Consider the following 255930-nt stretch of genomic DNA (forward strand, 5'->3'; position numbering starts at 1 on the left):
ACATAATGGAGGTCTATGGTCACCACCTCAAAGAGCATGCACAGAGAAGTCCAAATTAAACAATTCCCCATCGTAACACATTGATGATCTAAGACACGAAACGAGCTGTTTGTGTAAGAAAACGAACAGTATTTATATCGTTTTTACCTCTTGTACACAACCACATCCAACTTTCCAAACGCGGAAAGTGCCGGAAGTGATCTCTCGCGCATGAACGTCACTCATTGTTTACACTTACTGTCTATGGTTTACACAGAGATTTCGGAAGTGTTACCTTTAACTGTGAAGATCTAAACATATTTAGACATATAGGAAGACAATTTCAATATATCCATAGACAACGTTTAATTTTTTTCACAACCATATTTATTTGAACCAGAATACACAGATCAAGTACTCAGGAGTGATCCGCTGCTGCAGCACGTCTTCAAGCCTCAGAGAGACAGAGATCTCTTCAAAATTGGTGGTGTTTTAGTAGCAAGTGTTGTGAGATGCCAACAGAAGTGGAGAGCATATGTTGTCATGAATGGAAAACTACAAGATGACGACGAGGACATTGACAGTTTCGCATCACACACCTGCATGACTGAAGATCCTGAGTTTCCTCCGCTGTTGAGACGCAGCATTGAGCACGTTGTGTTTAGTTTGCCATGTATAAACTGGAGGCGCCGTCCAATGCCAGAGGGACCCAATGGCACGCTGTCAATACAGTGAGTAATGTGTTGTATTTTTATTATAATCGCAATGATTATAGGGTGCATTATAAACAAATTAATTAATTACAATTACTGCATTATATTTCAGACAGTGCAGATTGGTGGTGTATCGTGTGGTAAACAGTAAACAATGAGTGACGTTCATGCGCGAGAGGTCACTTCTGGTGCTTTCCGCGCTTGCGCAGACTAAGCCAGAGCGCGCGCGCATGTCACATCAGGAAACACTCGCGCACTCAGATCAGTTGGACGTGGTTGTATACAAGAGGTAAAAACGATATAAATACTGTTCGTTTTCTTACACAAACCACTCGTTTCGTGTCTTAGGTCATCAATGTGTACTTACAATGGGAAATTGTTTAATTTGGACTTCTCTGTGCATGCTATTTGAGGTGGTGAACATAGACCTCCATTATATGAGTCACAGACAAGAACGGTTTGACCTAAACATATCAAAATGGGAAATACTGCGGAAACAAAGAAACCTGCATCTTGGATGTCCTTGAGGTAAGCTAAAACATACCAAAATTTAATTTGAAAGGGAACTATCCCTTTAACTTATAAACAACAGAGTGGTTATTTCCATTGTTTTTCTAGGTAAACGTGCTATACGGACATGTTTGACAATTGCACTCCCATCTTTGCAGTGTCTCTTCTGTGCTTAAGTTAAAAGAAGTTTAACTTAAAAAGAAGAACAAGAAATGTGTTGCTAGACCTTGCATATTTTATTTAATTGTCATATAGGCATTTTCAATGCAAAACAGGTTATGTGTAAAATGCTCTGCTTGACTGCATTTGCTCATTCTACACACATTGATATACCAGTAGAGGCAAATAACTGTTGTATGAGTCACTCATTCATTCAACTGATTTATTCAACTGACAAAAAATTTTAACAAAACTGCATACTGTCTGTATTCGTAAAGTAAGAAAAAAAGTGAGTCATCAGGATTCATTCAGGAACTAAAAACCACTGTGATTTATATGTAAACTTACCGCCATCTGATCTGCAATGGCTTGAAACATTTTTGTTTGGCAGAGCAAAATTAGACAAAGTAACTGTTTAAAAAATGTGGCTTAAATGTAAGTTACTGAACATCAACTTTTTGTTTGTTGAACTGCTGCATAGAATCAAATTTGCTGTCGTGCTATTGATATGAATACAACATCACTGTTGCTTGTTCTGGTTCATCTGCTAAACTACATCATCACTGAACAAGCACTAAACTAGTTAGTCTATTCTGGTCTTTTCAGCAGGGATTATCTGAAGTGTCTTTTTGCGTCAGCGAAATGTTTTCTTTCTGTAACATAATTTTTTTATCTAAATCATCTCTGTCTATCTGTCTCCCATTTTTTTGTTGTTCTACAAAAGATTCAGCACATTTTTCTCCTCCTGTTTTATTCTTCCAATATTTAATCTTTCAGACTTATCTACTGGGATGGAGATAATTGTCACTGTCAGCAGGCCATAACTTCACCATCATTAAACTGTCCCACATGGAAAAAACCTATATAAACATATATGTTTCAATATAGGTTTTGATATAGGTTTTTAATATATGTGACATATAAAATTGGCCGTTTTCCTATATTATATGTACATATATGTACATATATGCACACATATATTTACAAATATGTACACATATATACACATATTAGTACATATATGCACACATATATGTACACATATATGTGCATACATATACCTATATAGGTACATATATGCATGTATATATGCACCTATATGTTCACCTATAATAGTAAAATTAAAATCCATAGCTGCTAGGCAACATAAATAAAAGTACAAAATGTAGAAATGTACATTATTTATTTACTCAAGATCAATCAAATAGTACAAAACAAAAAAATATAGTACAAGAACAAAAATAAGACAAAAAACCTGCTAGGCAATATAAATAAAAGTCCAAAATATAGTGTGGCAGGGGGGGCGTGGTTTAGCGAAGTCTGCAGCGGGAGAGGGAATCAGGAGACAAGCGGGAAGTGAGTGGTTTGGGCAAAAACTATCAACACCTGTTTCTTGTTCCAGTAATTGGCGCGGAGAGAGTATAAAACGCCAGAAGAGACAGAACCATGCGAGATAGAGACGGACTGCTGACCCGAGCCGGAAACGGAAACCGCAAGGAGTAAACCGAAAGTATTGTGCGAACGTGTCAGAGTAAAAGTCACCGTTTGGTGTTTGTGAACTTTCTGTTATTTTAGTTTAATAAATACGTCAGCAGTCCAGCCGACCCCTTTGTCCTCTTCCTTTCCTCTCACGAACATACTACACTGGTGCCGAAACCCGGAAAGGAAGAAGGACTGCCGCCGCCGCCATGCAAAGCCCGTCCTCCACGCCGCTTGTGGACATCATCGCTTCCCTTGCGGTCCTGCACCGCGAACAACACCAGGCCCTGCTGGACTTGAGGACCAATCAGGAGAGGTGCTTCCAAGCCATCGTTCAGGCCCAGCAGGAGGGCCGCGAGAGGTTCCGGAGCTGGATCGATCGGGAGGTTCGCGCCGAGGTCGCCGGCTCCGGGACTCCTGCCGCAAGTGGCTACTGGCCGAGGGAAGTGACGTGGAGCATGTCATCGACCTGGTGGTGCTGGAGCAGTTCATCGCTCGGCTACCTAAGAAGACGGCCGAGTGGGTCCAGTGCCACCGCCCCACGGCAGAGGACCACATGGTGGCGTGCCCAGGGGTCGGCGAACCCCTGCCCTCTAACTCTCTCTCCCATTCTCTTTCTCCCCCTTCTTTCTCTCACCCTGTCCCTCTCCCTAGGTCCCGTCCACCCGGCCCTCCTCGTGTCCCGCCACGGGGGCGGGGCAAGATTGACCAAGGGCACTTAGCGAGTCCAAGGGCCCCGCCCAGGGGGGCGGGGCTTGTGGCTGCCGGAGGGGACAGTGCTTCACTTTCTCCGCTCTCTCCGCTCCAATTCCCCAATCCACTCCCTGCCACCGGGGCGGCGGGTAGGTCTGGGCTGGCCTGTTGGCGTTGCAGGGACCCAGAGCATTTCGTGGACAGGTGTCCAGTGATGGAGGTGGGGACGATGATCCGGGTCCCGGACGTCCCACAGGTCAACCCCGGTGAGGCTGGCGAATACCAAATACCTGTGAGTATCAAGGGGGGTACCTATCCGGCCTTGGTGGATTCAGGATGTAACCAAACCTCAATCCATCAAAGCCTGATTCAACCGGGGGCATTGGATACAAGCCGCGTGGTTAAGGTGCGGTGCGTACACGGGGATGTGGTGGAGTATCCGGTTGTCCCAATTATTATTCAATTCCGGGGACAAAAACATAGTGTAGAGGTGGCGGTTAGTCCCCACCTCTGGCATCCGATAATTTTGGGAACGAATTGGCCCGCGTTTACGGTTTTATTGGGGTCGTTATGTGCAGATGCCTCTTGGGGAAATAAGGCACGGAAGGAGACCGCGCGGGTACAGGTGAGAGAAACTGAGCCAGGACCGCTGGGTTCTGCTCCAGGGGAACCGAACGAAATCGCTTTGCATTAGTCATAGTTGATTATGCAACGCGATATCCTGAAGCGGTGGCCCTCTGCAACATTTCCGCTAAAAGTGTTGCGGATGCCCTGTTTCGTCTTATCTCCCGGGTGGGGGTTCCAAAAGAAATCCTCACCGACCAGGGCACGGCGTTTATGTCACGTACGCTACGCGAACTGTACGGATTGTTGGGCATTAAATCAATTCGAACTAGCGTCTATCACCCACAAACCGACGGCCTGGTCGAATGGTTTAATCGCACACTTAAATCCATGATCCGTAAGTTCGTTCAGGAAGACGCCAAAAATTGGGATAGGTGGCTAGAGCCCTTGTTATTCGCTGTGCGAGAGGTCCCACAAGCCTCCACGGGGTTTTCCCCCTTTGAGCTTCTCTATGGACGCCAGCCCCGAGGGGTGCTCGACGTACTGAGAGAAACTTTGGAGGAGGGACCATCTCAGGGCAAAAATGAAATTCAGTATGTGCTGGACTTGAGGACAAAACTCCACACACTGGGGCGGCTATCAATGGAGAATTTGTTACAAGCCCAGGACCACCAGAGCCAGCTGTATAACAGGGGAACTAGATTACGCAAATTTGCACCGGGAGAGAAAGTACTTTTATTTCCCCCAACGTCGAGCTCTAAGTTAATGGCTAAGTGGCAGGGACCGTTTGAGGTCGCACAACAAGTCGGAGATCTTGATTATGAGGTAATACGGTCCGATAGGAATGGGTCCCGTCAGATCTATCACCTCAACCTCCTAAAAAAATGGAATGAGGCGGAATCAGTGATGTTGGCAACGGTGATTGGGGGGGAGGATGATCTCGGACTGGAATATCAAACCACAATCCCTCACCCTGGCTCCAGGTGGAGATCACGTCTCGCCATCCCAACTCACTGATTTAACGAAATTACAGGCAGAGTTTCCCGACGTCTTCTCGCCCCTACCGGGCCGTACTAACCTGATTCAGCACCATATCGAGACCGAGCCGGGCGTGGTAGTTCGCAGCCGGCCGTATCGCTTACCTGAGCACAAGAAAAAAGTAGTTCAGGCTGAATTAGGCGCTATGCTTGACATGGGGGTAATAGAAGAATCCAATAGTAACTGGACGAGCCCGATAGTTTTAGTTCCGAAAACGGACGGCTCAGTCCGGTTCTGTTTGGATTACCGCAAGGTGAATGCTGTGTCGAAATTCGACGCGTATCCAATGCCGCGGGTTGACGAGTTGCTTGATCGGCTAGGCACGGCTCGTTTTTATTCGACATTGGACTTAACAAAGAGCTATTGGCAGATCCCCTTGTCTCCATTATCCAGAGAAAAGACAGCTTTCACCAACGCCGTTTGGATTACACCAGTTTGTTACCCTTCTGTTTGGCTTGTTCTGGGCACCAGCTACCTTTCAGCGCCTCATGGATAAGATTCTGCGGCCCCATGCTGCATATGCGGCTGCCTACCTGGATGATATCATTATATTTAGTAATGATTGGCAGCGGCATATGCAGCATCTGAGGACTGTCCTGAGGTCGCTGAGGGGAGCGGGGCTCACGGCCAACCCAAAGAAGTGTGCGATTGGGCGTGTGGAAGTAAGGTATCTGGGCTTCCACTTGGGGCATGGACAGGTGCGTCCCCAAATTGATAAGACAGCCGCTATTGCAACCTGCCCACGTCCCAAGACCAAAAAGGAGGTAAGGCAGTTCTTGGGGCTGACGGGATATTATAGACGGTTTATCCCTAATTATTTGGACCTCACCAGCCCTTTGACTGACCTTACTAAAAAGGAGGTGCCAGATACGGTCCAGTGGACGGAGCCGTGTCAGCAGGCCTTTACCCAGGTCAAGGCTGCTCTGTGTGGCGGGCTGTTGTTACACTCTCCTGATTTTTCTCTCCATTTTCTGTTGCAGACAGACGCGTCAGACAGGGGGATGGCTCCCCGGCCTGAGACGGGCGGTGGGGGTATGTGGCAGGGGGGGCGTGGTTTAGCGAAGTCTGCAGCGGGAGAGAGAATCAGGAGACGAGCGGTAAGTGAGTGGTTTGGGCAAAAACTATCAACACCTGTTTCTTGTTCCAGTAATTGGCGCGGAGAGAGTATAAAACGCCAGAAGAGACAGAAGCAGGCGAGAGAGAGACGGACTGCTGACCCAAGCCGGAAACGGAAACCGGAAGGAGTAAACCGAAAGTATTGTGCGAACGTGTCAGAGTAAAAGTCACCGTTTGGTTTTTGTGAACTTTCTGTTATTTTAGTTTAATAAATACGTCAGCAGTCCAGCCGACCCCTTTGTCCTCTTCCTTTCCTCTCATGAACATACTACATATAGAAATGTACATTATGTATTTACAAGAACAATCAAATAGTACAAGAACAAAAATAAGACAAAAAACTGAACAGAAAAAAAAATTATCTTTATTATTGTTTGAAGGTCTGTCATGACGCACCTCATCATCCTCCTCCTCCTCCACCGCCTCCTCCTCCTCTTCCATCCTGCACTATCCAATGACGTTTGATAGGGTGTCCGAGATTTTTATTTTTCCTTTTTTTTTCCTGTGCACAAATTTTTTAGCGGATAGGCATTTTCGTCCACACGGATCTGGCGTTTTGGAAGAGTGAAAATGATGTTTTGAAACCGGGTCCCAGAGTGGATATATTTGAAAATGCAGAGGGAAAAAAAGATCGGGGGTCTGTCTCTGAGTGGACGGGGCCGAAGAAGTAACGGGTACTTACGGTTATGTATAGAAATGTAGCGGAGTCAAGAGTACAATATTTGCCTCTCAAATGTACTTGAGTAAAGTCATGAGTACTCCCCAAAAAAGATACTCGAGTAAAGTACAGATCCCTCAAAATTGTACTTAAGTACTGTACTCAAGTAAATGTACTCTGTTATTGTCTGGCTCTGTATATCATGTTAATATATTGCCATAGTTAAATTCCATAACTTGCCAATTACATGTGATACCAGTTTCACATGTTCGCACATACATAAGTTCTTGCATAATTTTTTTTCGTTAATTCTTAGTTTTTGCCTTGATAATAGAAAATATGAGCTAGGCATCGTGTATGACAGTTGAAAATGGGATATGAGCTACAAAATGACCAGATCCTGACATTAGCTATATAGAAGACATATCTTGTATGTATAGTGCTTATATGTGGATATGAAGAAGCAATACAGGAGACCTATATTTCCTGTATATGCACATATATGCACCTCAATTTTGCCTATATGTGGCATATATATGCATATATGCAGCATATATGCAGTATATATACTGCATATATGGGTGAAGAGCATGCACGCGATATTTTTTGATGAGGCAATCTGTGCATTGTGAGTGTTTTTTTAATGAAAAAGCTCTGCTCTCGTTCGTCTCTCTTTCTGAGGAAAAAAATGAAAAAGGGCAGCCATCTACTTCCCGCGGTTCAGGACCCGCCGCTGCTGTGGCACGGAGAAGAATGAGCTCATGGGAATTACAGGTGGATCAGGCTCAGTCGTTTAGAGAGGGACTTTCCCTTTCGCGCTCGTCGGTGGCGGACGAGAGAGAGCCTCAGGAGGATGGTATTATATCTTTAACACTTTCTGATACTGAGGTTAGTGCTCTGCTGGATTTTTACCCAGGAAAAGCAGGAGATATTTGAGGATGGTGAAGAAGCTGAGGCTGAGCCTTCTCAATCCTCCTGCCCTACACATGTAGAGCTGTTGGAGGTTATGGATTGTGCCACGGCAAACTTGGACTTGCCATGGAAATGCGCTAACAAGGTGATGCCGTGAGGCTGCCTCGACGAGCTTTATCTTTCTGACCATGGCCCTCCAGCTCATGTGAGTCTTCCATTTCTACCTGATCTCCTTGCAGAGATCAAAAAGAAATGAAAGAGGCCATTTTCTTCTTGCATCCATCTGTTTCAGCATAAAGGTTATGGTGACATCGAGGTGTTGCGCAAAAGAGGTTATGAGAGGATGCCCCCTGTAGAAAGCACTTTCTTTCTGAGGGGGAGATATCCTCTCTTAATCTCCATCCTTGCCATCTAAGCCCCTTTCAAGAAATACATCTCACTTAAATGGCAAGGCATACGTGGCAGCAGGTCAGGCTGTGGCTTCATTACACATGATGGTGGTGCTTCAAGCATATCAGAAAAAAAGAATGAAAAAGAAAAATGAAAAAGCTTTCTTCTCGATGCTCAGGTTTTGCCTTCCGAACTTTTCGGTATTTCCGTTGAGAGAGTAATCAAGAAGTTCAGGGAGACAAAGGTGTGCTCTGCTGCTTTCAGATCCTTTGTTCCATGAATGTCCAGGTCTGAGCATGAACAAAATAGGGGTCCTGGTCCGTCTCGATCCGAGGCTCAGAGATGGGCACAGAAGGGTAGTGTCGCGACTCACGCTCCTCCCCCACCTGCAGGTAGGGGTAAGAGGAATCGTGAGTCACGGGGAGGTAGGCATGACCTAAGGGATGTGATCCAGACGAGGCATCAGCGTTCTCATCCAAATCAGAGCGATACTTTGTATCTACATGTTCTCTTTGGGGGTTTTTACATCTGCCCAATCCTACCCTTCCTAATTCCCCTGGTTATGTGTGTACTAATCTTCTGTGAGTTTCTTTGCAATGCTCGACTACAGTGTTTACTAAACACTCATCGGCATTATTGTCTGTCTTGACTCCGGCTCCATGTTTCCTGTATCAGGGGGCCGGATCACAGGTTTCTGCGGGAGCCTTCTTGATCATCAGGCCGGCACAACACTGCAAGGAATTTCATGTATATCCAGCCAGGTGACTCTGAGGGGCTTCCTGGCCGCTTAGTTGTTGCTGGCGCATCAAGCTGGAAGTGGAGGGGACAGTTACAGAAGTCTTCTTGTATATGCTGCCACAGGTGATGCTCGCCTCGCCAAAGGTTTGTAAATTTGAGCTTGCCTCTCTCATGCGGTTCGGCACCTCTGCGATGCTTAGGAACCTTTAAGTACACACGCTAAGCTCTGTGCACTTTCTGAAAATCACATGGTGGTGAGTGTGCACTTTGAACACTTTGCGCACTTTCTTAAATCCACGTAAGTGGTAAGTGTGCACGCAAGACTCTGCGCACTTTCTGAAATCCTGTTACGGTAAGGGTTACACGCTCAGCTTCGTTGCCTTTCTTGAGATGCTTAGATCTTGGTTCCTTGGGCTCCACTCAGCCAGTGTGTATTTTTTTATACACTTCAAGCATCACTTCCCTCAAACATGAGGGGCTATTTGTGCAGTTCTCGTGGTAGTTTAGCAGTGCTCCCCTTTACTAAGAAGGGTCGCCTGTGAGTGCGCTACTCTCTTTCTGAATTTGGAGTTCTCCTATCATGTAGATTGAGTTCTCAGTTCTTTCCCCAGAGCACTCCAACATTATTTCCACTGATCGAGTTGATGACTCTCAAACATATTTTTTTGGGATGCACCATTCCATCTATGAGCTGCTCTATCAGAGTGCCACGAGAGCCCCCTCCTTAGAACAGTATATAAAATCCATGTTATGGTAAGTGTGCAGGTGAAGTCTCTGCACACTTTCTGAAATCCTCACTGTGGTAAGTTCACATCATTGCCTGGGAAGGATTCTAAACAAAACATTAAAAATGTTATTCCTTTGATTATATTTATTTGTCCAATTACAGCTGAGCCCCTGAAAATGAGGGGTCTGTGTACAGACTGTATATATGTACATATTTACACACACACATACACACACACCCAATTTCATGTTCATAGTTTTCTCTCAAATCAGTACCTCAATGAACAATACAATGGATGTGACCCTTGGAGTGTTAAATTCATTGACTTTCAGTTTCCTTATTTGGTAATTTTCCTGTTCTTGTTTGGTTGATTTGATTAATCCCCACCTGTCTCCATTTCCCTGATTACCTCCCGTGTGCTTAAATACCCTGTCTGTTTAGTTCCTCCTTTTCCGTGATTGAGTTAAGCTAATGTTGTATCCTATGTTTGTATATTGTATTATGTTGGATGTTCCCTATTTCTCCTGCGATTGTTAAAAGTACCCTTCTGTATATTGTCTTCCTCGTGCGCCCTTCATCACATACCAGCAACCCGTAACAGAATCAATGACCCAAACAGTTTATTTAGCAGGGTTTTTCTTTCTTTTTGTTTTGTTTTCCTCCCTCTCCCGGAATGGCAATCCCACCAGTCCAACTCCTGTGCCTGGAGCATCTGGACCGTTCGCTGGAGGACCATACCAAGGACTTTCTAGATCTGGCATGCCTTACCCACTTCCCTGACCGCTCGCTCTCTAACTTCTATTACACCGCCACCTTCGTGGAGCGGGTGCTGGAGAAAAATGGATCTTCGTTTACCATCTTCACCGCTGAAGAGGATATCTCCAGCCCCACTCCCGAACCAGAGACCAGCCAGCCCCCGTCCCGCCGCATGGAGCTAGAGCCCACCGCAGCCACAGAGCCCGAGCCTGTCATTGTCAGCGAGCAAAGACTCGAGAATGCGACTGACCAGGTGTGTGAGCCGGCAACACCGTGTGTCGTGGGAGTATTGGTGGAGGCATGGAGGAAAGCCCTGCCCACACTCCTGCGACTGAGGGTGAGCTGCATTCGGTTTCTGGGAATTATATAGAGGAATTAATGGACCTTATAGACTGGTTTGTGGAGGTGATTCCTGAATCCCCTGTTTCTCCGCTGGTTCTGTCCAGCCCTGAATTTCTTGTTTCTCCGCTGGTTCCGTCCAGCCCTGAATCTCCTGTGTCTCCGCTGGTTCCACCCAGCCCTAAATTTTCTGTTTCTCCGCTGGTTCTGTCCAGCCCTGAATTTTGTTTCTCCGCTGGTTCCGTCCAGCCCTGAATCTCCTGTATTCCCTCCCAGCCTCCCACTCCCACCTCCTCCTATAGTAGATCAGTCAGTTCCTCTGCTCCATTTCCGCTGGTTCCGCCCAATCCTGAATTTTCTGTTTCTCCGATGGTTCCGTCCAGCCCTGAATTTTCTGTTTCTCCGCTGGTTCTGTCCAGCCCTGAATTTTCTGATTCTCCGCTGGTTCCGTCCAGCCCTGAATTTCCTGTTTCTCCACTGGTTCTGTCCAGCCCTGATCCTCCTGTATTCCCTCCCAGCCTCCCTCTCCCACCTCCTCCTAGACCAGTCAGTTCCTCTGCTCCACTTCCGCTGGTTCAATCCAGCCCCGAATCTCCTGTTTCTCTGCTGGCTCTGTCCAGCCCTGATCCTCCTGTGTTTCCTCCCATCCTTCCGCTCTCATCTCCTCCTAGACCAGCCAGTTCCTCGACCTCACCTCGCTGGTGCCAGCCAGTCGGGGAGCGATGGTTCACCGCGGGACTTCCAGTCTCCAGCTCCGCCTTGGTGTGTGGATTCCCTGTCTCTGCCTCCACTCTGCGATTATTAAAAGTACCCTTTTGTATATCGTCTTCCTCGTGTGCCCTTCATCACATACCAGCAACCCGTAACATGGAGAGGGTGTGACCTACTCAAAACAACAAAACAACGTGACATCCTAAGCGCGTGTGTCATAAGTGATTAAGGATCATCAAGCTAATTTTTGGTTACTTAAAGGTGCTAGCAACACTTGGGTTCAGCTCCTAAGGAACATAAATCAAATATGTATTTTGAACAAGTCACGATGGCAGACATGTAGTCCCTTTAATGACTGAGTACTGATGGTATTTTTGGACCGGAAGGAATTTTGATCACGGTCTAAACCCATTTTGTTATTTTTCCTGCATTTTCTGTGCAATTCGTTGTGGAGCCTGCAATTTTTTTCACAGCAGCCTATTATTTTGGTATAACCTATTTCAGAAAATAAAACCCCTCTAAATGACAACAAAAACACAAACAAAACAAACTACAAAAGACTAAAGTGGAAAGCGTTGTAATTTCCTTTGGATAAAAGCATCTGCCAAATGCATAAAATACAAATGTAACAAGTCTCCTGATTGTGTCATTAAACCTCAGCTCTCACAGTGAACAGCAGGCAAGCACTGATAAGCATCATGAACCCTGCAGTGACATTACTTTCAGTGTTTATGGAGTGACCCTAAACAGTATCGGACACATGCTGTATTAAACCAACCGCTAGCCATTTAGATGCAGCAGGGCTGCTTGTCCGAGATCATAGTATTGTGGTCCATCATTCTGATGACCCAAATTGTGAAAATGTGTGAGATGCAATCTCAGGCTTGGATGCTTGAAGAAAAAAAGCCCGTGCATATGCCCAATTGAGAGGTCTATGTAATCCCTCTGAAAGATGGCAGACAGGTACAAATCCCTCATTAGAATGCTAAAGTAATCTAGAAGGGTTTTACATGAACACTGTGTGCCAGACTGTAGGAGGAGGATGCAGAGATGAAGATGGAATGTAAAAGAAGACAGAGTGAACATTTTCTCTCACACACACATAAAGTTGTGGTGAGACCTGCACCTCTTTGCACCTGCTCACCTTTGTTAAGGGTGTCAATCAAAAATTCTGTGCCATAACATCTACAGATACAGTTGACTGCATACCCCTTAGAAACATCAACACACACATAAGCACACACAGAACTTCATAGTAACAAAATATTTCTCTCTTTCTCTCTCGTTCAAACATATGCACATACAATAGGTGATGTTTTCCCGAGACATCACCAAGGACTGCCATGCCAGGGAAAAGCTGCCAATAAACAGGAACTGTCCCTGGCTGGAGAAGTCCTTGCAAATGTTTCCTTTTTTAAAATGCATTCAAAATAGCAAACATGGCGATATAATAGGTAATTGCACATACTTGTATCATATACATTGTGCAATTTCAGGTTTATCCTTATTGCCAGTGTACTGATTCATTCATTCAGCTGACTCATTCAAAAACTAAATGAAACTAGTTGATGTCTGTATGATCGATTTGCTTAAAACATTGATTCATTGAGTAACAAAAAGTGAATCATTGATTCGTTGACCCTTTGCCGGACATTTGACTGACAGGCAATCGGACCAATCATAACACTGCAGAATCTTTCATTTTTTAATCTATCTATCTATCTATCTATCTATCTATCTATCTATCTATCTATCTATCTATCTATCTATCTATCTATCTATCTCATAAATGTAAAGAAGAAGGTAAAGTGGATTGTTTTAATTACCTTCTGTTTATAAAAAATATAAATATTATGTGCACGTGTCATTTCAGGGTTGTCCTTGAGTTTTACAAAAAATAATACAAAAGTCAATGAACAGAAGATAATTTAAGAAGTATGTATATTATACAGCATATTAAATGATAGAGTGTGATATACCTTTAACATGTTAAACATTACATTTAACATGTTCAAGTGCAATTATTCTCATTTTTAAATAATGCAGACATTTCAATGATATGCTGATTGCACTGATTGGACTTGAAATGTGGCTCTTTTTCACTTCAGAAATAAACAAATTTAGTCCCACTAGCCATCTAAGCAGCGTATGTATTAGCATTCAAACTCTTTCCAGTTCAGAATAATGTCTGCAGCTCGTGGAGGTCTCCGAGTCAGAAGTGGTCATACATCTCAATATCAGATCAAGTTGTAATTTATGATTACAGGAGGTTATACAGTGCTCTGCATGCATAAATTCATATCCAGCTCAAAAAGCCTGGTCATAAATAATCTTTCAACTCATTGAAAAAGGGATAAATAATGCAACCATCATGAGATGTGAAAGGTGAATTTAACCCTAAAACTAAACCTAATCCCTAACCTGTTTGAAAACGGTCATCATCTCCTTCTCAGTCAGCATGTCCTTGTGTTAGTGTTAGCAATACATAAATTGCAGACTTCCCTTTTAACTATTAGTTTAAAAACTAATACTAACAAAAAAAAAAGAAAGAGAAAGAGAAAACAATGTCGCTATAGATTAAATAATTCAAAGCAATAGAACCAAAAAATTTAATAAAAATAAAAATACAGTAGAACAATAAGTCAACATACGTATAAAATAATCAAATGTATGAAACGCTGTATATGCTTCCCCACATAAATTAAATATATATTTCCTCCTATTATAGTTACAAAAGTGATTTAGTCAAGAGCAGTGGGAGATTTTCTCTGTTTTGTTGTTTGATTAACATGAATGACAGACAGCCGGAATATTAGACTGCTGTCACTTTTAGAGCTGCCCTGATCCAATCTACTGTTACACGTTTTATTTCTCAGCTGTTTGCTTTCATTTAAGAAATAAAGTACTATGTTTACATTCTGACAGCATTCTGAAAGTCTCTCAGACAGCACGTATAGTGAAATGAGTTTCTCTTTTGCTACCGCTTGTCTGCTGGTATATCGCCCAACCCTCATGCAAAACTTTATACATTTTTAGATTTTAAAACACTGCATTTTGTATGTTTTATCATCTGTATTCCTCATGGGACCAAAATAAATGTCCTCACAAGGTCACAATTTACTGTATTACTATACTTGTGGGGACATTAGTGGGGACATTCCCCACTAGAATGCAAAAATAATCCAGAAGTGTTTTACATGTACACTTTGTGCCAGACTGCAGAACGAGGACATTGACATTTATAGAAACCATGAAATGCTCTAGTGCTAGCACACAAAATTTGAGCATTGTTAGAATAATCGAATTAGTGGAGCATAACTAATTGTTGTATAATGATTAAATAAACACATCATAGTTGTTAGACTCGCAATATTAAAGGTATTTGCTGTGCGTAAAGTCATGTTTATTAATCCCTTCTGCTGTTTAAACAACAACATGGACAATTCTGCTGATTTTTATCATTTATATAACAGGAACAATATAATATCTGAGCATATCAGTGAGCATGCAAAATTGATTTAAAACCCCATTCCATCATTACTTAAAAGAGCAGTTCTACTGATGCATTAGATATACAGGTGCTAGTCATATAAATAGAATATCATTAAAAAGTTGATTTATTTCACTAATTCCATTCAAAAAGTGAAACTTGTATATTATATTCATTCATTATACACAGACTGATATATTTCAAATATTTATTTATTTAAATTTTGATGATTATAACTGACAACTAAGGAAAATCCCAAATTCAGTATCTCAGAAAATTAGAATATTACTTAAGACCAATACAAAGAAAGGATTTTTAGAAATCTTGGCGAACTGAAAAGTATGAACATGAAAAGTATGAGCATGTACAGCACTCAATACTTAGTTGGGGCTCCTTTTGCCTGAATTACTGCAGCAATGCGGCGTGGCATGGAGTCGATCAGTCTGTGACACTGCTCAGGTGTTATGAGAGCCCAGGTTGCTCTGATAGTGGCCTTCAGCTCTTCTGCATTTTTTGGGTCTGGCATATCGCATCTTCCTCTTCACAATACCCCATAGATTTTCTATGGGGATAAGGTCAGGCGAGTTTGCTAGCCAATTAAGAATAGGGATACCATGGTCCTTAAACCAGGTACTGGAAGCTTTGGCACTGTGTGCAGGGGTCAAGTCCTGTTGGAAAATGCCAGTCTCTTTTGCAATGACCTTTTGTGTCTTGCCCTCCTTGTGCAAGGTGTCAATGGTCGTCTTTTGGACAACTGTCAATTCAGCAGTCTTCCTCATGATTGTTTAGCCTACAGAACTAGACTGAGAGACTATTTAAAGGCCTTTGCAGGTGTTTTGAGTTAATTAGCTGATTATAGTGTGGCACCAGGTGTCTTCAATATTGAACCTTTTCACAATATTCTAATTTTCTGAGATACTGAATTTGGAATTTTTTAGTTGTCAGTTATAATCATCAAAATTACAAGAAATAAACATTTTAAATATATCAGTCTGTGTGTAATGAATGAATATAATATACAAGTTTCAATTTTTGAATGGAATTAGTGAAATAAATCAATTTTCTGATGATATTCTAATTATATGACCAGCATAAAATTGCTTGATAAACCTAAATCCCAAGATTAAGGTTTAAAATCTATCGTTCTTGTTGATCAAATTATTCTTTATTTAAATGGATTGCATTATGTCACACTGACTCAGTCCAAGTCTTTCCTGTCCAATTAATCCCAGACTGCACAGAGTAAAAGAGGTGATATGGGTTATATATTGGATCAGTTTTGAGAGGTCGTGTTGTCTCTGTAATTTTAGCCATCATGAAATGACAGGAGATTCACAAGCTACTGTTCCTGCAAAATCAAGAGCACCACCTGCTACATCAAACTCTTCTCACAGCCAGAGGGAAACAGCAGCTAGTCTTTTTCATTCATAAACCATTTCAAAGTTGCCAGCTGGTCTCTTTTCAGTCTAGACTGGCTTTCAAAATTGGTAGCATTAGGAGCAATGGCACGCTCGGCCTACACGCCGTTTCCATCAGTGAATCTGGCCACTTTTTCACCATTGCTAGATGCAAAGTTATCTTGTAGTGAAGGAACAGACTGGAAAGTGCAACTCTATTAGTCTTACTTACAATATGTAGCCTAGATTAAACAAGCTATTAGCTTATCAAACAAGCTTATCAGATTTTCCACACACATTATCTTCGTTCCACTCTCTCATTTTCTGTATCTCTCAGCTTATCCTGAACAACTGAGACATGAAAAAATTACACAGTGACTAATGACAACACAACATTGGAGGAAAGTATGCCACATCCAGAGACATTGATTGCATATTCAATCACCCATTTTAGCATTAATAAACAATGCATTAGTTTAATGAAGCAACTTTGGTGCAAAGGCCTCTGCTTGCACTTTTGAAATTAAGGTGGGGAATGAATGACAACAGAATGTCAGGAGGCTATGATGCTCCTTTTTACAGGTGCCTGTATAAATCTTTATCAAAAGGTTGCTTCTTTTTACATTCTATACTAAGACTTTTGTACCCATACAAGTCAGGGAATGAGCACCCCCTGCTGGCCAGACCTAATCTATCTGCAGCAGCAAGCTACATTTTCACAAATGGTTTCTGTCTATGGCAAGCAACAGCTGCATTCGTAGTCTGCACCTTAATGAAACTGCTCTTATAGAGGAGTAGCGCATCCGGACAAGCTCAATATGGCCATCAGGATGCACTACCAGCCTAAACAATAAGGTATAATTCATGTTTAAGGTGGGAAATTAATGACAACAGAATGTCAGGAGGCCAGTTTAATGCGTCATCTGAAGGAAGCTCCATTTCATAAAGTCTATAAAGTCTGTGTCATCACACTAAGACTTTTGCACCCCTTCAAGCCAAGGAATGATCACCCCCTGCTGGCTGGACTAAAACTAGTTGCAGCAGCAAGCTACATTTTCACAAATGGTCTCCCACTAATGTACCGTCAGGTTCTGGCCTGCTTAGCTTTAGTGAAGAACCAGACTCTGCCTACTGCATTCAACAGATGCAATCGTAGTCTGCGTCTTAACTGTAAGAGATTCCTCACCACACACTAGCACACTGGCAGGGTCCAAAATAACAATCACAAAGTGTCAAATGGGTTTAAGAGTTAGTTTGGAGAGTAAAGCAAGTTCTTTGCCAGTGGCTGGTAGCTTATGAGGACCTAGGAAAATTTGTTTGTGAATGCATTTGATTTAAAGGGAAAGTTAAACTGAAAAAATCATTCTGTCATCATCTGCTCAACCTCGTGTTATTTCAAACTGATATGACTTCTTACAAAAACAAAAATTGGTCATTCTTTTCCAGGCAATTACAGTGAATGGGGACCGAAGCTTTCAAGCTTAAAAAATGAGCCAGAAATAAAATGCAGACTTCTGCCCTTGCTCTTCTTGAAGTGTTCTTAGAAAAATAATGTCCAATTTAGGAAAGAATCATTCTTTTAAATCTTTTCATTGAACTGTCTGAATGCTTCATTAATGTTCAGATTCAATAAATACATATTTTTTCAATAAATACATATTTTACTTTTCATTTAATTACAGCACAATATTTTAAAGATTTAAATGGTTCACTTTTCATTTTAGATGACATTTTACTGGTTTTGTTATGTGCTTGCATTTTTATATATATATATAACTAATAGAAAATGCAATATATATATATATATATATATATATATATATATATATATAATATTATAATATTTAGATATATTTAGATATATTTTACATTTATAATATTTACATTTACATTACCGACCCTTCAAAACAATATTTTCAAAATAACAGTTATAACTGCAATATAATATCCTGCTGAAAACCTGGACATAGGGCTAATTTACATACAAATTTACATACAAATACATATTAAGACATACTGTTTACTATTAGCAACAACTATCCCCTCGTCCCCTTTATGAACTATCGGTTCTTTGCCTTGTAAGGGAAACAGGTCAATTTAGCTCAAAGGGAATCATTTAAGATTTTAAAGGGAATTTGAACAGAAGCACTGTTTCACGGCTGATCACTGAGACACCCTGCGATTCACTGAACGAGCCGTTTAACATCAAATCTGCGCTGGATATTAAATATCCAAAGTATAGTGAAAACACTATCAATTAGCACAATAACAAGATTGGCAGTTTAAGACATTAACTTGTAAGCACAAAACACAAGATACTTCTCTTTTCAATATGAATAAGGCTTTATTACATAAATCTAAGACATATAAACTAATCTAGCACATAAACGCATGCACTCATACATTCACACAAGTTGCAGGAAGATCGAAAGTTAGGGAAAGATGAGTTTAAGAGAATGGAAATGTGGAATCCCAAGTTTACAGCAATACGTGAAATTGCATAGACATGAACAACCATCAATCACTTAATTAACCCTCGCATTGAGTTCCTCAATGAGGTTAAAATTATATTATATACACCAGTACAATTGTCTGAAGGTACATTGCCTGTGTTCCCTCTGTTGTCGTTGAAAGGGGGTTTCCCGATGTCGCTGATTGGCTGGAAGTTCAGTAGTTGCTGAAGTGACGTCTTGGGAAGCCCGTGGTTGGGCGTTGGCTGAAGACGCGGAGTTGTGTGGGCTGGTTGAAGTTGAACGGGTACTCGAGGTCAGATGTCGGAGACTCAACGTTACAAAACTTAACTCAGAACACGAAACTCTCAAACTGAAAAGAAAAGAAGTAAAGTTTGGCGAGACTAGGTGGTGTTTCTTCTCATCGTGGCTAAGTAGCAGCAGGCGTGCTAGCCGAAGCACGCTGGAACCGTGCTCAAAGAACAGCTAACAGTGATGACTAAAAGCATGGCTAAAAGCTAAAGCTAGGAAGCAAAGCTACAAGCTAAAAGCTAAAAGCAAACTAAAAGCATACTAAAAGCTGGCATGACTGATAGCAAAAGCAAAGCTAAAACTAAAAGCAGACATGACTGACAGCAAAAGCTTAACAAAAGCTAAAACTAAAAGCAGACATGACTGATAGCAAAAGCTTAACAAAAGCTAAAACTAAAAGCAGACATGACTGACAGCAAAAGCTTAACAAAAGCTAAAACTAAAAGCAGACATGACTGATAGCAAAAGCTTAACAAAAGCTAAAACTAAAAGCAGAATTTTATGGTGTCCTGAGTATTTAAACTGGCCTGTTGGCCACACCTCAAATGTTGTCTTGACCAATCAGATATTGTCTTGGCTCGGTGGTATCATAAATCATATGTTATCTTATCAAGCACATGGTCCGAATTTTCCCGCTCTTGCAGGGTCTAATTTTGGACATGATTCCTATAACAAGAATATGATACATTTGACAAATAACTGATGGTCATGACTGTTTCAAGCAAGCAGATTCAAGCACATACATATGAAACATGAATATGTATCATTAAGCTATCCAATAGTTATTAAAAGACATACAGTACACAATAAGTGATTATAAACATGATAGTCAAATGTGTGGGTTACATATAAATGAATATGGAGTGAAGCGATGGACTGATATTCATTTATAAGTCTTTTTGAGTTCATTTTCGTCCATATATATATATATATATATATATATATATATATATATATATATATATATATATATATATATATATATATATATAGAAAAGACAGTTTTCTGTGCCATTATCTGACAAAGATTTCTGTGGAGACCAGAGGTTAAAAGGCCCCCCTTAGGAATTTCAGTCTGGTTCTGCTAGGTGGGGGAAGTCAAAGGATCTTGTGTAGTACTCTCATGGGTTTACACGTGATGTCCGGAGTTGCCTATCAATTACGAACAACAAATTTGACAATCTCTTCTCCGAATTGAAATTGTCAATAATTGTTCTATTGGTGTTAATGTTGAAAGCTGTTCTTTGAAAGAGTTGGTTGGTAGGTTATCTTGCTTGGGACTTGTGGCACAGAATGTTTTATGACTTCCTGTTGTCTTACTGAGGAATTCGGCTCGTGTTTCAACCACAGTCCTAATCGACTCTTTAATTTGTCTGATTCGAGTCAGATCCGTTACAGCCTCTTAATGACATTTGAGGTTGTGTATCTCTTTGGCAGCTCTCTTGATTTAATAAGTCCTCTATAAAACACGAATGGAGAGGATTTATAAGTATTAATGAAATATGGAGGGGTGAAGTATGATAATATGCCCACCTGTAATGGATTTGAGGGTTGATGTGATGATTCAGGGATAAATCAATCCTCATCAGTGGGTGGCGTGGAGCTTCCTCATAGCATCAGCGCTAGCTTATTAATGCCTGACCAAGGCAAATGAATATGAATGCTAGTGGCAGCGCTTCACTTTGCTCTGTGCTCACATTTACCACAAGCACTGACCTTCAGTGTCAGCTCACACAGGAAAGGAAGGATGGGGAAAAACTGAGGATGAAATAGTCAAGGTCAATTCGATGTAAGTGACAAGATGTTATATAAAAAAAATCATGCTAGACTAACATTAATTTCAGATCTTTACAAAGAAGAACAGATTTATTCATGTATTTTAGGCATACTGATAAAGGATTACAACCAGTGTTGTTATTGTTAACCAAAACTATAGATATACTAAAAAATCATTTTCACTTAAGCCGGAATAAAGTACAAATAAATATTAGATGAAAACATTTGAAACTAAAATAACTAAAACTGAAACAAAAATACATTTAAACTAATTGAAGCAAAGAAATGAAAAACTAATACAAATGAAAAAGCACAAAGAATAAGTAAAAATATATAGTTCAGTCATGAAACTCTAGATGATGCAGGCTGACGGGTTGTTAAAGTACTGACAATATTCAGAGAGTTAAACCACTTGGCACAAACTGATTGGTTAATGCTCCATACACAGCATCCACTTGAGGTACCATCCACTTGAGATTCTTGCAGTGCGCTTTCAGAGTTTCTCTGTAATCCTCCACCGTCCCCAGCTCCACCTGTATAGATCTGCTACGGGTTATATGCTATTTGTGCAGCAGCAGTATGTCGTAAATGCTCATGGCACCGTATGGCCATATGCTTTGTACTTGCAGCAATACAGTCTACAACTACAGCAATAACCAACAGCAGCAGCAGCATAGCAGATATTCCGCCAAGACCAAATACATAGATGCCATAGAATGCAAAAAATCACTTTTATAATGTGCTTGAACACAGGTGTGTGGCCACAGCATGTGAAAACAACCAGCCTATAATGGTAAAAATCCACTCACTCTTTGTTTTATAATCCCAAAAAATCATAAACAGTCTCTCCACACGAGCAGTTCCAGACTATGATGTCATAGTCGGGGGCATGTCCCGCCCATTTGTGACGCTCTCTGCCCTATTAGCATATACACATCCCAAGGCAGTTTTGAGTGAGATGCTGCGGTCCACCATTACTGTTCTCTTTCTGTAGCTGCTGGAGGTACAATGTCAGCACCAAAGAGGCATTCCAAGTGTCATGTGTTGGGATGCACCAATGAATGAACATAGAAGTCTCCATAGGCCACTGAGGACATGGAGGTTACATTTCATTTTCGAAGGGAATGTCCCAAAAAAAAAAACGGAACAGTCTTATACTTTGTGCTAATCATTTTACACCAGACTGCCTCACAAACGAGGGTCAGTTCAGCGCTGGAGTTCTGCAAAGATTGTCCTTCTCAAAGAGGGATCAATACCAATGCTTCGTGGGCAAACGTCCAGACTCCAGACAAAGTAAGCATCACGCATCATATTTTGTTTTCCAAAAGAGCTTCTTGGCTCTCTGTAAGGCTAATGTTGCTAAAGCTACCATTGTCTCTACCTGTTTTCACTAATCCTGCCTTCACATGCTACCAGAATGATTGTCAATAGGAATGTGGTAGTTAAAAATTGCGTTTGGAACCAATGTGAGGTCAGTAACACGGTTACCACCAGTTATACAGTAACATTGGGATGCTGGTGAGCATGAGCTCTTGAAGCTCCACACTCTTCTGAGAAGGGAGAGCGGGAGCACTAGCTCTTTTTCATTTAAAGGGGACAATACACATAAACAGCGTGTTTTGGCTCATACCCAACAAGCTATAACAATTATCTGTGGGTCATTTTGAGATAAAACTTCACACACACACACACACACACTGGGCACACCAGAGAACAATTTAAAATATTGTATCAATGCATTCTATGGCGCCTTTAACATTTTCATGTCCATCACCTTGCTAAAATCTTCAGAGAGTTGTCATGATTGAACCAAGCTTAAATAAAAAATGTATAATATTTTATACAAATTCACATTATGAATAAATTATAAATAATACAAAAGCAGAGGTGTCAAGTAACGAAGTACAAATACTTCGTTACATTACTTAAGTAGAAATTTGGGGTATCTATACTTTACTTGAGTAATTATTTTTTAGCCGACTTTTTACTTCTACTCCTTACATTTTCACGCAAGTATCTGTACTTTCTACTCCTTACATTTAAAAAATAGCTTCGTTACTGCTATTTCATTTCGGCTTGTTTTCATTCCGGCTTGTCATCATTCAAAAAAAAAAAAACTATCCAGACAAATCGCGCCATCCGGATGGAGTGAATTTGATTGTGGTTTGATGAGAAGTATAAACAGATACCATTCCGACACTCTATTGGTTTGTACGCGATCCATCGCACCTGCACAAGACAAAAATCACATCACACTCCAGCCAGGACATAGCCAGTTTTGGGTTCGTTTATCAAAAAATATATTTCTTAAAAGTAAGGTTGGGTATGGAACCGGTATGCACCTAACTGAATAAGAGGAAGCAGATTTCGGTGCCTTTTAAATGCCTGAGTGATCGATTGAAATATTTGTCCTGGTTCTCCGAAATGTACACAAGAAGCACGGGCATCGCTAGGCTTTTTTAGCGGGGCTGTAGCATTTAGCTCCATAAACCGTACACAAATTTGTGATCGCCTCAGAGTCATTCCCCTTAAGTTTCATATGAAACCGGCGTCAGACCGGTCTCTTCTCCCGTCTTTCAGCGCGCTCTTCAATCCGCTGACCGCGGCGGAGCAGCGCGAGCGGAAACAAACACAGAGGACACAAGGTATGTGTTTATCGAAATATTGTTAGAATATCCGTATCTGTGCAGTTCTTTGTCATAAATGCAGTTTACAAAAGGTCACGAGGGAGCAGTCGGTTTCTCATCTTCTGTAAAGTTTTCGCTGCGTTCCCCGCTCATCACTAAACAGCTGTTTCCTCCAGCGAAAATCTAGCCCTTAACACATATGAACGAACACTTGTCACAAGGTGACGATCTTTAGGGGCGGAACCAAAATTCGGGAAGTTTGGTTCCGCCCGGAAGTGTTTCCGCCCGGACCGGAAAAACAGAACACCGGAACTTCCGGTAGCGCCGTAAGAAGGAAAATCAGGGAATTCGATGCACCTGTGCCTAGTTAGGGACAGCGGTTGGTGATTGGAGGATACGCTGGACAAGGCAGTACTTAAGGCCAAGTTATTTCACAGTCTGGGAAGCTCTCTTTGGTGTGTGTGAAGCACTGGGTTGTGCCCGTCTTGGTACGCTGCTGGTAGCTGTCTAACTCTCTCTCTCCCTCAGGCTGGAATTGTATGATTGTGAAGACATCGCGAACCTTAAAGGTTGAGAAGTGAACAGATTATACGGCGAACTGAGACGATGTGAAAAAGGGGATTGGAAGTGGCATTGATGTGAGTACTAAGAGCCAGTCGAAAGTGCCCTGTATATTGGCCTGGCGTTGTGTAGATCTCTCCAGGAGGAGGAGGGCGGCCCTACCCCTAATATAGTGTGGTGGGAGAGCCGAAGGAATACTTATTGAAGTAGTCACAACGACGACATCACTAGCTAGGCCGCATATTCCATCGCCAGATCCGAACCAAGCGAAGTGAAGGAAGACGGGTGTCCTTTCCGTACACTGAGTGTGGTGGGTGAGTCTTCGTGCTGTGAAAACCTATAATTTTGACGTGGTGTTGTATATTGCTGTGGGCTGCTGTGTATTGCCGTGTGTCCTGTCAGATAAACCCCCGCCTTCACGCACTTCGGCGTGGGAGGACAAGGAGATTGCTGGCCCTAGCCTAGTTCAGTACAGTATATGTTGTGAGCGTGCTTCAGATCTCCGGAGATAGCACGGTACGCTGTGTCCAGCCCAGAGGTGAAAGCCATCCAAAGCAGAGTAACTGTGTTTTGTGTCCAAGTTGATACCTGTGGAGAGGAAAGGAAAGAGAGTGAGTAACACAAGGAGAAACAGAGGAAACCTGTACTTACAGTACGCTGTGTCCAGCCCAGAGGTGAGAGCCATTCAAAGCAAACTAACTGTGCTATTGTGCCCAAGTTGATACCTGTGGAGAGAAAAGGAGAGAGAGAGTGAATAACACGAGGAGGAATAGAGCGAACCCTGTACTTACAGTACGCTGTGTCCAGCCCAGAGGTGAGAGCCATTCAAAGCAAACTAACTGTGCTATTGTGCCCAAGTTGATACCTGTGGAGAGAAAAGGAGAGAGAGAGTGAATAACACGAGGAGGAATAGAGCGAACCCTGTACTTACAGTACGCTGTGTCCAGCCCAGAGGTGAGAGCCATTCAAAGCAAACTAACTGTGCTATTGTGCCCAAGTTGATACCTGTGGAGAGAAAAGGAGAGAGAGAGTGAATAACACGAGGAGGAATAGAGCGAACCCTGTACTTACAGTACGCTGTGTCCAGCCCAGAGGTGAGAGCCATTCAAAGCAAACTAACTGTGCTATTGTGCCCAAGTTGATACCTGTGGAGAGAAAAGGAGAGAGAGTGGGTAACACGAGGAGAGACTGAGGAAACCTGTACTTACGCCGCTGCCTGTGGAGAAAGAGAAAGCGAGTGAGCACCCGAGGAACGAACTGTGTGAACCAGTACTTACTGTGAGCTGTAATCAGCGAAGAGGTGAGAGCAAAACCAAGCTGAACTAACTGTGCCTGTGTGTCCCAGCCGCTGCCTGTGGAGAAAGAGAAAGCGAGTGAGCACCCAAGGAACGAACTGTGTGAACCAGTACTTACTGTGAGCTGTAATCAGCGAAGAGGTGAGAGCAAAACCAAGCTGAACTAACTGTGCCTGTGTGTCCCAGCCGTTGCCTGTGGAGAAAGAGAAAGAGCGTGAGCACCCAAGGAACGAACTGGGTGAATCAGTACTTACTGCGAGCTGTAATCAGCGAAGAGCCGTTGCCTGTGGAGGAAGAGAAAGAGAGTGGGCACCTCGAGAACGAACTGTGTGAACCAGTACTTACCGTGAGCTGTATTCAGCGAAGAGGAGGAAGAAGGAGGGCGCTACGGATACCTAAGACTCAGGCCGGGGCCCGAGCCCCACGCCCCGGATCCCCGTGGCCCCCTTGCTCCCTGACCTCTTCCCGGCCATAGCCCATCTGGAGGGCCGAGTCAGAGTTTAGTTTTAATTGCCCTTTCCCTATTCCCCAACCTATTTTTAAATATTTAAATAAAGATTGTTTTATCACTTACTTGTTCTCGTGTTGTTTGGCCATTGGGTCGGGTTTGGGGACCTCCTCGAGGTGGAAGTTGAGAAGGGGTGTGGCTTAGTTAAAGCATAGCCAGCCCCTGGGTGTGACAGATTTGGCGTAGTCGGCAGGGTTTCCACCTCGAGTTGAGTAACCAAGGTCGTCCAATGACCGACAACGCGGGGCTTTCAGCCCAACCCCGTGCCATGCCCGTTTTTATGGGGAGCCCCTGGATTCAAAAATATGGGGGGACAGAATCCGAGGTACGATTGTCTGAATGGAAGGCTCAACTAGAGTACTTGGCCGACCTACAGGGCCTTAGTGCAGCCCAGCGGCTTCAATTTGTGTTAAACTCCCTGGATGGAGAAGCGCGGCGAGAGGTGCATGCCGCCCCCGAAGCCGTTAGAGCCAACGCCCAAACCGTGTTCCAGTTCCTCACTGAACAGTATGGTGACCACACCCCCGTAGCGGAGGTAACGGCTTTAGTTTCGGCGTACCACAACCAGTTGGGGCATCAGGGACAGGAGAGGACCGTGTCCCTGCTTAGGAGATTCTTCTTTTGGCCCGGGCTAGAGGCATCGGTGCACGCCCTAATTCAAGCTTGCCCGAGATGCATATTGTTTAAGTCCAGACGGGAGGTCCGAGCGCCAATGGTACCCATCCATGCGAAGGCCCCCCTTCATATCATGGCTATGGACTTCTTGACACTGGGCCGACCACGAGATCGCTACCAGAACATCTTGGTAATAACGGATTTGTTCACAAAGTACGCTTGGGCTATCCCCACCCTCGACCAGACTGCAACCACCACCGCTACAGTTTTATGGCGGGCCGTCTTCCAGACGTTCGGATGCCCGGAGTTTCTGCACTCCGATCAAGGAGCCAACTTTGAGTCCAGGGTAATTAGAGAACTATGCCAGTTGTACGGTTGCACGAAAACTCACACCACTTCGTATCATCCTCAGGGGAACGGCGGCTGTGAGAGATTCAATCAGACCCTATTGGGGCTGCTGGGGACCTTGGACCAACAACGGCAGGACGATTGGGTGAGTGCCTTGCCAAACCTCCTACAGGCCTATAACAACAGTATACATAGTACTACGGGTTACGCTCCCACTTACCTGATGTTTGGCAGACACATACGAATGCCTACTGACCTGGTCCTAGGAGTGATAGCCGACCAAGAGGAAGCAAGTGTAACGGAGTGGGTGGGGCGCCATCACCAGCGCTTGCATTTCGCCTACGAGCAGGTGTCGAAAAGGATACAGACGGCAGGAGAGAAAAGTAAGCGGTTGTATGATCGGACTGCTAGAGAAGCCCCTCTACTGCCAGGAGAGAGGGTGTTGGTGAGAGATAATCGGCGGCAGGGGAAGGGGAAACTGAGTGACCGTTGGGAGGCCACCCCTTATGTAGTCTGCCGGCAGCAGAGGCCGGGGCAGCCGGTCTATACCATCCGGCCAGAAGGGAAGTCAGGCCCCGACCGTGTGGTGCACCGGAACATGATTCGCCCATGCCCTAACTACCCTGAAGCCGTGGAAGAAGTCCCCACGGAACCTGTACCAGCGGCCCCCTGGATTGAAGGTTGGGCTGTGGTACCAGGGAGACCCGTGGTGGCACCACCCCCGATCGCCCCGAGAGAACCAGAAGCAGCCCCTGAACAAGCTGAGCCCGATTCACCAGTGAGACGATCCCAGCGAGAGAACCGAGGCCGACCCCCTGCCCGCTATGGGGAGTGGACAGCCCGAGGACGTTCTAGGGACTAGAACGGATTGGCGGGGGAGGATGTCACAAGGTGACGATCTTTAGGGGCGGAACCAAAATTCGGGAAGTTTGGTTCCGCCCGGAAGTGTTTCCGCCCGGACCGGAAAAACAGAACACCGGAACTTCCGGTAGCGCCGTAAGAAGGAAAATCAGGGAATTCGATGCACCTGTGCCTAGTTAGGGACAGCGGTTGGTGATTGGAGGATACGCTGGACAAGGCAGTACTTAAGGCCAAGTTATTTCACAGTCTGGGAAGCTCTCTTTGGTGTGTGTGAAGCACTGGGTTGTGCCCGTCTTGGTACGCTGCTGGTAGCTGTCTAACTCTCTCTCTCCCTCAGGCTGGAATTGTATGATTGTGAAGACATCGCGAACCTTAAAGGTTGAGAAGTGAACAGATTATACGGCGAACTGAGACGATGTGAAAAAGGGGATTGGAAGTGGCATTGATGTGAGTACTAAGAGCCAGTCGAAAGTGCCCTGTATATTGGCCTGGCGTTGTGTAGATCTCTCCAGGAGGAGGAGGGCGGCCCTACCCCTAATATAGTGTGGTGGGAGAGCCGAAGGAATACTTATTGAAGTAGTCACAACGACGACATCACTAGCTAGGCCGCATATTCCATCGCCAGATCCGAACCAAGCGAAGTGAAGGAAGACGGGTGTCCTTTCCGTACACTGAGTGTGGTGGGTGAGTCTTCGTGCTGTGAAAACCTATAATTTTGACGTGGTGTTGTATATTGCTGTGGGCTGCTGTGTATTGCCGTGTGTCCTGTCAGATAAACCCCCGCCTTCACGCACTTCGGCGTGGGAGGACAAGGAGATTGCTGGCCCTAGCCTAGTTCAGTACAGTATATGTTGTGAGCGTGCTTCAGATCTCCGGAGATAGCACGGTACGCTGTGTCCAGCCCAGAGGTGAAAGCCATCCAAAGCAGAGTAACTGTGTTTTGTGTCCAAGTTGATACCTGTGGAGAGGAAAGGAAAGAGAGTGAGTAACACAAGGAGAAACAGAGGAAACCTGTACTTACAGTACGCTGTGTCCAGCCCAGAGGTGAGAGCCATTCAAAGCAAACTAACTGTGCTATTGTGCCCAAGTTGATACCTGTGGAGAGAAAAGGAGAGAGAGAGTGAATAACACGAGGAGGAATAGAGCGAACCCTGTACTTACAGTACGCTGTGTCCAGCCCAGAGGTGAGAGCCATTCAAAGCAAACTAACTGTGCTATTGTGCCCAAGTTGATACCTGTGGAGAGAAAAGGAGAGAGAGAGTGAATAACACGAGGAGGAATAGAGCGAACCCTGTACTTACAGTACGCTGTGTCCAGCCCAGAGGTGAGAGCCATTCAAAGCAAACTAACTGTGCTATTGTGCCCAAGTTGATACCTGTGGAGAGAAAAGGAGAGAGAGAGTGAATAACACGAGGAGGAATAGAGCGAACCCTGTACTTACAGTACGCTGTGTCCAGCCCAGAGGTGAGAGCCATTCAAAGCAAACTAACTGTGCTATTGTGCCCAAGTTGATACCTGTGGAGAGAAAAGGAGAGAGAGTGGGTAACACGAGGAGAGACTGAGGAAACCTGTACTTACGCCGCTGCCTGTGGAGAAAGAGAAAGCGAGTGAGCACCCGAGGAACGAACTGTGTGAACCAGTACTTACTGTGAGCTGTAATCAGCGAAGAGGTGAGAGCAAAACCAAGCTGAACTAACTGTGCCTGTGTGTCCCAGCCGCTGCCTGTGGAGAAAGAGAAAGCGAGTGAGCACCCAAGGAACGAACTGTGTGAACCAGTACTTACTGTGAGCTGTAATCAGCGAAGAGGTGAGAGCAAAACCAAGCTGAACTAACTGTGCCTGTGTGTCCCAGCCGTTGCCTGTGGAGAAAGAGAAAGAGCGTGAGCACCCAAGGAACGAACTGGGTGAATCAGTACTTACTGCGAGCTGTAATCAGCGAAGAGCCGTTGCCTGTGGAGGAAGAGAAAGAGAGTGGGCACCTCGAGAACGAACTGTGTGAACCAGTACTTACCGTGAGCTGTATTCAGCGAAGAGGAGGAAGAAGGAGGGCGCTACGGATACCTAAGACTCAGGCCGGGGCCCGAGCCCCACGCCCCGGATCCCCGTGGCCCCCTTGCTCCCTGACCTCTTCCCGGCCATAGCCCATCTGGAGGGCCGAGTCAGAGTTTAGTTTTAATTGCCCTTTCCCTATTCCCCAACCTATTTTTAAATATTTAAATAAAGATTGTTTTATCACTTACTTGTTCTCGTGTTGTTTGGCCATTGGGTCGGGTTTGGGGACCTCCTCGAGGTGGAAGTTGAGAAGGGGTGTGGCTTAGTTAAAGCATAGCCAGCCCCTGGGTGTGACACACTTAACACTTATTTAAATATACTTAATTTAATCGTACGTACTTCATACATACACCAGCTACTGTGCAAAAGTCTTGGGCACGTTAGTATTTTCACTAAAGAATGGTGTTCGGCCAGTTATTTATATACTTTGCTGTTTCAGTATAAAATATCAGTTTACATTTCCAAACATTCATTTCGCCGTTGTCAGACTGCTTGTGCATTCAAAATCTCACTAGATTATTAATAAAATTAATGGCAAACTGATATTTCCTACTGACACACTACAGCAAAAGATATAAATAACTGGCTTAAAACCCTTTTTTGGGGTGAAAATACTAATGTGCCTTAGACTTTTGCACAGTAGGCCTACCCTACTTTACAAACGACTGTTGCTACTTTATAAAGAATGAGCATACAGTCATTCACAGAATGGATTAAAGACAGTGACAGACAGCACTCTTCTTAACTAAATATCAGAGTGAGTGACAGAGATACAGTCGAAACATTATGTGTGGTTTTTGTATTAAGTAATGACCCAGATTATGAAATACATTTATTAGCCTTAGGCCTTAGATTGAGCACAACTTGGGAAATTAGAGCATCCAAGGTGAAAGCTATGTATTTATTTTAAATATTTGTAATGTTCTTTAATGTTATCCATAGTTTTTTTGTGGGTCTTTTTTTTAAAGTATCGGTTCAGGCACCGTTTAGGCGCCGGTACCGTTTTAAAAGTATCGAAATGGCACTGGATTATTTCTCACTGGCTCATTTACCAAATGGGTGCTTTCTCTTCATCCTCCACAAATTAAGCTACTGTAGGTAGTTCGGTAGCGAGACGTTTTAATAAATTATCGTTTGCGATTGACGACGCGATTGACAATGTTGTGATAAGTAGGCTATACCAACTTTGTAACTCGTTACCCCCCCCCCCCCCCCCCCCACACACACACACTGGACATAGCAAATACAGGAAGCTATCAATCAAGAAGGTATCAGGATTATGAGTTATTTTTCATTTTTAGTTTTTGATTAATCAATTGGATTAATCATTAATTTTGACAGCACTATAATCTTTATTGTATATAGACAACCATACAAGGCTAATTGTTTTTTAGCCTCCACCAATGTTCTTGTCCATTGCCCTTGCAGATTCCTGCAGCTAAACTTGGATGTACATTTACATTCCATTAAAGGTTATTGATGACATGCCTCTGAAGTTTGACTTTTTGCACCATAACAATACTTATAGGCAACTATAGGGTGACCATATGAGCCATTTTCCCAGGACACGTCCTTACCAGGATTTTTATGTTTCCTAAAATATCCAGATTTTGGCTGTTTGTGCTTTGCAGATCGATCATTGTATGGCATTCATAAGAGCTATAGAGAGCAGGGCAGACGGCTCCTTATGCATTAAAACCACTCTCTTGGTACTTTGGTGTCATACAATGATTGGTGCGCAGCGATGCTTCAAGTTGAATGAACGAACAAACACCTAACATGTACGTGTATTTGCGTTACTCTGATCGTTCTCTGTAGATCTCACCTTATCACACGCCACGATTGGTTGATTATGTAACATACCTGCATGTTATTGGTCATGTTATTGGTACTTTGGATGTTTTAGGCAATATAGAAATTCTTGCAAGGACGCGTCCTGGGAAAATGGCTCATATGGTCACCCTAGGCAACTTATCATCATATCTCTAGTTCTTTAATGTATTTGCATTGTACTAAAGTACATTCATTTTCAATGGGCATATATGCGGCTGAAACAGGTAGCCTAGTGCATCCCAAATTTTTCAACATGAACATTTTAATATAACATTATAGTCATTATGGCCTATGGCTTTTAGAATAATGTTTTTTTGAGGAGGTGGGGTAGTGCACAATAGGCCCCTGTGGCGCGGCCTAAGCTTTTGTTCTTAATGGCATTTTTTTCCCTTACATTACTTTTACTTTTATACTTTAAGTAGTTTTTTAAACCAGTACTTTTACACTTTTACTTGAGTAAAAAGCTTGAGTTGATACTTCAACTTCTACAAAAGTCTTTTTAAACCCTAGTATCTATACTTCTACTCAAGTAATGAATGTCAATACTTTTGACACCACTGTACAAAAGTAACACTTATCAAAACAAACTTTATTTTCTTTGGATTACCTGTATTTCTGTATTTTTTGGTGAAACATAAAAGAAGATATTTAGAAAAGTGTGAAAGTGCAAGACTAGAAATCTCTTTATGATGGGGAGACATACGTAAATGTAATGCAGACTAGAGTGGTCATGGCTCCATTTCTGTCAGAAAAAAATAAAAATAATAATTCAAAATATGATTTCACTTCCCAGTTTCTTTGCTTGCAGTCATCCAACTGATTAATAATGGATTTCATATACTTGTGATTAACCACTTGGAAAAATTATCAAACCAAAACTAACAAATTTAATGAATTAGAAATAATGTAACTTTAATTAAAATAAGCAAGCTAGATAGCTAGCAAGTTATTTATATATATATATATATATATATATATATATATATATATATATATATATATAGATAGATAGATAGATAGATAGATACAGTAGCTAGATAGATAGATAGATAGATAGATAGATAGATAGATAGATAGATAGATAGATAGATAGATAGATAGATAGATAGATAGATAGATAGATAGATAAGAGTTATTTCAAAAATATTTTATGTAACTGTGTATGACAATAGAAATTCAGCTAAAAAGAAAACAAAAAAAGTACTGGTTCTCTCACGTTCTAATATGTGTTTTTCACAATAAAAAATATGATAAAAAATAACATCAACCTCGGTTGTAAACACATTCATCAAAAAAATAAAAATAAAATAATAATAATAATAATAAATAATCATATTTTATCGTACTTCTCTCTACCTTATACCATTGTCTTTCTCGGAAATGGACTAGCAATAAAAAGTATGACTGCAGATTTGCTAAATCAAGCAGCCGATTTTGGATTCAGGTCATGAGTCATACAGCATAAATCAAAGAGCTCAGTGCAGAGAGAGTCTAAACTCATAAGTTAATTACGGCACTCATGGCTGGTGTGTATGTGGACTCTGGGTAATGCATGTGGCCTGAATGGTGTCTGGTGAGTTAATTACCAATGTGCTTTTAATGAAGTCTCATGGGAATCACCAAACATCACCTCTGCAGAGTGCAGATAATCAGCTTTTAGAGTTGACTGCACACTGCCCACTCCTCCATATAGGGCAGGAGGATCCAGGCTCTGGGGGTGATAATGTGCTAATGCAGGTGTGCTTATGACATTGAACATTTCTGTGATCCAGACAGGTAAAGGCAAAAGATTATCTTTTGGAGAAACATGTGTGAACTGCCCAATAGGCTGAAAGTCAACTTGAGAATGAGCTAAACACACAAAAGCTGCTTTTAGCACAACAATAGTAATACACAATACAACAAAGAGCAAATTTATTTAGCTTCATGTTGTCTACTGTCTCTAAAAAAAAGTCTCTACATTTCTTAAAATCTATTTTTGTTGTTTTTGTATTATTATAATTTGTATTATTTGAATAATGAATTTGAATTTGAACTTTAAAAATCAGAATAAGGTCACTGAATAAATAATTTATTTCGTACCTTAGTGCACTGAATCCGTATGCTGCAATACATCTGTAATTAGACAAAGTAGTTCAGAACTGCGGATGAGGATTTTACCTGGACACTCAACACCACCCAGCTGGTTAAGAAAGCAAAACAATGGCTGTACTTCCTGAGGAGGCTGAGGGAGTTTGGCATGTCACCTAAGATCCTCAACAACTTCTACAGCTGTGTAGTTGAGAGCATCTTGACCAGCTGCATCACTGCATGGTACGGCAACACTACAGTGAGGGACTCTCAATTTGCACATCCGGTACTGTAACTGTTGCTATTGTTATCATGTAGTTGCACTCAGTTTGCACGTTACTGCACTATTGTTTTTTGCACATAAGTTACATTTAAATTAAATTAATTGATAACGCAATGCTACCACTAATACTGTTATAGTTAATACATTCTCATATATAAATATATGTACAGGTGCTGGTCATATAATTAGAATATCATCAAAAAGTTGATTTATTTCACTAATTCCATTCAAAAAGTGAAACTTGTATATTATATTCATTCATTACACACAGACTGATATATTTCAAATGTTTATTTCTTTTAATTTTGATGTTTATAACTGACACCTAAGGAAAATCCCAAATTCAGTATCTCAGAAAATTAGAACATAGAAAAGGTTCAATATTGAAGACACCTGGTGCCACACTCTAATCAGCTAATTAACTCAAAACATCTGCAAAGGCCTTTAAATGCCTTTAAATGGTCTCTCAATCTAGTTCTGTAGGCTTCACAATCATGAGGAAGACTGCTGACTTGACAGTTGTACAAAAGATGACCATTGACACCTTGCACAATGAGGGCAAGACACAAATGGTCATTGCAAAAGAGGCTGGCTGTCCACAGAGCTCTGTGTACAAGCACATTAATAAATAGGCAAAGGGAAGGAAAAGATGTGGTATGAAAAATTGTACAAGAAATACGGATAACCGCACCCTGGAGAGGACTGTTTTCAGCTCTATTAAAGGTGCACATAATCCTGCAGTGTTTAATGAAAATTGGTTAATATAAGGCTCACAAAGCGTGACTTTTAAAATATAGCTGAGCAACAGTTTCAAGCAATAGTTACAGATAAAAAATGTGGAATGACGTTTAATGGTTCATGATAAATATGTTGTTCCATATACTTTTAACCTGGAAACCATATAAGCAAAAATAAACTGGAATATGAATAAAAAAAAGGCCACATCACTGATGTGAGGACGGGAGCTATTATGAATGTGACATATTGCAAATAGGAAAAAAAATAATTTCTGGCCCCTTCACATTTAGTACTATCCAACAGAAATAGAAATATAAAAAGGTATTATTATATATTTATTTTCTTTTAAAAGCATCTACTGCAGTATAAACAGCCTTGAACTGGTGGATTGTGCATTATATAGTGTCATAACCTGGCTTGTTCCTCAGGCCTTTTGTAAGGCTGAGAAATTGGCTGTAAACGGATTCATGTCCGGCTCGGACACAGTGAGATGGAGTGCTGACTGTGTCAGATATTAAGTGAGAGCTGGCACTGCCATGGTAGGCTGGGTTGCCTCAGGTACTATTATCATAGCCTCAGGTACAGTATTGATTTCAAAACTGCCTTGGCAAATCCAACCTATGTTACAAACGTTTCATGAGGCCTGTTCTTTAGTTGCCCTCAGGGGTTTGGATGTAATCAGGGAGAGCTTGGCTGACAGAAAAAATAAGGAGGTGTGAATTTGTGTCTTCATATGACCAGTCCATAGAGCTCCCAATGGGACTGTCTCCGTATAGACCATTCACCCAGACTCCATAAAGGACTTAAAGGATACTGAAAGTGCAGTGAATATTATTTTGCTGCGTATACAGCTTCCATAATTTATGACTGGATTCTGTGTTGTCCATAGAAAAAGAAAGGCAGTGTTTTATTAGTTTGATATTTTTTTTTTCATTTTGAATGTCTCAAATATATATAATGGAAGCATTAAAATACAGAAATGCTTTTATTCATACAGGTAAAGTCTGAACCACACAAGCTTCTCATCGGACCTGTGTTCTCAAAACATTACCTTTGTGAGAGTCTGTCAGTAGATTTCTATGTTTTTTGAGTCATGGTGCTCTGACTTTTTCTCTTTTTTCTGCTTAAATTTTTATTTTTATTTTTTGGTCTGAGATCCCACTTTGAGGAATTTGCCAGTGATGTGTGGAGGCAATATGAATGTTCAACTGCACTTCTAGCTCACTAAATTATGTATGCAAATGATTGCGTAAATGTGCAAAGCCTCATTTTCCAATGGAAGCCCGTTCCTGCCACGAGCCCCAGAAAAAATATATATATTTCTGTAAGTCATAATAATGAGATACTTTTTCATAATTATGACTTCGTTTCTCATTATATTGACAAACTTTCTCATAATAACGACTTACTATCTCATAATAATGAGAAACTTTTTCAGAATTGTGAGTTAATATATTATAATATTCAGAGGAAAAAATGTCATATTGTGAGACTTCCCCAATGACGCCTTGAAATGCGACCTCCAGAATACCAAACCTTCTAAATGAGACACAGAAATTATTAAGAGAAAGTTTCTCATTATTATGACATAGTAAGTCGTTATTATGAGAAACTAAGTCATTATTACAAGATCATTTCTTATTATTATGAGAAACTAAGTTGTTATAAAGAGAAACTAAGTCATTATTAGGAGAAAGTTTCTCATTATTATAAAAAACTAAGTCATTATTATGAGAAACTAAGTTATTACTACAAGAAATTTTCTCATTATTACGAGAAAGTTTCTCAGTATAACGAGATACTAAGTTATAATTTTGAGAAAGTTTCTCATTATTTGCATTCTTACCCTTTTGGACCGCATGAAATGGTTGTTCTAAAAACCATAAGGACATTTAAACAAACACATTATCAGACAGAGGACTCGATGTATGAATGCACAATGATGTATTTAAGAGGATCATTTTCTTCCAAATAAATCCTCACTAAACCAAATGAAATAATAATATAATTCGGCTGGAATATTATAAATCATTATTATTTCTCTCTATTATCCAAATAGTTCCAAATAGAACATTTAAATGTAATTATTCCCTTCATTCAAAACTCATGGTTGGGAAGCCCTGGGTGAAGACTAGCTGCCTGAGTTGCTCCTGCTGGCCTTGTCTGTATTTAACTAATTAGATCGGCTCTTTGCCTTTGGTCTATCAACGTGGAAAAATGTTGCCAATTCTTCCAGGTCCACTGCAGAGCCAGAGTGCTTGACATTTGCTATCTGTGTATCATATTATGCAGACATAACAACTGGGTAATTTTATGGAGGAATATCAGAGGTTAAATACCACAAATTATACCATTATCATTTGTGACAACAAAAGAGATTTTGATGTTCAGACAAATGTAGAGAATTCTGTCATTTTAATTCTGCTACATAAGTAGGCCTACTTTTTCAACAGAAAGCACAATCTAGGCATTAGTCAAGGTGTTCCCATCAAAGAAATGCAAGATTTTATTATTCTACCCGTAGGCATGAATATTATGTGCCTCCCTCATGACACTATCAATTTCAAACTCAAGCAACAAGCTGGGCTATTATGTACGGTATTGTTGAAGAATTGTCTTTTATCATCAAGCAAACTGGAACATCTTTTCTTTTCATCATCAGAGAATTTCAGAACTCTCCACTCAAACAATATTGTGTGTTTTGTGCCTCAATATTCCTCAAAGGTGGAACCATATGCCAGTTAGAAAGCCTGCTGCACAAAGATGATTTGACATCAAACCATGTTTGAAGTGTGGGAACAAAAAACTTTTTAGGCTTGTCAACTGTCAGCGTAACTTCAATGTGACACCAACAGGAAGTAGTGGTTGCAATATTATCCTCAATGAGTTAATGAAACAACTCAGTCTTTCAGCAAATATACACTGAAAAAAAAAAAACACTATACGTTATATATTAGCTGGTTTTATTCAAGTCAAGACTCAAAACTTATTTAATTATTATTTAAAATTTCAGAATCAACCTTAATACATTAATATATACCACCAAAACTATGGGTTAAATCAGGTAGACATTAATTCAACATACTTGTAACAATTGCGTGCACTTTTTGCAGTGTATATGATTGGTCCCCCTGCTATAATAGAGGTACTCATAGTGCTTATGGGTGGTTACTGCTAAAAGTAATATCATTTTCCTTACATGTTAGTTTGCAAGTTTTAATGAATAATTTCACATTTTTTAAGTATATTTTTTCAAATAAAAATCTATATTTCCATAAATATCATGAATTATTCATTTATAAATATTCATTTATTAATATAGATTTTTGAGAAGTCACACTACAGGACATTTTACCTCCTGACCTAACTTTGCTTTGCCTTAAAATGGTCAAGTTATCTGATCCATCTTACTGAGCCATGGTGGTTTAGATTGCTTTTATATTTCTGCATCATTTGTCCACATGACTTTGATTTATTTATTTGTTTTAAAACAACAACAACAACAAAAGTGTATGCTACCTAATCATTTGCTAGTTCATACTTTCATTCTTTTAACAATAGGCTTTTATATATATATTATATATATATTGTTTTTTTTTTGTTTGTTTGTTTTGCAGTTTTAACTATCCAGTTTCATCTGGAATGCTTCCTAGACCACCTCCTGAAGTGGGTTGATAGCATCAAAAGTGTTTTGGAGAGCATTTACACCTCAGTTCATGATATAGGCTACATGACATGTCATATATGACAGCACTAATGCAACACACATTGCCTCAGATGAGTCACTAAGTAAGTAAAGTAATTTTCCCCAATACTGACTAGCACACTGGCGATGCACTGACATGCAGTAACAGAATGCTATGAGATAATATTTTGTCTATATGAATTCTAGCTTCAGTACTGTCAGTCAAGTCAAGTTACCTTTATTTATATAGCGCTTCAAACAAAATACATTGCGTCAAAGCAACTGAACAACATTCATTAAGAAAACAGTGTCAATAATGCAAAAAAAAAAAATAAAAATAAAAAATACTGTCAAGAAGACATCTTGCTAAAACACTATATCTTTAATATAACGAGCATGTTACTTGTAGTAAATAATGTATGTGACCTTATACTTCCCACAGCTTCAGATGAGGGTTTAAACAGTGTGAAATTCATAAAATAATACAATTAGAGCCTCCATCAATCAACCTGCCAATGTTTGCTCCTTTAATCTAGAGAACCCATCTGTTCCAGATCAGAGGCAGCCCAACTTTACATTGAACCCTAGGGAAAGAGCCGCTGAGAAGAAAAGGGTAAAAGGTGAAGTTATTTTAAGGTAAGAATCTAGATTTAATATCCAACTAGAATGCATTCCCGAATATACCTGGGAAGTGAAAGCAGCAGGATCTTTTAATTAATATCACTGTGAGGTTTTACACAAAGCTACTGATAATGACAAAGATTAGACAGAGCTCAGCATTAAAAAGTAAAGGTTTTTTAAACTACTTGGAAAACCTCCCAGAGACTAAATAGTTTATACCAAAAATAACAACTATGGGGATATTTTCCAGTAACACAGCGGACCTTGTGGCAGATGGATGATCATATAATAACAATACATTCCCATCCTGTTCTATAGGGGTTTTACAATAGCCTTGCCTCACTAACTGACAGCTCATCCACAAAATGTTGGTTCAGGATTGAGGGTCACTGGCTCATCCATCAAAACATGATAGCCTAGATCCAAAACATCTCAATGAATAAATCCAAACCCTTGTCCAACAAGTGCAATCAGTCACAACTGACTGGTTTTCTTAAAAACCAAATAGATCAAAAGCAAGACTACAGGACCCATCTGAAGATGAACAATGAAGCTACCCATCATCTGTTGAAAAACTACAAGTTTTAAAGGTGCCACCCGATTCTTTCTTTATTAAGCGAATGGATGCTCGCTGCAGTAAAAATAATATAACAGTCAGGATTCATTGTAATGGTGCTCAAAGCAGCTGTTGACATGGGCTAAAGGACTTTTGTCTTTTAACAGTTACTGCTGTTAAACCAGTAGACACTGGACAGCTGATGTGTAATAGTTATTTGTTAAAGGAGACTAGACTGGATATGTATATATGTTTATATATAGCCTATATTAGGGCTGGGCAAGTTAATGCGTTATTATCTCTGTATTTTCTCATTTATTTAATGTATTTTTATGTATTTTCAAATAAATTAATAGGGGGGGGGGGGGGGGGGGTTAATTGACCCATGAATTAACCATACATACACAATATATTTTTATTTAAATGTTTCAAAGAAATTTAGTGACCTGTGTCAGTGCAACTGAATGATTAAGCAGCCTGCATCCAACTTACGAAAGCATGTCTTATTGTCTTTGAGAATTCAGTATGTTTAGCTTGCTGTTTCGTATGGCAGTCTGTCATTTATCATTCAGGCAACACAGGGGCTTCTAAATGACAGACAACTGCAGGTCTTTGGTTTAGGTGTCCTTTCTCTGCTAATTAGTGCCACCATTTGAGCTTACTTCATTATCTTTTAAAGCAGTAGACTAAATTAATTTAAAAAGCAATTTGCTCACAAGGTGAGTCTGTAGAAGAAACAGATTTCAATGTAAAATGAGGATTTTTTGTATTTATTATTATTATATATATTTTTTATCTGGACATAAAAATAAAAATGCTTTATCAAGCAGAAATGAAACTATTAAGTTTACCTACATAATTTGCCTAATGACCAGATGGTGCATCAAATATCTGGGCCTCTGCACAACCATAAATTCAGTGAACATCTGTCACAACCTCTGGGTGTAGAAGATCGAGGGAGGAAGGATTAAAGAATCTCTCTATCATTGGACCATACTTCTGTCATGCATTAGATACATTGGATCATTTGTCATAAAGTGACAGCTGGATTAAATGTTAGACAAAAGACAGAAATGAAAAATACCTGAGGAAAAAATGTACAAGAAGTGAAGGGTGGGAACATATCAATTCCTATACAGGGTTAATTTAGTATCCGCTACCAAAAGAGGAGGAAAAAATATCTTCTGTTTTCTTGCACATTCTGAAACTGAACAGATGACAGAGGTTCATGCAGTGGGCAAACCATGTTGACAAGAGGGAAACAAAAACTGGTGTAGCATGAAAGAAAGGAAAGGAAGCCAGAGAGGCCAAAATTAGTGTAGGAGGACAATACACAACTTTTTTTTTTCATCTGAAAGTCTGTCAATCAAGTCATATTAACAGTTAATGCACAGATAAGGATAACACACATGTAGCTAGGTTTACTACTACTTTAGAACAAACTATATTAAAAACAAATGCTGAACTACTAAAACAAATAGTTTAATCAATAAAGTTTAAATAAGATACCAAGGGGTGCTGTTTAAACTGGACCTAATATTCCTAGCTTCAGCCCTCCACTGTCACAAAATCTGAGCGACAAACTCTTCTGAAGCGTGTTAAACGTTAAAAGTGTGTTAAAAGGGAAAGATGGAACAATGATAAAGGTCAGTGATGCACTGGCTGAATGCCCTAGAGCACTGCCACCTGCCAGATCTCCTCAAAACAACTCAATCAGAGCAGAGCAGAAGAGAGAAAATCTAGACCATCTATTTATTAGCCAAACCTCTGACAAATGAGAAGTCAGTCATTACATGACATCTCACTAGGTTGCAGTATGTAGAACATACACAGGTCATGTAATGAGGTCATGCTAATTTGAAATAGATGTGATTAGTCAATTTCTTGCTGATAAGGTCAAAGGTGACATATATCAAATTGTGACTGTGACAGCTTTTATCTCTTTGAAGGCAAATTGTTGTCATTTATTTCTCTGTAGAAATATTGCAAATACAGAAATATTGTGAAATATCCTTATGATTTAAAAATATATATTTTCAGCTGTAATATATCATAAAATGTCATTTATTACAGTTATGGCAAAGCTTAATTTTTTAGCAGCCATTACTTCAGTCTTCAGTCTCACATTATCCTTCAGATTCATTTTAATATGCTGATTTGTGCTCCTTGGTTTTTATCTCATATTTCTATGACATTATAAGCGATATCACATGAGCAGTGAGAACAATATTACAAGAGTGTTGTTTATGTTCGAATAGCAAAGATGCCAATGTGTTTTTATACAACAGTCTGAAAATAAGAAGTTAATAATGTTATATTTTAAACACAACATTGTCTGTTTTTGCTTAGTTTTGCCAACACAAATACTTCATATAAAGACATAATTTAGATCTATTAATTGACACATCATGCAATTAATCCGATTAAATCTTTTAATCGACTGACAGCCCTAGTTGCTTAACATTGTTGTGGAAACTGTAACACTTCAGGGCTCTTTGATAAAAAAAAAGAACTTCATTTATATTAAAATAGAAATCTTATAACATTATACATGTCTTTCCTTTCACTTTTGATCAATTTAATGAATCCTTGCTGCAAAATGAGCTGTGAATATCTTGTATATGTACATATATCTATGCATTGCAATTATTTTTAAAATAAAACAAAATTATACTGTACTGTGATCGGATGGATTTCATCCACAGAAGCTTACTACAGTATGTATTTTAAAACACTGATAGGTTTATATAATAGGTCACAGTCATTTACAACATTTGAAAAAACTGTTCTAATAGACAATCAAAATCACTAACCCTCGTTAACCCCCCCCCCCCCCCCCCCACACACACACACAAACACATTCTCAGGGCAAAAGTGTCACGGTTGGTAAACCGTGATCTCTGGGTTTTGCACTTTGTGGTGAAGTCTGTGTGTGTCGCGTCTGCACTGATAAGTTTGTGGGCGTCTCCGTTAATTGTCATCAGCAGCAGAGACCCCCCAGGACCACTTCCGGCCAGAGCCGCGACTTCCGGCGCCAGAAAACTACTCCGGTGAGCCAGCTTTCTGCAGAACTTTTCTAAATAAATGTTCCATGCACTTTGCCTTGCAGCCCCGCACCTTTGCCACCAAAGAATCTAAAGTGGCGTTCACGCTCACTCTACTGTCGGGCAAATCAACATCCGTGTTGCGTCTCGTTCCACTCCCTCTCGGAGGAAATGAGGAGGGTATTCGACCGAGCCGCGGCCGGCAGGGAAGCCGCTCACCAGCTCTCAGACTTACATCAGGGAACCTCTTCGGTCACGGATTACTCCTTTCAGTTCCGCACCCTGGCAGCCGCTTGCCAGTGGAACGAGGCGGCGCAGTGGGATCGATTCCTGCATGGGCTGGTCGACCGTGTTCAAAAGGAGATCTACCTCCTCGAGCTGCCCCCCACACTCAACGGTCTTATTGACTTAGCCTTACGAGTTAATGCCCGGATTAATCGCCTGGGTCGTCAGACCAGTCCTAAGCGCCATACCATCTCTCCGGACAGGGGGCGCTCGAGTCGAGAGAATGCGGTCGGTCCCGTCGACGACCACGAACCCATGCAGGTGGGTAGAGCTTGGCTGTCCTGGAGGGAGAGAGAACGGCGGAGGTCCCAAGGACTATGCCTGTACTGTGGAGGCTCAGGACATACCATCTTCACCTCCCCGGTAAAAGAGCCAGCCCGGTAGTAAACTTGAGGCTACTATCGGGTGGGAAGTCCTCAACAACATCATCGACTCTCCTTCCGGTGAAACTGCGGTTGGAGAATCACACTCACGACTGTCACGCCCTTCTGGACTCCGGACCTGAAGTTAATTTCATCGACTCACTCTTGCACGTCACCTGAACATTCCTGTCTTGCCTGTGTCTCTTCCCATCCATGTCACCGCACTCAACGGCCAGGAACTGCCTCACGTCACACACTACACAGAACCCATCACTCTGCTCACCTCTGGCAATCATTGTGAAACCATATCCTTTTTCCTCATGGACTCCCCTGTAGCTCCCATTGTGTTAGGTCACCCCTGGTTAATAAAACATAATCCACGAGTGGAGTGGGGTTCCAACACAGTCACATTGTGGAGTGAAAGTTATCAAAAGTCTTGTCTGGTTTCTGCTTGTCCTGTTGTCCCTGTTTCTGTCTTTCAGAAGGAGAACATGGTTTTGCCAAACGTGCCCGCAGAGTATCTGGACCTGAAGGAGGTGTTCAGTAAGTCCCGTGCTGCTTCTCTTCCTCCGCATCGTCCCTATGACTGTGCCATAGATTTAGTGCCAGGTAAGTATCTGCCTAAAGGCAAGTTATACTCTCTTTCTATTCCTGAGAGGGAGGCCATGGAGAAATACATTTCTGATTCCTTAGCATCTGGGTTCATCCCTCCTTCCTCTTCTCCAGCGGGGGCGGGATTCTTTTTTGGGCACTTTGAATACTTGGTGATGCCGTTCGGGCTCTTCAACTCGCCAGGGGTTTTCCAAGCACTCGTTAATGATGTGTTGAGAGATATGGTAGATCAGTTTATATATGTTTACCTGGATGACATACTGATTTTTTCTTCATCTCTCCAGGAACACGTTCAACACGTCAGACGAGCGCTCCAGAGGTTACTTGAGAATGGGCTTTTTGTCAAGGCAGAGAAAGGCGTATTCCATGCACAGTCTGTTCCCTTCCTAGGGTATATCGTCTGGTCCGAGGGAATACGTATGGACCCTGACAAAGTTGAGGCTGTGATAGATTGGCCATCTCCAGATTCCCGTAAGGCCCTACAGCGGTTTCTGGGGTTCGCCAATTTCTATCGGCGTTTCATTCGCAATTTCAGCCAACTAGCCTCACCTCTGACAGCCTTGACCTCTCCCAGTACTCCGTTCCGGTGGTCGGACGCAGCTGAGACTGCGTTCACTAACCTCAAAAGCCGCTTCGTTTCGGCTCCCATCCTTGTGGCCCCTGATCCCACACGGCAGTTCGTGGTGGAGGTCGACGCGTCAGAGGTGGGGGTAGAAGCAGTGTTGTCCCAACGTGCTGTCTCGGACGATAAGGTACATCCTTGCGCGTTTTTTTCCCATCGATTATCTCCTGCTGAACGCAATTATGACATTGGTAACAGAGAGTTGTTGGCAGTCAAATTAGCTTTAGAGGAGTGGCGTCACTGGCTGGAAGGCTCAGGGGTACCTTTCATTGTTTGGACCGATCATAAGAATTTAGAATACATTAGAACTGCCAAAAGACTCAATTCCAGGCAGGCTCGGTGGGCACTTTTTTTCGGTCGCTTTGATTTTACTTTATCGTACTGCCTGGGTTCCAAAAATGTCAAACCCGATTCTTTATCACGTCTTTTCGATCCCTCCGCCCGCCCGGTGACTCGCAAGTGTATTTTACCTGAGAAATTAGTGGTCTCAGCACTCGTATGGGAGGTCGAGTCGAAGGTCAAGACGGCCTTACAAGGGGTAACGCCTCCGCCCGGTTGTCCACCGAACCGTTTATTTGTGCCGTAGGGGTTAAGGTCCGAAGTCTTCCAGTGGGGTCACTGCTCTAACGTGGCTTGTCACCCAGGGATAAGTCGAACTAATGGGTTGGTTAAACAACGATTCTGGTGGCCACGTATGGCTCGTGACGTCCGCGATTTTGTTTTGGCTTGCTCAGTTTGTGCAACTGCAATTAGTGCGTTCCGTATATAATAAATTAGCTCCCAAATTTATTGGCCCGTTTACTATCACCAAGATCATTAGTCCGGTGACAGTCCGCCTCAAACTACCTCCAGCGTAAAGGAGGATACACCCCGCCATTCATGTGTCCAAAATTAAACCCGTGTTTTATGCACGTATTAATCTGCCTACTCCGGTTCCCCCACCGCTGCGTCTCGTAGATGGGGAACCGACTTATTTGGTTAATCGTATTCTGGACTCGAGACGGAGGGGATTCCAGTACCTGGTGGACTGGGAAGGTTATGGTCCAGAGGAGAGGAGTTGGGTACCTGCTAGGGACATATTGGATCACTCCCTTATTGAAGATTACAATCAGCAAGTAGGCCCTTCTGGGAACTCCAAGAGGAGTTCTTAGAGGGGGGGGGGGGGGTACTGTCATGGTTGGTATATTCCCTGCAGTTCCTGTGCCATCCTCTACTGCTGCCTTCTCACCGTCACTATCCAGATTCCTCACCGCCGTCTTGGATTGTCGTCTTCCCAGCATCGTTTTGTACCCTTGTTTGTCTGTTTCATATTCATTAAACTGTTTAACTCGCACTTGTTTGCAGCTCATCCTTCACCCAGTCGTCACAAAAAGCCAATTATTTCCTACAAATCATTTAATTTACTGCTTCACTTTTTCTTTTTCTTATTTCTGCATTTGGGCCTGTTTGAAGGACTCTGCTGACCCCTTGGTTTCAATGTATTTTTGCTGTGTTGATTCATTCACAAGCCCACTGAGTTGTGAGTCAGTGAAGCACCAAAATACTTAAAAAAAATAAAATAATAAAAAAAAATATTATACAAATTTTTTAACAAAAATCTGATTATTCTGTTGTGTATGCTATATACAGCATATCAACTGCTCAGGAACCATCAAAACTCCTGGAACTCCATAGACTGTCTGTTACTTTATCTAGATAAAGATACTTGATCTTTTGATTGGATAGATGGCCTACCATCCCTCCAGATACTGAGCGAAATAAATGGGCAGTCTAATTTAGATTTCTGTCTGTAGAGAGGAATAGAAACTGCTTCTGCAGGCCATTTATAAGTTAACCTCTTTAAATTAAATGTTTAATTATTTAAAACACCATGGTTGGGCTGCAAGTTGGAGAATCCTTTAGCACAGTTGTAATACTCCATCATAATTTTAAATGGGATCTGCCAGACCAATGCACAAGTACAGAAATAACAAAAGAATGTGACATAACCTACTATGTAACTACCCGGAAAAAAAATGTGCGATGCTATAAGCAATGACCCACAAATACCCTATCATAAGCAATCACAAGATAATGCATGACTGGTAGTTATATTATACCTGTCTAAACAGGTCTGAATTGGTCTGGTTCACACAGAACTTTCTTCCATCCAACTTTGCTACTCTTCCATTGTTTTTCTATGTTAACATGCACTGGACCGACATCTTTGACTATGGCAAGCCAGAGTATTCATATACACCTGGTCGGGCTGATTACACACTGACCCATCAAAAGCATGTGATTTGACACCAAAACAAGCAACCTAAGTGTGTGATTTTGCATAAAATGCACATTCATTAATGTGCACTTTGGGGGTATGGGAAAACAAATGTTGAGGGCATGCATTTTAGTACAAAAAAGTGCATGATTCCAACAAGATTTTTTCCATGTTGCCAACACTCACATTCATTCTTATTGAAAATATATAAGTTGAACATGTGTGTTTTGCAGTCAAACCGCATGCTTTTGACAGGTCAGTGTTGCCCGTCCAGATGCCCAAACTAGGCATATTTGAATACTTCGGCTTGCCATATTTTGCACTATCATACTATATTATTGACTGTTGCAATTTTTTTTTAGAGACGGCAATCTAAAATATTAGAGAATGTGTGTGTGGTTGGTATATTTTTCTTACAAAAGCACATCAGTTCACTACAGGAGGCCATTGTTCTCCCCCCGGAGCCGTATGAGACACTTTCTTTTTATGGATGGGCACTTTTTATTTCACTTCTTTTGGACTGATACACAGCAACACCAACTGAGTGCCATTAAACAGCTTGAAAGATCAAAGAAACATTTTTATATAACTCTGACTGGATTCGTCTGAAAGAAGAAAGTCATATACAGTGTACCTAGGATGACTTGATGGTGAGTAATTTATGGGCTAATTTTCATTTTTGGGTGAACAAACCCTTTAAATTTGGTCATAAAATACAATGCATGAGAGACGCTGCAAAAGATATATGGTGAAATACGTCGATCTAGCACATTAACATAGAAAAAACACTGAAAGATAGAGCAGTAAAAAATGGAAAAATGACTATTGTGTAAAGCCCACAATTCGTCTTCCTACTGTACATACACATTTTTGTAGAAAAACAGTCAGCTGGTCATTATTGTAAAATAATCACCGACAGAGTGATCAGGAATCAAACACGACAAATACTGTTACAACACTACAGTAATATTAATACAAGTTCTCTAAAATCGCTTTCATAACAATCTATAAAGTAGACACAAGATGGCTCCTTTTGCAATTGTATGAAATATGAGGCCTACTCAGGAACAGGGCTACTCAATGTTTTGATGTGCAGCATTGCCATTTACCATGTTAAGTGTTTTAGTGCTAAATGGTGTGATTTGACCAATCAGAATTAGAACTAATTATAGTATAAGCTATAATAATATGTGCACAGTGCTTAGGCAATGTACACAAAAATGTTAGCAGGCTCACAGTGTGCAGCAATGATTAAATGGGGAAAGATTACTGATGCCTGACTGAACAAGATTCATTTAAAAGGAATATAATTGCAACCGTGGGGGGATTTTGCTTCGTTGTAGGGCAGTGCTTCTCTAGATGTAGGTTGAAGGTAACTATATATAAAAACAAGACAATTAATTATATATAAAAAATGTACATGATGTTTACATTTATAATAATAATGTCAACTTACCGTTGACATTCAAGCATGAGTTTAAGTTCATTCAAGTATTTTAAATTGGCAAACTTAAAGTTTTGTTCCCCCAAAGCACAGGACCTAAATAAATTCTCTCTCTCATCAAAAATGCAGCAGTTACTCTTTCACAGTTCCCCACTTAACAGGACAGGTGAACCAATTTATCTCTTATATGAAAACTCGATTTGTTTTAAACAAATCGTCTGACACTATAAGACTTTCTCAGCACTGTTACATAATGAAATACGGAATTAGGATGACACCTTTACCATGTTGTAGACATTATGCAAATTTGTGTTTCTATCCTTCTCATCTTTTATCTAAACTAGGTCACTAAAACCCAAACGCAGGCAACTGTACTGTCAGTACTTATCACTATACAGCAACAAATAAATGATACCCTAGTCTAACCCTAGTCTAATACCCTAGTTGAGTGAAACGGGACACTTTTTTTTCTGATCCTTTGCCTGGGAATGAATCGAACCAAGGAGCAGCAACAGGCAGAGCGGCTCCGTCCTCACCCATAAGAAAGACTCACAGGACGGAGACCGTTCAGAATGAGATCTCCTGGGACTCCCAAGTTCAACCGCTGTATAAAAATGGGAGAGAAAACAAGCCTGAGAAGGACAGGGGAACCCAAGAGGGTTTACCTAATTTTCCATTTCAGAGCTCTCTTGCTGGAAAGGACCCTTCATGTACAAATGAGACTGGACATAAACAGAATAGGCTCAGCAAAGCTGCTCTACAGAGGGTCCATCAGCCCATGAGAGTTACAGTGAGACCAAGTCCTCTGATGAACAACGATCCAGCACTTCTCTAAGTAGTGAGGAAACCTTTCAGGCTGTACAGCAAATCAGCCAGCTCCCCTGGGATGTGGAGAGTAGGCTGAGAGGTACCCACACAGGAAGACTGGGAGACCTACCCACCGAAAGGAACTGAGGAAACAGAGAGACAATTTGACAAAAAAGAAGTGTAACAACAAGGATCTGTAACAACTCTGAATCAGGTATAACAACAAAATCTTAAACACTCATTTACACTTTGGCAAATTGTTAGCTAAATTATATGAATTCTTACAACCCTATTCAAATGACTTCATACAATCTGCTTATGCCCCACTGATGATTAAGTTAAAAATAGCTATGTTTTCTCATGAGATCAATTTGGTTATACAGCTGTATATTTATACATTATATTGCTTTTTATTTATTTTTATTAATTATACTGATTTGTACAAATTAAACTGTAACAATTAGTTACACTATATTGTTCTGAGAACAATGCTAAATGTCAGCATAAGAAAACAAATACAGTATGTGCTGTAAGCATGTTATTAATCTTATAATTTTTATATTTAAGCTTGCAAAACATTTAATAGCAGTTTTTTTGTGTGTGTGTGTTGTTCTAGTGCAAAAGGCTTAAAATGTTTGCCTATGCAGTTCATGGTGATTAAGATTAATTTCATTGTTGGGGTTTAAGAACATCTTGATTATACTTTTGTTTGTTAAGCAGATTTGGCTTTTTGTTGGGGTGCTAAAATCCAATGAGAATCATTGTTTCTGACACACTTTCATAACAGAATACATAATATATAATTACAATGTAGGTTTATTTACTGAAATGATGAAACAAAAACAAACATAAGTTACATAGAATTTTTTGTTCCTTATAATAAAAAGCCTCCATTATGCAGCCCTTGTTTACTACAGTATCAGCAAAACAAGATTATTAATTCCCTATTAAAACATTATATAAATATTTGAATTTTCTCCCTACTTAAAGCACAATGTTTCTTAGGACTTTAACAGGTACAAAAAACGAACCACTGTTTGAGCTGACTTTAGATACACATAAAGTGGCTCTGAATCCATTATTCACAAATTTCCTAGAAGCATTACATAAACAACACGCCCGCTTCTGTCAAGGGATTATGAGACTGTTGGCATAAAGAATTTTTTTCCGGCTGGTGGAATGTTCCTCCCATGAATATGCTCTGTTCTGCAGTACACCTGTTGAACAGCCTCAGGGAAAATTCACCCCATGACTATTACCACTGTCACTGTCTGTGTCAGTCTACACAAATATGACATGTGGCCATTAGTCCTTGTGAATGTATTAATTACACTGATCCCATAAGCATATGGTGGAATGGGGAGATGAGGATGATGATCTGTGGTGACATAAGCGCCTGTTAATTAATTGGTCGATGATTTAGTAGTAAAATCTTGAACAGAGAACAGTAGTGATATTGGCATTGCTCTAGCAGTTAAACTGCAGGAACTTAAAAACTAATTAAAAGATAAAAACAATAAGAATTTAGAAACTGAACACAGAACATGATCTATGGATTAAGCATTTACAAATCTTGATGAATTAAGAGATTTGCTTTGTATTGAATCAAAGCATTAAGCTCTGATTTAAAAGCTCTTCGTCTTGCAGATGGACATGTTTAGGAATCAGGAAGAAAGGCACAAGAAATATCTGGCTTCAACAGAAGTATAAATGGAAGTCAAATACTGTTTTGAGCCTCAGAATGGAGATTCAAAATGTGTCGATCTGCCTTTCCAGCAGATTAACTGATCAAGTGACTTAGAACCAGCCTTTGACAGAACTATTTTTACTAGTTACAGCTTATTGAAATAAACTGAGAGCTGAGAATATCTGGAAGTATATTTCCAGTCTCAGCACTCAGCACATTTCCCATCATTTCTTCACAGATTTATATATGACTGGATGAGTCTCAATCCCTTTCCTCAATTTTTTCACAACATGTAATGTATGGTTCCATTAGCTGTTCTCTTGTGTACATTCTTACAGTGATGAGGATGAAACTGTAACAAGGAGTCGGAGGCGTTCGGATCCATATGCAGCATTTATTAAACAGAATGGTCATACAGGCAGAGATCAGGAATGGCGTCAGGTGTGTCAGGGATAACCAGAATCGTAATCAGAAACAAGCAGGGATCGAGACAGGCAGCGGAGAATCAGAGTCGGAATAAACAGTCCAAAGGTCAAAACACAGGAATAATAAACACAGGGAAAACGCTCTGAAATGTCAGACTGGCTAAACAAGACTTCGCAGTGAGTGAGAGTGAATGTGCTGCTTTTATGTGTGTGTGTAAATGAGGTGCAGGTGTGGCAAGGAAATTGGCTGATGAATGAGGTGCAGGTGTGGCAGGGTGATTGTGATGCAGTGACTCATGGGTAATGTAGTTCGGGTGTGGTGCAACAGTATGAGAGGTGCTAGTGTCCAAGTGACATCTGGTGGTTGATGGGTGGAATGGTCCTGAGTGGAGTGCCCTCTAATGAAGTTCATGGGCACTCCATCTAATAATCGTGACATAGCCCACCCCCAAAGGAGCGGCTTCCAGACGCTCAAAACAATCTAGGAGGGCGGTGGAGCGGAGGCGGAACAGGGGGAGGGATGGAGGGCCAGGTCCATGAGGAAGTGCAGTGGACTGGGGCAGAGCAGGTGGAACTGGAGCCCTTCCTGGGCCTAACTCAGGAAAACAGGAGCCCCTCCTGGGCCTGGCATAGGAAACAGGGGCCCGCCATGGGCTTAACTCGGGAACGGGAGCCCGCCTTGGGCCTAAATCTGGAACAAGGGTCCACCAAGGCAGAGCAGGTGGCGTGGCAGCCCACCAGAGTGGAGCAGGTGGAGCTGGAGCCCACCAGGGAGGAGTAGAGGACCACCAGAGCTGAGAAGACGGGACAGAAGCCCACCAGGGCGGTGCAGAGGACCACCACAGCAGAGCAGACGGGACAGAAGCCCACCAGGGCGGTGCAGAGGACCACCACAGCCGAGCAGACGGGACAGAAGCCCACCAGGGCGGAGCAGAGGACCACCACAGCCGAGCAGACGGGACAGAAGCCCACCAGGGCGGAGCAGAGGACCACCACAGCCGAGCAGACAGGACAGAAGCCCACCAGGGCGGAGCAGAGGACCACCACAGCCGAGCAGACGGGACAGAAGCCCACCAGGGCGAAGCAGAGGACCACCACAGTGGAGTCGATGGCACCGGACCGCAAGTCTGCTCAGGTGGGACTGAAACAGAGAACATTGACAGGTTAATAGCGGCCTCCGTGGCCGTGATGAGATGGTAGCTGGCCTCCTTGGCCATTACAGGGCAGGCGGTTAGTTCATGGAGGACCTCAGTGGCCATGACAGGACAGACAGAGAGTTGGTGGATGGTCTCCATAGCCCAGACCGGAATGAATGAGAGCTCATTGACAGCCTCCCTGGCCGTGACAGGATAGGACGAGAGCTCTGAGATGTGACGAGGCTCTGGGAGTTCGGCTGAGATGTGACGAGGCTCTGGTAGATCTGTGGTGATTTGATTGGGTTCATGAAGATCAGCTGTGACTTGACTGTGCCCATGAAGATCGTTGGTGACTTGACTTGGTTCCTGAGGATCAACTGTGACTTGACTTTGCTCATGAAGATCGTTGATGACTTGACTTTGCTCATGAAGATCGTTGGTGACTTGACTTGGTTCCTGAGGATCAACTGTGACTTGACTTAGTTCACGGAGGTTAATGGTGACTTGACTTTGCTCATGAAGATCGTTGGTGACTTGACTTGGTTCCTGAGGATCAACGGTGACTTGACTTTGCTCATGAAGATCAACGGTGACTTGACTTTGCTCATGAAGATCAACGGTGACTTGCCCTGGCTCATGAAGATCGTTGGTGACTTGACTTTGCTCATGAAGATCGTTGGTGACTTGACTTTGCTCATGAAGATCGTTGGTGACTTGACTTTGCTCATGAAGATCGTTGGTGACTTGACTTTGCTCATGAAGATCGTTGGTGACTTGACTTGGTTCCTGAGGATCAACTGTGACTTGACTTGGTTCCTGAGGATCAACGGTGACTTGACTTTGTTCCTGAGGATCAATGGTGACTTGACTTTGCTCATGAAGATCGTTGGTGACTTGACTTTGCTCATGAAGATCGTTGGTGACTTGACTGTGCCCATGAAGATCGTTGGTGACTTGACTGTGCCCATGAAGATCGTTGGTGACTTGACTGTGCCCATGAAGATCGTTGGTGACTTGACTGTGCCCATGAAGATCGTTGGTGACTTGACTGTGCCCATGAAGATCGTTGGTGACTTGACTGTGCCCATGAAGATCGTTGGTGACTTGACTTGGTTCCTTAGGATCAACTGTGACTTGACTTAGTTCACGGAGGTTAATGGTGACTTGACTTGGTTCCTTAGGATCAACTGTGACTTGACTTAGTTCACGGAGGTTAATGGTGACTTGACTTAGTTCACGGAGGTTAATGGTGACTTGACTTAGTTCACGGAGGTTAATGGTGACTTGACTTAGTTCACGGAGGTTAATGGTGACTTGACTTTGCTCATGAAGATCAACGGTGACTTGCCCTGGCTCATGAAGATCAACGGTGACTTGCCCTGGCTCATGAAGATCAACGGTGACTTGCCCTGGCTCATGAAGATCAACGGTGACTTGCCCTGGCTCATGAAGATCAACGGTGACTTGACTTTGCTCATGAGGATCGTTGGTGACTTGACTTTGCTCATGAGGATCGTTGGTGACTTGACTTTGCTCATGAGGATCGTTGGTGACTTGACTTTGCTCATGAAGATCGTTGGTGACTTGACTTTGCTCATGAAGATCGTTGGTGACTTGACTTTGCTCATGAAGATCGTTGGTGACTTGACTTTGCTCATGAAGATCGTTGGTGACTTGACTTGGTTCCTGAGGATCAACTGTGACTTGACTTGGTTCCTGAGGATCAACGGTGACTTGACTTTGCTCATGAAGATCGTTGGTGACTTGACTTGGTTCCTGAGGATCAACTGTGACTTGACTTAGTTCACGGAGGTTAATGGTGACTTGACTTAGTTCACGGAGGTTAATGGTGACTTGACTTAGTTCACGGAGGTTAATGGTGACTTGACTTTGCTCATGAAGATCAACGGTGACTTGACTTTGCTCATGAAGATCAACGGTGACTTGACTTTGCTCATGAAGATCAACGGTGACTTGCCCTGGCTCATGAAGATCAACGGTGACTTGCCCTGGCTCATGAAGATCAACGGTGACTTTACTTTGCTCATGAAGATCAACGGTGACTTTACTTTGCTCATGAAGATCAACGGTGACTTGCCCTGGCTCATGAAGATCAACGGTGACTTGCCCTGGCTCATGAAGATCAACGGTGACTTGCCCTGGCTCATGAAGATCAACGGTGACTTGCCCTGGCTCATGAAGATCAACGGTGACTTGCCCTGGCTCTGGAGAGTTCACTTGAACCTGACTCGACTCTGGAGAGTTCACTGGAACCTGACTCGACTCTGGAGAGTTCACTGGAACCTGACTCGACTCTGGAGAGTTCACTGGAACCTGACTCGACTCTGGAGAGTTCACTGGAACCTGACTCGACTCTGGAGAGTTCACTGGAACCTGACTCGACTCTGGAAGGCCAACAGGAACTAACCCTGACTCTGGAAGGTCAGCGAAGACTTGACCTAACTCTGGATGGTCAACAGTGACCTGATTGGACTCTTGTTCTGGACGGTCAGTGGAGACTTGACCTGACTCTGGAAAGTCGACGGGGACCTGACTTGACTCTGGAAATTCAACTGAGGCGGCCATCTTGTGCAGCGGTGTTGGGCTGGCGGCCATCTTGTGCAGCGGCGCTGGGCTGGCGGCCATCTTGTGCAGCGGCGCTGGGCTGGCGGCCATCTTGTGCAGCGGCGCTGGGCTGGCGGCCATCTTGTGCAGTGGCGCTGGGCTGGCGGCCATCTTGTGCAGTGGCGCTGGGCTGGCGGCCATCTTGTGCAGAGGCTCTGGGCTGGCGGCCATCTTGTGCAGAGGCGCTGGGCTGGCGGCCATAACAGGACAAGGCTCAGGAGTGGTGGATACTGCAAAAGTGCTGTGTTCCTCCTCCACAACACCCACAGTATATGCAGAGCTGCTCAGTTGGAGTGCCAGATCAATATATTACTGCAGAGTCCAGTGATGATCATGCAAAGGCATGAGTGAGCCAAGCGGCTCAGATAGGCCACCACGAAAAAATATCATCAGGCACATCTCGTCCATGATAGATAAATGGGCAAACTCAATAAAGTTCTTCACATAGTCCTCGATGGGCCTAATTCCCTGACGTAAACGCATAAGTTGGCTTACTGGATTCATGGCTGACCTGGATTTACTCCTTAAAGCTGCTGGATCCTGGTTTGGCGAATTCTTCTGTAACAAGGAGTCGGAGGCGTTCGGATCCATATGCAGCATTTATTAAACAGAATGGTCATACAGGCAGAGATCAGGAATGGCGTCAGGTGTGTCAGGGATAACCAGAATCGTAATCAGAAACAAGCAGGGATCGAGACAGGCAGCGGAGAATCAGAGTCGGAATAAACAGTCCAAAGGTCAAAACACAGGAATAATAAACACAGGGAAAACGCTCGGAAATGTCAGACTGGCTAAACAAGACTTCGCAGTGAGTGAGAGTGAATGTGCTGCTTTTATGTGTGTGTGTAAATGAGGTGCAGGTGTGGCAAGGAAATTGGCTGATGAATGAGGTGCAGGTGTGGCAGGGTGATTGTGATGCAGTGACTCATGGGTAATGTAGTTCGGGTGTGGTGCAACAGTATGAGAGGTGCTAGTGTCCAAGTGACATCTGGTGGTTGATGGGTTGAATGGTCCTGAGTGGAGTGCCCTCTAATGAAGTTCATGGGCACTCCATCTAATAATCGTGACGGAAACATCACAATAAATCACTATGAGCAATTGATTTAATGGTGCTACAACAATGCTACTGAATCTGTGCAGAAAATACTGTTTCAGTCTTTCTACTTTAAAATTCTATCTTAAAATGTCATGTTTGATTCAGTGTGCTACTTCCCGATTCTTTGTAATTGTCTGTGAAATTAAATATAGCATTTCTGAGTGGAATTTTTTTTTTTTCAGTGTAACCTGATTCCCAAACTCAGCTTACTGACCATAAGCTGCTTGATTTGAAGGTGACTTCTGTGTGAGCTGTGCCTCCAACATAGTCTCTTGGCAATACATTTTTCTAAACTGGTGGCTAAATTTGTATCATTTTCATACCATCTGTTTACCACGTTAGGTTATATTATTTTGAAAGTGAGGTTAGGGTTCACCTTCATGCTTACTTTTTTTTTAAATCACAGATTTTGGATCAAGGTCATTTATAGTGGCCAGACTTTCATGCTAACTTTCACAATACACTGATTTACATAATGGGGACAGGGACTGGAACGAGACAGCATATGCTTTTTCAAAATGAAATAATTTTTGCCTGAATACCTACAACCCGAATTCCGGAAAAGTTGGGACGTTTTTTAAATTTTAATAAAATGAAAACTAAAGGAATTTCAAATCACATGAGCCAATATTTTATTCACAATAGAACATAGATAATGTAGCAAATGTTTAAACTGAGAAATTTTACACTTTTATCCACTTAATTAGCTCATTTAAAATTTAATGCCTGCTACAGGTCTCAAAAAAGTTGGCAAGGGGGCAACAAATGGCTAAAAAAGCAAGCAGTTTTGAAAAGATTCAGCTGGGAGAACATCTAGTGATTAATTAAGTTAATTGATATCAGGTCTGTAACATGATTAGCTATAAAAGCTTTGTCTTAGAGAAGCAGAGTCTCTCAGAAGTAAAGATGGGCAGAGGCTCTCCAATCTGTGAAAGACTGCGTAAAAAAATTGTGGAAAACTTTAAAAACAATGTTCCTCAACGTCAAATTGCAAAGGCTTTGCAAATCTCATCATCTACAGTGCATAACATCATCAAAAGATTCAGAGAAACTAGAGAAATCTCTGTGCGTAAGGGACAAGGCCGGAGACCTTTATTGGATGCCCGTGGTCTTCGGGCTCTCAGACGACACTGCATCAATCATCGGCATGATTGTGTCAATGACATTACTAAATGGGCCCAGGAATACTTTCAGAAACCACTGTCGGTAAACACAATCCGCCGTGCCATCAGCAGATGCCAACTAAAGCTCTATCATGCAAAAAAGAAGCCATATGTGAACATGGTCCAGAAACGCAGTCGTGTCCTGTGGACCAAGGCTCATTTAAAATGGACTATTTCAAAGTGGAATAGTGTTTTATGGTCAGACGAGTCCAAATTTGACATTCTTGTTGGAAATCACGGACGCCGTGTCCTCCGGGCTAAAGAGGAGGGAGACCTTCCAGCATGTTATCAGCGTTCAGTTCAAAAGCCAGCATCTCTGAGGGTATGGGGGTGCATAAGTGCATACGGTATGGGCAGCTTGCATGTTTTGGAAGGCTCTGTGAATGCTGAAAGGTATATAAAGGTTTTAGAGCAACATATGCTTCCCTCCAAACAACGTCTATTTCAGGGAAGGCCTTGTTTATTTCAGCAGGACAATGCAAAACCACATACTGCAGCTATAACAACAGCATGGCTTCGTCGTAGAAGAGTCCGGGTGCTAACCTGGCCTGCCTGCAGTCCAGATCCTTCTCCTATAGAGAACATTTGGCGCATCATTAAACGAAAAATACGTCAAAGACGACCACAAACTCTTCAGCAGCTGGAAATCTATATAAGGCAAGAATGGGACCAAATTCCAACAGCAAAACTCCAGCAACTCATAGCCTCAATGCCCAGACGTCTTCAAACTGTTTTGAAAAGAAAAGGAGTTGCTACACCATGGTAAACATGCCCCGTCCCAACTATTTTGAGACCTGTAGCAGAAATCAAAATTGAAATGAGCTCATTTTGTGCATAAAATTGTAAACTTTCTCAGTTTAAACATTTGCTATGTTATCTATGTTCTATTGTGAATAAAATATTGGCTCATGTGATTTGAAAGTCTTTTAGTTTTCATTTTATTAAAATTTAAAAAACGTCCCAACTTTTCCGGAATTCGGGTTGTATATTTAAGGACCCGTTGTCCCATCAAATTCTAGTAGATTTACAAGTTGAGACAGCAGACTGTCCTTACATATTATAGCAGGCATTAATCAATGGCTGAATTATCATTGTAATCAAACACCTTGGAGTCAAAGCAGAGAAATGTTTTGATACAAAGCGACAGCCTATCAGGGAGTCTCACCACCAGAGCATTCTCTTTGTACCTCTCCTGCTGTCATAGCTGGCTGCTGATGTGTTTATTTGTACGTGATGGTGCTTAGAGATGTTTCCCCACCCAGCTGCAATGCCCCATGGCATCATCCCATTCCCTTTGCATGTGAATCAGTGTATTTACCCATCACAATGAGCTCTGGAACAACAACAGCACTGCACAGACCACACAGATCACGTACTGTTCTCAACTCAACAGCACTGGGGAGAAGCCAGAGACATGCTTGATATCACATTACCAACCATGTTGGTTTATGCTTTAATCCAATGTAAAGCCCAAATCAGCTTTGCTGGTCCAAAATAATTTGGATGAGAGAAATGAAACATGATTTATATTATGTAAATCTGATTCTTTGTCCATCAGTTGTTTTGAAATGAGTTACTATAAGTTCTCAACTGGTTTTACTTTAGGAGGCAGATTTTAGACTGATAGGGACCCAATATATCCTACCAGATTTTGGGTAACACTTTATTTCAATTCAAGTTCCTTGTATCATAATAACATCAATTTAGTTATATGAAAGTAACCTAAACCAAACCCTAACTATATAGTAAGTACAAGTAGTCAACTGATATTACTAAGTATTTAAATGTATAACTACACTGTAACAAGGATCCCTTAAAATAAAATGTAACCCAATTTTGTTTTTAAAACTGTAGGTAATAACAGGTTGAATAGGAGGAAATCTTAATAATAATGTTGCGATTTAATAACTTTACACTGTGTCTATAGTTTGAGTGTTTAGTTTCTAAATACCTTTTAAATTGTGATGATTTCATCAGTAGCCATAGTATGTTCAGCACAATCCATGTTCATCCTTGAGTCCCTATTTATTGCCACCTGTCTAGTATGTTCATGTAACTTGAACAGTTTTGTCCATAATTTTTAAGGACGCCAACCTGTCTGTGTTCAGCATATACCTAAATTTGGCACTTTTCAACAAACAACAAAAAGAAAATGTTGGATTTGACTATTTCACATGAACAACAAATGCTATGGAAAGAGTTTTCACCTACCTTTTTTTTGTCACCATAATATAGGATTATATGGATTCTATAAGATTAGGCCTATATATATTATTTGTATTTAGCATTGTCTCCATCCTGTCCTGACTCAGAACAGGTTTGCAAACCACTGTACGGTAACATACCATCAGCTGAGAGCTGTTTCTGTAAATATAATACATGTTAGGGACAAAGATAAATGGCAACGAGAAAATAGAAATTGATAAATAAATAACATGGAAGAAAACACTACTGCTGAATAAAATCCTAAATTCAACACAGAAGTATGAAAATAGTTATTCTAAATCTGCAACACACCAACTAATCACAGATGGCCCGCAATGACTTGGCAGTCTCACATAGCAAGTGATTTCCCTCTCAGATGCACCCTCTTGAGCCTTTCACTATTTTCCACACGAATCCTCAGGTCAGGGCAAGAGCCGTGACTGTTCAGCCCCCTCTGATGATAGCAATCAGTCAATGCGGAGAGGCACATCCAATATTACCCAGCTACTCTTCAGAGACAGATCAGCTGTTAGTGCAATTCCCCTCGCTGGTTCAACACAGATAAAGCAGAACCAACAGAAAACAAAGGCAATGAATGCATAATTTTTCCTTTTCATAGGAAATGTTTTACGGTTCTCTTCCTTTTTCATCCACTGGGTGTTTTGGTTGTTGAACTAAAGTGCAAGAGAGTAAGATAATGAGTTTGGCTTCAGAAGATAGATGGGGAAATTTTGTTGGTTTGCACACATATTTGTTTAAACCGGGTGACCTTAATGTCCACAATAACCACATGTTTAGGATTTCAAACCTTCCAGTGTAATTCCGAATTATCTTGTTTTTAAGGAACATAATCACATCTACATGGGATGTATCATTTTTCTTCTATTGCTGTAGTAGTTATTAAACTGTATTCAGACTTGTAGGCCTGTTGTCCATTAGGTAAATTAGTTTTAGTTTTTTTTTTTTTTTTTTTTTTTAAATAGGCCTAACAAGTTATTCCCAATTATTAATTTTGGAGTAGTGACAGCCACACTTTGAATTATGTTTTGATGTCTGCTGTTTTCAGCAGCAGTTATTGGGGGAGACAAATGTGTTTGCTGTCAACCATTATAGACTCAAACAAGAATGTCCATTGTTTTGCTATTAAAATATTTAAATAATGTAAGCTGATATGGGAAATGGAGGGTTAACATGGTTTACACACATCATGAATCAACAGCATGCCACTGTGAATATGAAAAAGCTTTTTCAGAACTCGGTAATTATTTGGAAAGACAACTACTCATGAAGTAACTACGATAATAAGCTGTGAGTACACCAGTAACAGGTATGCTAAAATACTTGAAAACTCTCTCAGAGTGGCGTGGTAACTGGATAATAGTGACAACTCATGAATAATTTATGTAAGGTGAGTAGGCATAGGTTGGGCTGACAAACTGCGCGTGCTCGTGTCGTTTAGTGTTGTGACGTAACTACTGCGAACGCGTTCGCGCTTGTAGTAATGGCACCTGTCTAGCGCATTTTAGTGAACTGCGTTTATATAATAGCTATGAGTGACATATTATTGCTTTCCACAGCTTGAAATTTAAGAGATATGCGCTCAAACTTGCGGCTCAGTGGCTGGAGGTGCTCTCATCAGTCGACTCCCAACATTAATGAGGTAAGAGAGACGCAAGCATCGAATTAACTTACAGATAAAATCCATTCTGTATAAATTGCCTATGCATTATAGATATAGATAAAGTATCGGGCACATTTGGGCTTTAGCGTTTTTAAATGAAACCTACTTTTAAGTTTTCCAAAGTCACACAGCTTAGCATGTCTTGTGAAAACATTGAATGAAAACTGGCTGACTTTGTTAATTATAATTACTGATAATTACTCATTATTTCAGTCCGGAAATCAACATTCAGCAACTATGGCAAAGACGTCTTGTGGTGAGATCGCTCCTCGGATTTAGTAAAAAATTTGGAGCTTTGCTATTGTAATTGAAAACCGCAACAGTTTTGGATTATAATCCAATATAATAATGTCTCAAAGATAGTTGTTTATTTTCTTAGGATTTCTGTTTTTGTGTGTTTGTTAAAGCTGCAGTCCGTAACTTTTGACGCTCTAGCGGTTAATAAACATAACTGCTTGCGTCTTGCGGAAGAACATTGTAGCCGGGCTACTTCTCTCTGTTTATGTCTATGAAGAATCACAAAGGTACCGGGTTACTCCGCCGCGGTACCCCCGAAGCAATCTAAAATAGTTCGAATATAAACACTTATTATAGATGTACCCTAGTGATTCAGGACAGGCTAAAACAACGGTTTGGAAAATGGATTCATGGTGTACTCGCTTATTATATAAAGTTTGTTAATCTTGAACACAAAAAAAGTTACGGACCGCAGCTCTGATTGGTTGTTTCTTACCGGGAGCAGTGAATTTCTGCAAATGGCAATAGGACCACTGGGAGGAGCCAGAGGAGCTTGATTTTTTTCACAGATTATCTGTCTCATATTCTACTGTCAGGACACAATGACAGGTTTCACAAATACATCTTTACAAAAGTTAGCTACTTAACCATTTTCTTCACCGTTTGTTTCCACACTCGGCCGCCATCTTGGCAACGCCTCCGGGAAGCTATTTCAGAATAACACCGGGACATAAAAACAGCATGTATAGAAACAGCAGTGAAATCTGATAAAAATCGCTGAAAAATTTTGATGACTTTGCAGGCTTTTCTGACAGAATACTAACAGTTTTTCCTTATTTATCAGTAATTTGCCAAAGTAAACATGCAGAGGTTTAATCATGTTTATCAGTTGTTGTAAATATAAAATACAGAAATCGGTGCAATATTAGTTGCTACAGATATTTTTACTGCCTCAAAATTTCATCATAATAGAGCAAGACTGTCTAACATGTTGTGTTTGTCTTTTTGTCTCTGGGTGAAATTCATATTTATAGAGGGGTAATAAAAAGACCACAAATATCACAGATGCATTCATAGCACCTTTGGAGCTGGTTTGTAGCCTGCAGAAGAAATAACTGATGTTACACTGCATGCAAGGATGTTACTGTTTCGATTTAAATTAATATTCCAGGTTAAATGCAAGTTAAAATCCATTGACTGCATTTGTGAAATGCCTTTGATTACTATAGAATATAAGGTCACAGTTTGTACAATGATTAGATAATTTTTCATAGTTATCTACTATGCTGAATATACTTTATCAGCTGGATATTAGACATGTTTGCAGGTTGCTTAAAAATTCAAACGAATATATGAGCAAATTTTATTCTTGAATAGTTTCTTGTCGATGAATTGGTCAAACTGTTCACATATTGGTGTGAATGAATCCATCTTAAATTCACCCAGTATGTTCTTTGAATTGTCATGAGAACGTAACCCTGCTAAATCTAATATGTATATTTAACTCAGAATATTCCTGTAATATTTGGTAAAAGTTGAAGCTTCATACTGTACTAAAGGTCATATACTTCACAGGCAGTGGATAATGTGTATTTCTGGCACCAAAATGCCATGACACCATGGAAGAGTCTGAGGACTAGATTTGAGGACCCAGTGAGAGGAAGACGAACACCCCCATGTTTATCTGGCTTTACATCATTTGATGAACCATGGAGATCAGAAAACACAACTAGTCCTTTTTTATTCCTGAGCCGGACACGTAGCGTCCCTGAAGCTCTCCATTGCTACAGTAGACCCACTTTGCGGTCAAGCTTCTCTTCGATCACCATCACCGCCAGGAGTTTGTCTCCTAAAAGGGATTGTATAGCTTATTCAAACTCAACTTTTCATCCTCTTAGTACGCCTGACAGACCACCCTCTTTCATGGCCCACAGTGAATATAAAACCCCACAAGCCATTGTTGGCACTCTGGTGCCTCCTAGACACAAAACAGTTGTGGTGATGGTGAGCGAGAACAGAGAACGGCATTGTGCCAGTGAGTCTCCAAGCAGTCCTCAAGCTCCACCAGTCCACGAGCACAGCTACACTGAGGAAGAAGATCAAACGGACTCTTTAAAACGTCCTATCTTTCGCTCTTGTGCCCATCTGGAGCTCCTTCCATCCAAGCTGTCCAGATCTACTCTGTACTTGGATAAATCCCTCTCAATCCCTCTTGGACAGACTTTGTATAGATCCACTCTGTCCCTTTCCCTTGGAAAACCATCTTTTACTCAGACCCCTGAGAAACCCGAAACCATGATTCAAACTAAAAAGTCATACAGTGACTGGGACATGGCAAACAATGGCGTTGATGGAATTGAAAGGCTGTCCCAGCACCTGAATGGGTCAACCATCAATGGCAGTGCTTTTAAAAGTAATATTGGCTCCGACTCGGACATGCAGTGTTCCACTTTAACATCAATGCCATTTAGAACAAGGTGCCACTCGTCTTCTGCTGCCTTCAGACCAAATGGAAAAGCTAATGATGTCTCAGGGCCTCAGCAGTGCAATCTAAGAGCCAGACAGGCATTCAGCGAGCCATCAGGTACCTATAACACCTCCCTGGTCCTCAGCAGTTATGCAAATATATCCATCCTCTCTCTCTTGCTCTTGCTCTCCTTTATTCTGTGGCTTTGCTGTGACATTCTTTTCCAACACACAGTGTGATGTCTTAGCCAGCACGGTTTCATTTCAACATTTCCTACTCTGGTTGCACACCTTCTGATTGGAGGCTCATGCATTGTTAATGAGACGGCCTTTCCTCAAACTCCTTTGGGAATGGGAATGCATTGTCAGAAAAACTATAAATGGCTTTGTGAAAACAAAAGAATGCAACTAGACCGGGAATAGAGTGTGCAAGCTCAAGTAGGTCAATCGGATGTCAGATAAAATGGCCTGCTGGTGCAAATGGGCAAAATTATTTTAATCTGGCATCATTTGATACAGAGTGCATGGCTGGGTATCCAGAGATGGAGTGAAATCTGTTAAAGGCCATATTGCAGGTTAACCACCACTTTCGATTAATGGGTACATAAATCACTCAAGATATGTATATCATTTTTAAAATGTCTCAAAAATGGTCTTAAAGACCAGTTTTTTACGTTTTTGGTATTAACGTTTTTTTTTACGCAACTCTGTGATGACGTCACGTTGGGGAGAAGTCGAGAAAAGGTAGCCTCAGCCTAGTATGATGCTGCGTTCCAGACAACCCGTAACCCGTGTTTTTCCAACCTTAAACCCGTGAAAGTGCACTGGAACGGCAGTCAAACCCGTGACTTCCCACCCGTGAACTCGTGTCTCGTACTAGATCGTTGTACTCCGAGTTCCGAGGTCACACAGCACGCGAAACAACAACGGCAGCCCCTACGAATAATACTGCCTACGGATGCAGTGTTTATGCAAGTTGTACACGTTGAAAAAACGATTTTAGGTCAGTGTAACGTTGCAATAAAATAAATAATCTAGTTACAATTCCTTGCGCACAGAAAGTTTTGCGTAACTTGCCTGGAACGGTACAAAGTCGTTAGTTGTGGTATGAAATAGTGATTACGAGCTCAAAAACCTGCCTGGAAAGCAGCATCAGAACTAAAGCGATTGACTGGAATGAGGAAGAGGTCGCAAGAACCAACATGTATGATGGCCCGCAGCTTTCGAACCTGCCAGACGTGAAAGGACAAATGAGGAATTGCCTAGAACTGATGTCCGTCAAAGCTAATTAAATGCATGGTCCGAGGAGAATGAGAGGAGAGTTGGTGAAGTGTCCTGGTGAGTTGCTATCATTTAGCATCGCAGCAATGAGCACTGGAGCTAGTCTACGAGCAGCAGTGCACAATAACGACACATATATTTTAACTGTCATTGAATCTGAATACTCTCGTCTCTCTAGTCACTCTCAATAATCTCAAGGCGGGCTTTGGTAAATTCTCTCCCCAAAGTGACGTGATGCAATGCATTGTGGGGGAAAGGAGACCGCTGTAAGATAGTACCTACTTTTTCGTATTATATTCCGTTTTGTGATAACCAACAACATAAAATACAATGGATAACAGTTTAAATGTTTATTACCAACAAGCAAATTGCACAAATTCATTAAAAAATTAACCCTGCAACACGGCCTTTAAATCTGTAAGTTTGCTGCGAGGCAGGATCTCGGATTTAAACGGAGTCTTGATTTTGGAATAATGAGATGCTTTTCGAGTAAAGCCAAGTAGCGGACTGTAGTATTATCAGCATCTGATGCTGGTATTTTACAGTTATTTACCTAAGTAGATGCACAGTCAGGACACAGATTTTTTTTTAAAGGAAGAGAAAGCAAGCGATGGGAAGCTATTGAAAAGAAAATAGGGTGAGTTTCAATCTTCTTATGTGAGATGATGCATCATTGACTCCACATTACCTTGCATCTAAAGTCTATTGGTTCCTCTGGCCCCTATTCTGGCTCTGTACGGCTAAACACATTTCTTTGTGATGAGTTGAAGGATAACATCCTCCCTGCAGCACACTGATCTTTTGCATGTGGTCCGTGAAGCGTGTGACGGCAAGGCTGCATGACTGGGCTCTGATGAACTAACACCAGGTACCACTGCAGGGAGGGCACTTATCCACAATTCTTAATTTATTCATGTGTCAATCCTTCACTGTCCTTTTGCAACCCTCTGCATCTGTCTTTTAAATCAGCCTGTCTCTTTCTCACTGATCCTAACATCATTTAGTTTATAGCATTTATTTCTGAGCCAATTTTGAATAAAATGGTGCACTCTCCTGCGATAATCAAGAACTTGAATGTGCTCAGCATAAAATGCCATGAAAATGCAACATCTTACTCTGCCTTAGAGGATCAAGCAACAAGAGCTTGCAAAAGGAATTGTATGATATTACAAACCCGTTTTTCATTAATATTTCTGGTGTTTTTGAGATATTATTTATCAGTAACCAATGGTCAATAACTTTCATTATCTAATAATGAAAATGTTATCTTGTAAATACAGTCTGCATGTTAGTAGAAACAGAATTTCGTGACCAAAAAGGTCCACCATCTATTGTCAGTTGGGTAGAAATATTAAGAACAGCTCACACAGAAATCAGCTTTATGTTTGCCAATGCGACAAATCTGTGTCACCAACCTGCAAAATATGCTGAATTATGGTAAATGTGACATCAACTTTACTTTACATGCAACAGATACATTTTTTATATTGAATTGTATTATTGTTGTTGTTGTTGTTATTGGGATTGTGTGGTTGTAAAGGAGTGTTTTAAGCATATTGCTAAAAAGGTGTGAGTGATGTGACCAAAATCTTTTATTATGATATGAGTAATCTTATTTCATGGTAACTATACATTGCAGTATAGTTATTTTTGCTTTAAATAAGTGCTTTATGATATCAACATTTAATATTCATTGCTTTTAAATACTAAAAAGGTCACAAACCCTATGAGTGGACTGTTCACCTGCATGTCTAACATTACTTTTATGTACCAGTACTTGTTTGTATTGCAATGTATCAGTACTTATCCAGATAAAAGTGCGTTATAGCAAGTGTTTCAGGTTGTATGCCAAGGCACTGAGCTAACATCATTATTCATCTGCACAGGAGTCCCTCAGGTGCGCATAAGGGCCCATCATGAGGTCAGAACAGTTTTCCACACTGCTGAGAAAGTCAGGAGACTTATTGAGTGCCCGGTCTCTCCTCATCTGACTAATTGTACTTGTGGGCCCAAGACTGACCAGAAGGACAGAGGATACCAGTTGCTAAGCTTGAGGGTATGGTTTTACTGAAGGAATCTGGCTACCATGAGGTTTTCCTTAGGGTTTGTTCAGACAGGCAGAACACAACAGATTTATTGGGGCGTATCTGACTCAAATACTTTTTTTTCCTTTTTGTAAACTGAACTGCAAATATGATATGGCATCATTATCATTAAGATGATACGGCAAAATTACAAACCATTACAAACATACACCCACGTATGGTTTGAATTAGTTATTTAATTATGTTGATATTGATATGTACATGTTATGGCTGATATTAATATTCTATACTTTTTTTTTTTTTACATAAAATAGTAAAAATAAAATCAATTGTTTTAAATGCTACAACTGAATTTAGACATCACAGCATTAAAATGTACAGTGCAGTAAATAAGAAATCCATTCTGAGATTAGCAAAAAAAAAAAAAAATTAACTGTGTCAAATATATTGTACAGGCTTGGATTTTTGTGTGAACAAAGCCTCAGTGAATCAAGTTTACTTCCTTCCTGAACACCCAGTTGTGGCAAATCATAAATATACACCCCAGCATTTCACTGTGGCTTAAACCTTGTGATCATATCCAAATCTGTGTAGGATGCTCTTGAGCGGTTTCGTCCAGATTTCATCTCTCGCTCTCAGAATCGGGTGCGACGATTGGAACTGAGGGCCAGGGAGAGGCGGAGCTTACAAACAGCTGAATTTATCATGGGCGTGGAGACGGCTTACCGTAGGCGAAACTGCACCAGACCACACCCCCTTAGTGGTAAGTTTTCATTAGCATCCTATGCACATTTGAGGGAGCTGTGATGCAGATCTAGTGCTGCAGCAATGCAGTCTCAGTATTATTGCTATAACCATTAAATCAGGTATCAATAATAGCAATGAACAATGAATTGGCAACAGTACATCCGTGTGGCAGATGCCTGCAAAAAGTGCCAACAATGAGTATAAGGGTCATCTTACAGCAGCACAACACATTATAGATGCCTTCACAGACAATTCAATGCTGCAGTGAAACATTTGGTGCAGTAGAACTTCGAAAGTATCAGAACAAACTTGATGTGGGACAGACTTATTAAAAGAAAACAGCTAAAGTAGAGATCTCAAAGACCTCTGCATGTTTCACTGCAGCCTTGTTGAGAATGAACAATAAATCTTAAATAGTACGACACATCCTATTGCTCCTGCAGCTAACTGATGCCCCCTGTTGGTGCCATTATGATTCTGTAAAAATTTTCTTATTCACAAGTTATAGTATGTGCAAATGCAATATTTGTTCAGTAAGCACTTAGTTTGTTGATTTGTAAGGCTAAGAAGGCCAAGAAGTTCACAGACTAACCAGAACAGCTTTTAACTGAAACTAAAGAATAAAATGTAAAAAAATTTAATATTAGGCTTTGTAATGACCTTTTCATTTGTTATCCTTTATTCTTCAGCTATATATGTGTTTTGTAGATAACCTTTTCAAACCCAAAGACAGAGCCATCTCAGGCAAAGAGATGCAATGGAGATCCAGACGGTGAGTTTTCGCATAAACACCCTCATAATGTCACACATGCACGGGTGCTTATCAGTGCAAGAACACAATATGACCCCTTTCTGATAATGACAGTGTTTGCTTATCTCTGTGCTAGAATAAAAGCCACCAGATCAGATTAACTATAGATGATAAAAGTATATATTGACACATATCAAGATATTTCCTTGTGTGTTTCTGTTTGGATCAAAAGTAGATGAATTACTTCATTCTCCCACCTCCAAGTCACTTTTTTCATGTTATTATAAATTCATCATCCTCAGTCTGTGCTTGCAGGATTTACAACAAACTCCCTGAGGTGACCAAAAAGAAGGAGGAGGAGAGGAAGAGGCTGATGTTGGAAACCAACAGACTGAGGGCAGATGTGTTCAAAAAGGTTAATCTTTAAATCTCAAACAAAACTGCTTTGAATTTTAAGGTTTATAGATATGATCAGTTCCACCATCAAAAAATTATCCACAGCTTTTACTTTTATTTACATGGATTTCTTTAGCTTCTGTTAATCTTTCATAAGAGCTACGAATATTCATATTATACAATGCCTAGTTTAATATATGCTAGATTCACAAGCTAGAGAAGAGAAACAGTTTTTTTTGCTAACTCTTTACATTTGTAACATTAGTTTGGAAATTACATAATGAACTAACAATAAACAATTACAGAATTTATTATTATAGTTTTATATTTTGCTACTCTCAAATTAGTAAAAATGTACACAGGATATTTTAAGGAGCTGAAAATAGACTGCGCCATAGACCAGCTCAAACCTGGTCTAAAGTCTGGCAATGTTTTTTCTTTGTTATTTAAAGAGCGTATGCTGCTACACAAACATGCCAAATATAAAAAATTAAAGTATTGGAATACATAAGATTTTTTTTGTAGGCTATATATATATATATATATATGCCTACATGTCATAATGGATCGTCATCATATGTATCAGAATTAGGCTATTTGCTCGCACACGAGCAGCTCCGCTCATCTTGGAGACGCGTTCTGTCTTTGCGCTTAACATATTCCACCGTGTAAATAGCAAATCCATCATGGCACGACCATTTTTCTGTCATTAAAAAAGCAAAAGTGGATTTGGACATGCCCTGCACCTGCGCCGTGCGCTTTACACTTTGCGTTTAGATCGATTAAATAGGGCCCAAAGTGTATCACCATGTTCACACAAAACGTGAAGCAGCAAAATTGTTTTCAACATTGATAATAAACAGAAATGTTTCTTGAGTCAAATACATTGAAATAGTTTCTTAAAGATCATGTGACACTGAAAACTGGAGTAGTGGTCAAGAAAATTCTGCCTTGCATCACAAGAATAACATTACATTACATTTTCAATTAGCAGAAAAGTTATTTCAAAATAATTAATAACTGTAATATTTCCAAACTTTTATCAGGTTCTTTAATAATAATAAAAATTCTATATCCTTTACTATAAAATATTATAGTACTATATCATTATATTGTTGTCATGTTTATAAAATGCTATTTTTTACAATATGAGATATATCTTTTAATGTGCTAAAATATATATTTTTAATAATGAGTGCTGGGGCGTGGCTTATGGGCGTATTTTTGGGCATGGCCAGATTTTCCTTCTTTTTTGTCTCTAGCTGATCACATGCCTGAATGTTACTGAAAATGTAAATCGCATTGTTTGCTAATGCCTTAACTAATGATGTGATTAATATATGTGTGTGTGTGTGTGTTTTATATTGATATTTTTTATCAAAATCCTAAAATCTGATTATTTGTCCCTGTGGCACCGTGTTTATTTGTTACACTGAAACACCTATTCCATTCTACTAAAATAAATCCATTACTGCCATGTAGCAGGTAGGTTTTTTTTTTTTTTCCAGAGGCATCTGTCAGGATGGGTGGTGGAGGGATGAACTCAAATGCAGACAGTAGTCACAGCAACACAGTTTATTATACAAAAAACAGGAAAACAAAACCCACGAGGGGGCAAAACAAGGGCTAGACAGACGAAGGAAGACAAAACTAGACTAACACTGCACTTAACTAGACTATGACTAAAACACGATCAAACAATTACTTAGACAAGACAAAATCACAACTGGTAGCAACAGTAGACAATCTTAAACAACGTGACAATATTTAAACAATGAACCGACAAAGGGACAGAGAAACACACGAGGTTATAAAGGGAGGCTACTAATGAACACAACAGGTGGAACAGGTAAATCAATGAAGACAAAACTAGGGTAACAAGGGGGGCGGGGCAAGGGAACGAGACAACGCAAGCACATGGCCCAAACAAATGGCCATGTGCTTGCACATAAAACATGGGCCCGTCATGATCCTGCCACAAGACTAGAGAAAAATCAGACAAGAAGGCAGAATCATGACAGAACCCCTCCCCTAAGGAGCGGCTTCCAGACGCTCCCTAAGGGAACACTAAACACGTGACATGACAGACTGAGACCAGGACACAAACCAACAAAACATGACAAATAGCAATAAAGGCAGACACGAAAACACGACAACAGGGTTGGGATTAAACAACAAAAATAACAAACACGGGAGGGGGGGTGGGGGTACAACAAAGTTCATAGGGGGCAGTCCAGGGTGAACAGGTGGACTGGGGGTCTTGGGTGGACAGGACGATGGCTGATGGCGAGGGGTCCGGGCAGACTTCGATGGGGACACATGAGGAACAGTCTGGGGTGATGTGGTGACAGGGGTGACCGGGGAAACGCACAGGGGTACAGAGGGCGAAGAAACAGGAAGCCCGACCGGGGAAACAGCAGGGGACACAACAGGACACATGACTGGGGGTGTAGCAGGCGGCCGAGGAGCGGAGAGAGGAATGGAGCTCACAGAATCTGACTCAGAACCCACGCTCCACATCTCCGCCTTGGAAACAGCGTTGTCAGTAGCGTTGTCTGTAGCAGTCTCTGGAACAGCGCTCACGGCAGCTGACTGGGGTTCGGCGCTCACGGCAGCTGACTGGGGTTCGGCGCTCACGGCAGCTGACTGGGGTATGACGCTCACGGCAGCCGACTGGGGTACGACGCTCACGATAGCAGGCTCTGGGACAGTGCTTGCAGTAGCGGGCTCTGGGACAGCGCTTTGGACAGCGCTTGCAGTAGCGGGCTCTGGGACCGGCAGAGATGAAGGGCGAGAGGCTCCCTTTCTCCTCCTCTTCCTCTTAGGAAAGGTCGCGGTGTGGTAGTCATAGCCGGACTTGTGACCGGTTGGAGAAGCTCAGCGGGATCTGTGACATGCGTTGGATGGGCAGTCTCAGACAGCGCTGACTCAGCCGAGGATGACTCCGACGAAGAATCCCACAAAGTCCGTCTCCCTCGTTTACCATGAAGATTAACAGGCGTGGGAGGTGCCTCAGGACTCGAGGAGGGATGTGCCTGATCCCCCAGTGTTGCAACGGCCAGGAGACGACCCTCTGGGATCACTGGCAGCTTGGCCGAAGGTGGGGACCTCGAGGGGGAGACCTGCGGCTCCTCCTGGGAGATACTCTCCCATAGTTGGGCATAGTTCCGCAGGATCCACTCACCCTCGGACGAGTAAGGGAGGGTGACCCTCTTCTTGTCAGTAGGGGATGACAGCCAGCACTGCTTGCGGAACTCTAGTTGTCGCTGGAGTTCGGAGGACCCCCTGTCTGCTGAGTTCCTTCTTGGTCGGTTCATTCTGTCAGGATGGGTGGTGGAGGGATGAACTCAAATGCAGACAGTAGTCACAGCAACACAGTTTATTATACAAAAAACAGGAAAACAAAACCCACGAGGGGGCAAAACAAGGGCTAGACAGACGAAGGAAGACAAAACTAGACTAACACTGCACTTAACTAGACTATGACTAAAACACGATCAAACAATTACTTAGACAAGACTTGACAAAATCACAACTGGTAGCAACAGTAGACAATCTTAAACAACGTGACAATATTTAAACAATGAACCGACAAAGGGACAGAGAAACACACGAGGTTATAAAGGGAGGCTACTAATGAACACAACAGGTGGAACAGGTAAATCAATGAAGACAAAACTAGGGTAACAAGGGGGGCGGGGCAAGGGAACGAGACAACGCAAGCACATGGCCCAAACAAATGGCCATGTGCTTGCACATAAAACATGGGCCTGTCATGATCCTGCCACAAGACTAGAGAAAAATCAGAGACAAGAAGGCAGAATCATGACAGCATCATAATGTTTTTCATTTTGTTTCATAAAAGTGAATTAGAGGTATACCAATGTGTGTGCAGAGAATGCGCCAGGTCACATATTGTGTTTTCATCAAATAACTGATATTTTAAATCATAAGGCAGTCTGATATAATCCAGATTTGGCCAGTTCGTGTTAGAGGGAGCATGGGAGCAGAGGTTACAGCTGCACCCTTTTGCACCGTAAGCTTGATTAAACTAGCTAAAGAGCAAAATGAAACTTGCAGGCATGCTTCTTAGCTGAATATAGAGCAAAACAGTATAATATGGTAGTGTCTTTTTTTCAGGACCCAGATACAGTATGTAGTTACCTTTGTAGGATGTAATTAAAATGAGAATTAAATTAAAGCGTGCCGGGTTTAACAGCTGAAATTAAATTAGATTCAGAGTTTTAACCAAGACTCTGAGAGATGTTCAGTTTTTAGTAAAATCTGAAAGAGAATTAGCTTTTTCCAGCAGTGGGTTCCCTCAGGGATGTCTAATGAGTGTATTCAAGAAAATAATGTTCCTTGAATTATTAGTAAATTAAAATTTAATTTTAAGAACTGTTTGTTTGTTTTTTTGCTTGTATGAAAAGTGAAAAGAGAGAGAGAGAGAGAGAGAGAGGGGGAGGACTGGCTATAAATTAAATAGGGTCTTTCCTGGGAGCACCCTTGGAAATTTGCTGAGGCCCCATAGTGGGCACTGGAGCCCTGGTTTACCACTAATCTAGGATGTGAGTTTGCTAGTGACTTGCTTTATTAAAGAGAAAGATTTCAAAATTAATTAATGGGGTATGACTTCATGTAATTTTTGAACAAAACAAGAGAAGTGTCTTCAGATGGCAGTAACTTCGAAAACCACCTTTTCTAAAATCCCACTGGAAATTAATGAAGGAACAAGAATAGTGAATTAGCCTCCCGTACTGGCTTACAAATTGATGTCATGACCAAACGGCACTGTTGCTTTGTGCTGATGCTGAACACTCTAAAGTGATCCTCCAGACTGACCTTTAATGACCCCCACAAGGACAAACACACCTGAGGCTTTTGTCTCCTAATGCGTTCTGTCACAACTGTCTGCCCAAGTGTACCAGTGGAGATTAAACTTGTGCTGCTCTGTGAAAACCTTCCCTCCGGTTAGAAACAGCAGGTGCTGTGTGGTGCCAGACTGTCTGATCTCACCTTGCTGAACTTTTACCTCTGGACTCAGGTGTCAAGCGATATATAGAGGCTCATGAGGGGCATTCGTGCAGAGAGCCAACAGTGCTTCACAACAGCTTGGAAATGATAATATAGTACATGACTGTTGCATTTATTTTGCTGGGTCATTATGGAAACCCACTTAAAGGGGTTGTTTACCTAAAAATTTTAACTGTCATTATTTATTCACCCTCATGTAGTTCCATGTAAGCTTTTTTCTTTTGTGGAACACAAAAGGATGCAATCTGAAGACTGTGCTGGTTGTTTTTCCCCTAATGAAATTGCAATAAATTGTGACTGAAACTTTATTTATTTTTATTTTTTGAAAGGAAAAACACTGTTAAAGTAGTTTTTTAATTGTGCATTGTATTTCAAGTCTTCTTATGTCGTATGATAAATTAAGTTGTTATTGACTTCAGAAGACTTAAATATTGTACACAAGTCAGATGAACCACTTTTATGATCATTTTATAATACTCTTTCATCGATTCTGAAGCTTGAAAGCTCTTGTCACCTATCATTTTAACAGATTTACTAGTACATTCTGCAGAATGTCTCCTTTCGTGTTCCACAGAAAGAAAAAAAAAGTTGTAGAGTTTTGGAAAAACGTTAAGAAATGAAGACAGAAGTTTATTTTTCAGAGGTTCATATTAATTGTACTTACCCTGTCTTCCAGCAGAGGTCAGTATAGTTCTTCAAATTAATCCTTCCTATCAAACTACTTTTTGATATCCAGATGAATTCCACTCAAGGCTGATTTATTCATGCATTCCTTTTGTTCTTTTCGGTGACAGACATGGCCCTGATACTTAGGGGACTCTTGAGACACGAAGGAGGCTTGTGTCAACAATAATTTCCCTGTTTTTGATGTTTAGAGTGTTGAATTCCACACCAGGACAGCTTTCACTGGTATTTTGGATGCCTAAAACGAGTGCTTTTGTAAAGGAGAAATCTCTTGTCGGGCTGTGTTGTTTTAATGGGTGTCAGGTCCTGTGAGGCTGATACTTTGTCATGAAGTGTCTGGCTCACTGTCTCCCATGAAGCCCTTCTGTTTCTCAGGTTTGCACCTCCTCTGTGACAGTGATGAATTCTTGATAAGTCAGGTTGAAGAAAGATCGAGAGAACCAGGTGAGGGGAGAGATACAGTGTGTGAGAGAGAGAGACAGATGCCAAGAGTTCACATAGATGATGTTTTGAAGCTTATAGTGTACATAACTTTATTTTTGTCTTGTGATGTACTTATGACAATAAAGGACGTTGAAATTTCCATTAATTGATAATGACAATTATTATCATAAGCAAATTTACATGCACCTTAAAATATTAATTTCAATTTGGAAAAAGCATTAATTTGTCTTTGTAAAATTTAATTTGTTTTTGGTTATTGGTTAAAAATGGTTTTCAGTAAAAATATTAAGCAACACAACTGTTTTCAGCATTAATTAAAAAAATAAATGTATCTCAATCAACAAATCATTAGGCTGATTTCTGAAGGATCATGTGGCACTAAAACTGGAGTAATGGCTGATAAAAATTCAGCATGGCTAATATCACAGGAATAAATTATATTTAAATTCTATACAAACAGAAAAGAGTTATGAAGCCTTGGACAAAGATTGTAGCTTGACTACACAAATACCCTCTGTAGTTCAATTATACAGTTACTGCGCATTTAATGTGCTGTGCTTACTGAGTTTCTTGCACAATTAATCTCAGCATCTTTGTTTTAGATTTTAACTCTTGTTGCCTCTAAAACTTCAAGGAGTAGAGTAGTTTTAAAATGCTTGATAGTTTCAAACATACTGTTCTGAATTACAGTAAATCAAAAGTGAACTGTTTAAACCAGTGATGTGACTATTTGTGAGTGATCTAATGCCTAAATATTTGATTTTCTCCAAGTTTTCACGAGATGTTAGCGAGTTGTTTAAACTGTTTCACTTTTACTCTGGAAAAGAGCAGCATGAACGTTCCTCTAAACAGCTCCACTGAGGTCACACTGTCATTGAACAACTGAATTTTTATAAAAGTTATGTAAATATAATAGATTTTTATTTTGGTTGAACTATTCCATTAAAAGTTAGTCAGAATCAGCAGTTCATGACAAAAGTTTGTTTCTCGAGCAAAACATATTTAACTTTTCCTAATCTACACGGGAATGTGCAGGTTATTCTGTAGCAGCTGACGGAGCGCAGCATCAAAGATAGCCAAGGACAAGGGAAGCAGACAGAAAATAAAATGAATACCTCCGAGGAGGAAAACGCCTCGATAGCATGATGTTGTTGGAGCACAGATAGCAGGTTATCATTGCTCCCGGGGAAATGGCCACCCAGGGGGACGGACAGGGAGAATTCTGGGTAATCTGTAGATTACACACAGTCACTTCCCCCTCATTTCTTCACCACTTGACCTGAGCATGCAGATGCTTTGACAAACAGGCTGCTTGCCTGGTTGCAGTTTAGTTAAGTTTCCTCTCTTTTTTTCCACAGAAACTTTTGGATCAGGTTCTTCAAAGACACGGTGACTGAGGGAAGTGCCTGTTTCATCACAAGATCCATATCCCCTGCGTTCTCCTTGCCTGAGGCAAAGAACTGAAGACGAGCAAGACCTTTGCATCTTCCTCCTGAGAGTAGAGCTTGGCTTTCTGATGCATTGTTCCAAATATAAAACACCTTTTAACGGACCTGGGGTGAATCCACATGACATATGGATGCTCGTCCATGCCCTGTTGTGTCTGTGCCGTGTGATAGGTATTTTAAAGAGAAAATGTTTGATAATTAAGTTTAAGACCACTTAAGACTCTACGTATAAGACTCGAGACCTGGTTCAAGTGTGTTTTCATTTGGAAATTGTATATCAAATAAACCCTACAAAACACATATAGAGCTAACTAAAATGTACTTTTATTATAGGTTTATTAGGTTTATTATGTACAGCTTGTTCTACCTTCGAGATAATAGTCATTTTATTTCAAAGGTCATCAACAATAGTCTCAAATATTATTAAAAAAAAAAGAAAGAAGGAAAGAAAGAAAATGCAATATTAGCATCTTTGAACCTGCTTTTATTCAGATTCATTATGCAATTTTCCCCATATTAAAATTTGGACATTATATTCTCCTTCTGTTATAGCCAATTTCAGTAAGTGACGCTGCTTGGTAATGTTGAAATGCCTTGGGGAGAATGATAAAAAGAAAAAGTCTCCTTTGCTCTGGATGTGTCGGTTTCTGGTGCAGAGCGTGACATTTGGGGTAATAGAATTCAGGAGAGAACAGTGTAACAGGAGATTAGACTGGAAAGTCAGTGATCAGGTGTTAGATGACAGATTGGATGACATGATGATAAAGCAGAGACAAGGAACTTCAGGATCGAAAACTCGTCTTTATTCAGTAATCTGAATTCTGAGCTGGTTGTGATGCTTTAAAAGGAAGAGCAAGCAAACATGCTTATTTGAAAATGCAAAAATGTTAACAAGTCCTTGAGTCTCTGAGGTCAATATTCTACCTGCTGGAAACCTTGAGAGAGTTATTATAGAGTGCCTTGCATACCTGAAAGGAAAGTGGAAATGACCCCATTAAGAAAATGAATAATTTTCTTGCAAATAAACTCACAGAATATGCAGAGCCAAATAAAATTTCTGAATTTCTGCAGCAGTGTTATATGGGCGAAAATTAATTTTACATTAATCACAGACTGATTGCTTGATGTTCACATAATGTTTTAAATGCAATATGCTATTTAATTTAAAATGCACAGACTTTATCCTAGATTATAACCACAGTACCTTTCAAATTGCACTGAACTCATGTCGTATCAAGAAGAATCCATTCACTGGATTGAGTGAATGAAAATAACACTGTGATAGTGAAATCTGACAGTGAAGTAAGTAAATATATTTATTCATTTTAAAGGCTACACATAAACCATTGACCTGAAAAAAAATAAAATAATAATAAACCTCTATAAACTTACCTGGAATACATGTTAAAAGACTATGAAATATATTTATTTGTGTGTGTCTCTCTCTCTCTCTCTCTCTCTGTGTGACCCTATTTACTTATTTACCTGTTTTCTTAATAGACATCTTATTTTAGCTATATAATAGCAATGGATCCACTTTATATTGTGTTTTTTAGTTATTGTGTAGCCTACTTAAAATTAATTTAGCATTTATTGTTTACATTTTTAAATTGTACTTACATTTAAAAATACCTTACTGTAAATACATCTGTAATTAATTTCTGTAGTAACATCTTTATTTTAAGGCATCCTTGTTACATGTTACATGTACAGTACTTACTATTATAAGAACAAATTCTGAATAATTACATGGAAGTAACCCTAAGCAAAACCCTAATCCCAACCTTAACCATATAGTAACATGTAGGCTAGTTAATTCATATTTCTCAGTACTTAAATGTATAATTACCATGTAACAAAACACTGTGTAAGCATTGATTGCATAATTAAAAAGCAGTTAAAGAAACTCAATATAAATTGGGACCATAATGAGCTATTATTATTAATTATGAAACTTTTTTAAATAGATAAATCATTGACCTAAAACTATACAATAAACTAATACTATCATGACATTGATTAGTACGGCTTGCTGAAAGGTTAAATATTATTTAGAAATTTAGGCTACTGTTTGTTTTAGGGCACTGAAGGAACAGCTTTAGGACCCTGCAGAACCCCGCTATAAAACACGTGGAGATTTAAGCAGCACTCTTCAAAAAAAAATCAACACTTCAGCAAAGCGGAGCGATCCGCGTTTGTTTGTAGCTGTCGGTGTGCGCTTTGCTTGTGTTTACACTCTGCTTTGTGACACGGGACAGTGTGAACACAGTAGACCATAATATTTAAGCAGCACTGGCTTTGTAAAGTTTTCCTGACAGCTCTATCTATCTCGGGTCTGTAGAGCACACTCCCCATCTCCCCAGTGGATTTAATCGTATTGCAGGAAGTCCCTCACGTCCTCTCTGCCTGCGCTGTGTGTGTGTGTGTTTGTGTTTTTGTGTCGGTATATTATGAAGATCTCATCATAAGGAGCCGGGCATTATGAGGATCGACCGGCGCATGGAGAACTGGTGCCTCACGAGCGGACTGCGCGCTCTTGTGCTGCTGATAGTGGGACTAACAGCTGCCATCTCCTCTCATCACTCAACCGACGGTATGAGACACAATTCATATTAGTGTTTCTCTTACAGTCCACTTACACTAATTAAAACAAATAAAGAAATGCAATTAGCCTACTGTAAGTTTATTGTTGTTACGTTATTAACCTCTGTACCTTATCTACCCCTAAATATTGCATAGTTGTATTTTATCATGTCTACCTTTGAGGGTATTGTTCCAGTGACAAACTAGTGTATTTTTTTAAGGTTCAAAATTAAAATTATAACAATTTGAAATCAATACAAATCAAAGTTACGAATCAAATATGTTCATTGTAAAAGCATGAAATATTTAGCCGACTGTTGGAATAGATTTTTATTTTTTATTTTATTTAAGCAAGTTTGTCAACAGAACACATGAATAAATCAAGAGGAGAGTTGTTGAATGACATAAATTGGAAATCTTGAGTGCATGAGGATGAAAAACAATAGCAGGAAAGCGCAGAGATGCACATTTACATGTGGCTTTAGGAGATACCTTCAACAGTGACCATTTAAACACAACATGTGTCTAGATGTCCTGTCTGTGTATATGAATAGGAATAAAAGCACTTTGAAAAGGCTTATTTTGTACACACAAAGATGTACCTTTAAGGGTACTGCCCAGTGACATGCCTGGACCCCTAAAGGTACAATTAAATATTAATGATATAATATGTAAATATTTAATATTTAATGTAATGCTTAATCATGCACAAACTTGTTCACGCATGCTTCTTGTTGCATTGCTTTTTATTATTCCTTCCCTTGTATTTTTTACTATAAGAATTAATTTAAATGCACTGACACTTATTCATTTTATAGTCAAATATAATACAGATGAAATCAGCTATATGGAATTGGAATTTGTGATATGCATTTATTATCAGCAATGTGCTTGTCAGTACTCCACAGTTTTATTGGGTCAGTGGGATAAGGTTTAAAATAGGCTTTGTTTTTGGCATGTACATGTGCTGCATTTATTTCAACATGACAGTATTGAAGTAAATGGTGTGTGTATGTTAATCATTAGGTCAGTTATGGTTACGTTTTCTCTTTCACCTGTGAATTCCACCATTTTATTCATCAGATCGTATTGTTCCTACACATCTGTTCCACACATCTCAAATGCTCTCCTCCTCTGCTCTCTATCACGAGTGCACACATGCTCCTCTAAGCTGGTGTTCAGAAAGATAGTAATTACAGCAAAGGCAGGATGATAATACGTCTTTGAGCTGTGATTGCAGGGGACTCTCGAAACTCTCGGTTTGATCAAAGCAAATGAAACCAAATGCAAACAAAAAGAACCTGTGAACAGTCATATGTTTCTCATATGCCTTTTATTATTTAAGTTACTGACTTTTGTGTCTTTGTGTGTATATGTTGTGTGGATGTAAGTGGTTTAGCCACTGAGGGGCACTGTCTTGAACACATTTTGAGGGCAGTACTTTGGCTTTGCACTTAATGCCAGACACTTTTGAGTATGTAAGTGTGTGTGTCTCATATTTCCTCTTGTTAGCACCTCATTCCCAGTGCTGACAAGTTCCTGAAGTTAGTAGGGCTGACATGGTTTCACAGTATCACACATGACAGCAAAAAGTACCTAGAGCCATTAAAATGCAATTTGAGTCAATCCATCCATGGCTAATTTATTTCTTATGCATTGAGTCTGATTGTGTATGTGTGTATGTACATCCACTGTTGAAATCGTCTCTAGGTTATGCATGTAACCATGGTTCCCTGAGGGAATGAGATGCTGTGACGAAACTCCATAGGAATGCCTTCAGTGTGACCATGCTCTGACTTACATGTGTAATCAGTCCAATAGATGGGCAAGATGTCAAGGGTGGGGTGACGTAGCGGCCAGGAAGCTTAAAAGAACATGCGGTGGATACCGTGGCAGCTTCTGGGAAATTAAGTGCTTGCAGGGCTGTCACACTTCTAGTAGAGTGAGCCTTGACCCCAAAGGTGTGAGGAGACCAGAGGACTCATAGGCTAGGCAGATGGCATTCACTATACACTGGCTGAGTCTGTTTAGTATCAGGAAGACCTCTCATGGGGGGACCATAGCACACTAGCAGTTGGTCCGCCCTTCTCCACAGGGCAGCTCTGTGGACGTATACGTCCAGTGCTCACACTGGATATATACAGTTAAGCTTCTTATTGTCAGGCTTCTGAAAGGCTGGAGGACAGAAGGCCCAGAGTATGACAGGCCATGGGGTAGAGGAGGGAACTTTAGGTACATAACCCAATCGAGGGTCGAGAAATGATTTGGCCAGACCGGGCGCAAAGTCTGAACAAGAAGGGGTCACTAAGAGGGCCTGTAGATCCCAAACTCTCTTAAGAGAAGAAATCGGCAGAAGAAAGGTAGTCTTAATAGTGTTATGATGATCATATATCTCCTCTATAGGCTTGAAAGGAGGTTTACAGAGAGCTCCTAGCACGACAGCCAGGTCCCACGAGGGAACATGAGATCCTACCGGAAGCCTCAGCCTCATTGCACCGCAGAGGAAATGTGTAACAAGGGGGTGTCTGCCCACTGACTGACCACAGAGAGGGGTGTGGTAGGCTGCAGTGGCCACTGTGTAGACCTTCAAGGTGGAGTGGGTCAACCCTGCAGAAAATCGTGCCTGCAGGAACTCCAGCACTGTACCAACTGGGCAGTTAACTGGGTCAAGTTGGTGGTCTCCGTACCAAGAAGTGAAAAGTTTCCACTTCAAGGCATACAGTTTCCTTGTAGAGGGAGCTCTGGACTGGAGTATGGTCTCAATTGAGAGACCAGAAGTTACACGCACAACTTCCACAGCTCCGAGCAGTGCTATCGGGGGAAAAATGTACAGACCAAGCCTCAGCCAAGTCTTTACCATAGCGTCCAGTCTGAGAGGAGCTGGATAAGTCAGAAAGAACCAGAGGGGACAGTGCAATGTCTCCTGAGTTACAAACAGATCAACCTGAGCCTTGTCAAAAACTCTCCTACACGGCAGCCCCAGAAACTAGAGAGCAATTGAGGGAGGAACCGCTGAAATTTACATTGCTTGTTTACAAGTCTCATGGTACCTGTCGATGATGGAATTGATAGCATCACCGAACAGGCCAGAAGGTGCAAGTGGGGTGTTCATGAGAAATACCCTGTCCTTCTCTTTCATACTGGACAGAGTCAACCACAGGTGCCTCTCCACCGCCACCAGTGCTGCCATAGACCTGCAGAGTCTCTTTAGTGGCACGAAAAGACAGATCGGCGGTTCGTCTGAGCTTGGTGATGTCCTCATACTTAATCTCCTTGCCCTCATCCAGGTCTTTCAGCATATGGTAGGCCTGCAACACCACCATGGTGTGCAAGCAAGTACCTCACCTGCTGCCATGTACCCCTTGCCCACCATCACTGAGGTGGTCCGCAGTGGCTTGGAGTGCAACGCCGTAGCCTTCAGGGACGATGCCGCGTCAGGGGACAAATAGCTTGCAAGTGTCTATTCGATCTGGGCCATCACTCTGTAGCTGTGATCACTCAGCCCCGCCACGTTGACATAATGACTGGAGGCGGGACTGAAGATACGTGCTGAGAAGGGTCTCACCCATGACCTCGACACCTCTGTGTGGAGGTCAGGGAAGAAAGACAGGTTCCGGTGTAGAGGTGGTGGCTTATTCCGCAGAAAGCATTCATCAAGGTTGCTTTTTTGTGGTTCAGCCTGTTTTTCGCCGGGCAAGTCGATGTTTAGCTTGGCCTTCTGGGAGTGAAGCGTACGCAGTGGGAGACACTCGCAATGCTTTGATTTTGCATACTTCACTCCCAAGCAGACAACGGGCAGACTTTGTGTATCCCAACCCATAATGTAGCCCGGGCAGGGAGGAACACACACCCTGAATCGCTGCCTGCTTTCTGTGTTTTTTTTATCACTCACCTTTGCATGACCTATAATGAGGGACAGACAACACTAAATAAGACTCACAAATAGAGACACTGCACGTGCTTTTAAACTTCCTGGACGCTACGTCACCCCGCCCGTGATGTCTAGTCCATCCATTAGACTGATTACACATTCTGAAAGCGCTCCCATTGCATTTCAACACAGCTCCAGTTCCTGAAGGGGAACCTTATTATCTGGTGGAGTGGGTGGCGTTCCTGATCCAGAATTCCTGATTCTATTCTTAATCCCAAATATTTGAATTCCGTATCCGATTTGAATGGCTACTAATCACTGTATTGCCAGACTCTTTGGGAAAAATTCCGTAAACTTGTTGCACATGGAATTTCAGTGCAAAAACCTCTTAAAAGAGATGTTTGCATATGTTTTTGATTTATAATCAGGCACATATGCAGACATTTGTAGTCAAAAGGGTGTGTGACATTGGCAAGAAATTATATACTGATAATGATAAATATAAAACTAAAACTGCCAATCGGTGGCAGCAAGTCACTGTCTTAATAAGTGAGTCATTGAATTTTTCATTCAAGCATTTTGTTCAAATTGACAGATTTATTTAGAAACGATACAAGTGACTGGCTGTACCTTAAGTTGCATACTCTCTGAGTAAGTACTTCTTTTGAATAAGCACTTACTTCACAACCATTTAGAATTAATGCAATCTGGTCATACCATATTTGTCATGTTGTCATTGTCATACAATCTACCAGTGTCAATTATGTTGCATTCACTGCAATTCACAGATCAACTCCCATGGCCTCGTGGGAAGTCTCCACTGAATGTGCACTTTAGAAACTTTCTGGAATTAGTAGAACATCCAAGTATTTTTACCTATTATATTATAATTACAGTGAATTCAGAATTACTGCTCTCTGTTTATACTTTGTTTCCTACTATATAGTAGTGAATTGTGCAATTTCAGATGGAGCCACTTTCTTTATGAATGGGTTATTGAATCATTCACTCAAATCATTCATTCAAAAACTCAGAATCATTTTTGTTTGAGTTTTGCAAAGTTACAAATATGTTGTTTTGTTATTGTTAAAATATAATTTTCAGTATTCTTGTGGATGATCCATATCACACAACTCTAGTAGTCAAGCACATTTTGATATTTTTAAGAGTCGATTCAAGTGTTTGGGTCACAGTGGTGCGTCAATTCCATACAATTTCAGCAAAGTAGCAAAGTAATCCTGACAGAGAAAGAGGAACATATTGATAAAATACTGGTGAATTTGGTGGGAATTTCCACTGAAACCTACAGTTCCCTTCCTGTGTGTGTTTGGTTTTCATTTGAGAAAGAGATAGCTAGAGACACTCATGTAGAGTTTTTGGATAATGCTTTTTGTTGAAGGGTGGGGTGAATTGATCAACAAACTTTGACACAGTTTTACCGCACCCTCATGAGCTGGACCATGTGTGTGTTTGTGTGGTTTTTTTTAAAGGATTTAGGTCTCTCCCAGTCATGTGAATCACCTCACTGTGGCTTTGGCCTCCGTGACCAATCCATTCTTTATGTGAGGGGTCTGGTTTTACCTCCTGGAGTGACACACACTAACACACATACGCCAATAATCCAAATGTACAGGATGATCAAATATCTCTAGATTAATATAAGGCAGATGCATTTCAGTCTTACATTCATCTAAATTTTTCAAATATAAGGAGCCGAGACCACTTTCACTGTTTCTGAAACAGTTTTGACATGTTGAACAGAGCCCTGTTGTTCTCTGCATTGATCCAAAGCTCAACACCACACACACACACACACACACACAAACACAAACACAGTCTCATTCACTGATTGGCAGAGACACCCAGTTATTGATTCTGGCTCAGACAATAGGGATCAGTTTGTGCATTCAGGTGGTACAGGTCTAAGCTCTCTGCACTCATTAGTCTTTCGTTGTCATTGTGTGTGTCGTTTTCTCTAAGTGTGCAAACATGTCTAAATGTTGCACATATCAGACATCAAAGCTGTCTTCCAAGTTTTTGAATGTGTTGGATTTGTGCAGAACTGCATTTAGAGATGTATATTTAGTTGATCCAAAATATATTTTACATTGTAGTCTATATGAGATTTCATTAAATGTGAAAAACATATGAGGAGTATGCAGGCCAAATGAAAAGCATGCAGCAGTTTTTGTGTTCGTTCTCCAAATGTAAGTAGATTCAGAATATGGTCATTATAAAAAATTTTTCCAATCAACATTTTTAAAAATATTTTTTATTTAACAAAACAGCATCAATTCAAACTAACAAAACAGGAAAGGGGAAGCAACAGACACATTAATAATTTTACAATCCGAAAGAGAAAAAAATATTTTATGGTCATTCCTTTATATAGTCTAAAGTTTTTCTAAGAAAAACTTTGCCATGCATCAATGGTACAAGCTTTAGTCTTATTCAATCGTGCTGTTGTACATTTACAAGTCACTATTTTACGGAGGATATGAATCAAGAATGTTTTTGCACCTGGATTAGACATGTAATCAAGTTGTAGTAAAAAGTCAGGTCGGGCCTGTCTCGGGCTTATTTAGCTTCTCCTTTTATTGTGCCCATATAAGCGCAGAGCACACATAGGCTACTGTATGAAATACTGTGGAAATAATACGGCACAGGCGTTAGAATACACGTGACAGTTGACCATGCAGAGCATCAGGGAGAAGTTGGAGTGTGGGGAGTTATTAAAAGTTCCCAATGCTTCGGGAAAAGCTGCATTTTGAAAGAGTTTTGATTTGATTACCACAACAAACAACAAGTCAATTGGTCATGTGCAGTGCTCGCCATCTCATTAGACGTGCCTTTAAGAAATGCATCTTTACTGATTATGATTCCTTGATATTCAGAACCTGCATTGCGTGTTTGTAATGTCAAAATTATGTCTACATGAAGAAATAAAGAAATAATGCCATACTGCCAGTGACATGTAGACGTTAGTATGTATCCTAGATACCAATACACCTAGATGCATAATCCTTTTAAAAGAAAAGCAAAATAAATAAAAGTATTGATGTCTGTTGAAGGGCATAGAAAAAAAACAAAGAAAAAGTAACAACAAAAAACTATGTACAAAATCCAAAGTAGACCGCACATTACCAAGAGTGTAGGTCTGCATAAACCAAAGCAACAAATGTCGATATGTGACCTGTCTATTTCAACGCAAGACATTTCCCCCCAAAAGGCCTACTGAGCCAAAAGTTTAGAGATGAACCTGCACTACATTAGCCTGAAAAATAATAATAATGAATAAAAAATAAATAAAATAAATCATTATTATTTACCAGTCAGCGGACGAAAGTAGGGGACAGGGGCAAGATTCCAAAAATAAATCAACAAGTGTCCATGGCCACCTTCTTATTGTCCTCTTCAGGGCAGTTAGGATCACCACAGACCCCATCTCGTTGAGCTGAAAGGATGGAGACGGCAGCCGCTGCCTTCCCACTGCTTTGCAGCGCTGCAGAATAAGTCTTTTGTGACAGTTAAGTAACAAAATCCTCTGCCTTTTGAGGAGAGTTGAACATCATCTTCTCATCTTTCATTACCGCTGGATAAGTGAGGAAGGGCTGGAGACAGTGTGCTGTCATTTACTTAAAGACCGGTTAAAAGCTCTTCTCTTGGTAGTTGTGGATGGACTAAAGTCTGTACTAATATCAGTACTCATAGTGGGCTAGGTAAAGAGTGGTTAAAAATTTACTGACAGGATGCATACAATTTCTGACAAAGTGAGCAGAGTGAAGGACTATGCCTGCATTGCTGCCGAAGGGTCATGTGATCTCAGAATTTGGTCATATTTTGATTACTTATGACTAGTTTAATTACTTGTGTAACTATACATGGTATATGTGTGTGTACTGTGAATATTTATTATGTATATATAAAAACACACCCATGCATGTGTGTGTGTGTGTGTATATATATATATATATATATATATATATATATATATATATATATATATATATATATGTATGTTTAAGGAAAATATATATATATGTTTAAGGAAAATATATGTTTATATATTAAATATATATATATGTTTAAGGAAAATATATATATATGTTTAAGGAAAATATATGTTTATATATTAAATATATTTATATACTGTATAATATAAAGTATTTGAATATAAGTATATACACGTAAATATATACTGACATCAATACTTATGATGCATGGAGACTTTGTGTTTTTAATATCTGATGTAACAGAATATTTATTTATATTTGTGCATGTCTATAAGAGACTTCTGAAAGAAAAACTTTTTAATATGAAATAAAAACATTTTGGTGGTGAGGAGGACAGATATTTACAACCCTTCAAATCATTTGTTTATTCAAATTATGACCAACAATATTTATTTATTTATTTAAATGATTTGTGATTAATGAATCCATCTATCTATCTATCTATCTATCTATCTATCTATCTATCTATTGGTTATCTGAGATCACTTTTTTGCTTTCCTTATTTTTTTCCAATGAAAATGTTATATTGCAAGTATAAGTCAAATGTGTCTATGAATCCAATAGTGTATTAATTTATTAAAATAAAAAAGTGTTTTTCAGATTTATATGTGTCAAATATGTTTTTGAAGAGAAAGATGAACAGCAGAAATCCTTAACCTAAGGGCCACTGTTTAAAGAGGCTAATACCATAAGATGCCACTCATAGTTTGCCTCAACCATTTAAGATGTCGATCTTTCAAACTCTCATTTCTTTCCCTGCCAGAGAGCCTCAAAATCATAATCTGTAACTACACATCGATAACAGTGAGCTCAGAGTGAGAGAATGATAGACAGAACCAGAGAGAGATTATTATAGCAAGGTCATGAAGTCTGTAGATTCTTTCAGTCAGTAATCTCTCTTCATTCACACCATCACACCCGCATTAGCCATTTACCAACACACTCACTCTCTCTATCTGACACACACACACTGAATCTCCAGTGCTCTCACTCACTATCATGATTTCCTCCCCAATCTCTCACCTCTCGTCTCGTTTGAGCAGCTCACTCTCAGAGTGCTGACGGTGCTTTTTAGGATGTTAGGAGAGAACTAATGCATTCAACTCATCTACTCAGAAACCTGAAGACGCTGCAAACAAGAAACTTATTAACTTGTCTGCCTAGTGGTGGAAGAAAGTCCTCATTACTTTTTCTGAATTTGAGATGCGTTGGAAGTGACTGGTGAGAGGTTTCCGTGAGCTGGAAAGCAATTTAGTAAGACTGAATGGTTTTATATAACTAAACATCTATAAGCAAGCGAGAGCATTTGGTCAACATGTTCATTAAAACATGCTTAACATGAACTGGTGCTGGTTTGGCGGTAACAAATTTTAGTACTCTATTTTTTTTTTACTTTTACTTCTTTTTAAAGAATGACATCTAACTTTTTACTCCACTACATTTCAGAAAATGTTTTGAAGTGAATGTACACTACTCTGATGTTCAGTGCATGAACAAAGATTATTTTAAACTGATTATTTTCTATGATTCGGCTGAGCAAAACAGACACACTCTGATGTTTAGTTCATGAACAGATTATTCTTTGGAACCAATTATTTTGGCGAAATCGCATACTCTTTGAGTAACTGTTTGAATAAGTGATTACTTTGTGATCATGTGTAGTGTGAATGAAATACGGATGTACTACAGTGGTCTTGTTGTCATTTTCATGTGACCTGTCAGCATCAGTTACGTCACTTCACTGCCATTCACAACTCTTCCCCTATGGTGTAGTAAAGTATCCATAATACACACACTTTAGAATCTCACTGGAAGTAGAAAGACATTCCCGTACTTTTCACCTACATTATTATGAACTGTGAATTCAGCCATTCTCATCTTTTCATATAATATGTTTCGCCAGCTACTTCTAAGGAAGTGCAATTTTAGATACAGCCATGCTCTGATGTATGTTTCATGAACAAATTATTATTTTGAATGTGAACTGTTTCCAGAGACAATTCAAGTCAAAAAAGAAAATTTATCAAAAAAGAAAATTGTTTCCAATGAAAGAGTTGAACTGTTCCACACAAATTTAATAATTATTTTGTGAATGTAGCCAATTGCGTCAGTTAATGACTTACTGATTCAGTGAATTAGTCAGAATGAGTCTCAAGTTGAAAGATCAGTGTTTTGGTCTAGTCTGACTCAAAATAAGCCTGGAAGTAACATGATCCTCAGAGCCCAAGTGTGCTGACCCCTAATGATTCATAATAAGGTTGGACTAAGCTTTTAGCTTTTTAAGCTCTGTCCAGTATGTTTGACAGTGTGTTTGACTGTTAGACCCTCTCACTTTAAATAGATATTTTGATCAGAAGCAGAGCAGACTGGGCAGACTGGTTGTATAATGGATTGGGTGAATTCTACAGGATTTCCAGACATACGAGACATACGAATTGTGTTCTTTAACGTTACGCCTGGAAACAAAGATACGGTGTCGCTAAACCCCATCATGAAAGAAGAAAGCCGTCGTGTTTACAACTGTGACAATGAGTGATTACCAGGATCAACTAAATCCTGGATTTTTAAAAGTATGTGGAATATTTCTAAAGTTCACTGCATAGAATCTTTGTTATTATGGCAACATTTCCACGCCCCAAAACGTGACTCTGAATGAAACGAACTGTGATTGGTTGTTTGACATGTCGGTCAAACGGCCTCATGGGCTGAAAGCTGCCATGAATTCCAGACCTTCAGTCTTTATTTTTAAATGTGTCATTGCCACTTTTCTATGATCAAATACATTGATGTTAAATCTGAGGGAAACCTGTGAATAACCGTGCCTGTCAGTTTCCAAGAATTTAATGGAAAGCTTTTTTTAGACATAAAGAATAAAGTAATAAATATATAGAATATAGTAAAAGTCTCTCACGTTGAATTAATTTACACCATTACAAACATGTGCAGCAGTTCTCACACATGGAATTAAAATTCCCACATAAATGAACTTTTCCTATGTGGTCCGTTTAAAAAAATAAATGGAGCTTTGTATCAATAAAGGGACTATTGCTAAATATGTTATACAACTAATTACTGAGTAGCAGCATCTAGTTTAAGCATTTATGGTATGTCTTTTTTCTTCTTTTTTTATTATACCTCAAATCTTTGGTTTATTTCCTCTCTTTGGCCTCAGACATATCCAACATAATATCTAAAAAGCACTCAGGCTTCGTTAGATGCTGTACTGGTGAATTGTTTGGCCTGCTGCTATCAGTGCTGTATTTAGTTAGAAGCCTCAATGAAATTTCATTATGTTCAATAAGGCATATCCGTACACGCATGCGCATATGCACACACACACACACACACATTCTCTGGGGTTTTATGTTGACACTAGACTAATAAATCTGGTCAAGTCATCAGGCCTTCAAATAGCTTGAACGTGACATGGATGTGAAGGGAAGGAGAAAAAAAAGAAGGAAAAGCAAGCAGGAGGTACACACAGCCACATTCCAAACAAATGCTAAAGTTACACACTGTTAGGACAACCAAGATTTTATACGAATTTTATGACCTTATAGAATATCAAAATGTTAACTGATTACACATTTCAGAATTTAGGCAGAAAAAGTACTCTGTCTGCATACTGTGCATCAGGGATTTACGCATATACAGTAGAGTGAAACAATGAGCGACCACTTCTTCAGCAGTCTAGATTCAGGAAGTATTTTTCCTGTTAATTTCCTCCATGGGGATTCTAAAAAAGCTATAAACCAAACCATACAACCAAAGATGACACTGACTTTTTTTGAACACTGGAGAAAAGCAAAGCTGGACAAGTTTAACACTGAATTAAGCAGATCATAATGCATTGCAAATGATGGAATAAAAAACAAAAACAATGATACAATATAAAACTAATTATTTAATATAAAACTATTATATAAAACTATGTATATTTATTAAAGTTTTTTTATATATATTTCATGTTTAATGAAAAATAGTCAAATTTTAATATAATCTATAAATTGTAGGAAGGCTATAAATTGTAAGAAGACTATACAAAATGTGTATACACTATTTGTAAAAACCTGTTTGTGTGGAGAAAGTGAGTGGAATATTTACTTCCAGAACTCCACTATTACACTTTATTTAGATGCAGGGAGAGTTATGCCAAAGCTAGACACTGTGTACAAAAACATATTGTTATTTACGGATTGGATGGTGTGTGAATACTGGTGATAATGAAATGCCTTGAGCTCTGGTAGTTTTGCTGATATGGTGTGTGACTGTGTTGCATTATGACAAGAGGTGTTGGTATGTTTATTATAGTCTGTATATAGAAAGAGAGCAAGAGAGATTCAATAAATAAACTATATATATATATATATATATATATATATATATATATATATATATATATATATATATATATATATATATATATATATATATTAGTGGTGGGCATAGATTAATTTTTTTAATCTAGATTAATCTCACGGTGATCTTGAAATTAATCTAGATTAAAATGGCTAATTCGAATTCTGCCGAAGGCATTCAGAATGTGTGTATTACCCAAATAAAATTGACAAACAGTAAGTCTTTGAGAAGGGGTTTATCAAACTAGGTGGTGCATTAGAAAAGGTGCTCATCTCCTGTTTCCAAAATGCATCACAAAGTGATTGAAAAAGCTGTAAACTACTTCCATATTGCACAAGGTGCAAACAACCTTACGCCTGTTTCACACATACTCTGTCTGCAGTGCTTATGCGTTGCATATTTTTTTAACACACCCATGTTAACGGATTCCAGTTGCGTTCCAGGAGCGTTGCGTCCTGTGTGAAAGCACATCGAGTCCGTGCTGCACCACATACGTAACGCACACGGACTGCATACGCACTGCAGACGGAGTTTGTGTGAAACAGGCGTGAGCAGGGCCGTAGCTGGGGTCAGCGGGGACCCGGTGAAGGTTGTACTAGTGGGCCCTGTTTGAAATTGTTTAATTTGTATGTTCGTTTATTTTTATTTATATGTGCTATTTACACAATGTTTAAGTTTTTTTCAAGTTTGTAGCTGTCAAGGTACAGAAACCAAATAATTAAATGTAAAATAGCACTTCTTGTAAAATAGTCTTCAATGTAAAAATGAAATATACAATCAAACCTACATTTATTCAGACACCTTCAACATTTCTCACATTATTACAGTTTTGCTATATATATCAAAAATTATATCTGGTGTCTGAATAATTTTTGGTTTAACTGTTAAAACTACAAAGTAATTCAGTCAAGAGCAGTGAGTGATTTTCATTTTAATTTTCTTGGATTAACATTACAGCAGCCAGTAGCTAAATTAGGCGCAGTCACTTTAAGAGACGATGAACGCATCCAATATAATACACATCCCATTTTTTTCCTCAACTGTTTACTTTCACTTAAGAAATAACTGACAGTTTTTTCGAGCATAATTTCCAAGGTGGATATTTTGACATATTTTGTATGTATTTGTCGGCACAAGAGCAAAAATAAGCAAATTCGATGTTCAAGTGTTTTGAGACGCCTTTCTCTGCATGAGCCCTGAACACCAGAACACCGCGGTGCTGAATTGGGCTCTGTCACATCTTTTTGTTTGTTCAAACTGCGATTTGTATTTGTTCGTTCAGGTGCAGGAGGGACTTCGAGGAGAACTTCGCAGAAAAGAGCTCGGTTCAGTGTCGCTGTCCGTGATACGCGGCTCTCGATCTCTCTCGTCCACACCGAACACAGCGCGCGAGTAACCAGCTACTCTGTTCAGCTTTTCCGCATCTTGTTTTTGGATGCTTTAATGTTTAAATCGACAAGTGGTAAGGCTTAAAACACGTGAAAAAGATAAGCTTTCATGACGATGCGCAGCAGTGGCCTGTCAACTGTCCTGAGCATCTTTTTAGGCTGGCCTCAGCCAGTCGGTTATATAAAATATCAAGGTGAAAGTCATCATACCTTGCTTAGTACAGACCCAGCTCCCAACCCAACTTTGAGAATAAATTAACGGCGATATTTTTTATATCGCCCGATAAGAGTCTCACGTTAACGCACCACGTTAACGGCCCACCACTAATATATATATATATATATCTATGCGAGAGATTCAATAAATAAACTTTTATAAATAAAAAAAAGGGTGTGATTAGTGAAAAAAACAGAGGGGGGGATGTTTTGAAACATTTTAATTCATAAAAATAAATCATGAGAATAAAACTGTTTTTATTACTATATTTTAATGTTTCTGTTGTCAGACAACGGAATGAATATTATAATGACTGAAACGCGGTCCATTAAGACATAACCAGCTCTCAACATTAATCTGCATTAATGAAATCAAATACACATACGATAAAGTCAGTGGCTGTGCTGTGACTGATGTCGGCTATACTTGCTTGTAAAATACTTTTTTTTACTGAAAGTGCTGCTCCTCTCTGCGCACACTGAACACAGCAGATGCAAAGAGAGACCTCGCGCTGGGAAACAGAGAGACCTCGCGCTCGTGAGGCAGCACCAGAGAGTCTCAGAGACTAAATAATGATTGCCCAAAAAGTCGCTAGATTTATCGCTAGTCGCTTTAAAAAAAAAAAAAATAAAGTCGCTAAATCTAGCAACAAAGACGCCCAGTTAGCAATTCCACTGCCCAGCGGACCGGCTTCAACCGTCTCGTAAGTGTTGATTGGCTATTACTCGTGAGGTGTAACCAATCAGATCGGACCAATCGGACATTGAGCAAGTCTGCAGAGTGATGAATACAGAGAGGCTGCGCGTAGCGCATTTTAAAATAAAATTGACTTTAATCAAACCACGGATCCGTGATAAGTTTTGTGATCCGTCTCGCCACTAGTGTAGTAGCACTGATCACTTTGAGTGGGGGGGGGGGGGTAAATTTATCCCCACCGGGGATAAAATAATTAAGCAGAGGCAGGGATACATTGACCAGAAAGGGGGAAATCTCACGCATCCCCCCGGCAAATCACACCCTGTATATATATACAGTACAGACCAAAAGTTTGGACACACCTTCTCATTCAAAGAGTTTTCTTTATTTTCATGACTATGAAAATTGTAGATTCACACTGAAGGCATCAAAACTATGAATTAACACATGTGAAATTATATATGGAATTATATACATAACAAAAAAGTGTGAAACAACTGAAAATATGTCATATTCTAGGTTCTTCAAAGTAGCCACCTTTTGCTTTGATTACTGCTTTGCACACTCTTGGCATTCTCTTGATGAGCTTCAAGAGGTAGTCACCTGAAATGGTCTTCCAACAGTCTTGAAGGAGTTCCCCGAGAGATGCTTAGCACTTGTTGGCCCTTTTGCCTTCTGTCTGCGGTCCAGCTCACCCCTAAACCATCTCGATTGGGTTCAGGTCCAGTGACTGTGGAGGCCAGGTCATCTGGCGCAGCACCCCATCACTCTCCTTCTTGGTCAAATAGCCATTGATGCCTTCAGTGTGACTCTACAATTTTCATAGTCATGAAAATAAAGAAAACTCTTTGAATGAGAAGGTGTGTCCAAACTTTTGGTCTGTACTGTATAACAGAAGGAGTAGTATGTTGTGTACAAGAGGGTTTTCAGCAACTTTTTGATAATTTTGATCATTTTGAGGCCTTAGAAATTATCCTATCAAATATGATATGGTAGGATTTAGGGTTAAAGTATATGGTTTATTATCTGATACCATTTGATACCATATTTGGGTGTAATATTTAGGATTTGATGTAAAATACCTTACTGTATATTATCTATCTATGTGTAAGTTTATTTATTGTGGACATTAAATAATGACAATGTCTTTCAATTAAATTTCATCACTCATTTCTCATTTAAGCACAAATGTCAGCTTTGTTAAAGCTTCTTCCTGAATTGAATCCTTCTTGGACTAAAAGAGCAGAAGGAGAGGATAGGTTGAATGATAATGACAGACAGGAAATTGGGTCTGGGTAAAGGAAGTGGGGGTTTGTGCATATGCCTGTGTGCTATAAATTATATCCAAAATGACAGGATGTGCACAAACACTTATTGAAACATGAGTGATAGAATCCCAGTGGGGAGAAAAGACGTTTCCAGAGTACTGTGGCACTTCCTGTCTCCTTCAGAATGCTGGATCACTGGTAATAATGGTTGCCTGACAAACCAGCAGTGGAAAACTATGAGCCCAGTGCACCCTGCAGACCGAATATGTGTTATTATGATCTGACAAGATTCTCACTGACTATATATGTTCTCTATTTATGGCATACTAGTGCACTAAGTATGTGTTTTCAGGGGCTGTATGGTTCCTGTAGTGTCTCATTGCATTTGTGAAGTGATCGTCATTTTGTTCTATGATTTGAGGTTCAGTATCTTTGTTCTAACCTTAAAAAGGTACTACAGTATAGTTGTGGTACTGGATTGTAATACACTGGATTTAATCCATGTTTAAATCATTGACCGAACTATACTGAATAATTACCATATTCATGCATTTGCACTCTTAAAAATAAAGGTGCTTCAATAGGTTCTTCAAGCGATGCCATAGAAGAACCATTTTTGGTTCCACAAAGAACCATTCAGTCAAAGGTTCTTTTAAAGAGCCATCTCTTTCTTACCTTTTTTGTAATCTGAAGAACCTTCTTTCACCACAAAGGATCCTTTGTCAAACAGAAAGTTCTTCAGATGTTAAAGGTTCTTTATGGAACCATTTTGACAAAAAGGTTCCTCTATGCCATTGTAATGCACCTTTATTTTTAAGAGTGTATATGGTTGCCCAGTCTACATCAGAGAATAGAATGGAACTGCTGTGAAACATGTTAATACAATGGTACTTTTTTAATGCAAATATTGCATATTATTAGTATTTTTGAAAGAAGCTTCATTTATTTGTTAAAAAATACAATTAAAACTTACAAAACAAAATATTTTCAAATGTAATTTATTCCGGTTGTGGCAAAGATAAATTTTCAGCAGCTGTTACTTCAGTGTCACGATCCATCAGAAATCATTCTAATATGCAGACTTGCTGCACATATAAATTACTATTTATTATTATCAGTCATTCTAATATGCCAATTTGTTGTTCAAGTCACATTTACTATTTATTATTATCAATCTTAAGAACTGTTTTTGATGCGTAACATTTTTGTGAAAACAAAAAAAGTGGTAAGATTTGAAAAAGAGAGAAATGAATAATTGTATTCATCGTGCACATTAAAGTGATAAATGATAAATGTAATATATTTGGTAAATGCTAATGCGTCTACTAAATGAGTACATGTAAATGTAATGTAAATGCTAATAAATGCAGTTTTTTTCTATTTCTATCAATGAATCCTGAAAAATAAAATGCATCACCATTTTCACACAAAATATGAAGCTGTTTTTAACATTGATAATAATAAGAAATGTTTTTGAGCATCAAATCAAACTGTAATGATTTCTGAAAGGTCATGTGACTGTAATGATGCAGACAATTCTGTTTTGGATCACATGAATAAATTACATTTGATAATATATCAAACTTTTTTTTTTTTGTAATAATATTTCACAATATTGCTGTTTTAACTATATGTTTGTTAAAATATAATAATATATATTAAATGAATAATTGTAATAATTTTGGCAAGTACTTTAATAATAACAATTATATTCATACTTTTATTACAGTATTTTATATGATATTGCATATTATTAATTATTGTCATGATTATTAAATACTGCTTCTTATTTTTACAGGACAATAGTATGTATTATTACAATATAAGATACTGTTTATCTTTTAATATAATAAAAAAGAAAAAAAAGAATAAGTGCCGGGGTTAGTAGCCAGATTGAACTGCTTTTTTTCTCTCTTCTATTTGTTTATAATTTGCATGCCTAAATTATAAATAGAACACATGTAGAATATATTAACACTTTTTTGAGATAAAAAATGACAGTTGTTCGTATGTGTTTGTAAGTAAGTTGCAGTGAGGGAGAGAAAGAAAGAAGGGAGGGCTTACAGCCTTTAGAGAGATGGAAAAAAACACGGTGTGCTGTCACTCTGCAGCTTCAGCCGCTCTAAAGGGCTGCACTTCTGTACACTGCTGTATTGTGCATGTTTCTCTCTCTTATACCTCCTCTTCGTTTCTTGCTCTCTCTCTCCATGTCTGTCCCCCTCATTCATAATGGATGCCGTAGTGTTGAGGTTCAGATGAGGATGGAACGCTTTGGCCCTGTGGGGGCACGATGCTTTCACTGAGGGGAGAGAAAAGAGAGAAATCTTTTGATTTAGACTGATGACGCAACTACACTCACGAAACACAGAAGCAAGTCAAGTCAAGTTTATCATTCTTCTCATTACATGCCAGTTTGAGAAAAAGAATGAAATTTTCTAATATAAAAGAACAAAACAGAAACCTATTCATCAGTGGCCTCAAACTTTTGGACTCCATTGTACTTAAAAAATACTGATGTCAAATTATGACATGCACTCAGCGTACTTATTCATGCAGTGCACTCTTTTTCATACTCTATGAAAAAGTTTTCAGTCAATATGTCAACTTGTAGCCCATCCTGGAATGCTAATTTATCAAGCATTACTTTGATTCATCATTGTATGCACATAAGAGTGAATATATTTCATCAGCCATGTACCTCTCCCAGGGTGCCACCATGTTCACGTTGCATCATCTTCATCTATCAGTGTTTCCTTATGAGTTTATAAACTGAAATTTCCAACATCAAGTGCTGTTCTGCTGTTCCTAAAAATTCAGACTTTCTGATTTAAATGGAAGACAGCAGTCAACTCATTTCTTTATATAGAAATGTATTTCAGTTGTTGAATATGTAAGCTACTATTAATATTTGAAAATAGTGGAAATACTTTCTGTGTGCTTAACAAGGTGTGCTTGATGTAAAATAACCATTGTAATCCATACTATATGCAGCAACTTGTTAGCAGCTGACATTTTAAAAGCATGCAGGCAGTTTCAAAATGTATTGTTTTGTGGGAAGACTGTCATTTATATTGTAGAACAAAATCGTAAAGTCTCTTCAGGTGATGTTAAAGTACTATGAAAAGCTTATCATGCAAAGTTATGTTGCAAAGTATCATGCAAAGTAAAAAGACCCTTCATTTTCTCCATGGAGTAACTGATTTTTAACTATGACTTAGTAGTTAATACAGACCTACTGTTTAGCCATCAGTCTGCATTATCTCAAATTATGTTTTAAATAATCGTATTTAACAGAAGAATTCCTGGTGAACCATATTATCAATGATTCTTATACCTTTGTCTTTTTGTCTTATTTTGTCACTTTTTAATTTTTGCTCCAAATCAAAGATTTTAATATTATGTTTTGCCTTGTAGCTGGTTGATTTGGTCCGCGGCTTGAAATATTTTAGAGAAGATGTTTTCAAATCCCTGTAGGAAAAACACTTCCGGAACCAAGGCTGCTTTTTTCTACTTCAAAATTTCGCTTTTAATTCACTGTGTTAGTTGGAGTTTCATTGTAATTACTTGTGAAATTCAGTAGTGATTTGGGATAAGACAATAATGGAATGCTCAATAATGGAATTATTGGAACTATGGAACCTGCATAGTACATCTTTAAACTTGCTGGAAGACCAGCATCCTAAAATCCCATTAGAAATCCAGAGGGAACCCATAACTTAAATACTGCTCCTTTTCCAAGTTTCAGGATTAAAAATGTAATGAGTTAAAGATTTAAAGTTAATTTATCTCTGCATTTGTTCATGCTGATCCTAATTTACAACAGCAACGCTTACTGATGTCTTCAGCTTACAATTCCACTTTTAACTGTTGGTCATTTGAACTTCTTGCCTCCAACACACACACAGAAATAGAAAGAGCTCAGCTGCATCACATATTGTGTCTCTGGTACCCACTGCAACACTAATGGGAACATTTTTTGTTGCTTGTCGCAGGGAGGCAACTAAAAAGTGTGCTCAACAAACTGGAACACTACCACACCATGGTACCACTATTGCTGGAAGGAAGAGAGCAGCGACCAATCAGCTGGCTTCACTCCAGGGTAAGAAAGAACACCGTATATTGTTGCTGCACCATTTTTCACATATTGTCCTAAACCTCTAGAAAGTAATTTACCCTTCCATCATGATGTCTTGTTGCTTGTGTTTATTTATGTTATTTTTGGTTTTGAATAGCACTGAGTTGTGTACGTTCTTTTCAGATGGATAATATATTGAGTCCAGTGCAAGTTCACTTCAGTTCAAAATGGTATAACATTAGACTACGGTACAAATTAGTTCACAATGTATGACTCACATAGTCAGTATCATTATTGAGCCACAGCCTTTTAGCTCTAAAAGGGTCATTTGTGAAAATAAGTGAAAGGCTTAGACTGCCAAATGCCACCAGAGGCACAGAGGCTGAGTGATGAGGTGATGAATCTTGAAAACTGTTTTGGAGTACATTAGATTGGATTAACTGCCTGAAGCCGTGGCGACATTGTCGCAAAAAGTCACAGGGCCTTCGTCATTAAGGCTTAATTGATTCCAGTCTCTGGTGAGTTACTTTGGAGAGTTGCTCGAGCTCCAGTGATTCACGAGTTCACGCTAGATATAATTAGCTGAAGTATGATAATGCGTATTTGGCGTGCGGTCCGGAGAAGGGCTCCGAGCTCGGGAATGGCACGAACCTAGAGTACCCCCCTCCCTGTATAAGTGTGAAATGAACTGGATGTGAGGAGATGGGGTGGAGGAGGGATGCTGATAAACCGTCAATGGATAAAGGTGAGTCAGCTGTATTTGTACTGTGGTGTTGATTAACTTGATAGTGCTCCACCGGTGTTTGATTAGGCTAAGTATCTGACGCGCTCCTCCCGAACCTTGTTAATAAAACATCATGTATTACAGTCAAACGTCTTCCATAGCTCAGAGCAATGTCTATGGCTGGCACATGGCACTTAGAGGCCATTTCAGTGCCCATTTTGCTGTGAATTCATTTGTGCTCTGAGGATTAGGCAACGGAAACTCGACCCCCAGAGCTTTTTATACCTGTCTGAAATGTCGAGAATGTTTTTAATGCATTCTTAGGAAAAAGTTTTGTATGTCATGAAAATGCAGTGCTTAGGGAAAGGTTGGCTTTGCTTTGCTTTCCAAGGAAATTTTGATTAAACATATGCAGGTGGAGATTGAGGTTGTGGTGAGGGTAGCGTATTTCAGGCAGGAAATTCCGCTCTGAATAAAAGACCCATCGGTCTGCGCCATGAGTGGCCTGACTGATGGCCCAAAGCCATATCACTCCAGCTGGAGTAAGGGAGGAAGATATGCTCTATCAGCTGTTTAACAAGAAAAAGTAAATGGTCATTCTGTTATAATAAAGTGAAAGTTAAACAGTTGTTCAGAAATGTTTCAGGATCCGTATCCAAATATTACTTTTTTGAACCCTATGAAGCCTTTTGTGTCATATTTGAGGCACAAATTTCTAAGGCCTAATTATAGTATTAGATTAGATTATGTGAAAAGCTGTGTTTGGAAATAGTGAGCAATTCTAGAATGTTGAAAAATTACTGAATGACAAAAACTGGAAAAGTTTGTGTTCACACTTGGGTAAAAAAAATATCTTTCAATGACCATGAAAAGCTTGAGTTTTTTTTAGGCCACATTTCCACTGTTTTTGACCCATTTAATTTGATTGTAAAGTAATAAGAGTTGCGTTATTTAAAAATATTAATAAACATTAAACATAAAATTTTCATAAACGTATAACACAAAATAAGAAAAAATATTTGCAATAATAATGCATAAAATAATAATCAAGTGTTTTTCGTAAAGTATAATAATTTTATTGTATAGTACATCAGTAAAATTACAATTTATTTCTTAACTTCTTCATTCTCACTATGAAAAAAGTTTAATTTACAAGCACAAAACCACAAAAATACTTTTTGTAAGTAATTTCAAATTAAAATATAAATCAAAAGAATAATGTAACGTTAGTACTTAAATCAGCATACAGCATATTTAAGCAAACACATATTTGAACATAAACACAGAAATCTCATCTCTTCCGCTAAAATGGCTTAACTTATTTTTTGACATCATATCATGCTTCATCTTCTCATCAAATCTTCTGACCAATCTAATTTTCCTTAGAATCAGAAGCACTCCACTTTTCAAGCGCCAACGCCGGCATCAGCCAATCAGAGCAGCTTATGCAAATATCCTGGTGCAGATGCTAGCCAATCGCATTCATGCAACACCAGAAAACTGTACAGTGAATGTACAGTGAATGGCTTGTAGTGCACAGTGTAGGTGATAGGAAACGATTCAGACAGTGTAAATATGCTTTAGATTAGTGCAAATGAGGTGTGGTTTCACATTGTTTCACGCGAACCGCGTCAGCGCACATCTGGACTTTGTCTCCAGTCCAGAGACGCGATCGCACAGAGCGGATCACATGCGCAAGTCGGCATAAATTAAAAAACTTTTACAACTACACAGCCTCAGCATGATTATGACCACTATTTTGTTAAACTAAGAGTTTCATATTGAATCTAGGGGATAATCTATTAGACTGTGGTTGTCAAATGCGACTTTACCGAGCTCAATGTCTCTGGCCAGAGCAGACATAATCAGAACACCATTGCCTATTTTTTAAAAGGGGGCGGGGCTGCTCAATATGTCCCAACCTCTCTTCCTGTTTCAGTTGAAATTACGTAACACACATAGAATAACGATGGTTGTTTCAAGCACTTCAGCAGACCTTAAAGGGTTGGTCCACCCAAAAATGAAAATTATGTCATTAATAACTCACCCTCTTGTCATTCCAAACCAGTAAGACCTCCATTTATCTTCGGAACAGAGTTTAAGATATTTTAGATTATACCGAAAGCTCTCAGTCCCTCCATTGAAACTGTGTGTACGGTCTACTGTCCATGTCCAGAAAGGTAAGAAAAACATCATCAAAGTAGTCCATGTGACATCAGAGGGTCAGTTAGAATATTTTGAAGCATCGAAAATACATTTTGGTCAAAAAATAGCAAAAACTACAACTTTATTCAGCATTGTCTTCTCTTCCGTGTCTGTTGTGAGAGAGTTCAAAACAAAGCAGAACTGAATCGTTTTAAACGGTTTGCGTCTCCAATACACTTTAATCCACAAATGACTTAAGCTGTTAACTTTTTTAATGTGGCTAACACTCCCTCTGAGTTCAAACAAACCAATATCCCGGAGTAATTCATTTACTCAAACAGTACACTGACTGAACTGCTGTGAAGAGAGAACTGAAGATGAACACTGAGCCAGATAATGACTCGTTCATGAGTCAAGAACCGTTTCTGTCAGACACGTCCGATTCGAGAACCGATGAACTGATGATACTGCACATGTGTGATTCAGCGTGAAACAGACCGACACACAGAGCGTCTGAACTGAACCGATTCTTTTGGTGATTGATTCTGAACTGATTCTGTGCTAGTGTTATGAGTGTGGGTAAACCGAAGGCTTGAATCAAGGGCCAATCATCGCCAATGACGCCATTACGTCGAGCGCAAAAGAAACGGTGAACCGTTTTCTTCAACCGGTTTATTGAGTCGAACTGTCCGTAAGAACTACTGGTGAACCGGAAAACCAACCGAACCGGTTCTTGACTCGTGAACGAGTCATTATCTGGCTCGGCTCTGTGTTCATCTTCAGTTCTCTCTTCACAGCAGTTCAGTCAGTGTAACATAATTTTCATTTTTGGGTGAACTAACGCTTTAACTGTGCAGTTGAACATTAGGCTGTGAAAACGCACCATACAGTACATTGTCTAGGCAAACAAAAGAAATATAAAACATTCACACTGACAGAACACTGTGAACAGGATCCACTTACTTCAACATTTCTGGCCTTGCTGCTAGCTGGTTTTTTGTTATTTCTCGTGAAGCAGTTTGTTTAAATAATATTTGTGTGCGGAGTTCAGTTTATATTCCCAATGTCTTTGAATGAGTCGAACGAATAAAGATGCAGTGGCTGTACATGAACACATCAGCCTTGGGCCCGTGTGAAGGTCAAAGGTGTGAAGGCTGTGTGTACTATATGTGTATGTGTATGTGTGTTTCAGTGAGGAAGGTGCAGGGTTTAGAGAAAATTGGTTGAAATAGGAAAACAGGACATGAAGTGATTGTTTTGTTTTTCATTTATTTAGACGCCTCCTGCTTCGCTGCGCATCCTGATCCAAGCAGAAGGCCAACAGCTGATTTTATCTGTGGAAAAGAACCAGTAAGTCTCTCTCACAACACTCCTGACTCTCAAATATCCACACACGATCAGACACACAGAGTTTTTACAAAACCACATGATCTAGCTCTAGCAGGGTCACTGAATTCAGATCCTGTCTCAACAAAACAAAGCACATTGAAGTAACATAAGGGGATGGTTCACCCAAAAATTTTGTCATCATTTACTTATATCATTTACATCACTTAGAAGAATGTTAATATAGTGCATACGTCGTATAAATCATTTTCCGGATACTTTCATGGTGCTTTTGTGTCGTTTGTGAAGCTTAAAAGTGCCAGTTCATATTCATTGGAACAGCATGGAAAAGAGCAGGCAGCACAGGCTTTTTTTGTAGCATTACTGACCAACACGCACACAGTTAGTGTCACCATGATGTAAGACTTCCTTATGTGGATAAAAAATATATTTAATATTGCAAAACATAAAAAATGGGCTAATGCAGTAAACAGCTAATGTAGTAGGGGGCACTCAAGCAAAGTGAAACTCAACAGTTTGAGACATTAAGCAGCTGAAAACATAAATGTCTAGGTTTTTTTTCTCTCCCTTTAACTTATTCCGTCTTTTACCAAGGTTATGCACTATTCAGAATAAAACTGAACAGAATAGTTTGAGAACAGTTAAGCAGAATTATGAATCATATACACTCTTAAGAGTATGTGAAATTGTAACATATGGATCTTAAAGATACAATGTGTGTGTGTGTGTGTGTGTGTGTGTGTGTGTGTGTGTGTGTGTGTGTGTGTGTGTGTGTGTGTATATATACTTATGCATATACAGTAGATATTATTAACATATCTATACATTTACTGTGGAAATTTGAAATACGCTATAAAATATCTTCATATATCTAGAGGATATTGCTTAATAGGTAACACATGTGGCACTAATATAGGGCAATGTATGTCATATATTACATTACTGTATGGGAAAGAACATAGAAATAGAAACAGACAGTCAGAAGAAAAGAGCCGATGAGCCAACAATGAAACTCCTGGGACGTCTGATACACACTGACCTTCTCTGTACATTAAGCTGAGTTCAACTTTTTCCCACAGCAAAAACACAACAAACAAAAAAACTTCACTCATCCAGATATATAAAAGCCCAACCCAGAGGACAGACACTCATTTCTCTAGATGGACCATGAAGCTTTGTGTGTACATCATCAAAGTAATCATAACAATCAAGACACTACCATACAAACATATCTGCATGGTTTTTGAAATCCAGTGCAACTCGGTGTTTAATATGAGCCTTTTTACAAAGAAGTGTCAGATCTTGAAAGCTTTCCTACACATGCAACGTGATTCACTGCATATTAATGACAGATGAACAAGTGGCAAGTCCTTGACAAATAAAACAGCCAGCGTGTATCTTTTTAAGCCACGATAAAACTGAGGCTCTCATTTATTCACTCGACAATGCATTTGATGAATGAGCTTTGATAGTTCCCATCTTTCTCTGGATTTCATCTAACCTCATCCTGACCTCATTTATGATTAATTCATTTGATAATCGTTGTTTTACTCTATGGATTTCTCCTCCCTGTATTCTCTACCACATATCAGCTATATAACACAAACCAAACAAAAGCCTTGAACTCTGTTTAACTCATAACGAACAGGAAAGCACTGCCACCTTTGATTGCTCATCCAAAGGATTTCCAAATCAAATGGCTTAGGGCTGTGTGCAATGGTGACTGAGGCTTCAGAGCTGACTGTCATAGACTTGAAGAGAACGCTGTAATGCTGATAGACTCTAATCAGCAGCTGCCCAGTGATGCTGCAGCTTTGCTTCACTTAATTTGCTGAATTCTCTTAAGGGCCATGTTCATCTCAAGACTGAGTGAAAACACTTACCATAAAGTCTGTAACAAAAAGTGAGAGCATGTGTATGATGTTTTAAAGCCTCCTTAAACAAGATCATTTAGCATGACTGGGAAATTAACTTTAAGCTCTAGCAAGCTATTCAAAATTAAAAAGAAGTTTGAGCTATTCCTTTTAAAAAGTAGTACTATAAGTTATTAAACATAACTTGGTACATTATACACCGAAAATCTTCTTAAAATCTACTAGATTTTTTTTTTTCGCCAAAACCATGTTTAGCATTACATCACTTGCTCACCATTGGATCCTCTGCAGTAATGGGTGCCGTCAGAATGAGAGTCCATACAGCTGATAAAAACTTTTTGTAGAAGAGACATATGCACAGATCAAGCACTGTTTACAAGTGAAACAGTTCTAAACAAATATGGTTTTGATGTAAGAAGACAACAGGGGATGGACTTTTTTTCTGGATGAAGTGTCATTATGGATAGTAATTAAAATTATGGTTTAAAGTTCAAATGCTTTAATCATATTATAAAAATATTTCTTATAAACACTCACATTTTTCACATTACAAGACATTATTTAATTACCTGGATTTGTATGAAGCACTGTTATGTGCTCTCTTTTTTTTGGCTGCACCCATTCACTGCAGAGGATCCACTGGTGAGCAAGTGACGTAATGCTACATTTCTCCAAATCTGCTCTGGAGCAACAAGCTCATCTGAGGAAGCAACAACATCTTGGATGGCCTGTGGGTGAGTTTGCAGTGCAATATGTGTACCTCTTCTGGATTTTGAATGATGGACACCTGCTTACTGAAGGCTTGAAGTGAGATACACCAAATACAACTGATAAAATTGGTGGCTTTGCAGTCAGTCCACGTTCCATTGTGCTTCTATTTGATGAATGAATGGCTTGTGTCTTCTCCCAGTCCACATTTTTCACCGTTCCCCATCAGTACAAATATTACAAATGTCTCTATCAATGAAATGCCGAACAGCAGTATTTAACAACTAAAAGATGTACAGTACAATGCTCCACAGTGACTGGAAAAACTATTACTGTGTGACATGAAGGGATGAATTCAATTTTGGAGCCGGTTCATTGAAATGCACCGTCCGAAACAAACTAATTCGCTAAAATTAATTGGACTTCCCAGCGGTACTTGAGAGAGAGCGAGACACACTTTCTGAGAGAGTATGTTTGATTATTGCCGCTGTTTGCTCTGTTGTAAGGCTGCGTGAGCAATATATGACATAAAACAACAACAATGTAATGCTTGTAAAAATAGCTTGTTACTGGAAAAACTGCACTATTTTGATTAGCTACTGTCACACTACTGAAATTTTTTTTTTAGCTTTTAGCATCCCTACTTTCAGTTCTTTCAGTGTCAGTATCAGTTTTTTTTCATTTGTAAGTGTTTTGCCTCTTTTAGACTGTAAATCTTGATAATGACGTTAGAGTCAACATCCCTGACACAGAATTGATCAAAGTCCACAGGACGCTGAATGAAGGAAGATTGTAGGAAGATTTAGAGCTTATTCTGGTCGACACAAACAGCTGTTACTGAGGAAGAGAGAGACAGAGCGTGTGCCATTGAAAGGCTTCCTTTTATTCAGCCAAACAGGAAGGAGCTTAGCCAAGCTCACAAAACATGTCATTACTGTCAGTGGACGAATTGTAAAAATGTTTCTTTCTTTTTTTCGGCAAGGCAGGGGGCAGGTGTTATTAAATGAACTATTATTTATAAGCTTTTATCATTCTGCTGCCTGAAATGAAGGAATATTGGTAAATATTTTGCTACATGTGTTTTTTGCTGGTAGTGCTGGCACCTTGTCTGGTTTAGACCCGTCATGGATACAGTAAATAATGGTGACATTAAAACTGCCAGTAGGTGGCAGCAAGTCCATGTTTTAATAAGTGATTTATTGAATCATTCAAACCAATCGTTCATTCAAAATGGCTGATTCAATTAGAAACAAAACAAGTGAGTCCATCCCTGTGTCTCATTGTGCCTACTTGTACTACGCCCTTAAGTATGTACTCTTTTGGTGAAGAAAAAGTACAAATTTTTGAGTTTGTAGTAGAATAGTACTCAAGCTTTGGGACATACTATCACGTCTTTAAAGGACCGCTCTGTCACACTTGTTACACACACTCTGTCACTGTAAACTGGCCTGTCAATCATCTTGTCACAGTTAACCTCCATATTTCATTGAATTTAACTTCCTGCCATGCTGGAGAAAAAAGAGGTAGCTTGTTGATCTGCCAGTCGCGTTTCTTTCATGCTGAGAACTCTGCTCATTTTTTCTGCATAATGATGCATTTAAAAGTTGGGTGTTTATAAAAGTTCACATTGTTTTTTTCTAGTTTTATTACACGTTTTATAACACGTTTTATTTGTGTTTGTAGTTCTGGACCAAATCCTTCAACAAAGCGCAATGGATAGTGTGCAATTTAAGCCATTAGAGTGTGCACAGATCCACACTTTAAAAATCGACCAGAAATAATAGACCATCCAGGGACTTTTGGCATACTCTTTTCAACATACTATGCTTTAGAACACACTTATTCTAATCTTGCATACTATTTAGGATGGATAGTATGAACGTTGAGATACAGGGCATCTGAATGGACTGTTGAATCACTGGCTCACTCGATTCGTTCACAATCTGATTCATTCAAGGAATGCAACACCGTGTTGCTGTGCACTGTTGTATAAAATTAATAACAGATGCTGAAATTCAGAAAAGTACATTGCTTGTGCAATGAATGTAAAAACAAAAACTCATATATGGGTATTTTTTTCTTTCATTGCTTGAATTATAAGGTTATTCTAACTGTATTCTAATAGGCTTCATCGCGCAGTAAATACTTTTGGACTCTCGACGTGTTTTTGTTTGGTTTTTGCAAAGTAGGTGACTCGATAATGTCAGCTCTACTATCGTCTCTCAATCCCTCACAGTCACACATACAGCACAATAACATAAGGTCGGGGAATGTCTTTAAATTATAATCAAGGAAAAATCATACTTTTTCTATTGTCTTCTTTTTTTTTTTTTTTTTTTTTTTTTATTTCTTTTTATCAGAACAAGGTACATTGAAAGTATTCCGTGACAAACACTATTAAAGGCTTTGCTTTTTCAAAATTTTCACCAACAGATTCCCATCCCAACACAACACCCCAGATACTAGGAAAAAAAAAAAAAAAAAAAAAATATATATATATATATATATATATATATAAAAAAAAAAAAAAAAAAAAAAGAAAAAAAAAAAAGAAAGAGTAAAATAAAGAAAGGAGAGGAGGGGGGTCCTCAAATTACTTTAAAGACTGAGGAGTATATTCTTCTCAAAATAGTTTATTAAAGGGTCCCATGTTTTGTAAAATGTTCTGGTTGAACCCCTGAGAAAATATTTAATTTTTTCAGTTTTTAGAAACATCATTAGATCACTAAGCCATGATGACATATTAGGTGGATTGTGTGATTTCCACTCTAGGAGAATTCTTCTTCTAGCTATTAATGTGGCAAAAGCCAGGGCATTCTCTTTATTTTTATCTATTTGGAAGTCGTCACCTCTGACTCCAAACAGAGCCATTATTGGGTTAGGGTGAATTTTTATTTTAAAAGCTGAGTATAAAACCTCAAAGACTGAAAACCAAAATTGTCTCAGTTTAGGACATGACCAAAACATATGGGTTAGATCTCCCTTCGATGCCTTGCAGCGGTCACACGTTTCATCTATATTTGGGTACAGTTTAGCCAATTTTGTTTTACTGTAATGAATACGGTAGAGAACTTTCATCTGAATCAGATTGAGTCTTGCACAAGATGAAGTCCCATTTACTCGATCAACAGCTCTATCCCAGGTGTCTTTAGATATGTCTATTCCTAACTCTCCTATCCATTCTGTTTTGATCTTTTCTATTGATACATTTTGGAACGACATGATCAGGTTATAAATTTTTGAAATAAATCCCTTAAGGTGTGAAGGGACCCTCAGAACTAAATCTAAACGTGACTCAGAGGGTAATTGTGGAAACACAGAGCAGTGGGCTTGGATAAAGTGACGAACCTGAAGAAATCGAAAAAAATCTGAGTTTTGAAGGCTAAATTTTTTAACAAGATCATTGTAACTAGCAAAAGTATTATCAATAAAAAAGTCACTACATTTAACTAGGCCTAGGTGTTGCCATTGCTTGAAAGTAGAGTCTAGCTTGGCAGCCGGGAAAAGATGATTATTACATATGGGGTTTTCCAAGAGAAAATCTGTGAGTTGAAATGCTTGTCTGAATTGGTTATATATTTTGAGAGTCGAAATTACAACTGGACTTGAGGAAAACTGCGATGGTGAGAATGGTGACTTCATTGTAATTAGCACGGCAAGTGATGTTGACTGGCATGTTTTAGCTTCCGCTGCACACCAGTCCGTATGTGGAGACTGAAACCAATAAATGACTTTTTGTAAATTTGCTGCCCAATAGTAATGTAACAAATTCGGGAGAGCCAATCCTCCATCTTTTTTTGGTCTCTCAAGAAGCTCTCTACGTATTCTTGGTTTTTTGCCACCCCAAATAAAGGAAGACAGCAACCTATTAGTTGACTGAAAAAAGGACTTTGGCAGAAAAATTGGAAGACTCTGAAACAAATACAATAATCTGGGTAACACATTCATTTTAACACAATTGATTTTACCAGCTAGAGACAAATATATAACACTCCATCGTTGGAAGTCAGATTCAAGTTTTTTAAGTATGAGACTGTAATTTGCTTTAAACAGACCAGTGTATGAACGAGTAATATTAATTCCTAAGTATTTAAATCCTGATTTTGATATGCAAAAGGGCAAGTCTGTATCCATAATCTGATCTGCCATATGGTTTATAGGGAAGCATATACTTTTAGAAAAATTTAGTTTATAACCTGAAAAGAACCCGAAGTCTTTAAATATTTTCACAATCTGAGAGGCACATGACAGCGGGTTAGTTATAAATAATAATAAATCGTCAGCATATAAAGAAACTTTATACTCGACATTCATTCTTTTAATACCACAAATAGACTGTGAGGTTCTGAGTACTGATGATAGTGGCTCTATAGCCAAAATAAATAGCAAAGGGCTAAGGGGACAACCTTGCCGTGTACCTCTAGACAGAGAGAAATATTGTGAGCATATTTTATTTGTGATTACGGCTGCCTTTGGTTGATGATAAAGCAGGCGAATCCAGGAAGTGAATTTTGAGCCGAATCCAAATTTGTCTAACACAGCAAATAGATAGTTCCACTCAACTCTATCAAATGCTTTCTCTGCGTCCAGAGAAATAATCACTTCAGGACTACTCTCCGACGCAGAGGAATGCACAACATTAAGAAGTTTACGAATATTAATGAAGGAGTGGCGCCCCTTAATGAAGCCCGTCTGGTCTTGTGAAATAACATCTGGAATTATATGCTCTACTCTAGAGGCTAATACTTTAGATAAAATTTTTACATCTACATTTAATAAGGAAATCGGTCTATAGGAACTACAATCCAGGGGGTCTTTATCTGGCTTCAGGAGAACTGTGATATGGGCCTGTGTAAGACTTGATGGCAATGTCGACTGTTCAAGAGAATTATTGAACATACTGAGAAGTAAGGGAGACAATTTTGAAGAAAATTTCTTATAGAACTCGACGGGAAATCCGTCTGGTCCCGGGGCTTTACCGCTCTGCATAGCTTTGATTGAATCTTCTATCTCTTGAAGTTGTAAAGGTTTATCCAGATTACTCTTTTGATCTTGTTTAACTGAGGGTAAGTTTACATTAGCTAGGAATGTTGACATAAGAGTGTCATCGTGTGGAAATTCGGAAGTATACAAATCTGAATAGAATTTTTGAAAAGTAGAATTAATTTCTTGAGGATCCACTGTAATTTCTTGACATGTTTTCCTAATCTTGGGAATATGCTGGGATGCTGATTTAATCTTTAACTGTTGGGCGAGAAGACGACCTGCCTTTTCTCCATGTTCATAAAACCTAGTACGGGCAAAAACCAGATCACGCTCTGTTTTTTCTGTCGATAATAAATCATATCTGGTCTTAAGGCTCAGTTTTTCTCTATGTAGTTCTGGTGTTGGAGCAATAGCATATTGGTGATCAATTTTCTGTATAGATTCAATAAGTTTTTCCTGTGTTTGTTTCTTTACTTTATTACGTGAGGCAGAATACGATATTATTTCACCCCTTATTACAACCTTGAATGTCTCCCATAATAATGATGGTGATATAGAGTCTGTTTTATTCGTTAGTAGAAAGTTGTCAATCGCGCTAGATATGAATTGGCAAAAGGTTGCATCTGAAATTAAAGTAGTGTTCAGTCTCCACACAGGCTGCGATGAGTAATTATAAGAAAAACAAATATCAAGAATGACGGGGGCATGGTCTGATTCAACAATAGCAGAGTATTCTACCTTTTTTATTGAGGGGATAAGCCTTTTATCAGTAAAGAAATAATCTATCCTTGAATAAGTCTGGTGGACATGTGAAAAGCAAGAGAATTCTTTTTTATCAGGAAATAAAAACCTCCATGGATCCACACAACCAATTTGCGTCATATAACCAGCGAGAGTCTGAGACATTTTTAAAAGGGGTACCGTTTTAGGGTTGGAACGATCCATAGTTGTATCCATCACACAATTCATATCTCCACCGAATATAAGATGGTAAGTGTTTAAATCCGGTAACAAGGAAAATATTTTTTTAACAAAGTTAACATCATCCCAATTGGGTGCGTAAACACTGACCAAGACTACTGGAATATTGAAGAGATGACCTGATACAATAATGAACCGACCTTGGGGATCTGAAATCGTTCCAGATGCAGTAAACTGTATTCTTTTGTGAATAATAATTGCTGCACCCCTAGCCCTATGGCTAAAACTGGAGTGGTAGACCTGGCCGACCCAAGTTTTCCTCAGTCGATTATGATCCTCAGTACGTAGGTGTGTTTCCTGTAAAAAGGCTATTTCTGTATTTAATCTCTTCAAATGCGTAAATATGCGAGTTCTTTTTACTGGTCCGTTTAAGCCTCTAACGTTCCAACTAACAAACCGCACAGCTGACCCTCCAGTACTTGTAACTTTATTACCAGTGTCTACCATTATTTATCGATAGTTGTCTGTGTGCCCAAATATCGTATACCCCCATAAGATGTATCTTCTGTCTGTGACTGACGTCCCATAGAAAATGCAGAGAGAAAGAAAAAGAAAAAAAAAAAAAAAAAAAAAAAAAAGGACCCCCCCCCCACCCCCCAGCAAATGGTACATTTTGACAAACCCAACCAAACTATAATACATTCTAGATTTGTCTGTTGAACAAAGACAAACCGCAGCTCACAACTATCTTTCAACTTCCGATGATCCAAGTCCATATCCTTTTCCGTTATATCCCAGAGCTCCCGACATAATGTAGCAAACCAGAAAAACGTAAGCATAAAATGTAAAATCAAGCCTACCAATAAATGTATTTGCAGACCACAGGTACCATTACCAGACACAGTGCCGTAATGATTAACAAAAAATGTGAATGTAACCAAAAATAAATAAATAAATGCTATATAAATAAAACTTATTCTTCAAAAATAAATAAAAATAAACAAATGAATAATAATATATACAATTTACTACATTCCGGGCCAATCAACGGTAAAGTTGTTCGTCATCATTACTACTAGGCTATTGAATAATCTGTTAACTAGCACAGCTAAATAAAGTGCATTATGTAATAGACCTAAAACAGACCTATCACCTGATATCAAATGTAGGATCTATGACCTAGGCCTAATAAATGAATTGTAAAAATAGGGCATTGCAATTGTCAACGCAGAACATAGACCACCCTAAAACAAAAAGTGCACTTAAAGATTGTGCTGAGATGTAAGTTTTCCAGTCTTTGTAGTGTTTTTAGGCCTACCTAGTCAAAATGTCTCTTCTGTAATTCTTAATATTGCAGCCATAATATCAAGGTTTATTCACGTCTGGCAATCCGCTGTTCGTAGAACTGTTGAGCTTCTTCAGGCGTATTGAAAAGCAGGGTTTCGTCCTCAAAACGAACTCGTAGTCGTGCTGGATGAAGCAACTGGAATCGTACATCGTTCTGATACAGCAACTGTTTGACGTTTTTAAAAGCGGCGCGTTTTCTGACGAGATCGGCGGAGATGTCAGGGTAGATCCTCAAAGTAGAGTCCTTATACTTTGCCTCATGTTGTCTGGCCCATCTTAGCGCTTTTTCCTTCTCCTGAAATCTGTGAAAACACACAACCAGTGGGCGAGGATGCCGACCTTCCTGTGGTTTTGGCCCCAAAGATCGATGTGCTCGTTCCAATTCAGGAGGTTTTTCAAAAACTTCGGGACCCATGACTTCCATTAACATCTCGGACACGAACTTGATTGTGGATTGGCCTTTCTCGCTGTTCTCTGGGACGTTTAAGATCCTGAGATTTGCTCTCCGCGACCGGTTTTCCAAGTCGTCGACTCGATCCAGAAGTGTCGCGTTTTGCTCTTTCAGAGTTTTGATAGTCGTTTCGGCCGTAGCCAGCGCAGCGAAGTTATCGCCCGCGAGTGTCTCTGTAGCACACAAGCGGGACTGGAAACTTGCCAAAGTCTCCGTTAAAGCATTCACCGATGCCTGAAGCGGCGCCATCGACTCTTGGATCAGAGCGGAGATGTCCTCTTTTATCGAAGCTCGCTGCTTTGTTAGCTCTGTTACTAGCTGGCTCATGGAGACACCGTCATTATCTGGAAGAGCTTCTTCAGACTTCCCTGCGCTAGCCATCGTGGCTAACTTGCTAGCTAAACTGGTTCTCGTTATTGGTGGGGCATTTGCTGCCGCTTTGTTCTTACTCATCTTGCTGTATCAGTACGATTGTCGTAAGCACCACTTCAACGTTTATAAAAACGATTTAGACTGCTTAAATTGCGCTATTAAAGTGTAATTTATCTGAAACTGTCGGGAGCTCTGCCGACACGTGTCTGCACCTCACATTGCCAAACCGGAAGTCCCTATTGTCTTCTTTTTGAAGAACTTTAAAAGTTGCGCTGGAACCATTTTGTGTGAAAAATTGCTTGCTTCCACTTGTGAGCAGTTTGTTACAGTCACGAGTTCTGATTGGCCAATCGCCGCTATTTAGTTTGTGAATTATCATAAGTATAAAATTTGAACATTTGCATGGTAAATTCAACCATGGTAGTGTCAACCAGGGGGATGCCATCCCCCCACTTCCCCCCTCAGTTCAAGCCCAGATTACTGTGATGACTGCTAACATTTCCATAGAAACTTGGACTCAGTGTCCATGAATGGACAGGGAAGAGTGTGCTTGTTTGTGTGAGAATGGCATCATTGACTCTGATGTTAGGTGTCAAACTGAAGTAAAACTAATAAACTGAGTCAACACTATTACCAGAGGACTATTACTGGCCCTGGGATGCTTCTTGGTAGTAGGAAGGTGGAAGGTGAGGATAATGAGGAGGGAGTCCTTCAACACCTGACACAATCGCACACTAAAATACACACAGCTGAAGTGACCTTTAAACATCAGGCCAGAGATGAATTAGAAACAAGTGTTTTTATAAACCAGTTGTTTTTAAAGTCCTTGACAGTGGAACAGATTATATTAGAGCTAAAAATAAAGATGTAATTAAATGTTAAATAAGATGAAGTAAATGTCGAAGTTACATGAAGTATCGTGTGAGTTGTAAGGTAATGCTGGATAATGAATATAATTCATCATATTTTAGAAGTGATAACAGGTCGAAGATGATAAACGATTTTGTCTGACAGATACAGTCGGCAATGTTGCAAACACTGGTGGAAGGGAAAAACAATATTGTCGGACTTAATTTACATACTTTTTATTTTACATGTAATCACTAATGCCTTAAGTCCTCTGTAAACTCATTGTAGCTTGTTTTATTAATTTGGCTGTATATAAAGTATATAAGTATATAAAAAATAATGGAAATATTAATGTTCACATTTTCCTTTTTTGCATGCATGCATGCATATTTATTTGTTTGTTTGTTTTTATTAATAAATCTTATGTGACTAAAATGTATTATTATTGTTATTATCATCTTCATCATAAGTATTTTTTTATGATATGTTAATAATTTGATTTATTTACCTAAATATTATTATTTATTTGTATTGTTTTATTTTTATATTATTATTATTTCTACTACTACTACTACTACTACTACTATTATTCATTTTCATGTTTTTATTTATTTATTGAGGCTGTAAGGTGAAGGTGTGAGGTATTTCATATGGCTTCTCCTGTTATTAAAAATTCCACACAATATGTATTGTTGTGGAGGTAGGCTGTCTTTTACTTTGATTGTTTGTTGCTCTGTAGAGCAGTTGAACAATACACAAGGTTAGAACGATTGAGTGAGAGATGGAGCAAACAATGAAAGGGGGAAACTGGGAGATGATACAGTGCCACATTCAATTATGGATTCACTTGTGGACTCGCTTGTGAACTTTCCATCTGTTACAAATTACTCCTCTCAGAGGCTTCAATTATTTTTTCTGTCTTCTAGCTAAAATTAATGACATGGTGTGTAGTGTAATCAGGGGTTGTAGAGTGCATGAATGTGGGAGAGAGAGAGAGAACATAATAACAGTACGTCCTTGACAAAGCTCCTAATGACAGTGCATGACAGGACAACACGCTAGTTTTTTTTTTTTTAGTATGTAAAAACAATTAATATTTTCATTATGCCAACATTAAGTTGTCAGACAAACAAAAGAAATGTGTTTTTAAGGCAAGAATCACTATAATTATTGCTCATGAAATTAAACCCATTCCTAACCCTTTGTTTTAAATTGCAGCACTTAACTTGTAACACTTTTCTAAGTGCCCAAACTTATTTGGCGACACCCTGGCAACCACAATATCCTGGTATCCTGGCTATTAATTTTGCGTGGTGAATAACAACTAAAATTAAAATAAAATATTTTTCTCCCCGGTCTTGCATCTTTGCCTCCTGCTATTTCTGGAGGCAGGTATCCTTCTTTTGCCCTGTACACTCCCTAATTACTTACAGAAGCATGTTTGTATGTTTTGTTTTCCTCTGTATAAAAATATTTAATATGTTATTTACCTGCAAGACATAGAAACCAAGAACATTTTGAACTCTGATGCTTTTAACCTCTGTGAAGTGGGTCAGCTGTCAGAGATGAGGAAAGCAGAAAGAGCTATGAGGAGAAGCTTACATCAGTGCTTTTTTGTTTGTCAGTGTGTGTGTGTGTGTGTGTGTGTGTGTGCTAGCGCATTATCCACATTTGGTGGCAGGGAATGAAATATAAAGAGAGAAACACAGAGGGCGAGTTATGCTAATGTAATTTGGTTCTAACCATCCCTCAATGAAGCAAGCGCAGCTCGTTTGAAATGCTGTATAGATTGGTTTGTCATCAGAAGGCTGCTTAGATGAAAAAAAAAGAATAGAGAACATAAGGGGCGAAATAGAGCGTTGCCAAGTATATGGTAAATTATGCCTTTCTGGATTATTTTTCATATGGGCTTTATGAAGTGTAATGTTCAGAAGAGTCCTTGGCATATTTATCTAAGTCAGCCGACTCACATAAGTCATTTAAACTTTGGAAAGTGAGGAACTGCAGGTTTTTGAGATTTTCCCAGAAGATATATTTTTTAATAATCTTGTGCCAATATATGTTTTGTGTACTGTATATAGTACACTCAGTCTTTTGTTTATGAACTTTCTCCTCACTGTCTTGACTCAAAGGTGTTATTTTTTTCCCCTCTTATTTCTAAAATATGTATGTCATTGTAATGTTTTTCAAATTTATTTATTTATATAAATAGTTTTAAATAATTTCCCGAATTTAAAAAATATGATTTTGAATATTCGTCTGCAATTTGCAGCATATAATGATAGATTGTGAGCTTACAGTTATTGAATAGCTTGAGTTTCTCTCCTCACTAAGCACTGAAGCTTTAAAGGTCTCAGTCTCACAGCCATTCAGCCTCACTTTGTTTTCCCAGGAGTCTTTAGCAGCTGACCGCTCCATGATCTCATCACTGAAGGTCAACAGTCAAACCAGGAAGTGATTCTTTTTCATCGACCGGTTGCAGTAACAGCAAAAATAGAGGAAACGCTCCAGTGAAAAAACAAGGGGGTTTTCAGAAAGAAGGAGAGGGAGCTGACAAACAATGATCTGAGTATTGTATCCAAAGGGAAGTTATTCACAGGAAGCTGTGAAGACCTGCAGAGAGATACATCATATTTTGAGTAAGGTTTGCAGCTGCATTGAGAACTTGCACTTCAGAACATTGAGGTTTGCTCCATGTTGATAAAACAAAGATGTGCATTTACTTATGCTACAAAGTATGATGTTCATATAAGCTTCTAACTACTGAATGTAGATTGATCTGATCACAAAATGTTGTAAAGCCTGTTTAAACTTAGCACTAGCCACTTGTGATTAGCTCTTTAAAAATACACAAAATGTTGAGTTCTGTAAATAAAAAAGAGAGAGAGAGAGAGAGAGAACAAAGGTTATCCGAACATCAGAGAAAATATTAGATACATTTATCATTTTTCAAATGTTATTGGAACATAACAAGGTAACTTTTGCCCAGATTTTTGTACCAATTTACAGTCTAGACAAGTTGACGCTAGTTGGCAAAAGTCAGAGCCAGTCTGCATATTTGATTTGACAAATTTCATATTAAATCTCCAACCTGTCATCCAACCAACACGCCCGTATAGGTTGTTTGTCCAAATCCCTAAAATATGACACATTAGAGCGTATACTACAATTGCGCCCCATACTGGAAAAAGGACGTTTTCATATTAATGTTTTGTACTCTTTTATTTGCACTATAAATTGGTTTTCATGCAGCTCAGTTTGTAGATTATTGCGTTATATGATGATATGTAATTATGCGATTATGGGTTCGATCCCAGAGAACAGAAAAAAATTTATATTCTCTATAAATCATAATTTTGCATGATTTCTGCGAAGGGTAGGTAGGGGTGGGTTTAGGGGTGGGGTTGGGGTGGTCATTCGAACTAATAAGCCACCTAGTAAAATATGTACGAATTACTGTGAGATCAGTGCAAAAATTCTACACATTGCATTTAAATAAACGCGCATTTTGATTGTCTGTCGAGAGCGCTTAACTTTAAAATGTAAATATAGAATGTAATAAGTTGCTTGCACAAACGACCTTATATGGTCATATTTTGTTGGTGGACAAGCTCAAAATCGCATAGTGTGATGAGCACAGACATTTTTTTTACATTCAGTAAAAGGTTTTTAGCCAATTGTAGAGTGCCTTTTGCTTCCATTTGTCACATGTGTTCTGGCAACAATGAATGTGTTTCTGTGTGAGTTTGTTGTGATCAAGATTAATTTCAAGTCTTGTAGTGTGTTATCTCACTAGTGTATGATGACCAGTTTTCCTCTGTAATTATTTACAAAGTCAGCAAGTGTATGATAGTGTTTTAAAATATACTCAGACTTTAAAAATGGTGTGGTGTTTCCCAGCCTTTAGCTGGGTACCAGGTGCAAACCGAGCCTTTTCTTGCTTTTTTCCTTCCTGTTTTTCCCATTCTCATTTGTCATCTGTCTTTGTTACTTTTGCTCTACACTAGCTAACAACAAGCTGACCAAACAAAAGTGTGGCTAGCTGTTTTTCATGCTGGCATCTGGATAAGTTAATGAAGAATGCTCTACTGCATCACTTACAGATGTTTTGAAACCTAACAATCATTTCACACACTGTTCTTAGGCTTTTACATTCTGACAAAAAAGCAGTCTGATCTCATCCTTTGACTGTGATGCACTCTTTCAGTCTGACTGATCATATGCAGATCAGATCATCATAAATAAGACAAAACAGAAAAGGCCAGAAGGTTGGTCAGACCTGTATAATGAGCCGAAGAGGAGACTCCATTAAACTAGAAGCATCAGTGAGTCTTTAGGGAGACAGAGAGAAAGAGAAAATAGACAGCGAAAGCGGTTAATGGCGTGGAAACCGACACAGAGAAATAGCACATATTTACAAGAGCCGAAATCTGTTAAACTGTATTCAAGTATGAACGCCCTTTTCTTCCCAACTAGTGAAGTAGAGGATCTGTGGTTTGAAGAAGTTCTTAATGACCATGAAAGATACAGTTTCACCCCCCCCCCCCCCCCCCCAGCTGAGAACAAAGTTTCTGGGCTGTCAAATGTTATTTATCATCAAGTGAGTCACAGATTTCCTCACTAAGGATTACTCAACATCTGTACAGTTCAGTGATCTGCATTGGCTGCCTCTACAATAGTAACACAACATGAAACATAAAGACAACAGCATGTGGTCATGTGAAATAGCTTAAATATATGAACAGAAATGCTGTTGGTGTGGATCAATTAATTAGGCTACTCTCCTTCACTTTCTTACAGGCAGAAATCAGATTTTGTTTGGTATATCTGGCTAGTTCAAGTAGCATTGAAATCTGATGTTTAGAAACACAATACGACTTGAAATTAAATTAAATTAGCCCTAAAAATGGGATTTGAAAACAAAGTTTGCAGTATGTTGCGTGAACATATATACACATTCACACATGCTTCATGGATGACAGGATGGTGTGTTCTTCAAGGAGATCTTCCAACATACTGGTTGATCTTTGAATCTATTCCCCATAGACACGCACAAACAAATACAAAGACAGATACACACTCAGACTGAAACACCCTAGAGCCTGAAAACAGACCAAAGGAACTGGGCTTTCCTGAGATCTTACATACAGATACAGAGCTACACACATGGCAGAAGCCACAGAAGGAAGTTCACTAAGGGAATGAGAAAGAAAGAGAAAATAAACCTCAAATGTTCTTAATTAGTATTCTGTCTGTAAAAAATGAATAAATAAAAAAAATCTCAACATCTTCGAAAACAAAATGAATTTGCTCGAAAAGCAAAAGGATGTGACTAACAGTTATTTTTCTTGTGTTAAGCATAAGCACAATTAGCTTTTATTACATGATTAAGCATTCACTGAAAAGGCTGTTTAGATTTATTTTTTATTAAATTTTTTGGGGAAAAATGACAAAAATACTGATTAAAAATATTTTTACATTTATATTTTTGCAGTGGTTAAAAGGAAGATTAGAGGATGCTTGATGGGGATGATTTTGGCACATATGCGTTTACAAAGGAATTTACTTTTGTTAAACATTATTTCTAGATTTGATTTATAAGGAAATTACCATAAAGAGAGTATTTACTATCATTTATTGAAACTGTTACAATTACACAAACTAAATAAACATGTTAATTCTGTTTAAACAGTATCATTAAACATTAAATTATTTGCATATGTTAATGTGGTAACATTAAAAAGCCCTTGTTCTTCTATATTATGTTCTCCTTTGCCCCTGTATGTGTTTGTTTTAAATATAAGCTAATGTTTAAAGACATACTGTTGAGCATTAATTCTTGCAGACATACTGAACCCAGATGGTGGGAATATAGAAAAATATTTCTTTAGCCTGAAGGATTTCATCTTGTCCTTCATCCTCAACCATCCCCCATCTCATCCCATTATGTGAATCTTGTGTGTGAATCTTAGTGTGGAAAGCTAAATCAATTGGAGGCACAGCAATGTGTGGAAATGGAATTAAGTCTTCAGCCCAGTCTTGTTCTCTAGTATGTGTGTGTGTTTGTGTGTATTTTTGTGAGAGATGGTTTACTTTCTTCAGTGTTGGTATCTGCTTTGGTAACACGCTTCAACCCAGAGAGAAGATGAGAGAGGGAGAAAAAAAAAACTTGATAAAATAAACAAGATTACCACTTTAAAATAGAGAGATGGAGAGAAAAGGCGAAAGAGAATCAGGTCTTGCTACTTTTTCAGCATCTGACACCATGTGCGCCGTGTTTGTAAGATACCACAAGTTAAAAATAGTGCTTTTAAAAAATGTGTCTCCAATCACAGTATTTCAGTCTCTGCTGCAGTTGTCACATTTGTGTCCATTTTAGAGCCTGTTAGTGTCAGAAAGTGCAGTACTGGGCACATTTAATTTCCAGCAGAGAAATGAACTGTCTAATTAAAAGGGCCAAATGATGTTCAAGACCTCTTGCACTTTCTCTCTCCTCCATTGAGACTTCATGCTTCCGCTTAAACGTTTCGCTCATTTTTCCCCCTGACTGTTAAAACCATATTAGTCAGATATGGAGTCAATTAACAGTCTAATATAATAGAAGATGAAAAAAGTAAAAAGTATGAAGTCTGAGCTTCAGTAACTTAACATTACCAAAAATATTAATATGGTTATTTGGTGATGGCACTAATGCCATGATTTTTGGACAAATTGTACATGTCTTTTCCAATATGCTCCATGAAAATACTGTGTATTTTTGTACCACAGGGCTGTACCATGGTGTTGTCATGGTATTCTTTGAAGTGCTAAGAAACATGAATATAAATGGTAATATGGTATATATATCAAAGTAAGTACCATAGTACCACATCTGGTGTCATCTCTGTACTGTGGTGTTCACGTGACACAGTTTATGACTAAATAGGTCTCAAACATTATGGTATACAGTAAATAAACCGTTTTTTTAACAGTTGTTGCTTTAGGCCCAGTATTTTACATCCATAATTTTGTCATTGTTCTGTCATCACAAACAATGCATGTGGCCTTTTGTCCTGTCAAAGGTCAATTTAACCTGAAAACAGTGAGAAAAGAAAGAGTGCTGATTTTTTTTCTCTGCAGCATCTAATGAACAAGTGAATTTATCACGATTAACCTGAGTCTGCGAACAAACCTGTGATTAGATTGTTATCTACATATAATGGAAGTCAGCAGGCTGTGAAATGTCAGCGATCGATGAATATTGATTTCAGTCATAATGCGCACTGTTGACTGTAGTGCGTATGTACAGACTAATTATAGGTGGAGGCATTTCATATTACATATTTCTTCATTTATTTACTTTGCTAAGAATGAATTAGCTTATAAAATAAAGCCACCTGAGGTGGTCTTCTAATGAGTGTTTGATGTATCTAAACTCTGAGGAAATAAATAAACATGCTGTGTATGCAAGAGCTGGTCAGAACTAATTGCACCCATTATAGATCTGTGGCAGAATTTGAAATTATAGATCTGTAGCAGGGGTGGTGTTAGCGCAGTGGATAAGACGCTTGCCTGTGGTGTGGGAGACCCGGGTTCGAATCCACTGTGAACCGCCAGTGTGTCCCTGAGCAAGACACTTAACCCCTAGTTGCTCCAGAGGCGTGCGACCTCTGACATATATAGCAATTGTAAGTCGCTTTGGATAAAAGCGTCAGCTAAACGAATAAATGTAAAATGTAAATGTAGCAGAATATATGTGTGTGTGTGTAAAGGATAATCAACAGCTTGCCATGCATTATAGAATTTTAAATCTATAATTCTATCTATATATCTATCTATCTATATGCTCACCTAGTCTACATTTATTTGATCAAAAATACAGTAAAAACAGTAATATTATGAAATATTATGACAAATTAAAAGAACTGTTTATTATTTAAATATATATGTCATGCCCCTGGACTCATTATGTTGCGTTTTCATTCCTCATGTTCTCTGTGTGACTATGTTCATGTTCATGATAAGTTATGTGTCATTATGTTCAGGTGTGTCTTGTCAATTACCCTCTTTAACGTTCCCCTTATAAGTTGCATTCAGTTCAGTGTTTGGTTGTCTGGTCTCATCGATGTGTATGTGCCTTCACCTTATGGATAACCCTATGTGAATTATTACGTACTAAGATTTTGTATCATCGTCTTCCTCGTCTATGTGCTTTTCTCCCGCACCACACCATCACAATATATTTAAACATTTAATCTGTTTTCTGCTGGTAAACAAAATTTTCTGCAACTGAATTTTCCCAGGTCCTTCAGAAATCATTCTAATCTGCTGATTTGGTGTTCAAAAAACATTATCAGGGTTAAAACAGTTGTGCTGCTTAATATTTATGTGAATGCTGTGATAATTTGTTCATGATTCTTTGATGAATATAAAGTTTAAAACAACAGCATTTATTTGAAATCTAAATGGTTTTAACATTCTAAACATTTTTACTGTCAATTTAATTTAATAAATGCATCTTGCTGGCCCCAAACTTTGAAAAGATATACAGTACAGACCAAAAGTTTGGACACACCTTCTCATTCAAAGAGTTTTCTTTATTTTCATGAGTATGTCACACTGAAGGCATCAAGTGCTATTTGACCAAGAAGGAGAGTGATGGGGTGCTGCGCCAGATGACCTGGCCTCCACAGTCACCGGACCTGAACCCAATTGAGATGGTTTAGGGGTGAGCTGGACCGCAGACAGAAGGCAAAAGGGCCAACAAGTGCTATGCATCTCTTGGGGAACTCCTTCAAGACTGTTGGAAGACCATTTCAGGTGACTACCTCTTGAAGCTCATCAAGAGAATGCCAAGAGTGTGCAAAGCAGTAATCAAAGCAAAAGGTGGCTACTTTGAAGAACCTAGAATATGACATATTTTCAGTTGTTTCACACTTTTTTGTTATGTATATAATTCCATATATAATTCCACATGTGTTAATTCATAGTTTTGATGCCTTCAGTGTTAATCTACAATTTTCATAGTCATTAAAATAAAGAAAACTCTTTGAATGAGAAGGTGTGTCCAAACTTTTGGTCTGTACTGTATATTCGTGTGTGTATATACAAGATACAAAATAATTTAAACTTAGTAGAGCAAGCAAGTGTTTTTTATATACTGCTAAAATCCTCTGAGCATGTTTCACCTCTTCACCCATCCTCTGTTAGTTCTGGGCTGGGATGTCAAGGAGAATTAGTTGAGGATTAGAGAAGCTCAGTGTTTCATAATCTCAAGACACTGAGTCAAGATCAACTTCACACATACGCACACACATAACACTGCTCTCTGGCCTTTTTAGTTGATCATTAGACAAGTTGCACTTCTCTGCAGGTTTGTTAGAGGATGTCTTTATAAGTATTGAAGTGCTTACGATGCTGTCTGTGAGAAAGTTCATATTGCCCTCTATCAAACACCCTTTTGTGGGTCACTGTAGCTGTGCCTGTGCTTACTGAGGTAACTGTCTAGTTAGAGTTATTTAAAATTAAAACTTACAGTATATTCTCACAATGTGATTTTTATTTTTATTTTTTATGGGAAACTTAATCTCACAATTAACTTGTAGGTGTAAATGGTTTTCCATGTGGAGTTCTACATCTGCATCTCTTTTCATGTACAGTATTAAGCTTTCAGTGGCCTTTTACAAGGCCTACAACTTGCGAACATGGTGTAGACCACTCGAGGCTTGTTTCGTACTCCAGCCTTAGTGGACTTTTTCTTTTGTAACCTCCCTAATTGGCATATTACACCACATTCAGCGTTTCTTTTATGATTCACACTTCCCTGTGGACGAACTCCCACATTCCCTTGCTCATCGCTCGGTGGCACTGAGGGAGTCACGCCACGTTTGGGATTCAGATTCGGATGGCTGTCACACCAGTTCATCCCCAAGAACATCAAAGCCTTTCGAATAGAGGCTTTGAAGTTCCTTCCAAAACAACAAACCATTCCTGCACTGGCATGTGGATCAAATCGAGGAGAATGGGAATTGGACTGGAGTGCTGTCATTACTGAAAGATGGCCTAATGACGTTAAACCAAAAATGACTGTTCTCACAGCGACCATGGAGGCATACTTGAGGGAGCTGAGCTGGTGTGTTTTACTAATACGTTAGCCCAAGGTCTAAACCAGGCAGGTTCATGAGGCGAATTCGAAATGAAGTTTTGCCCAGAGAATACAAACAATGGATCTGTTTTCATATCCTGATGTTCATTTGATGAATGTGTATGTATACAAGGGCATAATTATGGCATGCATAAGCCCAAAGGAGAAATATGAGGAGTGTGAGGTCTGTCAAGGTGTGTGTGTGTGTGTGTACTTGTTTATGCTACATTGTCCGAACCAAATGTACCCACAAGTATAGTAACACCTGAAATTTTTGACATTGTGGGGACCGGACAAATAAAAAATAAAAAAATTAAATAGTAAATGAAAGTGTAACAATGCAAACAGGTTTTGTGTAAGAGGTAGATTTAGGCTACGTTTACATGTGAGCGCTATTTTCATAAACGGACATTTCAACCTCTCCGGTTTCAAAAATAACATCGTGCACACATGTCAGTTTTCAGAAAAGTGTTCATTTACACGTACCCATGTATATATGCCGTCAAGAGCATGCCAAACCTGTAGGTGGCGGTGTAACGAGAAGCTCAAGCCCACGTAAGCCAATCAGAATCCCGAAAATCACATGTAAACATAGGTCGCACTTTTGACGTAGTCTCAGTTTACATACAAGCGTGCAAACGAAGATTTTCAAAATCTCCACTCTGGCCGAAGTTTTTAGAAAGAATCCGTTTCAGAGGCGAATTGTCCGTTTGTGTGTAGACGAAGGGCGCAAACGAAGGGAAATGTCTCCGTTTTTCAAAATAACCATGTACGTGTAAACGGGGCCTTAGGGTTAGAGGATAAAGAAAAGTCCCCACAATTCACAGAAACAAACTTTTTGAAAACAATAACCCATTTTCTTTTACTTTTAAGTCAACTGAATTGTCATTTACTTGTTTGTTTTTTAAGTACAAAACACTTAATTTGGGTTTAAAATAAACTGGGCTACAAAGAGTAATTCTTAAAAAATTCCCTTGTTTGATTTTTTCTGTAGCTGGTCTCTGGAGTTTTTGTGTATAAAATTTAAAGTAGGATAGCTGATATAAATTTTGCTTACATTAAGGTTGCAACAAAACACTCCTAAAGGGTTTCAAAATATGGAACATTGCACAGACACATACCCTTACATACTTGCCATTTAAGAGGATCTGCTTATGTTGTTCAGATTACATTTGGATTTCATCATGTCAGCATCATGTCACATATCATTCCGCCGTCTCTTCCAGCAATGCCTGAGCAGAGTTTAACATGCCAGCAAAACACACATTCAATCCTTGCAAGCACAACTCATCATTTTCCCCTGTGTTTCTGTGAGCTACGTACTTTGTTCTCGCATGCACATAGTATTTGTTTGTACAGTGGGATTCAAAATAATATTTAAACCTGGAAATAAACAGAGTTTTAGGATTTTGGAAAATAGTGAATACATTTTTTTTTTTGAAAAGTGCACTTAATTGTGAAAAAATGCTAATCAGATGCATTTTCTTTAGTGGACTTTTGGATCACATTGCATTGATGCCCATATGTTTAGGTGGGTCATCACTTGATCTGGTTGATCTACTGATCATTTTCTATGATCACAACATGGTTGCCGTGATTTTGCCAAGTAAGACATGATCCTGTATCAACATTTTTTGATGATCCTGGATCAACATTATTGTCCAAAAATATAGACTTATCCCAATCCCTAACCCTACCCCTAAACCTAACCCTACCCATAATTTATCATTGGGAAATAATAGCTGATTAACAAGGGTGTAGAAGCACCTAACCCTGATTGTAAGCCTAAAACAGATATTTCCTGAAAAGTTATATCTCAATTCTGATTGGTTGATTGCAATGTTGTTCCAGAACATGTTGTACTTGATGAAATCACGCTCGGCATCACAACACGTACGATGCCCCACTTTTCCTGATTATGTGCATCTTCGAAAAGCTAGTTTTCTGGGCAGGGAAGATGCAATGCTTAATAGATTTGTATGTGTGTGTGTGTTTTCTCTTTTAGCGGCCTGTTCGCCAGTAATTACACTGAAATGCATTATACGGAAGATGGACAAACTGTAATGGGCACTCACAACTCTATGGTAAGTTAAACAGTCTCTTACACATTTATCTTTTGGTATACACACATTCCAGTGAGATAATGAAATGGATATTAATTGTTGACCAATTTCAAATACTATTAGAGGAATTAGACCAACTTGTAATACATCTGCATTTACTTTTCTGGGTTAGTTCAACCAAAAATCATCATCATTTACTCAAGCCTCCTTTATATGACGTTTAGTAAAAAGTGCAAGCTGCTTTTTTCTGTGCACTGAAAGTGGATGGGGACCAAAGGCTCTCAAGGTCCTCATAGACAATAAAGCAAAACAAATAAAAAAGTCTTACAATAACTTTATGTGAGGTACAGTCTACATTTGAAGTATTTTATTTATTTTTTTACTGAAAATTGCTTGGTCATTTAGCTATAAAGCACACTGCATTCTAAGGAAGGATATTCATAAGATTAAGTAGGACATGAGGTTGAAACAAAAATGTTAATTTAAATTTAGTGAAATATTCCAATATTGTTGTCAAATATGATTCTTCAAAATCTTCAAAAGTTACACTGGGCTGGCTAGTGATCTAGCATTCTCTGACTGGCCATTTTCCCAGAAAAGCTGATTGATCTTTGCTGTGATGTGATGTTGACACGAGGACAGCATGTTGACATTATTGTCAGGACTTATTTGAATTGTCCGCTGTGTCTTTTGTACTTTTATAATTAGACTAGTGCTAAGAACCGCAACTGACAGCTTTGACTACATGTTGTCATCCCCCCCATTCCCAGTCGCACATGTGTAGGCTTGACAATATTATTCCTGCTGGGCATATTTAGCTCTTATTTATAATCGTTTAAGCCTGTCCCAAATAGCCATGAACATCTTTTGTCTTCAAAGCTGAGAAGGTCTAAAAAAAACTGAGCCATTGTAAAAGATTAATTCATCAAAATAGGTAAAACCGCTTGACAAGGCTTTGGTGTGAGTGGTAATAAAACAGATACTTGATTGACATCTTATTTGCACAAAGAAAGAACATACGTTCATTTATTTTAAAATTAAAAATTGTATTCGAATAAACAGAAAAATTTGAAATGCTTTAGAATGAATGCTTTGAGAGGCAGTTAGATTATACAAATTATTTATGTTTTATTTCTAAGAACTGTTTTTCAAATATTATATTGAAATATGGAAACTATGATTTTATCCTTCAACTTTTTTCAAATAAAACATTAAAAAAGAACATTTCTCAGCTGATACATGTGTGAATTGTCATCGAAGGCAGACACATAAAAAAGCAGCCTAATATTTTTTCTGGTGATCCTTAAAATCAGGACATTATGAAAGAAAAATGGCCTGCTTTTACTAATATATGTCTCAGACTTCACTTTGCTGGCCTAGTGTATTATTTAACAGGGCCATTAGCTAGTCAGTCATCATTTTTAGCTCTGGCTGTTTAGATATCCTACATCTAGCACTGTTTCTGGTAGGTTCTTTGCTATTCTTGGTCTGTTAAAGCTTAAAGATGTGGAAATGGTAGCCACAAAAATTCTCTCAGACAGCCGAGTTTTGATGTGAAGGATTTTTGCCATGAGACGCGGATTGCTTTTGAAAGAGAGGTGTGTTTTTGAATGGTTTTGTCTGCCTGCGTGAGTGTGTGTGAACATTTTTTTGTGAGTGATGGCAGTTAGACGTCCAGCCTGTGGCTACCAATTGGTATTTCCACATGAAAGGTCTTTGGGGGCTGGTGCCAGCCATAACAGGGGAGAATAGTTTCCTTGTAAAATAGACCAGCAGGCACTATTCTTACTGGCACCGCAAAGTGTGGTTTTCATCGGCAAGCAGCTGCTTAAAGATGACTTGCTACGTGGCAATATGCTACATGATCCCTTAAGACCAGCATTATCTGACATTATCTTGCACCTGAACAGGATCTCAATTAGTAAATGATCCAATTTTATGCTTAATTGATTTCTGAAATGACCTCACTTTAACTTGATCTTTTGGCCAAAAATTCAATTGTTACTTGAATTTTATCTGTCTGTTGGGTAAGGTAAAAAGTACATAGAAAATGCAATTAATAATACAAGTGAGTTCTATGATGTACATAATTGCTGTACTAAGAAGCATTTATTTGTTTAAAGGGGCCATATGATGCGATTTAGATTTTTTCCTTTCTCTTTGGAGTGTTACAAGCTCTTGTTGCATAAAGAAGATCTGTAAAGTTGCAAAGACTTAAGTCTCAAATCCAAAGAGATATTCTTTATAAAAGTTAACTTGTCCACGCCCTCCTGAAATGCCTAGTTTTAACACACCCCCACGTCTATGTCACTGTGTAGGAAGTTTTGCATAACGCTGGCCAAATGTTCACACAAATAAAGAAGGCGTTACTTTTATACTCGCTGTTGCCACCGGCGCCATGTTGTGGAGACGCTGTGTGTTTCATTGTGAAAGCCACTGATGATTCAAACAAGAGTTTGGAGCAGTGTAGAGTACTGCCCCACAAAAAAATTACTGTAAAGTTTTTAACTTGTCCAGCCAAATCAATCATAGGTAGAATGCTGGAAATTTAACAATTACTTGTTTTAATAATGGAAATTATCTACATAAAAAAACTAGATTTTTATCTCTATCTTGAAGTTTAATGTACTCTGCCTTTACATTGTCTGCAAAACGTGAGAAGTCACACCAAGGCAAAAGGCAATAACTTTAACATTATTCATATTTGGTTGCTGATGACCATTTACAAAATCGTTGTAATAACACCTGTATAAAATCTAGTGATCATGGGCTATCTCATATAGGCTATCGCATATAGTACTGTGACTGTATTAATTATTTTTCTTTCTTTGGACTGTAACAAGCAGACTTAAACGTGAGTGGATACCAATTTATTTGCTATGCTCATTCACATAAAAGAACGCTAGACATAGCATAATTGCTTTTATATTGACTTGTATTAAATAGCCTAAACTAAAAGAATGAATTTTGGATTTGTGAGACTTGTGGATTTATGATATTAACGCCAGCAAGCAGGACTATTGCTCAGAATGCTTGTGGATTAAACATCTCCGATGACGTTCATCATCATGGATTGATTTTATTGGGTTACAAGAAAAGGTAGAATATGTATTTAATTGTGAACTGTTAGTAGGCTACTGATTTTATGATTGATCTTGCTAGCTACAGCATTGGAGTCCACACATGTCCAACTAAGTGACAGTCTGGTGAATAATCTGCATTACAAAAAGAAAAACAAAATCTTTAAAGGTTATTCAAGATTACGAATTGCTGCCAAGGTATAGTCTTTACAGTGCTTTGTTTTATGGAGCTGTTTGGTAGATCGCAATCTATCTAATTTGTTTGTCCACATCATAATTAAAATGCAGCAAACTTTAAAAGACCGTAAAAAAGACAGAACACTGTATAACTTCAAGCTGGCACCTTAACTTCATATTGCCATACGGCTAAACAAAGTCAGAATGCCGTAACTCAATTTGAGCATTCCAAACAAATTGAAAGAGCCGTAACTGGTGTTATACGGTGTTCTGCCTTGGTTTCTCTGGGGCCTTTCGAAGTTACGGTTGAGACGATCCATTATTTTCTTGGAAAAACAACGAAATTGACTGAAGATACTTATGCACATGATAAAGGATGTCTTAAATGTCCCAAAAATATCAATTACTCATTTTTGACAAAAATCTAATTTACGGTCTTTTGCCTTTGCACGACAGATTTGCACTTGTATTTGTCATTTCTCTGATCACAAATGCAGACATGGTTTTATGTTTATGCAGAGTGATATGCAATGCGTAAAAACACTGTATAAGTCATAATCAGTAATTATCTCCCCACTGAATGCAACAATTTCTTGTATGTAATGGGTTTTTATTGGTTTTGTCCTGTGCGCTGGTGTTCTGACCAGGACACACCATAACAGTATGGTAAGGGGTGTAACATATCCGTCACATGATTTAGGTATTCGGCCAAACACAAAACACTGGATAGCTGACCAATCAGAGCACACCTCGCTTTTCAGAATGATGAGCTTTGTAAAAAAATAAAATAATGATGTGTTTCAGAAAGGCGGGGCATGGAAGAGCAACAATAATGTACAGTATGTGGAAAACAATGTGTTTTTTCTTTTTTATTTTAAACCGCATAAACACATTTCATTATGTCACGGCTTACGCTGCTGGAAGGAACACGGAGCCGAGGGATAAACGAAACAAGGATTTATTAAATAAAACATAGGCAAGGCAAGTGGCAAATAACAGGTGGCAAGTGGCAAGTGGCAAGAAACAGGTTACAAGTGGACAAGTAGACAAGTTGACAAGTAGACGAGTAGCGAGTAGACGAGTCCAGGTGTGTGACAGTACTCCCCCCTCCCGGTAGGTGCGTCCTCGCACCGTAGAAACAACAAAGGGAGGCCAGCAGACAGGGACCACAGAGGAAGGAGCCAGGGAGGAGATGACGGAGGGAGGAGCCAGGGAGGAGACAGGAAGGATCTGAAGCAGGAGGTACCCAGCAGGACCCAGGCCACAGCCATCACGGCCCAAGGTGGGGCCGACGGTGGAAGGAGCCATGGAGGAGGAATGGTCACCGACTCCAGGGACTCGACCCACGGCCACGGAGCAAGTGGAGGAGGAGCCCGAGGCGGAGACGGAGAGCCGAAGAGCCAGGGTGACGGGGAGGAGCCGGAGGTCCTAGGCGGAACTGATGGCTCTGGTGACTGACGCGGCGATGTGGATCCGGAAGGCCGCGGTGAGGCCAGAGTGACCGAGGACTGAGGTGTAGCCGAGGGGATGAAGGAGCCTGACGGAGCCGGAGGGACGGAGGGATGAGGCGAAGCCGGAGGAGTGGAGTCCCGAGGCATAGGATGGACGACGCCAGACCAAGGCGGAGCCGGAGGGACGAGGGAGCCAGGCAGAGCATGTGGACTGCCGGGCCACGGCGGAGAGGAAGGAGCTAGGAGCCATGGTGGAGCCGACGGGTCAACGGGCCGAGGCGGAGTCCAGGCCTCAGAGGCTGGAGGCGGAGGTGAGGGAGACGCCGACCAAGGCGTCGCTGGAGGATGGCGGTCCCGCTGAGCTCGCACCACAATGATGGTAGGCTGAGGGCGAGCAGAGGGGCAGCCAGACGACAGCGGAGGAGGAGGCAGGAGTGGGTGGGAGGGTGGGAATTTTGGAGGAGCAGGCATTGGAGTAAGCTCTGGGGCTGGAGCTCTTCCTGGGCTTAACGGAGGATCAGGAGCCCGTGCTGGGCTTAACGGAGGATCAGGAGCCCGTCCTGGGCTTAACGGGGGTTCAGGAGCCCGTCCTGGGCTTAACGGGGGTTCAGGAGCCCGTCCTCGGCTTAACGGGGAATCAGGAGCCCGTCCTGGGCTTAAAGGAGGATCAGGAGCCCGTCCTGGGCTTAACGGAAGATCAGGAGCCCTTCCTGGGCTTAACGGGGGTTCAGGAGCCCGTCCTGGGCTTAACGGGGGTTCAGGAGCCCGTCCTGGGCTTAAAGGAGGATCAGGAGCCCGTCCTGGGCTTAACGGAAGATCAGGAGCCCTTCCTGGGCTTAACGGAAGATCAGGAGCCCGTCCTGGGCTTAACGGAAGATCAGGAGCCCTTCCTGGGCTTAACAGAGGATCTGGCATAGGTGACCTGGAAACCCCCTCATTTTGACCCATTTGGCGCTCCACATTTTGCTCCCTCGTGGTGGGCAGTGTCGCCGGCTCTCGCACCTGGTCTGACGGGTTGCTCTCTGGCTCTCCGTCATCGGTGGCTCGGGCTTATGCCTCGTACCGTGGGGAGATTGTAGGCTGGGCTCTGGGTCCAGAGTGGACCTGGCGAGATCCTCCATTGGGCCGACCGTGAGAGGTGACCCATTTCTCACCAGATTCCACTCTATGAAGGCGGCGAAATCCTCCCGAGGACCATCTTCGGGCGACAACGCTCTGCACCTAGGGTTCAGGCTGGCGTGATAAAAGATGCAGAGCGCGTGGTCCGGCTAATGCCACCGGTGCTGGTGGCATTAGCTAGCCAGAGAAACCGTCTGGTATGGTCCTCGAGAGACAGTCCCTCCTGCTCCAGCAGGAGGAGGAGGTATTCGGGGCGATAGAGGGGATCCATGACACACTACGGAAAGAAAAAAGACTGTGAAAAAACGGAAAACAAAACGGAGGGAAAACACGCAGTTTTTAACTTTTTTGGTCGGGTCTTCTGTCACGGCTTACGCTGCTGGAAGGAACACGGAGCCGAGGGATAAACGAAACAAGGATTTATTAAATAAAACATAGGCAAGGCAAGTGGCAAATAACAGGTGGCAAGTGGCAAGTGGCAAGAAACAGGTAACAAGTGGACAAGTAGACAAGTTGACAAGTAGACGAGTAACGAGTAGACGAGTCCAGGTGTGTGACACATTACACTAAATACACTTAATAATGTTATTTTAAGCAACATCACATGACCCCTTTAAAAAAACCTTGCTACGTGTTCTGAGTTAAGCTAACTGAGACTTGTTATAGCACTTGAATATCATTACTCCTTTGCTGATTTTGATTGCTTACATTGTACTCATTTGTAAGTCGCTTTGGGTAAAAGCATTTGCTAAATAATGTAAATAATTTGACCTTTTTTTAATAATAAGACAAGGTCAGTTAAGATTTGTAAAATGTCATGTAGTCTGTCCCTTCATAAAATTAATGATATTTGTCAATTAATCATTCATAATTTTTCTAAAAACATAATTTTTTTCTGAGAAAGGTATAATTTTAAAAGTTTTTTTTTAATTTTTTTAGTTGCACCACATGCACTTGTAAGACTTTTCAAGCAAACTTTTCCAAAACCATATGAAATCTGCATGAATAGAAAGAGTACATTTCCAAGAACCTGGCACATGTTTTCAACTTTACAAGGATCTTTCCTTTTCTTCATGCAGATGAATTGCTATTACCATGGTGAAGTCCAAGGATACACTCACTCTGATGTCAGCCTCAGTACATGCTCTGGTATCAGGTAAGCAGGGTATCACCACCATAATATCCATGTATCCCATTATGTACTATAGGCGGTAATTTTAACCATATTGAGTTCCAATTTTCAAAGTCGTTAAAAGTCCTTAAACAAGTAGTTTAAAGCATGTGTATTCTTTAGTGTGGAAAGCTATTAAATTAGGCCTTAAGTTGTCCAACATCTATTGCCTTGCCATTGTTTCCAGTGGACTTCACAGCTCGTCCTATATAAGGGTTCATTTAAAGCCTATAAAACCTTGAGATTAAACATCAATAAATGCTTTAGTATAATCCCATGCTTCATTGTCCTGAAGATAAGCACATAAAATGACTGAAAGCATTTAATATGTTGTGAAAAGCTTAAGTGATGTTGTTAAATATAATTAGAAGGAGCATGTGTCTACAGTAAATTTGTCGTAAAAGCACAACCTTTACAACAGAATTGGTAAAGATGAACTCAGAGCTATGATTGAAGCAAACCCACGGTCTCCTGCTTGTAATTACAAAACACTTCTACCCAAAGTCTTTACTTTATCTTCATTATCACAAGCCTGGAGACTTTCAGGTAGGCAGATATTAAGGCCATATGTGAATACAGAAGGTTACTGTGAATCAAGAGCTGAGGTAAATGTGATCGTGGCTTTTTTTCCACACTGGTGTGGGGGTGTGAGATGGAAATTTTTACATATGAAGATTGCTGAAATATGCAAAACTGTAGATCAAATTTCAATCCTGTTCAATACTTTCAGGTTTCATATTAGCAGATTTGTTATAAATTGAAAGGAGGGTATCATCAGATATAATTTAAATTATAATTCCTTCTGCAAGCATCATTTGAGCTATCAGTATGGCTCCAGATTTTCATCTTTTTTATCTTGTTATTATATTGCAAAGTGAAAACTCACTTTTCATCTTGCAACCAGTGGCTCTTATACATAAACCCTTCATATTCAATTATCGCTAAACGATATCTCTCAAAATGTCTTTTTTCACGCATGGATATTATTAAGGATATGACAAATGTAAATTCACAGATGTGAAAATTCAGGCATTTCACTTTCTGGTGAGTAATGGGTTATTGGTCATAGAACTGGGTGGAGAAATTAAATTTTGTACAATACAGTGTCATTCTGCAGAAAAAAACCTATCCACCCATTTCCCAAATGGGATGAAGACAAACAAATGGACTTAGAACTGGATTTATTGACTATAGAGTTTTTTAGATGGTGAAAGGTCATCAGCCTTTAAATTTTACAATTATATTGTACTGATAAAAATATAAATAAATTAGAATTATATTATTTGATCTTAAAGTTAATATTGTTTAGCTATGTCACTGCAGCATTTAGCCAGAATGCAGACTTTATAACCCCCCCATTAATTTCTCTTTCACTTAAATCATCATTTTGTTTCACACTAAATACTTAGAGCATTAAGAAATTTACCTGCCAGTTATACCTCACAGCCTATTTGCATATATTTTTTCTGAATAAATTAATGCTGGTCCATGTTTACTAACGACACAATGATATGGTAGCCTATTGTAGGTGGTTGGCAAGAAATTGAAGTCTATGGTGTTCGGAGTTGTTACGGGGCATTGTTTGGTAGTTGATTACTGGTACAAGTCAAAGGATCCCACCACTAAGTCTCTAAATCTCTGAGGTCGCATCATGTTTTTTAATGAACCATGTTTTAGTGCCTCAAGATGGAGAGGTCCGATGCATTCATTTGTGCTCTTTTTTTGTCCTCTTTTTTTCTTTTTTGTACTCTCTCAGTGTGTGTGCAGGCGCTAGAGTGAATGCCTCCTGTGAATGGGATCTCTTATATAGGTTGAATGCTGCCCAAATGTAAATTCTAAAATTAAATATGAGGTCCTTAAGTTGTTTTGTAGAGTCCCTAATTGAGTAATTTTTGCAACAAAAAGTCTTGTCATACATAATCATGACTGTTCATTGTTTACATTACCGATAATTGGTGTCCATTCAGAGTACTTGTGCACATTCCTAGCAGTGTTATGTACTGTAGGCTTATTATAGCTAGTTTTATGTTGAAACGCTTAATATTCTAAAGAACCCAATAAATTAATTAAATATCTTACCTTTGTGCATTTAAAGGGTTAGTTTACCCAAAAAATGAAAATAAGCCAATGTTTTACTCACCCTCAAAGCACCCTAGGTGTATATGCCTCATTCTTTCAGACGAATCCAAATTGGAGTTAAATTAAAAATGTAATATAAATTTCCATGTTCATCACTAATCATTGGCACGTGTGCTAAGCTTACGTCCACCGTCATCTGCCTGGAACGACTTCCGGATTTCCAGATTCTCATCTTTACAAAACTCTAAAGAAATTTTGTTTAAGGACAATCTTAAAAAAAAAAAAAAAAAAGAATATTTATAAAAAATGTTTTGGCAAAAACAAAATATGTTTAACTTTATTAGTTATTTTGAAAAAAGAAAATGGCAATTAAGAATAATTTTGTTCTTTGTCGCATAGTTCACCCAAAAAATAAATTTACCCCCTTTAATTTACTTTTTTCAGACAAATCTTTCCAATCTTTATAGTGGCAGTGAATGGGAATTGAGATTTTGAATCCCAAATAAGCGCATCCATCCATCATAAAAAGTGCTCCACACAGCTAATAAAGGTCTTCTGAAGTGAATCGATGAATTTGTGTAAGAAAAATATCCATATTTAAAAGACAAATGTACAAAATACTCCTAGGATGGCTTGAGGGTAAGTAAAGGTAATTTTCATTTTGGATGAACCTTTACATTAAGAATGTTTCATAAATTCAGCCCCTTATCAGTTTAAAAAGCCCTTCATAGCAAGCCGTACATTTTGATATATAATTCTTATTAATATCACAAATGTTACAAAATTCTTACCATTTTTTAAATCTGAATTCAATCCACAGAGGGTTCATCTTACTTGAAAATAAAACACTGATGGTGGAGCCAGCTTTTGAGCCAGCAAATGACACCCATGTGATTTATGAAGGCCATCACCTACACTTCCCCTCCGGAACCTGTGGACACGGACACAACATATCGACTGGCAGCCATATGAGCACTGGAGGACTGCAACAATCATTCAGCACAAGGGTATGAATGCGATCCATCAGCGACTGTCAATGTAGCAGCTATTATAACAGTGTTTTGTTTGGAGAGTGTCACTCTTTTGTCTTGAGGATGAATTAACATGCATCATTCAGCATGTGATGTCTTTGTTAATGCAGATGAGAGGATTGTGGTTGCCCTTACTTCCCATGCATGCTAAAACAAGATTAGAGAGCTCGGCGAGACATTAAAGGTTAACGGATGATCCCAACACAAGTCTTGACATTGAAGATGTTCTTATCAAAACATAGCTGTCTAAATAAGATATTCAGACGCCATTGTATTGATTCCAAAGGATAGCACCAGATAGAAGATTTTGTTATAACTCAACGTAATGTCAAACTGATGATATCTATATAACAAAAGTGATTACGGTTAGGATCTGTATCAATGCTGGCACTGATATTTGCAGACACATCTAAAGATTATAGATAATTTCATTGTCCATTCGGCGAGAATAAATCAAAAGGAGATGAAGACTCTTGATATTGTCACCATGGAGACTACAGAACTGCTAGTTGAAGTTATAAAGAACTGAAAGTGTTACAAGGAGGTTAAAGAGACAGTTCAGAGGGGTTACTTGTCGGTTCGGGCTGCAGCTATTTTTGGTGGTCGTGGTGATTAGTTTATTAACGAATCAGCTTTATTGAATTGAACTAAATCAAAGTGTACCTTATACTATAAATGTGCTTTCCTGTCTTTAATGGCTGACTATAGGAAATAGCATTTGAAGGCTCAAAGTAGCACTGAACAAGAGAAAAGGATCAGTCCTTGTCAAATGAAAATTAGTTTAATCACAATTTTGTTAATTTGTTGAATGATGTCCTCCTCTATGCTATTTCAAAACCGCTAGTTTTTTGTTAATGATATTATGGTTACTTGGTTAAACCACAGCTGCTATCTGCATGTGATGGCCCACAACAAATTTTGGTTATGTGGTTATTTATAGACACGTCAGGATATCAGCTCAAGATGGGCAGAGCTTCTTGAAACAAAAACCGATCTCTTAAGGACTCAGTGTCCTTGTACATATACATCATATGACAACATTTTTGTTCATTCTTGCTCCTTAGACTTAGAATTAAAGTCCAAATGTAATGGTTAAGGTCGTTAAAAGCATGGTTATTATCATTAACTAAAACTAACCCCATAGAAAATCATTATGGGAAATGAAATACTTATTATTGTTTAAAGTTTAAGAGCTAGCAAAACTAAATAAAAACAATATAGATATAAGTTTTTAAAAAATGCTAAAAATGTACCTGAAATTAAAATGAAATCAGAAAACAATAATAATAATAATAATAATAAAAAGTAATATATGATATTTAAATAACACTAGCACAAAAATGAATTTTTCAGGTCAATTATTATTAATTTTTTTTTTTTTTTTTTTAAGTATAGTATAATCTTAAATATAGGTTGTTGTTTTTTTTTGTTTGTTTATTGCAATGCCAGTATATACTATATATATATATATATATATATATATATATATATATATATATATATATATATATATATAGTATATAGAGGTAGTTAAAACACATACTTTTATAAAGAAAAATATGAATTGTTTCAGGTAGCTTTTAAAGAAGTGCAGTGAAGTGAATCATTCACCAAGTTGCTTATTATACACAAAAAAGTCACTTACTGGTATAAACTGCTAAAAGTATCTTTGAAAGTAGGCCTAGTAGTGAATTAATATGTATGTTATTTGGTAAACATGTTTAAAAGTTTGAAGTCACTGGATGAATTAAAATCCCTATCACTACACTCTGGTAGACCCTCTGGTAAATGTTGTTGGTAATGAGCCTTTTATCAAATATTAAGATCACTGACGTGTACGTTTCTGTTCGGCAGCATAAACGGGATGTTCAGAAGACCACCAAATACGTGGAGCTCATCATTGTAGCAGACAACAGAGAGGTAGGAAAAACAAACACAAAAGCTTTGACAGAAATTGTAGTGCAAGACAAGTTAAAATGTTTTTAAGATATCACATATAAAGCTGTTTTGCACAAGTACTTTAACAGACTGTTAAAGAAAGAAGAATGAAAGGAAATGTGCTGTAATAACCAATTGTGTTTGGTTGACTGCTGTGCAGTATTTGGGTTACGGTAAAGTTTTGGTTCTTTGTTTCACCTTAGTAGGCCAAACCAAAAGCAGGTCATAGAGGGTGGAACCTGACAGGAAGTAGGGCAATGCTCCCAAATGATCAGACAGGAAACAGGAAGTGTTGTGTATAAAGTGAACATTGGATGTGGGAAAAGGAAACTAGGAAACAAGAAAGCTATCATATTATCAACACATCTGTCTGTATATTAAAGTCTGTGTGTGTGTGTGTGTGTGTGTGTGTGTGTGTGTGTGTGTGTGTGTGTGTGTGTGTGTGTGTGTGTGTGTGTGTGTGTGTGTGTGTGTGTGTGAGAGAGAGAGAGAGACAGAGATATCGTGAAGTCTTTCGTCCCTGTTAATTAAATTTTCATGCAACACTGCTTGACTTAAAAGGTTTATCCATTCTGTTAATGTAGGTTTTTTTTGGTATCTTAAACTTACACTCACAGGAGTAGCAATGCTGGACTGAAAGTGGCCGGCTGTCACATTTGCGCATACTAATTTTATACTTCAATTGCTATTGTTCAGTGCCTCTACCCTGCTGTAATGGTCACTTTCAAGTGCTCTTAAGAGTGTGCCATCAGACACACTTCTGATAACGCCCTACATATTACAACCACTCAGAGGGTCCTGCATTGTTTAAAAATCCATCTAGACTCTCGTCTTATACTTGTTGGAGTATGTCTTTCATCTCACCTTTGTCTTTTCTCTCCCTCTTCAGTTCCAGAAACAAGGAAAAGATGTGGAGAAGGTTAAGCAAAGGCTAGCCGAAATCGCCAATTACGTGGACAAGGTATTAAATGCCATTCTTTGCCCGATATAATGGGAATGCTTGATTAGAAGTCTGAAATAGAGGCATGATTGTCAGAGATGTAGGACTGCTGAGGTAAAGGATGAGATTTTTAAATAAACCCCCTTTTAAAGAAAGCTGAGTAATTTTATTAGGTTAAATTGACTGATGTCCAAACATACAGTACTGCTGTGTCAATACTGTATTATGTGTTCTCGCAGTTTTACAGAGTGTTGAACATCCGTGTAGCTCTGGTGGGACTGGAAGTGTGGAGTGATGCTGATAAGTGTGCAGTCACCCAAGACCCCTTCACAACACTTCATGAGTTTTTGGACTGGAGAAAACTTAAACTGTTGCCACAGCGGCCACATGATAACGCCCAGCTTATTAGGTACAAACACACCCATTTTACAAATATTATCACATATACTGTACATACTTTAGCACCCGTCTTATATTCTTTACCAATCTGTACTGTAACAGCACATAATAATCGAATGCTAACTCAGTAGCATGCACATCTTACAGTAGGTGCCATTCATATGTAATGTGTTAAATTATTAAAATCTTTATTCAAGTGTTGAAAGTCTGACAGTAATCAATGTTGAGTACTACTGTAAGGTTAACCCTGTCTGGTTTAAATGTTTGAAAATGATTAATGGTTGAAAACATTCATTGGACATTTAGAAAAGCAATCAAAAAGTAATCAAATGTAATCAGTTACTTTAATAAAATAATTTAAATTAAAGGTAGGTAGAAACTACTTTTACATTTAAAACTTGCAATCTGTAATCTATTCCAGTATATTTTCAAAGTAACATTCCCAATACTGTATACTGATATATTGCTTCCCATATTCTGTGCTGTATACTCACTACCGTTCAAAAGTTATGGGTCAGGAAGTATTTTTTTAAAGAAATTAATACTTTAATTCAGCAAGCATTCATTAAATTGATCAAAAGTGACGGTAAAGATATGTATAATGTTAGAAGAGATTCCGGTGTCAAAAAATGCTGTTCTTTACATTCTTTACTTTATTCTTTACAACTTTACATTCATCAAAGGGTCATGAAAAAAAAGATGTCATAGCTTTCACCAAAATATTAAACATCATGTTTAACATTAATAATACCAAAAAAATGACAAAATGAAGGATCATGTGACACTGAAGACTTGAGTAAAACACTATATTGTACTAAATGCTGCCTACAGTTTTATAAAAAACTATCATGGTACAATAAATAGTTGAAACAGTATGCCACATTATAATTTTGCACGGTGCACCGATACTTCAAAAGTACCGCGATTCTCGGAAATTAAAAATGTCACGATACCTAAATTTATTAGTATCGATACTTCAAAGAATGACTGCGTTCCAGATTTGTAAGAGACGTATTTCATGTTGGTGTGTGCAACGCACGCTTCCAGTGCCTCCCTATGGACGTCTGTGTTTTTTCTCCTCACGCAAGCAGCAAAAAAGCACTAAAGCGAGATGGCTGCATTAGTGGCTTTACTAAACTGATTTGGCTTTACTAAAATGTGTGCATAATCACATTAAATAGTTTAAATAAGTTGTTCAGATGAACAAAGCATGAGGTTTTCTTGCATAATTAACATTTTAATTGTTTGGTCAGACAGTTCAAATATAATATTCACAATAATCGGGGATTAAACGTGGAGTTATGTGCTGTTATGTGCTGTATGCTAAATATGAAAACTGCATATAACAGCACCTATAACTGCGCTTTGTATCTGCTGATTGCTGATCGAGATTTACATGCTTGGTTCACTGACCCTGTAAACTCATTAATTTCGTTCATAAACGAGATGTATCCGTTCATTCAACTCATTCACGAATGAGAAGATCTCTCGATCTCGTTCAGTGAAGGGCGGATTCGTTCACTACATTCAACAAGTCACATGCTCCGTCACATCTTGAGTAACTCTTTGACAGGATGAAACAGTTCACAGAGCTGTTCACGAGCTGCACATGCGCTGCTAATAGCGCTGAGCTCGCACGCTGCTGTGGAGGGAGGAACTTCAGTGAACAAGAAATATTATTCTAGTAGCAATGTATCTTCCGTGATGCCCCCGATGCGCGGGTCGGGGTGGGTAAAGAAATGTTATTTTATTTACTGATTGGGGCGGGCCAAATAATTTCATAAAAGCGGGACCCGCAGGTTGGAAAAAAACCCGACCAGCGCATTACTAGGCTGCATGTGCGAGCACAAGTGATACTGTGGCCGCCGGTCCACGACTGGTAGAAAAAAATGACGCTCACTAAAAATGACGCTCATTAAAGCTCACTGGCTGAGTTTTCTCCTCTGAAAGAAAAGGTTGCACAACTGACAGAATAAGTTACAATATCTGAGATATTGCTGCTAAATTTTATTTGCTTTTTTTTTTTTTACTTGAATGCCATTGCTTAAATTGATATTATTTATCTTTTGACATTTAATCTTCTGAGTTCAGAAACATTGTTTAATATTGTGACGAGTGGGGCGGGGCCGAGAGATGTGGGAACAGGAGCGAGAGTCCCACGGAGGAGATGGAAGGATATAAAATCGGAGCGACGACAGTGACGGACGAGAGAGGACCAGGCCTGGATTTTAGTTTGTGTTTGGTTTTTATTTGTGCACGTCAGTCGTCCGTGAGGGGCTGACGTGCTGTTTTGTCTTTATTTTGGAATTAAAGTTTATATTTGATTGTCCGCCGGTTCCCGCCTCCTTCTTCCCGATGATTATGAAGGTTTAATTCGTTACAGTGGATGCCGAAGCCCGGGAGAAGGAGGGACGCGCTGCTGAAGATCCCTCGTCGCTGTGGTGAATCCGCGGTGCCATCGAGCAGGCGAGGGAGTGTGCCGCCCTGGACGTTCGTGGCGGTGGGCTGGAGTGAGTTGCCGGGGACGGGCGAGCTCGCTGCCGGCCGCCCATGATGTGGAGGGGCGGCTGGCATCCGTGAGGGAGCGGAAGAGTCGGCGCCTTTCGCCAGGGGGCTGGAGCCTGCTGCCTCCGTGAAGGAATCCGGAAGAGCAGGGAAGGGGGGACTCCTGCCGGCTGCCCAAAACCGGAGGAGCCGTCGCCGTCCACCGGGCAGCGGAGGAGTGTCGTGCCGTCCGCCGAGGGCCGTCCAGTGCCACCGCCAGGCACCGCGGAGGAGATCACCCAGCTGGTGGAGGGCCGAGCAGCAGTGCGCCTGGGAACCGGAATTTTTTTTTTTTTTCTCCTCTCTCGTCTGTCCTACCCCCAGGTTCCCGCAGGTCCCCGTGAGCGGTCCCCCCCGGAGGGAGGGGTAAAGCGCAGTCTCGAGGGTACCCCCCGGCCTGCGAGGGGCGATGGGGGTATGTGACGAGTGGGGCGGGGCCGAGACGTGGGAAAAGGAGCAAGGCCGGTGGAGTGATTGGGAATGAGCGACACCTGCTCGACCCACGGGTCTCGAGTCCCACGGAGGAGATGGAGGGATATAAAACCGGAGAGACGACAGTGACGGACGAGAGAGGACCAGGCCTGGATTTTAGTTTGTGTCTGGATTTTAGTTGTGGGTTCTTATTTGTGGTTTTGTCAGTCGCCCTCACGGACGACTGATGCGCTGTTTTGTCTTTATTTTGGAATTAAAGTTTATATTTTATTGTCCGCCGGTTCCCGCCTCCTTCGTCCCATGATCATGGAGTTTAATTCGTTACAAATATAATCTGTTCATATTTTTATTCAAAGTTCAGAATCAAGATAAATTTATTACTCTTATGTTTTTTATGATAACTGAGTTAATGCTGCTAAATTTATTCTTTCTTTACCTTGAATGTCATTGCTCTATTTTATTATTTATATTTTGATATTTCATATTTTGTTCAAATGTTTAATATATCTGCTGTTCATATGTTCATTTATTAGTGTGTTATATGATTAGAATGTTGTCCTGGTTTTAAAATAAAACACATCAATGATATTTGAGAGTGTATTTTCCCTTTTCAGGAAGAGTATCGAAAAAGTATCGAAATCGCAATTCTTGACTAGGTGTCGGTATCAAAACAATAATTTTGGTATCATGACAACACTACCACATTATTGTTGCAAGACCTCTGGGTTGCATGTTTATTTCAGCAGGTGTTGTAGCATGGTATGAACATGTATTAATCTTAGTCTCATTACTTGGTTGTGGAAGTATTGCACTGTATAGTTAACCATTTTTATTCTCTTATGGCAGTGGGGTGTACTTCCAGGGCACCACAATAGGCATGGCTCCCATCATGAGTATGTGTACCGCTGAGCAGTCAGGAGGCATTGTCATGGTGAGAAATAAATCATCACACACTCTGTGTCCCATAATAAGCACATTCACACTGAGCTGCACAATCATCCAGCTGTTTTAGACTTTCATGATTTAAAAGCATTGAAATTTAAAGCGATCGTTCACCCTCTATAATAATTCCATCATTAATAATCATCTTCATGCCATTCCAAACCTGGTACATACTTTTTTTTACATAGGGACTTAAGCTTCAATAAATGCAAAAGGCTCGGAAGCCTCAGTCCCATTCATTGTGATGAGCCTGCAGCTTTGTTGGGGTCAAAAAAAGAGAAAGAAAAAAAAGGATCTGGATTTGGAATGTCATGAGGGTAAATAAATAATGAGTTTTTGATTTTTGAGTGAACTATTCCTTCAAGGTTTAGGTTGTGTCCCCCTCATCTTTAATACAATTTTTTTTAGAAAAATGCTAAATTTAAATATTTTCATTAGGGTTTTCATTAGGGTCTCAGGGATTTAGACTCCAGTGTAATGAAACTACATAGGGGCAGTTTATGTTCTTTTATCTTTTAGTACCTTTAGTCTGAAAATTAGTCTGACTAGCTCTTGAAGGTCATTCACAAGTTTAGTCTTCTTTCTCTTAACCACCCACAAGCTGTCTGTCAGTCAATGTTGCACTACCTATTTGAACATGTATCGCTGCTTTGCTGCTGTATGGCTAAATAACACACATTTACATTTTTATTAGAATAGATCTATCATCCATCCCACTGTAACAAACTGTGCCTCTTAAACAGGGCTTCACAAAGATGAAGTCATTGGCCATAGGTCTGAATTACAAACAATTGTGGTGCTGTATGATAAATGATTTCCATTAACTTCTTAAAGGGATAGTTCACCCAAATGAAAATTTCATCAATTACTTTATCTCCTTTGTTGATTATTTATTTCTGCTGTCAAAAAAATGATCATGTTGCACTTTTCTGTACAAAGACAGTGAAAGGTCACTGCAAAAATGACCATTTACTTAATTGTATGGAAAACAGCTGCATGAACGTTCTGCTAAATTTCCATGGCATGGGGATGAGAAAATGATGACAGAAATTTCTTTTTTGGATGATGTATTTCCTTTATGTTATTTCATAAGGTCAACAGATCCACTAAAGCTAGAAAGAAAATTGAAAGAGACAAAAGGGGACACGTTTGATTTGGGGAAAAGGTTCACTGTACACTAACTGCTGTATTTCTGTATTGGCTGCTGTGGTTTCACAGTCTTATTTCCAAATGCATGTCTGTCCCCCATTCACATACGTATGACAGAGACTGAAAATGTGTCTGGCTGTGAATTAAACCAAATCTTGTACCATGTTATAAGACTGATCATGTGAAGATTTGAATCTTAACAGTTTGACTTTTGTGCAAACAAATTTGAAGTAAGTCTTACATGATTATAGGAATTCAAAAAGTTGGAATGTCTTTGATAGGAGATACTATGTAAAATCTGGAACTAACTTGAAAAACCCAAGGGCACTTAAATATGGCTGTTACCACTATAGAGACACCATGTTTTCAGTGTGGGAGCTTGGTAGTGGTTTCTTGGAATAGTTAAGTCTGGATTTCCCAAGGCATTAACCATCGTATTAGTCTGCAATTACACTCAAAAAGGGGCAAGTCAGTTATACTCAAGATATATGGTCATCAGTGGCACCCTATAGATTTTGAATAAGTGAAATGAGGAAGATAAATATCACCTCTGTTGGCTCTGAAAGCTAAGATGAGCCTGTCATGTTCCTCGCTCTGCAATCAAGGCAGGAAATGACATTTTGATGTACAGCGAAATGGAAAAAAGACTGTCAGAGTATAAATGTGTAAAAAAAAAAAAAAAAGCAGCTAAAAAAAAAAAATCTGTTTCTGGGTTATTAGAGTTGGTTCGCTGGTAACCAGGTCACGTTCATGAGGCAGCAGGGAGGTTTTCTTCACCTCAGCTGAAACGGATAATGCTGAAGCTCTTCTTTGTTCTCAGTGAACAGATGATGAAGAGAACAGAAGAGAAAGGAAAGGAGAATAAGGGCAGTGGTGCTTGTATGTGTGTTTTATGGTGAGGTTGAAAGAGATTTTAAGAGAGAGAGTTTGAAAGAGAAAATATATAAAAATTCATAGGAGCATCTATAGCCCTTCAAGACATTTAACACAACATCACTGTCTGCTGGTCCTTTCACACGTCATACATTATTAATCAGATGTTGTGTTTTTTTACAGTCTAGTATGAGGATGCAACTGAATATTAGGGCTGTTATTTAATTTAAAATGTATCCAATTAATTACATCATACACTGCTACATTAATCAAATTGATTGCAAATAATTGTATATGTCAATATTTGAAAAAAAACAAAAAGCTTATATATTATAATATAAGAAATTATATTATAATATTTTAACATATAATATTGTGGCCAACAAGTAACATTTGAATAGGGCTAACTTGTTAATATTTTATGTCTGTTTATTTTTCTAGCACATACATTTTTTTAAATAATGAATAATTTTACTAAATTAAAGTGTGTATCGGACTTATGTTGTTTAAATTTTTAGTGTGAGAGCAAATGATTTCCCCTCACAGATTCTGCAATGTGTTTTAAGTTGGTCAAGCAAATTTGCCCCACTGACCAACAGAAAGCCGTTTGTTTGAAAGTGAGCTATGCCTGGTACGGGATGTAATAGATCATGGCATCGGCAGTCGAATGCTTTTAGCTGCTTTATTATTCCATGCTCTGTTCTAATACAGTTGCTGAGCTGCACTCGTGTGTCCGCCTCTTGTTTTATGCTTAAATATCTGTATAAACAGTGCCTCTTAAATTGCTACTCTATTGATAATAGCCAATGAACCTTTGTTGCCCATGAAATGTTGCCAAAATTTCACTAATGTGATGGCACCTTAAGCCTAGTGGTGTGCAAAAAATTATATCTCGATATTTTCTGGAATATTGTCGATAAGAATAATTAGTATTTTGTTGGGTGTTATTGTTCTGGTACTTTGGAAAGATTAAGACTATTGTTGACATTTAAATCCAAAAGCATATGATATTCTTCGTATTCTTTGTGGTGGTTTGTTTTCAGCAGAAACAGAAATTCACGTTTAAATGCATTTTTACTATATATAGGATTTTTTTCCTTAATAAAACCATTTTGTCTAACCTAATTAAGTGTATGCATAATATTTTAATTACATTTTTTATTAAATTTAATCAATAAATTCTAATATTAAGACACTATAGGATTGTTACCAAACAAATTAAATCAGGATAAACAAAATTTGTGTTTGTAATGCAAAGGTGAAACAGATTTGCCATTTAGATGCATTCACACAATGCAATTAACCTGCAGTTACAAATGCATAAATAATGTTTTGATGTTAAAAAAAAAATATATATTTAATACTTTAATACTGATATTTGAAATGATTTGGGGACAAAAAAAGGAAAATATACTTTCAACATAAACCTAAAATCACCAGCAAGTCGCTCCAAATCACTGCATGAGTGAATCGTTGAGTCATTCATTCAACCGATTCGTTCAAAAGGCTGATTAATTCAGTAACAAAACTTTCTTGTGCTGCTCAAAAACAGTTCTGATGTGGCTTTGTTTGGAATTAATTTTGTTGTTGAAAAAAATACAGTAAAACAGTCTGTTGTGTAAAATGAAAGTCACTTAATATTAACTTTGTTTATTGAGCTGTTCATCAAATCAATATCACATTTGCAATCATGCTGATATACACCACTCTTAGTGTGATATTAACATTTCTATCAGATGATATAAATACTGTATATAAGTCATAAGGGGGCATTTTTGCCCCTTCTCTTTTTTTGTGGGAATTCTAAAAGTATTTTAAAGGGTACATAACATACACAGTTTCACCTAATCTCATGTTAATTTGAGTAGGCTACCTATAGAGTAGTACTGCATCCTTCATATATCCAAAAAGTATTTAGTTTTATCATATTTGTAAAAGAAAAATACAGCTTTCCGATTCTTTCCGGAAAAAGCCGAGCTCCTGGAGGCGTGACGTTGGTGGAGCTATAATACTGATGTTTCGTGTTGTTTCCATTAACATATGTTCACTTATGTGCTGATTTCCAAAAAAATACAGAAATCAGATGCAATTGTACTTACATGAATGGGGTCTTTTATCACAGGGACGGCTCCATGTTTTAATAGCGAACGATGTGCAATTCCACTTGGGCCTTGTGTATAAAACATTGCACTTACACAAGGCACTTGCTACACTCTGTTGCTGCCCCGGAAAAACACTGCATCCACTGTTAATGTAACGCTGAGTTCTTGGTGAAAGCTGAACACGGTAAACTTTCCCTCACATCCAAAAACGCACTTATTTGGAGGCATTCTCGAACAAATCCTACGCAGCACTGCCAACGATTTTGAAGCGCGTTAATGTGCGCGGTCTCGCTCTCCTCTGGACAATGTGTGCGCTGGCACGCTTTTCCAACAGAAATGCTCATATATAGAGTTTCGCTCTTGTCTACATCATTAGGCCCACGATCAAAAAAAAAACAGCCGAAACTTGTACCAACCCGGAAGTAAGATTTTCAGCACAGAAATTCTCAGTCATTCTTCTAAATTATTTTTTACCATGTTTAGCATGAGAATCCATCTCTTTAACACTGTGAACAACTCTATATACACGAAGCACCATTATACCCCCCCCCCCCCCCCTTTAAAAGTGTCATATAATGCGATTTCAATTTTTCCTTTCTCTTTGGACTGTTACAAGCTCTTGGGGCATGAAGAAGAACTGTAAAGTTGCTAAGACTAAAGTCTCAAGTCCAAAAAGATATTCTTTATCAAAGTTAAGCCATTTAAACTATAAAGTTAAGTTATTGGTTTCTGCAATATATTCGATTTAAACAACTATTACAGATTTATCAAAGGTTATATATATAAATATCACACACACACCTAAGTTTTTTTTTTGCCATCAAAATAGTCAAACATTATTTGGATTCTAATGCTCCTCATGAGACCAGTTTGTTTTTAGTGGTACATTTTTGGTACATCATTGTGCAAAGTAATAGACATCAGAAAACTATGAAAATAAATGCAGCACAAGTACTTCAAGATATGATTTGACATCCTGTTGTTTCCTAGGACCACTCAGACAATCCTCTGGGAGCTGCTGTGACTTTGGCTCATGAGTTGGGCCATAACTTTGGTATGAACCATGACACACCAGAGCGAGGATGCGGCTGTAGGATGACTGTAGATCGTGGCGGCTGCATCATGACTCCTTCTACAGGGTGAGTATATGATACCAGGTTTCACCACTTGACAAATCACAAACCTCTGCCAGAAAAATATTAATGTCTGAACAAATCAAAATTGAACTAGTCTTTGATAACCTCTTCTCTCCTCCTCCTGACTGGAGTACCCTGTCTGGATTTGATGTATTAATGCATTGCAGACGCATCACTCTACGGCTCAATTAGTCTCCAACGAGCCCTATTATCTGGGGAACGGGCAAATCAAGCTCTCATCATTCATGTACACAAGAGAATAATCAACCATTTACCTGCATCTTATTGACCAGGGGTTAATTAGCCGTCTCTCAGTGATGAATTTGCACTACATAGCCATACGTCACCACTGACACTAGGCCGGTCTTGGATTGAAACTCAAAAGCTTGTATATGGATGGAAGGCTTGCTTGGTCCACTCAGATATTTGGATTTCAGACATTTAGCCGTCACCTGGCTTCTCCTGATAACGTGCTTGTTGGTAATGGTTTTCAGCATGCAGCTGGTCTCGCACATGGGTAGAATCCAGGTTGATAAGCTGAAGCTGGCTCATAATGTGAAATTTCCTCTCCTTACACTTAGGCCAGTTTGCGTTATCAGACGATGAACCAGAGAGTCAGCTGGGATGGGGTCTTTAGATGTGTCGGTGGAGTAGGAGAATTGAGTGTGAATCTGCTGTATTTGGTTGCTTAGTTCTGTGTGACTAATGGCAGGAAAGTGAAAGCAGGACAACACTGATTGGCTGATGGCTTATGACCCCAAAATGATCATGAACTGCTAAAATATTCACTATGAAATAATTAATCAGTTGTGATTTATATTTTGCATGTAAAACAGAATACAGTATACAATTTCTTATGTTTCATGTCTACCAAATGCTAACCAGCAAAAACTTAACAACTTGGTATAATTAAACTGGTTAATTGTCAAATCAGTTGCATTTTTACTTTATGTAAAGTTATTAAAAAAAATGTTGATTAGATTTTAACATTTAATTGCTACATTTAGCCACTGCCTCCCATTTCAGTGTCATATGATACTTTATTATTATTAATGTTGAACATTTGTGGAAACCATAATGCCTTTTTCAGGATAGTTTTATGAATAGAAAGTTAAAAAGAACTGCATTTATTTAAAATTAAAGAAATGTAGCATTTCAAATGTCCTTTACTGCAGCTTTTAATGAATTTAATGTCACCTGGCTGAATAAAAACAGTAGTATACACTATGAAGGAATATCTCATTTTTATTAGGTATGAATTATTGAGGCCGTACCCCAAAATTTTAATTTTAAAAACAAATCAAACTTTAATTTTTTTAAACATTTTTTTGCTTTAAAATGCAACACTCTTGGCTAACAAGACATGTTTTACCTTCTAGTTCTTTTGAGATATTCCAGAATCAGAATTGTGGCAGTTGTGTGTTCAATCTAAAGAAAGGCTGAGGTTTACAGTTTCACTCATATCACACAAGTCAAGTCACCAGTAATCATCTCTCCGCTCTCAGCTGTGACCGGTTTGCAATCTCTCTGCTTTGGCTGTCTTATCTCATAGTGGGGATATTTTTGTTGGACCGCTGCTCAACCCTGGATGATGGCCATAACAAACAGCAGAACCCTATTCTCCCATTATTTGTTCATATGACAACAAGACGACATGCTGGGAAGAAACCTCTCTGGGCTTTTTAAAGCTACCTTAGGGAAAAAGTCAGTTGAGGTGTTTTGTAGACTATTTTAACCACAGGGGAGGTTGACATCATTTTTACTTTTTTCTTTAAAGATTCATAGCTCCAAATTCTCCAGAAGCGCAATGGATGAATACTTAAAAGGACGTGGTGCTTCTGTAAAAAGAAGGTGCTTTTAAGAGAATGCTGGAGTGCTAAAGCTTGTTCCCACTTTTCAAAATAGCTCCTCACACATTTGTTCATTGCAGCGTCATTGAGGGGTTTTGAGGTCACAGTTTAGCTGAAGTTTGGTGTCTTCTTCTGATAGGTTCATGTAGCATTTGTCAAAGCGTTTATTTTGCATTGTTTTAGGGCAGTGGACATGAGTTTGTTGTATCAGAGAAGCTGTGTACTATTGCAGAGTCAGGAAAATGCTGGCCTATTTTTCACTTCCCATGGGAGAATCACAGACTTCCTTAGTTTATTCAATCCTAAGGCCGTAACTCACGGACACACGTGGTCTCAAAGACACAAAAACAGATCCACTATATGCAAATATACTATAAGCCCATGCGTAGACTAGAGATATTTAAATACTACACACTAAATATATTGATACGTTTATCAAAGAATATACACTACCGTTCAGAACATTTGGTGTAGGTAAGATTTTGTTGTTGTTGTTGTTGTTGTTTAAGAAATTAATCAGAATGATTTCTGAAGGATCATGTGACACTGAATTCTGGAGTAATTGCTAATGAAAATTCAGCTTTGCCGTTGCAGGAATAAACTACATTGTATATATATTAAAAAAGTCTTCTGATTAAATAAATGCAGCCTTGGTGAGAATTAGTCATCTTTCAAAAACATTTGTACTATTACAATGAAATTAATAATCTTAATTTAAGATACTGTATAAGATCTTAAAAATATGCCTAAAGGATAAGATTTGCTTTAAGGATAAGATAAATGTACTGGAAAATTAGAGGTAAATACTGATTAAAAAATCATTATTTGAGGATAAAAAAATAGACTTGACACACACAGATGCAGATATAAAAACACATTCTTAGTTTTCATTTTCTCCATGTGTTTGATCCTTTGTTTCCATGCTGTTTTGACTGCCTAAATAAACCTGGAGTAAGTTGGCTCTAACAAAGCACAAAATCTGGCTCTGATTTATTCAGTTCCTCAAAACCCCTTTTTCTGCTGTTCCTGGATGTGTTGTGCTGTGTTCTTACTCTGCAAGGATCTATTTTAAAGTTCAAACATGAGAAATTCATGATCTTGCTTGCAACGTTTTTTCTTTTTTTGACAGCTGTTATGAGTTCTCAGCCCCAATGTCCTGTCTGCAGCATCGAACCAACAATACCATACAGAGAGATTCAGAGCTGGAAACTCATCAGAATTTCTAAAAACAATTGCAAATGAGAATGAATAAGATGGACTGACAGACAGGACAAACAGACAAAACAAAGAATGATTCAGAGACAAAAAAGGAAATTAAGAGCGCAGGCTAAAGAACTACTGTAACTTCAGCATAAACAGGAAGTTATTGTCTGCTTCTTAATGTTTTCAGCCAAATACAATAGCCAACATTTGTGCCAAACAACAGTTTGAGGAAGGAAAAAAAGGCACTTGTTTGAAAACGAATGAAGGAAATTGCATTGCTAAACATGGCGCCTCAAAGAAAAGGAAGTCTTAAGATTTAGGGAGCTAATCTGACTTGTGTATAAATCCGATTTTGAAACCAAATATTTCATGTGTTTTAAAAAATGTTAAACCCCACTGTATGTTATTGTGTTTCCTCATTCAGTTGGACATGACCAGTACATGCAAAACTGGAAATTGCTGTCAGGGACCCAACCAAGATGACCGCAAGGTGGACTAACTTACTCTTGAAAGGCATTAAAGTACAAGCACAGCACATATCTTAGCTTGAGGTATACGGCTCTCAGCAGGAGGTTAAACATTGTGATTTCACATCTTTAGACTGTGCGTACCTCATACAATCTCTGCCTGTATCTTCACTACAGAGCAGATGGGGGAAGAACATTTGCCAATAATATTAAGCATGTCAGATGGCCTTTTGGAAAGAGCACATCAGAGGCTATCGCTTAATGGGTATGGCTTTCACCTTTTATTGTGGCGGCCACACACCGAATCCCAAACGGCAGTGTTATCTTCTAAACGACAGGCAGTACAATAGAGCCCGACATCGAATCAGTTTGCGTCGCCGGAGGAGGCTGATTAAACAGACATTAATTTCCTCATTCCGCACCTATTGCTGATAGCGTAACAGCTCTAATAGGTCAAAGTCAGAATGGCAGTTTGAAAAAGTCTAGATGCAAATGATTTTGAATTGCAGCTTTTTTCTACGACTAGAAACTGTCCGGGCAGGTTAATGCAGATTATTATGTGTGTGTGTGTGTGTGGGTGGGTGAGCACGAAGAGTGAGAATGTGTTTAAATATGTATGTCATTTATAAGTAATGGATTCAGTGAAGGCTCTTGGGAAAAAGTGCCTGTGTGGATGTTTTTGCGAAATATGTTGCTTCTTATATGTTTCACAACACTTTCAAAGTGAATTGTCCAGTGAGTGGCACCTAAACAGACGAAAATGAATCTTGCAGTGTTTTATAGCTTTAATTGTTGTAGATATTGCTACAGTTTGGAAATGAAGATAATGTACCACCTACACAAAACCCTTCCCTGAGCCTAACTTATAGTGTTAAAAAAAGCAAGCATCACATAAAAATGCATTTAATGTAGAAACCATGCCATTTTAGTTTGGTTCTTTAAACTATTTCATTGTTACATGTGTGATGTTGTACCAGGGGATCTACTGAGCATGTTTATTATTTCAGAAAAGCCATACATAATGGGATGGTTATGTGATGCAAATGTCAAAATTCTTTAGATTACAAACCATGAACTATGGTAAAAGTGTTATGAAATCATAAGATAGTACCATTCGATTAACATTTGGAAAATATAAGTCTTGATTAATCGGTAACCTGCTGCTGTAATCATATTTTGTGTAAACAGGAGTAAAACTTATTGGTATTTTACTCCCCCAAGTGTTCATTTTGGCTGGAAACTGCTGTGAAATGTATGTATAGGTTTTGGTTTATGGAGTTTTGTAAAAACGTTTTTCCAATCAGCCTGTGTTGAATAGGTTTTCTGAGTGTTTTCTTTAAACACTTTGTCATGCATGGGTGTGTGTGTTATGATATCAGATGTCGTCATGGTTTGACCGGGAACCAGGCTGCTCTGACATCTCCCAAAATGAAATCTGAACGTTTGGAATTCTGTGACATATACTGTAGAGAGGTTCACGCTAACAGTGTCCAGAAGATCGCTCAGGAATCAGGAATGCTCCGTTGTTTCCAGGAATACTTTGGTAACCTGCAAGCTCAGCTGAAACAATACTCATCAGGGTGAGTTTCTCTGTGTGTGAACACCCTCCATAATCTAAAACAAACAAGCCATATGCACCTCATGCTTCTAGTTGGACCTCAAGTGCACCTCCAGTCAAAAGATCCAGGGTTGATATTTAAAGTTGTTTTTTTTTAAGGAGAGTTCACCATGAAAGCAAAATCCTGTCAACATTTACTTGTCTTATAAGTCCAAACTCATATGATGTTCTTTCTTCAGCAGAACACAAAAGGATTTTTCTTTTTTTTATGTTTTAAAATAACTAAGGTGGATGTCAATTACATTTTGGTCTGTTCCTATTTTATGACTTCAGACTTATATGTAGCCTATAATATTACACTTTTGTGATACTTCTATGGTGCTTTGTGTTATTTTTTTTTTAATTTTGAAAGCCTCTGCAAAGCAATTTACTATAATTGCATGGAAAAGAAACTGGTACATTCTTCAAAACTCCTTTTGTGTTCCACAGAATAAAGAGGTCATACAGGTTTGGAAAGGCATGAGGGTGATAGACTGATGACAGAATTTACATTATTTTAAATACCTAAATTGACCAGCAAGTGTTTGGTTGACCAGCTCCCAACCAGCTCTGACCAGCATAAGCCAGCCTGGTCTTTTAATTTCTTTCATTCCTCTCCAATTGACTTGTTTTCAACATTTAGCTCTTGTGTCTTGCTCAGTGCAGTGTTGTAGCTGGTTGCGTCTGGGCTTTTCTCACCCTTGCCCTGTAATTTAAAGATCTCTAAAGCACAGCAGGTGCACTGGCCTCAGATCAGAGTTGCCAACATGTTGAGCTAGATTGATTAGGGCCATTGGTTTTCTGCAAACACTTAACATCTCACTGTTTCATAAATATATCAAAATGTTTAAGCATACTCGTTTTGGAGAGGACAGCAGGCATGTAATTTCAGAATAATTTACACTGTAATCAGCATCTGGGTTCATTGTTTTGCTCAATAATCTTGGAAAAGATGTGGTTTTGCTTAGCGAGCATTATGAAGCACAGGCTTAATGATAGCAGTTAAAGTTTCAGATGCAAGCAGATCTTTGAGTTGAGAAAAGAGGCTTTGACAGGGTAGACTGCAGGAGTTCTCTGTGGATTTTTGTGCGTCTGCGGCTGTGATTTACTGGGGTAAGGAAGAAAAGTGCAGTTCAGGCAGGAAGGATTTGTTGTTTGAATTTGAATTCATAAAGAGGGCTTTAGGGGTCAGACAGATGCTGGGAACAGAGCGAATCGTTTGCAATCACGAAAGTTGAGTGAAGAGAAAAATGACGTGAAGGTTTGAGTGCACTCGCACGCTTAACTCTGTAAATATGGACATGTGTTTGCATGTGTTTTTATGCATGGCTGTAGCTGTTCTCACTCTTATCCCAAAACCCTCCTGCAGCACTTTTTGAGAGCGGACAAGCAAACAAATCTCACACTTATGCTCATGTGTGCCTCAAACCATCTCTGCATGCCAGGCCATACAAACCAATCTGGCTTTTGCATCCACCATTCTTCACCATGCCAAGTCCGCTTAACCCACTTGACCTGATGCCAACTTCTCCCAGTTTAGCCTGTGCCATTCCAAGCTCTCTGTCCCCAATGCCAATCCCTCTTTAAAGCAAAGTCCTTTCCTCTGTCACATTACTATTCTAGCCCTCGCTGCTGCAAACGGCTCATTGCACAAACTACAGCACCACTTAAATGTCATTTTTGGATCATTAGCTTTTTCTTAGGGTGTTTAAGATACAGTATGTGTCGCTTCTATTTGCAAATGTCATGACTTTTACTTCCAGATGCCCCTACGGATTGGTCTCTTTCAACTGTAATCCCTTTAAAGGCGGCATTAAAACTCGCACGCACTTGATTGTGACCCAGCTTACTGCCACACTGCTGCCATCTGTGAGATTTTTAGAAGACCAAGGGCTCACTGCAAATCAGTATTTTGGGGCTAAATTGCTAAATTGTTTCTGTTTTATTGTCACTAAACTGACTTTGTTGATTTGCTATAAAACGTTGAAGTCTCGATAAATTTCTTGCTGTTTCTCTTGTGGCTGAATTATGATGGTGTATGTGCGGTCCTATAATAAAGAGTTAAGTCAAAATATGATCTATTTAATGTTTCAATTAAATAATATTTTATATATATATATACATGAGAGAAACCAATGAGTAATACACTACAGTCCAGGGTGCTGTGTTTTTTAGGCAGGGTGCGGTGAGGACACAGGGTGAAGTATGAGGACAGACCCAGAAACCCCCTTGCAGGAGTCTGGAGTCCACCTCCATGCCTTGGCTCCCACCACAAAACCCCAAACAAGCGGTTACTTACCCCCAGGGAGCACAGATGTTCCCGGCAAACAGTTTCTCCTCCCCACACCTCCCTCCATCCTTCCCTCCCATTTTCCTCTTTTTCATCTGCAGAGTTTATTTTGCTGTACTGGCACCGATGACAGAATGGCTTCTTGTCTGAGTCATGGATGTTTGATTCAGGTCTGTGTTCCTGTGTTTGCTCGCTAAAGGTGAGCGCTGAAGTTGTCTTTGATGAGTATGGGTGGCGGGGAAACAGTTGGTCCCAGCGGACAGAACTGAGGTGTTAAAAGCGCAAGAGTTCATCAGCAAACTCTTCAAAGGCTCTCAGACAAGGGTGCATGAAAGTGAGATGGATGTGACATGCGTGTGGCTGCACACGTCTGTTTGACAACCGTTTTTGATGTGGATGAAAGATTGTGGCATTAGCTGGAAAATATTATTCAGCGCTGAAGAGCTTGGTAGGGATGAGTAACCATTCTGTTGAATAAAACAGTATGAGTACTTAGTTTTTTTTGCGGCATATTATGTTTTGGATGCTAGTGTTTTCTTGTCCATATTAGACTGCTTAACTAGCTTAACCAGCAAGAAATACTTGGTCAGTTAAGTACGTTTTCCAGCTCCAAAACCAACATAAACCAGCCTATACGACAATAAATAATTGTAGTCCGTGTCATTCTTTACTAATTAAATAATCTGAATAAAATTTGCATGAAAAATTGGACAGTGTTTTTTCTATCTTGTTTTTCATTTCTTATTATCATGTTTTCTGATCTATCTGACACTTTAAAATGGTCCTTTCCTGAAACATAAATTTAACTAAAATATAAATGAAAATTAAACTAAAATTTTGAATAAAAGTAAAAGCTTATGGGGACATCATCAATTAATAAAATAAACAATAAATAGATAAAATGTAATTAAATTAAACATTTTCAATGTCACAAATTTGCTTACATTTGACAGAATATTTTTCCTTTATTTTTCACCCTGACCATTATTTTAAATGCTTTAAAATGTTCCTTTAAATTACCATTTAAATATTGCCGAATCCTATGGCAACTTATTTTTTTTTATATATACAAGTATATATGAAAATGTCACATTTATTTAAAAATATTTTTTTAACTTCATATAATTTTAGTTTATTTAAAAAAACATATATATATAGTGCCACGCTGTTATTATTGAATGTAACCATGCTGTAATTCTTCAGCACAGATGTGTAACACCCATTAAACTTATGATTATTAATGTTTTAATCCCTTCTTCACATGCATGCATGCATACACTATTAATCTGCAGGAAGAGTCACTTTCCGAAAACACACAAATTCAAGGACATCCATTTATTCAGCATTGCGCATATTTATGAGTGCATAGCAAATACGCACTTTGTTGTTTAGCTTGTTTGCTGGGGTGAGATAGTGAACTGAAGATACTGGCACAGACCATGAAGGATCTTCTGCAGTGCTCTCCAGTGAGCAGAGCCCAGAACCAAATGACCTCTTAGATATCTCCCTGCCCGAGGCAGCCGCCCCAGACTGAGGCTGTCATATGATCGTCCACTGCTCTGCTTCATCTCAAAGAGCTTGGTCTTTGTGTTCGTGGCCTCTACAGTGACTGTGGTCAGGCTGAGGTCAGGCCCAGTGCTGGTTTGTTTATAATTATGTATCGGTATGATGAATTAACATGAATAGTACCATATGGGCTTACTCTTAGCTGGCTTAGTGTTCTATCACGTAGAGGACTCAGGCGTGAATGCCATGGTGGAAGGTCATATGCTAATTCCTTTTGCTTTGTTGTCATTTTCGTGCTTGTAGAAGTATTGTCATTAATGACTTTGAAAATTTTAATACTTGCAACTTTTTATGCTTGGCTGGGTTGCTGAGATTATGTACCATTATACTCATTCTACTTTTGTGGCCTATTTTTCTCTTATTACTAAATTATCACAAAAATTATTTTGTTTTAAAAATCGGTTTAGATATATATTTGCTTGGAAAACAAAAAAATACAATAAAATGTTTAAATTAAATAAATAAAAACAACAATTTAAGAAAATATAATTAAAATAAACTATAAAATGGAAGAATATTAAGTTAAATAAATAATAAATTAAATATAAAATAAGAAGCCTGGTGATGACAAAATAATTAAATTAAATTAAATTAAATTAAATTAAATTAAATTAAATTAAATTAAATTAAAAAGGTTTTAATAAACTAATAAAAAATATATTGTATAAAAAAATTATTTAAATATAAAATAAGAAGCCTGGTGGGGATAAAATAAAATAAAAATGTAATACAAATTTTAAAAATATATATAATTAAAAATTTAGAACAAATAATTTAAATATAAAATAAGAAGCCAAATTCAAATAAAATTTGAAGTAGAACAATAAATAAAATACGAAAGAAAATATATTCAATTAATCTTCTCTTTCCCTTTCCGTTTCTGTTTGTGAACAGGTACCCATTCCCCACAGTGTTCAGTACGTGTAGTAAGAAGGATCTGTGGGCTAGTCTGGAGAAGGGGGTGGGCATGTGTTTGTATAATATGCCTGAAGTAAAAATGCTCTACGGGGGACAGAAATGTGGCAACGGATACATTGAGGAAGGAGAGGAGTGTGACTGCGGAGAGCCGGAGGTATGAAAAACTTACACACATCAAATACCTTTGTATGTCACAACCGAGCAGGCTACTGCTAGCATTAGCGGATCTGAACCAGGTCCATATCTAGCCTTTGGTGATGTTTGGAATTTGATTTGGTCCGCTTAATATTCACAGACTAAATCATGGCTTTCAGTATGGATGTCAGTAAATATGTTAATAGATTTGAACTATGCTTAGTATTAAATAAATATATTTTAAATATAATACTTTTTAGTAGGGCGGTCTTAGACATTACTTTTTTATATAAATATAAACATATATACTTTTGTTACTGAACATAAAAGTAAAAAAACTAACAGTAGAAAAGTACTGCCAAAAAGTGACTGTCATGTCGCTAATCCTATAACAGTTACTGCAGGGTGTAAATAATTCACAGTGTGAAATTTAATTTACTTTTCAGTCATTAATGCCCTAAAAGCTGTCAAATATCCCGCACAGGAAAGTGTTATGATATAGACAGTTCTGACCATCTGAGCTGTGGTGCATTTGTGAGGTAAAAGAGCTGTAGGGAACCAGGTTTGAGTCCAGACTACGTCATCTGTGCAGCCTGATCCCGTTCCACCTCTCTGTTCCCCTTCCTGTCTGTCTCTGCTGTCCTATAAATAAATGCTTAAATGCCCCCTAAATATCATTTAGTAATGGAACTAGAGACTTCAGAAATGGTCTGTGTAATTTAGATGTCATGCAGGCATATTGTGTCGCTGCAGACCTGAGAAAAAAGGTCTGGCCTGAACTTTAAAGTCTAGGATCTTGTTATAGGGAAAAGTTTGTTTCAGAATGGCACCCGTGAGCTCCAGTGATCTCACCGGGGGGAATGAGGGAGGAAGCAGGGAAAGAGCAGAGATGAAGCCCAGCAGCGGGTCTTGAGTGTTGGGTAGAAGGATGAGAGAAGCCCATCCCCCCATCATTTCACACTAGTTGAGAGAAAAGTAGTTTTAGAGAAAACAGCAGGTCTGTAAAGAGATTTCTGTGACTCTGAGGAGCAGTTCGAGCCAGCGGACTGACCTAACCCAGCCCAACCCTACAGCACCTCTCCCAGCCCACACCAGGACCTTGTTAAGAGTGGGAGACAAGGAGTGAAAGAGAGGAATAAAAAGTCCCTTAGACATTTTGTGTGTGTATGTGTGGTGAATGAAATAATACTTTAGTGCTTGAAGTCTTAATGAGCTTCTTGTGTACTTTTAGAGAAGAACAAAGCTCTTCTGCTTCACTACAACAACAAAACAGGATTATTAGTCTTCAAAATTGACCTCTTTCTCTCTCTTCCTCTCCCTCTCTTTTCTGAGATAAATGTCCTCTTTCCTTCAATTGTGTTTGGACTCTGACGTTCCCATCACTTCCAGTCTCGGGTCAGTGATGATGTCACTCACTTAGACACGTACACACATGAACACGGTTCACTGATACCAAGAGTGCAGAGTTTGAGAAAACAACATTTTTATTTTCAAAATCAGAACAATGCATGGACCACTAATTTAAACCAGACATCAATGCACTCACATACACAAACCTAGAGTAACGTTTCCAAACTTTTTTTTTTTTGTTACCATGGATGCAAAGAACTGGTTGACAGAAGGGAATTTCCTAAAAGAATATGAGCTCCACACCTGGAACTAATATTCAATGCAGTGATCATATGGGGTGACTGTTCAGACTTTTTTTTTTTTCTTTCCATTGTTTTTCTGTAACCCCTAATTATCTAATGTCAAATTAAAGGGCTCATAGCCTGTGCTATTGTAGCATTTTATTTTCTCCTTAAAGTCTGCTTACAATGTTAGTCAAGGTTTCTTGCACCACAAACAATCGTAATTTAACTTTTTGGCCACTTTATACAATTATCCACCACCTTTCTGTCAATTAAACAGCCTGACTTAAATATGTAAATGACCTCTATTAAAATGTCCTAAGTTTTTGTCATTTTTTGTTTTTTTTCATTGTTTTGTTGGTTTGTTCTTCGTTTACTTTGCTTGTTTTGCATACTTTGTTTTTTTTTTTTTTTTTTTTTTTGTTCTTTGTTTACTTAGGGTTTCTTTTTTGTTCGATCTTTGTTTACCTGCCTTTTTTTGTGCTTTGTTTTTATTTTTTCATTGTTTGTTTTTTGTTTTGTTGGTTTGCTTTTAGTCTGTCAGGTCTTTGAGTGACACAAATTTTCTCTCTCACTCTTAAAATGAAACAACCTGTTTGATACTTTAAATTCAGGACTTCAGTAGTTAAATGAAGTGTGCTATGATTGACTTAACTTTTCCCCATGTGACACAGTGACACACGATGCCTTCAAATCTGTTGTCATCCCTGTGTTTTCTTCAGGAGTGTCAGAATCCCTGCTGTAACGCTACAACCTGCACTCTCAAGGGAGATGCTGTGTGTGCCCATGGACAGTGCTGTCATGACTGCCAGGTACTTTTGTAAATCTGTCCTGTCCCTCTTTCCTCCTCATTCATTCTTTCTCAGTGTGTAATATAAAGGCGTGTAAATCACATTCTCCTTGCCCCATTAATAAGTGCAACATGAACCAACATTTGCGCTCCAAACATAGACACTCAGTTTCCTCTCAGGCCTCCAGACACATAAATCAGAGTGCTCAGCTCACTTACTTACTGAGGAAAGAAGCCAGACCAGAGCCCTCCGGAACAGATCCCAAAACAGGGATACATGTTCACACAGACTTTACATCAAACTACAACAAGCTTTCAACAAAGTGCTTCATTAAGTGAAAATAGCAACTAAAAGAATATAGTCATGCCGCTTGGACTGTATTTTGTTAGTAAGTGCAGCTTAAGGGAACAGTTTTTGGAGAACTTTTCCATGGACTATTGTCTGTTGTACCCAATAGTCTTTGTAATTCATGCAAGGGTTGTCTCTGCATGACTTTGAGTTTATTCCATAGTGTCTGCATTGAAGTTGAGTATATATTTCTCTTTGCTTTATTTTGAAAGAAATCTCGATTTTCTTGATTTTGGTTGACCCTGAGCACTTAAAGTTTGCTTTCTAGTGTTGTCTGAAGCCATTTATTCTTGTGCGTCTGTGCAGTTAAAACCAGCTGGGACTCCTTGTAGAGAGTCCAGTAACTCCTGTGACTTACCTGAGTTCTGCACCGGAACAAACCCCCACTGCCCTGCCAATGTGTACCTGCACGATGGACATGCGTGCCACAATATGGATGGTTACTGCTACAATGGCATCTGTCAGACTCATGAGCAGCAATGCATCACTCTGTGGGGACCAGGTTGGTACCTCTGTAGATCAAATATGCAGATAGCTGCAGGGTTCTTAGGGTTATTTGGTTGACAAAAAATGATTGTGGGGTTCTGGAGATATATATTTCGTTAATACATTTTTGACATTGTATTCTATATGTAACCATTATCTAGCCAGCAATTTCACTTGCAGTCCTGCAAGCATTCATATGGCAAGCTCAAGCAATATGAAAGCTCACACTGTTTGCTGATATTTATTCCATATGTCTGTTCGTGCTCTTCCGAAAGGATTCAGGCCACAGTCTGACATATGTTATCCTTTCATCGGGTTTTTGGTTTATGTACAAGCTGAAACAAGATGGAAGGATTGTACAGTCGTATTTCCATCTCTGACAGTGGGCATATGATGTTTTATTTTCATTCTTTCTTGTTTTCCAGGAGCGAAACCTGCCCCAGGAATCTGTTTTGAAAGAGTAAACTCTGCAGGTGATCCCTATGGAAATTGTGGAAAAGACTCCAAAGGTTCCTTTGCTAAATGTCAAGCAAGGTACAGTCGGGGCATGATACTACAGCACTTTGCACTTTATCTTTTACTTACAGTACAATTACAATCATTTTTCAAATTTGCTTCAATTTTACATTTTATTATATTATTACTTTTTTCTTTTTTGTTTCAGTTCACTTAATTTTGTTTATTTTGTTTTGCTTCTTATGCTTTGCTTTTTGTTTAGTTTTCTTTTTCAGTTTTGTTTTGTTCTGCTTTGTTTAACTTAATTACATTTTTTATCATGTTTTTGTTTGTCTTTGCTTTACTTTTTGTTTAGCTTGTTCTCCTTGTTTGACACAACATTGTTCTGTTTTGTTTGTTAAACTGTTCCTTTGCTGCTTTGTAACTTTTTTCGACTTGCTTTTATAGTGCCAATACAGCATACATCATTAAACTGTAGAACCAGTGACTGACAAGGAAATAACAATTTTCATGATGCACATTCTCAAACAAAAGAATAATAAAATAAAGAATGATAAGTGTGAAATGAAGAATAGTTTTGCTTAAGGTTGTCCTGATTCATTCATATTGCTTGCTGTCTGATTATTATGGGATGGCCCATCAAACGTTGCAATGAATGTATTTTATTAATTTATTTTTTGCCATGACATTATTATTCTGCGACAGTGGCAGCCCCATGGTTTTGCATGTAATCTTTTGTCACTATTAATTACACTCTCTGCTCCTCACAGATGAGTGAGAGGGTGTGAAAGGTGAGATTACCTCAAGACAACACAATCTGCTTTCTGGTTTTCAGGCGTTTTTTCATCTTTTCCCATTTATTCAGTGTAAAAACATTTAGCACTGTTGTTGCATGCTCACTCATTGTATTTTGTCTGTGTGATTTAAACAGGGATGCTAGGTGTGGGAAAATTCAGTGCCAAGGAGGTGCCAACAGGCCTGTGATCGGAACCAATGCGGTCTCCATAGACACAAACATACCTCTGCAAGAGGGTGGGCGTATTCTGTGCCGTGGAACACATGTGTACCTGGGTGACGATATGCCTGATCCAGGACTGGTATTGGCAGGCACTAAGTGTGCTGAGGGAATGGTACGAGAATAAATCATCTGGTAGAGATTAGTTGTGTTATCAAGAAATTATGCTAGTGGTTTATCAGCAGACTGAGATGATATTTGGCCACTTTTATTGCTTTCTATTGACCATTTGGTGTTTGTTTTGCTGAAAAACCTCCCCAATGTATCAGTTTTAACATCCACATATTAATTTAGGCTATATTGGTGTATAATTATATTATATTATATTATACAAGCACTATATTATTTGAGAAAAAACTTAAAAGATCATTTAAAAAGACTAATTTGGATAATTAAATAGACTTTCATGATTACTTTAAACAAAAAGAAAATCACTAAATTATTATATAAATTATTTTATTCAAAAGAAATGTATCATTTGTTTAGATAAAGTAAATTAATTATGATTTTGTTCTTTTGATAACCCTAGTTTTTAACAGTGAGAAATAAAATCCATATCTGCATATAAACAAAAATAATAATAATTCATTTGCACTTTATTTTACAGTATTGCATTTACATGTACTTACAGTGTACTTACCTAAAGAAGTAATGATAATATATTTTGACTATATGGGTTAAGGTTAGGTTTAGAGGTATGTTCAGAGTTATTACATTATTAAAACTGTAACAGTAATATATATATAATACTGGCTATTGGAATTAATTGGCCACCCTGGCCCTTACAAAAAAAAAAAAGTAGTTAAGGCCAATAAGTCTTGTTTTTTTCTTAACCTGCAGTTCTCTCTGTCTCTCTCTCATCATAACAGATCTGTTTGAACAGGCAGTGTCATAATGTCAGTGTCTTCGGAGTGCACAAGTGCTCTGGGAAGTGTAATGGAAGAGGGGTAAGGTTGGTTCCACTCTGTCAGTTGATATTTCCTCAAATCTGCAGGAAATGTTTTTTGTTTAACCTCTTTAATTTCTCTGACATTAATTATCAGCCATTAGGCTCAGATTTGAGTCGGGAATGCTGATAGTAAGTCAGCACAAATTATTGCCCTCTACTGAAAGTCTTGCCTTTTATAAAAATGTCCATTTCATTACATTATAGCTGTCTGCAAAGGGGACAGTATGTGCCCATAATAGCACTTCACCAACAACTAGGTCCACATACTATAACTTTACTTGAACTAGTTTACTGCTATGGATGAAATAACAGTTAAAAGCGCAGATAAGACACTGATTCTGTACTAAATTAGATCACAGTGTAACCTTGTGTCAGTCATGGTCTTTCATGAAAGTTTGATACATTAAAATGGATAGTTCACCCAAATGAAAATCTGTCATCATTTACTAATCTTGTTGTTTGACCCGTATGACTTTCTTTTATTCTGAAAAAAACAAACAAAAGGAAGAATGTAGCAGAATGTCCAAGCTGCTCTTTTCTTTGCATTGAAAGTGAATGGAGATCAGAGCCGTTAAGCAACATTTCCAGAGCAAGATTCTTGTAAATTACTGTTCCTCACACGAAGTTATGGCTTCAGAAGTCTTCGAACACAGCTTACATGTCATATGTCATATGTCCCCTTTTATGTCCCTTCCATAGTATAGAATATTGCAGCTTGGATAGTCTTCTAAACTTCACTTTTTGTGTTTCAAGGAAAAAGGTTATAAAGATTTGAAAGAACATTCGAGTGAGTTCAGATTTTGGGGAAACTATTTTTACTCAATCATACCGTGGTTCACCTTTGTGGCCACACTATTGTTTTCCCAGCATGCTGGGTGACTTGAGGCTTGTCTCAGCTGTTGAAGTACTTCACAATCAATCTCTGTCACTCCAATAAGGTTATATGAGTCATATTTAATTCATTTGTGTACCATTAAAAGAGCCATTTATCATGCACATGCACTTTTTTTGCCAGAGGACTGCTAAAATGCAATCACCAAATGCTGTGGACAAGAACATCCCCATGTTGTCTTTTGCATTTGCACCCACTGTCAGCTCTGGAGGGCACGTGTGCAAGCGTGTAATGTTTATTTTATTTTCTCTTGTTATACGCTTCCTTAATTGGAATTTTTATATATCGTCTGTAGGCTATGCAATTGCATCCATTTTTTCCTCCAATGTCTATTTTCTCACTAAAGCTGTGCTGCAAGATGAATTGATCATTGTTAATAAAGATGTTGGTAGCACTGTCAGCATTCTGTGATCCTGGATGCTCAGACTGCTAGTTGTTTTTTAGGCCGGATCGAAGCCTTAAAGACCCAGACCCAGAATAATTGAAGACCACTAAATACTGAGACCAATACTAGACCCCTTAAGCCTCACAACAAAACCTCCAAGATCTTGATTAATACTAGACCACTAAGGCTATCGGTTTCTAGTCTTGAGAGGTCTTAAGATCATGTCCACAAAATCAAGACTCAATCTCATTAATCCTTGAAATTTAAGAGTCTGTCTGCTGAGAGGGTCTGTTTTTTTTGTTTTTTAAACCATCACAGCATCCAAGAAAGTTGGATGAGAGTTAAGAGTTTGAGAGTCTGAAAAGTTTCCTCATGTTTTTTTATGGCGGGAAAGACATAGCTGCATCTTTCCTTTTAGAAGGCAGACATCTAATATTCAGACTGATTTAAGCATCAAGTGACATCAATCAACTTATGCAGCGACCCCTGACACATTTCCTGATGGAAAAATTTGATGCATTTTTGTGCAATTGGAAAAATGTTGCCCTTAAATGCAACACTGAACAGAGCATCCATGAACTGAATGCTCATGAGGAGATTTCATACCATTATCCCCAGAATTCCTTAAGCATTGAACAACAGGATGTTGTTGATAATGTCCGGCAAGAAATTTGATCAGGGGCATTGAGCTGTGTGTGGAATTAATGCCAGTTGCTTTATGTTTACAGGAATGCAACAACAAGAAGAACTGCCACTGTGAAGCTCACTGGGCACCTCCTTTCTGTGATAGGGCGGGGTTTGGTGGCAGCGTCGACAGTGGACCAATGAGACAAGCCGGTACAGTGATGGACAACTGCACTTTTGACTTAACTGCTAGAGCAGTATGCATTACACTAACATAGCATTACTTACTGCAGTGCTTATATGCCCCTTTCAAGTCAGAAACATACTCTTCCAAGCTAGTATGCAAACACAATATTATTATTTTTTTTTTATTTTTTATTTTTTTTTTCTGAAACAACTTATAACTTGAAATTAAACTAAATTTCACAAACAACTCTACACAAAGAAATGAAACAAAACAGCAGTTTTCTTAAACCTTTCTTTCTTTCTTTTTCTTTCTTTCTTTCTTTCAGAAACAACTCTACACAAAGAAATTAAGCAAAATTATGGAAATGACCATGCTTTACTTAAAAAAAAAAAAAAATGTAAAAATTTACAAATCGGTTTACATTTCTGCATTTAGCAGACACTTACATCTAAAGCAAATTATAAAAAAAGAGGAACAAAATGATTTGTATGCACAATGGCAGGGTTTATAAGGCAACTATTTTTTTTTTAAGTTATTTATTTTATTTCAGAAACAACTCTACCCAAATAAATTATAAATTATAAATAAATGACAAATTTACAAATGTATTTACATCTATGCATTTAGCAGACACTTTCCACATCTAAAGCAAATTACAAAAGAGGAACAAAGCAATTTATATACACAAAGACAGGTTTATTAGACAACTATTATTATTTTTTATTATTTATATATCAAACAAACATTAAAAGAAAAAAGAAAACTGACTATTAAAGAAGCTTACACAAATGCCTGATATAATGTCTATTGAGAATGGATGCAAAGATGCATACATTACATTTTGCATACCTACTGTAGTGGCGTTTCTGTTTGCCAACATGCATAGAGTATGTTTCGACCTCTTTGGCCTCATGCTTTCAGATTTTCCGACAGTACCTCTTGAGGAAGTGCACTAGCTCTAACCACTTTCATCCCCTCTGTGACAGCCGCACCGCAGGTAGAACAGTGCAGCCTGAAAGTACAATGTACTTACAAAACCCATTAAACGATTTTCCAGTGGAAGAGCATAACAGCATTGACAGGACACGTCATTGATTTACTGGTGGAAACCTGAAGCACTGCGTTTAGATGTCACTCAGCAGACATTCAAGAACTTTGAGACGGCTTGTAAAAGCAATGCAGGTGGAGACACTGAGGGACGTTGATCCATTCTTTTTCTTTCTAACCTGACTCTGACTTCTTGTGTTTTCCCTCTCTGTGCCATTCTGTGCCGTGCTGTACAACAGATGTGCGAGTGTGTGTATTAATGTGCGTGCTGTCCTATGTGACAACAGCTGACAGCAGCGCTGTGGCCGTGGGCGCGCTGGTCACCCTCCTTTGCTTGCTGTCGGCGGGACTGATTGTGTGCCTGAAGAGGAAAGCGCTGGTTCGGATGCTCTGCATCAATAAGAAGAGCACCATCCAAAAGCTCAGGTACTGTCAATGGTGCAGTTTCCCCCAGCGATGGTTTCCAAAATATGTTTGATCCTGGATTCCTGCTGGTTTCCATCCAGGGACACCAAAAGTCCCTTGAGTTTTATTGAAGCTTAAGGGAATTAAGTTTCAGGTTCAGTTTAAGTTCATATCAACAGGAATTCAGGGCATAATGTAGTTTTGCACAGAAAATAATTTTGACTTGTTCCTCGAAAAAATAAAATTCATGGTCACACACTTTCAATAGAAGTAAACTGGGCCAGCATTCCAGAGGGTTCAACAGTCTAAATGTGAAGCTTGTATTTTTGTTAAAGCACTTGAATTATTCAGTAAAACCCTGATAAAGCTGTCTAAATCACCCTTTTGAGGTGAGAATAGTTTTCTTTGTGGATGAACTTCTGCGTTACTTATGTCATTCCTCTGGGTGGAGTATGTTACCTCCAAAAAGCGCTATACACTTTACAAGTCCTTTTTCTAGTATTATTGAGTGTTTTGTGTGAAAGTTATGGGGATAAGTGGGTTAACATCATGACATTTGATGCTTAAACCGGTAGCGTTAGGTCAGTAATTAATGGAGTTTGAGGTCGAGAAGATTTGTTTAATGAAAGTCTCTTATACTCACCGCATATGTTTGATTGTATTTAATTGTATTTTAATATTTACTGCCTAGACTTTGTTTACTTACGTTGTACATGCCTTACTTTGAACATGATTTTTGCTTTTTAAAAATAATTATGAGCAAGTAAAAATGTGTGCGCTATTCGCATTAGAGTTTAATAAAAAGGAGCCATCCCTACTGTAGTAATTGTATTCACCATACCCTAAAACATGAAAGTTTTGGAAAACTGTTTCTTAATTTTACAGATCAGTAGGGCGAAAACAAACTCCCAGCCCCCCGCAGACACAGTCAGTGTTCAGGGTCTCGCCTCAGCACAAGCCCGCCTCTTTACCTTTACACTCCCGCTGTGACAAGGTAAGAGTGATACTCTACTCATCATCACGGACTCGGGCACACAACATGATTTGAATATTTTAAATAATAGTAAGAAGTGTATTATATCTTTTCAATATGTCTTATCCAAAATGATTTGCCTATTTTCATTAGTACAATTTGCTTACAGTTGCATTTGTCGAAATGTTTTTTTAAATAATCATACTAAACTGAATCAAAGCAGACTGTTTGTGACCAAATACCAGATTTTATTATTTATGGTATGATTTTGTGAAGAATGGTAATGAATATTTATTTATTTAAATGAATATTAAAACCCTTATTATTAACAAGCACTTACAAGATATTTTATTAAAGCTCAAATTCCATAATTCATCACTTCGGTGTCTGTCCTGCCCAGCGAGGAGCAGATGAGGTCAGCTCACTCGCAGAATTACTATGCCTGTCCAAGCCAATCCATCCCATGCTTTCTGTACACGGCATGAGACTTAGGTGCATAATTGATTTAGTCTCCAGTATCGACCATCAAAGAATATTAATGAAGTCCAGATCTTCATCTAAAACCTCAAAGATTCATTTTGAAGGATTTCTGTTTTCATTCAGTCTAATGTACTTGAGTAGCATAACAATATCATGATTGAAACTGTTTGTTGGATTTTGAAGCCTTTGTTTGCGCAGACCTCAATGTGATTGGGCAGTTGCCAGTGAAGGGTGTTGGTAAAGTAAAGCACTGATTGACTGCTTCATCTGGGTATTTTAAGTCTATGTGCAATGCCACAACAGCATGTATGAATACCTTCATTATAAAAGAGGACCTAAAACAGTATTGAATTGTGAAGCAGCATATGCAATAAGATGTTTAGATTGTTTGCTCAGTTTAGCAGTAAGAAAAGCGGTAGAGCTCGTATTGCATTCTTGTGTCTTTATTTTCAAGAGCTGTCTGTTTTCCACAGATGTCTCATCACAGTTCGGAGCCTCTCCTTCCTCCACACAACTTCCACAGTTTGCGTCGGCTGCCTGAATGTCCCACGCGCTGCCAGCCCGTCCACATCAGCCACCCCATGCCCATCACAGGTCTGCAGCTTCACAGGACTCTAGTGTCACACACACACTCGCCAGGCAGAGCGGCAGGCTTCCACACACTCCCACGCCAGCTGCCCTACGCTAACATCCAGGTAAGTGCTGTCACCATGTACCAGACATCCAACCCTGCAAAAACTCACTCCATGGAAGTAGCATTACTACCCCAATTGAGCTGGCCTCAACATGTAGTAGTACATCAATCAAGTAACTCCTTAATGTAAGTAACATTGGCACCAAAAATCACAGCTGCTCTCCCTTATCATTTGCTTTAGCTTTATTTCCCACTCGGTCAAAACCAACATACACAGGTTAATTCAATCCCGCAAAAGTGATGTAGAGTTTGACAAAATTTGAATAGAAGTTGTCAAAAGAGACGGATTAAAAACATATTTATACCAGGTGATAACTGTAAATGCATCTCATCTGACAACCTGTGATTGAATTGTCAAAAATGTACTTTAATAGAGAATAGGGAAATAGGGAGGTGGGTACTTTTGTAAGAGCTAGGATATCTGATGTAGGAGCAACACAAGTGTTTTTTATTTAAATAATTTAAATAATACACTAAATAGAAAAAAAAATGTCTGGTGCAAACAGTTTTAATATAATATAATGCAATACAATAAAAAAAATGCACAATTAAATATCCATTATCAACATATATACTGACAATAAAAATATATATGAATATTATCGGATCAACTTAAAAACAATGTCATGTAGAATCAATGCTTTGTCATGTAGCTCCTGATTATTACACAATGTGAGTATGAACATTATGCACAAAATAGAATCACACATTCATTTTTTTATGAATTGGCATTAGAACTGTTAGCCTGTAATCACAGAAAATATTGCAGAAAAAGGCTTGTGGGTCAGGAGGTTTTATCATAAGGGCCTGTTTACCCAGAAAAGTAACTTACTAGACTGATGTCTCGCTCACGTCATACATCTTTTCCAGCGTCTCTTGCATGTCTCTGCATTCTAAAAACGCGGCACTCAAAGTTAAAATAAATTAAGACCCGTCTTGAGTCCTTTTTTTCCCATTCCAAGTTTTATAATGAAAAAACGTGTTCTGTGTAAATGACCCCTAAGACTGCAGCTGATACAACTTCATTGGTTGAAAGCGACTGACAGATGCAGAAACCAAGTGGAGGGAGATGAGACATTAGCAAGGACGTTACACTTTCCATAGCCGCACACAGCACATACATTTCTAATATGAAGTTTCCAGTTGAAGATAAATAAAGACAAAAAATATTAAAGTGGGGTAGACAGAGCGGGCGGAGGAGTGAAAGTGATACAGCGAGAATGAGATTGGACGGGTGCATGAGAGCTTTCCTGTGAGATGGGATGAGAGACGCCCGTGTGTGAAGGTATGTGGTTTAGACGATAAGTGCTGCTCGGGGACGTTGGCAGGATATGCTATCAGACAGCATGAAGAAGAACATCTGTTGCTTTAAATCTCAGCTTGACTTCACGGCTGTGGTTACATCCAGCACACTGTGAAAGGCTCACCCCAACGAGACATTCTATATACATATTATAAAAGTGCAAGATGGGTATTTGGATTATAACACATATGATAACACATTGTATTCTAAAATAACAAACCCAAAGGTTGATCCATGAGATAGGTTTACTAGATTCTCTTTAAAAAGTACTATTAAGGTTGGAATTTTGAGGTAGGAGGCTGTTTCGGTTTTTGCCCGTAGGGTAAACATTTTACTCCAGAGGAAAGATAATATCCGATGTAACTGCCTGTAACAACCATATTATAAAGCTCATAAACCTGTTAAATGTCACAGTATGTGCAAGGATACCACAAAGGGATGTGACTTGTAAAATACTGTTGACATGGAGCTCCACACATAGGAATTACATTAGAAAACACATAACAAGATCCTACTTTTTACAATACAGCTATCCATTTTTGTACCAAAAATGAATTCCTTGCCCCATAGACTTGCATTGTAAATTCATTACTGTATTTTGCTACAGAAGCTGCATATAGATTATGCCACAGATTCTGTCTTGAAGACGTTTTTTGCTCCCCATCAGTTGCCTTTCATCAAAAGCCTTTCAGAGCTCACATTCTGTAGCTGTGTCACACAATACAGAAGACTGATGCATTGAAGTTAGCTTGGCTTATATAATGACCTCATTGAAAGTATTCACATTAAACCCTTTAACATATGAAATCACCGTGGTTTGTTTAGTGCTCTCTGAGTGCCCTTTTCTACTTGACTGAGTTCACATTAATTTGGGGAGCCATGAAACACTTTCACCTCTTACGGTGTTCTCACAAATTGGCCTCATGGCTCGACACACCGCCGTGCACTCATGATTAAAAGGTCTTGTATTGCCGTAATGACATTGCTTTGTCTAGGATGAGGGTTTTGCAGGAACGTATCACTTTTCTGTACAATGGCTGTTCCAGAAAGACACAAAAATGGATTGATTTTGTTGTCTCAGCATTTTGGATTAGTCAGTTTCTCCAGTGTTTTCCACAAAACAAGGCTGAACAGCTGTGAAAAGCTAACAGCTGTATGCCATGACCTCATCCTCTGAGTAAAATGGTAACACACGATGACCTCTTGACTTAACATGGGGTGAATTGGATGTTGGGGATGGGAGTGCTGCACATTTTGTTTTGTTATTCTGCATTGTTGCCAGCAGGGTTCGCCAGGAGTGTAATCACAGCTCCATCTAGTGGCATTAGTATGCTATCATATATACAAATAAATCTATGACAGGGGTTCTAAATTCTTTTGACTCAAACTGACTCAAAAATTGACTCAAAACTATGTGTGTGTGTGTGTGTGTGTGTGTGTGTGTGTGTGTTATATTAAACATTTTAAACATTAAACAGTTTATTTATTCATGACTGACAAATATGCATCACATAAAGTTTTATGTTTTGTGTAATTTAAATAGATATTATTGAGGTATGATTACAGTTAGATTGCTTTAATATATCATTCATAATTTAAATACTTCAGTACTTTAAGTCATATTGTGGCCCAATTTGAAGGTTACTGGGACCAGGGGGTCTATACAATAGTTTAAATATGTGTGATAAACCAGGAAATCGTCTGTCTTCTATCTATAGGACCACGACAAGCCCAGTCCCCCACAGAAACCACTTCCCGCAGACCCCTTAATCAGAGGTCACGGGGTGGGTCGAAGCACATCTGCAGCAGGAGTGCGGATACCTGGACCTCTAGCCATCCCGATTCCAACTGTACCACGACCGCCCCCTGCCATACCACTGCCAAACAGGTCAGTCCCACTGTGATCCTGCTGGCAAAATCACATATTTATGGATGAAAACTAACTGCTTTTTTGATACATCGTAGGCCTCTTCCCAGATTACCACAGCCCTTTTATGATCACTGACATATGGACACCACAGCACTGGGTGAATTTCACCAGCATCTGAACACACTTGTTTGCACTATAAAAACTCTGTTAGACCAAGTGACCACCCCTGCAGAAACTCCACGGAGGGTCTCACAGAGAAGAGGGCTGCCCCGACACCTTGGTGCTCCGCCTCCTCAGAAAAGGTGTTAGTTTGTCCTCGCTCAGGTACTGCAGAACTATTTAAGATGTATATTTATTGTGAGGAGGAAAATATGTGCTGTGCTTGACACCTTTTTTACTGTCTGACAGTTTTTTGTTTGTTTTTACATGTTGAAAATAAGCCGACCAATCATGTTTTCCTTTTTTAAGTGTTTTTATTCAGTTTATATTATGTTAAGACTTAGATTGGTGTTGTGAAGATCAAAAAAGGCCTGCTTTAAAACGACGCGGCATGTCTGGGATACTGGAGTACAAGCAACATGAAGTCTAATTGTTTAAACACAGAGCGCTGGAATCAGTGCCACTAAGTGCAAAAAAATCCGAAATAATTACTTAATTGATGCATGATGATGAATGATGATGTCATGAAGGAGGAAGTGATGTGAGCCAAACCAATTGACAAACCAACTTTTCGGGAGCTACAGTACCTTAAAATCACATATGCTTGAGCAAATGCAGTGCTACAGTATCTGACAAAGCAAGAATCGCTATTACTATTGCTACATATTTAGCTCTAAGCATTCAGCTTTGTTTGTAATGATACCTCAAATTATGCGACTTCTTGAGGAGAGATGTGCTATATGACAATTAATCAGCCAAAACGGAGTTACATCAATTAGGGCTGAGTCGTCTAGAGAACAGAATATGCATTGCAGCTGCATAGCAACGGCTTGTCCAGTTTATCTAAAGAAAATGAAAAAAATCCAGGCCGTATTTATAGTTCAAACACTTGAAAGGTTGTGATGTTCATTTTTCCAACATGCTTTGAAACATTCAGAGAAATACCAGCGGCAACACAAAATATGTAGTGACACCACAGACCTTAAAATATCGCGGAATAGCAGATCAGCATTCCCACTGAGCCATCAGCATCCAGCAGCTGTCATGTCTGTCATTATGGCCTTGTTGTGCTGTATACACCTGTTCTGTGAAATATCTTCCAATACTTGAGGTTATAGATGTTGAATTTTCTGTACTGCATTTCTTGTATTATTTTTGACAGTATACACAACCAGTCGAAAGTTTAGTGTCAATGAAATTTTCTTTCAAAGAAATGAATACTTTTATTCAGCAAGGATGCATTAAATTGATCAAAAGTGACAGTAAAGACTTATCAGTAAAGATTTCTGTTTCAAATAAATGCTGTTCTTTTGAACTTTTTCTTCATCAAAAAATACACAAACACTGAAGACTGGAATAATGATAAAACAGAAGATGGTTATTTTAAATTGTAATAATATTCCATGATATTACACATTTTTACTGTATTTTTGATCAAATAAATGCAGCTTTATACATTTAAATTAAATGTATGCATTTAGCAGATGCTTTTATCCAAAGCGACTTACAGTGCATTCAGGCTATCAATTTTTACCTATCATTTGTTCCCGGGGAATCGAACCCCCAACCTTGCGCTTGATAAGGCAATCCTCTACCAATTGAGCTACAGGAACACTAACTTTATAAGATATTTCCAGAAAAAAAATCTTACCAACCTCAAACTTTTGAATGATTAAAGTAGTCTCTTTAGGCAAATAGTAATTTTTCATAACCTTTTCACAAAAGTGTTCAACATCAAGATGATGTAAAGTACACAGGATGTAGTAAATATTACTGCTGGTGTGTGTCGCCACAACTATGGCATTTTTACACAAGTGGTTCCTTCTTGCCCATAACAGAAAATGAATGGATCCTTTCTTTATGCACAGCTGGGCTCACTGTTATTCATAAACTTATGAGATTGTTGTTCTGCTTAGTACTTCACCCTGAGGGAAATTACACTTCAGTGTTTCCACATAATATTCCAGCGTTGTTGCTTTGGGAGTATAACAAACCCAGCTGTCACAGTGTTTCATTCAAGCCAAGCCTGTGTGTTTTCTTTATGTTCTTGTTTACCTATTTACAACAATGTATGTACATTTCACCTTTTTATATGCACTCATGTGGATGTGTTAAATACTCACTTGTTTTGTTTTTGTTTTTTTAATCTGTGGTCAAAGATGATTGCTCAGTTTTTGCACTGGGTGTTGAATTCATTATTCAATTTTATAATCCACAAAGTCCATTTTCATTTCTATGAATTAGGATATTAAAAGGGAACTGTGAATGCCTTCAAAAAATATAACTGGATACTGATAATGTAAGGACTTGAACGAGAACAATAAACGAGGATTTTATTATCGTGAATTCAAGAACATTTTATTTTACACTACAGAAAGATCAAAGTTGTTTTTAATAACTTAAAGCTTTAATGTAATGTGTAAAATATGAAAGATCATTTCTTGTCTCCATAACAGAACTGTCCTGCTGATGTCAGTCGATTTGAATCTTCCAAGCTTATAGTATCCAGCAAGTGTATGATGCTCTGAAACAGAAATTGTCTTTTTGTTCCAAGCTACAAAATATTAATTTGTTCATGTATAGTTTGTCAGGTTACCTGTCTCCCAAATGCTTTTGCCATATCCGCTGCACCTGCTCCATACTACATTAGGGTGTAAATATCATTTTATGAGAAGTGTTATTAGTTTCCCTGTGGCAAAAAAATTTGATTGCACTACTCGGATTGTTTAATCATTTATGCATTATGAATATCATCATGACCATAATCTGTTACCTCGTTCTTCATGTGGTGATCTGCCCCACTGTCAAGCAGAAGTTTCACCAGCTCTACATGGTTATTCAGCACAGCGACCTGAAAAATGATAACCAAGAACTCCAATGGTGCCATCCATCTGTTCCTCGACAATTTTAGTGGATGTTTTGATGATGAATACCATTAGTGGTGTCTTGCCAGCTTTGTCACGGACGTTTACATCAGCTCCAGCCTGGAGGAGGATGGAGGCGACCGCAGCGTTTCCACCGATGGCTGACACACGCATGAGAGGAGTCCAGAGAGACACTTTATCTATCACATCCACCTGTTAGAGTACAAGAACACATGCTTTAAACTGACAATACAGGGTCAAGCACACCATTTGACAAAGTAATGGGCCGAAAACAGTACCTGATCATATGAAATACCTTCATAGGAATAGTTCACCCAAAATTGAAAATTTCGTCTTTGTATAACTACATTATTCATTTAGCTGACGCTTTTTATCCAAAGCGACTTACAATTGCTATATATGTCAGAGGTCACATGCCTCTGAAGCAACTAGTGGTTAAATGTCTTGCTCAGGGACACATTGGTGTCTCACAGTGGATTCGAACCCAGGTCTCTCACACCGAAGGCATGTGTCTTATCCACTGCACCATCAACACCTTGTGATAAAAACAACTTCAAATTGCTTCCAGCTGAAATACGATTACGCTATCCATAATATTGTTTTCTCCAAGGAGAAAGTCATCTTATCTAAATCAGGAGAGAAATGTGCACGCATCAAGCACTTTTTACAAGTAAAAACAGTTCTTAACAAACATGATGGATTTTGATATGAAAAGACAACAGGGTAAAGAATGTTTCACTGGATGAAGCATTATTATGGGGCATCAGTTTAAAGTTAAAATGCCTTAATGACAGAGTTGTTTCTTACAAACGCACAGCTTTTTGCTTCACAAGACGTTAATTGATGGACTGGAGTCGTGCGGGTTACTTGTGGATTATTGTGATGTTTTTTTATCAGCTGTTTGGACTCTCATTCTAAAGGCAGCCATTCAGATTCAATGCAGAGGATCCACTGGTGAGCAAGTGATGCTAAATTTCTCCAAATCTGTTCTGTAGAAACAATCTCACCTTGGAGGGCCTGTGGGGGAGTAAATTGTCAACAAATATTCATTCTGGGGTGAACTATTCTTTTAAGGTTGTTTTTTGCACACATTTAAATGGTTGAAAATGGACCTCGGACCTCACAACCATCTTGGATCATATATTTAATGACAGGCAGGTGTCCTCCATCCACAGCCCAGTGGAGCGGTGTGCAGCCGTCCGTGTCTCGGGACTGCCATGTGGAGCCGCAGTTACGCAGATACTTCACTGTGATCAGGTGACCAGCGAAACTAGCCTGCATTAGACTGATAAAACACATGCATAGATGAAAATATATATTTGAAAACATGACTCATTCTGAAATTAATCTGCATCGAAAAAGCATATGCAGGCTTACCTGTCTTTTCCAGTGCTGTCTCTCTTGTTAATATCAGCTCCATGCTTCATTAAAATGTCCACTAAGCTACAAAAACAGATGCTGATCATTATTAGAAATACATGACTATATTTCAACGAGTTTACTCTTTTATCACATAGCAATAACTAAACATAGACTAATGTGAGATTCAGTAGCTTGCTGTGAATTCATCTCTCTGTACACCAGCTTTGTGTTTAAATGAATAACATCAGAACATGTTTACCTGGTGAAACCTTTCTGTGCTGCCACCATGAGAGGGGTGAACCCCATTTTGTCATAAACATCCACGTCGACCATTCTAGAAGAGGAATTACATGAGAGGGGTTATGAATAATGTGTGAACTGGCATTTAAGAGAATATTTTACAAAAAGGTTAAAATGTTGTCATCATGAATCACCCTGTACCACATAATAAAGAGAGGCTGAAGAAGCTTGAAGTGATGAAGTGTGTGTGTGGTCTCACCCTGACTGTAGAACTGTGCTCAGCTCATCCTCATCCTCCCTGTTCACAGCCTGGTGGAGGTTCTTCCCACTAAACGGCTCTCCTGTGGACAAACCATCAAAACATAATAAAACATGAAACAAATGCACTACTATCCAAAGGTTTAGGGTCAATAAAGGTTTTTAACACTTTTGAAAGAAGTCCCACTTAGCTAGGCTGTATTTCATTGATCAAAAATACAGTAAAAACTGTAAAATTGTGAAATATTATTACAATTAAAAATAATTTTCTATTTTAAAATTTAATTTATTCCTGTGATGGCAAAGAAGCTATTACGTCAGTCTCCAGTGTCACATGATCCTTCAGAAATCATTTTAATTTGCTGATTTGCTCAATAAAGATTTCTTATTTTTATCGATGTTGAAAACAGTTGTGCTGCTTAATATATTTCTGGAAACTGTGATACTTTTTTAGGATTCTTTGATGAATGTAAATTTCAAAGTACACAATTTACTACAACTCGAAAACTTTTGATCATTTATATGCATCTATGCTGAAAAACTTTTGAACTATTGTGTACATTTTGTGCGAATTAATTCCTAAAGGTTTGTGTTTCTACCAATAACAGCAGAGAGGAGCATGATATTTTCTAGGTTTAAAATAAGAAAATAATAGACCAAGGCTTTAACTGGAGGTACTGTAAAATATCTCACGGGCGGTGAAGACAGAGACCATGGGGCTGAGGATACATTCCCCTGATGCTCTGGTGACCCTCAGCCTAAAATTATAGGAGGTGCTTGACTCCAAACCCGCTACAAGATGATGAGTGCTGTACCCTCTGTGATAAAACACCAATACATTATTATTACATGGACTGTTGCTAAAAGGCCAGTTTTGAACATGTTGTAATAACTTTTATATTCAAAGAAATGATCTTCACCATCAAACAGAGAAAACTGACATGTATACGGTGCTGTATGTGTGTGTTTTGGGGTCCATCTGCTCCACAGAGAAGCGGGTCCAGCGTTCAGGAGGGCCATTTCGAGGTTTATTCTCTTCATTCATCCAACTCAGCTCAATGCTGTGGTGAGTGACCTTCTCAATCACAAGAGTAAGCTCTGGATATTTTGCTGGAGAGATTGAAAAAAGTATATGGCAGATTCTTAATATCATGCATATTGTTTATAAAGTTGTAGGATTAATGTAAATTTTGGATATACAGTATTTCGCCTTGCAGTAATATCCAACACAGTTATATTACTTTTTGTATGTGTGTTTTTGACAAGGGTTGAAACCTTAACCAATCTATGGTTAATATGCAGTTATGCGATACAGCAGCATCCATGGTAGGATCTTGCTATTCATGTGTGACTTATGGGTAAACTGCAGCCTATTGGTTTCATCTTAATAAAGGTCATGAATATCACATAACAATACACCAACAATAACTAACCACAAAAGATTGTTTCTGGATTAGTGATTAAGTTAAAAGTTTACCCATTACTTTTTAATCTCTGTTGCTGGAGAAAACTTTAGACTTCTTTTCTTTTCTCCTAAACAGGGCTGGAAACAACATAATTTTCAAAAATAAATAGGCTAGATTGATTTGTTAAACAATGAATAAAATGCAGCTCTTTATAAGGTAATAAAATATTATACCTATTTATATTTGCATATTAGCATTACTACTAGCATGTTGTCTGTTTATTAGAACTAATAAAGCCTATATAATAATACCTTATCCTGCAAGAACATATTTTTATATCCCTTAATTCTACCCGACACCAAAACTTAACTACGATGCCGCGAATTGGGAGTTTATTGAGGCAAAAGTCGTAGTTTTTAGCTAATTATTAGACATGGTCCTGAAATTAAAGAGTCACCGAAATATAAAAAAGTTTTAGCTGACTGTATTACCATGTTAATCAAATGTAAGTGCGGAATACAGCAACTCAGGTAACTTAGGCATAATAGGACTGCATTATAAAACTATGTTGCAATAGTAGTATTGTTTTGAATAAAGTTTTTCTTACATTTTTAAAAACCATTCTATCAAACATCAAACAGGCTGCCTACTAGCCTTAACACAAATCAAATGTCTACCTGAGTTCATCGTTGTCTCCTTGTAGTGTAGCCTACTGTAGAGAAATGTTAGTTTGTTGCCTCACTCTTCTCTCGCGCGCACATCTGACCGTGCGAGCATTAATGTTGTCATGGTGACAGCGCTGGCGCACAATCTTTGGACCATTTAATTTTTATTTTAGTTACATACATTACAAAAAATATTTTTATTAGTCTTGTTTTAACATGAGAGCGATGTATGGTTATTGAGACTCCTTGTCTTACCCTGTAGTCACTTTCATCAGCTTGGGCTCTTTTGTGATGGGATTAAATGCAGAACCTGATTTTACCAAGTGAGACATGTTCCTGGGACAACATCTTTGTTGACCCAGGAACAACATCGTGATTAACCATTAACCATCGTGATTAATTTCTTCAGATTTGAAGAACAAGTTTATAGAGTTTGTGAAGTTTACGCTTACAATCACTGTTAGGTGCTTCAGTGTCATTCATCTATCATTTCCTCTGATTTTAAGGATCACTCATGGTTAAGGTTAGGTTTAGGTGTAGGGATATGGTCAAGACTACATTTTTTTGAGTAAAATGTTGTTCCAGGGTCAACAAAATATGTTGACCTAGGAACAAATCTAACTCAGCAATATCAGGACGTACGGGATTAAATGACCACATGACCGCTCGGAATCTCTGCCTGCGAGTCTGAGCGGTGATTCAGTGCGCTAATGACGAGACGTGCGAATCGGTTCTTTCGAACAATTCATTCAAAGAACCGGATCGAAAGCGATTGTTTTACCTGGTCCCTGGCATGCTTATTAAAGGATTTGAAATAAATGTTTGGCTCACAGTTTCAAAATTATTTTAGAACTTGCATAACCAGAAAGAAAATGTACCCATACCATCACAAAAATATCCTGATGTTTTAAGAATTTATTAGTTAAAACCTGTTTCAGCTCTAGAAATAACTTTAATGACTTAATTAAAATGTAAATAATTTTAAGTCATCTTGAGGCCCCCTGGACATTCACTGATGACCCTCTGGTTGAGAACCTTCGAATGTAGATTATTAATAAAGGCTCTTTCTTTTTTACGTTTTTATTTATTTTTTTGTGTCCACATTCAGTTTGTTGCAGTTATGATTCAGCTGATTAAACCTAAACCTGGTAAATCTAAACATGCTTGAATTTAAAACAACCAATTATACTAATTAATTTACATTCCTTGGTTAAAACATTTGCATGTCTTAACAATTTATTAAAATCAACTCAGTTTCATGCCTTGATAAAACTGTCAATTCAATCAACGTTTCTGCTATTAAACCATCTGCTTTTTAACTACTACGGCCGGTTCTCGATTCAATAAAAAGATCCGATTCAAAAGAATGATTCGTCCACGAATCGCTCCTCACAAGTGCACACTCACTGAGCGGGACAACTGATGACACAAAGGGTCTGTATCTCCTGAGCGCGGGTTCCTAAAACTCCTCTGGAGGAGGTAACCTGTTTAAGACCATGAATATGTCACAAAACTAACAGAGCGTGTTTCGGTCGATTTGTTCAGTTTGATTTATTTGTGCAACTGAAGAGAGAAGCGCATTAGGTCACCGATGGAGATGGAGCTATCAACAGATGTGGAGAAACTATCTGAAGCCTCTTTTCTACAGTCTACATCTGAAACCAGCGAAACTCAAGATACTGAAACGGATGATCTGCTAGAGTTAAATCAGTTCGACGGGCTCCCGTTTTCTTCAAGATATTACAAACTATTAAGAGAAAGAAAAGCTCTGCCGGTGTGGGGAGCGAAATGCGAGTTTATGGCCAGTTTGATGAGCAGCCAGATTGTGATAGTTACTGGCACAGCTAAAACAGGACAAAGCACTCAGGTGAGCTTATATGTTATATGCCAAGTGTGTTTATCATAAAATCAGGATATTCATTTTATAGTAGTTTAAATAAGTAGGCTATATTAATATTTTATTTGAACCTCATTCCATGTTCAGGATGAATTAGGGCTGAGTTTTGAACTGATCTTCAGTTACTTTTATAGTGAATTTGTTGAATCTTTTATCATTAATCTCATTATTTTATGCAAACGATCACATAGTAGCCTATAGGGCAGATGAAACCTATTCATGGTTAATTTATCACTGAAAGCGATTTTATTTTTGAATAGCCTTACAGCATGTGGTTTTCTGTGTTAATCTTCATTAAGATCCCTCAGTGGTGTGCAGAGTTTTGCCTGTCTACGCAGTATCAGAACGGCATGGTAGTGTGCACTCAGATTCATCAACAGAGCACGGTGGAACTGGCCCTCCGTGTGGCTGATGAGATGGACGTCAACATCGGCAATGAGGTTGGATACAGCATCCCACTTCAGACCTGCTGCTCCCCTGACACTGTACTGAGGTGTGTATATGATCCCTAGTCATGTAAAGCCTCCACAGCATTATTTGGTCATTTTCCCTGGACCTTTTTTCCATTCAATTCTGCAGTCTTCCCCTCCCCCCTTCATTACCACCACACGTGCATCCCCTTTTCAGGGGCGCCTGTCCATCTAAACAATATAAAAGCTAACAAAAGGCTGGGGGGACTCGGTCTGGGGGTCTCCACGGCAGCTGCCGTGTTTCCTTACTGCCCATATGCTTCATCAGAGCTTTTAGAGCAGCCGTAAGTCAGTCTGGCGAACAAACAAAAGAGCCAGAACAGTGATTAAAACAGTTGAGAGGGTCTGACTTAATGAAAACACTGACCTTAAGGAAATCACTGACTATTCCCAGAGAAAATTATCATCCAACCATGTCTGCTTGTCTTTGCTTAGCTCGTTATTTTTGTTTGTATTAAATCGATGCTGACTCTTGAAGAAGCCTGCAGTGACATCTGTTGCTTTGCAGATACTGCACAGATGATGTGTTGCTCCGGGAAATGATGTCGGACCCCCTCTTGGAGCAGTGTGGCGTGGTGGTCATTGATCAGGCCCAGGAACGCACCGTCAGCACAGACCTGCTCCTCGGGCTGCTCAAAGATGTGCTCCTCGCACGACCAGAGCTCAGGCTGGTCATCCTCAGCGCCCCTCACTCCGCTGAGAAACTGCTACGTCACTATGGAAGCGCTCCTCAGATCCGGCTGGATGGGCCGCAGCCGTGCGAGGTGGTGTACGGTAGCGGGAGAGGAGGTGTGAAGGATTACCTCTGCTCTGCTCTTAGACTGGCTCTGGAGATACATCAGAATCAAAAGCATGGAGACATTGTGACATTTCTGGCAACTGAGCAAGTAAGAGACATTTAAACATTAATAGGTGAACTTCTGTAATTGTTTACATTTTGTTGACATTTTAAAAATATTATTTACAAATAATTTTAAGTGAACAAATAAATCACATTCTTTATATAATATAATATATATATTTTTTATTAGTTTTATTTTTATTGAAGGAAGAACAGAGTGACGTATTATTACATACAAAAAGAGTTAACAATGCTCCTGTTGATTATAATATAATATAATATAATATAATATAATATAATATAATATAATATAATATAATATAATATAATATAAATCCTGTTAATACTAATAAAATATATAATTTCCTGTGGTTTATGTGGGTAAACAGACATAAGTACTCTACATATATATATTATTTTATGTATTATGTACAGATTATGTACAGATTTATGTACAGATTCTGATTCTGATTAATGTGCTAATTATAATGTAATTATATATATATATATATATATATATAAATTGTATACATAAAATGCTATATATATATATATATATATATATATATATAAAGTACTTCTGTATGTCTGTTTTTATATTTATAAATTCAATAACATAACATAACATAAATGCCAACCTGCCTTCCTTTGGGAATCTTGCATAGAACAGAAGATGGTCTAATTTCCATGGTAATAAAAACATATTTTTCTCTTCTTTTTTCAAGGAGATTGAATGTGCCCATGCCATTTTGCGGAGAGAGGGTGCCAATCTTGCAGTAGCTCATGGCGAGCTTGTGCCTGTGTCTCTGTGCCCTGAGCAAGGAGACAGTCCCTCGGTGATCTCTGAGGAGAGCAAGAGTAGGAGAGTCTTCCTCACCTGCAGCCCCAGTGAAGATTTGTTCTGGGCCGTTCACAGCATTCGCTTTGTGATTGATGCTGGAGTGCAAAAAAGATATGTATGTAGTGATTTTGTTTTTATTTTGAACTTTATAGATACTTGTCCTTATTATGAGCTCTGTGTTATATACTGTATACATTTTGATTGGTGGACATGGAACATTGATGTTTTATTGTGACAGGTGTACAATCCTAGAATCAGAGCCAATTCCATTGTTATTCGTCCTATCAGCAAGAGCCAAGCTGAGAGCCGCAAACAACTTGCAGGCCCAACAGGTGAGCACTTTGTGTTTTCTAAAAAAAACATTTTTGTTTTTTTAATTCTACACACATTAACATTTGAAGGTTTGTGATCAGAATTCTTTTTTTTTCTTGAAAGAAATTAATATTTTATTCAGCGAAGACACAAACTGATTTACATTGACAGCAAAGACATTGATAATATTAAATATATATTTATATATATATATATATTTAAAATAAATGCTGTTCTTTTGAACATGTTTTTTCCACAAAAAGATTAAGCAATACAACTGTTTTCAACATTGAAAATCATTAGAAATGTTTCTTCAGCAGCAAATCAGAATATTGGAATTATTTCTGAAGGATCATGTGAAGAATACAGAAATGATGCTGATAATTCAGCTTTCCCATCACAGGAATAAATAATAGGGATGCACGATATATCGGCCACTATATGGGTATCGGCCGATAAATGTTAATTTTAATGTTATCGTTATCGAACCTATAAGAACATTTCGCTGATATATTAAAGCCGATAAATAATGCATTATTTCCTGCAGAGGCACTTCAGATGCGCACTGTTCGCCATGATGGTTTTTCATTGCTTGAAATATTGGAATCACTTCGAAAAGTTGAATACAGTGAAGTGCAACATGTGCAGGGCAAGTCTGTCATAATACAATGAGAACATTACTGTTAATAATAACCTCCACTTTTATTTTTATTTTATTATTTTCATCAACAATATGGTTTAATTAAAATAATTGAATTATTGTGGGTGCGGAGTCTATTCAGTTTAATTTATCTATGGTAGATGATTTTTGATGATTTTTTGAACATTACGTAAGTAATGTTGCCTTGGGACTTGTTTGCATTATTTTATTTCATTTTTAAGGCTGCTTTATGTTTGATTTATGTTGAAATGGTTTAATGTTTTTTTCATTAATGTTCATTAATGGTTTTTAATGACTTTTTGTAATCAGGCTCTCAAAAATTATATAAAAATTTGGATTTAGATTTATCAGACAACATATCGTTTATCGGCTTTCATATATAAAGAGTTATCAGTATGGCCGAAAATGGCCAAATGACCAAATAAAAGCAGTCTGGATTAACATAAACAAATTTAAAGTTTCTTAAATTTGTTTGCATGCCCTGAATCATATTCCTGAAATGTTTTATTTCGGCAGGCAAGTGTTTCTGTTTATATCAAGAGGACGCATCACTTCCTGCTGAGAGCGTCCCTCATATTCTTGAGTCTGACATCACTTCCACTGTGCTCTTCCTGAAGCGCATGGAAATTGCTGGCCTGAGCCACTGCGACTTTATTGACAGACCAGGTAAGATACAATTCTTATATGATATACCTAATCTCTTTAAATTTCAATCAAGTCTCTTAAAACACAGCACTATAAGGCACACATACAGTTGGTATGCGCTTACTTCCAAATAAAGAGGATCCATTTAGAAGTAAGTCTCTAGATATGGCTTGGGATCCGCATTCAATGTAAATTTAGGTGATTTATTGCACCACTAATAAAATATTGTGTAATCTATGTTGCTACACTGATTCTAAACAGTGAATGTACTGTATGTATATTTTTTCACATATTGAAGATAATCACATAAAATTATTCATAGAATTTCTCACACGAATCTGAGCAGTCCAGCTAAATACAAACAGGTTATTCACTGTCCGCTGTTTACAATAACCAAGCAAAGCTGGGATCAGCCAGGTTCTCTTGGCTCACAGTAAGGGTGCAGATGGGCCTGTCCTGCTCACTGCTGGTATTAAGAGGTGGTGAGCCGTATGTTAGCTGAGCCGACAGCACTCTGACTGGGTTCATTGTTCCAGAGATAACCTGCTTCCATAACACACACCAGTCAGATGAGCAGCTTCATTAGTGGAGCTACGACAACAGCATTTCTCTGAAAACAACATGGTGGGATAAACTAGATGAACTTGTTTATCTCATGATACAAATATGTGAGGCGCTTTTGTTCTGCCGCAAATTAGTGAGAGTTTGTTGTCTGTTCACTTTCTGCACTGTCAGGAAAAATGCATTGCAGATCACAATTTATACTTTGTTGACTTATTCCAGTAATAATACTAGTTGGTGTTTTTTACAATCACCTATAGCTTTAACGAACTCATAATAATGTTTTGTTCTTATTTTATTGAAATTAACTAGACTGCAATTTTTATTTTTAAATCACACAATTAATTTTTAATGATGTTGATTAACTTTATGTCAGTTGAGTATTGTTTTAGTATTATTTATATAATTTTATAGTATATTGAATTAACATTTTTTTTGTATTTTCAGGTTTCATTTAATTTTTTGTTTAAGTTTTAGTTTGGTATGTGCTTTTGTAACTTATTAGTTTTTTTATTTCTATTTATCTTTATGTATTTATTAATTTCAGTTTTAGTATAGTATTTCAGCTATAAAAAATTATTTTATTACTGTTAGTTGTAAAGACAGTTGACATGGGTCAGATTTTTTTATTAGCCAATCAATATATATATGTGTGTGTGTGTGTGTGTGTGTGTGTGTGTGTGTGTGTGTGTGTGTGTGTGTGTGTGTGTGTGTGTAAAAACATTATTATTTTTTAAAATAATTATTATTTTATTAAATTGTACTATTTTTCTACAAGAGATGAATAGCAAACTTGGAAAACTGTTATTCATATTTTCAAATACATATTAAATATTTATTCACTCTTACGATAGATCCAGAAGGCCTGATGCAAGCTTTAGAGGAACTTGACTATCTGGCTGCTTTGGATGATGACGGAAATCTGTCCGAGATTGGAATTATCATGTCAGAGTTTCCTCTGGAGCCACAGATGGCTAAGACTTTGCTTGCGTCTTGCGAATTTGACTGTGTGAGCGAAGTGCTGACCATCGCTGCCATGCTAACAGGTAATCCTGTCTCAGTACAATCCACTCAACAGCTGTACCACCATGTGTCTGCGTTTTCCATAATGTCTGTGCTCCGCTCAGATGTATTTGGAACCTGTGTCAACTCACAGTGACCTTCAATTGAAATGTTAAATATAAAATAAAATTAAAAACACCAAATTTTTATCTTTGTTAAAAATGTATTTACAAATACATTCATGATTGATAATAAAGCCTTTTCTCTTTTTTATTTAGCTCCGAGCAGTTTCCTTACACCCCCAGTGGAAGTGAGACAGAAGGCCTTGCTGTTTCATCAGAGGTTCCAGCATGCAGAGGGAGACCACTTCACCCTTATTAACATCTTTAATGCTTACCAATATGCTAAGGAAGGGCCATGTGGGTGATTTTTGTGCATTAAAGCAATTAATTGAAGCCACCGAAGTTTATAATCCACGAGCATACTATTAATGAAACAAGACAGTAGACAGTAGTTCAGACAGGACCACTTCGGCAAGTTACTGGAGTTTATTGAATCACAATTTATCTTTGGCGGTATGGAGGGAGGGAGGGTACGAGCAGTTTGAGCATACTTACCGAGCACTATTACCGAACACTATGCCTACGTAGCCTGACTGAACCAACGCTGAGCACGATCTGACTAACAAGATCTATCAATTATAATATATAAAGTGTTGAAATCACATTCACATGTGTATTTCAGACTCTAATGTGGAAGGATGGTGTGAAGACCATTTCCTCAGTCTGTCTGCTCTTCAGACAGCGGATGCGATACGCTCTGAGCTAACAGAAATCCTGAAACGACTAGAGCTGCCAGTGTCTTTACCTGCCTTTGGCTCTAAAAGCAACAGCCTGAACATCAAACATGCCCTACTAGCTGGCTTCTTCATGCAGGTATGGATATATCATATACAAAATAAAACACTTTTGAAAATTGTAAGATATTGTTGTGCTTTGTACTAAAGCAACTCTCTAATGTACAAAGGTCAGAGTCTCTCTAAATCTGAACTAGAAAGAGGATTAATCTCTTTATAAAATGCACTTTGTTAATGCACAATAGTGGAAATGGGAGCACTTATTCTGTCTCAAATCATTGCATTGGCGCAGAAAACGTCTGTGATGAAGGCAGATTAGTAAACGGCATTACAAATTTAGTGTTTAGTGCTCTACTGCATTTTCCATTGTTTAATCTCTGTGGGGTTTTCCAGGTTGCGAGGGACATTGATGGGTCAGGGAATTACTTCATGCTGACCCATAAACATGTGGCTCAGATCCACCCGCTGTCTGGCTATGGAACCGAGATGCACAAGAAGAACCTGCCAGAATGGGTTCTGTACCATGAGCACACGCTGTCAGAGAACAACTGCATCAGAACGGTCTCTCAGATCTCAGCACATGAGTACGTACTGGACCATCTGCTTGTCTAGAACTTAATACTCACAATGAATACATCTCCAGCTGTATTTGTTTCAGAAAGTGACTTAGTTCATTCCACCATTCCACTATTATACTTTGTTTATATAAAATATTTTTTATATCTTCCTTCTCTCCTTTCCTCTTTTATCACCTATAAATTATTTTTATCTATTTTAACTGTAAATGACAAGTCCTTTTACAGTTAAATTCTTTTGTTTCATTAAAAATTTCTTTTATTTTTAATTTAAGGCTAGCAAGCTATTTACTCTTTTTCTTTCAACCATTTAAACAATTTGTTCTTCTGTGCTTCGTAATCACGTGGTTTCTTTTGCTGTTTGCTTGTAACAGGTTCATTCAGATGGCGCCGCAGTACTTCTTCTACAACCTGCCACCTAGTGAGAGTAAAGACCTACTGCAGCACATTATCGATCACGGTTCAGCTGCCCCATCTAAAGGCAAAAGAAAACCCCAGACCCCCAGCAGCCCCGCCAGTGAAGAGCAGAGCCATGAGCGGTGTACCATACAGTGACTGAGGAAATAGAATGCCTCGCCTGTTCTTACCATGACAACAAACAACCTGCTGGTCTATTACACAGTAACCATGGAATTTCTGAGGCACAACAAGGAATCCAAATTAGTTTAAATGATTAATCAATAATGGTGAAAAGAAAAGATCTAATCTATTGCTTAAATTCAAAGGCCGGGGGGGGGGGGGGGGGGTTGCATTTAGTATGCCCCCCTTTTCAAAGCGCCCGGGACGATGCTTCTAAGTAATAGCAGTTTGTACAGTTTGTCTTCTCTCTGCTGAATTAATAGCAATTTAAATAACCTACTGCTGTGCAGTAGTTAATGAATAAACTGTCGATTGCTTTTATAGTGTCTACAATGTTCTTTTTAAACTGTAGCTACTAGTTAGCATTTTAAATAATATATAAAAATAGAATGTAATTCAGCCATGTGCATCATAGTATCATTGGACATTCATTTCTTTTTTGCATTGATTGTGCTTCCCATTGGTTATTGAATTTATGTTGTTGTTGTTGTTGTTTGTTTTTTTTTTGTATATGTATTTATTTGCAAGGTATTTGTTCAGCTAATATAATATTTTTTTTAATATAATTAAGCTCAAGTTCACTGTGATAATTTGCATAAAATAAGTAGTTTACAAATGTATTTGACTTTTTCTTCTTCTTCCAAACTTCTTATACTGAACAAAGTCCAAAAGGTGTTCTGAAATTATCTAGAACTTAATTCATCATGTCTATTATGTTGTAGTGTAGTACACTTGCCAAATTTCACTGCAACTTTAGATTCTGATCATTTTCATTCATGTTTCACATCACATTGAACACTATACGTAAATCAAGGGTGTCATTTTAAAACATGTCATGACAATTATCTTTTAGACGCTTCCTGTGGTGAAGTTAAGGTTTTATGATATTGTTGAAAATTGATGTATGGTGTAGATATACGTTTGATTCAATAAAATCCACAGACTTGTTTTAATATTTTAATTCTTGAAATGTATCGTCACGCAGCTGTTCTTTCTAACTAACTAAATACCCAGTTTACTCATATTATTATGACAGATGGCAGAGGTGGACGCGACGCTTGCAGTTTGTAAACAAAGGTTTTGATTGGTCAAATTAATGCCGACGTCATCCTCAACACTTGCAGACGCGTCGCGTACTTTTCGCTAATTATGAGATCCGTGTAGTTTTTCGTTGCGTCACTGTTTGCAACAAATGCAGTATTATATATAATAATACAAAAAGAAGACTTTACGGATGTAAGATGTTTGAAGATGTCTATTTTCCTTTTTATTTTGTTATCAGCTATTCAAATAGTCTGTCCGCGCTTGTAAGGATGTGGAAATTGGCATATTTCTCAAAGACGGCGTGAAAATGTTTCATCTGAAAGATGGGCATATCAAAAAGCAGAATGAAAAAAGTCGCACCTGTGTCAGTGACAGAGGAAACCGTCAGTAGCAGCGGCATTCACCGGGATGAAAGTCATTTATTTGGTCCCTCAAACAGCAAAGCTTCAGATCTGCGTGTGTCCGTCAGAAGGAGAGTCCAGGCAGACTGGAACAGTGAGGGACAGGACTCTGAGTTTTCAGCCGAGGATCTCGCTGAGGAAGTAAGCAGAATCCTCGCTGAATGTGACAACACTGATATATCACTGAACAGGACTTCTTATAAGATGCCAATGTTTGGATCGAAGTCTTTAGGACTTTACTACTACGCCAAAGGCCAAGACTGCAACAACGTTTACAGTTTCAGCACACGTGACAACAATGAAATGAACACAGTGAACATACCAACTTCCATTCATGAAAAGGTAGGACTACTGTTCATTTTTAGTTTTCACATTAAAATGATATGGCTTCTTCTTTTGACAATGACAATGGCAATAAATTATTAATAGAAACTATTAAAGCTATTAAGTAAGAAATAGCTACCTATGTATGGCTTTCTGAACAGGTCAGGCCTCAACAAGACAACATAGAGAGCACAGCAACAGCTCCGTAAGTGTATTCCATCAATTATTGATCTGAACTTAGTGACACACATCATTTCCCCTCAACAAAGTTAGCTTGTGTCCAGACCAGTGCCACGCTTGGTAGAGAGTACTGGTCTGTAATGTTAATTAAAAAGAAAAATAAATATTTATGCATTTTACTTGTACACAACATTTGATCATTTGGTGACTTTAGATTTCTACTGAAAACGAAAATCCCTGTATTAACTGAAATCCTCTCTTTTTATTATTATAGGGGTTAACTAAAATAAAAATAAATATTGATGATGTGGTAACACTTTAGAAAAGGTCCCATTAGTTAATGTTGGTTAATGCATAAAGCATCTTTGTTAACGTTAGTTGATAAAAACACAGAATGTCACTGTTAGTTCATGTTAGCTCTATTAAATAATATTAACAGACACAACTTCTAATTTTAATAATGCATTAGTAAATTTTGGAATTAACATTAACATTAAGTGGGAAGTCGTGGCCTAATGGTTAGAGAGTCGGACTCCCAATCGAAAGGTTGTGAGTTCGAGTCCCGGGCCGGCAGGAATTGTGGGTGGGGGGAGTGCATGTACAGTTCTCTCTCCACCTTCAATACCACGACTTAGGTGCCCTTGAGCAAGGCATCGAACCCCCAACTGCTCCCCGGGCGCCGCAGCATAAATGGCTGCCCACTGCTCCGGGTGTGTGCTCACAGTGTGTGTGTGTGTTCACTGCTCTGTGTGTGTGCATTTCGGATGGGTTAAACGCAGAGCACAAATTCTGAGTATGGGTCACCATACTTGGCTGAATGTCACGTCACTTTCACTTTTTTCACTTTCATTAACTAAATTTAAGAAATAATTTAGGAGTATTTTTTATTGTTAGTTCATGTTAACTAAAATTAACAAATGTAATCTTACTGTAAAGTATATTTTACACATTGTATAATTTGATGACTTTAGATCTCTATTAATAATGAAAAAGCACTATTGATGTGTTTTACTTGTATATTTTATAATATTTTTTAACATTTGATTTGAGATGTCTAATGAATAGCAAAACCCCTTTATTAACCATAAAAATCCTCTTTTTGTTATTTAGAGGTTCTGGAATTAGCGGTTCATCTGTGGCCTTGCCCATCATGTATGATGCTTCAGAAGAGGACCTCATGAACACAATCGAGAGGGAGTTTGGTTAACAACCACAATAATCTTCTGAGACGACAAAGAAAAAGAGAAAATATGTATGAGAAGGAATATTGATAAATCACCAAAAATTATTATGGATCATTTTTATATTAACCACAGATGTTTTGGCATGAAATGTTTGATCATGTACACAGGCCTGTCTAAAGTGATTTAATTTACAGCTGAGTCCATGCTATAAGGAAGACTGCTTTAGAAGCCTGTAATTCTCTGAGAGTTTGCATATGCCTAATTCAGGATGGAGTTTATTCAGTTTATTAAGTCATTATTCTAATAAAAAAGGAAAGGAATAAAAATATATTCTGCGTCTGACATTTTTTAAAGAATAATATTCTGTAAAGCAGCTTGCCAGAGAGAACAACATATGGAGTGGATAATTTAGTTCCATTTCCTGACCACATTTCCATGCAAAATCCTCCACCCGTCTAAGACAGGAATGCACATCAGCAGTTTTAGTGGCTCCATGGAGGCCCCCAACTGCCCTAAACTACCCTGATGTATGTTCACCAGATTGAATAGTCTCCAAACTGCTGCACACAAGGAAAGTCATGCAGATAGCCTACTGTTATGCATTTTACCTTTGGAAATAATCTGGAGATTGTTTAAAGTAATTTGTTTTATTTTAGATAGACCCTGTAAGTAGCAATAAAAACTACATAAAAACTAAATGGCTCCTAAATTTAAATAATGTCTGTTAGAAGTAGTTAGTTTTGTCAACACCAAAAGCTGTCTATAATCTTCTTTCTTTCTGACATTTTTAGTAGGGTGTAGACAAAAATCGGCATGTCTCCATACTAGACTTGTCACTATGTAAAAAAATATTTAATGTTAATCTTGTATTGAGTGATAAACAAATTTACCCAACAGGAAAAGGGGGGGGGGCGGTAAATATGGCCTATAATTTAAATTAATAATATGGGCTATCATTATATACTGTATATCGCTTTCACGCGTATTCGAGATAAAGCTATACATTAAGATATTAACCACACGGTGTCGCTGTTGCTGCATTATTGGACAGTTGATTGATTGGAGAAAGTCGGTCAGTAAGGCAGGAGGCGGGGCACGGTTCAGGAAGCTGATTGGTCGCGCCTCCCACATCCACAGTTTGTCTTGTAATCTGATTGGTCTTCATTTAAACGCAGTAGTCGAGTGCGCCACTGCACATTTTCCATAAATAAAATCTTGTGATTGAAGGTATGAATAATAGTTACATCTTAAAAAATGTAACTATTACTTATTAGTATGCCTCTTTACAAAAAGAAAAAAAAGTCTATGTCTCTAGTTTTTATTTAAGGGAGTTTTATAATGTTGCTGACGGTAAACAAAATGACTTCAACTTCAACTTGTATCAACTTGCTGCTGAAATATGAATTAGCGGTGATGCATGAGACAAAAGATCTATTACATGGACCCCTCAAATCTGACAAGAAGTGGATGCATCATGGGTGTGTCAGCAATGTGAGATTGGAAGTTCACTTACTGCCAAGAGCAGCGAGAAGAAGCAGAACTGAAGTACAGCCAGAACACACCATCCCAAAACCACATAGGAGTTGTTGAATTTTTCTATTGCTACAGATTTCAGCTCTTTAGTAACTTAAGAAAATGACAAAAAAAAAACACTTCATTGTCATAGTTTAATTAAAAAAGGGAGGGTATTAAATAAAAGTATTATATGATAGTCGCAGTGTAGATAATTATCCACATATACATTTTTACATATTTTCCTTTCTCAAATTTTGTGTAGTTTAGCATACATTTCCACTAGATATGTACATATAAATGTATACAAAAATTAAAAGAAAGAAATTTTAAGACAAACATAGTACAAAGACTTTGGCAAAAGAGTGCATAAATCTTACACAATAGTAAACGAAATGTTCCACTGCAGAGTGCGAAATATGTGCAGCAAAGAAGAAAGGAGTCCAGTGCATAATCAGGTTTTGCCCATGAGAGAATCAGCAGCAATGCCCTCATAAAGTGAGTCCCTGCATAACATCAGTGAGAGTCCAGAGTTCAGTCTCAAAGGGAGTCAGTTGGAGGCTGGCAGCAACATGCTGACTGGTAGTGCTGTGCCAGTGGGCAAGGCCTTGGCTGCGCTGATCTTGTTGAGGTTCCGCACCTCTGTTTGCCAAGATGGGATCTTCTTGGTGGTCATGTGTCGCCGTGCATGCTTGGTGAGGTGGTCGCTGCGCATAAACCGTCTGTCACACACCGGACAGACAAACTTCTTCTCACCCGTGTGTGTTCGCCGATGCCTGGAGAGCTCGTCGGACCGAGCAAATTTCTTATCGCATCCTTCCCAGTTGCAGCTAAAAGGTTTCTCTCCTAGAAGACAGAAGACTTGTTAGATGACATACTAAACCTAGACCTAAACCTAAACCTAAAGTTACATCACATAGTCTTTTATATATACTTAACATTATTTACCTGTGTGGGTTCTGAGATGCGCCTTTAGGTGAGAACTTTTGAAATAGGTCTTCCGACAGCCTGGGAAATTGCAGATATAGTTGCGCCTGCGTGAAAAGTCGGCCTGTGTGGCACTGCTCTGTCCCGAAGGCACGTATACAGGTGCGGGAGCCAGAGGCAGGAGCTTAGTGTTGCCTAGGGTCATAACAGTCTGTTGGCATTGAGAAGCCGAAGACACTGATGACTGCGGCATCACAAACATCACCGTCCCCTGAGGCACTGGCGAGCCCATCAGGAGCGGCTGTGGAAAGACAGACTTCACCCCAGGGCTGGGCTTCTGAATAAACGTGGCTGAGATGACTCCAGGTTGGGCCACCGGGAACATTTGGCATATGATTGGCGGACTGGAGTTTGGGGGCGGCGAATGAGGAGATGATGTAATGGAGGGCGTATAATCCTTAGAAGGCAGTTTGCTGCTGTTTTGGCACATGCCTCTTGTAGGAGTTTCGGTCTCGGGTTGGTGGGACGAAGGAACCTCCTCAGTCTTTTGTGGGTGGACAGCTTGTGGAATGTTCTGATATAAAGAACTGTCGGCTGTGTGGCGTATTACGCTGGTTGCCATTGCTCTGCAAGGTGGCGGTGTGATCTTTTCTGTGGGGTGCCCAGAAGAGGGCATCTGTGTGATGGAGGCCATGGTAGGGCATGCAGATCTCGGACTGGGGAGTCTGGGACAGAGCAGAGCCAGCGGGGAGGGGGGGGCTGGCACTGATGTGGTGCTGGAGGTGTCGGTAAAGCTGGGGCTGTGTGGTGGGGTTATGCACTGCAAGGAGAGAAGACATTTGGAGTTGAGTGGTGCACACAATTTTGGTACTATATTGTTAACTGCCGATATCGGTATTAATATTGGACATATATAGACCAATATTATATTTTACTTTAATTGTGCATGCAATTAATTACTATTAACTTTTTTCACATTTATAAATATTTAGCTGTCATCCAACACTGACATAAAGTTACCCTTTAAAAGCACTAATAATTTTAAACTATTGTTAAATGTCACCTTGATTTCTAGGGATGCACCAATAAAAAGGCCAGTAATAGTAAGCTGATTTTTATCTATGTTACGGCCAATAACCGATAAATGGAAAGTGAGTAAATTAAAAATTAAAATCAAACTTAAATTTTCACAAATTATAAAGATTCTAATGTACAGCATGAGAAAAAATAGAAATTTTGAGATTTGTATATTTAATTGTGCATGCTAATTTTCTGTTTATATTTAGAATTGATATACATTTTTAATAATGTACATTATGATGTTGTGACGTCAGATTCATATAAATTTGGTTTTAGTGTTTTATCTTTACTTTTTTTTATTTGTAAAGTATAGAAAAATTGGCTATCCACCACAATTATCGGCATCAGGCATTTTAATCCCTAAAAAAAAACTCTCTCTTTTGCTAAACTAAATCTCACTGAGGAATATTTTATGGATGACTGGCTTCTCTTTTCAGTAATATCATAGCTGTACTATTTTGTCTGTTCATCTCTCAGCAGAAGTGCTGAAGTTCAGTTGCAGATGTAGCTTATCTCAAGACTGCCACCTGTCCAGTGTGTCATAAAACCCTCCCAAAGATTTCAGCAAACAAATCAGGTTCTGATAAGAGCTTTGTGCTACACCATGTGGCGCCAGAGGACCGTGAGGTTCCCCGGAGTGAATGTTGACAAATTAAACAAAGCTTGAAGTGTACATATTTTACCTTCTGGCAGATAATTCCAACCAAAGAAGACTTACCAGTGAAGAGAGCGAGACAAAGTCCTTCGGGGTCTCCGGCGGTTCGGGGTGCAAGAGAGAATCGCAGGAGTCTGACGCTGGCGTAAGAGGGCGAGGTTTGAAGGCATTGGGCTTTGGAGACATCTGACTCCAGAAGCTCATATAAACCAGAGCTTCAGCAGCCTCAAGATCATTGTATTCCAGAACACTGCACGAAGAGTGCTCACTGTGCTTTTTCCCTTCCAGAAAATCCTCACAGACCTCCATCCGAGCTCCCTGAGAAGAACCACAAGAAGACAACAAAACGAATGTAACGTGATGAGTTACAGGTGAAAGTAAGCCCTCTGGTTGTTTTGACACGTACAGCTCAGCTGCTGAGTGGATCTGAATGAATCTTTCTCTGTCTGTATCTATTCATGGATTCAGAAGCAGTATGACATTTTAACAGAGGAGCCCTTTTTAACACAGCCCGTCTATCACTAGACTGAAGTCACCTCCCACTTCCAAATAAAGCCAAAACAATGACATGCTCACAAGCTGCCCATGTGAAACGGCTGTGAGCAAAACTTGAAACCCCCTGACAGACACGGGAACAGCCAGAGGCCGGAAAACTTTGACTGACTTCAAGCCCCTCCTATCTGCTACTCTTCAGAAAAATAACACCATTAGCCAGCAGCATCCATATTTTTTTTTTTTTAACAGCAGGGTTAGCAAGGTGCTGTACACTTGATTGACTTCTGTAGTCTTCATATAGTGAGCAGTATGGTCATCTCAACCAGCCTCAACTCTTTACATAATGCACACAATACACTGGTATTCAGTGGGATCCAAAAGACAACTTATGTTATGCATCTTTATCATTTTAAAGTGTGATTTGGACAGCACTGAATGCCAAATACTTAATGAATATTACACCAGAATTCTGATGTAAACATAAATTAACAAAAAAAAAACGAGGCTATGAAAAAACGCAAGAAAAGTAGAATTATATTTACACAGACAGGTATAAACATAAAAATGTAAAGGGAAAATAACACTATTAAAATGTTAAACAATGATTGCTTTCTTGCAGACTACGAACTGAGGGTTAAATGAGGCTAACAGGAATAACGTTGCCCACTGAAACTGAATGTTTGTATACTACAAGAGAGCCTTGCTTATTATCACAGGGCAAGTCAGCTCAAGACGTAGGTGGTGATGGATGCATGTATTCAGAACTTCACAATGTTTAGATACATTGTAACATTTCGTGAGATAAATAGTTACTATGTGACATTAGAGAGTTGACGTCATGCGTTCCAGTTCCATTACCAGTTAAACACAAGCAGCAATAACCTGCCAGTGTCAGTAAATCATAAAGTAATGTATATGGCATAAATATAAATATTGTATAATTAAATATTCCGGGCTTACCCCACATAATTCCTCCATGTTAGAAAACTGACGTGTTGACATTTGCTCAAAACGTATGAAAAATAACTAAATGAAAAGTAGAGCAGAACAAAGACACGGAGCTGCTCCGCCCGTTCAGTGACGCGACTCGCACCGGCATTCAGTTCGCCTTTACCAGCAGCTGAGTAAAACAATCCCCAGAAAAAAAAAAGAAAGAAAACAAAATTCACAACAGTCTGACGGGTGGCAACACGCCACCAATGAAAAACAAACGTGTGTGAGACCTTGACCAATGGTGTGAAGGCCGACGCGTGATCAGTGCGTGATAGGCGCGCGATTGGCGGAGCGGGAGTGCGTGCCCTGCGTGGCTCCGGTGGGCGTGTGGAGGGAGTCAGCAGTGTCACTGTAAACTCGCTGAACTGAGAGTTCGGATCTGGGCGAAAGGTCGCAGCCTTTAGGAGCCGTTTAGTAGTGAAACATGTTTGTGTGTCTGGTCCGCTTGAACATGGCAGGGCAATACACAAAGCACGAGGAGCACAATTGCAGACGCGAAGAAGCAATGACTCGCTTGCAACCAATCTATTAATGCATTTAATTTATCGTTTTAATAGTGATTAATGCTTACGGAGGCAGAATGAGAATGAGATGTACAAATGAGAATGAGTGGATTAGTGGTTTAACCATCAAGGAAGAAGAATAAAAAAATATATATTTTTCTTGCACCTTAAATGCATGCAGTAATAATAATAAAAATGCTAATAATATTTTTTAAACTCATTTAATTTCAAACCAATGTGTTTTTATGGTTACTCCAAAAGTTAACCCATATATTTTTGACACATACCTGCAGAGTCTAATGGGGAACATCTTTTTTTTTTTTTTTACGTCTGTTACATGAAAACTAAATATTTCCTGCTCTTTTAGCTTTTTAATGAAAATATTTGTACTATCTGCCTTTTTAATGTTTTTTTGAACAACTTAACTTTCCAAATAGTGTACATCATTTACACTTATAACATGTTTGCACACAGATGTGAAAGTGCAAATGTGAACAATGATTTTCTAAGACCTTCCAGATGCTTAACTGAACCTAAATATATACAAACATTCATACATATAATTTCTGTAGAGATTGTATTTGCAAAAAAAAAAAAAGTTCATATTTAAATTTTAGCCTATTAATTTAAAGTATTTCAACTTAGCATTATTTTTTAATTTTTAATTTCCTGCATTCACATTTCCTGTTGCAATTTAATAGATTGTGTTCAAATCACTTTAGGCCCAAGAGAGTTTGAATGTTTTCCCTCTATATAGTTTAGTTATTATGCTATGACACTGAAACAACTCTTATGATACTGTGCTAGTACAATGTAAACCATCTTACCTCAATCTCTGGTCTGATTTGAGCCCAGTTGAGGGCCTTTAGGTGGATGTAACCATCTCTGTGTGTGATAATGTGTCGAAAGTCTATCTGTCTTGCTTGAATTTAGTAGTATTTAAGTCACACCCTCTCTGTGAGGATGGGGTGACAGTAACTCATTCGTCTGCCTTCAGAAGCAGTGACATTTAAGTGAGTCGATGTTAAATGAAGTTATCCTGGAAAATGTCAGGAAGTTCTGATCGCGGTCCCTACAGGTGACAGACGGTGCTGTAAAAAGTGCGGTAGATGAGGCTGTTCTTTGAAAGGAAAATCTGTTCAGGGAAGGTCTTTTCCAGTCCCTGCCATGGATACACACTGATACCCACAGACTGAGCATAAACACTGTCAGACTTCCAAGTATTTTATCTCAGTCATTTTAGTTGTCCGGGAATCATTTGAAAACTTACATTAAGCAAGAGTCTTTGAAGAGAATTTCCCAAAAATGGGAGATACTATATGAATGGGAGAATATGTTATAATGATTTATACATCCCTAAATTGCATTATTAAAGCCAGTGAACTATTAAGGAAATTCTATATTCAAATACAGAAGCAGCATGAAGGGGGTTGGAAAGTGTTCTCATAACCTTGAACCTTTGTGGCAGAATTTTATGACTGAAGTCCAATGAATAAATTATTTAACACAGCAATGTAAAAACTTACCCTTATAAAATAGATAGGCTAATGTTTGGCAAGCAAAGATATAGGGTTAAATTGGGGAAACCAAAAGTTATGATGTTTAACTTTATAATATAAATATAAAATATACATTTAAACTGTATATCGTTTAGCATTTCATTGGTTTATTAAAATTATTTCAAAAATCAAACTGTGGGTGAAAAATGTATTCCCCATAAGTAACGTCTCAGACAGAAGCAGTTCAAGAAATATAGAATCTTATTATTGGTTTATTGTTTATTTTAATTATTTGAATTTAGTTTATTTGGATGAAACATTTGTTGGGACAAAAACATTCAGATGTGCTGCATCGTTATGTGTTATGCCTATTAAATAAACAAATAAATCACAACCATTATTATTTGAAACTTTTGATTGAGCACTGTTTTAATTTAATTTTCATTTCTGAAATACAGTAGTGGCCAAAATTATAGAACACTAGTATTATCACTAGCTAAAAAAAATTAGTTTTAAGTCAGTTATTATTTTTATTTTTTGCTGTAGTGTGTCAGTAAATATCAGTTTACATTTCCAAACATTCATTTTGCCAGTAATAATCCAGTGAGATTATTGTTTGCACAAGGAGTCTGACAACATTCAGAGACCCAATCTCATCATCATCAGACTCCATCCAGACTCCATCCAGAAGAACTGTGGGAAGGTTTCCAAGATGCTTTAAGAAACCTACCTGCAAAGCTACAGTACTGTTAAAAGTTTTAGGCACTTGTATAAAAATGCTGTAAAAGGAGGATGCTGTAAAAAATATTGTCATAAAGTGATTTTCTTTATCCATTAACTTCTATTAACTAAATTAAATCAACATTTGGTTTGACCATCCTTTGCGTTAAAAGCAGCTTTTGCCCTCGGTGCACTTGCGCGTAGTTTTTCAGGCAGCTTTGCAGGTAGGTTTCTTGAAGCATCTTCGAGACATTGCAACAGTTCTTCTGGATCTGTTTCTTCATGTCATTCGTATTGGGAATAACTGCTTTAATCAATGAAATTTGTAAAATCACTACAAATGCAATAAGAATACATGAAAATATAATTTAGTAGTTGTCTTGCTACAGCTGCTTTATAGAAGAATTCGGATTTGCCGCATTTTTGAAGTTTGCATTGATTCAGTGATTCTGTTACTTTCTATTTGCTGTTTTAAAGCTGCTTTGAAACGGTCTCTATAAAGCACTTTGAAAATAAAGGTAAAAATCCTCTTCAACTGGCATCTAGGATGGCGAGCGTGATTTCATCAAGTACAACATGTTCCTGGATCAACATCTTTGCTTATCCTGGAACAACATTCCAATCAACCAATCAGAACTGAAATATAACTTTTCTGAAAACATCTGTTTTAGGCTTACAATCAGATTTAGGTGCTTCTACACCCTTTGTTAATCAGCTATTATTTCCCACTGATTTTAGGAGTAAATTATGGGCAAGGTTAGGTTTAGGGGTAGGGATTGGCTTAAGTCTTTATTTTTGGACAATAATGTTGATCCAGGATCATGTCTTATACTTGGCAAAATCACGGCGACCCATCTAGGATGTAAGGCCACATGTCAGTTTGTCTGCTGGTGTGCACCTATGAAAGCAGCATGTTTGGCAGCATCAGGATGGCCGAGTGCATCACGTAACTCAGGGGGTCTGTGCTCTATTGAGGATCGTGTTCTGCCAACAGCGAGCAGCGTGTGGGAAGTGTAGGAGTAATGTTAGGAGCAGGAGGCATGTTCGTGATATAAGTGTGCCAGACTGAGAACGAAAGGAAGGAAACTAGAGGAAAGGTTATGCTATTCGCATCACCCCTTTCCCACCCTGTCCCAAACCTCCCAGGACCCGACACCAGTTCTCACATAACGGCTTCAGTCCAGAAAAGAGCGTGGGTCAGTTATTTTAAAAGGTGCTGACAATACTACTGCTTGTGGTGTTGTTGTATTATGCATGCAATTTGGTCTCCTAATTGTGAATCTTTCCATATACAACATAGCATAATGTTTTTAGTGTATTTTTCTATATTACATACTTTACTTCACCACTTCCATCTCTGTATTATTTAGATCTGAAGACCTAAGAGGTTCTTAGACTGTAAGCAGCTGTCATTAAAAAGTATTGGCTGCATTAGTGTTTGTTTCTGGTGTGTGTGTGTGTGTGTGTGTGTGTGTGTGTGTGTGTGTGTTTTGACAGCACTTATGGGCAATTCAGATGCACGTAGATTTCAATAACAAGCTGATCAACAGGAACTACTCACTTGCTTCACTAAGGTGGGTGTGTATCTGGGTGAAAGGGCAACATTTGGAACAGAATGTCATTTCTGATTTAAAACAGATCCTTTTCTGTTGTATGTGAGGTGCAAGTGGCACATTTGACAAAGTCATGTGTAAAGGCATGTTTGTGACCTGTAGATGGTTACAATGACAAAGCAAGTTAAATTAAATTTATTGCATGAAACTTAGATGCATTAGACATTTTCATTTTTTGTTTTAATTAATTATTTTATTTTGATTTATTTTTTGGGGGGTGGGGGGCATGTGATTAAAGCCCATAAGCATAATTCATTGAGTCCTGATGAACCAGACAAACCTGTCAGTGGTCAAATTAAGTCTCATTCACAGCCTTCCAGGCTATACTGATCATCTGATGCATGGTTCGTCACTGTACTTTCCAGTAGTTTCCCTTTGCTAGATATGTGAGTTATGAATAGTTGTTTTCTTTTTTTTATGATTTTAATCTTTAGAAAGCCCAAACATTTGGTATTATTTGTGTTCTCGGTAGATTCCTGGTAGATGGAGATGTTTAAATGCATCATCAACCACTCATTATGTGTTTATGATTTGTTTTGTGAGCTCAAAATTATACAGATCTGCTTTTTCATTGTGTGCAGAAGTTATACAACAGACACTTTATGCAGTCCTAAAATGTCGATACAAACTATAAAGACAATGTAAGACATATGTAACCATAATAGATGGGTAAGGTCAGTATAAATTTGATTTGAAGGAATATTTTATGGGGAAAATTTACTCTGTCAATGTCACAAACAGAGGGCAAACAAGGATCTGAAAAGGATTTTCAGATCACATTGGTATATTAATATAAAAAACTAAACAAAAAACAGCAGTGCTAGAACTATGAGTGATCAGGATGCCAAACTATTTGAAAACAAAACAATTAAAAAAAAAAACTTTCTTGGAATTATGACATGAGTATAATGTAGATGGGCAAAAAGCGCTTTGTACCTTCCGAAGTCATGAGGCATCTTTAGTGAGATTCCAAATCACAGGAAGCATATATATGAGTTTAGGGCATAGGGAACAAGTGCACATAGACATATACAATATCTTTACCCAGCAGTCATTGCACACACCATCTTCCTAAAGGTGCATTTTTTTTTTTATTCAGCTTAATTTACTGCATTTGTGGTAAATAAAGCATTTAAGATGTGACTGATACAAAGCTGTTGTCTTGTATTAATACACATAAGTGTATTGTATAAAATATTGTTCAAAAGCTTGGAATTGGTATGATTTTTACAAACATTTTAGAAAGATATTTCTTATGCTCACCAAGGCTGCATTTATCTGATTAGAAATATAGTAAAAACGGCTGCACGTGTTTTTTTTTTGGATGTAACCATTGCTAACAAGAACACAATGATTGGAAGAGCTTCTTCCCTTCTTTTATGGCAATCAGTCTGCTCTTACAATCTAATTAGTATGATAGTGATTAACCTGACTAGTACTCATTCACACTTTCACAATTAGTTAATTAATGTTAGCTGGTCATTGTGTGTCAGGATCAATAAAACTTTTTTGTGAAAAGTAAATTTGTTACATTTATTTTAACCTTTTGTTTTTTACACAAGGTGTGTGCTAGATATTTAGTGTTTTGTTATGGACCATATATAGTCAGGCCCAGTTGAGGCTTCTGTCAGTCTGGAGCAGGCAGATGCCCAAGTTGGGGAGACCAAGTCGCCTGCATGGCCTTTGTGCGTGACTTACTTCAACCGTCGTAGTGAACTATAAATAACTTAACGTCTGCCTCCTATGCATTTGAAGAATATAGGCCAAGATGAACAATGGCAGTTGCCCTGTCACTCAGCAGTCTTAGCGAGTGAAGGGTGTGTCTCTGCTGAGTATTGAGGCAATCCAGTAAGAGTGTGCTGACTCAGAGCCATGGCACAGTCCTCAGGGCCTAAACCGTTACAGCTGCGGATAGGGCCAGTATGAGCCTATATTGTGTCTCCACATGCTGTCTTTGTGTTCTTTGGCCAAGTTCAGCCATTATAGCTCAAATTAAGGTGTTTAGAGGTATGGTTTCAAGTAAAGAGTAACCACTTTTTTTTAAATTACAGACCTTTCAGTTTTTTACCCACTTGAGTACAAACAAGTGCAATGAATGAGAATGGATTAGGGCGAGGATGTTAGCAAACGACATTTTTGCGTGTGTGTTTTTTGTTTTTGTGTCTGTGTGTACAGACACACACAGGAAGAACAAGCTACTTAATAGCCCTCCTGACCTATAAATTAACATTTTAAGTGTGTCAAACTTCCTACCGGTCGAAGTAGCCTATAGTTTGTCACACATAATGACAAGTATTACAACAAATGTATAAAACATCATTTTTATGGATTTATTTAAATCTGACTGCTCCAAAAAGCATTGAGTTTATATAAATGCTATAAAAAAGCACTTAAGCTTCTTAAATTTATTAGTGAGTATGTGTAAGGATGAAGCCAAATCTAGTGCTTTATGAGATGTTTTAGTGCCAAACTAAGAACATCCTGCAATAAGAAAATTAAATAAAAAAGTATCACATTTCCACAGAAATATTAAACATGATGTTTTCAAATCAGCATACAGTATCAGAAAGATTTCTGAAGGCTCATGTTACTCTGAAGACTGGAGTAATGGCTGCTGTAAACAAGGAGGAGGTTAGAAGCCAGTACTACAAGGTTGCATGAGAACAGAAGTGGTTCATGGAAAATTGTAGAAGAAAGATGGAGGTGTAAAACACAAATAGACGGCTCACCGCATTGTTGTGACACTTAACGTCCCTGAGTAAAATCTAACCAGATCTCTCGTGTTATGGTGAAGCACACTCATGAAGAGGCTCATGATGAAGATGAATTGAATTTTTTGTCTCTCACTTACACCTCTAGAGCTTGCCACGCACAGAAACAGTTTACTTACCACCGAGACTTTTTTTTTCATCTATAATTATATATATATATATATATATATATATATATATATATATATATATATATATATATAAAACATTATTTTTGTGTGTGCACGCTGCAGGAATTCAAAAATACAGATTTTTTTTTTTTTTTTTTTTACAAATAAAAATAAATAAATAAATGGATAGAAATACTGTGAATTCATAAAATAACAATAAAAAGATTACAATATTATTATATTAATATTATTATTTTTACAAAAAACACATACAAAAATATATATGGAACATAAATGAAAGCTAAAAAATATTGGTATAAATATATATAAAGAAAATATTATAAGTGGAATAAAAATATAAAATAAAAGAACTATCTCTCTCCTCCCTGGTCAAGAGTGATTTTTTTCCCCTCCATGAAGGAACTTAAAAGCTGAGGGGCTATTTGAGGCCACTTCTGATTTGAGACACTCTCTATTTAGCCGCCCACTTCCTGTCCACCAGACAGATGGGCTATTGGAGCACAGCTTGTTTCCATGACAACTCTTTTGGATACAGCTAGCTGAAAACCACAGGACACACAGACAGCCAAATAAAATACAAGGGCCCAAGTGGCTTTTATTGGAGCTTCAGATGTGTATCTGATACAAAAAGGAAACATGTTTAACTAACAGTTAAGAAGTAAAGGAAAACAATATCTGTGTGTGTAAGAACACTTAAATATGCACATAAATCCAAATCAGACATTAACAACAAACTAAAAATAAACCCATTTGCATAAATAGATCATTAGAATGATTCCACGTAAAAATGTAAAATGGTATAGAAAACTTTGTTGTGGTTATAAAAACAGTCCCACCCCCTTTATGTCAAAAATATTTACAAAAGAAATGATACGAAGAGTGTATCAGTTACATTTAGAAAAAATAATCAAAAGCTGTACATTTAATCAGAAACAACATTTGTTTAGAAAGGGGAATGCATAATCAGAAGTGAAATATGAATTATAGTTTTAGCATGTGCACTGAGGTCAGTACAATCCAAATAACATTAGTTTACTGTGTAACCAAATAAACAAAATGTAACACTATTTATATGATTGTCTTCAAAGATACTTGCATGCACTTCCTGATATTGTAACTTTAGTAATTATGAATTACATTAGCACTGATTGCAAATTCAGCAAAATCACAGTTACTTTGCTAACAATACAAAATAATGTGCTAATAAATCTGTTGTGTTATTTTGTTCAAATAAAGAAAGTTTATACTGATTCTCTATGGATCACATTTTGAAAATGCCTTCTGAAGGATTCATCAGAGGGCCTGTTGTATGGACCTTATTTGTTCACATAAGGAATGACAGACTTTGGGGAAGTCCATGGTTGAACATTTTATCTTGGGAATAAAAGTTAGACATACTGTACACACAATGCTTGTGACACTGCATCTCGTAGAGTTGCTGAGCAAGAGATGATATACTGTACTCACTAAATACTGCTCAGGGTTATTAATATCAATACAGTGAAGAAATGCGCATTTCCCAAACTCATTTTCACTACATCATTTTCATAATAACCTTTTTTGAGAATAGCATCTCCAGTGCTATGACTTTAAAGAGGAAAACCAATAGTAAATTGTAATTGTGACCTCTCTTTCAGTGTCACAAAATAATTGAGAAGGGATAAAAAAAGACAGCTATCTGCTTATACTCAGGTAAAATAGAAAATATGGCTCAAAACCTTCAAGGTATTTGGCAGAAACACATCAGAGAGATTCTATTATTTCACTCTCAATTCAAAAAGTACTTAAGGCTCATATACTGTATTAGGTCACCCCAAAACTGTTCATTAGACTACACTAAAAGATCTGATGTGTCCTAATAGAGCAGGAAGCCTGGTGTAAACCAGTCTGTAGGATCTTCAAATCTCTGTCAGCGTGAGCTTAAACATTCCTCCCATTTCCTCCATCTGGATCTGGAAGGTGTCTTCGTTGGAGTAGTGCTTGATGATGTTGTCGTCCATGTTTACCAAGATCCTGAAAAGAACCAGAGATGGAGGGACACTGTGGTTTAGTTTTCTCCCTGACTGACTGTGGTTCAGTGATTGATCAAACGGTTAAATAAGGTCTTTCAATTTAACATGGTAATTTAGTAAAATTATTTCAAAAATACATTCATAAAAATAAATGTAAATTAATCTACTATAAAAAAAATATATTTATAATATGATCATTTGAAAAAAAAGAAAAGAAAGAAAATTATATATATATATATATAATTTTGATCTTAGAATAAATGACTAAAATTATTTTGTCATTTATTTCTTTTGGAATAAAAATGCATCATTTACGTGTTATTTTTTATTTATATTTCATTAGTTTCATTAAATTCATAAATAAAATAATTAAAAGAATAATAATAAAAATTTATAAATTAACAAATTAAAAATAGAAAAATAAAAATAAATGTAATGAATAAAATAAATAAATAATGAATTTAATGCAAGTCATAGCCCCTAAATGTAATCCATTGACAGCCCTAGTTTAAAAAAATCTTACCCTTTTTTGCATTTCTTGCAGACCTTTCCCATCTTCTCCAGAGGAACATCATACTTCTCTGAAATCTGGTGGAAAGCAAATCCATTAGGAAGTTCACTCTATTAACATGCATTTTTTAATTACATAGCAGTAAGGACAGCAGTTTATCATTTTAAGCAACTCAACTATTTATCAAAGACATCTGATAAAAGACATTTATCAAAGTATCTTTTTTATGTTCCACAAATGGTGACAGAATTTTTTCATGTTTGAGTGAACTATCTATTTAAAGTAGTAATTCGGTGAGTAATGCAACACTATGTACTGATTAAATGGAACATCTGTAGGCCTAAGTTTTCAAGCTAACTATAGTATCAAAGTTCATCTTATTTGGGGATATGAGTGGCTCAGTTTAATGTTTTTCCGACCCCCCCGACATATCCTAACATTCCCTCTTTCAGTTCTCAAAGCTGGCTGGAGTGTTGCAATGCTTGGTTAGCAATGTGTTACACACACTGCATTCTTATACCTGTCATAGGAACCTCTTTAGCCCTTGCCAGCTCTTGTGATTATTAGATGGATGTGTTTGTGAGCCAGCGTGATTCACGTTTTGGCCTCCTGCAATGTCTTAATGCAGACGGTCTGTTGACAGTCGATCTCCTGCTACGTAACTCAATGCCCCCATTAAATCACCCAGCTTCAGACTCTAATTTCAGGGACTTTTCTGCACTGGCCACATGTTAGTGCACTTCGCTGGCATCTGAATTTCTCTGGGAGGTGCTGTGCTGCATTAGAAACTGTGGAAACAAGCTGTGGGTTTGGATGGGATGTATAATTTTTGGGTGGGAGCTTTCTTGGAAGGGGTATTTGAGTTTGTTATTGTCCGTTTCTGTGGTGCAAGCGATGCATTACTAAACAAAATTATACTGTTATAATGTTTAGAAACATCAAATTAATGTTTTTCTCCATTCTTTCTGTGACTGTGTCCTTAAATAACCCTGCACTACAGGCAGTGAACCTCTATTAGTTATATTAGATTTCCTAAAGAAATATGAGTGGTTCTTGTCTGAACAAAAAATGTGCTAACATGACGCTGATGTTATAGGTGGTCAGTTATGCATTTATTGCAAAGGTACTCTTCTAGTGTTTTTAGTGCACTGCTATTAGTTTTATCATCAGGCAGGGAAAAAAGTCAAAGAATGATTGTTTCAAAAAGTGAAATAAATTCCAGGTCATATGGAGTTTTAAGGTAGCATGTTGTTAAGCTAATAGAACAACAGTCTATAAGCATAAATTTACAAAACACAAACACATTTTATTTTATTTGTTATAAATTTATTATACATTTATTATAAATATTTTATTAAATAAGTTAATTTTTGTATAATTTGAATAACTGTAATATGTTAGCATTTTAATTTATTACCATTTTAATTAATTTTTAATGAATTAAGGGATATGCTTTTACAAAAAGTAAATCAGTCAAAAGGTCAATGTTTTATGGTGTACAACTGATTTCAGTAGTTTGATGTTGCACATGCAAATGTCTATTATTAAGCATAAAAATACAAATAGAATTTTTTTTTTTCATAAACCTAAATTAGTACATTATTAGTATTATTTTAGCATATTAACATTTTGATTGTTGTTAGATAAAAATGATATTTTATGGATCATTTTATTGGACTTATTTTTTTTTCACTGAGCTCATCACATTGCATAATGGGAATGCATTAGGTGGTGAAATTAATTTCAATAGTTGTTAATCTAACTCCATAATAAGCATTAAAACACAATGCACAACCAAATACTTTAGTAAATAAATCAGACTTATTTATTACCTACTTACACTATTTTATGGATACTTCTATAAAATAGAAGTCTATAGTCTACTATATTGGATGTATATTATAGACTGAGCTCACTGCAATGCTAAATAATAATGTGTTCACCATTTCCTAACCATAAATGATCAAAAATGATGTTTGCCTTAGCAAACATTTGGGAAACGAGTAGTGAACTCACCGCTTCCACCAGGCCTTGTAGTGTGGGAGTTTTCAGCATGAGAGCATCAAACACTTCCTCTGCTTCCTTGCGCACATACAGCAAAACTGCAAAGGCAGAGAAATGTGGTCAGCTATGGTCACTCATGCACAAACTGCAAGCCCAGTTTTTTTTTAAACTGAGGTCAGACTTGGAAACCAACATAAACTAGAAAGTAAAGTCCAAATCATCTGCCAAGGCTTTCATATGGCAGATGATTTGATATGCTCTTTTAATGCATGCCTTTTATAACCTTGTGCCTCACATGCTGTTCCCTGTAGTTGGAGTTGCTGCTGTTATCTATAAACACCGGTGCCATCCTCTCCTCCTCTTTCACCCAAAAATCCCCAGAAGCACGGGCCAGCATCCCAAGCCATTACTGGGAACACTGAGCTCCAGCAAGGGATGTTCAGTGATGTGGAAAGTCCGGAGTACACCGATTACACACATTACATTCTATTCCAAAGCCGACGTGTTGCTTTTGGCAAGAGGTTTGGTTAAATCCACACAAACACGCACCCTCCCACACATGGCTGACCGTGACTGCTATTTGATAGATAAACAAGCAGAGGATGGCCACAGAGAGACAAGACATCATGTTGGGAGGGCTAGCAGCCTTCGATGACCTACACATTTCCGTTCTTTATTTGATTGCCACTGAAATGTTGAGACATTCTAGTCTATAATTAGAACCTATCTGGGTACAAACAATAGCTTTGTTCCAAAACCTAGTCAGCTGAATCACTAAAGGCAACTGCCTTCTAAGGCAGCATCCTACCGTCATGGAACCTCACATGTAACCGATCTGGAACACTGGACAGAGTGACTCCACACACCAGGTAATCAGTGCCACACACACGCAAATAATTAAAAAACAAAAGTTGAGCAAATCCATGAGCATGAGCCTATCCAGGCTCATTGGAAATATGTGCCTCTATGTACATTTTGGCAAATTTTTAAAAAAATGTACCTATGTGTACAAATCACTGCAGTTTCCAGTTGAAATGAACACTAAACTAATTTTCACGCATTCAGATTTACAGGGCCAGGATTTAAGAAAGCCTAATTTGCACGCAATTACTTGCAGAACATTATGTTATTGGAACCAATACTAATACTTTTGAACATTAGCGTCACAAATACAGCTTCATATGTATGGGTTTTCTAAGTCAGCAAGTTTGCTCGGTGGTTTGCACTTGTGAGTGGAAGAGCTCTGGAACAAATCCTGTGAAACTGCAGTTTGACAAAACAGCTGATACCTGCGTTTAAGAAAGTATAGCATGGTTGCATTGACAAATATGGTTTTATATCACGTTTGAATTCGTTAGCAGTATCGGTTAGGTTCATTGTTGGGTTTGGTGTTGGGGCTGTTTTTCTAACACAGTGGTGCATTAAACCTTTAGCAGAATTCACCGCACATTTGAATTCTCAACCACCGCAATAAAACTGCAGCAATATGTGCCTGTGTCAATGTAATAAAAATAAAAACGTGGCCATGGTCCCGTATTAAACATGAATTTATCTCCACTCACTCGACATATGATTTTAAATTAAAAACATTAATTTTTACATAAAAATACATATTACTTTTAAATAAAATTAAGATATATATTATTATTTTAATTACATTATATTACTATTATTACTATATTTTTACAATTATTAAACATTTTATTTTTAATTATATTATTGTATGGATACTCTTCAGTACTGCATGAATTGTAAATACAGGTGAGTTCACGCCATGTCGGAATTATGAGATTCCAACTTGTAAAAAACATCCACATCCTCATAGAAATCATAATTAAATCTGATTTCAATAAAGTTTGATTACAGCATGTTGCTAACTAATTAACACAATATGCATTAAATATATGACATAGCACACATACTGGGTAAAATAATAATAAAAAAAAAAACTATTTATATATAATGATTGAATATATATATAATATACATATTATATATATATATATATATATATATATATATATATAACAATTATTTTCACTATTTGTTTGTTCACAATTTACAATTATTAAATAATGTATTATTATTATTATTATTATTATATGATTAGATAAGATTTTTGCCATTGATAGTGTTGCCACGGAAACACATAATTTCTAGTTCTTGGACATGAACTCCTCAGAGTAGAGCATCACACTAGTTGTCATCTCATAATTACGGTAATTACAGCATGTCTTGAACACAGCATATATTTAAAACCAACATTTCTCTCAGAAAGTCTGCCATCTTGATTTTTTATTTTTACTGAGCATACTGCAGTGAATCATGGGATTTTGCCTTAGAGTTAGTCAAAAACAACATCTTAGGAGTGATCCTTCATAGGCAGCTAACTTAGTTTTGGAACAGAGCAAATGTGTTTTGAATTAGGATGTTTTTGTGTGTGGTTACTCACAAGCAAACAAATGGCATTGCACCATAACAGTGCCAATACTTATAGTGCCAACAATACTGAAATAAATACAAAACTACCCTGTCTCTTCCACAGCAGGGACAAAACACATGACATATAACCCAGTTCTAGTTAAAACACACCTCTTTTGGGCTCATCCATCCTTGCCAGCTTATTGGGAGGTGATCCAAACTCCTCATCGGAATAAGGTAATCTCTTCATAGCTGAGCTGAACAGTGAAAGAAGCAAAAGAGAGGAGATGATGAGAAAAATGCAGCAGATGAGTGTAGTTCTGAGAAAACCTCCATCCCTATAGGAAAAGAAGGAGCTAACAAGTACATCATTACCCATGACACAAACAGCACCTGGCACATTTCCTGGAAACGTTGTACAGGGAGCAACACTTCAGGGCAGAGCTAAAGGCCGTTTCGCTCTAATAATGCACATTTTAAACCCTCCCCTGTCTTGAACAAACATTGCTGACATAAAAGAGCACAAAGTAGGCAAAAGACAGAAACTCACCCCTCCTCGGAGTTCTCCGGAGAGAAAGGCTGTAATGAGAAAAGCCACAAAAGAATAACATTAACAAATACCTTTAATATTTCAGAAAAAGGAGGCACTGTAAAACCAGGGGTCATTTTTCAGGCCAAGAGCCCCATGCACTGTAAAAGTGTTGCACAGAAAATTTGGTTTCAGTTCATTTCAGTGAGTGACGAGTGACGTGACATTCAGCCAAGTATGGTGACCCATACTCAGAATTTGTGCTCTGCATTTAACCCATCCGAAATGCACACACACAGAGCAGTGAACACACACACACACTGTGAGCACACACCCGGAGCAGTGGGCAGCCATTTATGCTGCGGCACCCGGGGAGCAGTTGGGGGTTCGATGCCTTGCTCAAGGGCACCTAAGTCGTGGTATTGAAGGTGGAGAGAGAACTGTACATGCACTCCCCCCACCCACAATTCCTGCCGGCCCGGAACTCGAACTCACAACCTTTCGATTGGGAGTCCGACTCTCTAACCATTAGGCCATGACTTCCCACGCAAGTCAACATAAAATGTTTATATTTAAAACATTACATCTTAATTTTACTTCATGCATTTTATTGTTTGAAGAGAATTAAACATTCAGCTGAACTGCTTCATTTTGTTTGCCGCAAAAATCTGTTTAAGATGTAACAACTATTTTCAGATCCCCTGCCGGATGACCGCAGACCCCCTGTTGAAGCCCCCTGGGTTAAGCCATTAACACATGCTAACATTATTAACCTACTTGGGATGATTAATTATGTGCTTGTAAACTGAGACCAACTTTTTTTTTTTTAGGTCCTGCATACCTCAGTGTAAACTCCTCACAAAAGACCCCCAGAGCATAGCAAGAACATTTGAATCAACACAGATGCATTGCATAAGCACATAAAAGCACATCTTTCCACAGCTCTAAACACTCTTCGTTTTTGTGGCACTAGAAAGTATGGCAAAGTTCACTTTTCTTGTTCTTTTTGTGTGATTTTAGTGAAAAGTAAATAGCCAGAGGGTTTATTTTTGGATCTAGATATACTCTGGGTTTCAATGTCACACAGCTACTGATGATCAAAGGTCATGTTGGACAGGACACTGTCTAGCATTTGCTTTCCTGTGTGTCATGTGATTTTAGCCGTATAGATGGCCAGGTTTTTGAGTCAAAGGTGGACAGTGAAGTTAAATGAAGAGCTCTACCAAGAAACTGAACTGATTTAAAAATAACTTCCCGGTCTAAGACATGCAAGTCAGTGATGGGTACTATGATGTTAATGACCGGAAATGGTACGCTGAACAAAGTTGGCGGGGTAAATTACGCATGTATTGATTTGTTAAGAAACCGCACGTGGGCTTAAGATGTGATCCCTTGCCAAGAACCCTCAGTTAACAGCCAATCGTACGCCATAAATGGCAGATTTCGTAACAGTGAGAAATGACTGTATTCCTTCCAACTGACTGCATCATTCTGGTTACCGTGACCCAACGACAATCTGCAGTTTCTTTGAAATGTTTCAGCAGTCTGCACTCACACGAGCAATAAAGAGCACTCAAATGATGATGTCAATATGCTTTTACCTACAGCCACTTATATGTAAATGATCATATGGAACATTTCTGCTAGGAGGCTTCAACATAGAGGCACTTGTAGGGGGTGTACTTGTACTTGTACTTTTTCAAGAGACTACAAATCATAATCCTAAACAGAATTTTTTTTAACACTCCCAATAGCATTATATATGTTTAATGGGTTTTAATACAATATATTTAATTGCATATTCTTATACTTGATACTTAATTAAATAAGGTAAACTTCATTGAGCTTTGACTAAGTCAGATAAAATTATTAAAAAAATATGCAAGGGAATAATAAAAGTTGAATGCAGATATACAATATATTTTTATTTCATAAAAATGTATAATATATTTTTAGAATATATAACTTTAATTAATTTGTTCATATATTATAATTAAATAAATTTAAATGGGAAAAGGTGATAAACTGTTCAAATAAAAGTCAGGTTGCTCTATCTTTTTTTTTTTTTTTTCATTAACCCAATCTTGCACCAGCATTTTCTGAGAAAATTTCTCTGAACCATCTCCGGCTAAGTCTAACACATAAGATTCTGGATTGCTAATGCAAAAGCTGCAAGTTTATTGCCATGCAGAAGTAACACAAAAACTGGAAAGACTTCTAAGGTCAAAATCTATCTAAACTATATGATTGTGCAAAAATACATTATCGTATATTCTTGTATCTTCGTATCTTATCACCAGTGCTCACATGCAATGTGTCATATAACACACACTGCATAATCTACATGTCTAGCAGCTGTATACTTGTGGAGCACAGTGTGTTTGAGTTTCATAAGTCATAAGACAATGATGGAAATGTTAAAAAGTAGCAAATATCATAATCTTTTTAGATATGTTTATGGGGCGGGTCTATCAAGCTGATATGCACTTATTGGCCCCCAACTGTTTCAAAGAGGTCATTTGAAACGTACAAACTTTTACTGTATATCTGATATTTTTAATTTAAAAAAATATTAAAAATTTTGCAGACAGTGTACTCACATGACGCTGGAAGGTGGAGAAATGGATGTCGGGGATGAAAAGAACAGGCTGCGTCTCGAAGTCCGTCATTGTCTTGAAGATGGTGATGTCACTGCGCTTGTGCAGAAGGGGGACCTTTACATCTTGCCCAACTGGGAAAAATGGGGCAAGGACAGAGTGAAAAACACCTCTTACTGGAGCTCTAGTCACATGTTTTACTACGAAGTACCATCATGTCAGTTAAATCTACATGTCAAAGTAAAAACCTGAAGCTGTGCTTACAGTTTCCCAAAGGAGGGTTGACGTCAGGGCATTTGCCCTTCCTACGGGACTGTTTCCTCTCCTCATCACGGATCTTGCGCTCTGCACCCTTGTCACAGAAGACCTTAATCTGGCAGAAAGCGCGGTGGATAGGCTTATTGCTGCGGTTGTTGTAGCTGTAGGTGTCAATCTGTATGTTGAGCGGTAGGCCCTTCACTCCCTTCTGAGAGGAGAAGTCTGTGCTCAGACAGTTCACTGAGATGAAGATCTAACAAGGGAAGAGAAGGAACATTTAAATGCCACAAACTGATCCTCGGAAATAAAGAGTAATGTTATGCTTAACTTAAATTTCATCAATTGTGTGAAGTAAAAAAAAAAAAAAAAAAACTAAGTTCACACTGAATATAAATTCTTACTAGTCCAAAAAAAAATTATTTTTTCTTTCAGAATTGTTTAAAAAAATAAAAATAGCAATGTGTTAAAGTGCAGTGAATTGAAAGAACAAGCCAGAGTAAACCTTAAAGAGCTTTTTTAGTCTTAAACTTTATTCCCTGTGTGGGCAGCTTTGCTTGTTTTGAACTTATGAATACTGTTATTCTGTAAATGCATGAGGTGGAACTGGGAACACCAGACTGTGTTGCCATTATCTGTTGTTGTTTGTCGCCCCCTTTTGAAAACAGAATAGAATCACAGCTCATATGGATTTGAGACTTTGGGTTAATTTCCAGCACTATGGAACTGCTGCTCCATCATGGTCTATAAAACAAACTTACTATATTATATAATGAAATAATTTAATTAAAAAGGTAAATTTAAAAATATCAGTTTTTACTGTTTTGTTTAAATTAATGTTTCTGTAAATACTCCATATGAAGTGTGCAACATGTTTATAGGTAATTTACACTTTAAAAAAATAAATAAATAAAAATAAAATGGTTATAGCAAGTAGTGATACATTTTCTTCAGGATTCTTTGATGGATATAAAGTAAACATTTTCTTTGTTACAATGTGAAAGTCTTTACTGTAACTTTTGATCAATTTAATGCATCCTCCCTGAACAAAAGCATTATTTTCTTTCAAAAAATCTTACTGACCCTAAACTTCTGAATGGTTGTGTATATGTACAACTCTTAAACCGCATCTGTTTATTCCTACCAAAGCAAAATTTACTTTAACTTTATTCAACGACAATACAGCATCTTACGTAATAATAGATTATTAACAAAAGGCCTGAGACAAAATAAGAATTACAAACAAATGGTCTTTCAACTAATCATCAAATATTTGCTCAAGCATTCGCTCAACACTTGTCATTTCTCCAAAAGTCCCCTGGGGAGCGCCACAAACCCATTCCAAGCGTCCTCAGGGTCTTGCCCTTTCTCTTTCCACTTTCTGTCTTTCCCATGCACACAGAATCCAAACCACTCCCACATGTAACACTGCAAACAGTCAGAACACAGGAGACTGTGCACACGGATGAGTATCCTACAGCACTGGGCTTATCTTATGATCTGCATCCTGGTTATAGGACAACACTGCTCACTGCAAAAATACCCATTTCAATTTTTTAACTTTGGATTATTTACTTTAATGTGACTAATTAGAACTATCATTACATAAATACACAACAAGGACTATTTCTCAGACAGATCTGCTTCAACTTAGAAAAATCAAAACTAATCAGACTGAGGCACAGGATTTGTCTACCAAAATTTGTTTGTCACTTTGCGACGGGTTTTACCCGACTAGTCTCGACACACTCGCCAAGCAGGATTCCATTAGCTGTCGGTGCTCACTTGCTCCCCCATCAGAGTTTCCTCATTCTTAATGCCACTGATGGGCGCGTCTCCCCGTAAACCCATCAGTTCAGCACAAAATAGGGCTGTCAGGCCCAACGATCTGAGAACTAATCATTTCAGCATTCACATACACCTAATCTCACTGAAACAACAGATATCCACATCAGTCCAGCATCTTCATCTTCTAAAAAAATTAAGTCAAGGTATTGGCCAATGTTAGAAAACCCCAATGCCCAGCTCAAGTAACTAAACTAATCTTGGAATGTCCCTTCTTCACACTTTCTTTGGATATTTCTTAATATTTCCCGGCATATACAGCACACTTTGTTTTTGTTGCCTTTTTTATGTACTCTAGAAAGTGTTATGCATATGGTCTATTTTGAGTGTAAATCTTCATGTTAGTCATATTTTCCTAAAGGTCATGTCTTTTTTAAGATCCTTTATCCGCATACCAAAAATACATAACTAGAAATTTAACACATGGAAACAAATAAAAAAAAAAAGATGTTTGCTATTATTTTTTCTTTACACTCTAAAGCTTTTCAACAGAAAGCCACTTTTTTTTTTTTTACAGATGTCCAGAGGCAAATCAAATAAAAGTGCAATAATGTTGTTTAATAATTACATGTTTTCATTAGAAATGCCCTAAAATGTCTTTACCTTTGCTTCCTCGCTGATGTCCCATGTGAATGAAATGGCATTATATGAAATCTCCTCAATATTGCTGATGGTGTTGAAACTTTCTTTGTAGTCCGCTGTGGGAGACAAGAGAGGCTTGATTAATGAGTACAGACAAACAAGTGGATGATTTACATTGTGTACGAGTATAGACAAATGGGGAATGGAATATTTTGGTTGTATCATAATTTGAAATCAATAACACAGGCAGAAGTGACTATCATAGACTATAACTAAGTGTTAATGAGCTTTTTAGTCAAAATCAAGAAAGTTAAACATAACTAGTTAATCAAGGCTTGTTACTTGTTTTGTACTTTATAATATAATATCATGACATTAAAGGGATAGTTCACCCAAAAATAAAAAAGTCTTGTTATCATTTACTCAGTTGATGGCAGCCATTGACTTCCACATTATTATTATTATTTTCCATACTATGGAAATGAATGGCTTTAGTTATAAACATTCTTCAAATATCTTATTTCATGTTCAACAGAAGAAATAAACTCTTAAAGGTTTGGATCAACATTAAAAGGTGAGTAAATGTTGACAGAATTTTCATTTTTGGGTGAGCTATCCCTTTAAGTCACAAAGGGTATTTTCCCCTCAGAAGTTGACTTTCATTGAAAGCAAGATCATGTCGTGTACCCTTTCATGTTTTACAGTGCTCACCTTTTATTTGTTGTGTCATTGTGGAGGTCATTGATGGCTCTCCCCTTGACCTATTATCTTGTCCCTACCTGCAGCCCCCCCACTTTGTCTGTATGCTATCTGTTTGCTATCTGTACTTGTTACTCCACCCTGAACTACACCTGACCAAGAGACTCAAAGAGACATGAAAGTATGAGTGAGATCTGTGAGTGTACTACTGATGGTGTACTGATATCCCTAGACAAAGACTTCTCACCAATATCAATGCATCTCTGCTTGGCCGTGTGCTGTCTTGAGTGCCAGTATTTCCAGTGCTTGAGTTGGTCATCTCTGGATTTCTCTTCTCCGAACACTACCATCACAACACTCTGAAAAAACAACACAGTGTTTGGTACTGTTTTTTATTAATGTATCGGCACTCTCAAACAAGTACTCATCTATTCAGTGGTACAGGAAGTATTTACACAATTAAATACATACGAATTTCACTGGAAATTATCTGGACCCATCAAATGGCATCCATTAACAAATGATATTAGATCATGTATTTTTCTAAAACCATTTTTGCAAGTTCTTTTAACCAACTGGAAAAAAGTATTTATTAGTGGATGTGGAAGACGGCCCTGTTTTGGAACCGTGAAATATATATATTTAGTGATTTAGCAGATGCTTTTATCCAAAGCGACTTACACATGAGGAAAACGGAAACAAACAGAATCAACAAAAGAGCAATTGCTATGACAAGTCTCAGTCTCAAGTTTTTTATTTTTTTTTTTATTATATAATAGATAAAAAGAAAACAGATAGAAAAATAATTGAGAAAGCTTGTGTTAGAGGTCTTTTTTATATAGAAAACAAGCAGTTATATAAAAAAAATTGAGTGCAAGTCTTAAAGGGTTTTAATAAAAAAAGAAAACAGATCAAACTGAATTAGGTTTTAATAACAAAAGACAACAGATCAAATAGAATTAGAATAGAGAGTGCAAGAGTTAGAGGGTCAAATAAAATAAATCAATAAATATATACTCTTCTTACCCTGACTTTACAGATGGGGCCATGCAGCAGTTTGCCATTGTCGGTTTCCCTGAGGGTGATGGGATAGAACTGTCCCTTGTTGAGGTATGTCATTGTGCCATCTCCAGATTTCTGTCTGAGAGACTTGGAGGCTTCTAAAGTGTATTCAAAATTATTACTGTTGACCAAACACAAAAAAGGGGTCACCACTTAATACATATTTGCACCATCAGACCAAATACACCCATGACAATTTCCATGTTTGCTATTACACAGAAGAGGCAGCTTGTTATATTTGTTGTAGGCTGACAGTCATTTACACATGGGCCATGAGCACCTGTCAGAACGATGCACCATGCTTTTTGCACAAAATCAGCTTAAAGTATCTCTTAAATGGAATGAATTTTTTTTTCTGAGGTAATGTTTGACATACCCTGACACTGTGTCAAAAGTGGCGTAGTCCTCTTGCTGGATGGGACCCATACCTAACTGGAGATCCCTTGGGAATGCGAACACCTGTAGCGCACAAAAGAGGGGCAAGAGGGCCTGGCATTAGTGCAAACACCACATCACCACTCATTCAGTCAGTGGGAGAAAGCTGATTGCTAAAGCAAAAGAAAAAACAAACGGCTCTCCCTGTGTGTGCAAGGTTTTTGTGGAACTATCATTTCTAAGGAAATCCTCCCTCCAGGTTAAAAAAAAAGCAGGTAGAGAGAGGGAGCAGGAATGAGAGCGGGCAAAAGAGAGAGCGAGAGAGAGAGAAAAGGCCCTGGCTATTATGTGAGAGGAAAATACAGCACTTTATTGTGTAAGAGAGACAATGGCATAATGACATGCTAGCTGCTATTTTGGCATGTTCAAATAAAAATAGGGAGGGGGCTCAATACAACAATGTCTTTAGAGTCACCAGGTAAATGAAGTATTGTCTGAGGGTGGGAGACAGGAGATATGTGTGTGTGTGTGTGTGTGTGTGTGTGTGTGTTTGTGTATGTGTGCGTGTGTGTGTGTGAGAGAGAGAACTCACATCTGAGCTCTCTGGGAAGGTCGAGTCTGGGGTGCGTGGCTGTGTGTTCGGACTGAACTGGTTGTGGGGGAGCTGAGGGTCGAATACCACCGTGTGACTGTCTGTTTCTGAGCAGTGTGGATTGGGGACTGTGACGGAGAATCCATGTGATGGACCCTCAGTCTTCACTGGGTAGTTTGGCCCAGGCGCAATGGATACTGTCACCGTAGTATCGGGTGAGGGGAAAAGTCCTCTCTTGTCCTGGATGTGCTGGTTCCCTGGAAGAACGATATTTACTCCTTTCAGAACCTGGTTTCGGTTCTCTGGTGATGGCTCTTGGAGAGTGGTCATCAAGATTCTGTTGGAAAATGTAGATAAATATGTAAAAAACAAAATATACAATATAAAATGTTTCAAAAATATTTTCCATGACTTACAAACAACTGATAAATGTAGGAGGTACACATATAACTGCAACAAACACAGTTCTTCTTCACACACACACACACACACACACAAAAGCAAAATGCACGGCTGTTACAAACCTATCATGTATAAAACGTATATCAACGATAATACCCCCTGACAAAAATGAATAAATATAAACAATACATCATTTTAAAAAATTAAGCTACTAAATGTTAAAAGGTAAACACCTTTTACAGATATTTGTTTACAAATTACTGGCTCTATATGTAGAAATTTGTGACCTAAATGGAACGCATAGTAATAAATGTTTAGAGATTAAAAATGGATTATAGCCTCCCTTCTCTTTCTGTTGTGTTCCGCTTCTGGTTGACGCGCACGCGCATCCCTACGCAAGTATAATATATTACCGATAGCATGCTTTATTTTTTTTATTTTATTTTTCGAAATGAAAAATATATCTGTGCAGGTGAACTTTTTAGTAACTTTTTACATCGATGTCAATGACGTAGTTTCAGCGTGCTCAGCGAACAGACCTAACAAATTAATCAAATAAATCGTTGCTGAAAGTTTTCTTTAATGATTTCTGTTGGTTAGTAAGCTAATTGCAGCCCTAGCAAAGAATAACATAAAGTAGGGTCTCCTCTTCTCAGCATGGGAAAAACGGAATTCACTATTGCATCTTTGATGAGAGCTTCACCTTTTGTTGGGATCCACATCAGAGCCCAGGACGTCAGCCTTCGACTGGGACATTGTTCTCTTTTCCCGCGGCACCTGGGGAAAGTAAACAAACTCTATGTAAGTCTGACCACATCCAATAGCATCAGCTTTACCCATTATATCTGTCAATGAACATATTTAACATACTAGGTGACATTTTATGAAGCAACAGGAAGTCAGATATCATTCAAATAGTACGTATTTTGCACGCATTATCATAGGTATTAAATAAGGTTTTGTTGTTGTTGTGTAAAGTTCCTCATTTCATCCCCTTTAAAATAATAATTCTATGAAGTTTTCATGTGCCTGTTTTAAGATATAACTTATTACATGTTCACTGTGTGTGTGTGTGTGTGTGAGTGTGTGTTCCCTAAATGCAGAGCACCAATTCCGAGTAGGGTACTTGACAAGTGTCACGACCAGTTTTTATAAAGTCTATGGTCACACTTTTTTACTTTCATATATTTTATATTTAATTTTAATAATTTAATTTTTATTGTGTTTGGTGTATTATTGCTGTAACAGTATTTTGGGTTTGTGAAAAGTTAATTTCAAATGATGATGATTATTATTATTAATGTTAATCTCTACTAGTCGTACCTTGTAGTATTCGTACAGAAAACCCAGAGCTGCGGCACTGTCCTCATCTCCATTGATGCTCATCATTGCCTTAGTGGCGGCTGTGAGGGGGTTCTCCAGGAATGACTTCCAGGCCTCATCCTCACTTGTATAAGGGCGCCGCTGGTTGTAAGCCGGGTCATTCTGTAGCACGAGCACTGCCCGCTTACTGTGAGGAACAGTTCAGAAAGAGCCGTCAGTACTAGAGCAACAGCTCTATTTTCCGGACTATAAGTCGCACTTTTTTTCATAGTTTGGCTGGTCCTGCGACTTATAGTCAGGTGCGACTTAATCAAAATTAATTTGACATGAACCGAAAGAAATGAACCAAGAGAAAACATTACCATCTACAGCCGCGAGAGGGCGCTCTATGCTGCTCAGTGCTCCTGTAGGCTACACTGAGCAGCATAGAGCGCCCTCTCGCGGCTGTAAACGGTAATGCTTTCTCTTGGTGCTTGGTTCTAAATAAATGCGACTTATAGTCCAGTGCGACTTATATATGTTTTTTCCCCTGTCATGATGTATTTTTGGACTGATGCAACTTAAAATACGGTAAATGAATCATCAGGCAGTGGTAGGCGGGCTGTGTGATTTGTAAATGCAAAGAGTCAAAAGGAACATTATGATGGCTGTTGAGCATTAACAATCTGAAGATGTTTTGGCATTATTGCTGGTGTCAAAGTTGAAAAAAGAGCTAGCGGTTGTGAAAGGCCTTCTTTATCTCAGGATCTTTGACAAAACCGGCCAAAACAACAAATCTCTGCACAGACCGCAGCTTCCCGTTTGACAGCATGTTTCACTGGCTCTTCCAGTAAGACGGCCAGTAAAGTGTCAGAAGGAGATCTAGTGACTTTTCACAGACTGTGACAAAGTTCATTAAGAAAACCGGTTATGGCCTCATTCTTGAGTACCATCATCTATTATTTAGAAAAAGGTGGCTTACAGAGATTGAATATACTCTGATTCAGTGCTCATTAAATGTATTTATGTGTAAATATCTGACAATGAAATACAGACAAGGTAGAGTTTATTTTTCAACTTTTAAACCTGTTAACTGGGGGTGGGAAAGCAGGGCCAGGTTAAGTCAGGTAGGGAAAAAAAATCTAGTGTCTACTATCAAGTTTTAAAGTGTAAAATCAGAACATGCCTTTTCGAATTAATGTGTGATAGTCTTCATCCTGATGATGGTTAGTCTCTTTAGTCTCTTGTCACACAACACTCTAGCCTTTAATAATGGAATGAATCCATAAAGAGTTGCTATGACAAAACTTTGCATCCAAGTTGGTTAACGCAAACAGATTAGGAGTAATTTGATAACTAATTGTGTCATTCTTTCTCCCTGGTTGATTTTAGCTTTGCAACCTGATAGATCCGTTATCCTGGGACAATAAAACTTTGTGGACACGCAATCCCACTTCTAAAACAAAAGAGGCGACCAAGCGCAAAATTACTAATGATGTGTTTGTGGCCTCATCCGCCGAACTCCAAACACTTACAGAGGAGAGTTTTAGTTTTCTCTTCAGGATTCACAGACGCAAGATCTCATGTTGCTTACGCTATGGTGATGGCCATCAACAAAGTTCTGTTTGCATGGGGCAAAGCTCACCAACGGGGAAAATATTTTGGGTGTATACTTTGGTTCTTGATGTTCTTAAGTACAGGCGAACCAATTCTGAGAAGAACACAAAACCCAAACTTTTCCAAAAAGGTTGCAGCAGATTCAGTTTAGAGTAGCATGCTTGAAACAATCTACAAAAGGCTTAAACACTGCTCTTGAGAAGGAATTGCCAACGCCTAGAAAGCAGGTGTGCTGTTTCAATCAACTCTTCTTTCAAAACATTAACAACATTTAACTTGATAAATCATGACATACTAATCCATAAAATAATCATACACTTTTACTATCTAAAAACCTTCAGCCAGTACGTTTCACCAAATATTACCTTTCCAGAAACACAGATGTTGTTTCCAGCTGTACCTACAAGAAGCCTTTACTTATTGAGCCTTTAAGCTCAAATGTGATTTCACTCCAAACAAGGAAAATGTGCACATAAAAAATACAAACGAACCAACTAAATAACACGCAAGTCTGACAAATATAGTGCGTCGCTCGTAACTCCCGCAGCAGGTGCAGATACACCTGTGACCGAAGCAGGTCTGAACATGACAGGTGAACTGAAGAGCCCAGACAGCACTACTGTGTAGCGGAATCGGCTCTCGGCTGTCAGTCCGACTTCTCGTGGTAAGACACAGTTTCCGGAATTACTGAGACGAGTCAGACTGAAGGAGCTAATCTGTGTCAGTTCCAGCAAATTAACCAAGATTAAGCAGTAAATAGTGCTCTATTTAACAATCACTGGATCCTTTTCTGTTGATCATCTCTTGGTAGACTATGGACCTACAGTGGTGAACTTACTTGTCATGCTCCTGTGACATCTCTTATGGTCGAACTGGACTTTCTAGTTGGTACTGTAAATCCGATCCTTCTTCTTGTATGGAGCAACGTTTTCAGGATGGGATGAGGGCTGCGTTAGAATTGCTTGTATGAGAACGGGTTTTGTTGGCTTTTCTCGCTTTTTTGGATATACTGCGAAATTGGGGCCGGTTTTACCTGTGACAGGGCACTGGATTGGATTACACCAGAGAGGAGGAGCTTAGTATTCAACAATGCTCATTGCTTATGGTCTGTGCATGTTTAACTTAACAAAAACCCAGTGAAATTAATAGTACAGGGTACAGGGTTTTTTATTTATTTATTTATCTATTTTAGCACTACACGATAGCAAAATCTTAGTATGTTTTTGTTTCTGAATGACCTTTAAATTGTTCAGAGCTACATCTTGCTGTAATGTACACAGTATTTCAATTTTTGCAAACATGTGTAATTCAGATTTACCATAAAGGATAATTTCTTTATATTTAATACAATTGAATATTATTTTTGTAAGTCTTTTAAATCGTCTGACAGCATATCTAAGGCTTCTATATAATGAGATTAACATTAAAAATGAAATTCAGTGTTACATAAATTAAAATGGAAACTGTTTCTTTGTCTTACTGAATGCTTAAGACGGCCTGAAGTGATACAAATTGAAAAATTTGTACTAAAAAGTACAATTTATATTATTATATTATATATAGGCCTATACTGTTATCGCTAGAGAGTAAGGGACACATTTAAACCGTAAACTGTGTTTTTTTTTGCTGTTAATTAATTATCATGTTGTAAAGTTTCTCGGCAGCATTTCTATTCATGTGTATTCATTTGTCTTCAGGTTCTTGTGATTTGTATGCATAACAATATTAGGTGTTGCCAATACAACATTGAGCACCCTGCGTTCATTTAGCGTAGCAGGATAGGCCCGATTCAAACTGCTGTGAACACCCACACCAACCCAAAACGGAAGATTACAGTTCCGTAACTGAAAAATGGGGTTAATGCAAGAATACAGTATTTAATAAAACTGACCAATCACTTTATAGAACATTATAGCATAATAATGTTGCATGCAAATTATGTAAATGTTCAAGAAAAAGATACTGATTTGAATCCAAATGTTGTCTTATAAAATTACACATGCTAAGCAAATTTGTCCAGTCTTTAGACTAATCTGTTTGTTTGTTTATGAGCAAAACCCTGATTTGTGTTTATTTACATACCATTTTAATAGTCTTCAAGAAGTCTTAAGCCAAAATGAGATGTTTGTCTTGCTTGCAGTTCCCAAATTCCAAGACATTAAAAATTTTTTAATATCCAAATCACACAGTTTCATGAAACCCATTTCCCCCTCAGTTTCTGTGACATTATTTTACTGAAAAGGGTAATTAATATCTATGTTTAAGCATAGAAAGCTGTTCTCACTTCTGGATAAGTGTGTTTATACAGTTAAGCAGAGATAATAACTAAAAAGATACAGAGATGAGAAAATAAATATCACCTCTTCTTAGTAAGAGAGGGCTTTAGAGATGCTATCATTCAGTTTTCAGATTATACTCCCCACTCCATACACACACTTCTTCTCCTGCTGAGTCCTGAGTCCTGCTGCAGTGTTTATTTACCCTAATGCCCAGAATCGTGCTTGAGCAGGCACACTGTTTATATTTGCTGTCATGGCTTTGAATGTGTGCTGACAGCAGGAACATATTAGAGACCGTATGCAAGTGGAATGGTAGTTGATGGTTGATGGCAACTGGCAAAGCCTAATTTAGTTATTGCTACTTGTTTATTTTGTTTTAAAAATGTTTGAAACAGGTTTTTAGGACTCTGGAAGTTATTTTTAATGACACATTATATATATTTTATCATTAAAAGCAACTTCTAGATTCCTAAAACCCTGTTTGAACTCAAGAACGGGACGTGATTGTACACATTAATCTAACTTAAAAAGGATTTATTATCTTGCTCATAGCAAAACAACCGAACCAACACCCACTGAAAAACACCCTACAAAACTATGCATTCAAAGCAAATCCTTAAAAGCCTGAAGCAAATTTTAGTCAACCAGATAAAAAAAATCCCACAATTATTTTTTATGTTTATATTCTTTATAATAGTACTGAACAGCTGTAATTTGTCATATATTTCTTTATTAAATGTTTGTAACTTGAACTAGATGAATATGGAAGAAACCGTATTATATAGAAAACATCATCAAGGAAGTACAGTAACAGCAGCCTGCGAGTCAGATGGTGTAGACTTTACATGCATCCCTCTAGACAGTTACAAGTGTAAATGAAGATACAGGTCAAGTAGGATCTCAGAGCAGGAGTTTCATGTTTTATCCAGTGTGTTACTTGCCGATTCTTTGTGATCATTTGTCAAATTAATTAGCAATTTTTGAGTAAAAATTGTTTCTACACAATTTTTTTTTAGCACAGGATGAAACAAAATATTTACATACAGTCATGGCCAAAAATATCTGCACCCTGGGAATATAATCGAAGAAGGCTTTGAAAATTAATCTGCATTGTTAATCCTTTTGATCTTTTATTTAAAAAAAAAATCACAAAACTCTAACCTTTCATTGGATAAAAAGAATTTAAAATCGGGGAAAATATCATTATGAAATAAATGTTTTTCTCTAATACACATTGGACACGGCACCCTTTTATTCAAATACTTTTTAAAACCTCCATTTGCCAGTTTAACAGCTTTTAATGTTCTCCTATAATGCCTGATGAGGTTAGAGATCAGAGACCATTCCTTCATCCAGAATCACTCCAGACCCTTCATATTCCCAGTTCCATGTTGGTGCTTCTCCTCTTCAGTTCACCTCAGTTATTTTCTGTAGGGTTCAGGTGGACTGGAATGGCCATAGCAGAAGCTTGGTTTTGTGCTCAGTGACCAATTTCTGTGTTGTTTTTGAGGTTTGTGTTTGGTTTATTGTACAGTTGAAAGATCCAAACATGGCCCATTATAAGATTAAGAGTCAGTGACTTTTTGATTTTTTTATCTGCTGGTATTGATGCCATGTGTCTGAACAAGACGTCCAGGACCTCGAGCAGAAATATATGCCCACAACATCAAAAATACAGCAGTATATTTAATTATACACATGGGGTACTTTTTATCCCTGTGTGCACCAAAACCATCTTGAGTGTTTGCTGCTAAAAAGCTCATTTGTTTAGTTTCATCTGACCATAGAAGCCAGTCCCATTTGAAGTTCCAGTCATGTCTGATAACTAAATATGCTGGAGTTTTTGGATGAGTTGGGAGAATTTTTCTTGAAACCCTCCGAAACAACATGTGGTGCTGTACATTAGGTTCTGTTTGACCATTTTTAAAAAGGTTTGCTGACCCCGAGACTCTATTTTCTGCAGTTCTCCAGCTGTGGTCTTTTGAGAGTCTTTAGCCACTTATACTCTCTTCCTCACCGTGCATTAGGATGATATAGACACACTTCCTCTTCCAGGCAGTTTCGTAACATTTTCTGTTGATTGGAAATTTTTAATTACTATATTGCCCTGATGGTGGACATTAGGGATGTAACGATTACAGGTAAATCATAATAAAATTCCCCATGGTTAGTATTACCGTTTCATCTTTTAATTACCATTAAAACCGTATTAGATTAGCGTGATTTGAACAAATCACGATAAATAAACAATGTCCAGCATAAAGCACAGTATAGCTTGTGCACAGCATGCAGAGTAGTTTAGTTTTGAGTCAAAACAGGGTGGAAAGGCTGGGAGGTTTTACAAGAGTTCCAAGGGAATTATTCAAATAAATATATGAATTAATTAATTATATGAATGTACCTTCAGAAACGAAGGTTATGTCTTCAGAAACGATTCATCTTTGCTCCATGTAATACCTAAAGCAGCAGTTCTCAGTTCCACTCCCCGTGCCCCCTGCTTTGCACATTTTGTATGTTTCTCTTATGGCTTCAAGTGCCCTGCGAAGTGGACATCACATGATACCATGATAATACTGATAACTGTGATAATTTTGGTCACTATAATCGTGATAAGAAATTTTCATACTGTTACATCCCTAGTGGAAATGTGAATTTTCACTGCTCTAGCTCTTTTCTTAAAGTCACTTTCTGATTTGTGAAGCTCAATTATCATCATATTTTGCTGTATATCAGAAATATATTATTTGGTTTTTCTCATTGTGAAGGACGATTAAGGGGATTTGGGCTTTGTTTTCCCTCCTATTTATATTCCTGTGAAACAGGAAGTCATGGCTGGATAATTTCATGTTCATAATCAATCTGGAGTTCTCAAAAATGTGAATATGAATGGGAATATGCTTCAGAGACATTTTACTCATAAGAATTTCTAGGGGTACCAATAATTGTGTCCAACGTGTATTTGAGAAAAAACATTTATTTCATAATATTTCTCCCCATTTTAAATTCTTATTATCCAATGAACGATTTTTGTGAATTTTTCAAATAAAAGATCTAAAGGATTAACAATGCAAATTAATTTTCACCGCCTCCTTTGATCATATTTACCAAGGGTTGCCAATATTCTTGGCCATGACTGTAAATATATAATACTCATATTGTATTTACAGTGTGCACTGTAACACTATTAACACTTAAATTATACTGATATACATATTCCTTAGAAGGACGGATGGCTGGATTTGCTTGAGTCTATTTGCAGTTCCCTCTGGATGTGTTGTGTGATTCCTCAATGTTTGTGTTCTCTCTCCTCTCTCCTGCTCTTGACAGTTATTTGCCAGCTCCAGTCATAAGTCTGAGTGCAGAGCACCAGGATGTGAGGGTTATAAGATGCAAATACAGACCACCTTTTAGGCTTGCCAGGACTCATCCTGACTGCGTGTATCTTCTAGAGTCTAGTGTTTCTCAGTGCTCAGCCAGGTACAGATAAAGTCATACTGATCAGCATTACATTCAAGCCACATCCTATTTGCTCTCAGTAACGGCTGCTCACCTCTTCAACGCCATTTGACCAGTTACTGCCTGGAGACAAAAGCGGGATGTTAAGCAAATAAAATAGGAATACTGAATGATCTCCATGATGTGCTGAAATGGACATGCCCAAATGACTAACTGCTTTTTGCGTTTTCCCAATAAACAGAGCAGCGGTGAAGGTTGCTGGGATAATCTCTGGTGTTTTGGAGAAACTATTAGGAAGATGTTATCAAGCTATCTTATGTGCTTACAGTGCAAACACAGCGAGAGGGTGAGGGTAGCGTGGGCCCTTATGCTGAATCCTCCTCTATCCCTGTCCTTTCAGGTCTGATATATCCTTGAGGTCAGCAGAAATGTTGGCTTTTATGGGACATCAGCGGACTGGTTGATTTAGTTTAGTGGATTATTAAATTGCTTTGGAAGTTAGGCTATAGAGTATATATTTAAACTGACATCAATCACTTAATTTTTCATAGCTACTGTAGGCAGATCAATAATAAATAAGAGCATTTAGGAAAAAAATATTTAACAAAAATATAATTTAAAACAACGTGTCAAGTTTTGTATTCAAGTTAGTTTTATTTGTTTTAAAAAAACTTTTATATTATTTTTAAAGCCTTAATTTAATAACTTTAAAATGTAATGTCATTATTATAATCATTAATTATGTGTACACATTTTAATCATTATTATTTTCATTATTTATTACAAATATTATGAATTATTACCAAGATGTATTTATATTACTATGTTTGAGGCATTTATAAATTTCTAAAAATACAATATAATATAAATAAATATATGTTAATATGTTTTAATTGTTATTAATTAATTAATCAATTAATAATTATTGTTATTATTTTATTAACAATATTGATAAATATAAAAAAAATTGAGGTTGTACCACATGACATTTTACAACCTTGTCTTATTATAAAATGGTCAAATGATCTGATATTTTAAGAAACTGATCTTCACACTGCAGTGGTCCTCTTTGTGATGTCATTTTCTGTTTTATGTTTTCTCTGCATGTTTCTGGAGTTTTTTTTTACTTTGCTGGTTGCACCACATGACTTTATTATATATATATATATATATATATATACAGTGTTGGGAAGGTTACTTTGGAAATGTAATAGGTTACAGATTACAAGTTACCTTGTTTAAAATGTAATAGTAGTGTAACTTTTTCAATTACTTTATTAAAGTAATGTAACTAATTACTTTTGAGTACTTTTTGATTACTTTTATAAATTTGTGAAAATTAAAGAATAATAAATAAAAGCATATACATCAACTTAAATACAGTTATCTAATAAGCATGTGACGTATTCTGTTTAATAAACTCCTGAAACATTGGTGTTTTTTTTAAACTGCTGTCTCTGTATATGATGATAGTTTTCTCAAAATAAGTAAAATGCACATGAAGTTACACAGAGCAGTTCTAGAAATTATGTTTATGTGCTCGTGTACTCCTATATTGAGATGGCAGAGGTTGAAAACACTGCGAGCTTCAGTAGGCCTATGTGTAGTAAATGAAACCATGTCTTTGCCATTAATTTACAGGAGGGGCGGACTGGGAAAAAAATTCAGACTGGAAAATTCAACCTCATACAAACAAATTCATGGACAATACTATTTTTTGTATGGACCTGACATAAAAAAAAGGTTTAAATCTTTAATTTGGGGACATGCAAAATAATTAAAAGTTCTCTCCTGAACTGCACCTTCACTTCCATTTTTCTCTTCAGTCTCTTTATTTTGCCCTGTTATCCATCTCTCTCGTGACTTTAATACTCAAGATTGAACAAAACTATACTTTACAATACAATACTCTACAATACTACAATATCTTTATAGAAAAATCCTAATACTGTACACGAGTCATGTTTTTCCCTTACAAAAGTTAAACATGCTTGTATTAGCCTATATAAAAGTAAAATAACCTTGTTTTTTTTGCAAATGGATTTTTAAATAAATACATTTGTAAAATAATATTACATTTTTGGTTACCACAGTTAACCAATAGTAACCATTTTCTCTGGATTTATAGTTAAATATTAAAATGTTAATTTTCGTAAGGGTTGTGTTGTTGTCTGTCGTAGCTCCCCCTAAACCTATAAAAAAAATCTGTTTTTTTTTTCAGCTAAATTACTACTGTAACATTACAACAGATAATAATGATGTCCTTTATATAGTATTTTGAGTGATGACTGGTGAGCAACGTACTGCTGCTTGATTAAATAAATAAAAAAACAAAGACAAAAAAAGCATCTTTACAGATGAAACTGACCTGAAACCCTGAACAGTATAGTTCTGCTTCTCTGCTCCAGCTGTGCGCTCTCTCTCTCTCTCTGTCTCTCTCCCTCTCTCTCTCTCTCTCTGTCTCTCTCTGTCGCTCTCTCTCTCTCTCTCTCCCTCTCTCTCTCTCTGTCTCTCTCTCTCTCTGTCTCTGTCTCTCTCTCTCTCTCTCTCTCCCTCTCTCTCTCTCTCTCTCTCTCTCTCTCCCTCTCTCTCTCTCTCTCTCTCTCTCGCATTGATTACTCTGAGTCTGATCCAAACCGTTTGGCGGAGGCGCGGAGAGCGCGCGAGTCATGACTAACACTTCATGACTTATTAGAGATTTAATTATCAAACGGCGGATTCGCAAATGATCGCTTTAGTACATTCGGCAGGCAATTATACAATAATGATATTAAATAGTGGGGCAAAATCGGCTGCCAGGCCACAGGGAATTGTCCCGGTTCTCCCGGTGTCCAGTCCGCGCCTGATTTCCACAGACACGCAGAATGTGCAAGTCATATATTGCATTTTTGGGGCTTAATATTCACAGACACTAGTCGATGTCATGTTTTGATTCAAGTGTACTGACCTACTTTTGATTTAGTCATCCAAAATGTGGCATATTCCGTCAGGCATTCCGTTTTTATGACTGGATTCTACGAACCAGACTGTATTTCCGCATCCCGGGAATTATTAGGGCGGTATGTCTCAGAATAGTCAGTGCAATTTGGGAAAGAAATCAGTTAAATCTGTATGTGGATGTGTGTAAATATTCAAATGTAATCCCCTTTGTAATCGTTAAAAATTTCATAAGTAACTGTAATTTAATTACTCATTTTTTCGTAGTAACTGTAACTAATTACAGTTACAATAATTGTGTAATTAAATTACGTAACGCCGTTACATGTAACTAGTTACTCCCCAACACTGTATATATATATATATATATATATATATATATATATACACACATGTTTGTCATAGAAGTCATTAAGTTGGCTTGAAAAAGCCAACTTACTGATCTACTATTTAATTATTAATCTTATTATTATTCTTCTGAGACAAATTTTAAACACTATCTCCTCCTAGAGCTTTCAAGCTAGAACCATCAAACTCGGGTCAGACCTTCAGACTGGTCTGACTCGGGTTGCTATATCTTTTCTAACTGATCCGGCCTATGGTTTTCGTAAACCAGACTACCAAAATCACCTTAAATCCCATAGACTTTCATTGAGGGGGTACAAACTTTTACAAAATAAGACTTATAATGTATTTAAGCTGTCTACTACCATAGCAAACCTTAAAAACTCTCTACTGAGAATACAGCTAAAACCAGCCTAAGATGATTAGTTGTTTTGGCTAGTCTCCCAAGCTGGTTTTTAAGTGGTTTTGACCACTCTCACGCTGGTCTTAGCTGGGTTTTAGCTGGTTTTTACTGAATCCACTGGTTTTAGCTGGTTTTGGCAGGATTAGCATAGAAACATGCTAACAACATGCTAGTTACTCACTAATCAGGCTAGAAACATGCCTTTAACATGGTTTTAAAGTGGTTTTGGCCACTGTCATGCTGGCCTTATGTGGTCTTAGCTGGTTTTCTTTACTGAATAAACTGGTTTTAGCTGGTTTAGTATAGAAAAATGTTAATAACATGCTAGTTACTTGTTAATCAGACTAGAAACATACTTCTAACATGGTTTAAAGTGGTTTTGGCCACTGTCACGCTGGCCTTATGTGGTCTTAGCTGGTTTTAGCTGATTTTCTTTACTGAATCAACTGGTTTTAGCTGGTTTAGTATAGAAAAATGAAAACAACATGCTAGTTACTCACTAATCAGGCTAGAAACATGCTTTTAACATGGTTTTTAATGTGGTTTTGGCCACTGTCACCCTGGCCTTAGGTGGTCTTAGCTGGTTTTAGCTGGTTTTCTTTACTTAATCAACTGGTTTTAGCTGGATTAGTATAGAAAAATGTTAATAACATGCTAGTTACTTGTTAATCAGACTAGAAACATACTTCTAACATGGTTTAAAGTGGTTTTGGCCACTGTCATGCTGGCCTTATGTGATCTTAGCTGGTTTTCTTTACTGAATAAACTGGTTTTAGCTGGTTTAGTATAGAAAAATGTTAATAACATGCTAGTTACTTGTTAATCAGACTAGAAACATACTTCTAACATGGTTTAAAGTGGTTTTGGCCACTGTCACGCTGGCCTTATGTGGTCTTAGCTGGTTTTAGCTGATTTTCTTTACTGAATCAACTGGTTTTAGCTGGTTTAGTATAGAAAAATGAAAACAACATGCTAGTTACTCACTAATCAGGCTAGAAACATGCTTTTAACATGGTTTTTAATGTGGTTTTGGCCACTGTCACCCTGGCCTTAGGTGGTCTTAGCTGGTTTTCTTTACTGAATCAACTGGTTTTAGCTGGATTAGTATAGAAAAATGTTAATAACATGCTAGTTACTCACTAATCAGGCTAGAAACATGCTTTTAACATGGTTTTTAATGTGGTTTTGGCCACTGTCACCCTGGCCTTAGGTGGTCTTAGCTGGTTTTAGCTGGTTTTCTTTACTGAATCAACTGGTTATAGCTGGATTAGAATAGAAAAATGTTAACAACATGATAGTAACTGGCTGATCAGACTAGAAACATACTTCTAACATGGTTTAAAGTGGTATTGGCCACTGTCACGCTGGCCTTAGCTGGTCTTAGCTGGTTTCTAACCGATTCAACTGTTTTTACCTGGATTAGCATAGAAACATACTAGTCACTTGCTAGTCATGCTAGCAACATGCTAGTCACTTGCTAGTCATGCTAGAAACATGCTAGTCACTTTCTAATCATGTTAACAAAATACTAGTCACTTTGCTTATTATGCTAACAAAATGCTAGTCACTTAGTTAATCATGCTAAAAACATGCTAGAAACATGCTACAGACATGTTCGTCATGCTAACAACATGCTAGAGACATGCTAGTCATGCTAACAGCATGCTAATCACTTGCTACTTTTGCTAGCTACATGCTACAGACATGCTAATCATGCTAGAAACATGCTAGCAATATGCTAATCATGCTAGCAACATGCTAGCAAAAATGCTAGCAACATGCTAATCATGCTAGAAACATGCTAACAACATGCTAATCATGCTAGGAACATGCTAGTAACATGGTAGCGAAATGCTAATCATTGCTACAAACATGCTAGCGACATGCTAGTAACTTGCTAATCATGCTAGAAAAATGCTAGAAACATGCTAGCAACATGCCAATCATGCTAGAGACATGCTAGTCACATGCTAATCATGCTAGAAACATGCTAGCAACATGCTAATCATGCTAGGAAAATGCTAGTAACATGCTAGCAACATACTAGAAACATGCTAGCAACTTGCTAATCATGCTAGAGACATGCTAGCCGCATGCTAATCATGATAGAAACATGGTAGCGACATGCTAAGCATGCTAGAAACATGTTAGCAAAATGCTAATCATGCTAGCGATATGTTAGTCACTTGTTAATCATGCTACAAACATGTTAGTAACATACTAGTCACTTGCTAATCATGCTAGCAACATGCTAGCAACTTTGCTAATCATGCTAATGACATGGTAGTCACTTGCTTTTAATGCTAGCAATATGTTAATCACTTTCTTTTTTAAACTTCTTAACTTTTCAAACTTTTAAATCTTTTTAAACTTTTCAAACTTTCTAAATTTTTCAAACTTTCTGACCAGGCTTTTTCAAGCCAACTTAAAGTTTGACCACAAACTTTATTATCTAGTTGTATTTGTGATTTGTGTTTTTGAATGAATGAATGAATAGTTCTTGTCATTGACCAGCTTTTACTGCTGGGCTTTCTGTCTGGTCGCGTATCAAAAATGTATTTGGCCAAAATGAAGCATTATTTGGCAAATCCAAATAATGACATCATTTCCATAGGCATTTCGTGCCAGAGCAAGCTGCCAGTTAATGTTGACTCAAGTTATATTCAAGGTTTTGCCCAGTGGGTTGGGTGAAAGAGTTCAAAATTTGTACAACAATAGATGATGGGATGTGTTCTGTTGTGAAGATGTAGCAAGACATCTGATTGGCTTAAGCTTGCAACTGTCAAGACTAAAAACTGACCCTTTTCTCACAGCAGTTTCACTCACTTATCATTTTCTTTCTTTTTCTCAAGCAGTTGAAGCATGCAGGTTCAAACATGTTTGAAAGGCAGAGCAATGCTTCAGCACGCCTATCCAAAAAAATATGACAGGTACATTTGATAAGCAGATATTTGCAACCTCACAAAATAATTTTCAGAGGGTTGACAAAACCTGTAGTCTTCATGACACTGTCCTCCGAGAAAATAATTAATAAAGTATTGTTTAAAGCAGGCCCCCATTTTTTCACCGAGGTAATTGCTGAGTGACAAAACTAATTATTAAAGCAAACATGCAGTCAGACTTGTGGGTGTTGTGTGTTTTAAAACACTGTTTTGTGTGTACATGTATTTTGCATTTATGTTAGCCCTAATAGAATGTTTTATTGGCCCCTTGTTTACATAGACATCTAGTTCATTTACATTGCAGGATGTTTTATCATCTCAGGAGATATAATGGATTTAATGAAGATATAATGCAGTTTTAGAATGTTCTCAGTTATATTTCATTAAAATATCAACTTCGGTAACTCAGTAAGTTCCTTTGTAGAAATAAAAATAGATGCAAAGTTTGAGTTGACGTTGAAAACTCTTGCTTCGACTATGGAGAGTGATCACAGTAAAAATGATGGGACACTCTCAGGTTTGTTTTTACTGGTTGCTTCAACAGGAACTGGACAGGAATGTTGATAAACAAAACTTGCAGCGTTCCATTTAGTTCCAGCACTCAAATGAAGACTCACTTAAAAAAAAAAACACTTTTAAGATTTTAAATACATTGTCAGTATGTCACTTTCATCAGTGGCATTGACAGCACTTGCAGTGCTTACAAGAAACCTTTACATCTGGCTCCGTTTTAAATGTAGCATGATTTAAATGATCAGTTAGATTTATTTAGATTTTTGAAAAAGAAGTAAACTAAAGTTTAGTGTTTTTTGAGCCACCTAAGTAGGACTTAAGTACATCTTTATATGTGATTTCATTATTTTTTTTCTCCTGCCAACTGACACACATTTATGCATAAAAAAAAAATAATAATAAATACATATAATTTCTTATTAGTCTTGTGTAATTTTACATGTCTGAATTTCCATTATACTAATATGTATTATAATAGATAACTTAAAAAAACAGTTAAAATTATAATCATGCACTTTGCAAGTACTTTAGTATGTTAGTCAACATGTCAGCATAAGTGTACTTCTTTAAAGCACAACAAATTATTATCAAAACAGTTAATGTTTTAAATGTGCACTGTTTAAAATATTATTTTAAATTAATATTTAACATTAACATTTAAAATGTTCTGTATGTAATGTTTTATTATGCTTTTAAGATTTGAAGTTCACTACAAGAGCATATTCCTTACAATTAAACCAGTGTATTATTACTTTAATAAATGATCATATTTGACACTTCTAGAGGGGCAGATGTTTGCAAAACTGATGCAAAGTATCCTGAAATGTCAGAATTCACTTGTTACCTGGTAAAAACATTTCTCACAAATTATAGTGATATATCGTAACCTTTTCATTAAATGATCTAAATAGCTACAGCATTTTACATGCACTCATCAGTTTGAATGGAAATGAACTTTGCTTAGACTCTAGAATTGTGATGGATCAGCTGCAGTTTCACAGAATGTTGCATGGCAGATTTAGTACCTCTCACCTTTGTTTTCAGGTCATAAGACAGAGAGGCGTGACACACACACACACACCCACCCGTATGGATAGTCACAGTATACTATCATGCACTCAGTACTCATTACACCGCTGCACTCGGTCCATAGTGAAAAACAGATAAATCAATGCTAAATCCAAGCCATAAAATATGACATGAATGCAAAATGAGAAGAGCAGATTTTTTTAGCCATGCTATGAAATGATCTTGGATCATTAAGAGGTCAAGTAGCATTGTCTTTCTTTCTTTACTACACACCATGCTTTTGACACCACAGAGACTTTCATAAGATGACACCTGATCCTCAGAGATGCAGGGACAGGAGCTTGATACGAGGAGAACTTTAAACAAGCAAGTTAACACATGTGTATGTCACACCCTGCGCTTTCCTCTGGAGACAACAGCGTTTGAATCTTCATTAGAGTGAAACACTGCTGCTAATGTGGCTGTAGTAAAGGGCGATTTACATTGTGGAGAACTAGATTAGGACCTGAATAACAACCTCAAACTGCAGAGGTTGAACATGCTTCTCTGGTTAGGCTTCTTTTACAGCTTAGGTAACTTTTCAGCTACGGAGATTTTAGATTTCTTAGTCCATCTTCAACATTTTGCACTTTAACTTTTTGGCGGATATTTTCAGGCTGTTTAGGATTCAGTTCTGTAGACCATTGGTGCCCAGTCCTGGTCTTGGGGAACCCCCAACACTCTCCCTATTCAAATACACCTGATTCATTCAACTCATTAGTGAAGACTCCAAGACCTCAAATGTGTGTGTCAGATAAGAGAGACACCAAAAACGTGCGGTGTTGGGGATTATCCAGGACCAGGATTAGGAACCACTGCTGTAGACCATGATGCAATCACAGTGGCATTAAGACCTTAATATCCCAAAATACTGTTAGCGAGAGTGCAAAATGAGAGAAATGCACAGGCATTGTGAAAGAAAAACAAACAGGAAGCTGGCCGTTTGGCACAGATATGCAGACAGATACAGTGTGTGTGTGTGTGTGTGTGGGTGGGGGGGTTGGGGGGTCATGTTTCTGTGACTTATCAGGACACAACTCTATATAATGATGTAGGTATGACACAGGTATTACAAGGAGAGAGTGACTTATGAGGACATAACCCATGTCCCCATTTTTCAAAACACTTATAAACCATACAGAATGAGTTTTTTTGAGAAAGTAAAAATGCACAGTTTCCTGTGAGGGTTAGGGTTAGGTGTAGGGCCATAGAATATACGGTCTGTACAGTATAAAAACCATTACGCCAATGGGATGTCCCCACTTTTCACAAAAACAAAGTGTTTGTGTGTGTGTGTGTGTGTGTGTGATGGAGGTGCAGTAACATTCACTCAAACACCAGGGCAGGTAGGAACAGGCAGGTTTCACTTGAGTCCAAGCCAAAGCCATTAAACTGAACTTATTATCGTCACCTCAGTCTCAGAGCCACGAAACAGCCCTGTACACACATCTGTCACCCGTTACAATGCTCTGCCGCCCAGGTTAGTGTCACAGTGTGAAGAGCTGTCAGTGAGGTACTGAAAGAAAACACGTTCCAATGCAAAACTTTGAAGAAAGCTGCAAACCACGCATTTATCATCATAATAAAAGGACAGAGGCCACAAGTATTATTTTTTTAAAGCATTCACCTTTTTGCCCTATAGCTAAAAAATAACAAGCTATTAATCATAATTTAAACAATTGGAATTCTTACTAGTATTATAATACTGATTTGAATACATTTTTCACCCAATGGGCTTTGCAACTAAATGAAAACAGGAAAAAATCAGGAAAAATACGATTGAGCATTTTTAGTGTCACCAAGGCTGCACTGTTAAGTGATTACAAATACAGTGACACTGTATATATTTAAACAATAATAACTGCTTTCTATTTGAATGTATTTTAAGATGGTATAATTTATTCCTATGATGCAAAGCTGACTTTTCAGCAGTCATTACTCTTCAGAGTCACATGATCATTCAGAAATCATTGTTATATGCTAATTTGCAGCTCAGGAAAACTTACTCATTTATACATTTTTTTTATTTTTATTTTTTTTATTCTTTGATAAATAAAAAGTTAAAAAGAACAGCATTAATATATATTTTCACTAATATAATGCAAATGCATTTGTCTCTTAAGTGTCCAGATACTTTTGATAATAGACAGGATAAAAGACTGTCATTCAGCAGCTGTATGATTACTTAAGCAGTGTGCTTAGGGCCTTCATCATGTGAAAATGTGATTCTTTTCTTTCCTCATTGTTTATTTCTAGGTTCGACATCAATTTTCCTTTTATCCTAAAAAGTGCCTCAATACACCATGTTCCTGTTCTTTTAGATAATGTGGTCTCAGTTCCACTTACATTTGATCAGATGCAGCCATATGATCTTTACTAGTCATAAAACACAACCACACTTAATGTCTAAGGATGTCTAAGTCAAGGTGTAGATGATGGAGGAGGTGGGTTGTGTGGGATGAAAGTGTCAGTTATAGATTAGAACGATGATATCTTGACTGACATGTTACACTAAAATTACAGAGAACTACTTTGTGGAAACTTGCTGCTTTTTTTTTTTTTCAAACAATGGTCCTTAGTCATGATACAAGTTCAAGTGTAAATCATTCTTCTATTCACACGTAAACTGCCCTACACTAATGAATCTATTTATAACTGTTTTACACAGGAATCTGTCTTGATTGTGGCAGACTGTTATACTGGAGAAAAAGGGTAGTTTAAAACATTTTTTGCAAACAGAAAGGCTTCGTGACTGGTGCAGTTTGAGTCACCTTAACTTTAGACTATAAAGCACCTCATCATCTCATTTTGCCACACTTTCAGTAATTATCCAGGGCATGGTTTGGCACAACTAATAATCCGCACAAACATGAAGTACTTGTATTTGCTCTTTTTGAAACCGATCTTTCGGTCTGAGCAGACGACCAGCTGATGTGCACTGAGTGAGTGAAGTGTCAAATTGTGTTGTGACTATGGAATGGAAGAGGATTTCACAGTGTCATATAAACTCAGGGAAAGCCGACTCTCTGAAAAACCAACGAGTTTCAGTTGAACCTGAGCCAGATCTTGCAGGAAAAAAAGGAAAAGACAGCGTTCAGACTATTACTGGAAGACATCTACTGTAATCCAGTGTTTAAAACACCACTCACAGACACAGTCATTCAAAGAAAATGCTGTAAATCCATATTCATTTTAAAGGCAACTGTGTATTCAGTCATGTTAAAAGCAAATTGGTCACTTAAATTCGACAGATTTAGACTTGACAATCTGATGTATATCTGTCTGAATGTCTTTAGACTGGCAATGTGACAACAAAAAATCTAAGTTTTTGTTGCAGATTTAAGATCAGCATCATGGAATTTCAGCGTTTTAATGGAGATTTAAGCAACTAAGGGAAATAATCTTGAACAAGGTAAGAAAAGTATACAGCCTTGCACATACTCTGAGCTACATGTGATATTTTTGTTATTTTTATTTATTTATTTTTTTTGCATTTTAACCTATTTTGTATTATTTTTCTAGATGAAAAACTAAATTGTCTTAGGATGACAGATCATATATTGTATTAATATATAAAAAGTGTTCTCTCTCTCTCTGTGTGTGTGTGTCTGGTGGAATTTCAGCTGTGGACTTTAAGAAACATTTAAGAAACTAATGGGAAAACAACTTGAACACGGTAAGAAAATCATACAGCATTGCATATACTCTGAGATAAATTATATTTCTGTTGTTATTACTTTTACTGCATTTTTTTATTTTATGGAATTTCAGCTATGGGTGGTTTTAACAGAAAATATGCATATATATATATATATATATATATATATATATATATATATATATATATATATATATATATTTTTTTTTTTTTTTACCTAATTTTTCACTTTTTTTTCTAGACGAAACAATACATTGTATTCTGATGACCAATGGTTTATTTTATCAATATGAAAAGTGTACTTTTTTTTTTTTTTATAATGTCCAATGTCCAAAAAATCACAGTACTTAAACTGAATTAACTCAAATGCAATGTATTAATGTATTTTTGTATGTTGATCACTAGATTAGAGCACATCAAAAAAAACTTTCACAGATATTTTTTACTTATTTATAAAGCCATGATTTTATGACATATTCTATTCATGAACATATCAAGACTCTAACATTATTATTATTATTATTTTAAAATATTTTTATAGAAATGACCCTGAAACCAGAATTCAGTTCTAAAGGAATGCTCGATGTGGAATATATGTTTTGATGTCCTCTTGAAAGAACCCTTTTTCAGAGTAACATCTTCAGCAGTGTCTTGTCATCGCTGGATTGAATCTCAGCACCTCTGTGGATGTGAATGTACTGTTCTTAAAGAAAACCAGTCTGACCTGTCCTGTGTTAACCTTTAAACTAGTCTTACTGCCCATCCCATGCTCCTCAAGATCCAAATCAATGCACTTTAAAAGAAATCAGGATTGTTTCTTCAACTGTCAGTTTGCTGCAACAACCACATGGCATTTGTGATCAAAACAAAACTTTTTTTTCTCTTTCAAACAGAGGCATTATGTTATAAATTCATTGAGTTTTCTTTCCGTTCATATTAGACCTGCAACAAGACGGTCAAGTCTGGATTTAGTGCACAGTACTTATCACACCATATGATGGATATACAGAGAGCTTATTGGCCCAAATAACTGAACAGTGCATGGATACTTATAGATAATATATAATGCATGCATACTAGGCCAAGACTTTTAGCTGATGTGTGAGCAAACAACAGCATGGGGAAGATTGATGGTGCCACAGTTGTGATTCCAGCTTTATTGGACGCAAAGATATGGGACTGTGGAATTTTTTTTATTTAAATGTACATTTAAGTCAAACACTGTAAAAATGTTTTTCCAAAGTAAATAAAACATGTTTCCAAGAAAATACTAGCTCTTCTACTTGCACCGAGTCTTGTTTAGTTCAATTTGTTACTTGCCTTATTTTGTTCAGTAATTGTTTGTGATATTTTGCTGGAGTGAAATTTATTTGTACACTCACCCCCCTACCGCCCAAACACACACACACACAGTTTTTTTTTTTAAGTGAAGGATGAATGGCAGATACAATCGCTGATAGTTTCCTTTTACAAGATTTTATAAAGGCATTTTTTATTAATTTAAAGAATTAAATCGTTCAAATATTTGATGTATATTTATTCACTTTTTTCAGTTGTTACAGTTGTACTTAAAAATTATAATCTAGTAATGTTAAATTATTTTATTTATTTATTTACTTACTGTTTGCGCACGTCTGCTTTTGAAACCAAACCAAACGTGGTGGGTTTACTGTATTGTAGACTATAGAAATAGATGGGCCAAGGAATGATTTTAACCATGACCACACGGGGGCAGCATTGACCTATTCCTGCTGTATGACATGACGACCCTCTTAACATATATCGGTTTTGTTTGCACTTAAATATCAATACCCACATTTAGAACAATTCAAATACAGTTTTTTTCATGTTCAAAATATATTATAATCAGGCTACATCACAAATGAACTTATTCTCATGCCCAATCAGTGTCTAGAGAGAGTGTCTTAAGACGGGGGTCATTGATGATCACAAAGAACATGTTAATGATCAATGCAGTGTTTTGACTACACCACATTAACATGACATTAGTCTTGTCTAATGACAGTTGTTCCTCTTCACTGACAGCTATGTTTTATTCAAATGATCTCTTCATCCAGAGTTGATGGAAATCAGCGAGTGCTGATGCTGTAGATGTGAGGTTTGATAAACTCTCACTCCCACCTCACCTTTCCTTACAAATGATTTTGCATGCTGTGAAATCACATGACATGATACTTAAAACACAAAACAAATGATGAGTAGATATATTTATGCATTTAGCAGACGCTTTGACGTACAGTGCATTCAGGCTAACATTTTTTTTACTAACGTGTTCCCTGGGAATTGAACCCACAACCTTTTGCACTGTGTGTGTGGACCATACAGGAATATACTCAACAATGAACAACTTGTTGTCACAAATGTCTCATTTTTTTCCATATTATATTTTTTAGGGAAAAAAGTCTTAATATTTCTATACAGTAGGGTTGTCAGAGTAGAAAATGGGAAATAAAATGTTTTTTTTTTCTGAATGAAATGTTTACATTAACATATTTAACTAAATGCTTATTTAGTGTCAATATAGTTATAGATAAACTTTCAAAATAAGGTTGAATATTATATAAATTGTGTGTATAATAATATGAAATATTAAATAATATGAAAGGTAAGCAATATAAAAAAATATATATAGCAAGGTTATCATACAAAAACAAAAATCTTATTGATGTAAAATAAAAATTAACTGAAATAATATATCAGCTAGTTACCAAGGAAACATTTCTCCTTTCTCAGTTAGTTTAACTTGATGTACCAAAAAAATAAAATAAAAAGTAGCCTAATAAAAACCATTTTGACATAAGAAATAAAATACTAATAAAAAAAGACATTAAGTAAAATGAAAAAGTATAAAATATATAAAAATAATTTAAACATTAATTGAAAAATAGACTAATAGTATATCAAAGACAGTTTTTACTCTTTTTGTTTAATAATTAAATATAAGTTTGAAAACTGCTTTAAAATATATTATAAAAGTTCAAATGGCTATTTTGCTGTCCTAGCTATTCACAAGTTTATGGATTGATTTTTTAATAATATAAGGTCCTAGATTTATTCCATTCACCCTTTTCATGCAAACGCTTTACACACATTTAACAATTTTCACATTTTTCGATATTCAGACTTGTTATTAGTTTCGTCCCACGTTTGGCCCCAGCATATTGGTAACCATGGAGACAGGAGAACAGTGTTAATGTTTGAAATGCATGTGGCTCTGATGGATTCAGATTCACTGGACTGCATTATAGCTTCATCTCACGGAGTATGATGTCACAGATCTCAAACAGAGACTGAAGCAGCAGTTTAACAGTATGTGACACAAAGCCTTTGACTGTGGACAAATTTCATTTCAAATCTATGATACCTGTCACTATTGTATATTTAATAAATGACATGTCTTGTTGTAAATGCGTTCTATCATACAGTACAACGATGTCTAACAGATCTCAGCCTGAAAAATCTGAAGCTATTAAACTGACAGTACAGCAGCCATCAGTGCATTTCATTTTTATGGAAATCACCGCAGTATTTGCATTACCTTAAAGTGAAAATGACAAATCTGCACATTCAGCATTTCAAACCTTGACTGAACTGTATTTTTTATGGAGATTTGTATCAGACTTAATGTAACCTCTGCTATGTAAGAGAAGTATAGTCACAAATGATCTACTCTGTGTATTTATATGTGTGTGTGGAACAAGTGAACTCAAAGGTGATTCATGGAAAGACATAAGTAATGTCTTTTTGAACCATGCTGTTTATTAAACCAAATCGCCATGACAACAGCAACCTCCAAATGAGTGCTTTATATCATAGAGCATTTATACTGCAGAGGATGAATATGCAAATACGCTATTGCTGGCTCTCTCAAACCTCATCTATCAACTCTGATGTGATATTGGTATCTTTCACAGAAACCATCTGCATGCTAAATATAATAATTAATGTACACCCCCCCCCCCCCCCCCCCCCACACGATAATCCACACGATAATCCATCTGTAAACAAGCAATGTAATGCTAAGTTTCTCTAAATCTGTTCAGTTGAAGCTACAAAGTGATCAACATTTTGGATGGCCTGAGCTGGAGTACATTTTCAGCAAATTTTCATTTTTGGGTGAATTATTTCTTAAAGTTTAGCTGACTGAAACTTGTCCTGAGACTAAATGCAACTCCTTTTAGGAATGTGTCATTGTGCAAAGTATATCCTGAAGCATTTCTGCTTGTGATTATTCACAACAAAGCAGTAAACAAACATGGCCCTTCTGGTTTTGTGCTGTGAATTAAATCTCTACATGTCATCTCAAAAGGAAGTGTAGGTTGTCCTGGAGGATTGCTATAGTAACCACGAGGGTGCTGTTTTGCGCATAACAAGACAGGCGGAGGGAGAATACAGAGAGATGCACAGACCTTCAAAGAGCAAGATTTTAATGAGAAAAAAAGATATTGTGCTGGAATATAGTCACTTTATCTTCTTCTCTCATTTGAAAACATGTCCTCTCATGTGGCTAAATAAACTGATATAACTACGTGATGATCACTAAATAAAAAAGGCAACATTGTAGGATGATTCAACATGCATCATGTGTGAGATGGAGGGGGTCTTGGTTAACACTCGCACTTGTTTAAACCCAGATGGCTGTCTTGAGTGGCCAGAATGTTCTCATAACTCATTCATAATGTGTACCAAAAAAGAAAAGCATTTTGTCCATATTTTTTATTAGATTTTATTTTTATATTTTCTGTTGAATTAAAAAAAAAATGTATTACCTTGTTTTTATCATTTAATTTATTTTTTAAGTATATGTCTATATAATTTAACAAAAGAATACTTCACTCAAAAATTATTTTGTTGAAAAGATTTGTTGAAAATGTTGTGGTACTCTTATGAATGGCGCCTTACTGAATCGGAAGAGATGCATTGTTGAATAAAGTCATTTTCTTTGCACACTAAAAGTATTATTGTAACTTCATAACATTATGATTGAACCACTGATGTCACTTTATTATTTTAACAATGTCCTTATACGTTTCTGGGCCATAAAACCTTTTAGTTGCATTTGAAGAAAGCTCTAGGATTTCATCAAAAATATCTTAATTTGTGTTCTGAAGATGAACAAAGGTCTTATGGGTTTGGAATGAAATGTAATGAAATCTTTTTTTTAATGGTTTTAGTTAACAATAATAACCCTGTCTGAGAACACAGTCTGTGCTTCATCACATGAGTGGTGTGTTTTTGATATTAATAGGAAGCGAGGTTTGTCATGAAGATCAGTGATAACGATCAGCATATGCTCAAAGGCAAGAACTAAAACCTCTCTGAGGCCCAAGAATAAAACTCAAATTCAAAATAACCTTCATTTACCTCTGTTCTTATGTACCATGAATAATGCTGTGGGCTGTTGTTCACCAAAAAACAAATACACATATAAATTCAAAGTCTGGCCTATAAGGCAACTTTCTCTGCATGACCTTGGTGATCTTTTAGATACTCATCTGGAGGCAAAACAAAGTGACTCAGCAGAACTGTAATTACATTCGTCTTGCAGCCTGCATTGTTTGTCCCCTGCCCGTGTACTCACCGAGAGAGAGAGAGAGAGCACTATGCTGCCAATTCAATCAATGTAGGTTGAGAGCTCAGTGCATCATGTACTACTTTCAGCATGACGTCACTTTTTTGGACAGAAGAACAATTATCAATCTAATACAATAATGTTCAGGGATTTAGGATGTTGTTAAATAAGGACCTGTGATAAGAGCATTTAGCTGACCAATTGTTCTGACCTCTGTAGTTTCACTTCTTTCACCACATCCAAAACCTTAACATGTTTATTAAGCAAATCAGATGATGAGCGCACATTTCAATGAGGAAAATCAAGTCTATCAGGGCTGAGGCAGGGCATTTGTAAAAATGTGTATTCTAAAAAGTCAATGTTTTATGTTATAAATGTGTGTTGTAAATATAAATGTGTGCATTTATTTAGACACATGCACACACACAAAACTGTGTGCTGTTGGTATATTAAATTAATTAACCATGTTTCATTTATCTTATGTATTGTCTTAATTTTATGTTGTTTTTTATTTAAGATTAGAGTTTGATCATTTTAATATATTAATAATTATTAATTAATTGAATTACTTTTAAGTCTTTCTGAGGCACTCTAGTAGACCCTGGCTACTGATGATTGCGCTAGTCATATTAGTTGTGCTCTGAAAAGAGAATACAGTTCTGGGTAAATATATATGATTAATAGCATATGTTGCTTGCTAACAACAACAAAATCACAATGCTCTGCTAATTAATAATGGCTTTTCTATGGCAGTTCCAGGCAGTAGTGGCTAACAGAGTCATGCTAACCAACAAAACCCTGACCTCATATTTACAACAGCACAAATGACAGTGTTACAAAAGCATGCCTAAAAAACTGAAATGCAGCAGAGTGAAGAGAACAACCACGGGCTTCAGAAAAGATCATAAGGGGTGATTAAAAACATAATAACGTTCCTATGATTTCACAGACACACCTCTTAGCTTCACTCTCACTACAGTCGGCAGCCATTTGATTTCCAATCAGAGAATGGCTTGGGTGTGCTTGAGTTCTCCTGAGTCACCAGTGGCTTCATGACACACTCCCTAAATCTACAGTCAGAGCCCTACATTTTCTCACAGGAAGCAGGTCACTTCACTGTAAAAACACTGTTATTCAGCAATGATTGAGCACATGACTGGAACTGAAGAGACTCCAAAACATTTCAGAACACCCTAGCAACTGCATAGCAACATCTTGTCAAACTTTATCACTGTATAAACTGTAAAAAAAAAAAAAAAATGTTTACTATGTTTTTACCATTTAGAGAATTTACAGTTAGTCACTTTTGCAAACAGACTTAAAATATGTAAAAATTGAATGTAAATTGTTCAAAATGTAGTATTCATGTTCTCAGAAGAAACGGGTTGCCATGAAAGCATGAAGTATCTTTTCCTGCAGTTCCTTAGCTTTGTTGCTGACACAGCACTACAAAATTCCTCCCAGGAAGACATTTGTACAGTATGTGTGCTTTACGTAATTCAGTTGTGACCTTTGGCACAAGAGTTTGGAAGAAAGTAAGTATAGAAGGTGGGAAGGCTAAGGAGGAAGAGAGAAAGGGACAAAAGCACTTCGTCCCACACTGCAGAGTTGAGCAGTGAAATCTACAGCAGCTAGTAGGAGGACACCCACTTCTTACATAACAGCTCTCCACCTCCACACTGTACAGAGAGCAGAGATTATTGCCACACACAAGTTATCTATGTGTTGTCCTAGCCGCTCCATGTCTGTCTATATTGTCCTCTGCTAACAATTAGCTCTATTAATTGAATTGTTTAGAGACGTGATTATCTCTCATCCCATCAAAATGAGTCAGTGGGAATCTCTAACCTTTCTGAACCCCACAGATGGGTATATGCTTATGGAAGCCCATTTCCAACACTGAATAAAAAATGACTTTTTATCTCACAAGTAGCTTAATCGACAGGCGATCTGACCAATGGTAATGCAGAATCTGCTATTGTGTCCAACAAACCAGTGGATTTAAACTTGAAAAATGGTGTGACGTCTTTCCGCAGTTGAAATAAAATACCTTCTGATGTTCACTCATGTTTATTTTGTGCTTTTACTAGTATAAAAAGATGACACGACACATTAAAGAGCCACAAAATGGTATTTATTGTTTGAATATCTTAAAATATGACAAAATGCAAAAGTTGAGACTTTTTTTTCTGTAACGAATGGTCAATGAGTAGGAGGAAGCAAGTGCGAGTAAAGAATATTTAATAAATGAAAACAAACAATAAACACGAAGACAGGTGATACTGGGAATCTTGACGGGAATATGAAGTCCAGGAAGAGGCAGAGCTCTCAGGTGATCCGGGGTGCGATGGTGCGTTGGCAGCAGGAGAGTGTGACACAGGAACTGCGGGGGAAGAGCCGTGAAGGTGAGTGATGAGGTCCGGGGATGAGATGGAGTGGACGGGGTTCCAGGAAGACAGGACAATCCAACAACGAGAATCACAAACACACGGAAGGCAGAACATGAGAAACACAGAAATAACTAACAACGCTCTGACAAACACAAGACGCTAGACAGGGCAATATATAGGGAAGGGTAATGAGTGGCAGCTGGTGATAATGAACAATTAGCGGAGATGCCCACATGAAACAATCAGTGCTGACGCAAAACACACACAACTCCACCCACATAGTGCAAAACCCGAGATCACGGTTTACCAACTGTGACAGTACCCTCCCCTCTATGAACGCCTCCCGGAGTTCCCAGACAGGCCTACCTGTTGATTGTAATCATCGATCAGGGAGTGATCCAGTATGTCCCTAGCAGGTACCCAACTCCTCTCCTCCGGACCGTAACCCTCCCAGTCCACTAAGTACTGGAATCCTCATCTCCTCCGTCTCGAGTCCAGAATACGATTAACCGAATAGGTGGGCTCCAGATCTACGAGTCGCGGCGGTGGGGGAACCGGGGTAGGCGGATTAATGCGTAAATAAAACATGTGCCAATAAATTTGGGAGCTAACTTATTAGAAACGGAACGGAGTGGAATGTTGTTAGTAGAAAGCCACACTTTTTGACCCACGACATATACAGGAGGCTTCGACCGGTGGCGATCGGCCTTGGCCTTAGTGCGCTCCCTCACCTGGAGCAGAGTCTCACGGGCTCTGGTCCAGGTGCGGTGGCACCGCTGGACAAACGCGTGAGCGGTCCACTACGGTCAAAACGACCGTCATGCCATTAGAGGGTAGTAACAAAATCTAGTGCGATGTGGGACCAGGGTCTCGAAGGGACAGACAACGGTTGAAGAAGCCCATCTGGAGGTCAGTTAGACGACTTGACACTGGCACAAACTGAGCAAGCCAAAACAAAATCGTGAACGTCGCGAGCCATCAGTGGCCACCAGAATCATTGCTTTACTAAACCCTTGGTGCTAATCCCTGGATGACAAGCTACATTAGAGCAGTGACCCCACTGAATAACGTCTGACCGTAACTCCTCCGGCACAAATAAACGATTCGGTGGGCACCCGGGCACAGGCGTTACCCCTTCTAAGGCCGTCTTGACCTTCAATTCGACCTCCCATACGAGTGTTGAGACGACTATACCGGGAGTCACCGGGCATTTGGAAGGATCAAAAAGACGTGATAAATAATCGGGTTTGATGTTTTTGGAACCCGGGCGGTACGATAGAGAACAATCTAAACGACCGAAAAAAAGTGCCCACCGAGCCTGCCTGGAATTGATTCTATTAGCAGTTCTAATGTATTCTAAGTTCTTATGATCGGTCCAAACGATGAAAGGTACCCCCGACCCTTCCAACCAGGGATGCCACTCCTCTAATGCTAATTTGACGGCCAACAATTCTCTGTTACCAATGTCATAATTACGTTCTGCAGGAGATAAACGATGAGAAAAAAATGCGCATGGATGCATCTTGTCGTCTGAGGCAGCACGTTGGGAAAGAACTGCACCTACTCCCACTTCTGATGCGTCGACCTCCACCACGAACTGGCGTGTCAGGGGCTATTAAGATGGGAGCCGAAACAAAGAGGCTCTTGAAGTTGGAAAATACAGTTTCGGCTGTATTAGACCACCTGAACGGAGTACTGGGGGAGGTCAAGGTGGTCAGAGGTGAGACTAGTTGGCTGAAATTACGAATGAAACGTCGATAAAAATTGGCGAACCCCAGAAACCGCTGTAGGGCCTTACAGGAATCTGGACTTGGCCAATCTATCACAGCCTTAACCTTGTCAGGATCCATACGTATTCCCTCAGACGAGACGATATATCCTAGGAAGGGAACAGACTGTGCATGGAATACGCATTTCTCTGCCTTGACAAAAATACCATTCTTAAGTAATCTCTGGAGCACTCGTCTGACGTGTTGCACATGTTCCTGGAGAGATGAAGAAAAAATCAGTATGTCATCCAGGTAAACATATATAAACTGATCTACCATGTCTCTCAACACGTCATTCACGTGTGCTTGGAAAACTCCTGGCGAGTTGGAGAGCCCGAACGGCATCACCAAATATTCAAAGTGCCCTTTAGGGGTGTTAAAGGCGGTTTTCCACTCATCCCCCTTCCTGATGCGGACCAAATGATAAGCGTTACATAAATCCAATTTTGTGAAGATGGATGCTCCCTGTAACCTCTCGAACGCTGAAGACATCAACGGTAAAGGATAGGTATTCTTTACCGTGAGGTTGTTCAGCTCTCGGTAATCAATACAAGGTCGCAGGGAACCATCCTTCTAACCAACAAAAAAGAATCCCACCCCCACTGGAGAAGAGGAAGGGCGGATGAACCTCAATGCCAAAGAATCAGAAATGTATTTCTCCATGGCCTCCCTGTTTGGAATAGAAAGAGAGTAAAGTTTGCCCTTAGGCGGAGACTTACCTGGAACTAAATCTATTGTACAGTCATAGGGATGATGCGGAGGGAGAGAAGCAGCACGGGACTTAGTGAACACTTCATTCAGGTCCAGGTACTCCACGGGCATGTTTGACAAAACCATGGTCTCCTCCTGAAAGACAGAAACAGACACAGCAGGACAAGCAGAAACCAGACAAGACTCATGACAACTTTCACTCCACAAGGTGACAGTGTTGGAACCCCAATCCACTCGTGGATTGTGCTTGACCAGCCAGGGATGACCTAATACGATGGGTTCTACAGGGGAGTCCATGAGGAGCAGGGATAAGGTTTCGGTGTGGTTGCCAGAGGTGAGCAGAGTTATGGGTTCAGTGGTGTGGGTGATGTGCGGAAGTTCCTGGCCATTGCGCTGACGTGGATCTGACGGGACAAGGGAAGGACAGGAAGGTTCAGGTGATGAGCAAGGACAGTGTCAATGAAATTACCTTCGGCTCCAGAATCCAGAAGGGCGTGACAGGTGTGAGTATTGTTGCCCCACCGCAGTTTCACCGGAAGGAGAGTCGATGATCTTGTTGAGGACTTCCCGGCGGAGATCCCACCCGATAGTAGCCTCAAACTTACTACCGGGCTGGCTCCTTTTACCGGACACGTGTGTAGGAGATGTCCCAAGGTTCGTGTCGGAAGTGGTCTTCGGGGAAGTCCCGGGGGGCGGGCGGTGCAGGTGGTGCAGCGGGAGAGGTCAGCTGGTGGATCTGCTAGGTAAGCTTAGACACCTGTGTCACCAGCGCTTGGACCGCACGTCCGGTGTTGACAATACTCTCCTGCTGCTGATCCATACGGGTGATGCTGTGATGGATGAAGTCGTGAGAGAAGGGGTGCTTGCTGCTTCCATGTTTGGTCAGAGCATTCTGTAACGAATGGTCAATGAGTAGGAGGAAGCAAGTGCGAGTAAAGAATATTTAATAAATGAAAACAAACAATAAACACGAAGACAGGTGATACTGGGAATCTTGACGGGAATACAAAGTCCAGGAAGAAGCAGAGCTCACAGGTGATCCGGGGTGCGATGGTGCATTGGCAGCAGGAGAGTGTGACACAGGACCTGGGGGTGAAGAGCTGTGAAGGTGAGTGATGAGGTCCGGGGATGAGATGGAGTGGACGGGGTTCCAGGAAGACAGGACAATCCAACAACGAGAATCACAAACACACGGAAGGCAGAACATGAGAAACACAGAAATGACTAACAACGCTCTGACAAACACAAGACGCTAGACAGGGCAATATATAGGGAAGGGTAATGAGTGGTAGCTGGTGATAATAAATAATTAGCGGAGACGCCCACATGAAACAATCAGTGCTGACGCAAAACACACACAACTCCACCCACATAGTGCAAAACCCGAGATCACGGTTAACCAACCGTGACAGTTTCATACCAGAAATAACCTGTTTTGTCTTGTCTTGTCTGTCGGCAGGTTGTCAGTTTCCTCTTTGCACCATGAGAAACATGGAACATCATGGCCTCAGCTTTCAAATTTAGTCATTTTGTAAGAAATTCAAACTATTAATACAGTTTTGTGGCTCTTTAATGTTGTGACCGATCACTGTACCGCATGTGAACCACACGTCTTTTCATAACTACTTAAAGCACAAAATATACATGAATGAACACTAAAACGTTCATTTTATTTAAACCGCGGAAAGACGTCAATACTGAAGTCCATTGAAGTTAATCTGTTTATCATACAAAATGGCAGATTCGGTGTTATGATTGGTCAGATCACCTGTCATTCCTGCTCTTTGTGAAGGGAAAATTGAGTTTACATCTTGAAATTGGAATTTTTTTTTCTCTCAGAAATGCGTAATTTCAAACAAACTAATGCCCTGTTTGTGTTTCTTTATAGTCTGTTGCTCATGTCCTTCTCATCTCTGCATCCACCCATCACTTCAAAAGGAGAGGTAATACACATCCATGGAAACAGTACGAAAATATATCCATGATGAGACTATTGGAGATGACTGAGCTCTTGGTTGTGACTCAGTCTAGACAGGTTTGAACTATGCAATAAAATATCACTGATGCTATTATCGCACCTTTAACATAAAGAGAAACTTTCACTAACACCATGTGCAAGACTGAAAGAGGATAAAAGTGATGCATGCATATACACATGTAGTGGTGTGGTTAAGGTCCTGTGAGCATTCTGCTTAGTAGGTGCATTATAAGGCAGGACTCATAGATGCAGGCATTCTTGCAAAGCAACACACAATATTTAAATGTTATTAGAAATTAAAGATTACGTTTGGAGATGTTCACCTTTGTATTGTTACAGTGTTGTATGTATTGTATGTATTTTGAGATATAAACTTAAAATTCTGAATCACTTACAGTACATATAGACACACATATTAGACATTTACAAATATATTAATAAATGTGCAAATTACTAGATGTCAAAAAGAAGTTGAGTTAGAACTGTTTTTGGTATTAATCTAAAGCATCAGATTTCCATAGTCTGTAAAGCAATATGATGTGTTTCCAAGTGCAACATAATTATTCAGTGAGGAAAAAAATGTTGGACAACTTGCTTTTCTGTGAAAAATGGGTGTTCTTTACTAGAATGGAACTAGTTAGCTGGAGAGGAGGAACAGAAGAGAGATTTGTGATGTCATCCAAAAAGGAAAGTCATTCAAAAGTGGTGAAAACGGTTAGATTTTGATTAAAAAGAAAAAAGATTTTGAGCATAAGCAATCTTTTATATATATATATATATATATATAT

At 38.3% G+C, this 255930-nt stretch overlaps 6 protein-coding genes across 13 annotated transcripts; 3 read left to right on the forward strand and 3 right to left on the reverse strand.

Annotated features, from left to right (window-relative positions):
* The first annotated feature begins 60788 nt into the window (after positions 1-60788).
* Positions 60789-77757, forward strand: LOC132112868 (uncharacterized). The gene is made up of 7 exons (XM_059520568.1): positions 60789-60989; positions 62823-63831; positions 66881-67050; positions 67634-67802; positions 68495-68558; positions 68853-68952; positions 76454-77757. The coding sequence occupies exons 1-7, from the start codon at positions 60924-60926 to the stop codon at positions 76490-76492; spliced, it is 1617 nt and encodes a 538-aa protein (XP_059376551.1). The 5' UTR covers positions 60789-60923; the 3' UTR covers positions 76493-77757.
* Positions 77758-78699: 942 nt separating this feature from the next.
* On the forward strand, positions 78700-175565 carry adam12b (ADAM metallopeptidase domain 12b). Of its 3 annotated transcripts, none has more exons than XM_059520569.1 (23): positions 78700-79136; positions 98931-99037; positions 103159-103232; positions 126866-126944; positions 133830-133906; positions 136821-137007; positions 138886-138951; positions 139859-139930; positions 140149-140318; positions 144131-144215; positions 149341-149489; positions 159354-159531; positions 161866-161955; positions 162589-162784; positions 163194-163302; positions 164156-164354; positions 165109-165186; positions 167194-167302; positions 168563-168749; positions 169614-169722; positions 170655-170876; positions 173897-174066; positions 174144-175565. In XM_059520569.1, exons 1-23 carry the CDS (start codon positions 79025-79027, stop codon positions 174181-174183), a joined length of 2865 nt encoding a protein of 954 aa, XP_059376552.1. In that variant the 5' UTR covers positions 78700-79024; the 3' UTR covers positions 174184-175565. The 3 variants fall into 3 exon arrangements, with proteins under 3 accessions (XP_059376552.1, XP_059376553.1, XP_059376554.1); XM_059520570.1 differs by having other exon boundaries at positions 78701-79136; positions 168611-168749; XM_059520571.1 differs by lacking the exons at positions 78700-79136; positions 98931-99037; positions 103159-103232 and adding an exon at positions 117242-117381.
* Positions 175566-176396: 831 nt separating this feature from the next.
* Positions 176397-183293, reverse strand: LOC132112872 (fibronectin type 3 and ankyrin repeat domains protein 1-like). Of its 3 annotated transcripts, XM_059520573.1 has the most exons (11): positions 183187-183293; positions 179894-180062; positions 179646-179770; positions 178954-179035; positions 178714-178788; positions 178470-178535; positions 178212-178377; positions 177141-177284; positions 176981-177058; positions 176804-176848; positions 176397-176731 (listed from the first exon to the last, which is right to left on the reverse strand). In XM_059520573.1, the coding sequence occupies exons 2-11, from the start codon at positions 179995-179997 to the stop codon at positions 176642-176644; spliced, it is 975 nt and encodes a 324-aa protein (XP_059376556.1). In that variant the 5' UTR covers positions 179998-180062; positions 183187-183293; the 3' UTR covers positions 176397-176641. The 3 variants fall into 3 exon arrangements, with proteins under 3 accessions (XP_059376556.1, XP_059376558.1, XP_059376557.1); XM_059520575.1 differs by lacking the exon at positions 183187-183293 and having other exon boundaries at positions 179873-179999; XM_059520574.1 differs by lacking the exon at positions 176397-176731 and having other exon boundaries at positions 176799-176896.
* Positions 182418-191203, forward strand: dhx32b (DEAH (Asp-Glu-Ala-His) box polypeptide 32b). The gene is made up of 11 exons (XM_059520572.1): positions 182418-182890; positions 183220-183413; positions 183899-184277; positions 184957-185187; positions 185311-185404; positions 186562-186711; positions 188106-188297; positions 188532-188672; positions 188998-189188; positions 189503-189693; positions 190059-191203. Exons 1-11 carry the CDS (start codon positions 182615-182617, stop codon positions 190237-190239), a joined length of 2220 nt encoding a protein of 739 aa, XP_059376555.1. The 5' UTR covers positions 182418-182614; the 3' UTR covers positions 190240-191203.
* Positions 191204-195049: 3846 nt separating this feature from the next.
* klf11b (Kruppel like factor 11b) lies at positions 195050-200521 on the reverse strand. Of its 3 annotated transcripts, none has more exons than XM_059520578.1 (4): positions 200389-200521; positions 197634-197888; positions 195857-196655; positions 195050-195754 (listed from the first exon to the last, which is right to left on the reverse strand). In XM_059520578.1, the coding sequence occupies exons 2-4, from the start codon at positions 197877-197879 to the stop codon at positions 195459-195461; spliced, it is 1341 nt and encodes a 446-aa protein (XP_059376561.1). In that variant the 5' UTR covers positions 197880-197888; positions 200389-200521; the 3' UTR covers positions 195050-195458. The 3 variants fall into 3 exon arrangements, with proteins under 3 accessions (XP_059376561.1, XP_059376559.1, XP_059376560.1); XM_059520576.1 differs by lacking the exon at positions 200389-200521 and adding an exon at positions 199026-199221; XM_059520577.1 differs by lacking the exon at positions 200389-200521 and adding an exon at positions 197977-198538.
* A 6592-nt stretch (positions 200522-207113) lies between these two features.
* Positions 207114-226099, reverse strand: grhl1 (grainyhead-like transcription factor 1). 2 transcript variants are annotated; one of them, XM_059520579.1, is made up of 15 exons: positions 225939-226099; positions 223505-223691; positions 222885-222958; positions 221780-222116; positions 221189-221271; positions 220777-220933; positions 219998-220109; positions 219073-219167; positions 216634-216880; positions 216373-216503; positions 213794-213822; positions 213415-213500; positions 210835-210920; positions 208831-208895; positions 207114-208308 (listed from the first exon to the last, which is right to left on the reverse strand). In XM_059520579.1, the coding sequence occupies exons 1-15, from the start codon at positions 225956-225958 to the stop codon at positions 208194-208196; spliced, it is 1824 nt and encodes a 607-aa protein (XP_059376562.1). In that variant the 5' UTR covers positions 225959-226099; the 3' UTR covers positions 207114-208193. The 2 variants fall into 2 exon arrangements, with proteins under 2 accessions (XP_059376562.1, XP_059376563.1); XM_059520580.1 differs by lacking the exon at positions 225939-226099 and adding an exon at positions 225466-225796.
* Between the last annotated feature and the right edge of the window lie 29831 nt (positions 226100-255930).

The sequence above is a fragment of the Carassius carassius genome, chromosome 32, assembly GCF_963082965.1.
Source record: "Carassius carassius chromosome 32, fCarCar2.1, whole genome shotgun sequence".
Classification (NCBI taxonomy): Eukaryota; Metazoa; Chordata; class Actinopteri; order Cypriniformes; family Cyprinidae; genus Carassius; species Carassius carassius.

Bases quoted from the DNA above. Each gene is read 5' to 3' on its own strand.
- LOC132112868 (XM_059520568.1), top strand. From the start codon at position 60,924: ATGCGCTCAAACTTGCGGCTCAGTGGCTGGAGGTGCTCTCATCAGTCG. The intron at 67,803-68,494 runs GTAAGTTTTCAT...TGTGTTTTGTAG, and splicing joins CAGACCACACCCCCTTAGTG to ATAACCTTTTCAAACCCAAA. The intron at 68,953-76,453 runs GTTAATCTTTAA...TTTTTTCCACAG, and splicing joins GGGCAGATGTGTTCAAAAAG to AAACTTTTGGATCAGGTTCT.
- adam12b (XM_059520569.1), top strand. From the start codon at position 79,025: ATGAGGATCGACCGGCGCATGGAGAACTGGTGCCTCACGAGCGGACTG. The intron at 161,956-162,588 runs GTACTTTTGTAA...GCGTCTGTGCAG, and splicing joins AGTGCTGTCATGACTGCCAG to TTAAAACCAGCTGGGACTCC. The intron at 165,187-167,193 runs GTAAGGTTGGTT...TTATGTTTACAG, and splicing joins GGAAGTGTAATGGAAGAGGG to GAATGCAACAACAAGAAGAA.
- LOC132112872 (XM_059520573.1), bottom strand. From the start codon at position 179,997: ATGAATGAAGAGAATAAACCTCGAAATGGCCCTCCTGAACGCTGGACC. The intron at 179,771-179,893 runs GTCAGTTTTCTC...GTTTTATCACAG, and splicing joins ACATACAGCACCGTATACAT to AGGGTACAGCACTCATCATC. The intron at 177,285-178,211 runs GTCCGAGGTCCA...GTACTCTAACAG, and splicing joins TGATCCAAGATGGTTGTGAG to GTGGATGTGATAGATAAAGT.
- dhx32b (XM_059520572.1), top strand. From the start codon at position 182,615: ATGGAGATGGAGCTATCAACAGATGTGGAGAAACTATCTGAAGCCTCT. The intron at 188,673-188,997 runs GTGGGTGATTTT...TGTGTATTTCAG, and splicing joins ATATGCTAAGGAAGGGCCAT to ACTCTAATGTGGAAGGATGG. The intron at 189,694-190,058 runs GTACGTACTGGA...TGCTTGTAACAG, and splicing joins TCTCAGATCTCAGCACATGA to GTTCATTCAGATGGCGCCGC.
- klf11b (XM_059520576.1), bottom strand. From the start codon at position 199,067: ATGTCAACACGTCAGTTTTCTAACATGGAGGAATTATGTGGG. The intron at 197,889-199,025 runs GTAAGCCCGGAA...GGTTCTTCTCAG, and splicing joins ACATGGAGGAATTATGTGGG to GGAGCTCGGATGGAGGTCTG. The intron at 195,755-195,856 runs GTAAATAATGTT...TCTGTCTTCTAG, and splicing joins GCATCTCAGAACCCACACAG to GAGAGAAACCTTTTAGCTGC.
- grhl1 (XM_059520579.1), bottom strand. From the start codon at position 225,958: ATGTCACAGGAGCATGACAA. The intron at 221,272-221,779 runs GTGAGTTCTCTC...TGTGCGCTACAG, and splicing joins CCTTCCCAGAGAGCTCAGAT to GTGTTCGCATTCCCAAGGGA. The intron at 208,896-210,834 runs GTGAGTTCACTA...GCTTTCCACCAG, and splicing joins TACAAGGCCTGGTGGAAGCG to ATTTCAGAGAAGTATGATGT.